The 288,358-nt window shown below is 38.0% G+C and overlaps 1 protein-coding gene across 2 annotated transcripts; it reads right to left on the bottom strand.

Annotated features, from left to right (window-relative positions):
* Nucleotides 1-57,250: 57,250 nt before the first annotated feature.
* On the bottom strand, nucleotides 57,251-245,784 carry RFX3 (regulatory factor X3). Of its 2 annotated transcripts, XM_068974262.1 has the most exons (17): nucleotides 245,668-245,784; nucleotides 177,174-177,271; nucleotides 161,637-161,895; nucleotides 141,955-142,029; nucleotides 132,477-132,658; nucleotides 128,300-128,419; nucleotides 114,043-114,164; nucleotides 112,227-112,339; nucleotides 108,047-108,162; nucleotides 107,455-107,609; nucleotides 103,412-103,509; nucleotides 100,273-100,422; nucleotides 92,278-92,486; nucleotides 77,983-78,136; nucleotides 62,917-62,979; nucleotides 61,940-61,982; nucleotides 57,251-57,489 (listed from the first exon to the last, which is right to left on the bottom strand). In XM_068974262.1, exons 1-17 carry the CDS (start codon nucleotides 245,782-245,784, stop codon nucleotides 57,251-57,253), a joined length of 2,313 nt encoding a protein of 770 aa, XP_068830363.1. The 2 variants fall into 2 exon arrangements, with proteins under 2 accessions (XP_068830363.1, XP_068830364.1); XM_068974263.1 differs by lacking the exon at nucleotides 62,917-62,979.
* Nucleotides 245,785-288,358: the final 42,574 nt, after the last annotated feature.

Raw genomic sequence — 288,358 nt, 5'->3', positions numbered from 1 at the left:
TGTGAGAGTTGGACTGTGAAGAAAGCTGAGCACCGAAGAATTGATGCTTTTGAACTGTGGTGTTGGAGAAGACTCTTGAGAGTCCCTTGGACTGCAAGGAGATGCTACCAGTCCATTCTGAAGGAGATCAACCCTGGGATTTCTTTGGAAGGAATGATGCTAAAGCTGAAACTCCAGTACTTTGGCCACATCATGTGAAGAGTTGACTCATTGGAAAAGACTCTGATGCTGGGAGGGATTGGGGGCAGGAGGAGAAGGGGATGATAGAGGATGAGATGGTTGGATGGCATCACTGACTCAATGGACGTCAGTCTGAGTGAACTCCGGGAGTTGGTGATGGACAGGGAAGCCTGGCGTGCTGTGATTCATGGAGTCGCAAAGAGTTGGACACAACTGAGCGACTGAACTAAACTGAATGCTGTTCTGTTACTGATGTACTTTGTATGTCGTTTTTGAATGTTTAAAGCCACCCTATAAACATATTTATAACGTATTTTACATTTTTTGCTATTTTACTCTAAGGACTTTTTAAAAAAGCTATACAGTCTAATTGTTTTACTCAGATAGGTCTGAAAGTTACCTGTTAGGAGTCAGAGTTAGTTGTTTAGAATCAATATTCCCTGCTATTTAGTAAGCCTTTTTAATATGTAGATTCTAACCTTTAACTTCCAAGAAGTAAGGATTTTTTAAGTTATAGTTTTAAATATTAATTGTTCCATTGTTATATGTATCATTTTTCAGGGAATCCAATTAACTGGATCATGTTTACCTATGCTTCATTTCGAATACTTCTCTTTTAAAATTTCTTTATTAATGTCATTTTTCATTCCTGTGATATTTTCCTGATTTTCTTTAATGCTCTTATTTTCCTTTGATTCTCATATTCCTTAGGGAATTTTTTAAATTAGTCTTCATTCCTTTAAGAATTAGACTATTTCTTCAATGTTTTTCCAGAATTTAACTAACCCTTAGTAACTTTCAGTTCATTTCAGTTCAGTTGCTCAGTCATGTCCGACTCTTTGAGACCCTATGAATTGCAGCATGCCAGGCCCTCCTGTCCATCACCAACTCCCAGAGTTCACTCAGACTCACGTCCATCGAGTCCGTGATGCCATCCAGCCATCTCATTCTGTCGTCCCCTTCTCCTCTTGCCCCCAATCCCTCCCAGCATCAGAGTCTTTTCCAATGAGTCAACTCTTTGCGTGAGGCGGCCAAAGTACTGGAGTTTCAGGTCCAGCATCAGTCCTTCCAATGAACACCCAGGACCGATCTCCTTTAGAATGGACTGGTAGCATCTCCTTGCAGTCCAAGGGACTCTCAAGAGTCTTCTCCAACACCACAGTTCAAAAGTGTCGATTCTTCAGTGCTCAGCTTTCTTCACAGTCCAACTCTCACATCCATACAGGACCACAGGAAAAACCATAGCCTTGACTAGACGGACCTTTGTTGGCAAAGTAATGTCTCTGCTTTTCAATATGCTATCTAGGTTGGTCATACTTTCCTTCCAAGGAGTAAGCGTCTTTTAATTTCATGGCTGCAGCCACCATCTGCAGTGATTTTGGAGCCCCCAAAAATAAAGTCTGACACTGTTTCTACCGTTTCCCCATCTATTTCCCATGAAGTGATGGGACTGGATGCCATGATCTTCATTTTCTGAGTGTTGAGCTTTAAGCCAACTTTTTCACTCTCCTCCTTCACTTTCATCAAGAGGCTTTTTAGTTCCTCTTCACTTTCTGCCATAAGGGTGGTATCATCTGCATATCTGAGGTTATTGATAGTTCTCCCGACAATCTTGATTCCAGCTTGTGCTTCTTCCAGCCCAGTGTTTCTCATGATGTGCTCTGCATATAAGTTAAATAAGCAGGGTGACAATATACAGCCTTGACATAGTCCTTTACCTATTTGGAACCAGTCTGTTGTTCCATGTCCAGTTCTAACTGTTGCTTCCTGACCTGCATATAGGTTTCTCAAGAGGCAGGTCAGGTGGTCTGGTATTCCCATCTCTTTCAGAATTTTCCACAGTTTATTGTGAAAAGGAAGATCACCCCCAATCCATCCAGTTTCCTCCCTAGCAAAGGCGGGTGCACAGATAGGGGTACCTAGCACACCTTGTCCTCACATCTCCAGGTACAAACTCCACCTTTGAGACATGTGACACTAACCGCCAACTTCCCCGCTCCCTCCCCTTATTAAATTTTAATCAACTTTTAAATCTTGTGTCCAGACCTATTATTGATTTTTAAATTGGTGCTCCCTACAAAAGTAGTTTGTTTTTTCTAATTTTCAAATTGTTTATTTGGGAATATTTTATTTCATGTGACTGAGCTCGTAGAATTTTCATTCGATGAATTAATCCGCTTCTCATTTCTTGCTATATTTTTATGGTAGTTACATATAAATGAAGACTGTTCATGCCTCTGCATTTCTGTGTACAGGTAGTTTAGAGTGGTTTACGAGATGCCTACTATAAGAGCACATTCTTCTATCAGGGTATTAAAATGTGACGTGTGTGTGCACACACGCATGCATGTTCAGTGATATCTGGCTCTTTGTGACCCAGTGGAATATAACCTCCCAGGTTCATCTGTCCATGAGATTTTCCACGTTAGAACATTCCAGAGGCTCTTCCCAATCCAGGGATCAAACCCACATCTCCTGTCTCTCCGGTACTGGGCTGCAGGTTCTTTACCAGGTGAACCGCCACGGAAGCCCAAAATGCGGTAGATCTACTGAATGCCTTTTTTTTTTTTTTTTACTGAATGGAAGATTCTTTCAATTCTATGGTACCCTACAACTTTCCAAGTTTTACACCATGGTTTCATATAATTCTATAATAACCCTTTTCCCCTTATCCCTATGTTACCCCTCTTCCTTCCCTTGCCTCACTGGTAACCACTAGTTTGTTCTTTATAACTTTAAATCTGCTGCATTGTTTTATTGACTAGTTTGTTGTACTTTTTTAGATTTTAAATGTAAATAGTATCTACAGTATTTGTCTTTCTCTGCTTATTTCACTTAGCATAATGCCCTCCAAGTCCACCCATGTTGCTGCAAATTGCAAAATTCATTCTTTTTTTTTATCACTGAGTAGTATTTAATTGTATATACATACACCATATTTTCTTCATTCATCTGTTGATGGACACTTAGGTTGCTTCATTCCTTGGCAATTGTAAATAACGCTGCTATGAACACTAGGATACATGAATCTTTTTGAATTAGTGTTGTTTCTTTCTGATATATGCCCACATAATTAACTGGCTGAAAGTGAAAAATATGAGACCAAAAGAAAAAGCAGAAATTTGGGGGAGCAGATCCATGGTAAGTAACTAATGCAGTAAGATACCTTTGTTAAGTAGGAAACGAGATATTTGGTAATCACTTTCTGAGATTATTATAAAAAGATGGACATGGGATTGTGGATTTTTTCTAGCGTTCATTACTTTACCTCTCATGTTTCAGTTCCTTTGTGTTATATGTCTCTTTCTCGTACTCTATTAATACCATGTTATTGGTATCTTTTAAGAGAAATTTCATTCCATGAATTGAAAAGCTGGTTATTTCCAGAGACGATCAGGAGGATCAAGGCAAGAAGTATGAGGGCAAAGATGTACCTTTACATCAGTTCTGGGACTCCAGGCACTACCAGCTACTGAAAACATTCTATTGCATCCATTATGTCACATTACCAACAGTAAGAATTATACAAAATAACTGGCTGCTCTTTTATTACTGATAAGATGGTATAATGGTACAGGCTCAGATGCTTAATAAATAATCACAAATGAATATGAGAAATAATGAAAATGACCATGATGACCCTTCACAATCTTGCTACTTGTCAGCGACAGAATATGCTGCTTTAGAAACTGTTTATTTAAAAGCTACTATTCTGCTTCACATCAAATGAAGTCTCTATTTCTTGGAATCTAAGCTCCATGGAGAAAAGTGTCCTCTCTAGCTTTCTAAGGAATTAGATTGATTAGAAATTTCACCTTTTTGCAAGGTGGGTGTTTTTCACAGATCACAAAATACGTTTGGCCCCATGTAAACTGAGTTAACTAAAAGCAGAAAAATATATTTAAGAATGAATTAGGGAAAAAAAAAAAAAAAGAATGAATTAGGGGAAAAATGAGTAGGAAAACCTGGAGATGACTTCCAGAACATTAAACGATGCTTTGTTGAAGTATACTTGTAACTCAGCACAAACACTTCCCCTTACAGTTGTATTATTACATTATATTAAGGTTCAGGCATGCATTTTGATTAGGAAAGTGAAGGTCTACATCAGAATATGGAGAAATGCAGAGAAAGCAGTACCCCTAAAATGTTTCAACACCAGATAATGTAATTACCATTCTAACTGGAATATCAGGGGACCAAAAACTTCATGGGAAAAAAATGTCTCTTGTAAATGAAAAAGAAAAATCACAACTATTGCTGGGAGTCAAGAGATACAAATCATATAAATTGGCTAAGAGAACTCATTCTAAATATTCTCCAAGGAGACTTTGAAATGGGGGCGGCGGGCAAGCCCAGCCCTACCCATCTATGTACGAGCTAGGTGCCCCTGTGGATTTATTTCACCTCACTGAACCAAAGTCTCTTCAAATGCTATTATTATTCCTTAGATTAGAAAATTAATATTCATTGCCTGTGGTTGACATGTTCCCTGGTCTTCTGATCTGATCTTTCTAAAAATCTAAGGAAACAGAATTCATATCCTGAAGGACTTGTCATCTATGGAAACAGGATTTAAAAACTTATTTTTCTGAGGAAGAAAAAAACTATGAAATTAGAAGTGAGTCTTCCTATAGGGAGAAAAACATAAGCTTTATCCAAAGGAAATTCATGAAGTAATGACACAGACCTTCTGTTTTCCAGGCACAAAGAAGCATTACAAGGGCCCAGATTCTAGCCCCAGTGACTGTGTTTACACTGTCGTCTCTGTTTCTTTCCTCAAAGAGTTTTAGGCCAGTTGCTGAATTATGCCTCAGTCTTCTTCCAAGGTAGCAGACCATCTCAAATTAATTTGCAATATTTATAAATATCTTGGGGTCTACAGCTTCATTAGCTGGATTGGGTTTGGCTGACAGCAATGCATAAAATTCAGATTCACTTTCCTCCTCCCTGTCCCAATGTATGGATTTTCATTCATCTTTGATTTTCTGATACCCACGAGTCAAGGCGTGGGTATTCTCTCAAGCCTTTCCACAATCTGTCTCTATGTCTTTTAAAACATAGATTCTAAACCCATGACTGTATAAATGTCAAAGTTTGTGAAACATATTTTAGATAAGGACCTAAAACATGGCTAGCACAGAAAATACCAATATTGCTAGAGTGAATCTGTTTATCCCCAAGATGCAATAAACCCAGAGTGAGTACTCTCGTTTCCTTTCTTCTTAGCCCCCTTCCTTCCTTCATTCCTTCCATCCATCCATCACTCCTTTCTTTCTCTTTCCCCATCTTTGTCCTAACGTCTTTGTTTCACTCTATCAAACTTCACTGTAATTTCTAGTATTTGAAACAGCAGCTACCCCTGTCTCTCCTGTGACTTAATAAAAACACTTCAGTGTTTGAACCTAAACATAAGATGAATTGTATCTTCAGTGCCTCCCTATATTCCTGAAAAGAAGAAAAGCTAGCGGAGCCCAGCAAACAAAGAAATGAAGTCATGATAAAGTAAAGCTGCCTAAAAATTAGACAGAGGTTCCCACAAAGGATGTGTCTTAATCATAAATATGGGCCTCTTCCATCCAGCTATTCAAAGCAAAGCAAAGGACCTAGAAGCCAAAAGCACGCTGGAGCCGATTTTCTGTCCCACTGATCAGTGCAGTTCTGCTGAAGGATTTCGTATACTTTGAGCTACGTGCTTTAGTTCTGCAAGTTAGCTGCAAACTCCCTGTGGGTTTCACAGCGATACTGTATGTGATAACTAATTTTAAAAAGGATTCTTCGCATGGTATTTAGCAATTTGTGTTAGAAGCACAAATACATTTTTTTCAAACAGGCCCTTAGAAGGTCCAGCAGATGCTTTCTGACTGGTACTAGAACATACCCTTGATAAAAGCAGGGACTTTGTTTCCTTCAATCCTTGTTGCAGGCAGACTCTACAATGGCCTTCCGTGGGCACTGGTATTCACACCACTATGGAATCCTCTCCCATCAGGTGTGGAGTGGCCCAGTGACTAACCAATAGACTACGTCACAGGTCATGGGTATAACTTCCATGATTAGGTTACAAAAGACTGAGATTTTCATCTCTCCATCAGACTCCTTCCTCTCTTACTGGCCTTTATGACACAAGCTGCCATGCTGGGCAGCCCATGTACCAAGGAACTGGAGTAGGCTTCCTACAAATGGACCACAAGGAACTGAGGCCCTCAGTGAACCACCAGTGATGAACAGAATTAAGCCAACAACTGCACAAGAGGGCTTAGAAGAGGATCCTCTGCCCAGCCAAATCTTTATATGAGATCTCAGCACAAGCAGAGCCCTCAGTGCAACAAAGCCTTGAGTGCAGCTCTGAGAAAGTGAAAGTGAAATTTGCTCAGCCATCTCCGACTCTTTGCAACTCCATGGACTATACGTTCCATGGAATTCTCCAGGCCAGAATACTGGAGTGGAAGCCTTTCCCTTCTCCAGGGGATCTTCCCAACCCAGGGATCAAACCCAGGTCTACCACATTGCAGGAGGATTCTTTACCAGCTGAGCCAGAAGGGAAGCCCAAGAATACTGGAGTGGGTAGCCTATCCCTTCTCCAGTGGATCTTCCGAACTCAGGAACTGGACCAGGGTCTACTGCATTGTGGGCAGATTCTTTACCAACTGACCCATCAGGGATGCCCCAGCAGCTCTGAGAGATCCTGAGCAAAGGCCCCTGCTAAGCCACACTTAAGATTGCTGACCCTAAAAACAGTTAAGACAATCAAAGTGTGCTGTTTTAAGCCACTGAGGTGGTGGTTGTTACTCAGCAATAGGTATAGGTAGCTAATATTCTGCTATTTAGGCTTTCCTGGTGCCTCAGACAGTAAAGAATCTGCCTGTAATGTGGGAGAGCTGGGTTCAATTCCGGGATTGGGAAGATCCCCTGGAGAAGAGAATAGCAACTCATTCTAGATGGGGAGACAGTGGAAACAGTGGCTGACTTTATTTTGGGGGGCTCCAAAATCACTGCAGATGGTGATTGCAGCCATGAAATTTAAAGACACTTGCTCCTTGGAAGGAAAGTTATGATCAACCTGGACAGCATATTAAAAAGCAGAGATATTACTTTGCCAACAAAGGTCTGTCTAGTCAACACTATGGTTTTTCTAGTGGTCATGTATGGATGTGAGAGTTGGACTATAAAGAAAGCTGTGCACCAAAGAATTGATGCTTTTGAACTGTGGTGTTGGAGAAGAGTCTTGAGAGTCCCCTGGACTGCAAGGAGATCCAATCAGTCCATCCTAAAGGAGATCAGTCCTGAGTGTTCATTGGAAGGACTGATGTTGAAGCTGAAACTCCAGTACTTTGGCCACCTGATATGAAGAGCTGACTCATTTGAAAAGACCCTGATGCTAGGAAAGATTGAAGGCAGGAGGAGAAGGGGATGACAGAGGACGAGATGGTTGGATGGCATCACCGACTCAATGGACATGAATTTGGGTAAACTCCGGAAGTTGGTGATGGACAGGGAAGACTGGCGCGCTGTGGTCCATGGGGTCACAAAGAGTTGGACACAACTGAGTGACTGAACTGAACTGAACTAGTATTCTTGCCTGGAGAATTCCATGGACAGAGGAGCCTGGGGGGCTACAGTCCATAGGGTTGCAAAGAGTCGGACATGACTGAGTGACTAACACACACACACACCCTGCTATTTGCCCAGCACCTTGTACAGTGCCTGGCTCATAGTAGGTGTGCAATAAACATGAACTGAAGGAACCAACAAATGAAATTAATTTCCAGCACTGATATGGAGAGTGTTACTGAAGAAAGTTAGTAACCTATTCATCACAGTGCTGCTGTGTACAATACAAATAGGTAAGTAAAGTCAATTTTCTACAAACACTCTAATAAATGCAATTTTGTAAAAGAAACTCTAAGTAAATACAATTTCCCATAACGAACATGTTAAATAAACTGTTCGGTAACCATAAGAGCCTCAATGTTGACTTATATTTTCCAGGAGAAAACAATAAACTTTCTATAGCTAAAAATGAAATATTACAGGAGACTCCCCCCCGTCCCCCTCCACCCCGCCACTCTCAGGGACTGGTCTGGAACTCAATTTCTTCATGACAAAATTCAGAGGCTGTGTAGCTCTGACTCAAGTGGTCCTTCCACCTGACCTGGCAAGTGTTCTTTATTTTTTATGCCTTCACGGCTCCTAATCAGAAAATATGCTGCAACCTACTCTTCAGATTCTCAAAAGCTTTGGGGGCAACTTCCGCTCTTCTCAAGGTTTCTTATTAGATATTCTTGTGATTTGCAGCATGGGATTCCAACTTCAATTTTAACCAAGAGGGAATAATTTTTTTTTTAAAATTTCTCGTTGCAAGTTGTGATCACTGCTATGAAAGCAAGAGGGCTGAGATAAATGGTGGTAAATGCTGTAGGAACCCTGGGTACTCAGCCTTGTGAGAAACATAACTTTCAAACTTTGAATCAAAGGATGAGAAGGACCCATAATACAAAGGGTTGAGATGGGGATGTGGCCATGGAATAGCGCTTCAAGCAGAACAGCACAGAGAAAGGCTCTGAGACCCCTCAGCAGACAGGCTGATAGTCGAGTCAGCCATATTCTGAATGTGAAAGGCAACTACACACAATCAATCTGCTGGAATCACAAATGATACATTTCCTCCAACAGTCCTGCAGGAAGTCCAGCAAAGACAAAGAAACCTGAGGCTTTCTGAATGGTACTAAAATGCAAGCTCCAGAGAAGTGTTAGCTTAGCTTCACAACTGCTTGTCAAATAGCTTTGTGTTATTTTTAATTGATCATTTTTAGTCCACTTACTTTAAAAATTAATAAAAAGTCATTTTTATTTTTTGTTATTCTGTTTATTTTCCCCATTACTTTATGAGATAAAACTTAGCTTCTAGGAAAGAAGACTAAGGTTCAGGCAGGTTCAGAAAAACTACCCAAGGTAATGAAGCCAATACTTGGGGTAATCTGAGCTGGCTGGGGCTTCCCAAGTAGCCCTAGTGATAAAGAACCTGTCTGCCAGTGCAGGAGACTTAAGAGACTCAGGTTCAATCCCTGGGTCGGGAAGATCCCCTGGAGGAGGGCATGGCAACCCACTCTAGTATACTTGCGTGGAGAATCCCGTAGACAGAGGAGCCTGGCGGGCTACAGTCCATACAGTAGCTAAGAGTCAGACAGGACTGAGGCAACTTAGCACACACACACAAGCTGGTTGATCCAACCATCTCACCAGCCTAATCATAAAACAGGTTCAAATAGTGAGAATCAATTAACAAAAGACAGTCATACAATTTTATTTAGATTGCTGACCTGGAGTTTAGGAAACCTCATTTCTATCTAAAATATGCCAAGAAAGATACCATAGTATCATAGAGTGGTATGATACCATAGTATCATAGAGTGGTAGATAGCCACTCTACCCATTCACTCAGGATTCTAAGCTCACTGAAGAATCCAGCTCCCTGTAAGCAACAAGTACGTATTTTCTCATCCTATGGATTTGTGGCCAGACATCCAATTTTAATCACAGGCTAAAGACTGGGTAGCTAAACACAAGTGGTTACCATGGCAAGGAGGAGGTGCTCAGGTTTGTGGACAATGTGCCTGAACACATAGACCAATAAAATAAGGTCCACTTGTCAATATTCTCTGCCCTCCAGGCCATTGTGAGCCTAATGTGTGCAACACCTACCGCGGAGGGCGTAGCTTAGCTAAGTGGAAGTAAGTGGAGTAATTAAAACGTGATGTGGGAAGGGCTTCCTTGGTGGTCCAGTGACTGGGAGTCTGCGTGTCAATGCAGGGGACACAGGTTCCGGGAATCAGACTCCGCAGGCAGCTAAGCCCGCGCGCCACCACCACTGAGCCTGCGTGCTAGGGCCTGGGCTCTACCAGAGAAGCTACCGCAGTGAGAGGCCCACACACCTCAGTAAAGACACAGCGCAGCCAAAACTTAACTAATTAAATTTAAATATTTTAAAGTGATCTGAGATACCTAGTGAGACCTTATTCAAGAATGTAAGGGCATTCCACTGAGCAAGGAATGTGTTCCTATTAAAATGTTAACGTACTGGGAAAACCTAACCCCTTCAGCTTTTACAGATCTTCCAGGTGAAACCCTGGCAAGACAGAGAAGGAACTGAGCGGTGTTGGGGAAAGCCTCTCAGGCACTCGGGAGGAAAATCCTGGGAGGAGGAGGTTACTGATGCCTATATGCTCCCATGTGCCAGGGATAAGAATGCGCATCGCTGCAACCACAGGAGGGGGAGAAGGAGGCACAGAAGCAGTTTCGTCATCAGGATGGTCCTAGTCTGGTTCATTTTTATAAGCCTCATCTTTTAAAGTAACTATACATTTCAAATATCCTGTGGCCAGCCACAACACAAAGCACAAACATAGTGTCAGTGACATAGCTTTCTTTCTTTCTTTTTTTTTTGCTTCAATCATCTCTTTGTTTTAAAAACAACTCTGAATATTACAAGCAACTGTGGTATCTACAGTTTACTCACAAGATCCTCATGCTTCTTTTCTCTTCCCAGTGGCACTGATGTTAAGTATTAATCAGTGGATTGCTTGTCCTTGACATAGCTGATTCATTGGTACTAATCACAAACTTAGTAACACTATTGAAAACGGGGAAAGAAAGGGATCTTTAAAAGGTCTTTATTTGGCCAGAAAACCAAGTCTTTTCATCTGTTTTCACTTCCGGTGAAACACAAGGGCCTTGAACCATTTTCCATTTGTCACCCATTCGAGGTTCCATTACTGCCTGAAAGGCTTTTGCTTCACTGCTTGCGGATCCCATAATGCTGGAACACAAAACCAGGTCCAGCTGAAAGCCTCCATTTCATTCTATTAAATATCTTCCTTGGAAAGCCACAAGAAATCATGAAAGCACTGCTTCTGGTAAAATAACCATGAAAAAAAGGAGTTACCTGGCAGGATTCTGACAGTATTTCACATTTTAAAACAACCTCTTCTGTGCAACAAAATCAAAATAGTTGCTCAGATTAAACAGTAGCAAGGTTGGCTTTGCCCACGAATATAAGGAATGATCTATTGCCTGGGGGGTGGACTACTGTGCTAAAGAAATATGTAGTTGTTTTTCAAACAGTTTGGAAGGAGACGTATTAGGGCGTGCTGAGTTTGTGACTGCTGGGTGGGGATAGGCAGGGGAAGAAATTCTGCATTCTTCTTCCCTCACATGTCCACCTGAAGGGAGTTCCGCCAGCATGCATGAAGGCTGTTTCTCTTTGTCACAGAAATTGGCGTATGAAACTTGGGGCTGCTGGCATTTGCTGCCAAGGGACCAGAGGTGCTAACCACTCTGCAATGTCTCTCACAATGAAGAATGTTCCAGCACAAAATTATGCCCCACTGAGAAATGCTGTGTCCCAGTAAGGACTCCAGCCTCTTTCCCCATGCCCACTCTCTCCCCCGCCAGGATTCTCTGATTTATGACTTTGAGAGAAGGATAAAACCCGCACACTCTCTAGCCCCTCCCTGCTTGCTTCCTGATCTGCTACTGGTAGAGAAGGCATTCTATGAGGTGTTCATCTCAAGTGGGGGCAAGTTCAGTTTGTAAGAGAAAAATAAGAAAGCCCTCTGTGGTACACATCAAAACCCATGCTCTCTATCAGCTGTTTCAGTAACTGTGAGGAAGAGGACTGTTATTACAGTTCCTCCAAAAACCCCGAAGTGCGTGTGTGAGTGAAAGAGTGAGTGTGTGCGTATCCTACGTGACCCAGTTGGTCTCAGCGGCAATTTTAAAACATTTTACCTAAATTATGGGACACCCCTCCCATGGAGAGGTGAGGTCTATCTGCATCCTCTCCTGTTGAGCCTGGGCAGGTTTGTGACTGCTCTGACCAACAAAGCATGACACAGGTGATGTCAACTGACATCCGTGCACAAAAAGGAAGGCAGCTTCTGTTTCGTCTGCTGGAAAACTCTCACTGAGCAACAGTAGTCTCGCTGGGAGAAGCCCCAGGTGTGAAGAAACCACGCAGGACAACATCATCCCACACACAGAGGCCACATACAGGCTCCCTACGCACAGTCTCGGCTGTAGTTTAAGGCCAAAGACCATCAGCTGGCAGAGTTCTTTCTTGCTGAGCAAAAACCAGTCTTTGGTCTATTAAGGCCTTCAAGTGATTGGCTGAGGCCCATCCAAATTCTGGAGGGGCAATCTGCTATACCCAAAGTTACTGGTTTAAATATTACTCTCATCCCAAAACACCCTCACTGACACATCCAGAATAATGTTTGGTGAGTTATCTGGGTACATGGCCCACCCAAATTAACATACATAATTAACTATCACACCAGCCCAGATGCCAGCCCAAGTGAAAAAGCCTTCCTGGATACCCCAGATCATGCTGGCTACCAGCTGAGTGCCAAGGAGTCACCTGTCAACGGCACAAGGAGCAAAAGAATCACCCAGCCAAGTCCTGCCTGGTTTCTTAACCCACAGAGTGGTCTGGAAGCATGGCAGTTATTTTAAGGCACTGCGGGAGCTTGTTATGCTTCAGTAAAAACAGGAATGCTAACTTCAACTCACGTTACTCCCCTTCCCCCTTAAGAAGCCTCAGTTACACCAGCCATGTCAGACACACCAGCTCCCGCCAGCTCCTGGGCCCTTCCACCTGCCCTTGTCTCAGCCTGTTACGGTTTTCCTCCAGCACTTTGCTTAGCTGGCTCCTTTCATCCTTCCTGCCTCAGGTCAAGGATTACTTCCTCAGAGAGGCCTTCCCTGACCACATTCTCTATAAGTTGCCTTCCTCTCAATGTCTCTCATTTTTCATTCTGTTCATTTACCTCAGTCTGAAATTATCTTGCCGCACCTTTGGCTATTGTCTCCCTCCAATTAAAATATTAGTTCCATAATATTGGGCCTTTATCCAGCCCCTATACTGTCCACACAGTGATTAGCACAGAACACATGTTCAATAAATATTTGCTGAATGAAAAGTAATTAATGCTCAGGACTTCCCTGGTGGTACAGTGGCTAAAACTCTGAGCTCTCAACACAGGGGGCCCAGGTTCGATCCCTGGTCAGGGTATTAGACCCCTCAGGCTGCAACTAAAGATTCCACATGCCACAACTAAGATCCAGCACAGCCAAATAAATATTTAAAAAAAGAAAAGTAATTAATGCTCATGTCATGCACAGATGCCTGACTTGCAGATTCTAAGTTGCAGTCCCTAGGCCTCAACCCACTAACACTTTTAGCACAGATTCAATGAAGGAAGATGAGTGTACCATGCGATACAAAGGACGTGTTTCTCTGACGTTCCTTCTCCCTCATTTAATGAGATGAGCAACCACCAGGGGACAAAAAACCTGGCATCCTTTCACAATCCCTCAGAGACAAAAACCACTGTGTTTTCATACTGGATTATCAATGTGGCTTATTTATATATTTTCCAAACTCTTCCAGATTAATTAAAAGACAACTCTAAACTGAGAAAGGGAATAAAAAGTTCTCTCTTTCCTCCTGGAGATCCACTCTACCTTTAGCCTTTACACAATGCAGTCTCAGCTCTTCATCTCCCCGCTGCTCCCCAGCACAAGCTTATAGAGACCTTGGAGAAAGGGGTGAAGGAGAAGCAGCCCCATCCCCCACTTTTTTGGTTTCCCTTCCCTTTCCCAGTTCAATGAAAACAATATATGTTTTTCTCCATCACCTGAACTCAACTCCTGACCCACAAGCCCTTCCTACCTGCAGCCACCCTCCACGCCAGCAGCACCCCACCCCACCCTATATACTTGCTAATTCTTTTGTATTCTGATTCTCCCTTGTATTAACCATGCCTTTTCATTGTATATTCTGATACTTGGACACAGGGGCCTCGCTGATGCTGGATACACTTGCCTCTCCCAGGGTAAACCAATTCCTAGAGATAGTTTACAACTTACCTGCAAGCACACTTTTCAAATAAAATCCAATCAGTCCAGGGCCCACACACCATCTGTCTCCTTTACTGGGTCCCCACACCCTGGGCCACTATCCACCTGCCTTAAACACCGTAGGGCCAGATACCAGACCACCAGGGAGAGCCTGTATGCCCCCAGAGCCCACTAAAATGATTCTAACTAGCCAACTGACACCTGCCCACCCTGCCTCAGCCATTCCTTCCCATAGAAACCACGACAAAGGCTCTTGCCCACAGCTCCCCATCTCCTCCCACCCACCTCCTGAGGACTCCAGCGCTTCTCTGAGAGTTCCACCCACCCACCCTCATGGTGTGCCCTCTCTCTCTTCTTGGGAACTGAGTAACAAACTTTCTTTTTTTTAATGTTTGCTTTTATTGGGCTGCACCAGGTCTTAGTTGTAGCATGTGGGATCTAGCTCCCTGACCTGGGATAAACCCTAGGGCCCCTGCATTAGGAGCAGAGCCATAGCCCCTGGACAACCAGGGCAACTGTCTCCTGACCTGTGTACCTTACTATACCTCCAATTGCCTGTTAACTCACTACATTTTACAACATCCCCCTAGACTGTAAATGAAGCCAGTCTCTTAATCATCTGGGGGACAATTCAGAGTCTGCACTCTGAGTACTCAGTATTTCAACTTTCATTTTAGCAAGATTAAAAAATTCTTGCATTAAATCACTGACTCACTCAAGAAACATTTATTGATGTCTTGTGTGTGCCAGGTATTGTGGAAGGCTCTGGGAATAGCAGCATAAATGAAGCATGCCTCAGGCAGGCTCCTGGTAGGATGGGGGCTCAGAAAAAGGGATGGATGAATGTTTTCCCAGAGTTCACAAGCTAGAGCACATTACTGGCTAGATCCCCAGGTGTGTTCCCTTCATAAAACTGTCAATTTTGGAGGGACTGAAAATAGAATAAACTAATTTGTCTTGTTCTGTCCCATTCTTTACATGACAAGCTATTGAAACTGGAAATCAAGAAAATTATTCTGTTTTCCAAGTATTTATCAGATTTAATTAACCCTTCTTTGAAACACCTTCACAAAAATACAGCCTAGCTATTCCTCAGCACAGCCTGAGAAAACTATTGTCTGGGGGACACAACATAAATATTAATAACAACAGAAAACACTTACTGATGTCTTAATATATGCCAGGTATTGTATCAAGCATGATGTATGCATTTTTTCATTTAATCCTCATGTCGGGGTGGGGGTGAGTGGGCTGCCATTTCAGTCTCCAGGGGATCTTCCTGACCCAGGGATGGAACCTGTGAACCTGTGTCTCCTGCATTACAGGAAGATGCTTCACCGCTGAGCCACCAGGGAGCCCTAAATGTGTATTATCATTCTTATTTTCAAATGGAGACACTGAAGCTGAAGTAGGATGAAAGTTTTGATAAATGCAGCACAGCTGAGAAAGGCAGTGCCAGGATCTGAATTCGGGCCGTGTGACTCCAGAGTCTACTTGTTTAACAACAAATTCTAGGTACGAACTGAGAAACGATATCGTTTTCTAAGGGTACATTGCTTAGGCCCTTTCTTACAGCCCATTAAAGAATCTGGGCCATTCTTTACCCCAGGAGAAATTCTACCCATTCAAAATGCTGCTACTAAATGTACAATATTTGAAAACAACATAGTCTTCCTTCGGGCTTCCCTGTTGGCTCAGACAGTAGTAAAGAATCCACTGCAATGCGGGAGACCTGGGTTCGATCCCTGAGTTGGGAAGATCCCCTGGAGGAGGGCATGGCAATCCACTCCAGTATTCCTGCCTGGAGACTCCCCATGGACAGAGGAGTCTATGGGGCTGCAAAGAGTGGGACACAACTGAGCGACTAAGCACAGCACAGTCTCCCTTCTAACAGTTCTTTAGAATTTGTGAGTAAGCTGCTCTGCCCAACCACCATCCACAGGGGTCTAGTTGGTTATACAGTAAAATGAGCTACTTAAAAAAAAAAAAAAAACCTCAAGAATTGTTCTCCAAAAACTCTCCATAAAAGAGCAGCAAACTTAAGTAACTGCATTCATGTACAGAACGCATCTTAGGACTCAAGTTGTTAGGAGAGTAAGTTTTCTGCTTCTTTGTTAGTGAATCTTTCACTTGGAACTGAGTGAAAATCTTGTGGCAGTGACTGCTCGCCTTAGCTTTAATTATTCCTTTTGTTTCCATTAACTTGGTTTACTGCATACCAAAGAGGTCATCTCCAGATTTGATTTGTTCATTGAGGGAAGCTTATTCCTCTCTGTAAGATGATTATACCCTCATAGGCCAGGCATCCGGTGTGCTCTCAGGAAACTACAACTTCAGTCACGTTGAACCTCTGATACTTCTTTTAAAGCACATTTGTGGGAAAGCCACAAGACACCAAGTACCATGCTTATCTCAAATCTGCTCTTCTGTTTCTCTATATGTATGACCACAGATTAAACAAAATCACTATAATAGGCAAACTGAATTTCTGTCTGGCACCTTGAGTTTCAGAATTCCCCAGCAAAACACTGAAACCTGCTCCTTTTCCTTCTTATATCCAAAAAAGAGATCCATGAGTCGCTTGAGTAAGGCTTCTGATCTCTAGCCAAATCTCAAGCTTCCTAAGACACTGGTCAAATGATATTTAATATTTCTTAAAAAAAATTCTTTGTGTGTGTGTGGGGATTCCCAGGCAGATGGTAAAGAATCTGCCTGTAATGCAATTCGATCCCTGGGTCAGGAAGATCCCCTGGAGAAGGGAATGGCTACTCATTCCAGTATTTTTGCCTAGAGAATGCCATGGACGGAGGAGGCTGACAGGCTACAGTCCATGGAGTCGCAAAGAGTTGGAGACAGCTGAAAAACTTTCACTTCATTTAAAAAAAATTTCAATATATTTTTTAACAACAAAAATATTTTGTATTGGAGTATAGCCGATCAACAATGCCATGATAGTTTCAGGTGAACAGTCAAGGGACTCAGTCCTAAAGGAAATCAGTTCTGAATATTCATTGGAAGGACTGATGCTGAAGCTGAAACTCCAACACTTTGGCCACCTGATGCAAAGAACTGACTCACTGGAAAAGACCCTGATGCCGGGAAAGATTGAAGGCGGGAGGAGAAGGGGACAACGGAGGATGAGATGGTTGGATGGCATCACCCACTCAACGGACATGAGTTTGAGAAAGCTCATGGCTTTTAATTTCATGGCCTTAGAGAAATGCAAATCGAAACTACAATGAGATATCACGTCATTCCAGTCAGAATGGTTACCATCAAAAAAAACCCACAAACAACAAATGCTGGAGAGAGCATGGAGCGAAGAGAACTCTCTTGCACTGTTGGGAAGAATGTAAATTGATATAGCCACTATAGAGAACAGTACGGTTCCTTAAAAAACTAAAGTCAGAGCTATTATACGACCTGCAATCCCACTCCTGGGCACATATCCAGAGAAAAACACCGTGCGAAAAGATACACGCACCCCAGCGTTCACTGCAGCACTGTTTACAATAGCCAAGACATGGAGACAACCTAGAGGAATGGATAGAGAAGATGCGCTATATATATACACACAATGGAATAATACTCAGCCTTTAATACTTCTTTTTTAAAGACCCAAACTTCATCATTTCAGCCTACAGTAAAGAGAGAAGACACACGTGAAGGGTTTTATTATTCCACAGCAAGTATGTTTTGAGTGCGAACTATGTGCCTGGGTCTGTTCTAAGGCTTCAGAGATATAGCAGTGAGCTGGGATCACACTTATCACTGAGGAACAGAAAGACAGTTTTTGAAATTCCCACTGGAATTAAATCACAACGCAGAGCACTCTAAACTCGACTCATCATCTTAGAAGTTAGGGTCGGAAGGAAGCTCAGCAGTCTGCAGACTTGCAGCTGCCTCAGGATCTATTCCCTACACTTATTAAAACTGGTGACTTAATATGAGCTGCAGAAAAGAGCAGTGATCCCCCCACCCCCATAGTTATAAGCAAAGTGTGGTGGGCGTGTACATACATTCTCTGGGGCCAAGTTGTAAAGGTTTCCTTGAATTCTCAAAACTTCTAAGATCCCACAAAGATCAGAAGCATTTCCTTCATACTCCTCGACTCAAGGAAGCCAGGCAACTGGCACTTGCGCGTCTTCGGTAACGCCTCTGGAACCGAAACTGCTGCCGTTAGACTCTGCACACCCGGCTCAGTCCTTCCCACTCAGAACTTCGCCCCCAAGAAAGCTTCAGACCGGGAGGTGGTGGCCCACTGCCTTCGAAAGGCAGCGAGGCATGGAAGGAGAGAGACAAAGGTTCCCAGAGAGGAAATCACGCGCCTCACTTCTGACATCTACAAGTTACGGCCAAGACTAGTTCGCAGAGCCCGCCTGCCCAGAGCGCCAAAGTTTCTCTGATCGCAATTAAGACCCAACTGGAAGCACATGGGCCTTTGGGGAACTGGCGCGATAGCCCGGCAGTCCCGCAAGCCAAGCCTTCGTGGGCAGGGGGTGCACACCCTCTCAGGACCAGGAGACGCGACCCCGGGCCTGAGCGCACCCCGCAGCCCTCTGCCCCCACCCCACGCGCGCCGGCCCGGGGCCGCCCCTTTGGAGCCCTTCGGACTCGCCAGCAGCTCACCGTCGGTCACCGTCGCATCCGCCTCCTCCCCCGCCGGGTGCACCTCCAGCCGCAGAGAGTTCGGATCGGGGAGCGAGAGCGGCCCCGCGGCGCAGAGCTGCTCCTCGGTGACGAAGCAGAGCTGCACGCGGGAGTGCCGGCGAGCCAGGAGCCGGACGGGAGCCGGAGCCGCCGTCGCGGTGCGAGCGCCTCCGCGCGAGCCGCGCCGCCCAGCGCTCCCAAAACCCAGCCGCGGGAAGGGGCGGGGCTTGGGAGCGCCGGCCCCGGCCTCACCTCCGCCGCGGCTTCGCGCTCCCACCTGGGAGGTGCCCGCCGGCTGGGGCTACACCCGGCGCCCGCGCATCCCCCCGACTCCACCCGGGGCCCGGCCGCCCCTGGCACGCGGGGACCCCCGGCACACAGGGCCGCGCTGTCGATGAGTAGCAGGGTGCAGGCGCCCCGCGGGGCCGCGGCTCCGAGCGCACAAGTTTAGAGAGCGCGCGAGGCACCCGGAGCTGGCTGGGGAACGGTGACACCTGCTGTCCACCGGGACCCGCTGGGCGTCCGTTTGGAACCTGCCTTGGCCCGCGCTTTGCTGGGTGGGCACTCGCTCTTCTGGGGAGGTTCTGGGGCTCCCTGGCGCCCACGTTGGAACACACGTCTCAAGTCCTGAGCTCTTTCCTCATGGGCAATTTTCCCTACAGTAGCATGGCCGGGGGTGGGGGGGGGGGTGCTCTAAGGGAGAAGTCCGAGGACACTCCTGCGACCCGACCGGCTGGCCCAAATGACCACTTGCATCTCCCGTCGCCTAACTAGGAGTTGAAAACACACTGGCTGCTGGATGGTGAACCATTTCTCTAGACGTGAGTTGGGAGGGCCAGGGAGTCTCATCCCCAAGTTGACGCCTGCCTCCACCAGCCACCTAACCTACCCAGTTAGCTCTGGCGTCAACGGATGGGGCCTCCAAACCCAATTACAGGTTGTCTTCTCCAAAGAGAAATCGGTCTTCTGCTGCAGGCGGCTATGAAAAAGCAGCAGTCCTTCCGACGGGAGTCTCCCTCAGTCACAGACTCACTTACCATAAAGGAAACTTTTCAAATTCTGCACCAATTTATGTATTTTAAATCTGTCATCTCCTGACAGAATGAACTGCAGGGAGGAAGCAAGGATTATAAAGCCATGTAGATTCCTTGAAGACAATATCCTTAACCAAGCAGGCTGACTTGACAAGAATGAGCTTCCCTGGAGGTTCTGGGGTTTGTAACTTCAGAATTTCCAACTGGATTGGACCCAGCCAGGCCTTATGGAATCCCTGGTCTCATCTATTTCCCAACTACCACTCCACCTCCCACTCGGTCCTAAGTTCCTGACATGGCCTCTTTGACTGCCCGGCTCATCCCCTCCCAGGGCTTTTTCTCCCCTTTGGCTGTCTGTTGTCTCTCTCTTTCATCTAAGTACCCTGCTCTTCCTTCTTACGGCTTTGATTTGTGCCCTGGAAGTCCCTGGGACTCAGAAATTCTTTAAAAAGTTGGCGCTGTCTCGAGTTTCTGGGGTGAAGACCACTGAACACTTGGATTCTGCGCACCCCGCCCCTCCCTGTATCATTCTGCCTCTCCTGCTTCCAGCCTCCTCTAAACATTCTCCTGCCTTCCTCATTTCTTTTTGCCTTCTCAAGCCCTGCCTTGATGGCACTATTTTCGTGCTACCCAAAACCCTCCCAAGTAGTGCTTGGACCTCTTTATCCTTCTGTCAAAAAAGCTTGTTAAGCCTTCAAATGCTTTCAGTTGTTAAGTTGGATTCATGCTAAAATGTGAATGATAGATGAAAATGACTCATAAAGCATCTCTACAAGGACAATATAAAGAACTTAGAATTTCCACCATACTCTCAAGAAACCAAGAGTTCTCTGTTCCTTAAACCAAACAAGCAAACATAAAACACATTGGCAGTATTTCCCCCACATTAATGTGGGGCGCAAAAACCCAGCCTCAGCTAACTGCAGAAAAAAGTCAAAATTTGATTCACCACAAAGCCAGGAAATCTAAGCTTTGGTCATGACTAAATTTAGGGAATTCATGGATCAGGCAGTCTCATTTCATCTTAAGTAGAGGCCTTAGTCACATGCTGGAAGTCGTCACTGATTTACAACCTTTCGGCAAAGGCAAGGCCACTTATCCTCTAACTCCAAGTCAAGTTGAGCCATCTGAAAAGGACTGATTTGCTGTGAGGTCTACCGAACTTGGAGAAGGCAATGGCAACCCACTCCAGTACTTTTGCCTGGAAAATCCCATGAATGGAGGAGCCTGGTAGGCTGCAGTCCATGGGGTCGCGAAGAGTCGGACACGACTGAGCGACTTCACTTTCACTTTTCACTCTCATGCATTGGAGAAGGAAATGGCAACCCACTCCAGTGTTCTTGCCTGGAGAATCCCAGGAACGGGGGAGCCTGGTGGGCTGCCGTCTGTGGGATGGCACAGAGTCGGACACCACTGAGGCGACTTAGCAGCAGCAGCAGCAGCAGCAGCAGCTACCCAATTTGGCTCCCGGAGTAGGAAGAGTGGAAGCCTTATCAAATCTGCATCATCTGAATGACTGCTGAGCCGAAAACCAAAGGGAGGAGGTCGCTGGGATGATAAAGCAAGTTATAATCATGACATCTCACACTGAGGGCTTACCACATGCCGGCACTGTTCTAAATACATCACAGACATCCCACTACCCTGTGAGAGTGGAATTAGACTATTATGACCCTTGTTTTGATGAATGAGGAAACTAGGCACAAAGAGTGACCAATTTGCCCAAAGTCATAACTGAGAAGGGACAAACTACAACAGTTCAGACACAAAAATAAGTCCATGAATGCCCTTACTACCATTTTTTCAAAGTTAGAAACTAGTAGACTAATTTCCTGGTATTCCAAATAGAACTCAGGACCTTAAGAGTCCCCAGAATTGTGAGCACATTATTTAAACGGGTCCCGTTTTCTTTCCTCTCGTGCCCCCCTCCCACCCATACAGATGGTTAAGAATCGCTTAGACTTCCCCTCCACAGGTGTTTCACATTCCAATAGTCTTGCTGATATTTATACTTGAACAGTTTTCACCCTGGAGCATGTGCTAAGCAGAAAGTTCCATGAATCATTTTTCTTCTGTCTTAAGTGTAGTGTGGATTTGCTCACATCATCTATTTGATCCACCAGTGAATCTGACTTTTTATCTTTAGATTATCCCTAATTTCTGTTTCCCAGCAGCCATCACCCTCTTCCTCATCTTCCTTTCTGTCATCAGCACTTTCTTTTCAGGGCCACCAAACTTTAAAAAAACATCAGTACAGGATAGTTAAGAAGGAAAGAGGAGCTTCCCTGCAATGGAATACTGATTGGGAGCAATTGGAGAGACTTTTCTACTAGATTCCTGTATCTGCTTTGCCAGCCTTGGTGTGTGCCAGGATGAGGCTTTTTTTTCGAGCAATTGGCAGAGACATAATGGAGGTCTGAGGGTCCAACTGGGGGAACTAAACCCATGCTCCAGATTCTTCCTCCTTTGTATCCTCCAGGAAGAATAAGTTCTCTCAGATGTGAGGGAGGGCCCCTGGTACCTGAGAGCCTTGACAGACCCCTACCCACCATGTCCAGCTCCAGACTGACTCTGTTGTCAGTGCAGCATCAAAAGCACTGTCTTTGTTTATGTATGTGATCTGTGTCCAAAGCTTTGAGAGATTCTTTCTACCCTTTTCTTTATCCAGATAACACACAGAAAAGGACCTCTGGCCAACTGCATTTGCAGATGCCTGTGGCTGCAAGCTCAGCTCAGCTTTGGACTCCAAAGAGACATCATCAGACCAGTGCTGAGCTGAGACAGAGAAAGGGGTCCACTTTGTCTATCTCCTGCCTTCCATAGGGTGCAGCCCAATCTGCTAATGAACTGCAACTCAATTGCCTGAAGTCTAGACCAGTCTCTTCAACTCCCAACAAGCTCTTTCCTTCATATCCTCAATAGAGAAGCTCAGATGAGAGTCCCTGATACACTGATTTCAAAGTACATTATTCTCAGCTACACAGTGACCACATTACTTATCATATTGTTCCGAACGACAACAACAAAAATCTACACATCATGAAGAAACTGTGATGTCACTCACAAGTCTACCTCCGATAGTTCTGTGGCCAACCCCGGGACACGATTCTAACTCCAGTAACTCAGATGCAGGAAGAGGTACTTATAAGAAAAGGGGGGAATTAACCTTGGGATAACCCCTCCCCACTCCCCCACCCCCACCATGGTGAGGCTTCCTGAGAAAGATGTATGGGAATGGCCAAAGGTAGAAGCAGCAGCAGGGAGAGGTGGACCTAAGATGAGGGAAGCAAGGTTAGGGCTCGGGAACATCGCAGGAGAGGTTTCATGTCCCTTAGCTCACAAAGGAAGTCCCACTGCATACGCAGTTTTTCTCGTCTTGGGCTGTAAGCTCTCAGCACCCCATCTCAGGGCTTCAGTTTGTCAGCTTTGCCTCTGCCGCTGAGTGTGATGGTGGGCTGACCTCAGGGTAAGAGAAATAAATGTGCCAGTGGCATGGGGAGGAAGCATTTATCTAGAAGACTGTATCCAGGATTGCAGACCGTTACTAGCAAGAAGTGAATGGGACCCCACAGGGCTGGGAGTGAAAGGAAGGCGCAAGATCTGCTGAGGAATATGCCAGGAGACGAGCCCAGCAGATTGGGGGTCTAATCCCAGTCCCACTCCTTCTTAACTGAGTAGCTCCGGCAAATTATTCATATGCTTTGAATTTATGGAAGCCTTTACAGTAAACTCACAATGCCCCTATAAGCTTATTGTGAAAATTAAATGACACGGTACAGCACTGAATATATACAGCAGCTATTCCCTGGTGGTTGGAATGCAGAAACTGCCTGCAATGCAGGAGATGCAGATTCGATCTGTGGGTCAGGAATATCCCCTGGAGGAGGGCATGACAACCCACTCCAGAATCCTTGCCTGGGAAATCCCATGGTCAGAGGAGCCTGGCGGCTACAGTCCATGGAGTCACAAAGAGTCAGACATGACTTAGCACACAGCACACAGCATTAGTATTATTAATTCATGCCAGAAAAGATGGAAAAGTGAAAAGAGAAGCTTAAATAAATCATATTCCCTCACCTGAATGCAAGTACTGGAACTATGAGTTCCAACAGAGTTATTTCTTACACTACTTTTTTCTGTTAGCTAGCTAATCATGGCATTAAGTCAATTTTTTTATTAAAAGAAAAAAAGTGTGAATACCCACAAGTCAGAGAGATGTATGTATATAGGATTGACTCCATTTTTCTCGGATAAGAAAGACTTATCACACAGGCATATGAGTGTCAGCTTTTACTTACTTTTGCTTTTGTTGTTCTGTCATTTATTTATGGCTGTGATTTATATTGTACTCATGCCCAGAGGCACATTGGCATGTTTTGTAAACTACCAAATAAATAAACAGCAGCTATATTTCCAGATCCGTTTGTATGGAGGTGAAAGCAAACATGAAAATCGGAGAAAATAAGCTGAAAAACTGGGATGATGGTTGGAGGGGCATTTTGAAAAACTAATGTGATTATTATTAATCTGCCAATCTATGCTTAAATCCAGGGTCAGACCCCACTGCAATTGTCAGTTACAAGGAAATTACTTCAATGATCATCCACCTGGAGTTCCTCCCCAAGAGGAGATGTGTTTGTATGAGATCTACGCATGATTTCTCACGAGGTTCTCGTCTTGATCTCTGAGCAAGAAATATAAAACGGACATAGTAAGCTTACTGACCCACCTCTTATTCTCTTGGCAACCACCGTAAACCAGAATACACCTTGTTATCTGATTTATTAGAGAACACAGCAGGAAGAATAAAACAGATGCTATAAAAAATGCATCAGGATATATTTTATACCACATGCTTGCCCTTTTCAGTTTCTCCGTAAATTACAAAAAGCTGCCTCACCAGTGAATCTTAATGCATCCTTCCAGCTCTACTATTTTCAGCATGTAGACTAGCTGATATTTATTCATTGATCTACGTGGATTCTCCTTTGTATCATATGGTTGCAGATTTACCTTTAGGCTAGTATTAGCACTCCTCCACTTTCTGAAGGGTAATGCTGGTCAAATTTTATTATGCTTAAAAATCACCTGGAGAGATGGTTAAAATGCAGATTGCTGGGCCCAGTCCTCAGCGATTCAAATTTAACAGGCCTAGTGTGGTGCCCAAGAAATAATTCTATTTCTAACAAGATCTCAGGGGATGGCAATGCTGCTGGGTTGCCACCAGTGGACCAAACATTAACTCTGTTCTAACCTTGGGAGCAGTTGCATCCCAAGTTAGGCTGAATGTTAAACTGTGCAGCAGCTAATCCAGAAAACCGAAGAACTGCATAGAGATGATGAAGGAGAATTATATTGTTCAGTTACACGTGTGTATTTGCTGGAGGGCTTCCCAGATGGCTCAGTGGTAAAGAATTGGCCAGCCAGCAGGAGACGCAGGTTCGATTCCTGGGTCAGGAAGATCCCCTGGAGAAGGAAATGGCAACCCACTCTTGTCTGGAAAACCCATGACAGAGGAGCCTGGCGGGCTACAGTCTATAGAGTTGCGAAAGGTTCGGACATGATTTAGCAACTAAACAACAACAAAGTATTTGTCAGGAGCTGGTTTTGTCACAAACACTGTGAACTGTTTTCCTATAAGTTCAAAGCTGTCATAATCATAGCTTATCTTTTCAGGGGGTGCACTGACACAAAATTTCCAGAAGGGACAAATGAAGAATGGGATTATTTGAAAGAGCTCCACCTTCACGCTTGTACACCAACCAATCAGCACTTCCCTTTCATTCTCATTCCCATGAGCATCCCAGGTACAGCACGTGAAGCACTTTAACCTCTTCCATGTTTCCCCTTCCGCATCTGCAAAGTGAGAAGAGGAGTGCCAGTATCAAAGACTTGACGTGAAGATGAAAAGAATAATGCACACGAAAGCAAAACACTGCCCAGAGAATACACCCTGGAGTTTCCCATTCTCTCAGGGCACCTCATTCCTTTCCTTCAGCATGCTCATTGGAGATTATAACTCTCCATGTGGCGGGTGGGGAGGGTATGACTTACTTAACCTCTCTCTCTCACACACAATACTATCATAAACCCCATGAGTATCCGTTTTGCTCGCTGTTGAATACACACCCTTAACCCAGTTCCTGCTTTTTAGCAGGCCATCAGAAAAGACAGTATTTGGCCTGTGGTAAAAAACACAGTGTCAATTTTAAAATGGATACACATAAACTATTAGGTGCAATAAAAATGAGCAATTTAGAGAAGGAAGGCATTCTTAACAATCAAGAATCTGACTATGCCACTCGGATTGGCTGCAAAGCCAGCAAAAGCCTCTGTGTTGTGGTCCCTCAGGGGACCACTGAGATTGCTAGCTGCGACTGCAAAGCCAAGACTGACAACTGTGGTGTCTAAAAGTTGGGTTATTAGCTCCCAGGAAAAAATTAAAAGGTTGAGCTACTGATCTCTTGGGTCCTTTTTTGTTTAAGAATCTACTTTGTCTTTCATTTCTTCAAATGTATTGCCTGTTCTTTCTGAGTTCATAATGGAAAATTAAAGTCAGGATAAGTGAAGAATCTTAGAATTTACAAACACAATGCAGATTTGAAGCTCAGTAGTTGCCATATGTCTGCCAGATTTGTCAAATTTACAATGATGGTGGGGGTGGGGCTCAGTTAGATTGCCAAGAACACTGACACACACTAAGCACATAAATTTTTACCTTTCAAGGATCCAAATTAATTTTTGGTATGAGGACATTTATTAGTATGACAGCTTTACTGTATAAGTTAAAAATAGAATTTCTTAAAAGTACAAAGACACTATATCACTGAGCTCACACTGTTAAGTGTGTTTCCTTGGAAGGAGAAATAAACAGCTTGGTCCTGAGACAGAAGTTGCACAAGGAGTCAACATATACAAGCTAATTGCAGATAAAGATAAATCTTAAAACACTTTTCATATACACATAAAGGTAAAGTAGGCCATTTTAAAAGCTTTCCTAAGCTTTGGGGCTTTCCTGATAGCCAGTTCGTGAAGAATTCACCTGCAATGCAGGAGACCCTGGTTCGGCTCTTGGGTTGGGAAGATCTGCTGGAGAAGGGATAGACTACCCACTCCAGTATTCTTAGGCTTCCTTGTGACTCAGCTGGTAAAGAATCCATATGCAATGGGGAAGACCTGGGTTCTATCCCTGGGTTGGGAAGATCCCCTGGAGAAGAGAAAAGTTACCCACTCCAGTATTCTGGCCTGGAGAATTCCATGGACTGTATAGTCCATAGGGTTGCAGAGAGATGGACACAACTGAGCGACTTTCACTTTCCTAAGCTTTGCAATCAGAACTAAACCTGCAATGCTTGTGCATTAGTTTGAAAAGTTTTCAAAATGAATTCGAAGCCTCTATAGTTTTGCATTAAATCTTTTCTCTTTCTGCCACTAATTTTTACACTTTGGAAATCATGTCACTCTTAAGAAATGAATTCCCAGTACCTGCTGAAGAGATGCTATTTTCAAATGTTCCTATATTTGGTTTTCAGCTTATTATGGTGCAGAGACAGGGTTCCTAGTCAAAAGATGTGTGCGTCCATCTCAGCCACACAAGCTGGTACCTTCTTTACCTCTCTGTGCCACAAGCATCTCCATTTATAAGAGAAGGATAACAACTAAACTAATCTCAGAGTAATGGCCAGGACGATCCTCTTAATTCTCACTTATTTGGGCTAATGTAAACTTTGTTTCCATTCCCCAAACAGGAACAATTCTGCAGTGGAAGGTACAGCAAAGGGGAATAATGCATGCAAAAGTGCTTAGTAAGACAAAGAAGCACACAAATAATTTTATTAACATTACTTTAAATAACTTCCCCAGTAAGGGAAGAACCTAGCTGCCGGCCACAGACAGAAACAGCCCCAAATGGTTACCTAGGAGCCAAGCCTCCCACAGGTTTACTGCACTCACACATCTCTGGGTCTTTCAGAGTGGGCAGCGCTCAGCACTTTGCGTCGACATTCAGTGATACCTGCCAGTTATCTTCCCCAGAGACCTGCTAAGAGGGGCTGTGCTCTGGAGCACCTGCAATCTCTGCTCTTTAAAAACAGAAAACCACTTAAACTTGTGGAGGCTTAACACAAGTGGGGGCAGGGAACCACCTCAACCCTAGTACATGCAAAGGACTTTTCTCCTCCTTTGTACCTGAAAAGATTGTTTTTTTCAAATAATGTTTTTTTCTGAAAATCAGAAATGAAATAAGACAAATAAGATCTTGTTCTTGTTTGCCAAATAAGATCAATAAGACATTTACTGGTAAACTATAAAGAAAACTTAATTCTCACTACTTTCCTAGTTCTTTAGGCATATCACTACAATTGAGAGAAATTATCAGCCTTGAGGATAATTTTCAAAGATCATTTGGTCCTCATGGTATAAACCACCAATTCTCTCTCACACACAGAAAATACAAATTATATATACATGTATGTATGTATGTATAGGAGCAGATGTATATACATGCATAGGATCAGATATTCAAGTTCAGTCTGGAAAATGTGAAGTAAAAATCTTTAAATCTTTTTTCACGTTCTAGAATCACAAAATATCTTTAAAACTCTACTGACTTTGAGGTAGAGAAATAAGCATCCTGTTCATTGATGCTGCTGCTGTTGCTGCTGCTAAGTCACTTCAGTCATGTCCAACTCTGTGCGCCCCATGGACTGCAGCCTACCAGGCTCCTCCGTCCATGGGATTTGCCAGGCAAGAGTACTGGAGCGGGGTGCCATTGCCTTCTCCAGTTCGTTGATGAGGGCTATGTAAACTGGTAAACCTCTCTAGAGGACAGTATACATCAAATTTCAAAATACCTATCTCTTCATACTCCACATTTCCACTTCTAAAAATGGACTGGAAATGGACTGGAGTCAAAGCTTATGAGGCACACAAATTTTATGATGAAAATGTAAAACTTATAAATGTACTCAGAAATTCCTTCAATCTGCCTCAAAGTACAGCATATTGTATAGAGTCATAATAGAGTCTACATGTGAGAAATATAGAAATGTGTAGAGGTCAATGTGTAAAATATAATTTTACAGCATTTCTAGCAACAAAGGTTGATGAGACCTTCCCTCATTCAATACTGGAAATTAAAAGACAAAGCTTAAATTATTGATGATTATAGAAAAGGAGGGGTATGCTAAGGCACGGGTTTCCCCAGTGGCTCAGCAGGTAAAGAATCTGCCTGCAATGCAGAAGACACAAGAGATGCAAGTTTGATTCCTGGGTCAGGAAGGTCCCCTGGAAGAGAAAAATAGCAACTCACTCCAGTATTCTTGCCTAGACGGGCTGCAGTTCAAAGGGTTGCAAAGAGTCAGACACGACTGAAGGACTACGCAACTGTGCTCAGGCACATTGTCTCTGCATAGAAAGGATTGTTGAGCTCACAAGGTTTAGTTTGATTTGGTTTGGTTTTGAAAGCATGGAGTTCAGGGGTTGCACATTTTCAGAGGTGTAGGTAGGCTAACATCATATGTAGAAGCCTGGTTACCTGGGTGAAGCTGTTGGTTGGTTGCTTGGTTGTATTTGAGGTGTATTTATTGGCATGGGTCTCTGGTTGACTGGCTTTCTGTAGCCAAGGTTGACACTGATTGGCTGGTAAAAGTGTGTTCAAGTTGTTGATCCGTTGGTTTATAAGGAGTTCTGGTGGCTACTTGTTATCGTGGCTATGGAACAATACATCTTTTTCAAAACGTGTGGAAATATATTTGATCTTATTGTTGAGCTTACCCAAATGTCTTTTGAGGCAACTGCACTTTATAATCAGAAAAACAGACAGGGAAATTCACTGCTGAAAGAGACTGAAAACAACTTATGTAAATTAGGTTTTTAAATCAATCTGGCACATTTGTATGATAGAATACAATATAGTTTTTATAAGGAAGGAAACTAGATGTGTTGATATGGAACAATCTCCACGATGTGGTGGTCAGTGAAAAAAGTCAGCCGTGGAGTAAGTTCTTATCTATATGTAGAACTCTCTGGAAGGACCATAAAAGACTGATAAAGGTATTTACCTCATGAGAGAGAAATGGAGTGTCCTTGGGAGGGAACAGTGGAGGAAAACCTTTCATTAGAAAATCAGTGTTCAAACTCCAGTCATCTTGGACTCTAAATTCCATTCTCTTTCCACACAATTCCACCAACTCATCTTTGACGTGATTTTTCAGGTTGGTGCTCCAGTTGGCTTTGAGTAAGAGCTCCCCTGACATACTACATAAAATGGTCTTTAAAAACTTGTAACACCAGCAGCCAAAATCCCTCTCTTCTTCTTCTTTTTTTTTTTAGTTTTTTATTTTTTTAATTTTAAAATCTTTAATTCTTACATGTGTTCCCAAACATGAACCCCCCTCCCATCTCCCTTCCCATAACATCTCTCATTTGCTCATGTTGACTATATTCTGGAGGTTTGGCAAACTTGGAGTGAGCACCCTTCCTAAGAAGGCATTACCCTGAGGCAGGACTGTCCTGCCCAGAGATCCCCCGATCTGGGGGCCCTCGCTGCTCCACACCCCCCGTAACTCCCTACTCACCCTGTGGAATGCTCACAGGGTTTGCCTTCTCCATAAACCAGAAGCCTGCTCTTTCCTCCTTCCCTGTTTAGTCAGCGCAGGGTTGACACATCTGAAACATCTGCTGGGGTGTCTTTCCACCGCCTCCAGGAGCAGTGCCTCGGGGGCCCCTGAAGTACTTTCCCCAACCTTCTCTCCAATCTTTCCAGCCTCTCGCATGCAGCTGAGAGGCTCAGGACGGAACATGGCCAGCCGGGCATGGTCTCTAGAGGGCTCCGCATCACTTGCTACAGTTCTCCCCTCTCCAGTGAGGGGAGAACTCATTAATGCAAAATGCACCGGAGCAGGAGCGCAGTCCTGTCAGAACGCCCGGGACTCCTGGAGCTGCTGGAGGCGGCACTGGGCGAGGTGCCTGGGGAGCCAGGAGGGCAGGCGAACGGTGGGCAGAGCCTAGGGACAAGACAGGAGGCACGCCTTCAGAGGGTGGAGGTGCTTCGGAACAAAGTCTCCACATAGCTGTAGGATTTTCCTCTTGGGCAGGGGCTGTGTCAGTTAGGCAGGTGGATTCTTGTATTTTAATATAACTTTCAACCCGTCCACAGGCTTCTCTTTGGAGCGCACACACGGAGAGTTTGCTTGAGGTGTCTGGTGTCTCTCATAGAGACCTGAATCCTACTGGGTTAGAGCTCCACGCTAATGGCTTCATTAAATCTTAATCACTTCCTTTACAGGCCCCATTGCCAAATACAGCCACACCTGGGGTTTGGGGCTTCAGCTGATCGTTCTGGGAAGGGCACACGCGTTCAGTCCAGACTAGGTGGACGTCCCCCACCACTGTCATCCGTGAGTCAAACCTGAGTCTACATACAGTTCTCAACCAGACAGACGGGTCTATTCCACAGACCTCCAGCACCTGGGAATCTGCTGGACACTGAATACGGGTTCAGGGCATCAGAGCACCATGGTTAAGAACTCTGGTTCTGAACTAACAACAAACAGCCAGCACCTCTTGTCTGCTGTCTTGGGAACGTGACTGCGAGTCAGAGTTCCACGGTGACAGGCACGCGGCAGCACGCAGGGCACTAGGCTTTCTGTGGCAGCCCTGGGGTGGCCTCGGGTAATGAACAGCCTCTTGCAGAAAAGAAGCAGGACCCTCCAGGGCCCTCCCCAGGAAAAAAGACTTTCCATGTCCCCTGTTCCTTGTTTGTAGGAAAAAGGCTTCAGCCAGACCTTCCCTGAGTTCCAAAGGGGAGATTCAAACAGTTAGGGATAAGGGAACTGAGTGAATGCAGAAAAAAGAAAAAGCAGTCATGGCACAACAGTGCTACAATAAAGACGGGCCCCAGTTCCTCCTCAAGGGACACACAAAACAATCTGGAATATATCTCTGAGTGCTTCTACAGGAACTAAGGTCCCCACTCGGCTAAAGATGGTAACTTCAGGCTGAGCACAAACATACAGACACTAGACTGGTTGGAATCAGGCTGATGACTGAGATTGCTGAAACACCATCCTGTCATCTCACCACCAACCGATGAAAAGAAAGTCACACATCCCGCAGCCTCTCACCCCCACCCCTCTGCCAAATGCTGCCTTTAAGAACACTTCCCTGAAGTGTTTGGTCTATTGAGCACACATCTGGCTCCTTGCTTGGCCCTGTAATAGGCCTTTCTCTGCTCCAGACTCCAATGTTTCAGTTTGTTTGGCCTCACTATGCATTGGGCCCATGAACTTGGGTTCAATGACACTGTGACGGTGAACAGTACAGTAAGTCCTCTACATGCAAATGAGCTCTGTTCTAAGAGTGGGTTCCAAAGTCCAATTTGTCCAACAAAGTTAGCCTAGGTACCCACATAACACTATCGCTCCATACCACCGCTGTTATGCTTGCTTCCGGACATCCTGGGCTTGAAATAAAAAAACTATACCACTGTACTCTACACAGTAAAGTACACAAAAGCACAGCCACGTGCAGAGGGTGCATGCATGCGGCAATGTATACCAGACACATGAACTAACTTACTTGATTGAAGATGGTTCATATGTAGGGGACTTACTGTAATTCCATCATTACATGAAAACAGAGCCTGTGATGAGGTTCAGGATGTGCTACCCAAAATATGGCACCTTGGGATAGTAATATCTTAAGCTGAAGGAATTAACAAAAACAGAACAAAACAAAAAACCCCAGCAGGAGCAGGAAGATCACTCTGACCTCTCCTAGACCACTCTTCTTCCCTGAAACAGGTCATAAAACTCCTATGTGAATAGCATCCCACACCAGGAGGAGGAAAGACATTCATATCACCAAAAATGGGGAATTTTGGGGACCAAGAAATCTGTACAAACAAACCTTGTTAAATTAACTTATATCTTCTTAGTTCCTTCTTCACCATTTACTACCTCAAGCCCAAATCCCTTTGAGTTGTCAATTCTTCACAAATTTATTATTGTTTTGTTTCAAAGAAAATTTTCAAATTTCTACAGTGAATACATATAACCTTGTACTGATATAAATTATTGTAAAGTGTTTTAAAGCATTGCATTTATCCACTGGAGGAAATTCAAAAAGATTTTCTTCAGCTAGTTCCCACATGTGTTGTTGTTGTTTAATTGCTAAGTTGTGTCCATCTCTTTTGGGATCCCATTGACTGCAGCCCGCCAGGCTGTTCTATCCATGGGATTTCCCAGGCAAGAATACTAGAGTGGGTTGCCATTTTCTGTTCCAGGGTGTCTTCCTGCCCCAGGGATCTAACCTGCTCCTCCTGCTTGACAGACAGATTCTTTACCACTGAGCCACCTGGGAAGCCCTCTAGATGCCACATAAGTTAAGTCACTCACTCAGTCGTGTCCAACTCTTTGTGACCCCGTGGACTGTAGCCCACCAGGCTCCTCTGTCCATGGGGTTCTTCAGGCAAGAATACTGGAGTGGGTTGCCATTTCCTTCTCCAGGGGATCTTCCCGACCCAGGGATCAAACCCAGGTCTCCCACATTGCAGGCAGATGCTCTAACCTCTGAGCCACCAGGGAAGCCCATAGGAGGTCCGAAATATGAGATTTGTCAGACATGTGGCTGAATCTAAAGAAACACTGGCTGTACAAAAAAACAATCATAATGTCAAATGTGTGTTCAGAGAAACAAGCCAAAAACAAAAACCTGGGCAAAGACGGCATTAATGTTGGAAGAGGGTTATCAGAACTACTGGGCTTCCCTGATAGCTCAGTTGGTAAAGAATCCACCTGCAATGCAGGAGGCCCTGGTTTGATTCCTGGGTCGGGAAGATCCACTGGAGAAGGGATGGGCTACCCACTCCAGTATTCTGGCCTGGAGAATTCCATGGATTGTATAGTCCATAGGGTTGCAAGAATCGGACATGACTGAGTGACCTTCACTTTCATCAGAACTACCGCAGCATATTATTCAGTGGCACTATTCACAAAGTACAGAGGAATTGCAGGAATGAAGAGAAACACCAAATTTTCTGTAAGTGCTCCTTTTGAGCCATTGAGAGAGAGAAAAGATTGCTGACCACATTTGAGGGAAGACATCTCCATAAAATATAAAGTCAGGATCTTCATTTCAAGATAAAGATAGACATAATGTACCTTGGAGAACAGATTCGTCTCTTGGTAACTTACGATCAGAAAAGCAAAGAATGGCAATTACTTAAAAATAAGCAAGCATTTGGCAATTAGGTCATTTCATTTTAACAAATATCTACAGTCTCTATAGCTCATAAGGTATTCATCATTCTCCAAACAAAAGCAACTTGATGTAACACAGGCAAAAGTTACCTGAAATTGTTTCAAAGTTTCCTTATAATTTGAATGTGCTCTCCTTTTCATATGGGACTCACATTTCTAACAAAGACAGCAATGGCACCCCACTCCAGTACTCTTGCCTGGAAAATCCCATGGATGGAGGAGCCTGGTGGGCTACAGTCCATGGGGTCGCTAAGAGTCAGACACGACTGAGCAACTTCACTTTCACTTTTCACTCTCATGCATTGGAGAAGGAAATGGCAACCCACTATGATGTTCTTGCCTTGAGAATCCCAGGGACGGGGGAGCCTGGTGGGCTGCCATCTCTGGGGTCGCACAGAGTTGGACATGACTGACGCGACTTAGCAGCAGTAGCAGCACATTTCTAATTCCATGTTTTCCATTTCCAGACTAGATATGTATCTATGCATCTTGGCTCCATCCTTCATTACTTACTGGTAGCTAAATTATGCTGAATTAAGCTACCCCACGTTCGAGGTCAGGGGTGGCATCTGAGAGTGCCAGGCTGCGACAGCGCAGGAGCGGCTGAGAGGAGCTACTCCACACCCCAGGTCAGGGGCGGCGGCTGAGAGGAGCAACCCCATGTCCAAGGAGCGGTGGCTGCGCGGGCGCAGGAGAGCCGAGAGGAGCTACTCCACGTTCAAGGTCAGGAGGGGTGGTGGTGAGGAGATACCCCTCTTCCAAGGTAAGGAGCAGCGGCTGCGCTTTGCTGGGGCAGCCATGAAGGGATACCCCATGTCCAAGGTAAGAAAAACCCAAGTAAGACGGTAGGTCTTGCGAGAGGCATCAGAGGGCAGACACACAAACCATAATCACAGAAAACTAGTCAATCTAATCACACGGACCACAGCCTTGTCTAACTCAATGAAATTAAGCCATGCTGGTTGGGGCCACCCAACATGGGCGGGTCATGGTGGAGAGGTCTGAGAGAATGTGGTCCACTGGAGAAGGGAATGGCAAACCACTTAAATATTCTTGCCTTGAGAACCCCATGAACAGTATGAAAAAGCAAAAATGATAAGATTGTGAAAGAGGAACTCCCCAGGTCAGCAGGTGACCAATATGCTACTGGAGATCAGTGGAGAAATAACTCCAGAAAGAAGGAAGGGATGGAGCCAAAGCAAAAACAATACCCAGCTGGTGATAGAAGCAAGGTCTGATGCTGTAAAGAGCAATACTGCATAGGAACCTGGAATGTTATGTCCATGAACCAAGGCAAACTGGAAGTAGTCAAACAGATGGCAAGAGTGAATGTCGACATTCTAGGAATCAGCGAACTAAAATGGACTAGAATGGGTGAATTTAACTCAGATGACCATTATATCTACTACTGCGGGGAGGAATCCCTTAGAAGAAATGGAGTAGCCATCATGGTCAACAAAAGAGTCTGAAATGCAGTACTTGGATGCGATCTCAAAAACGACAGAATGATCTCTGTTCATTTCCAAGGCAAACTGTTCAATATCACAGTAATGCAAGTCTATGCCCCAACCAGTAACGCTGAAGAAGCTGAAGTTGAACAGTTCTATGAAGACCTACAAGACTTTTAGAACTAACACCCAAAAAGATCCCCTTTTCATTATAGTGGACTGGAATGCAAAAGTAGGAAGTCAAGAAACACCTGGAGTAACAGGCAAATTTGGCCTTGGAATACAGAATGAAGCAGGGCAAAGACTAATAGAGTTTTGCCAAGAGAATGCACTGGTCATAGCAAACACCCTCTTCCAACAACACAAGAGAAGACTCTACACATGGACATCACCAGATGGTCAACACCAAAATCAGATTGATTATATTCTTTGCAGCCAAAGATGGAGAAGCTCTATACAGTCAGCAAAAACAAGACCGGGAGCTGACTGTGGCTCAGATCATGAACACCTTATTGCCAAATTGAAACTTAAATTAAAGAAAGTAGGGAAAATCACTAGACCATTCAGGTATGACCTAAATAAAATCCCTTATGATTATACAGTGGAAGTGAGAAATAGATTTAAGGGACTAGATATGATAGATAGAGTGCCCAATGAACTATGGACCAGAGGTTCATGACATTGTACAGGAGACAGGGATCAAGACCATCCCCATGGAAAAGAAGTGCAAAAAAGCAAAATGGCTGTCTGAGGAGGCCTTACAACTAGCTGTGAAAATAAGAGAAGCAAAAAGCAAAGGAGAAAAAGAAAGATATAAGCATCTGAATGCAGAGTTCCAAAGAATAGCAAGGAGAGATAAGAAAGCCTTCCTCAGCAATCAATGCAAAGAAATAGAGGAAAACAACAGAATGGGAAAGACTAGAGATCTCTTCAAGAAAATCAGAGATACCAAGGGAACATTTCATGCAAAGATGGGCTCAATAAAGGACAGAAATGGTATGGACCTAACAGAAGCAGAAGATATTAAGAAGAGGTGGCAAGAATACATCAAACTGTACAAAAACGATTTTCATGACCCGGATAATCACGATGGTGTGATCACTCGCCTAGAGCCAGACATCCTGGAAATGGAAGTCAAGTGGGCCTTAGAAAGCATAACTACGAACAAAGTTAGTGGAGGTGATGGAATTCCAGTTGAGCTCTTTCAATTCCTGAAAGATGATGCTGTGAAAGTGCTGCACTCAATATGCCAGCAAATTTGGAAAACTCAGCAGTGGCCACAGGACTGGAAAATGTCAGTTTTCATTCCAGTCCCAAAGAAAGGCAATGCCAAAGAATGCTCAAAATTCTCCAAGCCAGGCTTCAGCAATTCTTGAATCATGAAATTCCAGATGTTCAAGCTGGTTTTAGAAAAGGCAGAGGAACCAGAGATCAAATTGCCAACATCTGCTGGATCATGGAAAAAGCAAAAGAGTTCCAGAAAAACATCTATTTCTGCTTTATTGACTATGCCAAAGTCTTTGACTATGTGGATCACAATAAATTGTGGAAAATTCTTTAAGAGATGGGAATACCAGACCACCTGACCTGCCCCCTGAGAAACTTGTATGCAGGTCAGGAAGCAACAGTTAGACCTGGACATAGAACAACAGACTGGTTCCAAATAGGAAGAGGAGTACGTCAAGGCTGTATATTGTCACCCTGCTTATTTAACTTATATGCAGAATACATCATGAGAAATGCTGGGCTAGGAGAAGCACAAGCTGGAATCAAGACTGCTGGGAGAAATCTCAATAACCTCAGATATGCAGATGACACCACCCGTATGGCAGAAAGTGAAGAGGAACTAAAAAGCCTCTTGATGAAAATGAAAGAGGAGAGTGAAAAAGTTGGCTTAAAGCTGAACGTTCAGAAAACTAAAATCATGGCATCTGGTCCCATCACTTCATGGAAAATAGATGGGGAAACAGTGAAAACAGTGTCAGACTTTATTTTTGGGGGCTCCAAAATCACTGCAGATGGTGATTGCAGCCGTGAAATTAAAAGACGCTTACTCCTTGGAAGGAAAGTTATGACCAGCCTAGACAGCATATTAAAAAGCAGAGACATTACTTTGCCAACAAAGGTCCATCTAGTCAAGGCTATGGTTTTTCCAGTGGTCCTGTATGGATGTGAGAGTTGGACTGTGAAGAAGGCTGAGCGCTGAAGAATTGATGCTTTTGAACTGTGGAGTTGGAGAAGACTCTTGAGAGTCCCTTGGACTGCAAGGAGATCCAACCAGTCCATTCTAAAGGAGATCAATCCTGGGTGTTCTCTGGAAGGACTGATGTTGAAGCTGAAACTCCAGCACTTTGGCCACTTCATGCGAAGAGCTGACTCATTGGAAAAGCCTCTGATGCTGGGAGGCATTGTAGGCAGGAGGAGAAGGGGACAACCAAGGATGAGATGGCTGGATGGCATCACCGATTTGATGAACATGAGTTGGGGTGAACTCCGGGAGCTGGTGATGGACAGGGAGGCTTGTTGTGCTGTGATTCATGGGGTCATCAATAGTTGGACACAACTGAGTGACTGAACTGAACAAAGTGAACCTAATGATAATTTTCAATCTTTTTAAATTTACCCCCTATTGTCACTATATCAGACACAGGAGGAAAAAGAATATGTTCTTATATAAGGCAAACTTGTGGATTCCATGGATTTAAAGACATCCTTGGGGACTTCCCTCGTGGCACAGTGGATAGAAATCTGCCTGCCAATGTAGGGGACATGGGTTTGATCCCTGGTCTGGGAAGATTCCACAAGCCGCAGAGCAACTCACCTTGTGTGCCACAACTTCTGAGCCTGCGCTCTAGGGCCCGTGAGCTACAACTACCAAGCCTGTGTGCTGCCACTACTGAAGCTCATGCAGTTAGAGCCCACACTTCTCAACTAGAGAAGCCCGGATACCACAGTGAAGCGTAGCCCCCACTTGCGGTAACTAGAGAAAGTCTACGCGCAGCAACAAAGACCCGGTGCAATCAAAAGTAAATAAATATTTTTTTAAAAAAAAGAACATTCTTAGAAGTCTCTTTGTATTTAATGCTTACTGAGTGAATGAGTGAAAGAATGGATATGCAAATGAATGGGTGGTTATGCAGACAATTAGGCCAACTACTGAATCTCCTCCCTCCCTTTGGTTTTGCTTCCTCAACTCTGTCAGCTGGCCCTGAGCACCTGCAAAAGTTATTTTGCACAGGACTGTTTTGTGTTGGCCTTAGTAGTTGAGGGGATGCCAGCCTCAGTTCTGCCCAACACTGAGCCTCAGCCCCATGGGCTCTTCCCTAACTGAGAGTGAGCACTGCTGGCTGCAGATACCTGCAATCTCAGCAGAGGAGCTGCCCCTTCACAGACCCTGGTTCCTATTCAATTCAGCACCTGTGCAGCTGGCCTGTGGCCTTGCCTCCCTGTCTCAGCACTGACAGCTCCTGATTGGGTTCCCACCTTGTTTTCTATATCCATTGCTCACTCAGTCATCATGGGTTAGTCACTCCCAGGTGGTAGGTGTGATGCCGGTGAAAAGGTGAAGGGCTAAACTCTTACAGGAGAAAGTGAGGACAATGCTATAGTTTAATGAAGAGATGAAAAGACTCTGATAACTTGGTGATGTATTTTGAAAGAAGTTCTAGCCAAAGACATTGCTCTCTCTCCAAATGACTGTGCATGAAGAAACACTGCATACGATGAATCCGAAGTCACAGACGCATAGACTCTTCAGGAACAGGGTGTAAGTCCAGTACTTCAAAGCCCTACGGAGAGGTGAGGAAGACAGGAAAACCAGTGTTTCCGAGTGTCACACAATCTGTCAATGCCAGGTGGAGGGCAGTGACTTTACCCGTGTTTGCCACCTCACAAGGCACACTGGCATACAATGCTTTATTTACTCCACCACATGAACTCTATAGGACTTCCCTGGTGGCTCAGATGGTACAGAATCCTCCTGCGATGTGGGAGACCTGGGTTCGATTCCTGGTCAAGGAGGAGGAGGAGGAAATGGCAACCCACCCTAGTATTCTTGCCTGGAGAATCCCCATGGGCAGAGGAGCCTGGTGGGCTACAGTCCATGGGGTCACAAAGAGTCAGACACAACAGAGCGACTAAGCACAGCACAGCACAAACTCTCTCTGTATTTATTGTGATGCTATTTTACATCTAAGGAGACCACTTGTCTGGCACAGTGGTAAGGAATCTGCCTGCCAATGCAGTGGATGCAGAAGACGTGGGTTCTACTTTTGAGTTGGGAAGATTCTCTGAATTAGGATCTGGCAATCCACTCCATTATTCTTGCTTGAGAAATCGCACAGACAGAGGAACCTGGTGGGCCACAGTCCATGGGGTCACACAGAGTCAGACAAACTGAGCGTGCATACAGACCACCTGTCAGAGCAGGGCTGTCTGTTCCTTCACACCCGAACAATCCCGGAATCGGCTGGTTGATGGTTCTCTACTGTTGATCTGAGTATTTGATAATAAATATTTGTAGAGCCGTGTTGAACCAAGTTTCTAACTGAAGTTGATAGTGTTTTACAGATTGAGAACAATTTGGAGATCATGAGGAAAACACACCACAACTTTGTGACAAAGGAAGTAAATACAGAAATAAATGTAAACAGACTTAGAACTTCCCAGGAGGTGCTAGTGGTGAAGAACCCGACTGCCAGTGCGGGAGACGTAAGAGACTCGGGCTCAGTCCTTGGGTCGTGAAGATCCCCTGGAGGAGGGCATGGCAACCCACTCCAGTGTTCTTGCCTGGAGAATCCCAGGGACAGAGGAGCCTGGCGAGACCACTACAGTTCATGAGGTTGCACAGAGTTGGACACGACTGAAGAGACTTAGCATACGTGCACTACAGTAAAAATTATGAATTGTGTTTTTCTTACACTTACAATTAAACACATAGTTCTAATGTATCAATTATAACATGTAACTGAGTAGGTAATAAATGCAGTTAAATTGTTCTAAGGCCTGTGTATTATCCAGGACAAAGGTAAAAGTATTGATACTTTTAGATCTTAATCATGCATATAGTTAATAATAATATATATTATGTATGATACTATGTACTGTATTATACATTATTTTTAAGTTAATCAATAAAAGAATAGAAAAAGAGTACATGACATCTCACCCAGCAGAAGGGGAAATGTAACGATAGAAATTATTCAGTCCAGTAGAAATGACAGAGAAGGAAAACATGGAAGGACAGGCATGACAAAGGCTCAAAATGACAGATGAAACCTAATTATGTCTGCAGTTGTATCAGCATAAATAGAGTAAGTGTTCCTGCCAGCATCCATGATTTTTCTGAAAACATCTAACTTTCATCCATTTACAAGAAATGCATCTAAAACATTAAAATGTACAAAAACTGAAAGTTAAATTATGAAAAAGGATAAGTCAAAAGAATACTGGTACATCCATATTAATATTAGACAACATAGACTTCCAGGCAAAAAGCAGCACAGGGAAGCCACTTCCTAATGGTAAAAGGCTCAATCCTTCAGGAAGATAAAATAATTTTAAGTTGCTATACTTATAACAACATTGCCAATAAGTAAACAAGCAAACACAGAATTACAAGAAGTAAATCCATAATCAGAGAGTAAAAGATTAAAAACTAATGTTTCTGACTAAATTATAGAACAGGAAGACAAAACATACAGTATGAACGTTAAAAATATGAACAACATAATTACAAACTTCATGCATTCTTTCATGGTACACATAATATTTAAGGAAACTGACTATATACGGGGTCATGGAGTAAAACCTACACGCATCTCAAAAGACTGAAATCACAGAGAATTTTTTCTCTGACAGCAATGTAATTATGTGACAAATCAGTTAACTAAAAAAATCTTATGTTTGGAGAGTAAGACAGACTTCCAACTTGTCCATGGGTCAAACAGGAAATGATCATGTACATTAGACAATGTTCAGAGTGAAAACAAACACATAACAAAATGTCTGGACCATTTTAATGACATGAGATAGAAAGACCTACAGAAAATGAAAAATTTTCTAAAAAATATAACTTATCGAAACTGACCTGGAAAAAAAACCCAAAAAACCCTGAACCTAGGAAGGAATTTAAAACTTGAGTTGTAACATAACCATGAAAGAAATTGAACCAGTCAATTAAAATCTTCCAAAGAAAAGGAAATTCTAGGTCCAAGTGGCTTGAACTGATAAAGTTCAACAAACATTCAAGGAATAATTAATAAAACAAGATAGAGTGAATGGTAGAAAAGCATTAATCAAAGAAAGCATGTGTGAAAAACATCCAGAAGAGAAGGAAGACAGTGAATCAGTACTTGTTACCGCTCCTGAAAGCACTCCAAAAGAGTTCATTACTACCTTACTAGCCGTCAAAAACGAAAGACTGGAATCTCAGGAAAAGGCCATTCCCCTCTGGCATAATTATAGCAATGACTGACCAAGCCTTTCCTGCTGAACTGCCCAGGGGTGGGTGGGAGCTGCAGGCCCTCCCACAAGCACGCCCTGGGTCTTCCCACATAGATTACAGCCTAAACTCCTGTACTGGCTCTTTTAATCTCTGTGGTGTGCATCCTATTCTTATCTTGATTTTACAGATGACGAAGCTGAACTTTAGAAAGGTGACTTTCACAGCCACATGGTTAACAGAGGGCGTGGGTGGGGATGGAAGACAGGCCAATTGACGGTACTGGAAAACTCATACCCTTCTCTTCTCCTCTACACCCACGTTATTTATTAGTGGTCCCACTGAACCTCCCAGCAGGATCCATCAGGAATGTTTGCTTCCCCACAACAACACAGCCCTTTCCTGGCACAGATAAATCAGGGCTGACTATTTCAAAGAAGCATATGGTGCCCAGGACTGACCTTTGGATAGCTATTTAAAGAATGAGGGCATTCTGAGGTTTGTGGCATCGTGTGGCAGCAGGTGGTCATAAAACAAAGTTACCCATAAAAGTTGTTTAAAAGAGCACTTGACAAATATTTACTGTCTCCAGAAAATGGGGTTTAAATAATAGAAACTATCCCATAGAGTTGTTGGGATATTAGATGAGCTAATATTTATGCTTTATGTCACCCACCAAGATGCAAGCCGTCAGAGCATCCCACAAAACAACATTCACCCTTCCACCATGGCTACCCAATGCTGAGTCTGCCCAGCCCCAACTGCATTGCATTCTGACCAGCATCCACAGACAATTATGAAAAACAGCCCAACTTCATAATTTTGGCTCCTCTCAGAGAAGAAATATCCCAAATCTGAAGGAGTGTTAGAGGTTGATCAGATCAATTAAGCTACCAGCTATGCACCTCACCGTAGTGCTCTAGGCTTCGCCATCATGAGTTAAGGAGTTGTCATCTCCCTTCTGGAATGAGCTTCCTCTCCAGACTCATTACTCTCACTCCTCGTATAGCTGTACCAGGTCCATACTCTAATTTCTCAGAGATCTGTTACGTGAATCAGTGCAGTGTGTAACCCCGAGTTTAAGGAATCGTGAGTCATGTGTTACACACATTTCCCATTTTTATCTTTGCTTAGTGGAGTGTGTCATGGAGTTTTAAATAGATCTTGGTTTCCTTGAACCTTCCTATTCAAATTCATTCTTAGTGTGAAAAAATTTATATAAAGTCAAATATGAAGAACAAGTTTCTTGTAAACCCACGACTAAGCAGCTGCCCTCGACGAGCAGAGAGAAGCCCTCTACCAGCACTTCCTGCTGGTCCTTCAGTCTTGTGCAAGGAGATCAGAGGGACTGTGCCTGCCTCACATATGTGTCTTGATGATGCAGACAAAATAATTTAATGCGTTTAGGCTTCCTAAATAAATCTGACATCCAATGTTGAGTGGAAACTTTGAAATGCACTGAATTTGAGAGAGAGGGCATGCCATTTACAGGAGCCCAAGAATTTTAGCAATGGGTGTAAATTGCACAACACATAAATTCACTGTTACAAAAGTAGTTTTTAAATCTCTTATATCCAGCTCCCCTTCTGTTGGTTAACAGAACACTTATTAGCTGTTCCCTTTGTAAAGTAGAGCTAGATTAGGAGGAAGAAGTTTTTTTTTTAACTTTGTATACTTCTGTGCAATTTTACTTTATTATTTTTTGGAAAGGGGTCCATTTGCCCTAACTCCTAATGAAAATCCTTTTTGGACCAGATTCAGACGAACTCCGTTACCCATGGACAAGCAGGTAGTTGATAGTGATGCTTCAGAATTCTCCCAGCAGAACATGACAGCAGATGTGCCTTCTCCTAAAAACCACCTTGAAACACCCTATGTTAGAATTGATGCACCTATACATTATTAAGAAATTGGGTCTCTCTTAAAGGCTTAAACATAAGGTATGACACCATGAAACTTCTAGAAGAGATCATAGGAAAAGACATTCTCTGACGTAAATCTTACCAACATCTTTTTAGGTCAGTCTTCTAAGGCAACAGAAATACAAACAAAAATAAGCAAATAGGACCTAACAAAACAAAAACCCTGATGCTAGGAAAGACTGAAGGGAAAAGGAGAAGGGGGCAGCAGAGGATGAGATGGCTGGATGCCGTCACGGATTCAATGGACATGAATTTGAGCAAGCTCTGGGACATAGCGAAGGACAGGGAAGCCTGGCACGCTGCAGTCCGTGGGGTTGAAAAGGGTCGGACACGACTTGATGACTAAACAACAGTAAACACGGATAACAAATGCTGGAGAGGGTGTGTAGAAAAGGAAAGCCTCTCACACTGCTGGTGGGACTGTAAAATGGTGCAGCCGCTATGGAAAACAGTATGGCGGTTCCTCAAAAACGCTAAAAATAGAGTTGCCTTAGGATTCAGTGATCCCACTTCTGGGCATATATATCTGGACATAACTATAATTTTAAAAGATACATGTACCCCTATATTCACAGCAGCACTATTTACAATAGTTAAGACATGGAAACTATCTAAATGTCCATTGACAGACAAATGGATAAAGCAGACATGGTGTAAACACACATGCACACGCATGCATGTACGCACACGCATGCATGCACGCACACAAACGGAATTTTACTCAGCAATCAAAAACAATAAAATAGTGCCCTCTGCAGCAACACGGATGAACCTAGAGATTACCATACTAAACAAAGGAAATCAGAAAAAGGACAAATGATATCACTTATATGTGGAATCTAAAATATGATACAAATCAACATATCTATGAAAAAAAACAGACTTACAGACATAGAGAACAGACTTATGGTTGCCAACGGAGAGGAGAGGAAAGTAGGGAAGGAATGGGAGTCTGGGATTAGCAGAGGCCAACTATTATATAGGGTAGATAAACAAAAGGCTCCTACTGCAGAGCACAGGGAACAATACTCAATATTCTGTGACAAACCTTAAGAAAACCATAATGGAAAAGAATATATACAGACACACACATATATATACCTGTGTCACTCTGCTATACAGAAGGAATTGATACAAGATTGTAAATCAACTATACGTTCATTAAAAAAATTTTTTTAAGAATTTGGGCCTCAAATAAGATACAGAAACATTCTAGTGCCAGACAATTGAGTACATTAAAAGCTGGAGTAGAGAGGCGGGACTGAAGAGAAGCACAGACAGAGAGAGTGGACATCCCCACTGGCTCAACAGTTGAGAGGCAGCAAGGACAGGGAGAACTTGAGGAGTGGGGCAGGCAAGCCCTGGAGTTCCCCTCTCTGGCTCTTTGCATTCTTACGACACTGCTGAGCAAAAGCATTTCTATGCAACAGTGTGAGTGCTGCTGTTTCACTAGTCATAAGCTGTGTGGTATTTTGGATTCTGCAAATCATTCAGGATGGCCATATGACATCCTAGGTTTAACTGACTGGCTTTGGGCATACTGTAGTGGTAGCACACCCATGAAGCAAGTAAATCTTCCTATTTCTGCAATACAAACAGTGTGATTTCCTGCTCATAATATCTTCTGTTTCTTACGGTTCCCCCAGACACATTTTGAGGCCTTAGTTTGCTGCCAGGTGTCACACACAGTTCTAAAGATCACAGAGCTACTCTTCTAATGCACAGAACCTGCTGATGTAATCATCTGAATAAGCATTTGGGCAAAGTGGACAAACACTGGGCCCTCTAGACCACTGAGAGACATTTCTGCAGGATCTTCAGTTCAGTTCAGTTCAGTCGCTCAGTTGTGTCTGACTCTTTGCGACCCCATGAATTGTAGCACGCCAGGCCTCCCTGTCCATCACCATTTCCTCCATCAAGTCCGTGATGCCATCCAGCCATTTCATCCTCTGTTGTCCCCTTCTCCTCCTGCCTACAATCCCTCCCAGCATCAGAGTCTTTTCCAATGAGTCAACTCTTCGCATGAGGTGGCCAAAGTACTGGAGCTTCAGCTTCAGCATCATTCCCTCCAAAGAAATCCCAGGGTTGATCTCCTTCAGAATGGACTGGTTGGATCTCCTTGCAGTCCAAGGGACTCTCAAGAGTCTTCTCCAACACCACAGTTCAAAAGCATCGATTCTTCGGCGCTCAGCCTTCTTCACAGTCCAACTCTCACATCCATACATGACTACTGGAAGAACCATAGCCTTGACTAGACAGAACTTAGCCAGCAAAGTAATGTCTCTGCTTTTGAATATACTATCTAGGTTGGTCATAACTTTTCTTCCAAGGAGCAAGTGTCTTTCAAATTCATGGCTGCAGTCACCATCTGCAGTGATTTTGGAGCACCAAAAGAATAAAGTCTGACACTGTTTCCACTGTTTCCCCATCTATTTCCCATGAAGTGATGGGACCAGATGCCATGATCTTCGTTTTCTGAATGTTGAGCTTTAAGCCAATTTTTTCACTCTCCTCTTTCATTTTCATCAAGAGGCTTTTTGGCTCCTCTTCACTTTCTGTCATAAGGGTGGTGTCATCTGCATATCTTAGGTTATTGATATTTCTCCGGGCAATCCTGATTCCAGTTTGTGTTTCTTCCAGTCCAGAAGAAGTGATGTGATGTCCAGAAGTGATAGTACTTCTGTGTGATGTACTCTGCACAGAAGTTAAATAAGCAGGGTGACAATATACAGCCTTGATGTACTCCTTTTCCTATTTGGAACCAGTCTGTTGTTCCATGTCCAGTTCTAACTGTTGCTTCCTGACCTGCATACACATTTCTCAAGAGGCAGGTTAGGTGGTCTGGTATTCCCATCTCTTTCAGAATGACAACCTGTAAACCTGGGAGACTCTCCGAAATATTCTGTTACAGAGTGTATCCTTACTCTTAACTTACTAGGCACTCAGATTAAAAGAAAAAAAGATTATGCTTAGCATTTATTTGTTAAATCAACTCCAACAAATACATCCTTTTGTAACAAGATACAAGAAATCAGGTAGGCAGTAGTCAACTGTGCTTACTGAAGCATGAACATTTCATAGCTACTTCTGGTTCAAGACATCATTAAATAATGTGTTAAATGTAAATCTGGAACACAGCATTTGGGATGCAAATGCGTAAGTTAAAATGTTTCCTGGGCTTAAGAAAACTGTTTGTGGATTTGGGACTTTAAGCCATTAGGGGAGACTGAACCTAGACTAGTTTCGATGTTTTTAAAAAATCAGTTCAATAAATTATCTTAAACTAAATGTGCAGATAACCACTACACAGATCAAGAAACAGAATGTTGTTAGCATCACACAACCTTGCTCTTTTCTAATTGCAAGTGTTTCTGTAACCAAGCAGCACCCGACGACGCCTTCCTGGGGCAGACCCCTTCTCCATATGCTCTGCTTTATCTCCTCGCTGAAGTACCTAGGTAATCATATCTCATGCACATTTCCTGAGTTGTTTTATTGATGTGAAAACTACCACCAAAGGGAGAAATGAACTAGTTGATGACCATGAACATGTAGTCCCCAGACCTACTAGCAAGATCTATGGTGTTAACCCCTGTGACACTGCCCTGTTACCTCACCATCAGCCAATCAGAACTGTAATGAGCTGATCACATAACCTAGACCCCATTCACCACCCCCACCTTGCTTTTGAAAATGTTTTCCTGAAATACATCAGGGAGCTCTGGTGTTCTGAGCACTAGCTGTCCTGGACTCCTCGTTTGGTGCCCTGAAATAAATGCTGCATTTCTCCATAATCTAGTGTCAGTAGACTGGCCTTGCTGCATACAGGCCAGCGGACCCAAGTTTGGGTTTTCTCCTCTCCAAAGGTATAAACTCTAGTAAGCAGCTTCCTGGCTTTGAACTTTATAAATGAAATCATGTAACATGTAGTCCTTCATGTCTTCTTTTTTCCATGGAATGTTTGTGAAATTTATCAAGTTAATTGTACTCTAATTCACTAACATATGGTACTCCTTACATAAATAACCTGGAATGTCTTTATCCATTCTATATTTGAAGGAAATGGGTTGTTTTCACTTTGGTAAGATTATGAGTCATTTCTTTAGTTCAGAAAGATTAAAAATTTTTTCTTTTTCCATAATTTAAAAACAGTTCCTCTACTTAATACACATAGTGAAGTGTTCTGAGAATATGTAGGTGTCTTCAACTGGCTGCAGGTAAAATGACAGTGATGTAATGAAATGTTAACATAAGTGCTTAGTGTTGTATTTGTAACTCTTATTCCAAGTTTACCTTTAGGATGACCACTTGGGGTATAAAATATTTACCTGCCCAAAATGCCTTCGCAATTAATATGACCATTGCTGAGGGAAAGTTTCCAAATAATCAACTATCATTTTGCTGGGTAATCTATTTGCCAAATTATTCAGGAATTTTCTGAAGTGTTGATTTCTCTGCCTATAAAATGGTAAATAGTCCTAGATCAAACATAAGATGCCTTTAAAACAATTTTTTTCAACTAATTTGTTTCCCAAGATTTGATTCAGAGTTTTTGAAGGAATTATAAATTGGTTTCAGCTTTCACAGAGTTCAGCAATGTGTTCCAAAAATAGTTTTACCATTTTAGGCCTTTGGAAATGTGTGTAGAGAATGTGTTTATAGGAAAAATGGTATAAATGCACAGACAAAATGCGCTAGAGGCGTTTGTAAGAATTATTTGTAATGGCAGAAACCATGAACCTTAAAACTGTATAAACATTAGGGACAATGAATTAAGGTATTCAATTCAAACAGGTTATTTATTAAATAATTCACCACAAGGACTTCCCTGGTGGTCCAGGGTAAAGAATCAGCCTGCCAATGCAGGGGGCACAGGTTTGATCCCTGGTCTGGGAGGATCCCACATGCCAGGGGGCAGCTAAGCCCATGCACAACTGCTGAGCCCAGGAGCCTAGAATCAGCAAGCTGCAACCACTGAAGGCCAGGCGCCTAGAGCCCGTGCTCCAACAAGAGAAGGCGCAGCAACAGAAGGAAGAACGACCCCTGCTCATCGCAATTAGAGAAAGCCCGCTCGCTGCAAGAAGAACCAACGCAGCCTAAATTAATTAATTATAAAATATGCCAAGTACCACGCTACACAGAGAATTCTGCAGTGATCAAGACAGAGAGGTTCCTGAGGATTAAATTCCTAACTCACCTCTCCCATAGACACAGGGAATCTACAGCTACAGATGGAACAGATTTCCTCTAATAAAACCCTAAAGGCTGCCTGAGCAACTGTGACATGTTGACTAAACCAGGAACAAAAACACATTAAACTAGGTAGGAGAGACTGGGACACCACCTCACCTTAAACTTCATGCCCAACCCCAACCCCACAATCGGAAGAGAACTCAAAATCCAGAACTACTGCCTGAGGAGCCAGGCTGCCCAACTTTTAATACCTTCGCCTCACAGACAAGCCCTTAAAATATCTAAACCATTTGAAAACCAACAGGAGACCCACAAGGCTCTAGCAAAACTGAGAAGGGCTCCTAAAGGGCTGGAGCACCCAGACTCACCGCCCCCGGCTCCGTGCAGACTTGAAGTGAACGAGGCTTCTTTGCTTGTATTACAAGCGGCGTGGAGCGTTTGGCCCACCTACCTGGGAACTACCGGCATCCTCTGGGACAGAAGGTAGGCACCATCCCCTCGCTCCAGCGCGATTTTTTTGGTTTTCTTTTTTGGGTAGATCTTTCTCTTTCTTCCTGGCAGGTGCCCTCTTCCTTTGCTGCACTCCTGAGCCGGTATTAACTAGAAGGAAACGTTCACACCTGTCTGGTGCCTGGGTTTGGTGGCTGCGCACTGGGGACACGGCTCAGTCACGTGACTGGGGGAGGCTGGGGGACTTGCAGTCCTAGACACCACAGGACTGGAACAGTGGCGAGAGAGTCGCGCTGGGGGCACGGCCCCCAGGGCACTGCCCCGACAGCTGAGAGAAACCCCAGACTTTCCTAGAAGGAGCCCGTGTGCTGGTCTAGGAGCTCTGGCCTAGGGGCACCCTTCCTGCCTCAGGGAACAGGCTGGTGATCCCAGGCTTTGAGCTGTGTCTCCCTGCCTCTCTCCAGTTCCCCAGTATCACTGGTCTGGCGCCTCATTTTGTGGTTGCCTCCAGAGAGCCTCAGATTTCCAAGAGACACCAAGTCCAAAAAAAAAAAAAAAAAAAAGAGGTTAGAAACTGTGAACTCTCATTTCTTTGTACAAAGGGTGAATTTTCCTGAATGTAAATACATAATTCAAAAAAGAAGAAAAATTGAGGCAGGGTATCTTAAGTGTATTAAAATGAATTTTAATAAACTGTTTCAATCTAAGCAAGAAACTTGGGTGCCAAATATCAATGTGAAGTGACACAAAACAAACACATTATGAACATCCAAAAATCTGGATTTACAATGGGCATGTTGACAGCTTTTGAAATTAAATAGCACTCAATCACTAATTTTCTTTGAGGGTAAGATTTGTACCCTGCTGGGCTTATAATTTTGTTTTCTCTTTTTGTGCTGTTCATGTGTAAATATTGCCAATTTCATTTGACACAAACAAGGAAAACAACTTAATTTTGTTTCTAAGCTAGTGAATGACAGACACCCTAGATGAGGCAGTGTAATATATGCTTCTTGGCAATGATATGAGGTGTGTGAGTGTTTGGGCGTGGGGGAGGGAATCAAGCCATTTCAAATGTATTTGTAACAAGGAAACAAATTTATTGATTTTAAAAGACAAGACACCATTTTGTTTTGAAAAACACAAGGAAGCTAGCCTGAGTTCAAGTCTGAAATATTCAGAAAAATCCTACTAATATCTTTAGTATGTTCCAGTCATTTGTTTAAACAACACACTAAAAGTTAATATATATTTTTATAATTATAAAAGTTCCCCAGTTATTGTACAGTACACAATACAAATCGCCCACAAACTATTATTTAGCTCCTGCCAATTTTGAGAGGACATGATATACTAAAAGATTTAGCATTTCTCACAAAAATCACATCAGGAAATACGTATTTACAAAATCAAATACATTATACAAAAAACCATCACATGTTATTCGGTAAAGATGTTTTTAAATAATTAAAAAGTTTATTCAACTGTAGTCCAAAACTGGAAAAGAACATTACATTATCTCACACATACAATCTCTACAAAAGTTGCTTACCTCATTTACATAATATATTCAGTCGATTGTAAAATAAATGTTCAAATATCTCCTAGTGTTACTATGTTTCTGTGCTTGTGGGACTGAATAATGTAATCTGCCACTTACTAAGTGAAATTTAAATGATGGCACTTAAAAAAAAATACAATATTTTAAAAAAACACAATGAAATAAGTTTTACCTAGAAGGTACGAAAGCCCTGAGTGATAGTAGAATTACTGATTGGTAAGCACTACAATTAACCTAATTAAAAGTTTACCACCCCAGGCACAAATTTCCAAGTTTTCTCAAGGCACTCACTTATAGTTTCTGTAACCAACGCATTGGTCACCACCATAGGTCCCAATTGATGATGGAGATGAGAAAAAAATTTGCTTTGGTACAAAAGATGCTTTTTAAACGAATAAAATTCAATACCTCTGTTACTGGGTCATTTAAAATTGTGTTTAGCAGGTTAAAACAAGGCAAGTATTTATTCAAAAGTATTAATTCATTGAAGGAAAAATTTACTTGGTTATCAACAGTCAATGGGAGTTTTCACTTTTTCTTTTCCTCCCCAGAATCATAATCCCTCTAATAAAGACTTGTCCTCATTACTGAGCTACATAAAAACAATCCTTACCAAAGATTTCATTACTCAGGGCTTCCAATCCCAACATCATAATTCATTTAAAAAAAAACAAAGGAAAGAAGTGGAGGGGAGGGGAAAGGATCAAATACCAGAACCAAATACGAGACAAAATACATCTTTGAAAATAGGACATATTACCAATTACTTCAAACCAAGAGAAAAAAAAAAAAAAAAGAAATCCTAGGCAGTCACTTTGTAAGTGGCTTTTACTATTTAAGTAAAATTGGTAAACTAAACTCAGGTCTACTGGCACATAAAATCACTAGCAGCAATGATCAAGGCATGCAAACTTAGAAGCATTTACAGTAAATCATCATGAAGAATTCAAAAGAAGAGAGTTAAATTAAAACCCTTTGAGTATTGCATGTTAACACATGAGTAATTTGCATGGTTTGACTTCCTAAACTGCCTAAAAAAAGCAACGTTTACGGCAAACTTGCACTATGCTATGGATGTCCTTTCACCAGACATCAGAATAGGTTACACTCTTTATGAGCGCCTGGCTAGCGCAGCACAAGCACATCTGCAGATGATACGGCTCTCAAGTTCCCTTGAGCAGGGGACAAAGGGGGCCCAGTGCACGCAGAGAGGCCCTTGAACAAAGTCAGCAACTGTGTAAGCACACTGGCATTTACAGATACCAGAAGCAGTAGTCATAGCATCTCCTGACAGATGAGCTTAAAATCAAGTGCCATTCTATCTATATATAATTATTTTGACAAAGTATTAAAGTTTTGGAGCATAGATAAAATTATGCCCTACATGAAATTCCCAAACAATATTTTATGAGATCTAACTCCAAATAGCTTACCTGACCCCATAGTTCAGCTTTTCTTTATCCACTCGTTTCTAAGGCTTCACTTACAACTGTACTTTCTAAAGCTAAATAAACAAGATCTTTTGTTCTGTTTGGGGAAAAAAAATGTAACCCTTTCTTTATCATACCTTTTAAAGGCAATCTAGGTACTTTCAATGTGCAGAGATCAGTAATGACATAGGTCTACAGGCCCATGTATTTGTCCTCCTTTTCTAGAGTTATGATGTGATGCTAGAAAAGTTGATTTTTTATTTTCTGTAAACAGTACACTTCCTTAGATGGCAGTGAATATTTGGGAATAAATATATCAAGCCCTCTTGAAGAAAATTAAGAGTTGTATATAAAATGCAAGTGTTCAGCATGGAAACACTTTATCTTCCTACCCCCCCTTTAAAAAAACAGCATAATTAGACATTTGGATATAGAGTATATTTTACCGGTCTAAGTCTAAATAAATGATCTGAAAGGCTTTTGTCCCCCATTGTATATCTTACAATGCTCAAAGGGTTAATACAAGGCATTACATTAAAGGGGTTTTCTAATACTAGAACTAAGCACTGAATTAATGCTTCTATTCCAGTTTTTAAAAATCACCAAACTTGCAGAAATACTAGGATTCCATTAATTGATTTGTTCTAACCATACACATGGAGGTTGATCTGATCTAGTGACAAGCCTAATTTTCAGTAGCACTGCATGTCAACCCCTCTCCCCCATGTTCTGGTGTGATTCATACAAATCATAAATTCTAACTTTAGTTTTTTGATGATTATTATTTTTCTCACCAGGAATTTGGAGGAGGGGAGGTTATAACAAAGGTCAATTTATTGTAATATAACCACTGCCTCAAATTGTACACAAAGGTGACTTGCCAAAGTTTTTTACTTTCTACTTGTGTCCACACAAGGAGGACCGACATCACAGTGACCTATACTTTTTTACACTAATGTTTCAAGCACAGCATTATTTTAGACATTTCAAATACATCTGAAGAATTTTTCAATTTGAAAATGCATCACAATTTGCACTTCTAGAGAGTGCGTTCATGTAAAAAGTTTCATGATTATGGTTATGAAACCATATTCAGTCCTGAATGACTTTGACAGCATTCTACAAGAACATGTTCATTTTTACATGTCTACTACAAATCAAAGGCAGTCAATGATGCACACTACTAATTTTAGGTATGCAGTGTTAAAAACCATTTTCTAAAATTTACTTTTGTTTTTAAAGTACACCATCTAAAGAGAGGTGCATGAACCGTGCTATACAGTACAAGAAAAAGCACAAAAAGGAAAGCAGATTTCTGAAAAGGCAGTAAGACTTATACAGTCAGTCCAAACATAGTTTGGATGAGAATCCTGAAAAAGTGACCAGCCATTTGATATCCAGAGAAAAAATTTTAAATTGGGTCCTGTGTTCCAAGGAGATATTTCAGCCATTTCATCCCATTGTTCACTGGCTTTCTGAATGCAAATCTTTTGGGTATGATTCTCAAATTGTATCTGAAGGTCAAACTATACCCATGATACTCAATACTACTACATGCAAATATCTTTCTAGAAACTTAAAAATAGCCAACATGTCCTCCTCACATTTTTCCTCACCGAAAATCTAGCACTGGATCTATATAGATACTTTCATGACTAGTATTTTATTACAATGTCAAGAAATATTAAGAGGTCCTTAAAATGTGTACTTTCACTCATCAGTAAATCTACTCTGAGAGTGTTACTGTCATAACATTATTTAGAAAAGATAATCGTTTCTGTGAATAAAAAAATGAAAAAAATTCAATGTTTGCTCCAATTTGCTCAACTGTATAAATTACGCTTTTATTTTCTAATAATATTTCACAATTCAAAGTCAAAATTGTTTAAGCTGTGTGTGTCTTTCTGTGGATTACAGATAACTGGAAATAGCAGAGACCACAGATGTTATTTTATCTATTGGTCAGAACTGCCTACCCTAGTCACAAAGGATCAATGTTCCTGTGTTCATAAAAGACATTAGAATATTGTAATATTTATTGAAATGTAATAATATTTGATTCCTCTCATCTGTCCTAATTTAGAACAAACCGTGAACAACTGGAAGATATGTTGAATCCTGGAGGGTACCCAATCCCTAAATTCCATCAATCTAAATTTGCCCATTATTTATCAGATTCCTCTCACGACACAAATATATCCAACATTAAACAATGATAATAAATATTGAAAATCATTCAATAAACAAGATGAAACCAGTAAACACATTTGGTCCAATATAGATATAATATAGTTCTGGGGGTGGTGAATGGGAAAGTGAAAAAATTCAGAAAGGAGGGTCATAATGAAGAATGATTTTTTTCTTTTTAGATTTTAATTTTACCTGTAAACCTTTTCTAATGCACAATGAAGTAGATACACATCTTTGCAGCTTTAAGGTGTTTTGTTTGTTTGCCTTTGTGTGTGTGTGATAGTGCAAATTCATTGCCTTTTGGGGAGGAAAAAGGGGAATGATCATTTAAATGATATTTAAAGAAGGTGATGCTAGGATGCTAGTGAAGACTTTCAAATATGTGAGTTGTATGATATTAATTTTTAAATTATATCTAAATCTTTAAACTTAGGAAGCTTTGTTGATCTTAGTTATTTGAGTAGTCTAAGGCAATCAGGTAACAGCAGCTGAAATGTACTACGTGTTACCCAATAAGCCATTTGGTATTTTCAGTTTAACAGATTAGATTGGCTCACTCTCTCCTTCCCACCCCCAACCCCAACCCTAATAAAACTGAGAAGATAAACCTCTTGAGTTTAACATAGGCCTCATTAATAATCTGTAAATCACTTTGTGCTTTCCCTTTTTTTGGCTCTGTGTATTTGTATACTATTTATTTTTGCTAATTAGCTTTTTGAGAACTATTTAAATAAATGGATGTGCCTGTTCTTTTTGTTAATAATTTGAGTGCTTAAAAGAAGCTCACTTTTCACATAAATTAAAATTGGGATGGGTGTATCCTCTCTGGGATCTCACCTTCTGACTTTGTAGCTGACTCCTGCCCATGGACACTCCTGTGTGCATGGGCACACAGACACTGAGACACACAGAGAAACATTTAGACTGAAAAGATGCACTTCAATAAGTACCTGCTTATTTTGTTAATTTTCTTAAATTATAACTAGATAAGAATGGTCTAAAACATATATGATTTTATGTAACAAAGTTGGTAATTAAAAATAGCCTGCTACTCCACAACAGCAATCTGATCCTTAATCTTTAAGCAATGTGATTTGCAATCAAGTAATCTTCAGCTCTAGGAACAAAAATAAATTCATGGTCACTCAAAGAGGGGAAGTGATTTTTGTCTTTTTGTTTTGCTTAGCTTTCCCTAAATTTCCTTTGAAGAACATGTTACCTGTCCTCGCTTCGGCAATCTGAAAATGACAGGCACACCTTGTCAAATGGATTGAAAAGGAATTCACATGAACAAAATAAGCCTTACTAAACCTTAGCTTCAGTTCTGTTTTAAGGCACCATGTAATAGCCGAGGTACGATGATCCCTGATGTACATTCTTCAATGGCACTGGTCCACCCAGCCACCTATCCAAATCCGACAGAATTGGAGATAAGCAGCAGTGCGGTGTGCCAGTTACACTGCCTTCAGGTTCTGTTTAAAATTTAAATCCACGTACTTTAGAAACCAGGAAATATTTTTGAAGGAAATAACGATATGCAGGTTGCTACATTCCTTGCATTCTATAAATTTTCTTTTACAATAGCAGCACATTGAACTACTATTAGGAAAAAGACCTGGAATAAAAGAAAGTCATCCAAATGGAATGGTTTCCTGTATGTCCAGCTCAGCATAAGTAGCGTGTACACTTAAAAAAAAAAAAAAAAGAAGTCAAGTCATTTTTTTCAGCTTCAGTATCTAACTACAACAGCCCCACTCAACAGCAGAATGCATCTGTGCAGTGGTCCCAAATACAGAATCAGTAGTCTTTAAACAGAGGAATTGGTATGCAAATAACAGTTAAAATCCAATGTTTAACGGAAGCTTGCATTAACATGGTTTAATAATTATGTACACAAATTATGTACTTATTAGCATAATCTCTTGCCATTCTGTCATTTACTCTGAACTGATAAATGCACAGCTCAATTTTTCTTCAGAGAAAAATAGATGACCTTCCCAACCCTCTAGCACTATAATAAAAATGCTTTGTATTCTCTCTCCGTACTCCAAAATGTTATCAAAATAGTGTCTTGTGGTTCTGTCCGATGAAAAGCACCTTTCAAAAGCAACTTTGATGCATCTGCTGCCAAATGTGCATGCCTCCAGTGTAAATCAAAGAAATCATTTCTTTTGATATTTCACAGAAGTGCATCTAATTAAAAACTTACACATGAAATCATACACCAAGACTAACAATCAACAATAAAATATTTTAAGCTACAAAAATGTAAATTACTTTTTAATTATAAGAAAACAAAAACACTGACATTAAGTGTTGTAAAAATCCTTCTTGACACCCAAAACTAAGGGAAAAAAACTCATTATTAAGAGGCAAATAATTTTGTTTATGTTAAAAAAAAAAAGACCTGGCAAAATACATACACCCATTCCATTTCACAACTCCAAAAAGGTAATGTTCAGCACAGATAGTATTTGACAACAGTCGACCTTCAGGCTTATTAAAATTTCAACTTAAGCCCAATATCAACAGGGTTAATGTTAGCTGGAAAAATACACTTTAATATCCTTTAGACTGCAGTGTAGGTATTTCCTGTAGCGCTGCACTGTCTGATAGTCTGAGTACTTGTGACGATGTGCTCGCTGTGAATTGGATTCAGGAGGCTTGGCTGCACGCCACTCTCGAGAACGGGCTGCATGCAACCCACCGGAAATGCCTGGTTCAGCTCCGTTTTCTCTCTTTTGGCTTGAGGTTCTGAAGAGTCATCTAATTCCTCATCCATTTCACTTTCCACTTCACTGCCTTCATCTGCACAAACAAATAATACCAAGACTAGTACTAGAAGACAAACTGGAAAAGAGCAATCCACACATGCTTTAGAAACACTTTAATATAGAACATTAGGAAATCAACTCCTTAGCCCTTCTTGGAGGACAAAGCTTGTGGGTTTTCCTTTCAATGGATTCTACCTGTGTCAGCGCCCTATTCTTTCAAACACAGCAAAGGTACTTTATTCTTGACCTGTTTGTGGCTCCTACCTTTAATAGTTCTTCTAAGAAGACCTTTGGAGTTTCCTAAAGTTTTTAAAGAGTAGCATAACTTGTATCATTTTAAAGTAGGCACTTTGGTACACTATGCTGGTTTGCAGGGAATGTTGAGCTGAAAAATGCTAACTTAAAAAAAAAAAGGAAGAAAGAAAAGATTACAGTTTCCTCTGAAGATCTACACTAGATATAAATTTAATCTGTGCTGATGTTAATACAGATAGGAACTATGTTGATTCACAAAATAACTAGAGCATATATAAGCAGGGGCTGTGTACACACCTTCTGTGCACATGAATGTTGTCGATCACAATATTAATTAGATCCTTAACTTTCCTTACAAAACATTATGAAGACTGAGGCACAGTATCAGATTTAAAAAGCACAATGAATTTCCTTCCTAGCAACACTGATAGTCTCTGTTAATAGCTGGTATTCATTTCCGGAAATTAGGTGTATTAAGTAGTCACTATTACCTCCAAATTTTAATACATTCTATATTAACTAAAACATTGTTATAATGGAATACTATTTAATTTTTTCCAGCATGTGCTATTAAAATTCAAAAGCACAGCAGAGAGAGAAAATGGTCACACACAGCTTTACCACTGTGTAAGATTCTCCTCAGAGGAGTGGAGAGAATGCCTCTTCATGAGCGCTAAGTTTTAAACAGCTAGGGATATATTTCTGCTTGAGAAATCTTTTTATTGTAAATTCGCTGATGGTGCAGTGGTTAAGAGACTGCACTTTCACTGCTGGGGGCCTGGGTTTGATCCGTGGTTGGGAAACTAAGATCCCACAAGCTGTGAAGTGCAGTCGGAAAAAAACCTCTTTTTTACTTCATCTTCAATATGTTTTATTGTTTACCCTCCCCCCACAAAAAAACCCACATATAATTACACCAAAACCTCATTTATAAATAAAATAAATATATACTTACTCTTAGATATTCTTACTTTTTATGGTGACTTGTATTAACAGAATTAGATCTCCATTACATTCTATGGCATGTTATGTATGAGTGTGTAACTGCTGCTGCTGCTGCTAAGCTGCTTCAGTCGTGTACAACTCTGTGCGACCCCAGAGACGGCAGACCACCAGGCTCCCCCGTCCCTGGGATTCTCCAGGCAAGAACACTGGAGTGGGTTGCCATTTCCTTCTCCAATGCATGAAAGTGAAAAGTGAAACTGAAGAGGCTCAGTCATGTCCGACTCTTCGCGACCCCCTGGACTGCAGCCTACCAGGCTCCTCTGTCCATGGGATTTTCAAGGCAAGAGTACTGGAGTAGGGTGCCATTGCCTTAACTGAAAAAGTCAGTTGGACTCTTTCTAAAAGGTGTTGAGGCTAGTTTTGCCCTTTGAGGGCACATCTGCAGAAGTTCTGCTAATATAGCTCTCAACATAAATGGGCTCCTTGACTTTTCTCCTTTTCCTATCAACTGGTGCAAAGATGGCTCCAGAGAGAAATGATGAAGAATAACAGAGCCTCCATATGTGGTTGTGCAGGTTGAACAGTGTGCAGCTGCCAGGAGCAACATTTCTGGGAATGCTGGGTGATTAAAAAGGTTGATATTAGGTATATCAACTAGAAATGATATCTGTAGTGCATTAAACAATATACAGAGAAGTTCTCTTAGAGGAGGCAAGATATCCTGGCTCACCTACTTATCCAGTTACCTTTGCCTCTGGAAAATGGACTTGATGATAACACTGCACTTTGTCAGAACATATCCAAAGGTCTGGAGGGCTGCAGCAGAGGACTACATTCCATAGACATTTGCTTCAATAAGACGATCTGGTGGTTTAGATGGTAAAGAATCAGCCTGCAATGCAGGAGACCCAGTGATCCCTAGGTTGATCCTTCGGTTGGGGAGATCCCCTGGAGAAGGGACTGGCTACCCATTCCAGTATTCTTGCCTGCAGAATCCCACAGACGGAGGAGCCTGGTGAGCTATAGTCCATGGGGTCCCAAAGAGTTGGACATGACTGAGCAAGTAATACTTTGATTTTCATGATACCTTTGTGGTTTTATATATATATATATATATATATATCAACAAAAGTAGGTCTGGAAGGGTCCTCTCATTAAATTCTTAATGTTTAAAATCAGAAGTGTCTTAGGCTTTTGACTATGAAGTTTTCACTTTCTATACTTTCTACTTCTCTGCATTATTTGAAATCTTTCTACAGAGCTAATATTACTTCTATTATCTGGAAAAAATTAAATTCTCATACTATGTCAAAGAACCCACAAAAATTTCTTAAAAGATTTCACATTCAAGCCTTAGGTTCTGAATATGCTAGTGTGGTTATGTCTCAAGAAGCATCCAGTTGGGAGTGAATGGGACCAGCAGAGCCACCCAGGAAAGAGAGGGCGAGTCACACTGCTTCTTGGCTCCATCTCCACCAACTTTCCTGTGACTAGAAAATAGTGCCAAAATAATAAATGAGGCAGAAGTAAAAGAAAAAAAAAATCATTTCAAGCAGGCAGGCAAGTGGAGAGAGAGTGGGATGTCCTGAAACAGGCAATGGGGCAAAGGACAGAACAAACTCTCGTGTTCGAGGCCACCCTGCTTCAGGCCCACTCATGAGTGACAGGGCTCTTTTGGACAGGCTACACAGGAGCACAAAAGCAAACCCTTTCTCTAGTTCCCACGGACAGTTTACGCTTCTATAGAGACTAAAGATAAAATTCAAGTCTTTATAGAAAGACTTCTATAAAATTCAAGATATTTCCTAGGAACCTACTTGAAGTTGTGGGAATTTGGAACAAAAGAACAAAAACTAGGTGTTACTGAAGTTTATTAAAGACTTTGGTTCAACACTTGACAAAGAAGACTGGCTGCCAGCCAGTGTCTGGCCCAGAAGCAACATTTCTAGGACACCTCCAGGTACCCTGGGATGAAATCCCTGAATCTGAATTAGGAGGCTTTATCAGTGCATCATCAGGGTTGTCTTATGTTGTACCTGGGTTTCAACAGCTACTTTTCCTGCTCTGATATGACAAACTGGCCTCATCACTGATTTACTTTTCTGATGTTTCATCAGTTAATCCTAAATAATATATATTTGCAGCTATTTTATAGGGGCTATCATTTTCTACTTTTCCTGTTTTGCTATTATTGAGCTATTATGTGTATTATTAAAATGGGAATTGAAGTGTACATGGTTGATAAATAGTGACAGGAGTTTAATGTGGGAGTGATATTGATTCACATAGGACTTTCCCGGCACATGACTGTCTCCCACCACCAGGAAGGCTCGGAAGCTGAACACTGAGGACCCTGGTACAGAATGCTGCAGAGAACAGCACAGCACCTTGCGTGTAGATTTCCTACATCCTTCCTCATGCCTCAGCTTCCCCGCTGGCTCTGTCCTGCAAGGGCTAACAGTATAGTTCTTCCCAATCTTTGTACACTTTGACTCCAAAACTCAATTCCTTAAACCTCAAGATGTCTTCATTTTGTGTGTGTATGTGTGTGTTTTAAGAAAGGTGTACTTTCTTAAAGGTGTACTTTCTACAGTGCTTACTTATTAGAAATTTTACATTAAAATAAAATCTGAGTTAGAATTTTTTTTCAGGAGTGTTTGTGTTTTCTATTCCAACCTCATTTTCCCTTGAGCCCTTCTCTTTTTACTCTGGTGTCATAGGTTGTGAGTTTCTTCTGAATTATATATTGGGTTGTCATATTAGAATGGCAACGCTAATATGAAAATTCAAGAAGTATATATGTTACTCCCCCAATACTGATTGTGCTTTTATAGTAAACTTCACTATCTCTGAGTTCCCTTTCTACTGAAAAGTATGAATTAGTGACTTGGGTAGGCTGAGGAATCTTTTTCTTGCCGAGTGGGCCTTGAATAAAAATATTTGACCCAATTTTATCACTTTTCTCCAGGACTTTGATGAAGGCCAGAAAGAATTTCTTGTTACTTGTAATCAACTGCAGGCAAAAAGTCAAGAAGAGTTTAAACTGCATTTAAATTCAATTTTTGCACTTAATATACATAACATAAGGAAAGCATAGAACTGGAGAAATAGTGAAGCATTTCAAAAGACACAACTGTCATATTCATCAAGGATTCTATGCCATTTCCACAAAATGGAAATGTATGTGTACATATACTTTATATATGTACATATACTGCATTTTCCTCTGAGAACTTCTTACTCAAAAAAAGTCCTTAAAAATGTACATTATTTTCAGTTCTTACCTTTATCCAGATTTCCAGGAGACACAGCATTTAAATCACCAAACTGCAAAACAATAGTCATTTGTGCAACAGTTACTACCAGGTGGAATAAAATAATATTCTAAGAGACTGTAGAAAAACACCACAATATGACTTTTTAAAACTGTAAACTAGTGACCATTTTGATCTCTAACTACATGGGTCACCTAATTTTCCAATCAAACCTGTCGAATTTGAACAGTTTAAATTGTGTCACAATTTAGCTGTCTTAGCCTCTTCACAAAAGAATAACAATTTTCTCTGCCTTCCATGCTCCATTTTGCTTTTCATTAGTTGAACTCAGCAGTGAAGAAATAGGGGCCTGGCTGACCTGGATGAAGATGGATGTGGTAGAATAGATTTGGAAACGCTCTGATGAAGCAGGATGCATCAACTCCACCCCCGTTAACTCCAAGAGTCCACCTGCAGTCTACATTACAGAAATGTGGTCCAGCCACATGTTTGAACTCCGCTTTTGGAGTTTTTATTAGTAGAAGTGAAAAACAATAGGAGCCCCAACAACTGAGAGTATTTATTTTTACGAAACCTTGGAGACTTCTTATAATTTGATCTTTTTATTTACTAAGATACAGGGTCCCAAAGTAAAAAAGAAAGGCATTGTTACGAATGCAACAAAAAAGGACTTAAAACAATATGGAACAATTAATATTATTCAGCTTAGACTTTAATTTCTACCTTGGTTCAAAAGCTTAATGATATTTTTACAGTGAAAAATACACTTTGAGATTCTCAGGATGAACAAAGATGGATACACTGAAAAACCCTGAAGAGCAGAGGTAGCGAAGCTAATCAGGAAAAGCTGAAGTGAAGTCTCATAGCACCTGCCTTTCAAATGGTAAACATTACTGTTTTGAAAGCTGAAGATTCAGAATAAGTCATTAGTAGAAATTCAGACTTCTCAAAAAGCTTAGAAAGGGTAAGAGAGAAATTCTACTTACATTTGGAAGTTTGCTTATAAAAAGTTCCATGATAGTAGTATTTTTTTCACCTACAAAGTATGTCTACAAAGTAATAAAACTAATCTTATTTTGCAAATATACACACATTATTAGTTTTTACCTAGACATGTATTATTCTTCAGAGTAGCTACCTTAGGAGCCTCTACATTTATTCCAAGTTTTAAGATTCCAGAATTCCTCTTTGATAATCGACGTCAAGAGTTAGTTTATGTATCATTCAAGAAAGCCCATCTTGTTGTTTTTACATCAAACAACCACCCCAAATACTCTGCATTTTCTTCACTGTGTTTGATCTAAGATGATTTTTGATTACTCATCAAAGTCAAATGTATCTCTACCACAATTCTGGGTATCCAAAATAATGTGTCATCTTGCTCTTTATTATTTCTTAGCAGGTTCAGAGGCAGTTTTAAAAAACAGCATTCCACAACATTGTAAGCCATGAGGTTATTAATGGAACAAACGTGTAGCCTCCCTAGGTGACTGCTTTGAAAGGGACAAGCCCTCCTGGATGCATAACTCTCAGCATGTTTGTTTGAAAGACTGCCCCATCGCCTTACATTTATATCCCTTAGGCAGTAAACACAAAATCATAAGTACTGAACTGTTGTTTTTAAGTTGTTCCTGTTCACATGGCTCAGAACCTTATGCTAGCCTAAATAAACACCACTGTTTAAATTATATAGGATTTCTTGAACTAGAGAATAGAAGTACTAAAAATCACAACAGGATTTTCTTTACCTATTTTTGGTATTATTTAAATATTTTAGGACTATAAATAGAGAATGCTCAAAGCTGAAAGGTCAGTTCATTATTTCTATTTGACATACAGAATAAGAGTTTTATTTCTTGTAAATGAGTACTTAACAACACTTAGGACCCCATACTGGAAACAAGTTGGCACTGATGAATCTAAGCATACTTCTATACCTATAAAAAGTGAACACACCATTTGTTTTTGATAAATCCTGAGAAGCTTTTTTGAAACGAAAATTATTCCTGCTACTGGTGATCAATAATACCATGCAGAGTGGCTAAAACCAAACTCTGGACACATCTGAAAATTTTTCCTCAAAATAAACACTGCTTTTTAGTTGCTACTTAACTGAAAATATAACATCTTAATATAGATATTTTTCTTGAAAATTTCTGCTTAATTTGAATGAATGTATCTGATTACTGGGCTTCCCTAGCGGCTGCAGACAGTAAATCTGTCTGCAGTGCAGGAGACTCAGGTTCCCAGGTGGCGCTAGGAGTATAGAGCCCACCTGCCAATGCAGGAAACACATCCACGGGGGGTTCGATCCCTGTGTCGGGAAGACCCCCCTGGAAGAGGGCATAGCACACACTAGTATTCTTGCTTGGAGAATCCCATGGACAAAGGAGCCTGGCAGGCTACAGTCCATAGGGTTGCAAAGAGTCAGACACGACTAAAGCGACGACTCAGCATGCACGCACACACATCTGATTACTCAGGATGATAAAAATAAAAACCCAAACAACTGAAATCTCTGACTGTTACGCTCATTAGTAAATAAATATTTGCACACTCAATGCTGCAGGCTTGTGACCACGTACTGTGGGGGACAATGTACCAATAATAATAATAATCTATGAGACTCTGCCAATGCCTCTAGGTGTCTCTGGGATTAATTACAAAGTTAATCCCAGGGTAGATTTAAAATAAAAATCTTGTGAATAAGAGATTTTAATATCTCTATATAGTGCAAGGTAAAGGTTTTTATATGCATTTTATGGGTGAGGAAACAATATACACATATTAAGGGAAAAAATCACTTTAATCTTATAGATAGACTAAGATTAGAAAAATCAGTTCATTCACTCAGGATTCAAAAAATATTTACTAAGAGCTTACTATGTGCTAGACACTCTGCCGGCCAGTTCTAGTCAGGTTAGTCTGGAAATACTCCCTCTTTCTGAAGGTGAAAATCAAAATTTGCTTATGTTGGAAAGGACAGGTGGTTTAGCCAAAAATGAAGACAGCCTGGGAAACCTTCAGGAAGGTTTTAAAAGTATAGGGTTATTAGAAAGGGAAATCAGTTGCAGGGGGAATTGGAGTGAGCAGTGGGTAAAGTAGCAGGAAGGGACGGGAGGCAGGGAAGACTGAGGTGGGCATAAGGAAGACAGAATCCCAGATGGGAGAGAGACCACATGGACCTAAATGAGGCCAGCACAAACTGGAAAGAGTAGAGGAGGAGAGACATGATACAGATGAAAAAATGGAGGTTGGCAAGAAGGTCCAGAGATCAGTGTAAGCTTACGCTTCAGAAATCAGAAAAACTGTTACTGTTTTCTAATTTCCCTTGCTGCACAGGGGACTGGAGGGGACTGCTATTCACTGAGGTGACATCTTAACAATTTATAAAGTACAGTCATGGTTTAGTAGGTGGTTGGTTTCCTCTCAAATATAAGGATGCCAAATATTGCCTTCTCTATGTCACTTCCTCAGAGAGCCTTTTCCTCACAACCTTACGTAAGTATCACTGCCTCACAAAATGGAGAAGGCAATGGCATCCCACTCCAGTACTCTTGCCTGGAAAATCCATGGATGGAGGAGCCTGGTAGGCTGCAGTCCATGGGGTTGCTAAGAGTCGGACACGACTGAGCGACTTCACTTTCACTTTTCACTTTCATGCATTGGAGATGGAAATGGCAACCCACTCCAGTGTTCTTGCCTGGAGAATCCCAGGGACGGCAGAGCCTGGTGGGCTGCCATCTATGGGGTCACAGAGAGTCGGACACGACTGAAGCGACTTAGCAGCAGCAGCAGCAGCATCACAAAAAAAGTTTATGAATTTGGCAAGGTAAGGAGCTTAATCTTACAGCTATTGAAAACACATTAATCTGTTTAACATTATATAGGAAATATGATGGTGTTAGACCACCATATTTCCTAAATATAGCACTGAGTATGCAATATTGAGACCAGATATTCTGACTATCAGTTTAGGAAGGGAGGGAGTAAGGGATTAGCAGGGAGAGATGGAAAGGGGGAGAAGGTCAAAGAGAGAGAATGTTCCATACAAGAAGGAGAGAATATAAATTAAGGGACTTAACATGTGCTCTGGGGTAGAAAGCATATGGCCTTGTATGTACAAAGGAATTAAAATTGTCAGCCATACAGATAAATAGGGGACATTCTAAAGCAGAAACTGAATGGGATGCAGAGAAAGCATATCTGTTATTTTTAGGAAGACAGACTTCTTAACCTTAGAAACTGTTTCCTCCAGGCCTTACAAGGGGTCATAATAATGAGCATGCTCCTAGACAAGAGCAGACTGAAAAATGTGTGGTCAAGGCAGCCAACAGGTGTTTGCTAGACCATGAGTTCACAACGAGTAGTAATGGCCAGGAAGTATAAGTGGGAGACTTAGCACAGCCAGTGTGACCACAGGCAGCATCCTTGGGAGCGACCCTGAGTATGACCCTGACTTGTGGCCACGCAGCTGAGAAGGGGTTCATCACAGGACGTGATGCACAAGAACAGGCACCAAGAGAGGAAGCAGGCTTGGCACAGGAGAACGCAGCCCGCAGATCTACTCCAGAGACCACGTCAGGTCCAGCAGCAGCGAACTTTCCACAGGCAGGGAGGCAAGCTGTGTATTCTAATAGCTGGAAACTGAAGCATGCAGAGGATGCCAGGGGGCCCAGACAGCAAGCTGGGGAGGCTCCACGGGAGCCCACAACACAGAGACTAGGGACAGAAGGAAGGTGTCCAAAGCCTGAGACAAAGACCTCACTCACTGGGATGCTGGAAGAGTTTACCCCATCCTGGGGAGGGAGGATTCATCAGGAATCATGACATCATCTGGGCAGCCAGGGAAAATCTGCAAGGTATGTTAATGTTCCATTTGGGAAAACTGTGTGTTCCTTGGCCATTTTTTCACTCTAGAAGTAGACTTTTCTATGTATTTCCAAATAGCTTTATTGAAGCCTGCAAAGATGGGTAAGATTTCTGCTAGTCTGCTTCATGCCAAGGAAAATTCTGCCAAATATTCACTGTTGGTTCTACCCTTTCAGGCTAGCTGGCTATCCTGGCAACTTGTGCTGTTGGCTACTCTATACCCAGGTAGCTTATTTTTATCATGATTCTGACTCCTCAGGATTTTTTCCCTTCTGCACCCTAGGGACACCGTAACTTATCTGCCTTTATATGGTTTCAAAATCTCTACGAAATTAAACAAACTACTATAGTAGTTTGTAGCAGCATAGTAGCTCAGACAGTAAAGAATCTGCCTGCAATGCAGGAGACCTGGGTTCGACTCCAGGGTGGGGAAGATCCCCTGGAGAAGGAAATGGCAACCCACTCCAGTATCCTTGCCTGGAGGATTCTGTGGACAGAAGAGCCTGGTAGGCTACAGTCCATGGGGTTTCAAAGAGTTGGACATGACTGAGCAATTAACACTTTCACAAGAATATATTTACAGCACAGGGAAATAAAGGCATTAGTTTGTAACGACTTTAGATGGGGAGTAAAATCGATAAAAAGAGTGAATCACTATTCTGTCCATGTGAAATTAATATTGCCAAGCAATTATATTTCAAGAAAAAAACCTCTAAGAAGCACTCATGAGTGAGCAAGCAGGTAGTGAAAAAGAAGGAATACAGGCCTTAGATGCTTTTGAGGAGAAAAGTAATTTCAAAAACAGGAACATTTAATGCTACCACTAGGTCAAACCAAGAGGAGCCTCTGTCCTGAGCCCCACGTCACAGAGGGCCCTGCTTTGGCTTTCCTATGGCCGTGGCCCTTCCCACAGGGCAAGGGTCACGTGGGTGTGCCCTCCAGAAGCCTGTATTTTACTCCTACCCCTCAGACCATACTTCTGTTATCTGAGATCCCAGAATTTCCTGCCTAAAACCCCAAAGTCCCCTTTCAGGCCTGTACAGGTCTCTTTCTAAGTCCACCTTTGGGAAGAAAGAAGGGATAGCTGGTGTGGGGGTTGGTGTAGGGGAAGCAGCAGCTATTCGCAAAAGACAGACAAAACCTGAACACTGGACCAAGGTGTCCACAAGCATGAGCACAGGCTCTTCACAATATAGGTAGGGAATGATACCTAAGGAAGAGAAGTGGTCTACGGGACAGAGGCTGGGCCACGGCTCAGCTATGTCTATGTCACCATATTCTGATACAGAACTAGGAGGAGCCTAAGAATTTTAAATTTAAATCCAGTCTTCCAAATTATTATCAAAATATATTTTTCAACCTAGATGGATAGAACAGGTTTTATTTCTAGTTTGATTCATAACTTTTAGAATATTCAGATGTAGGGTACCATAGGCCCTGTCAATGTTTGGGTGGGGCCCAGCAGTATACCCTTTATGCAAATAAAACTATAGGCTGATAAGAAAGAAACTTGGTGCTTTTAAGTATAGACAGGCTCCCACTGAGGCCACCTTCACTATCTATCAGAAAACCATGGTATTAATTTATTCTGTCAGAGGAGCACTTCTTATTTTGATTATGCCACTTCCCCTTTTTGAAAATTATTAACTGGGGAGACAACGGTGATGAGAGTGTAGAAACATGTTCTCTTTGTAACAAGAAGACTTTTACCACTAGAGTGAATCAGATTTGAAGTACTTGTAGGATTATCACACCTGGCCCATATAAATGTTGAAAGTCTCTCATACTTATATTAAAGTATATTTTAGTACAGTGATGATGAAAAGCAGAAAACCATTCCCGTGAATTAAGGAGCTTACCCATCTCAAACAATGACATTTTTTTCCCAGGAGGACCAGCGACCACCATCTTCACCTGTGTCTGTGAGCAAAAATACCAGGAAGACAACGGGCAGGGCCAGACACATGGGCTGGGTACAGGAAGACAGAGTGTGGCAAGGAGGCCAGCAGGGGGCGCTGTCATGCTTAATCTACGCCTGGGAACCTTTCACACCTAGCTGACTTCAAAGCTGGGGCTACCAGCGAACTGTTTCTAAGCGAAGAGCCCAGTGGTGGACATTGTTGACGAGGACAGTGTGCTGAATTTCCCTTCCTATTGTCTACACTGACCATTTTAGTTCTTGAAAAATGTCCAGAAATCTTGGATTTCGATTTTCTTCTCTTTGCCCACTTCCAAACTCTCTGGGAAAACCAAGCTCCAGTTGTAAGCACTCATGAAAACCCAACTTCATACAGAGGCTCTCTGAAATACTGAAGGCATATTCTGGGGAGAGGGAGCACATCACCCTCTAGGAGTTAGTCTAGGAGCTTTATTTTCCTGATATGGAAATCCAGTATGTTCATCATGAAATGAAATGAGACATTCTGTTAGCTGGTATTGTTTCATTTTTTCTACTTCCTACCATGAATGAGGGCTTCCCTTGTGGTTCAGCTGGTAAAGAATCGCCTGTGATGCGGGAGACCTGGGTTCAATCCCTGGGTTGGGAAGATCCCCTGGAGAAGGGAAAGGCTACCCACTCCAGTATTCAGGCCTAAAAAATTCCATGGACTGTATAGTCCATGGAGTTGCTAAGAGTCAGACATAACTGAGCAATTTTCACTTCACCATGAATGAAGGATTGATGCTGAAGGTGAAGCTTTAATACTTAGGCCACCTGATGCAAAGAGCCCACTCACTGGAAAAGGCTTGTGGCTCAGAAAGATTGAGGGCAGGAAGAAAAGGGGATGAAAGAGAATGAGATGGTTGGATAGCATCACTGACTCGATGGACATGAGTTTCAGCAAATGCCAGGAGATGGTGAAGGACAGGGAAGCCTGGCACGCTGCAGTCCATAGGGCTGCAGAGTTGGATGTGACTTGAGTTGAATGACAACAACAATCTTGAATGAGTAATATGGGGGCATCTATTGCTTGAACAACAACAACAATCTTGAATGAGTATTTTGGGGGCATCTATTGCTGCACTGTGTTTACACCAGATCTCTAAGCAAAACTCCATTCCCTGAAGAGGATGTGAGGAGAGGTTAGAGCCCAGAGCAAGCCACAAAGGAAACCAAGTAGAGGAAGCTAATGTACAGGGATCCAGCCCAGAGGGACAAGGTTGCAGCTCTGAGGTGCTGAGTCAATAGATGCTTTTCTCAAATGCAAGGAGAGTAAGGAGCAGAATGATAAACCAGCAAAGAGGAAAAAAAATTGGAAAATATCTACAGAGATAACTCTTAGAAACTTGGAGGATGAAGTGTAGGAGAAAGGTTTTCCAGGGGGTCACTTTTATCATTTATTTTCAAGTTGTTAGAATTGTGCTAATGTAGAGGAGCAGATTTACAGCTAAAAGCAAACTGCAAATTCTAAAAACATAATTTTGATTTAGGTCTAGTCTGTGGGTGGGTACAGAGGAACTGAAGGGTATAATTTGTTGTTGTTGTTGTTTTCTGGCAGATTAAGCTTTCCAATTGCAATTTGCTTAGACTAATACTCTATTTAGTTTGCTAACTAACAAAAAGTGGAAAGGGGAAGGGTGGTAGGACTATCAAGATGCAGCCTGCGAAACAGAGGAAAGAAGCCTTGCCCTGGAACAACATAATGCAAGCTTTCACGCCAGGCATCTAGTGTGTGTGAGACTGCGAGTGTGCATGCATTTGGGGGGAGTTGTAAAGTACAGAAATAAATCAGTCCCTGTTTTGAAACTATCTATAAACAATTTATGCAGTGAAAAATTAAAATGTGGATTGAACTCATTTGGCTATCTGGGGTGAGACTGACCCACTTTCTACAGTCAGCTCTACCACTGACTAGTTCTGATATTGGGTGACTTTCAACCTGTATTTTCCTTATGGGTGAAATGGGGACAGGAAGAGATTCTTTGCAAGATTTTGGTGAATATTAAATAAGAATGTAAGGCATTCGGCACAGTAACTGTCACCAGGCCAGTCCTCGATTAGAAAAAAAATATTAATAAAAAGTAAGCTTTGTTATAAATAATAAAACTTTTGACAAGTACTCATTATACTTAAGTCACTACTGTTCCAAGATGCGCTTTTTTCCTGCAAATGATTTTAACTTGTGATATAATCCCTTTTAAAATATTCTATAACAAGTCTATTATTCAACAAGTACATTTTCAGTGTATTCCCTTGGTGCACTAGAATAATAGTGCTCACTGAAATCTGTTTATCACTAATTTGATTTTGAGCATTCATGCTTGTTTACAATGGTTGTACTTCTATCAAATGGAACTTTTTCACTCAATTTTTATCCTAAAGGCTTATCTGTGAATTATTATTGCTCTTCTCCACTTTTTAGGTTTTAAACAGTTTTTTCCCTTTCCCTCTGAGTGTATCAGTATTACTGAAGCCAAGACAGTTTTCTTTTAATGGTAAATCCTTAAGAGTGCCTTAATTTTTTCACTAAAAATATTACTAAAATATTATATTTTTAATATTGATATTCACAACTAAAAATTAAAGCATGTTTTGGTTCCTAATTTTATTTTAAAAAGTTGATTAGAGATAGATGTCTTAGATATTCTATTAAGTATAATTAAATTATGATAAAGACAATTTAAATATACTTAATACATTAAACATAAAAATGTCACAAAGTCATTTTATGTAGCAATACAAATTTGGAGATTCAATGACTATATTAAAACAACATATATTTTAAAGTAATAAAGCATTTTTGCCATAAACTTCCAAATATACTTCAAACAGTCATAAAATCCAAATAAATGGATATTTTTCTGCTCAATTTTCTGTGTCAAAGCTGCACAGAAAACCTTATGATTTTTAAAAGAATTTAACAAGTGTGCAAACAGATGCAACTTGTTTATTTTATTCCTTCTCTTCAAATTTTATCACTGCCAGAAAGTCTATTGGTATACTTATAATATTTAAATAAAATTCAAAAAATTGCATAAATTTTAGCAGTAAATAAATTGTTTCCTTTTTATCACCCAGACAAAAAATAAAAATAATAATGTCATTTTTGAAATGCAAATACTTTGAATAACTTGCTAGTTGGTGTTATATAGTAGCAGGCTTGACATTTAGAAGAAAACTCATAGTGGTGATGCTCTTTTGTTTGGGAGTTCCATTACATGGTAGCCTTCATTTCAACAACTGAAATAGTGCTACAGGGAATGCAAAAACATAACTGTATGTTTGTGTACAGTGTTTGTACGTAAAACATCAGGTATTGGTCTCTCCTGCTTGCTCAAATAATGTAAATAATTTTAATTTAAAAACATGTACTGAATTCACATTAATGAAAAGATGTATTGTCCCTTAAGCTACTTTAAAAGGGAAACCTTTCCCCTTGCCTTTGGATCTATTTAGCTGACTCTCTCTTTAGTCACTAAGTCATGTCTGACTCTTTGCAACTCCATAGACTGTAGCCCATCAGGCTTCTCTGTCCATGGGATTTCAAGGCAAGGAGAGTGGAGTGGGTTGCCATTTCCTTTTCCAGGGGAACTTCCCAATCCAGGGATTGAACCCATGTCTCCTGCATTGCAGGCAGAATTTTTATGGCTGAGCCACAAGGGAAGCCCCTTAGCTGTCTGATATCTGTCCCACATACAATACCTATAAATGCAAAACAAAAGTCCAGTAAGTTTGTGACTGTTTTTCCACTTTCCCATCACTAATATCTGAACTATTCTTGCTTCAGTCTCACTCTATCCTGCAGCAGGTAACAAACATGGCAGAATACCAGCAAGGGTTAATCCTGCCAGGGTGCTTGGCTTCCAAACCTGATTTTATAACCTAGTAGCTGTGTGACTCTGTGTGACTTGATGGTTCTGTGTCTCATTTCACTGTTTGTAAAATGAGTTAAAAATAATATTCACTCACAAATGAATATTATTCCTTAAGTATTATTAGTATAATAGTAATAACGTATTATTCTTTAAGTATTCATGTCTGACTCTTTGCGACACCATGGATTATACAGTTCAGGGAATTCTCCAGGCCAGAATACTGGAATGGGTAGCCTTTCCCTTCTCCAGGGGGTCTTCCCAACCCAAGGGATCAGACCCAGGTCTCCCACATTGCAGGCAGATTCTTTACGAGCTGAGCCACCAGGGAAGCCCTAAGTATTCCTATATCTCTTTAATTTTCCTTTGCAGTATTTCTCAGAATTTATATCTATATAGTTATGTGAACATTTAACAAATATGTATCCACTACTAAAATATAAGTTCCATGAATGCAGTGTCAAAATTCATCTTGTTCCTTACTATATACTAAACATTATAGAATAGATGTGTAAGACTGTGTGGATCATGACAAACTGTGGAAAATTCTTAGAGATGGGAATACCAGACCACCTTACCTGCCTCCTGAGAAACCTGTATGCAGGTCAAGAAGCAACAGAACCAGACATGGAATGACAAACTGGTTGAAAACTGGGAAAGGAGTACGTAAAGGTTTTATATTGTCACCCTGCTGATTTAACTTCTACGCAGAGTACATTATGTGAAATGCTGGGCTGGATGAAGCACAAGCTGGAATCAAGATTGCCAGAAGAAATATCAATAATCTCAGATATGCAGATGACACCACCCTAATGGCAGAAAGCGAAGAGGAACTAAAGAGCCTCTTGATGAAAGTGAAAGAGGAGAGTGAAAAGGCTGGTTTGAAACTAAACATTCAGAAAATTAAGATCATGTCATCTGGTTCCATCATTTTATGGCATGGGGAAATAGATGGGGAAACCATGGAAACTGACAGATTTTATTTTCTTGTGCTCTAAGATCACTGCAGATGGTGACTACAGCCTTGAAATTAAAAGACACTTGCTCCTTGGAAGAAAAGCTATGACAAACCTAGACAGTAGAGACATCACTTTTCTGACAAAGGTCTATATAGTCAAAAATATGGTTTTTCCAGTAGTCATGTATGGATATGAGAGTTGGACCATAAAGAAGGCTGAGTGCTAAAGAACTGATGCTTTTGAACTGTGGTGCCAGAGAAGAATTTTGAGAGTCTCTTGGCCATCAAGATCAAACCAGTCAATCCTAAAGGAAATCAACCCTGAAAATTCATTGGAAGGACTGATGCTGAAGCTGAAGCTCCAATGCTCTGGTCACCTGATGCGAAGAGCCGACTCACTGGAAAAGACCCTGATGCTGGGAAAGACTGAAGGCAAGAGGAAAAGAGAGCAACAGAGCATGAAATGGTTGGATGGCATCACTGACTCAATGGACCCGATTTACAGCAAACTCTGGGAGATAGTGAAGGACAGGGAAGGAAGCATTTGTTAAATAAATGAATACATTAATTTTAGAGATAAGTCAGAGAATCAGCCTAAGTGAACATGATTTGCCTGAGATTATACTACCATAAGTTACAGAACTGTAAGCAGAGTTCAATACTTCTGACTCAAAGTCCTCCATTATTTCCAGGCATTAAATCTATAATAACACAAATCATACAAAGCACTTATTATTCTGCAGGTTCTAGAATGAAAAGTATAAATTAGAGAGAAAAGGAGTATCTAATGTAGTCTGAGGGAAATTGGACCTCCTAGAGGAAATGGTATTTAAGACATGAAGGAGTCAGAATAGGCAAAGAGAGTCAGGCAGACAGTTCTAGGTAAAAGAACTATTTACACACTTATCCAGTGATGAGAAAAACTTGAGTAAGAACAGAGAAAAGACTACTGTAATTGCAACAGAAGGACCTGGAAGAGAGAGGGTGAGTTTGATCAGAGAGAAAGGCCAGATTTTATATCACAGAAAGATTTTTGTTTCTTAACTAGCAGAAGATAAAGTCACTAAAGGGTTTTAAGAGGGTATAACACAATCAGGTTTGCATTTTCATAAGATGATACTGCCTTCACTATGTGGAGTTTGGGAAAGGGCAGACTTAGTAACTGGTTGGACACGCAGGTCAAAACAGAAAGATATGTAAAGATGATGCTCACATATTCAACCTGATCCAGAGGGAGAGAACTGTTTACTGAGAAAGGACTATTAGTAGATAGATTAAGAGCTTAATTTCATTAAGGGTATGATAAACTCACACTAAATAGTGACAACTGTGGTTGTTATCACTGATGATTGAAAACCACTAGCTGCAATTGAGAGTAATGGTGAATTTTTATGGATTTCCATGGATTCTGGCCTGTAGTATCATGCCCACTGTATACACAGGCACTTCTGGACCTTTTCTTTTGAAATGGAAGTCATCTAAGGAGTTAGATTACAGCTGAGGCTTGACACATGAAAGCCTTTTTACCTCCAATCTGACTTCTAGGGTAGGCTTAGGGTAACACATGAAAAGATACATGGGAAAACAGCCTTCCTTTATCTTGCATTTCTTTCTCCTTTCCCCAAGAATCAAGAAATTTTAGATATGATAATATGACCATAGCTAGCAAGTCTATAACGGCTTATTGTTTGTTCTATGAGGCATAAATGTTATAGGGAGATCAAACCTGTAAAATTAACTTTACTTGACTTGGACTGAATAATGATGAGCACGGACAACTCAGAGGGTTTTCCTATAAACTGAGTAAGGAGATAGTAAGCAAAGAAATCAAGAGGTATGCTTAGATCTTTGATCTTAGAGAAGATCACTTTCTGATCTAGATTTTGTGTCATATTTTTGAATCATGTGACAGTGTCTTATTCATTTACATTGTTTACATAAGGTAAAAAAAAAAGCCATTTAGAATGTTTCTTGGCAGTATAGACTATATACAGCCATTTTAATTCTGGTGAGCCAGTACTTCCTGTACTAGCATATGAGGAAGTAGTTAAATCTTCATGCCATGTCAGTGGCTTACAGCCACAGCTTTCATTCCCTAAAGATGCAAGGCAAGCAAAGACCATGCATCAGGATTAGCCACATGGTATTAATGAGAATCCCTATGATCATTATCCTGGTCATCCTGCTATAGAGGTCCTGGAGCACAGGAGGTATGTGCCAAATGCGTTAAATACACCAAAAGGGATGTCTATTTCAGAACTTTTTGAGCCCTGGGTTAAGAAAGTTTATAGTATTTAATCTACTTGCCAATCGGGCATTTTGCAACCAGACAATCAGAGAAGAACTAAGAAAAGAGGCACTGAGGGGAAGTCAAATCTAAGAAAAGTTCAGACTGCTTTGGTCACATGAGGATCTGCCCGTAATTTAAAAGCTAAAATGAATCTTGCTTAATTCTCATATATACATAATTGGCATCATTTAGGCACAATCACCATTAAGAAACATACAAACACATGTAGATCAGCAAACAGTAAGGGTTTTAAAGAGGGAAAGAAGAATATTTTAACCAACATTCTAAATAAAATTCACATGTATTTTATTTATATTAGAATACTTACATAGATCCTTGTGGTATTTTACTATATATTTTAATTTATACTTTGTCATCATATTTATAAAACTGCTATTTTCTAATTTAAATAAGCACATATGCATAGTTTAAAAGTGAATATGTCTTCTTGACTGCTTTGGATGATAAAATGTAACACTGCCTAATCTGGTATAATCTAGCAAAATCTGGATTCAGTCAAAATCCAGTACAGTACAACAAAGTGAGCCAGTGCTGAATCATATAAGCATGTACATCTATCCCTCAATATATTAACCAACCTCATATATATTAACTTCAGCATTTTAGCTTTACAATATGTTGAACATATCAATGACATCTTGGCACTATCCAGAAATTATGAAGAAGAGAATTTTTTTTCTACATCTTTATTGATTAGGAGCATGGGTGTGAAAATCAGACTGAATACTTAAAAGAGGTCTCCACCGCTTGCTAGATATATAACCTTTTAATCTCTCTGTGCCTTAGCTTCCTTCCTGAACCTCAGATTCTCATCAGTAAAACATTATGAGGTAGCACCTATCTCAAAGCATTGTTATATGTATTAAATGCTTTATTATATATATAAGGGACTTAGGACTATGTTTGGCACATAGTAAGTGCTCCTGGAATGTTAGCTATCACTTTCATCATCATTGTTATTATCCTTCATTCTTTTCCTGGGCACCTGGATAGAGTCAACAAGATACATATTTAACTTTTCCCTCTCAGGTCCTAGGCCATAGCCTTATCAGAAGCATCAATCTTCCTTATCTTCCAGTCAATGACATTTTTATTTTTTAATTCAAGTATAGTTGATTTACAATACTGTGATAGTTCCAGGTATACAATAAAGTGATTTGGCTATATATATATATATATATATATATATATACACACACATATTTATATATATCTGCAAACTTTTTTCTCAGTTCTTTTCCATTATATTTTATTATAAAACATTGGATAAATTTCCCTGTGCCATAGGGTAAAACCTTGTTTATCTACTGTATATACAGTAGTGTGCATCTGTTAAACCTATGTGTTAGTCGCTCAGTCAGGTCTGACTCTTTGCGGCCCCATGAACTGTAGCCCACCAGGCTCCTCTGTCCATGGAATTCTCTCGGCAAGAATACTGGAGTGGGTTGCCATTCCCTTCTCCCGGAGATCTTGACCCAAGGATTGAATCCGGGTCTCCCGCATTGCAGGCAGCTTCTTTATCATCTGAGCCACCAGGGAAGCCTGATTTACATTATTATTAATCCTATATTCCCCAATTTATCCCTCCCTGCTTTCCTTTTTGTAACCATAATTTTGTTTTCCATGTCTGTATGTCTGTTTTTGTTTTGTAAATAAATTTATTTGTAACTACTTTCTTTAGATTCCACATATAAATATCATATATTTGTCTCTGTCTGATTTACTTCACTTGGTATGATAATTTCTAGGATCATCTATGTTGCTGCAAATGGCATTACCTGATTCTGTTTTATGGTTGAGTAATACTAAGGATTTTTAAGTCCAGTGATTCTCAAGCTTTTCTTTTATATATAGACTTTTATAGCATATTGAAATATTCCATGTACTTTTCCATGATATCATCTACGATTTTAGAATCTTTTGACTAATAAAATATGAACAAAGGGATTTAGGGACCCCCTGAAGTAACTATACAGGCTCTCTGGAGTCCAAGACTCACTGATTAGAAACCATCGCTTTGATAATTAATATTTAGATTAAAATAAAATTCAGATCTTTTTAGAAAGCCTTGTGGGTCATAGCTCATTTAGCTTCTCTTACCTCACCCATGACTGCTATGGGTGTCTCTCCTGTTGCCTGAGCAACACGATGTTCTACTAAGTAGAACATGTATTCATCGTAGAGTAGACGGATCAGGTGGAAGGAGCCAAAGCTAGCAGCACTGCGTAGAGTTAAGTCCCGAATAACCATTGAGCTGTCCAAGAGAAAAGACACAGAGGCAGCCAGTGTTAGTGACCAGGATTAGCGTTCAGCCTACTTTTCCTATTAAAAGAAGTTATAGGTCTAATAGATTGGTATAGTGCATGACTTTCCATGGAATAATTTCATAAATGAAGCAGTTGGCTCAACTTTTTCAAACAGAGTGGTAAAGAGGTAATCTTCATTAGGACTTGACTAGATCCTATGAGAACTAGATAGGCACTCATTGGGAAAAAACATTTTATTGTCATAAGCAAGCTGACAAATAGGTCAGAATCAATTTAAAAAAAGATTTTTTTTTAAATTTTAATTTTTACTTTATTTTACTTTACAATACTGTATTGGTTTTGCCATACATTGACATGAATCCACCACGGGTGTACATGCGTTCCCAAACACGAACCCCCCTCCCACCTCCCTCCACATAACATCTCTCTGGGTCATCACCGTGCACCAGCCCCACGCATGTTGTATCCTGCATCGGACACAGACTGGCGATTCAATTTTTACATGATAGTATACATGTTTCAATGCCATTCTCCCAAATCATCCCACCCTCTCCCTCTCTCTCTGAGTCCAAAAGTCCGTTATACACATCTGTGTCTTTTTTGCTGTCTTGCATACAGGGTCGTCATTGCCATCTTTCTAAATTCCATATATATGTGTTAGTATACTGTATTGGTGTTTTTCTTTCTGGCTTACTTCACTCTGTATAATCGGCTCCAGTTTCATCCATCTCATCAGAACTGATTCAAATGTATTCTTTTTAACGGCTGAGTAATACTCCATTGTGTATATGTACCACAGCTTTCTTATCCATTCATCTGCTGATGGACATCTAGGTTGCTTCCATGTCCTGGCTATTATAAACAGTGCTGCGATGAACATTGGGGTACATGTGTCTCTTTCAATTCTGGTTTCCTCAGTGTGTATGCCCAGCAATGGGATTGCTGGGTCATAAGGCAGTTCTATTTGCAATTTTTTAAGGAATCTCCACACTGTTCTCCATAGTGGCTGTACTAGTTTGCATTCCCACCAACAGTGTAGGAGGGTTCCCTTTTCTCCACACCCTCTCCAGCATTTATTGCTTGCAGATTTTTGGATCACAGACATTCTGACTGGTGTGAAGTGGTACCTCATTGTGGTTTTGATTTGCATTTCTCTAATAATGAGTGATGTTGAGCATCTTTTCATGTGTTTGTTAGCCATCCGTATGTCTTCTTTGGAGAAATGTCTATTTAGTTCTTAATTCATCACCATAAGAAAAAGCATCTCAAAGTAAAAGTCTTATGATGATGGGTAAACACTGTATCACCATCTCTCAATGATTCTGAGGTACACTTTGGGGAAAATATGTATTTGTCCCTGACTAAGTACAAAATATACTATACAATGTTTACAAATACACAAGCAAGTTTACAAATATACTAAGTAATGTTCCCAGATGTGGCAATGTAGAAGGTAGGAGAGGACATACAGGGATCCTTGCAACTTTTGTTGGAAGGCAAACTTATTAAGTGATTCCACTTCCGTACTGATTTCCATTAAATTATGGTGATTTTCCTATTAGCAAGAGCACAATAAAGTCAATTAAAAATGCATAACCTTGAAAAATATGAATGTGTAACTATAAAATACCAAAATATGAAATATACATTTTAATTAAACACTAACAATACACTCTATTATACTCAAAATAGAAGTAAGTCAAAATAAAATTTTGGCTTCATTGAAGACATGTCAAATATTAAGCTTGACCATGCACTTCAAATATCCTTAATATTTTTAACTTAGAGTCAGAGTAGGATGTGTGTGTGTTTCTCTTCACTTTCATTTAGTGTCTTTCTCTAGAGATTTTTATCCTACACAAATTAAAATAGCCATTATATTCTCAGATAGGAGGAAGAGAGAGAATCTCACAAATGTATGGGTTAATATTGCTAAGGGGGTTCTCTGATGGTTCAGTGGTAAAGAATGCACCTGTCAATGTAGGAGAAGTATGTTTGATCCCTGGGTTGGGAAGATCCCCTGGAGAAAGAAATGGCAACCCACTACAGAATTTTTGCCTGAGAAATTCTATGGACAGAGAATCCTAGCAGGCTACAGTTCATGGGGTCACAAAGAGTCAGACACGACTTAGTGACTGAACAACAAACAACAATATTCCTAAGCCTTATTTTGCAATGAAGAACTGTAAAATGATGGACAGATGGACATACAGAAGACTGTACTTTTGTTTTATCTTTCACTTTTAACCATAATTATATAGTGGCTACTAATGCATCAAATCTACACATTCAACTTGGCAAGTGACAGATCACCATTGTACATCTAAAACCCTAAAGCCCTGGATTCTGATTCTGGTTTCTCATTAAATCACTGTCAATCTCAAAAAACACCATTTCCTCGAGAGTGTTTTCCTTTTGGGTGAAAATAAAAACAATTCTTTTGGCCTTATCTCATTTATGTGATTATTTCAAGGATAAAGTGGGTTAAAGGTTGTGAAATAAACTTATGAATGAATAGAACAAGACTCAAATATAAGTGATTATGATCCTAATACACAAAACAGGAGGAGCTGAGCTTCTCACTCTCATTTGGTTATAGCAACAAGAATAGGTGTTACAATAAGATGGCAGAGAATCTCTCCTTCTGTGGATTTACTTACTAAAAAGAAAAAAAAAAACAAACAGTTTTTCATCCATAGGTTTGGAGTGAGATCCACATTAACCACTCTATGATCTTGACTGTACATCATTCAAAATTTTAAGGTTCAAAATTAGCTTGAGAGTCAAGTGAGATAATGTGTGTGAGATCCTAAGAAAACTGCCTATTGCTACACTATTACGTATGTTGGAGTTCAGTTCAGTTCAGTTGTGTCTGCAACTTTGCAACCCCATGGACCGAGCATGTCAGGCCTCCCTGTCCATCACCAATTCCTGGAGTTTACTCAAACTCATGTCCACTGAGTTGGTGATGCCATCCAACCATCTCATCCTCTGTTGTCCCCTTCTCCTCCCACCTTCAATCTTTCCCAGCATCAGAGTCTTTTCCAATGAGTCAACTCTTGGCATGAAGTGGCCAAAGTACTGGAGTTTCAGCTTTAGCATCATTCCTTCCAAAGAAATCCCAGGGCTGATCTCCTTCAGAATGGACTGGTTGGATCTCCTTGTAGTCCAAGGGACTCTCAAGAGTCTTCTCCAACACCATAGTTCAAAACCATCAATTCTTTGGTGCTCAGGTTTTTTTTATAGTCCAACTCTCACATTTATACATGATTACTGGAAAAACCATAGCCTTGACTAGATGGATCTTTGATGGTAAAGTAATGTCTCAGCTTTTTAATATGCTATCTAGGTTGGTCATAACTTTCCTTCCAAGGAGTAAGCGTCTTTTAACTTCATGGCTGTAGTCACCATCTGCTGTGATTTTGGAGCCCCCCAAAATAAAATCTGTTACTGTTTCCACTGTTTCCCCATCTATTTCCCATGAAGTGATGGGACCAGATCCCATGATCTTACTTTTCTGAATGCTGAACTTTAAGCCAACTTTTTCACTCTCTTCTTTCACTTTCATCAAGAGGCTCTTTACTTTTTCTTCACTTTCTGCCATAAGGGTGGTGTCATATGAATATCTGAGGTTATTGTTATTTTCCCAGCAATCCTGATTCCAGCTTGTGCTTCATCCAGCCCAGCGTTTCTCAGGATGTACTCTGCATAGAAGTTAAATAAGCAGGGTGACAATATACAGCTTTGAGATACTCCTTTCCCTATGTGGAGCTAGTCTGTTGTTCCATGTCCAGTTCTAACTGTTGCTTCCTGACCTGCATACAAGTTTCTCAGGGGGCAGGTCAGGTGGTTTGGTATTCCCATCTCTTTTAGAATTTTCCACAGTTTATTATGATCCATACAATCAAAGGCATCGCCGTAGTCAATAAAGCAGAAATAGATGTTTTTCTGGAACTCTCTTGCCTTTTTGATGATCCAGTGGATGTTGGCAATTTGGTCTCTGGTTCCTCTGCCTTTTCTAAAACCAACTTGAATATCTGGAAATTCACAGTTCACGTATTGCTGAAGCCTGGCTTGGAGAATTTTAAGCATCACTTCACTAGTGTGAGAGATGAGTGCAATTGTGCAGTAGTTTGAGCATTCTTTGGCATTGCCTTTCTTTGGGATTGGAATGAAAACGGACCTTTTCCAGTCCTGTGGCCACTGCTGAGTTTTCCAAATTTGCTGGCATATTGAGTGCAGCACTTTCACAGTATCATCTTTCAGGATTTGAAATAGCACTGTACAGTCTTAAGGGATTTGATTTAGGTCATACCTGAATGGTCTAGTGGTTTTCTCCACTCTCTTCAATTTAAGTTTCAATTTGGCAATAAGGAGTTCATGATATGAGCCACAGTCAGCCTCCAGTCTTGTTTTTGCGGACTGTATAGAGCTTCTCCATCTCTGGTTGCAAAGAATATAATCAATCTGATTTCGGTGTTGACCATCTGGTGATGTCCATGTGTAGAGTCTTCTCTTGTGTTGTTGGAAGAGGGTGTTTGCTATGACCAGTGTGTTCTCTTGGCAGAAACCTATTAGTCTTTGCCCTGCTTCATTCTGTATTCCAAGGCCAAATTTGCTTGCTACTCCAGGTGTTTCTTGACTTCTTACTTTTGCATTCCAGTCCCCTATAATGAAAAGGACATCTTTTTTGGGTGTTAGTTCTAGAATGTCTTATAGGTCTTCATAGAACTGTTCAACTTCAGCTTCTTCAGCTTTACTGGTTGGGGCATAGACTTGGATTACCATGATACTGAATAGTTTGCCTTGGAAAAGAACAGAGATCCTTCTGTCGTTTTTGAGATTGCATCCAAGTACTGCATTTCAGACTCTTTTATTGATTATGATGGCTATTCCATTTCTTCTCAGCGAATCATAACAAGTATATATGATTAATCTTATTCAAAATTAAAATAAATATAATTTGGGAGAATGGCATTCTATCATGTATACTATCATGTAAGAATTGAATCGCCAATCTATGTCTGACGCAGGATACAGCATGCTTGGGGCTGGTGCATGGGGATGACCCACAGAGATGTTATGGGGAGGGAGGTGGGAGGGGGGTTCATGTTTGGGAACACATGTAAGAATTAAAGATTTTAAAATTAAAAAATAAAAATTAAAAAAAAAAGAAATATAAATTAAAGTAAGATACCATATATTATTTATTATACTATAAGAAATTAAAAGATCAGCATTGAAGAGGTTATGGGGAAAGAACTCTCATTTATTGTTTCTTGAAGCATAAAATCACAAAACTTTTATGAAGGGAAATTTGGCAACAAATGTAAAAATTAGAAATGCACAAATGCTTTCACCTAGCAGTTCTAATTCTAGAAATTTACACAAATGAGCAAAGATGGTTTTAATTGCAGCAATATTTATACTAGTGAGAAAATAGGGGGCAACACTAAATAACCACTTGTAGGATACTAGGTAAAAAATGGCTCATTCATATATGGAAATTTATACAATATATTAAAGAAATTGGGCTTTCTGAGTAGCTCAAATGGTAAGAATCCACCTGCAATGCAGGAGGCCTGAGTTTGACCCCTGGGTTGTGAAGACCCCCTGGGGAAGGGAATGGTAACTCACTCCAGTATTTTTGCCCAGAGAATTCCATGTATAGAGCAGCCTGGTGAGTCACAGTCCATGGGGTCACAAAGAGGGTCAGACATGACTGAGCAATTTCACTCACTTTAAAGAAATGAGAGCGATTACACATAAAGGTAGTAAGATGGAAAGATGTTCATGATAAAATGCTAAGTGAAAGATGGAAAACATGTAATATGAGCCCATTTAACATAGAAACTATCTGCAAAGTTCTTGAAAAAGTCCTACCTCTAAATAAATGGGAATGGTTAATACTTATTAGCTTCAAGATAGCATACTTCATTAAAATAGTATCAGCCAACTTAAAACTGCAAATTTATTTGAATTTATTTGACGATAAACATGCAACTTTATATAAAGATAAGCATGAAGGTATGTTTTATACTTGTACTGCAAGACCAAAACCCACCTAAATATTCAAGAATAAGAGACAAAAGGAATGTTTAAATAATGTATGCATGAGTGCTTGCTAAGTCGCTTCAGTCGTGTCCGACTCTGTGACCTCATGGACTGCAGGCTCCTCTGTCCATGGGATTCTCTAGGTAAGAACACCGGAGTGGGTTGCCATTGTGTACAAAATGGAATATTGGAAGGACATTCAAAATTATATTTCTTAAGATATGCTTGAGGTATAATGTTAAGGGAAAAATACAGATAATAAACTCATAAACAACTGGATCTCAATTTTCTATAAAACTGAAAGAAAACATTTTACCATTGGTCTTTCTGGGTAGTAAATTATGGATGATTTAAGTTTATTCTTTGTACGGTATTTGTATTTTTCAGGTTTTCTAAAGTGAATATATACTAATTTTATAATAAAAATGGTTTATTTTAAAAGAAGACATTTATTATAATATAGAAAAACAATCCTGTGTCAGTTCAATGTCAGTAAATCTTTACAGGGATAGACAGGACAGATACAGAAAGAATTATGTATATATATGTTTTTAAATCCAATTTTTAGGCCTTTTTATTTCCCTCAAAATAATGTAAATGATTGAGAACAATATTCATATTGAGTAGCTTTATGGTATTTGTAAAAGAAATGCAAAGCCAATTTCTTTTTTCCAAGACAATTAATTTTCATTCATTCAATAGATATTTATTATGTTCATACTGTGTGTCAGGGTCTTGTTCTACAGCAAGTCAGACAAAAGTTTGGTTTCAACAGAGCTCACATTCTAGTAGGACAGATGGTTGATAAAAACAGAGTAGATATAAATTATAAAGTTAGGTAGTGGTAAATCCTATGAAAAAAGTAAATCACGTCAAGAGACTGCAGAGTGATGGGCCCTGGCACTTAAAGTCAGGGTGTTAGGAAAACTTTTTGAGGAGGTGCTAAGTGAGCAGATATGAGACTGAAGTGAGGGAGTGAGCCATGTGAACAAGTGCACTTTCCTCGCAGAAAGGAGAGCAAATGCTGAGACTGAGGCAGAACTGTTTGTTTTATTGAAAGCATAGCCCAGAAGCTGTGGCTGGGAAGATATAAGCAAAGAGAATATATATGATGGGACTAGAAATCCCTAGCAGCTGGACCATAGAGGGTCTGTAGCCCATGATAAGGGCTTCATGTTCTATCCCAACTGTTTTGGAAACTTTTTGACAATTGGGCAATCACCTTATTGCAGCATAAAGACATAAGTAACACAAAATTCTGTTGGAAAATGAAAAAACAAAAAAAGTGTGCTGACCTTCAGTTATAATAGTTACTTTTGAAAGTACTGATAATCTGCTATGAACTTGTCATATGTTTAGAAGAGAATCAGTTGAATTATATTATTAATATAACAACAGATTATTATATTATATTATTAATAATGTCTATGTCTACTTTATGCTGTCTGTGTTGGGCCTCTGCCCTACAAGCCAAGTATCAAATGACACAATTAACAGTTTAATTGGAAACCTATTGACTGATTCAGATTTCTGTAAGACATGTTACAAAATTGATTCCACTGAATTTCATGTTGCTAAGTTGCCATGAACTCAACTCTTTAAAATTGGAGTTAAAACTGTTAATCATTTTGTAACAGATGAGAAATACCTTTGTGTATATATCTTCATAATTCATGGCATGAAAATTAAAACATATACTTGAACATATGATACTCAAGCCACCTCTTTATGTATTTGGGGAGACATAACACATTCCTAAGAAGAAAGGTGAGAACCTGTGACCCCCCCACCCCTCAACTCCACCCTGTGAACTCTCCTTAAACAGTGATTACAGCTAATTCACAAACTGGAAGACTTATACATTTGTTCAGCTGTAGGCAAACTAGGTTCTCTGTGCCCTCTGTCAAGTTATTGTATCAAAGCTATACATTTAATTCTTTAAAAATGGGATGTTTGGTTGACCCGCAGGGTGACCCTGAGGAAGTCTGTGTTCTGTTATTCACAAAACACCCAAGCTGAGAAACGGCTGAGAAACTTAACTTCTGCACTGCTGCCCAAGAAAGGCAGCAATATATTTTCCACCTCCCAGGGAGCCAGCAGTAGACATTCAAAGCCATGTTAGGCAAGGAAAGACCCCCATTTGGAGCAGAGGGTGCTTGCAGCAACACGTCCACTACTGCTATCACGACTCTGCCAGTCCATTTCTTGTATATACATGTGAATCTATACACAGAATTTTAGAAACTATGAGATTAATCAACTTCAGAAAATGAACAGTTGGTATACGTGACTGCAAAATTCTTATTACAAAGCCAAAAACATTTAAAAAATACTCTGTAACTCTGCTTCTGTTTGTGAATGAAGTTTTCATTACTCAATATGTTCTTGTGCCTCAGTAAGAAACAGGTCAGATTTTAGTCCTCTACGTTACTAAGCTATTGACTTCGCCTACCAGCAGGAGGTATGCATCTTTCTGAATGTGCCTTTCCTTCAGTAGCCCTGAACTGTACACCTTCAAGACTTATTGAAATGAAAATAATAACCATAATAGTGTCTAATAATAACAAGCCATTATCCCCAACTCAGGGCAGACAGAGGGCAGGCAAGTGATGATCTACTGGGTTTGTATATCTGCAGAGAACAAGAAACACGAGTAAGTAATTTTCTCTCCTTTCAAGATACTTCAACAGATCTCTGTGGAGACAAAGGCTCCAGGGGTGTATTTCTAAAACGATATCTATTAAACAGATTTAAAAAAATCCTCAGGGAGGAGTAAGGGCAAGTCTGATGTAACTGCATAAGAAAGCAGTAAGAAGAAGAAGAAGAAGAGGAAAAAAAAACCTTTGCTTTTTCTGATATAGAGGATGTACTGTGCTTTTGCCCCTAGAGGTTTTGGAGCAACAGCTAGTATAACATGTTTTATCATTCATGAAGCATATATACCACCTATATGATTTTCTAAGGAAAACAAATGGATGAAATCAACTTGCAAACAAATGGGGAAATATCTGAAATCTTTTAAAGAAATTTTCCCAAGTTAAAATTTTGAATTCCATTAATACTACTACTATTGCTACATCTACTTTGAGAATACTGTGATATTGTTTTCCAAATGTTTCCCATATATCAAGGGAAAACATATCAACACATTTCTCACTGACACCCAGATCTAATCCTAGGGCTGGCTTTAATGAAGCATATCAGTGGGTCATAGAGTTAGATAGCACCTTAATAAGGTACTTTACAAACCCTGTGGGCTAAAAGTATTACATATATGAGACACAAAATGGTGGAATGATTCCATTCCAAAATAAAAACAAAACACCACCACCACTGCTAGGCTTTCTTTCATAGCATTTATTTAACTCTGGGAATGGGTTCAATCCCAGGGTCAGGAAGATCACCTGAAGGAGGAAATGGCAACCCACTCCAGTATTCTTGCCTAGAGAATTCCATGGACAAAGGAGCCTGGAGGTCTACAGTCCATGGGCTTGCAAAGTGTCAGACTTGACAGGTATACTTGGCAGGTATGCAGACACTAGAAAATCATTTTCAGGATATAAGGATAATTTAACTACTTAAACACATATGGAATCAACTCCACTTCAGTTTAAGAAATAAGAATTGGACTAAATCAGTTGAAAAAGAAAGAAGTCACAATAAAAAACCTTCTACCATGAAAATGGAATCTTTGGTTCAATCCTTATAAAGGTAATCAAAACAAGATGGAAATCCTATAATCTGTGCTTAGCGGGTTCACAATTTCTACTAGTCTCTAAACTTTGCTATTCCTTTGCATATCATCTCTTCTCACAACTGTTTTGGACTCACTACTGATGTCCAGATGATGACCACAGTGTACTCATAGCCACAGTCAGTGGTAGGTCCTGTAGCCACTATTTTGATGAGCGCATGGTTGCACAGGAATTAAATTAGGACTGCCTAAAGTTTAAAGTACATATGGCTTTTAGAAAGCCCATTATGATCTAAAGAAGAAAAGAAATGAACTCTCACCACAAGAGTAAATGCTGCAGTCAAAAATATACTTTACCTAACATCTTAAGAAATGGAACTCCATCTGTCAATTCCATCCTATGCCATATATATGGTATACATGCCAACTTGCACAGAGTCTGTTTTTAAACCCTAGAGTAGACCTAAGGTCAATGGCTCATCACAACATTTGATATCATATATAAATTCAGACTTAAATTGAAGAAAGTAGGGAAAATCACTAGACCATTCAGGTATGACCTAAATCAAATCCCTTATGATTATACAGTGGAAGTGAGAAATAGATTTAAGGGACTAGATCTGATAGACAGAGTGCCTGATGAACTATGGATGGAGGTTTGTGACATTGTACAGGAGACAGGGATCAAGACAATCTCAATGTAAAAGAAATGCAAAAAAACAAAATGGATGTCTGGGGAGGCCTTACAAATAGCTGTGAAAAGAAGAGAAGCAAAAAGCAAAGGAGAAAAGGAAAGATATACCCATTTGAATGCAGAGTTCCAAAGAATAGCAAGAAGAGATAAGAAAGCATTCCTCAGTGATCAATGTAAAGAAATAGAGGAAAACAACAGAATGGGAAAGACTAGAGATCTCTTCAAGAAAATTAGAGATACCAAGGGAACATTTCATGCAAAGATGGGCTCGAGAAAGGACAGAAATGGTATGGACCTAACAGAAGCAGAAGATATTAAGAAGAGGTGGCAAGAATACACAGAAGAACTGTACAAAAAAGATCTTCATGACCCAGATGATCACAATGGTGTGATCACTCTCCTAGAGAAAGACATCCTGGAATGTGAAGTCAAGTGGGCCTTAGAAAGCATCACTACAAAGAAAGTTAGTGGAGGTGATGGAATTCCAATTGAGCTGTTTCAAATCCTGAAAGATGATGCTGTGAAAGTGCTGCACTCAATATGCCAGCAAATTTGGAAAACTCAGCAGCAGCCACAAGCCTGGAAAAGGTTCATTTTCATTCCAATCCCAAAGAAAGGCAATGCCAAAGAATGCTCAAACTACTGCACAATTGCACTCATAGCTCACACTAGTAAAGTAATGCTCAAAATTCTCCAAGCCAGGCTTCAGCAATACGCGAACCGTGAACTTCCAGATGTTCATGCTGGTTTCAGGAAAGGCAGAAGAACCACAGTAAAATTGCCAACATCCGCTGGATCATTGAAAAACCTAGAGAGTTCCAGAAAAACATTTATTTCTGCTTTATTGACTATGCCAAAGCCTCTGATTGTGTGGATCACAATAAACTGTGAAAAATTCTGAAAGAGATAGGAATACCAGACCATCTGACCTGCCTCTTGAGAAAATTATATGCAGGTCAAGAAGCAACAGTTAAAACTGGACATGGAACAACAGACTGGTTCCAAATAGGAAAAGGAGTACGGCAAGGCTGTATATTGTCACCCTGCTTATTTAACTTCTATGCAGAGTACATCATGAGAAACACTGGACTGGAAGAAACACAAGCTGGAATCAAGATTGCTGGGAGAAATCTCAATAACCTCATATATGCAGATGACACCACACTTATGGCAGAAAGTGAGGAGGAACTAAAAAGCCTCTTGATGAAAGTGAAAGAGGAGAGTGAAAAAGTTGGCTTAAAGCTCAACATTCAGAAAACGAAGATCACGGCATCTGGTCCTATCACTTTATGGGAAATAGATAGAGAAACAGTGGAAACAGTGTCGGACTTTATTTTTTTGGGCTCCAAAGTTACTGCAGATGGTGACTGCAGCCATGAAATTAAAAGACGCTTACTCCTTGGAAGGAAAGTTATGACCAACCTAGATAGCATATTCAAAACCAGAGACATCAGTTTGCCGACTAAGGTCCGTCTAGTCAAGGCTATGGTTTTTCCAGTGGTCATGTATGGATGTGAGAGTTGGACTGTGAAGAAGGCTGAGCGCCGAAGAATTGATGCTTTTGAACTATGGTGTTGGAGAAGGCTCTTGAGATTCCCTTGGACTGCAAGGAGATCCAACCAGTCCATTCTGAAGGAGATCAGCCCTGGGATTTCTTTGGAAGGAATGATGCTAAAGCTGAAACTCCAGCACTTTGGTCACCTCATGCGAAGAGTTGACTCACTGGAAAAGACTCTGATGCTGGGAGGGATTGGGGGCAGGAGGAGAAGGGGATGACAGAGAATAAGATGACTAGATGGCATCACTGACTCGATGGACATCAGTTTGAGTGAATTTTGGGAGTTGGTGACGGACAAGGAGGCCTGGCGTGCTGTGATTCATGGTGTTGCTAAGAGTCAGACACGACTGAGTGACTGAACTGAACTGAACTGATAAGTAATTTTTCTCTTCTGGGGATATTCTATGTCTAAAAAAACATACATTTACTTATAAATTATTTTAGCCCAAAAGTGATTTGTCACCCTGCTTATTTAACTTATATGCAGAGTACATCATGAGAAACACTGGACTGGAAGAAGCACAAGCTGGAATCAAGATTGCCGGGAGAACTATCAATAACCTCAGATATGCAGATGACACACCACCCTTATGGCAGAAAGTGAAGAGGAACTAAAAAGCCTCTTGATGAAAGTGAAAGAGGACAGTGAAAAAGTTGGCTTAAAGCTCAACATTCAGAAAACGAAGATCATGGCATCTGGTCCCATCACTTCATGGGAAATATATGGAGAAACAGTAGAAACAGTGTCAGATTTTATTTTTTGGGGCTCCAAAATCACTGCAGATGGTGACTGCAGCCATGAAATTAAAAGACGCTGACTCCTTGGAAGGAAAGTTATGAGCAACCTATAGAGCATATTCAAAAGCAGAGACATTACTTTGCCAACTAAGGTCCATCTATTCAAGGCTATGCTTTTTCCAGTAGCCATGCATGGATGTGAGAGTTGGACTGTGAAGAAAGCTGAGCACCAAAGAATTGATGCTTTTAAACTGTTGTGTTGGAGAAGACTCTTGAGATTCCCTTGGACTGCAAGGAGATCCAACCACTCCATTCTGAAGGAGATCAGCCCTGGGATTTCTTTGGAAGGAATGATGCTAAAGCTGAAACTCCAGTACTTTGGCCACCTCATGCCAAGAGCTGACTCATTGGAAAAAACTCTGATGCTGGGAGGGATTGTGGGCAGGAAGAAAAGGGGACGACAGAGAATGAGATGGCTGGATGGCATCTCTGACTCAATGGATGTGAGTCTGAGTAAACTCTGGGAGTTGGTGATGGACAGGAGGCCTGGCGTGCTGTGATTCATGGGGTTGCAAAGAGTCGGACACGCCCGAGGAACTGAACGGAACTGAAAAGCTATTTATTTTGAGTTATCTACTAGATTATTTGATATTAAACTAGCTATGCATTAGAATACCAGAAGTACCCTTTCTGAAGAAAAAGAATTTCTGATTATCCCTACTGCTAATTACTACTTTCAAACCACCATGATTTTGAGTGTGTAAGTTTTGGGAGGTAGGTAGGCACTTTGTTTTTCTTTCCACTAATTCTGAGGTGCAACTAGGTTTGAGAACAATTTTAATTGATCAAATTAAAAAATTAAGTAGATTGTTCTGAGTGTCCATCTGAATTGCCTGGACGGAACTTTATAAAAAGCATAGATTGCTAGGCCTCTCCTCTGCAATTCATGATTAAGGTAGGTTTGGGGGAGGGGTCTGAAAATACACATTTTTTAATGTGTTTCCAAGCAACAGCCATGCTACTGGTCTAGGGAAGGACAGTCTGAGAATCCCTGAAGTAGAGAATAAAAAGAAGAGTGGTGGAAAGCCTAAATGATACATGTTTGCCAAAAGGAGGACTTTCCTGACTCTTGTTAAGCACAGTATCTAGACTGCAATCTCTGATGTTCCCATCTGAGAACTTCTAGGGCTCTGAATAAGAGGCTTTCTTTTCCCAGCAGAAATTTTATTTCCAAAAGCCTCCTGGTTCAATTCCATGATGTTGTAATCACGAGGTGGGCTGAAGATAACCACAACAGAGAGTTTCTACATACTAACCTCCTCACTCTATTCTTTTTTTCTGGGACGCATGTATATACATAATTGCAGAACAGGAAAAATTGAGATGATACCTGTAGAAAGACCATTTAAGCAGAAATTGCCTGGCAGCTTTAGGAAAACTGGGTCTTCCTTCGTAGGGTTTCAGTGCTTGCATCATCACATTGTCGAGCCACGCTGCCCACTGCTCCAGGGTGCTCTGCTGCTGAAGAGTCATCTTGAAGTCTGTTTCTAGTCTCTGAACCATGTTGTCATCACACTGGCACACCCAGGAAGCCTGCTCCTGGGACAGTACACAGAAAGCAAAGGACAAGTTCAAGTCAGCAGTTTTTCACTGAATGTCAGCACACAAACCGTAAGCATGAATGGCAAGCTATTTTGAAAGTGCAAAACAATTAAATGAATTAAGAAAAATGAATGACTACTTGGCAGTTGTTAAGGAAACTAACATCACTTCTGTGCATGAAAAAGTGATGTGACATACAGGTATGACTTGGTGTTCTACATTAGCTGGTTTGTGTGAAAGAATAAAATACATCATTACTTAAGAAGAAGAGAGGGAGGCGGGAGGGGGATTCAGGAGTGGGAACTTATGTACACCCGTGGCGGACTCATGTTGATGTATGGCAAAATCAATACAGTATTGTAAAGAAAAAAAAAATTAAAAAAAAAAGAAGAGGAGCCTGAACTTACCGTATGTAGAGTCTTTTTTTAGTTTTTATACTCTTTTACTTCTCAATCAGATAAAACTAAAGCCAATTCATTTGAAAAGTTTTAGAGTAAGTCAGAATGGATAAATAGATTCAACTGGCCAAAAGTGGCCCCTCAGGATTAAGACAAAAACAATGAATGATACAAGGCAGAAGCATATGCTGTATGAGTTTCATGGGAAAGAAACCGAAGTCCCAAGGACTCTCAAGGTAAAAGCTATGAATGCCAATTAATTCACAGAACCGAAAACAACAATAACAATAACCAAAAATACATTAGAGAAAATATAGGGATGCTACCTATGAAGAAATTTGATTACTATAGTTTTCCTTCTGGTTCTTATAGGGAAGTTTCATGTTTGGTAAAAGGGATGAAAATAGAAACTTTTAAAGTTAATTTTCAGTCGTTGCCATAAGTTTTACCATGTTTCTAGTGCTGTGCTGCATTTTAAGATTAAAAAAATATTATACTCTTTTAGGTCAGAATATAATTATCTGATAATATTAATATAATATTTGAGTGAAGACTTGGATTTTAACATAGGGCCTGAATCCACTAACTTGATTTTAAGCAATTCATTTAATCTACGTGGGCCTCGTTTTCCCCAAACATAAAATTAGAGAAATGAAATGTGACAAGAATTTTTAAGCTAGGTTCATTGTGTCCAGATAATATTTTCAACATAGAGTTCTTTGAAGGGGTGTCTGTGAAGGTTCTAATTCTATATGTAAAACCTTACCAATATGTGCGTGTTTTTCTGAAAAGTCTCTATTGCTTTCAATCTGTCTGTTCTCAGAGGACAAATTTATTTAAATCAACCTTTCAACTGAATCAATCCTTAATCTCTACCCTCTGATTCCAGGATCTCTCCTGATCCCACAGACTTTTCCTTACTCAAAAGACATTTCAACTGGGAGGTACTTCAAATAGAAAATGGCTAAACTCAATTCATTTTTCTTTCTCAGGGAAATTTAGGGCTTCTTCCAAATTCCCAGCTGATGATGCCATCTACTAACCTTCCTTCTCTTATCTAATTAATAATAAAGGCTTTCAGATTTTTACCTCCTAAGTATCACTTTTAAGTATTTTAAGTACACTAAAATACAACTATTAAATTTGAAAGTACAAATAAAAAGAAACAAAATATTGAGTATCTAAAATGCCAACATTAAGAGAGAACTACAACATGCTAATTTTCAAACTGTTTACATGCAGTACATACATATGCATGTATATTTATGTATATATGTATTATTTTAAAAGAGGATCATATTATATATTTTACTTGATATTTTGCTTAGTTTCACTTTATATATAGGCAAATGAGGAGCTACATTTATTGCTCAATGACTCAATTTGCTGCAATACATGAATATCCATTATTTACAAAGTCAATTCCACATAGCTGCACATTTATGGTCATTCCAAATCTTTACTCTTAGGAATAATGCTGGAACTAGCAATCTTGTAACTACATCTTTACTTAGTTTGTACTTATTTCTATACAATAGATTTACATAAGAATAGTTAAGATCTTTCAAAATACAGTTAAATGACTCTCAGAAATTTTATATCAGTTCAACAGTTGAGGAGAGCACCCCGGGAAGAAGTTGTGTACATGCTAAGTTGCTTCAGTTATATTCGACTGTTTGTGACCCTATGGACTGTAGCCTGGGCTCCTCTGTCCATAGGATTCTGTAGGCAAGAATTCTGGAGTGGGCAGCCATGCCCTTCTCCAGGGCGGTGGTGGGGGCCGGATCTTTCCAACCCAGGGATCAAACTCAGATCTCTGTGTCTCCTGCATTGGCAGATGGGTTCTTTACCGCTAGCACTATCTGGGATGCAGATAAGGAGTGAAGAATTTAGGCCTCAAGAAAAAGACAGGGGATGCTGTTTTGTGTGTGTGTGTGTGTGTGTTTAAAATCCACAAATATCTAAGCATTTTTTGGTCTGTGGTATAAAACAAGAAACATAAAACTTATCATCTTAATCATTTTAAAGGATACAGTATTAGGAGTGTTAGGGATTTCCTGATGGCTCAGTGGTAAAGAATCTGTCTTCCAATGCAAAAGATGCGGGTTCAATCTCTGGGTCAGGAAGATCCCTTGGAGAAGGAAATGACAACCCACTCCAGTATTCTTGCCTGGGAAATCCCACAGTTTCTCAGGGGTCACAAGAGTTGAACATGACTTAGCGACTACAATAAATACAATAAACAATAATAATATGAGTGTCTACTTATGCTCAATACTGTACATTAGATCTTTTTCATCTTGCAAAACTGAAATTCTATGGGAAGCCACTGTGGGAGATATGTTTTATGTATTGGCAAGGAACAGAAGGAACTTACTGGTATCCTTGGAAGAAGTTAATTTCATTTCTTAACATAAAATCAAACTCACTACTTCCTACAGTTAGATTTGCCAAGAGAAAATGATAATCTAAGACTAAGCTTAGAGAAATAAAGCCACAGGACATTATTCTGGCTTTTCAAATTAGGTTTCATTTTAGTACACCCAAGGTTGAAAATATACTAACAACTGAGTACCCTATAAATATTCCCTTGTGAAGGAATTTGGATATTTTAATTCTTTAGTGGAAAAAGGTAAGGATGAAAACTAAAAATATTATTATCTTGGGAATAAATATCTCCAAGATGATAAGAAGTCAGTAACTTCAAAATCAGATTCTTTTTTAAATACAGAAACATAAGTATATGCAAAAGTTAGGTTATCAGGTCAACTAACCCATGTATATTTAGCCCATACTGTAGTTGAAAAACTATCCATTTACACACAAAAAATTTAGAAAGCAATACTACTATAATGCTATCAATTAAACAGAAAACCAGTTATACTGCAATAGGAAAGGTTATCCTGAATGCATGAGGAAAAGATTTGATTAGAGAATGATGAAGTGATGACAGAGGCTTCCCTGGTGGCTAGACAGTGGCTCAGACGGTAACAAGTCTGCTTACAATGTGGGAGATCTGACTTTGATTTTTGGGCCGTGAAGATCCCCGGGAGAAGGAAATGGGGAACCTACTCCAGTATCCTTGCCTGGAGAATCCCATGAACAGAGAAGCCTGGCAGGCTACAGTCCATGAGGTCGCAAAGAGTCAGACACAACTGAGCAACTAACACTTTCACTTTTCCTTCAGAGCATTAAAATATTAACCCTTACACATGGTTTCACGGTTTTAAAGTTTCCTTATTACAAGACCTTCATCCTTACATGTATCAGTCTTACTGAGGTTAATCTCATAGGGACAGGGACAATTTTCAAATGAACAGGAGATGGTGATGAAGGTGGAATGGGAGCTAGAAGACTGAGAAAACCAGGGGACTCAGAAAACCAGGCAAAATGTAGAACAGAAAAGGAAAGAAAGGGAGTTAAAATCAAATATGTTAACCTGAAAAGATTACGTATTAAAATGAACAAGAGTGGTGAGAAGTAAAATGTACAGGGAAATGCAGGGCTACCAGTGTGTTCATGGTCCTAAAAGCAGAGACATTACTTTGCCAACAAAGGTCTGTCTAGTCAAGGCTATGGTTTTTCCAGTGGTCATGTATGGATGTGAGAGTTGGACTGTGAAGAAAGCTGAGCACCGAAGGATTGATGCTTTTGAACTGTGGTGTTGGAGAAGACTCTTGAGAGTCCCTTGGACTGCAAGGAGATCCACCAATCCATTCTAAAGGAGATCAGTCCTGGGCATTCTTTGGAAGGAATGATGCTAAAGCTGAAACTCCAGTACTTTGGCCACCTCATGCGAAGAGTTGACTCATTGGAAAAGACTGTGATGCTGGGAGGGATTGGGGGCAGGAGGAGAAGGGGATAACAGAGGATGAGATGGCTGGATTGCATCTCTGACTCGATGGACATGAGTCTGAGTGAACTCTGTGAGTTGGTGATGGACAGGGAGGCCTGGCGTGCTGCAATTTATGGGGTTGCAAAGAGCTGGACACAACTGAGCAACTGAACTGAACTGAACTGAAGGAAGGAGGCCCTGCAGGATAGATACTTGAGCACACAGGTTTCAGCACTAATAACTGTTGTGGAAACCCAGAAAAATCTGGTACTTAAAGAAGGGAAAAGGTAGCTTCAATTGGTGAGTAGAGAGGATGAGAATGAGCATAGTAAAGATGTATAACTATTAGATTTATATGCAATAATGTTGCCAAGTATGGCATTTATAGCCAGGAAGAACTCATTTCTGTAAATACTTCACATGATTTAGGCACACAACTATACAAGTGAAAATTAACAGAAAATTTAAAATCTTTCTCAGATCTTGTCAGGAATCAGTCTTAAATATGTTTTTTTGCTATTAGACTTAAATTACTGTTTGAGACTAGACGTTTCCTTACCATTTCAACTTTTCTTAAGGTACTTTTAAACATATCTTTTCTGAATGAAGATTTGAAATTAACATTATAGTATACATTTTAAGACAATACTGTACGGAGCTCTTAATATTCCCAGTAAAATCAGGTAATATAAGTTCTACTGAAATATGTAAAGTTAATGGATTTGTAAACATGAGTTTGTTCTTATGGAGATTATGAATTTGCATGTGTATGTTTGTATGTTTTTATGTGTGTATATATATATACACATATATAAACAGATGTTTATATAGATTTAAGAAAAACTATGCACATTAGATCACATTAAACTGTGGAAAATTCTGAGAGAGATGGGAATACCAGACCACCTGACCTGCCTCTTGAGAAATCTGTATGCAGGTCAGGAAGCAACAGTTAGAACTGGACATGGAACAACAGACTGGTTCCAAATAGGAAAAGGAGTACATCAAGGCTGTATATTGTCACCCTGCTTATTAAACTTCTATGCAGAGTACATCATGAGAAACGCTGGGCTGGAAGAAACAATAGCTGGAATCAAGATTGCTGGGAGAAATATCAATAACCTCAGATATGCAGATGACACCACCCTTATGGCAGAAAGTGAGGAGGAACTAAAAAGCCTCTTGATGAAAGTGAAAGAGGACAATGAAAAAGTTGGCTTAAAGCTCAACATTCAGAAAACAAAGATCATGGCATCCGGTCCCATCACTTCATGGGAAATAGATGGGGAAACAGTGGAAACAGTGTCAGACTTTATTTTGGGGGCTCCAAAATCACTGCAGATGGTGACTGCAGCCATGAAATTAAAAGACACTTACTCCTTGGAAGAAAAGTTATGATCAACCTAGATAGCATATTCAAAAGCAGAGACATTACTTTGCCAACCAAGGTCTGTCTAGTCAAGGCTATGGTTTTTCCAGTGGTCATGTATGGATGTGAGAGTTGGACTGTGAAGAAGGCTGAGCGCTGAAGATTTGATGCTTTTGAACTGTGGTGTTGGAGAAGGCTCTTGAGATTCCCTTGGACTGCAAGGAGATTGAACCAGTCCATTTTGAAGGAGATCAGCCCTGGGATTTCTTTGGAAGGAATGATGCTAAAGCTGAAACTCCAGTACTTTGGCCACCTCATGCGAAGAGTTGACTCATTGGAAAAGACTCTGATGCTGGGAGGGATTGGGGTCAGGAAGAGAAGGGGACGACAGAGGATGAGATGGCTGGATGGCATCACTGACTCGATGGACGTGAATCTGACTGAACTCTGTGAGTTGGTGATGGACAGGGAGGCCTGGCGTGCTGCGATTCATGGGGTCGCAAAGAATCGGACACGACTGAGCAACTGAACTGAACTGATGCACATTAGAAGACTAAATCAAATTCATCAAAGTTAGAATGAAATTAACTACTAAATCCTCGCCCTAAAAAATAATCAAGCCCAAATATTACTTTTATTTTAAATGATAAAACGAGCCCAGAATTGTAGATTAAAATTTGTAGGAAATGGAGAAATAATTAGTTTATCTTTGAGCAATGCTATTGTTTTTTAAGAGTTTTATTGAGATGTAATTCATACAGCAAACAATTCATTCAATAAAAGTATATAATTCAATGGTTTTTCTCAGTATATTTACTGAATAGTCCATCTACCACCACAATCAATTTACAAATGTATTCATTTCTTAAAGAAGAAATGACATACTCCTTATCTATCATATCCCAATCACCTAGTTTACAGAACCTAGGCAACCACTAATTTACTGTGTGTCTCTATAGATCTACTTATCCTGCTCTTTTAATATAAATGGTATCTTGTAACATAAGGTCCTTTGTATCTGGTTTCTTTCACTTAGTGTAATGTTCATCTGTGTTGTAGGATGTATCAGAACAGAATTCATTTCTTTTTATTGTCTGATAACATTTAATTATGTGAAATGCCATGTTTTATCTATATAGTCATCAGTTAATGGACATCTGAGTTGTTCCCACTTTAATGTGGCTAATATGAATAATGCTGCTGGAATATCCATGAACAAGTTTTTAGGTGGACGTGTTTTCATTTTTCTTGGTATGTACCTAGGAGTTAAACTGCCAAATCATATGGTAACTCTATGTTTAACCTTTTAAGAAACTGCCATACAGCTTTAAAAGTAGATGTAGCACTTTACAGTCCAATCACTACTGTATAATGGTTCCCATTTCTCCACATCCTCATTAACATTTGCTATTATTCGTCTTTTTGATAATACCTATTTTAGTGTATGTTGTTGCTGTTCAGTTGCTAAGTCATGTCTGATTCTTCGCAGCCCCATGGGTTGCAGCATACCAGGCTTCCTTATCATCCACTATCTCCTGGAGTTTGCTCAAACTCATGTCCATTGAGTTGGTGATGCCATCCAACCATCTCATCCTCTGTCATCCCCTTTTCCTCCTGCCTTCAATCTTTCCCAGAATCAGGGTCTTTTCCAGTGAGTCAATTCTTCACATCAGATGGCCAAAGTATTGGAGCTTCAGCTTTAGCATCAGTCCTTCCAATGAATATTCAGGACTGATTTCCTTTAGAATGCACTGGTTGGATCTTCTTGCAGTCTAAGGGACTCTCATGAGTCTTCTCCAACACCACAGTTCAAAAGCATCAATTCTTTGACACTCAGCTTTCTTTATGGTCCAACTCTCACATCCATACACGACTACCATAGCTTTGACTCTTGCCTACCAATGTTCAATGACCATGGCTCTCCTTACTCTATTGATCATTCAGCAAACCCTGGTGACATATGTTGCAGTCTAGCACTAAAAATCTTCCCAGGCTTTAACCACAAAACAGAGGGGCAGTAAAGTTATAGCTGAGTAAAACTCTCCTCTTTCAGGACATTGTGAATCTAGATGTGCCTGTGAATTGATCTAACTTTGGAAAAGAAATATGATGATCCTAATTAAAAAGAAAAATATTGGATACCTTTCATTAAAAGATCTGCTTTGAAAGAAAACAGAGTACCTGGACATTGGCAAAGTCGACACGGTTGAGGTCATTGAGCATCTGGTTGATCTGAGAAGTGTTCTGAAGCACTGCACGAGCTGCCTGGGCCAGGTGATTGAGCGACGTGTATCTTCGCAGAGTCTGGGCAAAGGCACTTACAGCTGCAACCTGTAAAGAAACCCAATTAAATTGGGATTTCTTTTCTCCTCCAATAAAAGAAACCACTGCAATTTTCAAATCTTTATTCCCTTGCCAAATTTTAAATGCTTCTCTCTGATACTTATTTCAAATTCATTTGGTGAGACAGTTTACTTGTAAATTATAGCATTTAAACCTCTAAACCAAGTATTATTCTCCTTTTCAGTAGGTTGAGGTCAAGGCTAAAACAAACTCCCACATTCTTAGACATCTGAGTGCACCGTTAATTAAACCGGTCTTGCAAGTAGCTACTCATCATCAGCAAGAAATGATTTAGTCTAGGAAAATAGGGAAAATGTTGATTTTCATTTCTTATTCTCAGTGTGACAGCTACAAACTAAGCAAACAAAAAAAAGTTCCTTTTACTTGCAAAACCAAACTGTCCAGTTCCACTTTTAACTGTGTTAAAAAATATACTTTTCACAGTATTATCATTCTGATTCACTCTTTTAATCTTTATTTTATAGAGGTGAAATAAGGGTGGTCAATTTTGAGGTGAAATAGGAGAACTCAAAACCTATATTAGCAAATAGCTAATAAACTTCTCAGACACAAGCAATAAGAAAAACTCTTTTTTTTTTTTCAGAATCTGGATGTATGTAAAAGGGTTATCCAGAAAAATCCCCGTTTGCCCTCTGAAATGTACTTTCTATCCTTCCCCCTTCTGCTCTGTGCCTGGGAAGACTGAACTGAAAAAATTACACTAAGTGCCTCCCTTGTCCTTGGGCTTCCAGTTGGATTCGGTCAATGAGAGCCACTGGTAAGGGACTGAAGCACAGAAGAAAGTGGTCAAAGAATTTATTCCCTCACAACTTTGGCTCTTTCCTTCCTAAGGCCATAGTCCTGCATGGAGGAGAAGAGCTCCTAATGCCATAATCACTTCTCTTCCATTCAGACCCAGGGATGGGCAGGCTTCCTCCACGAACGCTAGTCCTCGGTTTTCTTAGCTCTGTTTACATATTTAGAAACAGACCCTTATTAAACTTTCTTCAATTATTCTTCTCTTTGGATACACCATTTATTTCCTGCTGAAACCCTGAGCAAATCAGGTTATGCAGAAAGATAGCAAAGATAATGACAAAAAAAGGTCTAAATAAATATCTAAATGTCATGATCTCATGAAAATTTGTTACTTTCATAGCAGATCTAATGAGGATTTTAATGTATTTACAGGAAAAATGGAATGCCATTAAATCACTGTGGGTATATAAACAAGCAACTGATTGAACAGTCATTTGGCTGAGTGGGAGTAAATGTTCCACAAGACAACGATGCCCTGTCTTGATAGTGAGATGTTTGAGGACCATGTGGAGCTTGGGGACATCCACATATCCTCAGAGAGACTATTTCACATTTTCCCATCTCTGAGGTTTGTACTAATCAAGTACATATTATGTGCCAGGCATTGTGTTAAATGTCTAACTTACATTATCATGTTCAATTCTCATAAACATCCCATTAGACACGTTATACCTCAGGGAGGTTTACTATCTTACTCAAGATTGCAGAGAAACTAAAGTACAGAGGTGGAATATGAATCCAGGCATTATGATAACAACTTCCAGTCACTTTCTCATTATGCTGTTTCTTTGTCCAGCTGGATCATCTTTGTTGACTGAATGCTCAGCTAAAAAAAGGCTGCACATCCTCGAGAGAGGAGTAGCAGAAGACATCTTTCACCAAGGGAAACCACCCAAATCAATTCTGGAGATCAATGAGATGACCAATAGTGCAGCTGGATTGCTACCACAACCACTTGATGATACTGGGGTAGGAGATGCTTTTAGCTGTTTCAAAGTATTGTTATGACTATGACTGACTTTGCAAGTTGGAAAGCATTCCTCTGATCATCTTAATCAAAGAGCACCTCCTTTATTTGCTCACCTCAGTGTGGCACTCTAGAACCTAACTGTCACGGATGGAATCATTTCTGCAGTGATGGAAATGCTCTACATATGTGTTACCTAATATTGTAGCCACTAGTCACATGGGTTAAGACGCACTTGAAATGTAGCTAGTGTGACTGAGGAACTAAAATTTTAATGCAATTTGATTAAATTTAAATGTAAATAGCCACATGTGGTTAACCTTACCATATTGACAGCACAGCTCAATCAAGCAACAATCTAAGGTGGACATGTCCTTGAAATGTGACCTTCAGTGTGTTTTAGAGATAGAATGTGTTATTGCTAACCTTAAGCCAAAACAGAAAGAACTGAGAGTTACTTGTGCTATCACAGACTTGTCAGCCACAAGAGCTTCAACTACATTTTCAAACTGAAAGCCAAGGCATATTGTTGGAGTCTGACAGGAGATACAGTCCCTGACAAAAGGCCACAAATGTGATTTTTGTTATCAAAGTTTAGACAGAATCAGTCCAATCTGTCAAGTGTGTTCACAGATTAATCTAAAGTAACATGGTTAGTAGGGAAAAAAGTGAAGAGTAGAATTCATATCTCCAGCTAAATAATCCATATTCCTATAATACACTCAACTATGAGATAACAGTTCTCTTTAAGAAATGATTACTTGATTCACAAAAGCATTCTCCAGTGTTAAAAACAAAACATCCTGAAAAGCAAAATGGTTATTATTTTACACGAGCATTCAGAATACGAGTACAGTAGGGGACTTAAAAAAAATCTAAAACTCATTCAAATGGAAATTATTTGCACATTCTAGGCTATTCTTTTCAATATTTGAAATTAAGCAACCTGAAATATACACTTTAGAAAAGGGCTGATAAATACACCACACCTACAATGCTTCTCTAGTTTCTCTGAAAGGAGCATTATCAAACAATGTATCTTGTGAAGTTCTTTGCCACATGGTTATAAAATACAAATATAAAAATCAATGCTATATTTCACATAACAACATTTGATAGGACAGATTTAAAATTCATAGTTCATGACCATTTCCTAAACACAAAAGAAAAGGCAAGGACATGAAAGTGTACCTTGGTTTGTATCATTCTTTGTGGAATATTGTTCATGGCATTGGAAAGCCAACCTTCAAGGCTTTTTGCAAAATTTCGAATGGCTTGGGTCAAGGCACCTAAATGTTAAAGAACAGAAGCAGAACGAAACAAATACCAAAGAACATTAATCTTTATGCTAGAATAAGGGAAAACATACAACCATAACATTTGCAGTAGCACAGACAGAACTTATCCTCATTAACAAGACTTTATTTAACATTATTCCTAACTATGAAAGAATCCAAATATTATATCGTGGGCTTTTTTTGTCTTAAAGCTATTTTGTTCCCAGATACTTATGACACTTCGTTGGGAAATGAAAACATTCAAGCATTTTTTGCTTATAGCAACATATACCAGTTGTGAATATACTTATGGAATTTTCTATCTTAGACAAAATACTCTTTTCAAAAACAGCTTTTTGCTCAAAGGCTAAGTATTGTCTTTAGAAATCTGGTGGCTTTTTTCAAGCTCTTATTTTCATTTCTTTAGCTAGAAAGAAAATAATGCAAAGCTTTCTTTCTCTATGCATCTCTTTACATTAGAACATGTCAATTAGAGTAGTTATCTCTCACTGTTGTTGAAAAGTAAGGTAAAATTAAAATTGCCTCACTTGATATTCTGGATAACTATTCTCCATCTCACTGGCAGGTAGTGATAAAAGATTACTGTGATAAAACTGCTGTCACAGAGACCAATATTCTTAAGATATTCCTAAAATAGTCTGTTCCATATTCCTTGCATCTCTGTTAAAACCTAAGTAAGTATAGGTCCCATGAGAGCAACTTTTATGGTGGTCATAAAACAATTGGAAGCATTTTCCAGTATCAGGGGTGACTATGATTATTTTATTCTAAGGGATCTGCTTACTGAGATCCCTTACTGTGATAGGAAACAGAATTCTTCTCTTGTTCAACAAGTAACTCAGTCAGAGCATTTCACTTCATCTGTGCCCAAGGCTACAAGGTGTAGGGAGTCATTTAAGACATTTAATAAATATCTGAAGCACCCACAACACAAAGCAAATCCTTGTGGGTTCCCTATAATGCGGGTAGGTAGTACAGTTGGTAGTCCATGATAAGAGACAGAGAAGTCACATTTTTACTCAAGGCTCCCAAGAGTATTAATGTTAATGATGGGATCAAATTCCCTCATTTTTCTTCTGTGCTCAAAATAGTCTGACATGCATCTTTATTACTTTTGTTAAAGCAGAGTTAGACATAATTTAGCTTACTCAAATTGCTTGCATCAGATATAAATTATACTGATCCAATAATTAATAAAATAATTTTTAAAAGTTATTTATTTAAGTGGTCAAATGACAAAAAATATTTAAATGGCTATCTTTTTTTGGAAAAATACTCAAGTAGTGCAGATTTTAAACATGAGAATCATCCATTGGAAACCCTGAGTTGGAAATTTCTTGAGAGCTAAGGTTTTGAAATTTCCAAAGCTTCCCATATTAGTCAAAAAGAAAAAAGAAAGAAAAATATTTTTCTGCTGTATTATGTACTAGAACCATGGAGGGCAGGCATGAATGGAAATGAAAAAGAGTGAAAAAAAATTAAAGACCCTTTTTGAAAGTCAATAAAATTCTGTTCAAGATTCAGTTTGACTATCTGTATTATGTATTTTTCTCTAATTAATAATTATTTAATCTGAAAAAACCAAGAACTGGGAAAAGCTACTTTAAAATTTTTAATATGGGTCTTCTTTTATCTAAACAAATTTAATGCTAGGGAGATTATAAAATAAAAAGGTATGTTTTATATCTCAAATGATTTTTAGTTTTTATTTTTTTGTATTATATGACATTTTGGGTCACCTTTAACTGAAATCATAAATTGTACATTGAAGTGCTACCAGCTGAGTCCTTATACAATTTTTTTACACTTCACTTTATTTTTTCTATTTTCAGATAAATGTATTTTAGAGTATAGTAGCTTCAAGCTGACTTTAAATTAGTGTGATATGCAAACTTTTTTTTTTGGCTAAAAAAAGGAATCCCATCTGGACAGTAAATGGTAGAGTGAAGTACTAGTAGCCAGGAAAATAAAATTTTCAAAAATAAAATTAAGTTTGTTCTCTCTATAGGGATTCATGTCAGATTAAATTGTGCAGATTGACTGACAACTTTTTCTCATGAATGGATGGTTAGAAATTTAAAGCTATTCTAAAGCTAACTTGTCTCAGCCTGCTTATGATTAATATAAAAATGCATACAATCAGAAGATTGTGATTTAAACTATATTTTAAGCTTTACTTTTGTTAAATCTTATTATAGAACAGGAATTAAAATTCCAAATTAACTTGGTAGGGTGGCACATTAATGAATCTTGTAATTTCAGAGAAACTATAAAACTGTACTTATATAAAAATTCCTGAATTTGAGTTCTCTGAATGCAGAGACAGAATAAAATGTTTTTCAAACAAAAATTTGTGAAAAACAAAAGTCATGTGTATTGTGTACTTAAAAATTATGGGGCTTAAAACCATCTAAACTTGATACATGGTTTATGTTAGGTAACTGCTGAGTTTACAAGTTAGTCTTGTGATGCTAACATAGAAGCAACAGATTTTAGAATTGTTTAACAAATACTGATGTTGTTGATTTGCCTCAAAGAAGGTGCTCACTGGCATTTTTTTCTTATATCTCATGAGAGAAATTTATATTGGTGGCAAGATGTCATAGGCTAATGAGCTACCCTATGCAACTTTTCTTAAACATCTCTAGAGATTATTACTCAGAGCACGGGGAGTAAGACAAAAACAAGGAAAATCAGATTCTGAAACATAAATCAGTAGAGAATTTACATGTTGAAATTTTCCATGACAATGTCACTTTTAATCAATCTTTAGTCAGGAAAACTTGGTGCAGTAGAGAAGATATTAGCAATTTATAACAACGTGAGACTATGCAGCTGAATTTTTAAAAAACTAATTTGTGTACATATTTATGTATGTTTATGTGTGTGTTCATTGATATTATATATAAATGTATATCTAAGCATACTTTTTAAGGTGGTGGGAAACATAAGTATCTTCCACTCTACCATATTTTTTAAAAGAAAGTATAAACATACAAATGTTAAATCTTCACCTTTTCTTACTAAATCCCTATATTAATATTTTCTGGAATACTTTAATACAAATTTACTGCGAACAGTGTACTTGAAGTACACAGTTGCTAATTTTACAAGCTAAGATTGTTTTACCTTATTAATGTCATTGTAGAGTAGCAATTCTGTTCCATTTCTCTAAAGGTTAAGTTTACTAGCATGTGCTCATAAAGATGTAGACCTAAAATCTTTTCAACTGCTTCCAACATATGTATCCATAGTGGTTTTTAGACTAACACTTGCAAAAAAAAAAATAGCTTTGTTTGCAACAGGGTAGCTTAAAAAGCACTATCAGTTAAAAAAGTAATCTAACTTATCTATGTAATTCCTATTTGTTTCATGGCGGGAATACAATGCTCTTGCAGTTACATAGATTTTTCTCTCAAAATGCCAGTTAACCATTACTGTTAATGGAAACTGCACTTGTAGTTTTTAACATGATGTCAGTGACAAAGTAAATGCTTTTATAAAGAAATTCAACTTCAGTAGAAACCAAGATAAATTCATTTCAAATCAAAAGCAACCATGAAAGAGGCTGGTCTAGCAACCACAGATTTCAAAAAGTAGGGGTTTTATAAAGGACACTGTGTCCTTGGGTAGAATGATTTTCACACTGGTTGACTGACCTGGGAGTGTTCTTGCAATTAGTCATCAGGGCTAGCACATCTTTAGGTTGTCTTTTTTCATCAAAAAAAAAAAAATGAAAGATTGAAAAACAGAATTTTTCCCTTATCTACAGTTTTGCTCTAGGCTGCTTTCATGCAATACTCTGTGTTGCGTGTTTTCTACGTGGCAAATTTAAATGAGATTAGAATCACTCTAGTTTGCAACGTCACTACCCGAAACTTCCTGGGTGGAATGTAGGAGAACAAAAGCATCCGTACTTGTCTGCATTTAACTTACTAGGAATAGGTCTAAGGACGTCGGGGATGAGAATCTCCACCAAAGCCTGGTACATCCCATGGTCACAGTTACACATCCATTTCAGGATAGACTCATGTTTGCACAGAGTTATCAGCTTTGCTTTCGGAAGTCGACTTTCTATTTCACTCAGATTGCTGGTGTGAATAAATGTAGCAAATGAATAGATGGCAAATGAGGATAAAAAAGAAAATGGACTTTAAAAATAGTTTTAGTTTATCAAATATTACTGAGGTTAGAACTATACCACCACTGCCCTGGTGCCATACGGCTGGATATATAAAATACTCCCCCGGAGCTGCCTATGCACGTTAAGACTTTCTGACGGTATGAAAGGCAGATATGATACTAAACCCATGAGGATGAAATAGTTCTACCGCAGTCCCCCAAATCAATAAAAATGGGAGCTATAATACACACGCTGAAACCTCAAGAGAGTACTTTGTGGTTTATTTCAATCTCTTCAATTAAGGTTATCAGGTAAGGTTCACAACTGGTATACATATCTCTAATTTATTAGCTGTGACATCTACTCAGCCATGAAAACAAATTGGAAAAGCATATTGATTCTGACCTTGACTCGGTAATGGTAGTGCCGTCAGCTGGAGTTGAGGGAGAATAGCGCCAGAATGTTTGCCACAATTTTTCTATCAGGCTAAACTGAAGATTCACAACAACATCCAATATTGCCTACAAAACAAAATGGTTATTGATACTACTTTACAAAATTACGTATGCGGATGTGTGAGGAGTACATACTGTAACAAGACTTAAAAGGTAAAGACACTTTTGGGCTCATAAACTGACATAGTGAAACTGGACTAAGTTTTGCCAATGGAAATGGGAACACAAAAGAGATTAGCTAGAAACGAGGAGGAAAATATCTCATGCATAAATTATTAAGAAGGGTAACTTGTATTCCTCTCAAAATGACCTCACACCCCACCGTTATGTTTTACCTCTTTTCTCTCCATTTTCATGCTTGCTTCCCTAACTTTTCTTTCACCCATTAACCCATTGCTTCCCTGGCTGCCTCCACTCTTATTATTCTCAGATTCATACGGGCACAGAACATAGATTTGAGTCACATCAGCCTTCACTGGACTGTGTTCACTGGTCTTAAAAGAGGGCAAAAGATAAAGGTGTGGAGGTGCCTGTGCGTGGCAGATGGAGTTAGGGCTTAGTTAGCTTGGTCTAGGGCTGCAGACCATGGCTTCTGAAGCATTCCTAGCCAAGCAGAGGCTGGGGGTAGAAACTAGAATTAGGCTGACCTTCAAAGGGTAGTGCCTGTTTCGGCAGAAAAAAAGCCTCTCTGTGGTCACACAGTGCCTTCCACTCAATCCTCTTTGCACACACTCCCTTTAGAGAGAAGCTATAAGACTCTCTCTCCTTTTCTAACCTTGAGGGCATGAGCCTCACCTCTCCCTCTCCTTAATTTTATCTCTTAGATCTCCAGCTGCATCAGGATATTTTTTTCAATGATGCTAAAATTTGCCACTTTCATTAGCTTTTGATGATCATATTTAATTTCACCCTGTCACTGCAATTAGTCTGCAAATTTGCCTTCAGATAAAAGCAGTCGTAAAACTAAATAACTTATTTGTGCAAAGATCACCTGATTCTATGATTATTTTGAGTATAAAAGACAAGTCCTCAGTGTAATGTGTTTGATGTCATCAGCATTGAGAACAAATACATGTAAAACAACACCTTCAAGATCTGCAAAATTCACAGAAACTAAGAGACAATAAGAAGCAACTAGAGAATCAATCTGAACATCTAAGGAAGAAAGAGGAAGCCACGACTTCCTAATGCTGGAGTATGTGCTACCTGTGTAGACCTGGCCTTGTACATGGTACAGAGAATAACTGATGTTCTATACAGAGACACTTTGAGACCAAGTCAAATATTAAGGAAAATTTGTTTGGGAGCATGTTCTGGGAACTAGTAGGAAATGTTGCAAGTAGCTGGATAATGAAAACGAAGGGAAGGGGGCAAATTAATATCACACTCCTCACCCTTTAATATCAGCAACAATAAAAATGCAAAAGCAAGCCCTGAAAGTAAAGGGCATCCAGATGTGGCTGCTCCCAGCAAAACCCAAAACCTTCTCAGGAGGCAAATTATTATAGCTGCTTTCTCAAAAGATTCTAACTTAGGCTTCTTCTGACAGACATCTATTAATGGAGCAACTAGTAATATCTGATCTAATACCTTATATGTCTCTAGTTATGAGACTGCTGTAAGAACACTATGCATATATTGAAAGGAAAAATTACTGTTAGAGCAACTTGTGTTGAAACTTATATTGTTCCTTACATAACTAGTGATCCTTTCAAAGTATCTTTGATAAACCAACTACGAGAATTCCTAATAACAGTCAAAATAGGTATGCTACTCTTTCTTAAAAACATAAACAATACGAAATATGAAATAAAATAAGACAAGTAACAAATTCAGTGCACCTTAAATTAAGTATCTCTTCAAATTAAATAACCTCAAATAATTCTGTTGAAAAGACATTTGTATCAGCCTCATTCACAAATGAATAAAACGTTTTGTCATTTGTCCACCCACTTTTAAATTTGTTCAGACTGAAATGTATGGCAAATATAGTTTAAAATAATCCTAACGCCACTAGCCTAAAGCAAACAACCACTTACAGGACTGGATCTGAGACCCAAGCACCTGTCCATCAAAAGTTTAGAAGTGTGACAGGAAACAATAATTAGGGACTTCCTTTTCATAGAAGACTTTATGCTCCAAGAAAGTGGCCATGAATACTGGTAACTCTGAAACAAATGAGGATCATTCTATGAACTGCCATTTCCCATGTAGATTAATTACTATAAATGTTCATTTCTCTTCATATAGAGTGCGTGCGCACTAAGTTGCATCCAATTCTCTGTGGCCCTATGGACTGTAGCTTGCCAGGTTCCTCTGGCCATGAGATTATCCAGGCAAGAATACTGGAGTGCACTGCCATACCCTACTCCAGGGGATCTTCCCGACCCAGGGATGGAACACACGCCTCAAATGTCTCCTGTATTGGCAGGCAGACTCTTTACCACTAGTGCCACCTGGGAAGCCCTCATATAGAGTATTCTTGACAATTAATGAAAATTTTATAATCCTAATAATATTTTCTTCTTATTGGGGGAGTTTTTCATTTAGATTAATTTTAGTGTATATTCTTTAGTTGTAAATAATCATTCCCCAAGTTGTATTTTGAATAATATGATAAACTTAAAAAAAAATCTGAATTATATTTGTATAGGCTGGGTTGCTTGAAGTGAGTTTCACCTGAACATAGAGCAATGAGAAAATGATTACAGCATCTTTACATAAACCTTTGAACAGACATGATATTCACATAGAAAGCAAGAAAGAAGTTTTTTTTTTTTCTTGATAAGTAAGGATCATCCAGAAATTATCTAATACTGGAAAAAGTAGTGGAAGAGAAATGGACAGTGTTTTTCATCATGAAAAGAAACGTTGGGAACAAACTGGCGGGACATGAAAAATACTTATGGCACATGGTTTGTTAATAAGGAGAGGACTTGCCCTTGGTTGTTAATAACCTAGCACCCTTGACAAGCACTCAGATTCACTCAAGCGGTTCTTATTTCTGGAGTGGGAAAAAAAAAAAAAACCTGTGAATGCTATGAGCTGAGATTTCTCACTACATACTGCATCGTCAGCAGTCAGGAGGACTGCCCAAGGATTATCTTTTACTTCTAAGTAGATCATAAATAGCCCTGGAATAAAGCTACTTAAATTCTAAACAGTTCCTCTTTGAAAAGGAGGGATACTTTAGAAAACTCCTATTGCAATCTGCTATCTTCTTTCTGCCAGGTAAGTGGCCAGTATATGTGGACCTGGAGAGAATTCACCTCCTGGAGACAATGTATCCGATTCTGATCTGGGATAATCAGAAAAGAAGCAGGAGGAGGGATGGAAAACAGGAAGAGAAGACTCAAGGGGCAAAAAAGAAACAAGCAAAACTAGAGCCTCAATAATCCCTGGAAGGAATGCCTGAACATTTCTAGAAAATTGTTTTGATAAAAATACATACTTACAGTATAAAATTCAGAAGATTAAAAAGGGTATATTAAAAAATTAAGTCTCTTTCCCCTGACTCCTTAAACTCAGTTTTGATCCCAAAGGCAACCAGCATTAATATTTTGTTCTTTCTTCTGGAGAGATGTATACAGCATGTTCTTTTTCATGAAAACAACAGTAAGCTTTACTCACTGTTTTACGTCTTGTATATTTTCTTAAAAATAAATCCTGGAGCTTGTTCCACAAAAGTACATTTAGAGTTGCCTATTCCTTTTAATGACTGCATAATATTTTACTGTATAGATTATAGCATATTTTATTTATTCAGTTTCCTGTTAGATACTGAAGTTATAATCAATCTTTTTAATTAAAAACCATAATGAACAAGTTCCCTATACACTTATCTCTTCAACCACATGTAAGCGTTTTTCTAGGATGAGCACCTAGAAGTGGAACTGCTTCATCAAAGGATTCGTATCAGACTAGGCTAAGAGGATGGAAAGTAAAATTTATTCTCCCCTTCCTGCATTCTTCACTTCTCCAGTTTGAGACAAGAAAAAAACAGCTTATCAGTGTTCAAAGAAATATGAACTAACTTCATCTGTCCTCTAGGAATATGTTGGAGTATTTGTTTTAGCCAGTTGTCTGGAAAAACTTAGCTTGTGTCCATACTATGTTTTCAGAAGACCTACCTCACAGTGCTCTCGATAAAGACTCTGCAGTGACTTGATATCCTCAAAGGTAGTACCATCTGGCAGAGAAGAGATTTCAACTTCTCCAAACTCTGGAAGTGCTCGAGATGCATCTGTTACCATGACAACACAATGGAAAAAAGTTACTGTGGATGGTGCCAATTAAAGACTAATGAAGGAAAATTTAAGCAGACTAAAAAGGAAAAAAAAAAATAAAGGTCAGAGGTGCAAAAAGCAAGGACTTTGCATACTAGTATTTTATAAATATAACTTACAGCAGCAGCAGCACAAAAGAATAGAGGGAATAGTTTTAAAATTTTGGAGAAACTAAATTTTCACTATGATTATACTGGAAATAACATATCATAGCGTCTCTCAATACAGGACCCCTATGATAAGAAAAATACCTTGAGCTGGCCAGTACAAATTTTAGTTATTTTTATCATTTTGTTACTTAGGTATATAAAATACATTAGATTATGCTTATACTTCTCATATAATCATAAACCAAAAGACCTACAAAGTAAGTATAAAGAAACCTAAAAAAAAAAAAAACATTAAACTTAACAGTGTTAATTTATATGACAGATGATGATGTTGTCCTGTAACTGAATCTTTCATGACATGAATATGGTATTGACTGCTGCAGTGCAGAAACTTTTGAGTTTGACAACCAACACATACTTCATGGTGGCTGGTTCTCCCATTATGTTCCTATATTCAAATGAGCTGTGAAACTTTCTTCCACACAGAGTACTGGGACATCATTTAGCCTTCCCTTGGGATGAAGCTGTAATTTACATAGTAAGTCTGTTCTTTTCTCATTAGCTCTGGACAATTAATGCAATACACCCTGGTGCCAGCCTTATCATAAATTCAAATACAAATGTGGAAACTAAATTTTTAGAACAGTATTCATTCTAATCTTCTAGGTAATCCAAAATATGCTTTTTTTAAAAAAAGATTATAATTGAAATAAGAGCATAAAATAAGAAACATAAAAATTCGTGTTGAGAACTCATACGTCTATAAGAATATACTTGAAGACTCTAGTCTGTGAATGCTGCCATAATGTTCTGATACTTCAGTAGCTATTCTGTCCTGAGAGTACATTTTAGTTGTCTTTGTCAGAAAGAGCACATAGACACATATACACACACAGACACATACACACACTCTGATATATTCTACTAATTTTGATCTGTTGCACCGAAACTATGCACGTTCATCTCTAGAAAAGCTGTCAATTAGAGTGTAAAATGGCATTCTGCACGTTTAGCTTTTACAGGAATATGCAAAATGTTCAAGTTCCACTTAACTCTTAAGTAACAAGAAACATGTATACCACTTACAAAATTACAAAAATAGGAAATACTATGATCAATTTAAAAGAATAAATTACTTAAAAGTTTATAATTTTTTCTAACCTGAGATTGTATGCACATGCAACTTTTTACATAGGAAATGAGAATTGCTTTTGGCACTTGAAGTTACTAATACTACTGAAACTACAACACAATTTTGATCACAAATGCCCAATTAATACAAATTCTGGGAAACAATCCCACAGAAATGAGCCTTTAATTCATACGAATTTAAAAGTTTTACATAGCTTGAGATGTTTAAAAATGTCTAGTAGACACAAAAAAAGTAGAAATGAACTAGAACTATCACATAATGTGCACAGTTTCAGCACACACAAAAAATCTATGTAATTAATATCTGTAATAGACATTGTACTTGGATAAAATACTACTGCTGTTCTATTGTTTTCAAAATTCTAACAACAACTAATACGCATTACACCTTAACATACCTAAAAACTGTTGATGATGTTGACTTTGGGCAATTACCGTTTGCTCAACAGATGTGCCTGTTTGTTGACCACTTCCTGTGAAACCATCTGCAACCCCATCAACTTTCTGCATAGGCTTGTACCTAGAAATATTAGATGGGAAAAAACAAATAAACCAAATTATTCCTTGCATTTTTGTACTACACAAAACTCCCAAGGCATTCAATTTTGTTTTATCTTCTTTAACTGTCTCATGATAGTTGTAAAAGATTTTCTTCCTTGATAGTCTCATAAAGTTAGGATGAGGAAATTTTTTAAATTGTAAAAAGAAAAAAGGAGAAGCACTCAGGAAGGGCACCCATTTTCAAAAATTCGGAAATTTAGCTAAGAATGAAAGAGTTATGAGGTATTTCTTTGGACATCAGTGGCAAGGAAGTCCATGATTATACTTTTAATACACTATTTGAACATAATTCTTAATGGCCAATGGATCAAAGGAAAAACATTTTAAATACATTGGGATGTGAATCTGAATTAAAATCTAAGAGTTTGGGCCTGAGAGATGTTTAAAGTGGCCTTTATTTAATTAATATCTCCAAAATGTGGTTCAGCCTAAAACTCAACCATACTGTTTTCCATATCACCTAAAGCCTCCCATGCATCTCAACACATTCATCTCCCTTGACTTCTGTCCACATCTGCAAATATAAAGACCATAAGCATCAGCTTGTAGCAAAATGCATGCAAAAATCCATCTGTAAACCTGAGTCATCAAATTTTAAAAAGTAAAAAGAATAAAAGTCACCTATAGTTATGCACTTATCTTTAGGTCCTAGTCATATAACCTCACCAACTTTCCATACTTTTAAAACAGAAAAAGTATACTTCAACAGCATAGGCAAGAAAGAAAGATGCTTGGGAGAGAAATACCATAGGAAAAATGCATAGGTAAGTCTCCTAAGAAAAGCAAATATAAAATAAGAAATAAGCAGCAACTATAATTTCTTCTGTTTCTAAGGTCTCGAATATTTTTATTCATTTTAGAAATTGAAAAAACAGATATATGTAAGAAAATGTTAAAATCTACAATAAGTTTATCTACACTTATGTACTTTATGCTGTTTGTCCTTCCATTTCTCTCCATTTCTAAATATATTTATAAACAGAACCATCCAGATATTTAACTCTTACACTGATACTGTAAGTTAACTGTTAATAGTGTGTTAATGTGAAATTACTGTGAGTAGCAATGTCCCCAATAAATGAACAAGATATGCTCAAAGGTGCCTACAGTCTGACAACAGATAGGAAATGAATGGATCTGGTGAAACATCACACAAACTAATGTTGAGGTTGCTTAGGAAGTAACTCAACCTTGAATGTTATGATGACTTAGATAAATGAAACTTCCATGAAAAACTGCAGAGTCACTCATAATGACATTTACTTGTATTTTTTATGTGACAGGAATCTCACAAAGAACTATATGAAAAGCAAAAATAAAGTCAGAAGATGAACAGGGTGAACAAAGGATACAACACGCTTCAGCTTCATTCTTGTTATTTTAGTGATGACCCTGTACACCAAAATGTTGGTTGTTACTTTCTAATGATATAAAAGAACTCAACCCTATTCTTTTATATAATGGAAAAAAACATCTGAAAGTACTTTTCAATTGGGGCCACATCAAGAGATAACACATGGTTTAATATTGTAGTGTGCTAGAAGTGCCATTTATTTAAAAGAAAAAAAAGAATGTTTTTCTGATTTTTTCCCTCCTTAAAGAATCATCTTAGAGAGGCAAAAAAAAAAAAAAAATCCTTTGTGAAGCAAGAACTTTGAGTACTTTTGTGGGAGAGCAGTTACTAACCATTCTGTTCTAGAAGACTTTAATGATTTTATCTTTAGGGAACACAGTTAGAGAAGCTTTTATCCTTATTGATCCATTCCAGGTTTCATTTGATTTTAGCCTCCTTTTTTCAACTATGAAATTTTATATCACTAATAAAAGAAGCTAAAATTGTTTAACCACGTTTCTTCATTTATGTAATAGAGTTTGGGGATCATGGAATTAATAAACAAAAGTGGTTAAAGGGACTGGAATTACTTACTCTAAAGAGCAAAATGGAAATATTTCCTATAGTCTTCAATTATATCAATTTTCAATGTAGGGTGAGAGAGTAATTATTAGACTTTGTCCAACTATGCTTTATCAGTCTCCTTTGTCCTTCACAGCATCTAGCATACTACAGATGTTTAGTAGGCACAAATATCAAGGACCATAAAAGAATATGACATATATTCACCTTAGACTGACACACAGACATTGTACACATGTGTGTCATCTTCTACTTGCACATTGTGCTTAGCAAGCCTATAGTCTGCAAGGAAAATGATCTACTTCCTCAGAAAGATGTAGACAGCAGAAGTTCCAAACGAGAAAGAGGTATTTTTAATAAGCACTCAAATCACAACACATTATAATTAATGAATGATTATGCTTAATAATAATGATATCGAGTGGGAAGCACTGATTAGAGGTATACTCTACTATACAGGAGATTCAAAAATTCATTAAGATTAGCTTGTAGACAAAAAGGAAAAAAGTTAATTCTGGAGAAATTTCTGCAGGTCAGTACTTAAGAACAAATCTTATAAAGAAGAGGTGAAGGAAAAAAAAAAGAAAATACATTCAAAACTGGGCAATAGGAGGTTTAATTCTAACCATAGAGTAAAGGTTGCAAAGTGAATGACAGATTGAATGGATTGGGTGAAAATGCACTAAGTGTTTCTATTTTTGCTTCCCTGGGTAATAATAAAGTGTTAGTCACTCAGTTGTGTTTGACTCTGTGTGACCCATGAACTGTAGCCCACCAGGCTGTTCCATCCGTGGGATTTACTAGGCAAGAATACTGGAGAGGGTTACCATTTCCCTCTCCAGCAGATCTTCCTGACTCAGGGATCAAACCCAGGTCTCCTACATTGCTGGCACTCTTCCCACCACAGAAGCCCTTTGCCTCAGTAACAGGACCTCTATATGTCAGAAGCTTATGTTGTATCTCTTTAGAAAAAGCTGTGAAGACAAGTTTGGGAGGGTTTTGTGACATGAAGAATGACAAAAGAGATTTCTGTGGTGGTCTAGTGGTTAAGAATCCACCTTGCAAAGCAGAGCACAGGGTTCGATTACCAGTCAGGAAACTTATGGTTCCATACGCCATGGAGCAACAGGGCCCACACATCATAACTAGAGAGACTGCATGCTTCAAAGCACTTCAGAGCCCACAATCCACAACTACTAAAGCCTGTGCGCTCTGGAGCCTGCTCACTGCAACCACTGAGCCTGTGTGCCACAGCCAGAGTTTAGCACCACGACAAAAGATCTCACGTGCTACAACTAAGACCTGATGCAGCCAAAGAGATAAATAATAAAAAAGAATGACATCGGAAGGGCAGATATATGGCTCATATATAAGAACAGTATGAGTGTGGGCCTATAAATAAGAGAGAGCTTCCAGGCAGTGCTGACTTTTCCCAGTAGTGGCATTTCCAAATGCCAGGTATTGCCTGGTACTAAGTTGATACTTAGAAAGAAACCCCAAGAAATTAGAAATATTGAACTGAGGAAAGCTGGATGTTCATTTTCCTGACGTCCTAGCTAAGGATAACATCCTATCCCTGCCATTACTTCAGAGAACTGAAGCTTCCCAGAGAAGGAGGGAGTTTAATAGGAAGCTGAATAGCCACATTAAACATAAGATAAACAAATACATGTGGTAACTGACTCTTCTTGGAAGAAATAGTGATAGATGATATTATATTAGGTTTTGAAAGCTATTTAAATATCAGTATCTGAGTAGGTTTCAAAAAAATTCAAATGCTAGGCTTACTTTAGATCTATCTAACAAAATCTTTGAGAATGGGGATTAGGAATTTATTATTTTAACTAGCTTCTCATATATTTCTTAGGTTGTCTTCACAGAACTAGTCTATAGGAGCATCTTGGCCCAATAATAAATTCATTCAGTCAAATGTTGTAGAAATAGAACCATAACATTACAGAAAAGTCATTTTTATAAGTCATTTCTCAATTTTTTCAATAAACTATATTTGGAATATAAATAACTATCTCTGAATAGATGGTGGATGATTAAATGAATGTATGAATGAATGCTCAAGGTAACACCTTTCACTGTATCAGACCATCAATTGATTTTAACAAACAGAAAACCTAGATAACAAATATCTACTTTACTATAGGTAAAGTATTGTAGGGGAGTAGCTTTGAACAGGCTGTGTGTGCATAGAATTTTCCAGGATGTGATGATTTGGGAGAATGGCATTCTATCATGTATACTATCATGTAAGAATTGAATCGCCAGTCTATGTCTGACGCAGGATACAGCATGCTTGGGGCTGGTGCATGGGGATCACCCACAGAGAAGTTATGGGGAGGGAGGTGGGAGGGGGTTTCATGTTTGGGAACACATGTAAGAATTAAAGTTTTTAAAATTTAATAAAAAAATAAAAATAAAAATAAAAATAAAAATAAAATAAAAAAAAAAGAATTTTCCAGGATGTTTTAATATTCCATTGACTTACATGATAATCCAACATTATCTTAGCTCTGGTTGAATTTAAAGTGACCTTTTAGCATTGAAACACAGCTTTCAGATTTCCTATCTTTTTTTTTAATTTATATTTTAATTGAAGGATAATTGCTTTAGAGAATTTTGTTGTTTTCTGTCAAACATCAACAAGAACCAGCCATGTCTCTTTTCTAAATAAAATAATCACTATTTAAATACTAAAATTACAAAAAAAAATGTTTTCTACTGAAAAAATTTTGTTGAATCTTTCAAAAAACGAAACTCTTTAGTGTTTAAGAATTATCTCCTTTTACTCTCATTTATTTTTACAAATTTATTGTTTTATAATAGGCTTTCTTATAGTAGATTCTTAGTGCTCTTGAGTTGTATATTCTCTGATAAAGACCTGTGCTACATCAAATGAACAAACAGCTCTTGGTTTCAAAATTAGTAAGAGGCAAATTATAATTTTAACAGCTTGCAACTCCATGGGCAATCAAAGCTAAAGTTGTTAATGATTAAGAAATCAAAGAAACTCTAATGCTTTAATAGCTGAGCGTTATGCATGAAACCTGTCACTAACAAAGAAACTTGGAAAATTATTAGGAATCTTCCCCCATGGGGTTAGTCATAGCTGTTATTTAGAACTTGGACAGCTGTAACTCTACTGTAAAATATCTAATTCTGTCAATAATCTCACACATATAGTCACTGAAGGAGTTCAATGGAAGGCAAAGAAGGGTATATATTTACCATTACATTCAACTAATAGTAACAGGTAGAAGGATTTTCAACAGACTAAATGAACCATTTGGACAAGTATCTTTGAACCAGGAGAAAAATGCACAGGCAAGATGTAAAATCTGAGCTGTATAGGCATTTAGAGTCATCATTATGCTTATAACTATAGAGTACAAAATCATTTGATCTGCCATGAACAAACCTAAATGCTGAGCTCATAACTGGGACAAAAGGCTAAAATTTTCTGCAGGAATCATGACATTCCCTTTGGAAAAATTGTCCCAGAAAATTCTTAGGTGACTTGAGGTATGAAGTAAATCAAATGATATAAACATGAACAGATCAGAAGAAATAATGTTGAGTGCCATCTTTTCAGAATAGTAATGGACTTCTTGATGTCACACTGAAAATGTTTCTATCTTGACTTCTAGCATCAACCCTGCTGATTAAAGACAGTTATTACAACTCTTCAATCTTTGTTGGTAGCTCTATATTTGTCTCGTCATTAGCTCTACATCTATAATTGGGAAAGGAGAGTAGGAAAAATTAAATTCAAATGGGAGTATTTGAGTTCACTGCAGCAGTTTCAGTAGGAAATGTGGGAGAAGCAGGGAAGGGAAGAGGTTGAAGCTGTTGGCTAAAACAGAAGCCTGTGGATCCTTTATTCATTTCACAAATGATGCTCACTGCTCTCCTAGGTGCTGAAAATGCACTGCTGAAAGAAGCAAATACAATTCCCTTAGCTCATGAATTCCTTCATTGAGTTCTCCTATTGTACGTAATTTAGGCTTAACTATGTAGAACTGATATATTCTTGTTACACATATGTATGACACCTTTATGATACTTCTTTTATGTATAGCTGGTCCTTTCTGTTAAACTGATCCTAGAGGAATGCTTCCACTCTTCCTTTATTTGGAGAATGACAACATGACTCCACCTGACTGCAAGACAGTAACAAAAACAAAAAAGGGCATCTGAAGCTCTATCTCAGAAAAAATAAATTAGTGAGCTTCTTGCATAAAGCAAAATTAAATAAGCCTGTTTCCTTATCAGTAAATAACAAACAATATAATTGCCAAATGAGATCTTGCATATAAATGAACATTTCACAAGTTCAATAAATGTTCATCAGAAGAATTAATATTAACAAACTTTACATGAATTACTATACTTAATAATTACTGAATGTGATTATTTATGACTCTATCTTCAGTGGAAAATATATTTACATTAGGGACTTGCTGCAGTAGTATAGTGAACATTAAATACCTCAGTGCCAAGATTCCTTATTTTTTTCCAAAAGCCAAACGCACAGACATCTGATCATCTTCTCACTAAAGACTCCTGCCACTTTCAGCTGCCTCAGAGCAATTTACCAGTCCTAGATGGTTATCTCAGTAATGACCTCAGGGAATTTATGGTCAGGAAAGGAACTGTAAACCATTAACATCAATCACAGTTGAAAACCACTGGCCCAGAGGTGTAAAGAAATGAAAGCCAAACTTGCCCAATTTCCCAGCTTCATTCTTCTCCAAAACAGCCTTATTCTTTAATTTTTAAAGTTGAAGTATAGTTGATTTACAATATCGTGCTAGTTTCACGTGTACAGCTCAATGATTATATAAAATGCAGTCCGTTTTCAGAGTCTTTCCCCTTGTAGATTATTCAAAAATGCTGAGTATATTTCCCTTTGCTATACAGAAGAAGGAAACATATCTTGAGATAGAGAATTGTATCCAGGAAGTTTGTTGGGGGGCACCCAGGGGATCAATGCCCATGGAGGGGGTGGTGAAGGGAGGAAGAATGGGCAGGCGGAGGAGTTGAGTGCTTTTGTGTTTTTTTTTTAATTAAAAAATATTTTCAATTGGAGGATAATTGATTTATAATGTTGTGTTCATTTCTGCCATACATCTACGTGAATTAGTCATAGGTGTACATATGTTCCCTCCCTCTTGAATCTCCCCCCGCCCCATCCCACCCCTCTGGTTGTCACAGAGTACCAGGCTGAGCTCCCTGTGCCACACAGCAACATCTCGTTAGCCTTCTATTTTACACATAGTAATATATATATTTCAGAGCTGCTGTCTCAACTTGGTCCACCTTCTCCTTCCCCCACTGTGTCCATAGTCTATTCTCTATGTCTGAGTTTTTATTCCTGCCCTGCAAATAGGTTCATCAGTACCTTTGTCATGACAAACTGGAAAGGTCTTAGAGGGATGGGAATACCAGACCATCTTACATGTTTTCTGAGAAACCTGTATGCGGATCAAGAAGCAACAGTTAGAACCCTGTATGGAACAACTGAGTGGTTCAAAAATGAGAAAGGAGCATGACAAGGCTGTTTGCTGTCACCTTGTTTGTTTAATCTATATGCTGAGCACATCATGAGAAATGCCAGGGTGGATGAGTTACAAGCTGGAATCAAGAAAAGCAGGAGAAACATCAACAACCTCAGATGTCCAAATGTTACCACTCTAATGGCAGATAGAGAAGAGGAACTAAAGAGCCTCTTGATGAAGGTGAAGGAGGAGAATGAAAGAGCTTGCTTAAGACTAAATAAAAACACTAAGATTGTGGCGTCCGGCCTTGTTACTGCATGGCAAATAGAAAGAGAAAAGGTGGAATTAGTGACAGATTTCCCCTTCTTCCCTCATCGCTCAGTTGGTAAAGAATCCGCCTGCGATACAGGAGACCCTGGTTCGATTCCTGGGTTGGGAAGATCCCCTGAGGAAGGGATAGGCTACCCACTCCAGTATTCTTGGGCTTCCCTTGTGGCTCAGCTGGTAAAGAATCTGCCTGCAGTGTGGGAGACCTGGGTTCAGTCCCTGGGTTGGGAAGATCCTCAGGAGAAGAGAAAGGCTACCCACTCCAGTATTCTGTCCTGGAGAATTCTAAGGACTGCATAGTCCATGGGGTCACAAAGAGTTGGACACAACGGAGCAACTTTCACTTTCCTCTTCTTGGGCTCCAAAATCACTGCAGACAGTGATAGATAGTGACTGCAGCCATGAAATCAGAAGACTGCTTCTTGGCAGGAAAGTTATGACAAATCTAGACAGTGTGCTGAAAAACAGAGACATTATTCTGCTGACAAAGGTCCATATAGTCAAGGCTATGGTCTTTCCAGTGGTCATGTATGGTTGTGACAGCTGGACTATAAAGGATGAATGCCAGATAATTGATGCCTTCAAACTGTGGTGCTGGAAAATACTCCTGAAAGTCCCTTGGACACAGGAGATCAAACCAGTCAATCTTAAGGGGGATCAACCCTGAATATTCACTGGAAGGACTGATGCTAAAGCTGAAGCTCCAGTATTTTGGTCATCTGATGTGAACAAATGACTGATTGGAAAAGTCCCTGATGCTGGGAAAGATCAGGGCAGGAGGGGAAGAAGGCGTCAGAGGATGAGACTGCTGGATGGCATCACTGATGCAATGAAACGTGAACTTGGACAAACTCCGGGAGATGGTGAAGGACAGGGAGGCCTGGCATGCTGCAGTCCATGGGACTGCAAAGAGTCAGACATGACTGGGCGACTGAAAAACAACAATTATTATTAATTTCCATTCTGCAGATGAAGAAACTGAGGTTCAGTTAAGTTCAGTCACACACACCAAAGTGCCAAGCAGCCTGTACTCAAATCCCTATTTCCAACCTTTAAATATAGAATTCTTTTCACTAGTCTACAAAACTGTATTAAGAAAGGTCTTCTAATGACAGAGGTTCTTGCCCTCACTCCTTAGGAACACGCATGCTTTCACATCTGTCTACAGCCAAAGCGCAACTAGCCTTGCTTTCCAATTGGCCTCTATTTTCCTCCCCTCACTGCCGCAAAAATCCCTTTTTTTTCACAGAATCCAATTCCTATGAAGAGACTGTTCACAGAATCAGGAAGTGACACATTTCTTCACTTATTTAGGACATACTCAACTGTAATCTTCCCCTTTATTTCATATGCAAAACTTTTATTACATGTGTACATTTCTCTTTGGGCTATACTACCTCTTGAGGGAAAGAATTCTTATAAGATCAAAGATAAGAGGCCTGGGTTCTTGTCCTGGTTTCTATATGATCGTGGATCTATTACCTACTCTTATGGACTTCAGTTTTTTCATCAGGAAAACTGCACTTTTACGTGCACTAGGTGACCCTTTGCTCCAGCTCTTTCTATGACTCTGTGAATTTGCTTTTAGATGTGATTGACATATTTTATACGCACCATTACTGTTATGTATTTGGTGAAGGAATCAAATGCAGCAAAGCACATTGTCAAAAGCACTTGACTCTATTCCACCACTTTTGCTACTAGAATTTGGAAGAATAACTGAAATATATGTGCCAACACTCTCTATGTGCATCTTTTAAATATTAAAAAGAAACTGCAGCAAAGATTTTTATTTAGATCATATAGCTGAAAATTATTCACCTCCTTTTTGCTCTACACTAACCTTATTTATTGTCTATATTAGAGTAAGCAAATTAGTCCATGAGTGAAATTCCTTGAAAACTGAAGATTACCTCATTTAAGTGCAGAAGTTATTTTCATGTGAAATATTTTCAAAAGGAAAGTCTTAATAATTACCCAATTATCACACATTCTCCTGCTTCCTTAATCAGAGTACTTAACCTCTTTTTGATTACCTATAATGCCATCAATATGCCAAATAGTTATCACTAGATTTTAGTCACTATAGTGCTACTTAAAGGGCCTACTGGAGTGCCTAGGTCTACGTGTTCCTCCATGGAATATGCAGATTGCTGGGATGAATAACCCAAAAGGGAATCAAAGACACTTGTCTACTTTTATTTCCTCTTGCCAGCTGTTATATCTCACGATTGCCTATGAATCAAGTGGGCTCTAATCTGCTCCTTTATTTTAGGTAAATGACTTGAGGATGGCTTCATCTTTTCAATTAAGCTAATCTATGGGCTCTGTGACATCTGTTTTTCAATCAGAAGCTGTTTCCATTTATTTCCAGACTCATGGCTATGTTCCCATATGGTGGTGTTGCTGGGAATTTGATTTGCAGATAAATGGAAATTTCCTCTACTAGTGGAAATTTCCTCTACTGTCCTATCAGATCTTCAAATGAGATACCATATGTAAAGGAGTTCTAAAAATTATAAAGCTACGCAAAACAAAAATCATTATAAATGCTATAGCTACAGTGATTCCAAACAAATGAGAAAAAAAATGCACAAACTGACCTCCAAAAAATGATTTTTTTGATAAAATAATTATTATTTATACTTGAATTTTCTTATAGGAACAGGTGAAGCACATACATTTACACTATGGAAGATGTGCACATATAGATTCATAAAAAACCTCTAATGTATTTAAACAATTTGAATATTCTAAAATACTAAATACTAGTAGATGCTATAAACTATTTTAAACTTTTCATATGTCCCTCGTACTTTACCAGGATGAATGGCAGTCTCTTCTTATGTGAAATTTAATACATTCAGTGGACTCATTTGAATTTTGAAACCATCTTATTTTATAAGCTCTAAAGCAATAAGTTCTTTTTCCACTGTGTTCAACAAATACTTTAACCCTTGCATTTAGATTCATGAAAAGACACTTTTCCTCTTCTGTACAAGTGCTTCCTCTCAGTGGGGTAATTGGCTTCACTGAAGGCCCATCAATGTTGCCAATGATATAACCCTTCAGAGATACTTTAAAAAAAGCATTTCCCTCTGTCCTCCTAATCCCAATGAGGGGTTGGTGAAGTTGGTAATAGAAGCAATTATCCAAGACACCATGCCAAGAGAAACTGTCCATAATCCTAAACTTGTACCATTAACAAATAACAACAACAAATTCAAGGAAGTTTCAGTACTTCTTTGGTTCTCTAATGTTCTTATTTCATAAGAAAGCAAACACTGTAAGAAACTAAAGTCTTATGAACTATGAATATCACTGAGAATTTTATATCACTTCTTAAATACAACCATATTATATCTAATTCTAAAAGCAGTACTTGGATTGCAGGGTTTTCATAGCTCATTAAACTTTATAGCTCTGAAATCTGTTACATAAGGAGACCTTTGTAACTTTGGTTTTGCTTACCTAACCCAGGCTTTGTAAAAAGAATGTTCCTTGAATGCTTCCATTTCCATGAAAACTTGCAGTGAAATCACTGGATAAAGTAAGCTTCAGATATCTTAGGTGCAATTTACCACAGCATTGTTCATATTTAAGTTTGAATATATGTTATTTTTGAACGGATCTTTTCTTTCTTTATTGCACCAACATCTCCAATGTGAAGTGCTGCTATGCATGAGTGCAGACACTATACCAGAAAGTAAAAGCTATAAGCGTTGTCACTAACAGGTGGAAACAGTAATTGTAAATCAAGACAAAGAACAGTTTATTCCAACTCACACAAACTCTGTTTCCAAACATAAAAGGGACTGTTTTATGTTTCTTCCCTAGAACTCTTCTTAATATATTTCATTGACTATACTTCAAAAAACAGGAATCAGTAATTTCAAAACTAAGTTTGAGAATCTGTGAAACATAATTTATATAATAGCCAATCTTGAACTGACTCTTCAGTCTTGAATACTTGCACTAGAAATGATATCTGTATTAACAAGCGCCTTTACCTCCAGTCTCCTCCCATTAAATATGTCTTGCCCCAAATCGAAAAGTAATCTCTTCAGACAAAATCTGAATGTGTCACTGCTTTGTTTGGAAGCAAGTCTTTGAAGTCTTTACAGTTTCTAAGCACAGTCATTAACTCCATATACAACCAAATCCCTTCATCTGTGATCCAAACTACTTTTAAAATCTCATCTCTCACTCAAGTCTAATCTTAACCCTAAAGGACCCAATCTTCTCAGTACTCCTCCTGCAATATCAGCCTCACCATATCAGAGTGTATTCACCAGAGATGTCATGGACTTTATGCCTCAGTGGTACATGTGTTTACATTATTCCCTCTGCCTAAATGTTCCTCTGTTATTCTGATCCCTCTAATTCCCTACTCAAATAGCACCTTCTCTGTGAAACTTCCCAATCCTCCCTTTCCAAGATTTTGCTCAAACAGTTTGGCAAAGTATTCCAATAGTTCCTTGATTAAAGCTCTGTTTTAGTATTTCTTAGGCTGCATTATCAGAGAAGGCAATGGCACCCCACTCCAATACTCTTGCCTGAAAAGTCCCATGGACGGAGGAGCCTGGTGGGCTGCAGTCCATGGGGTCGCTAAGAGTCAGACACTACTGAGCGACTTTCCTTTCACTTTTCACTTTCATGGATTGGAGAAGGAAATGGCAACCCACTCCAGTGTTCTTGCCTGGAGAATCCCAGGGAGAGCCTGGTGGGCTGCCGTCTATGGGGTCGCACAGAGTCGGACACGACTAAGGTGACTTAGCAGCAGCGGCAGGCTGCGTTATGGGCTTCCCAGGTGGCAGTAGTGGTAAAGTACCTGCCAACCAATGCAGGAGACATAAGAGACATGGGCTCAATCCCTGGGTTGAGAAGATCCCCTGGAGGAGGCCAGGGCAACCCACTCCAGTATTCTTGCCTGGAGAATCTCATAGACAGAGGAGCTTGGAGGGCTATAGTCCACAGAGTCGAAAAGAGTCAGACAGGACTAGTGACAGCATGCACACAGGCTGCATTACCTTATAACCTGGTCATCTAATTTCTTAACTTCTCAAAGGTAAGAACTGTGTCTTATCTCTGCACTCAGGACCTAGCACATGGTAGAGATGCAACCGGTGCTGTTACCAAATAGATAAAGGGCTACTGCATGGTATGGCCTTTCCAGGTCCAACAGTGGTAAAGAATCTGCCTGCCAATGAAAAAGACACAGGTTCAATCCCTGGGTCAGAAGATCCCCTGGAGGAGGAAATGGCAATCTACTCCATTGTTTTTGCCTGGAAAATTCCATGGACAGAGGAGCCTGATGGGCTGCAATCCATGGGGGTACACAAAAAAGTTGGACTTGACTGAGCATGCGCACACTGCATGGTATCCTTTTCCTCCAGTCGTAACTTAGAACTAATGCATCTGATTACGCTAGTATGATGTGGAGGAGATCTTGCCAAGGTGACTCACTATCCCAGATCAATGGATCAAGCAGATTGACTTAGATCATCTGACTACCTGAGTGCAGTCCTTCTTTTCCCTATCAAATATTGCATGCTCAACTGAAAATAAAAACTGGAACTACTGCCATGGCTGAGCTATATTAGTAAAGAGAGAAAGATTTTTCATTTTACTCCAAACTGTGATATAAGTCACATGAGACAGAAAGCCTTTGGCTATGTAGCAACTTTACATGCTTGTGCAAATCATTTAACCTCTCTGGGACTTATCTGAAAAAACAAAACAAAAAAACCAGGGGTTTTAGTGCTTTGACTGCCACAAGGCTGAGGAGGCAGACGACACTGATGTATTTTTCAATTGTAAGATCTATAACTCTATTTATCTATCCATCCATTCATCATCCACCCATCCATTCATGAATGCTTGAGATATCTTAAAGTCCTAACATTTACAATTCTACATTTATGAAAGTTGGAGTCAAAGAAAACGCAAGAAGTCCCAAACATTCTGCAAGAATTTATATTGTCAAAAAGAATGACTTAAAAACATGTGCAGATTAACAAGACGCTCATGAATACTGACAAATTTCTCCAGATGCTTCTTATAGCATGTGTTTAGTCTCCTTATTGGGATAGTTTGGGATGTCACATTTATTTAAAGGGACCAAACAGGCTGTTTGATGAGTAATTTTTAAAAGATTTGGAAAATAGAATGAGTGAAATTCTCAATCATATCTGAGAACTGTCTGTAGTGAAAGCATATCAACAATAGTGACATTCTTGCACACTTAAGTATTTGTTCTACTCGTTCAGAAAAAAAAAAAAAAACTGAAACAGCTAAAGAAATCCGTAATTTTGACATGTCAATGACAATCCCAAAGTCTACCTTTGTTTCTGTTGCATGGGTTGCTGTCTCATAGCCATATACTGCATATCTTCTTGGAGGCGATTAAGAGGGGAATCAGGCTTGACACGAATTCCATAGTAATGGTACTTGGAGTTTCCTCTTCATAAGAGAACAGCAAACAGAGACAAAAAAGTCAGTCAAGTCAATATCAATAATATAGGATTCCATTTAATTTCATATTTGGAAAAATTAGGTAAACGCAAACTGAATGTTTTATATCTATGATTTACCTGTTCTGGACACCTGTATATTTTTATGGTGGCTACATGTGAAGAATGAAAATAAGATTCTGAATCAATCAGTTCAAGGCCCTAAGAAAAATCTTTCCTTATAAACTTTTGCTTAAATATTAGTCACAGTATATTTGTTTGATTTAAATTACACTTTGTTTTCAAATTTATATTTTAGCTATAATGTAGAAAATTATATTAACAGGATATTCACTAACAGGATAAAGGGCTACACACTAAGAATTTACTATAAAGTAGTTATGCAGAACAAAGAGGAAAAAAATATTAATTCTACTGTCTTGAGAAGTCCTGTATTTTTCTAGTTCTATTATTGCAGGGGTGATTAAAATAACTTCATTGACACAAGACGTTGTGAAGTCTATTATTTAAAATTTTGAAACCTAAAAAAGCAGGCATTTAATCCTACTGATTTCAAAACATATTTTATTAGTCTCTGTTTTTATGGATTCATATCAGTTTTGCAGGCTGAATAAGATGTGTCACAACAGATATGGAGAAACTTCTCTGTGAAAATGGCAAATTTCCACCTGGATAAAAAAATTGTCACAATTTCCTCATGTTCATGAGAAAGACCATATTTGTTATTAGAAACGACAAAGTTTTACCCTGAATGAAATTTGCAAATTCTTTCAAAAATAACATTTTAAATATGTAAATTTTTGCAAATAGAAAATAGTAGTTTTTCACAAGTCTATATATAGCAAGCCATCAATGCTCTTTCCAACTTTTTCTTTCATTTACAAAAAAAAAAAAAATCCAAGTGGAGTGTGGATTCAATATTTTATATAAAAATAAAACAAAATTTTACTTCTAAGCTTCAAGAACATACATTACATGAATCCTATATATTTGAAAATACATTAAATTTTTATTATATAAATAATATTGGTAGTCTAAAAAAGTAGACTACCAGTTTGAATACCTACACAGTTACCGGTATAGGCATTTGAATACCTACACAGTTACAGCAAAATAAACCAGTAGGAAAACTTAATGCCTTCCATTTGCAGACATTAGATTTTTTTCTCCAAGATCCACTGCCAAATAGAGCAAAATACAAAAACAAACAAACAAATACTACAAACTCAGTTAGCCCTGTTCTCCCCCACAAATGGCAGAACAAGAGGGAAAAGCCAATGACAAAGTTGCAAAGTGAAATGACATTGTTCTTGTGAGACCCCAAAATACATGAAGTATCTATCAGTAGTTTCTCTTCAGTTTCCGATCAATCAGCACTTTGGGTGTGTTGGTGCAGAGGTGGTTCTTTCTGTGCCAATGGAGATGGCTGGGGGATAGCAGTACGTTCTGTGGTCTTGTTTTAACTTAATTTGGAGATGGGATGTAAGAAAAGCTACCCTTTGACTTGCCTTTGTTTCGAAACACAGTGACTTTACTCATCTTTTACTTAGCTCCAGAAACTTGAGAAACAGTCTGGTTCTGGTTTGAATGAATTCACCAGATAATTTTATTGATGGATAAGTAACAATTCGGAGAAGGCAATGACACCCCACTCCAGTACTCTTGCCTGGAAAGTCCCATGGACGGAGGGGCCTGGTAGGCTGCAGTCTATGGGGTCGCTAAGAGTCGGACACGACTGAGTGACTTTCCTTTTCACTTTTCACTTTCATGCACTGGAGAAGGAAATGGCAACCCACTCCAGTGTTCTTGCCTGGAGAATCCCAGGGGCGGTGGAGCCTGGTGGGCTGCCATCTATGGGGTCACACAGAGTCGGACGTGACTGAAGCGACTTAGCAGCAGCAAGTGACAATTCACATACGGTTTGCTTAGAAAAAAAAAAAAAAATCTGAGTTGGTCTGCCTCATGATTTATAGTGATTTTCTTTCTGTTCCCTGGGTTAGGCATAGAAAATGAATGCTAAACCAGTTTCCACAGTAGAAAGAGTCCCTGGTACTTCACCCCTACCATTGTCAGCTTTTCTACATTAGAGTCCTGCTATCTTCATAACACAGTATTTGCTTAAACTTTCTCCATAGGATTTCTTTTCTTCTTATTCTTCTAGGCTTTGTTTTTCATCTCTAATTTCAAACATTACATACAATTTTAAAAGGAACAGGAGACACAACTGTTATATAGTGCAAAGGGGAAGAAAAGAACATAGAAAGTAAAAGCTGTAATATTGCAATATGTACTTATAGAGCCTAGAGTATGGATTCCACTCATTTGCAAACCCAAACAACCCCAATTTTGTCCTTTTCTATTTTAAAGATGCCTTTCAAAGCTTGAATGGAGCCTCAAAATAGGATTCATTGAAATCCCTTTCAGTAACAAAAGAGGCACAACAATACAGCTATTAGAATGCTGAATAAAGCCCAGAGATTCAAAATATTGGCACAGTATCCATAACTACTGATCCATCAGCTAGGATATAGTAGATTAGGTCCCCAAATAATGATTTTTGTGTTTCCAGGAAAAAAAATACTAGCAAAACAAAAAGACTTTTTCAAGTGATAGGAAGCTAGTTCCTTTACTCTGAATAAATAATCATATTCTTCAGTTTAAAATATACTATTCTTTTGAAGTATAGATAGAAGAAAATACATTTACGAGAGAACAGAACCTTTCGCAATCTGAAAGCTGTACAATCACTTAAAATGCAACAGAAAGGAATAATTCACACTCTGAATACATACAGACCTTGTAATCCTCATAAAACTGTCACATTCCTTTTTTTCTGTATAAATTTACATTGAAGTCAATTACAAAGGCTCTGTTTATTTTATTAAGAATATTAAAAACTCTTTGCTAGAATACTATGGGGCTGTGACTTATCACTCATTAAAGATATATCATCTTATATATATTGTATAGCATCTTTACACTTACACTTTTAAATATAAATTGCATAAGATATAACAAATCAGAAGCATGCATAAGACTCTGCTCAGCTAGTTAAAATATATTATGATACTTTGTAAAAAATTACAGCAGTAAAATGAAGCTCTGCAGTTTTAAGTATTATTTTCATCATATTTTTACTAATAATAACACTCATATATGTATTTCCAAAAGAAGGAAACAGAGAAACTCTAAGAGTCTTCCTCACATTTTTGATTTCCTTGTAATGGAACCATACTAAATTTTTGCTTCCATAAATGCATGGCTTCACAATCAAGAGTTTTAAAAAGGCTAATAAAAGGTTAAAAAGGACAATGTCATTAACTGAGAACTTCAAATGTTCAAAACTTCTAAGTTCACCAAATAATTTTTAATTGGCCTCCAAAAGTGACACGAATAACTCAGCTTTAATTTCTTACTCTATGCAAATAAAAGTTATTTATAAAGAGCTTTCAATGTAATTTTGCAAATCAAGAGATACATGGTTTTCCACTGACTATGTCACTTTATTCATCATCTTTAGTACACTGATTTTCCAAAAGAGAAGAAAGTGGTATACACTGATTTTTAAAGCATCATATATAAATTTTCCATTACTAGCTTAAAAAGTGAAAGTCAAAGCGCTAGTCGCTCAGTTGTGTGCGACTCTTTGCAGCCCCATGCACTATAGCCCACCAGGCTCCTCTGTCTATGGAATTCTCCAGGCAAGAATATTGGAGTCAGTTGCCATTCCCCTTGTCCAGTGGATCTTCCCGACCCAGGGATCAAACCAGGGTCTCCTGCATTGGTCTGTTCATTTCTATGTGATTTGAGAATCAGTTTTTCTCAAAGCTTTGCTACTTGGATGTTTAGGACAAGACATCATTCTGTATTGTCAGTTTTCAGTGAATAATGGCTTTCCTTTTCCTGAGGATTTTCATAAACTGAGCTAATTTTGAAATTTTTTCTTAATGTATTATGTAATCAAATACTTTTGCCCAAACAATATACTGAATGACTACAGTTTAAAAAAGAGAGATTAGTTTATGATATTATCTTTTAGTACTAACCTAGTTCCCAATCTCCTGGTTCGCAGCCCCATGAAAATTGACCTTATTAGTTTTCCAAAAGAAGCAGCATTGACTGGATCCAGTTTGTGTTCCTGACAGTGTCGTAGGTAGTGGTTGTACAGAGTGCTTCTGGGAAGGCTCACTCCTTCTGCTGTCTCGTAATTGTCCAACAGCCACTGGAGCTAGTGTAAACAAGACAGGGTAAACACAGAGAAACTGAATCATTCACCAAAATGCCTCTAAGACACTGCAACTACAACACACAGAAATACATAGAAGATCTTCCTCAAACCGTATGACAGGGAATCTGTTGCAATTTGGAGGCCTGTGTAATCTGCATGTGAAAACTCTTGAAAGTTTAGATAGCTGACGAGCATTTACTGACCTTAGACCATGTCCATTCCTTCAAACATTCAAGCACCTATACAGACATACTAGTTCTCCTTGTATTGATTCCTATTTTGGAGATAAAAACCTCTTCAAGGAATTCAAATAATCCCATTAACTGCTTATAAATATAATTCATAATTGCTACAGAAATAAATATATTATCAAGTGTGGCATCATCACGGTGCATAATATGTCTTCAGTGCTGGTTTGTTACAACACATAACCAGCAGGCTGCCTTGTATAAATTTTTATATTAAGGCTCTATTCATTTTTATAGAATTCTAATTTACTTATCTAATTTACTGACATAAGATAATACAATAACAGTATTATCTACTGGGACAAATTCTATAAGCAGTAAGGAAAATTTTCAGTCTTTTCTTCCCCAGAAAGAAACTCGCTAGACACCGATTTAAAAAAAATTATGTATAACGAAAAGGGATCACTTTTTTACAATCATTTGAGTTTCTCTATGTTTTTTTCATAATTTTGGAAAACACACTACAATGGTAGTTGGTAAAGCAATGTTTTCTCAGTCTGTAGTGCATATTTTAAAATTTTATGGGTGGCCAACGAGACATGAAAAGATGCTCAACGTCACGAATGATTAGAAAAATGCAAATCAAAACTACAATGAGGTTATCACCTCACACCAGTCAGAATGGCCATAATCAAAAAAATCTACAAACAATAAATGCTGGAGAGGATCTGGAGAAAAAACCCTCTTATATCAATGCTGGGAATGTAAACATATATAGCCATTATGGAGAACAGTATGGAGATTCCTTAAAAAACTAGGAATAAATCTACCATATGACCCAGGAATCCCACTACTGGGCATAGACCCTGAGAAAGCCACAATTCTAAAAGACATATGTGCCCCAGTGTTCACTGCAGCACTATTTACAATAGCCAGGACACAGAAGCAACGTAGATGTCCCTCTATAGATGAATGGATAAAGAAGTTTTCATATGTGTATATATATATACACACACATATATATATACACATGTAATATTACTCAGCCATAAAAATGAACTAATTTGAGTCAGTTCTAATGAGGTGGATGTACCTAGAGCCTGTTACACAGAGTGAAGTCAGAAAGAGGAAAACAGATACTGTATATTAACACAGACATATGGAATCTAGAAAAATGGTATTGATGAGTCTATCTGCAGGGAAAGAATGGAGACGCAGATGTAGAGAATGGTCCTGTAGACACAGTGAGGGAAGGAAAGAGTGAGAGGAATGGAGAACACACCATCTACACATATACACTATCGTGTGTAATACATCTGGTGAGAAGTTTCTAGAGAACACAGAGAGCCCAGCCTAGCACCCTTTGATAACCTAGAGAGGTGGGATTCAGGGAGGGGAGGGAGGCTCAAGAGGGACGGGCTGTCTGTATAATTATGGCTGATTTGAGTTGTTGTACAGCAGAAGCCAACACAACATGGTAAAACAATTTTCCTCCAATTAAAAAATAAATTAAGAAAATAAAGTTTTATGTTGTCCTGTGTGTATTTTTAAAAAATCATCTTTAAAGTACAGTCTGTGCAAGAAATTTTTAGAAAAATCAAATCTAAGCATTTATTACCGAGTTTCAATGTTAGTAAAATTAAATCATCAATCTGTTCATTATTTATTTACAAACATGTATGCGTGCTCAGTCATGTCTGACTCTTTCGCGACCCCATGGACTGTCAAACCCAGGTCTCTTGCATCTCCTGCATTGGCAGGTGGATTCTTTATCACTGTGCCACCTGGGAAGCCCTTATTTACAAAAAGGGAATTGAAATAGGTATAAATAACTTTCTTAGGGCCATACATAAACTGTCTCAGGGCCTGATATAGTTTCCAACACATTTCCCTAATGACTCACATATCAGTTATTATTGCTACAAAAGTAGCATATATATCACTTATTACTTGCCTAAATCAAATTTCCATGCCATATATATGAAGTGTGGTAAAAAGCTGATATTCTACATGCAATTCAAGTTAAATATAAGTTATGGAAGTAAAAGAATCCCTTTATTGAGCATCAACTATTAGCCAGGCAATGTGCTAGGCGCCTATCAGATGCAAAAATGAATGTGAGCTCACCCCTGTCCTCCAGTAATTCACACATACTAAAATGATAATATGGACAGTCAAATAAACTAAAGCATCTCTCCATTTTCCTTACATAAAGATTTATAATCAAACTTCAAACCTACACTTTCAGAATCTTAGTAAAAAAACACCATTAAAATGTTTAAAAAAATTTTTTCCTTTAACCAAGACAATATTCCAGAACCATTTCAATTTCAAAGAGTCATACATGATATTTATATGTAACTAAAACTTATGTCATTAAACCCAAATTGATGTTGGCTTAGAAAATATGGCCACTAAGCCTAAAGGACAGAGCAGAGTACTTTAAAAAAAAATAAAAATTAATGTTCTGGTCAGGAAGCCTTTAAGTTCTCTATGAAGCACATGTGCATTTCAATACATTTAAATATACCTATCGCCTCTGAACATATACAATCACCCCCTAAACATTTTTTTAAAGATTATACAAAATAAGCATTTATTTTTATAATGGTCAAAAAATTAAGAATTTCTTTTAACATGAATCATTTGTAACCTTACTGTTAGTACACAACTTTTCTGGAGGCATTCACACATGATTCCTGAATATTCTACATGACACATAGAAGTTCACATAGACATATTCAAGGTAAACTGATTGGGATATTCAGTTATTAAAGCTCAGCCTAGTATTCTGTCTACAACAGTGGGTCAGTACCTCTCTTTAGCACTCCTTTTTAAATTTTTGAGACTTCATTGATTATGAGCACAACTGATGGAGACAATACATAAAACATGGCAAATTAAACCTGTTTCACATATTTTATTCACATGCTTCAGTAAGATAACCAGGATTGGAAAGCATTGTCTCTGCACTTAATAGTGTTAGGACAGCTCTAGTGAACCATATTGCACAAAAGTAATGACTCTTGTTTTGTGTACATGTACTAGATAGAGCCTTCCATTGGTATTCTAAATATATAAAGGATATAAAATAAATAAAGAGTATCAAAATACAGAATATATATAAAGGAATATTCTGAGGACTTAAATTACTGGAGATCAAGAAATATAAAGAAAATACTACAAAAGGGCAAATGTATTAAAAACTATAAGTATTTTTTGAAAAACAGTTAATATTTTGCAACTGAACTAATGAAGTACCCCCATCCACAAGCATGAAACACACAATGCCAGTAAAATGTCAAAGTTAAAAATGTCAGATATGTCTATATGTACAGATATGTGTGTCCTCACGTAATAATGCATATCGTCAAAGCCAAAATGACATGATTTATCAAAAAATAAAAATCAATAAAAAATCAAATACTTATCCCTTTGCTAATGAACAGAACATATATCTGTATAGGAAGTGTTGGCTTAAAGACTTTTTCAGAAATGGAAAAATAATTTTTAAATGTGAACTTTATAACCAAAAGTATACAAATAATAAAATTAGATCTGATGTAAAATACTTTTAATAAGATATACAGTAAATGAAAATAATTTATTTAATCAGATACAAATTAAAATTTCTAAAACCTGCCTTAATAGCTTACTAGTCTCCTTGCAATATTTAGTTACTTAAAAGTAAAGATAAATATCTAAAAATGAGAGTTTATTACTATCTCATGATCAAGAAAATTGTCTTTTAATTAAATTTTTAAAATCTATAAAATAATTTGAAAAAACAAAGCCATAATAAAATATTTGAACAGTACTAGCATAAATTGCTTTTCGTAAAAGTGAAAACTTGTGCCAAAATTAAAGTTTAACATAAAATACTTTTAGTCCAAAGGTATGTTTGCACATATAAAAATGTTAATCAGGCCATTCTTAATCAAAGAAAAGCTTCCACCGAAATAGTAAGATAATTACAGCACAGGTTGACTTAAAATACTCATAAGCCTAAATAATATTACTCAAGCCTCCAGTGAGTAACCTGGAGAAAACTAAGTTTTTATTGGATTGGCCATGTGGTCCTCTGAAGTGGCTAAGCAAGTCACTCAATTTGTACTGGCTGTTTTGCAAACATTGTTTTTATTATATAGTTCTACATTCTTAAAGATTCTTCATTTCTAATCCAGTTTTAAAAAATCTGAGTTTATTTGTAATATGTATTTGTGTGCCTGTGTATGTACACACACATCCATACGTGTATACATAATTATACACATATTATGTACACAAAATCATTGGTGGTTTGAAAAATTCCACAAGGGTGGATATTCTAGTGGATATATATAAAGTTTTACAGCAGCAAAGCTGGGCTTTGTTCCCTGTGCCCTGTTTGCAGGAAGAGGAACTCACTCCTTGCCAGAAGCCTGGAGATCTCGTGGGAAGAGCACAGGGAGGTCAAGTGGAGGTAAAAGCCCTGAAGGATGAGAGGTGGCTCTGCTGTGGCCATGACAGCTCCAGCAAGGGAGCCTGCCAACAGCAGTACAGACAGGGGTACTGCTCCTACAAACTCACCGTGTAAGCAGAAACCGGTTTAGAAGTTATTATAGATGATTTTGAAATTTAGCTGAGGAGTATAATCTACATTCTACATGCCAGCATTTAACCTTTGAGTTTTGACACAGTGATGAAGCACTAAGTCAGATCTTTGAGTCTAAAACACAGTATTAAGAAAGGACTAATTTTTATTATAAGAGACACTGGGCCGTTAAATGTAACCTGAAGGCATTTACTCCATGTGTTACCCTAGGGAAGTTAATGCCTGTTATAAGATACATTGTTTCCTTGGGTTTTGTCTTTAATAAAATGTATTTGGACAGTAATTCAATATACTTAACATTTACTAATTTAGAAATAAACCACTGCTATTTCTTTTACTCATTCATAAAATGTCTTAAAAATATTTGTTTATATTTATGATTTTGAAAGCCTATGAAATACATAGGAATTTTTAACCTTTATCTTTAAAACCTGAGTATTCTACTAATGAACTAACAAATTCATGTAAGGGTCGAAACCAAGATAATTGCATCTTTCAACCTTTGCATTTAATCTATATTAATCAGAGTAGATTAAGGAAGATGAACAGTTTCTATTTTTCCCAAAGGGAAATACTGATTGACAAATTTAAAAAAAAAATACATATTGCATTCACCAATTAACATCTAAATGTAACATTTGGCATTTTTTCCCAGATGGATTATTATCCATTAGAATTCATTTTAAGTTCAGTTCACTGATGATATGTATTTTGACAGGTCTTATTTCCATCATAATTTATATTTACAACACAGCCAAGTCAAGAGAAAGTGAGCATAAAACAACATTTTGTTTTGAGCTGAATATATCTCAATAGCTAAAATGCAAAATTGATGAAACAATTATTTGCTAAATTGTGAAAGGTATATAAAATAAATGCCTAAAGCTATTTATATATTTTAAAGGGAATTTTTAAAATGTACAAGCTGAAGAATGTTACATGAAATTAAGAGATTAATTCACTTAAGAACATTTCTGCATTTAAATTTATAATCCAAAGTATCCCAAATTGGATACAGTATAACCATTAAATACCAATTTATATTAATTATAACTGAGAACAAATATAAAATAAACTTAAATCTGCAATGAAGAGAATTAAGATATTCTCATTCCATTTAGGAAGACCACCCATTATTTACCCATAACATTTTCACATGCCAAAAAACTCAGAAATGTTTAAATAAACTAAAGGCTCCACATGAGGAAATGACAGACCAGCAATATATTCTTTCATTCAAATGGTATACAGGGAAAAGACCACTGTCTATCAATAAGGCTCACACATACACCTAACCAAAGCACACTTCATAACCAAGAATGCACGTATGAGTCCCCAAATAAATGCACACACATACTGAAGGTAAGATAAGGTCTTTTCCCATCCATTATTTGTTTTCTATGTTTAATCATTTAGCAAATATTTAGTGAGCATCTACTATGTACCAGGCACTGTTCTAGGCACCAGGGATGTTATCAGTGGACAAAACATATCAATCTTTACTGTCTTAGAATTTTCACTTGTCAATAAATATTACTATTTATTACTATTTATTCAGCTGTTACTGAAATAAGTGCCATTATGTTAATAATGTTAATAGAACATGGCATTCAATGTAAATGTACTCAGTCACTGGTGAGGCTGGATATGAAAAAGACACATTGTAAATGTATTTTGACCTGCATGATAACAGCATGATGATGATAAAAACAGAGCAGCAGTACAAAATATTCTTAAGAATATGCTGAACAGGGATATAAAGTTTAATACCTCACTCCATCTTCTAATGTGTAGAAAGAGAGGTGAAAAATGAAGGAATCAAGATGGATTCTACTGACAGGGGAAACTCCTGAATTACTGCAAATAATCAAATATATACTGAGAAAATAGAAAATCTATTCTATTCCATATTGCAAAATAGAATGACAATGGACTTTCAGATCAAAAATCATGACTAGTAAGTATGGAACACAACTTCTTGATAATTTCTCCTAAGTTTTGCCTAATGAAATCGGTCCTTTGTAGAAACTGATGTCAGGGAACTACCATCATAAAGTTGAATTCATGTCCACTTCAAAGAATCCCACAAACCTCAAATATTTCCGTGTCATATATAGTAAGGGATAAAGGTAACTCCCAGTTTATTAACATTGAAATTGTTACCCATATTTAAATTAAAAAGACAACTCTTCACACATGTTTTTAATACAACTTAAGATCACCAATTAGTTTAACAGAATTTAAAATACCCTCACCAGGTGATTTTCAACTGGAATGCATGTAGTAGCTTATTCCTTAGACAAATCTAACAAAAATTAGGAGCATCACTAACTTTCCAAGGACAGAAAGACAGGAGGACCTTTTTTTTTCTGTTCAGGTAGAAACAAAACCTGACCATCACCAGAAACACTGACTCCTTCTTCACTACTTATATCCATCTAAAGAATCATTTTTATTTCCAAAGACTTGATTATAAATGTGTTGTTTTCAAGTAAAAGTAACTGTACCTCAGAGGTGTAATAAAAGTCAATCAGGATATTTAGAGAAAGATTATCACTGCATAAGCAACATTTATGCCCATCTTTCTATATAATGGAATGCCTCTGTCAGTTGTCAGTATGGGAGAGTTGCCATGCTATTTGATAAAAAATATGAAGCCACAGAGTAAAAAACATGTCTCTGCTGTTTATGCAGCTTAATATACACATTTGTTAACATTAGTGCTTCGTGAATTTTATAAGAGAATAACAATTTTAAAATATCTGAAAAGTTTAAAAATCAAATCAAAACATACAAGAAAAAATTTTCTTATATCCACATTATTATTCATAAAAAGACTAATTAATTTGATTAATTCAAGTTAAATTAAGCATATCACATATTTTACTAAAACATATATCTCAAATGAAAATGACATGTGAATTGAATATCAAAGCACAAATTCTAAGATGTTTGAAAGTTCAAAAAAGTAACTGGAAACTTAAGGAATTTTATTTTATACCTCTGCACATTTTTGACCTAAATAAACAACACTTTCAACACTTGCCATTTGCAAAACAAAACACCAGGTGGTCCTCACCCACTCCCCAAAACAAACATTCTAATAGTACATAGTAAATCAGCCTTTACACACAACCACAGATTCATGCCAATACAACAGGAATATACCTATGAAACATATTAATATAAAAGAGTGGCATACTGCATACAGATTTTCAGAAAGGGGAAAATCATATTCCTTAAACTTTCAAAAAAGGGCCAAAATATGTATTATTTTAGAATTTATAATCTCTAATTTTCACCAAAATTGTAGTCATTCTCCAAGGGCATTAACCTGTTTTTATTTGCCATGATACCTCCCTTTGGGAAAACAAAAAAACAAACTACTTCATCTAAAAACAAATATGTAAGAACATAACGAAGTATTTGTGTTATGTTGGAATATAAAATTTAAATGTTTGAAAATCCACATATTTAAAAAGCATAATGAAAACATTTTCTATAAGCTAAAGTTTTAAAGTTTATTGAAAAAAAAAACGATGTTTTATTTCATTTGGATCCAATTTTGGACTGTCCCATCACAAAATATGGGGAAGAGTTAAAAATAACTTATCTCTAAATTTAAGAATACATTGTCAGTTGGGAAGGAAAACTCTAATTCTTATTATACTGTTACTGATACTAATTTAGCAGAAGAACTGTCTAGACAGATTTAAGTCTAGGTCTATTTACAGTTCCTCATATATTCAGAAATCATGATAACAAAATAATTCATAATCAATTTTCATTGATTCCCCAAAATTTGAACATTTAATGAGAATGTTTATAGTTTCACAAATGGTTATCACTTTCTTATCCTCACCAGTGTTATAGTGATGCTGCATCTGGGTAACGGTTAAAAGCTTTAAGAAATAGTAACAACAGTAATACTGTTTTATCTCAATTAGTAGCAGTTTATGGCTTATTTAGAGCTTCTTCTCTTGGCCCAGATTTATTTTTATTTAAGTCTTAGGATCTGAGCTCCTCTAGGGAGCTGTTTCCTGCCCACTGTTAAATACATCATTTTAAACAGTTTATCACTGGGTTTGGCATTAATATTTTTCCACTTAAAGGATATTACTGGTCATACAAATAGAGACGACCATTTCTCTATCTCAGACATGAAGATGCAGATTACAAACATTTGCTTCATAACATTATAAACAAATACCACACTAGCAAAATTTAAATCATCAGCCACTTTTTACCAGTCATGGCAGCTTGTTATTAACTTGGAAATGTTATATCTGTACCAAAACAGTACAAAACCCTAATGAAGTAGTATATTGTGGGCTCTATTTTTAGCTAGTCCACTGTGCAAAAATGCCATTAAGTGATATAGAGATCATAAGCAGCTGAGAAAGGAAGGTTAAGAAGCAAAATAAATAAGTAAATAAATAAAACAAGCATTTAGAAGCAAGCAACACATGCAGAACAAGCAAGAGATTAGTTTACATGAAGAAGAGGCAACTTACATGGCTGTTGAGAAGAGAGCTTCTGTGAGTGGACAGACCGTCAGACTTTTGCAGCGTCTCAATCGCCATTTCAATCTGATAATAGATGTCATTAAAAAAAGGGCTCAAGACAAGATAGTAATAAAAGGCTCACCAGAGAATTTTTGATAGACTCTTTAAAGTTCAATTTCTCCTTCAATGGTGGCTAATGAATAGCTCTCACTAAATGTGTATTTTCCCCTTCCTCCCCCCAATCCCAGAGAATAACATAAAAACAGGCACACTAATAATAAGCTCAATCATAAAAGTAAACCTCCTTGAATATTCCACAATTATAATCAGAACGGAGACCTGAGGAGCAGGAACCCCAGTGGACTGTGCTAGTTAAAACATTCTTGACTTTCATAGTTCAAGACGTCAGATAGTAACCACTCTCTCTCTAGTCTCCCACCTAAAAAGTACTTAACATTTGCCCTATTCTGTCACAAAAGGAAAAGAGTACAGATTTTGTATTTTACATACATTAGTATTTTAATGCAAATGTGCAAAGATACCTTTATTAATGTTCAAAAGTTACTAAACCTAACCATTTCTCTCTAAACCCTGTATTAAAACTTGGAAGTGGAGCATCATTAGTATGGACACATTTAGACATAAGCATGGATCCTATATCATATTTTAAGATGTGGTGGTGAGGCAGAGATATCAGAAATGATAGCAGACATGGAATGTAGAAGAGAAAATAATTCAGAGCCAACAAAGAAAAGGGACAACCACAGAAAGAATTTTATTCTGTGTAATCTCAGCATATGATGAGTAATCGTAACACCTTAATTAAGTAGGAGGTGCCAATAATAAATGAGATGTGCTGTTGATCCCTTCATATTTAAAGATAACTATCTCTGAGCTCCTAGCACTATAGCATTTACTGTAAGATCAGGTTCCAAACACCCTGTATTTGCTTACTGGATTTTATTAACATTAGCTAAAGTTAAATTTAAAAATCACACTATATAAGAAAGAAATTATTATTTTTATTTTTGCTACCTGATCAAATCAATACTCATATAAGCAGTTAAGAAAAATATTTCATGCTTTAAAACATAGATAAGTTATATTTTATACTATCTATGGAAATTAACAATGCCTTGAAATTTTAACATACTGCCTACTCCTATCCAAAAAAAAAAAAAAAAGGATGACAAAATCCATAGCAGAACAAAGTCTTGTTTTTCCCACCAAGTGTCCACTTGCTTTATGGTAGAATACTTTATAGATAGAATGTTCAGTCTCAATTATGCCAATATTAAATTTAGTTTCCTCAGGAATTGGTAGCTTTAATTTTATGTTATTTCCCCAAGTTACTGGTTCTTCTTTCTCAGAGTTAATAAAATGTAATACAGAGAAGGATGTTAGGTTAGAAATGATACAAAAGTACTCTTAAATATGTATTAAAATAATTCATAAGGTGATAGAGCACAATTTATTAGCTAAATTTTTTTAGATCACACACTTAAGTAAACTGGCTTCTGAAATACTCTTTGCCAGATGGAATGTTAATGTATTTCATCATTATACTTGAAAATAAACTGATGAAAATGATACTGTACAAGCCAAAAAGAGTAATGTAAATTCTACTAAATTTACTAAATGTTAAATTGTAAAACTAAAGAATCTCAGTATTACATCTCTTAAAAGGGTATCAATAAGTATTCCTACTTTCAGAGAGAAAACATGTATCAAAAGATAGCTGAAGAGTCCCATCCTCAAGTGACTGTAAATCTCTTCTAGGAAAAATTTGCTCAAAACTCTAATTTGCTAAAATGCCTACATTTTTTTTAAAGTTTGAATGTGGAAAATTTGAAATTAGCTTTTAGTCTATTTAAAAATAAAATAATCTGTTTCCTGTGATTTTAGAGGTTTAGGTGAAAGGTAAAAATCACCAAAAATCTAACAGCAGAGCAATAATGTGGGAGAGATCCAGATTCAGATTTGCTTGTTAACAGCAATTTCCATTTCTTAATGACTAAAGGATTTGTTGTTTTTGACAATTAAAAATTGAGTGCAATAAATGAACATTTTCCATTTCTTCCCTAAACTAATTGAGCTTTGGACTATAGCTTAGCTTGTTTTCCTTCCTTTTTTTGCAGAAATAAATTCTCAGAACTAAGGTATATTCTAGCCCAGTTGCGTCTCTTAACCATCCTAGGACTGAGTGCACACGTCCTCTCCACGATTATCTAATGCTAGGATATGTGTTGCTTTGGACATGGTGATCCTGTACTATTGCCTCATAATCAGATAAGAAGCTACGGCAACTGCTCTTAGATCAAATGGTGGGATGCTCTATTTGAGATGAGATGTTCGGCCTGGAAAGCCAGGCTTATAGAGCGTTAAGTGTGATTACTGGAGTGGGTGAGACTTAAAACTCCCTATGTGAAAGAGCAGGTAAGAAACTGATATACATTCCAGCCACAATGGGCACACGAATTCTTAGAAAAATAAGTTTTTTCTGGAAGATTAAAAAAAAGATACTTAGTAATATATTAATACTTGGGGTGAATTAAAACCTTTCAGATTCACCAGGTTAAACAGGATTCCTATGAGAATGGGAATCTCCTCTGAGGGTGGTTATCAGTCAGAGAGAGAAACCCTTGCTCCAGTGCTACTGCAGAAACATTTTCAGAAACTGGAAAAGAGGATTTCACACTGTGTTGAGACACATCATTGAAATATTAGAAGACTGACCAGCCTCTTGGTCAGAAAAAAGACAGAGATCAATGAAAAGTTTTCCAGCCAAAGGAGTTACAAGTGTGGGATGACCAACCTCAGATGCTACCCCAACAGAATGCCTGCAAAGTCTGAAGAGTCAGAATTCAGGAAATGTGGAGAGCTTCCTAAATGCACAGTCCAGGTTTCTTCCTGACCACACACTAGCAGGAAGACAGAAGAGGGCTTTGCAGTATGCTGCATGACAAAGCACTATGAAGCATAATGCTAAAGATCTGGTTTGAGCATTTGCTGCGAATATTTTACAGGGAAACCCAGACTTCATTAGCAGGGACACCCATGAGCTTTGCTCTGAGTGAAGCTTAATTTGGGTGAAGAAAGAGAGGAAGGTAACACCAGTTGCTATGACAAAACAATGTCTGGGCTTGTGTCACCAGTTAGGAACTGGAGAATTAAAGTAAATACAGGTATGACTTGGTTCCCACAACCAAACACTGAATTCTCAAAAGACAGAATACCAGGGCTTCCTTCATTTGGGCAAAAGGTTCTCCATACTAAGAATGCGACCTGAATATCAGGCTGCAGACTTTTCCAATCACTGAAATGCTAACATTGCCTTGTTAGGATCAAAGGACAGGTGGAGAGTCTCCAAGCACCCAGGGTAACTTGAGGCTAGTGAGATATTCACTCGAGAGTCAGTGTCATGATAAGGACGTAGAAAAGTCACACCAAGCCCTTAAGAAAAAAGGGCGAGAGAGCACAGGAGAGAGGTCAAATGCTGTCTGAGGTCCAGTAAATACAGTGTTTGTATTCTCTTTTCCTGAGCTCAAAGAAGAGATCAATATTGTACTTTTACTAAAGCAGCAAATACTTGTAAAGAGAAAAACGTAACAAGAAAAAAGCATTTTCCCTATTATTTATAATTCCCATCATTATTTATAATTGGTATTTATGGTTCCCTGTTGCCTTTTCATGCAGGAGAATCCTTATCACAGGATGGCGTCTTGTTTTGCAGAGCTATCATCAGGCTTTAAGTGCTCTGCTGGAGGGTTGAGAGATTTGAGGAGACTGGGACCTGGGCAGAGCGGAAGGGAACGTTCATTGGCAGATGATGGGCAGAATGGGGAGGACAGGTGTTGCAGAGGGGCTCTGAGGGACTCTGCATGTGTGACCCGTTACCCTCAGCTCTTTCCTCCACAACATCGTCAGTAAAATTGATGCCGCTCACACATACTTCAGGTACAAGTAGTCAAAACTGGCTGGAGCACAGGCTTCATTTAGGGGCAGTTGATGCTGTCATAAAGGTAAATCTCAGGTTCAAATACACAGAAACTTGGAGAGGTATTGAGTCGTTTATTTATTGTTGATATTAATTTTGTCATCACCATTACTTCTAAGAGAGAGAGTTATTTAAGTAATTCTGGAAACAGTTGTTTTAGAGCTAATCTTATTTCAAACATCAGGATACATCAATGCTGGGGAATGTCAATCACCTTCAGTGAAAACAAACAGGAAAGCTGACCTCAAACTGAGAGATGCTGAATCTTTTTGCAGGAGTTGCAGAGGGCCAGAAAGAAGCTCCCCTTTACATGTGATTTATATATATATTATGGGCACCTATTCCATGGCCCAAATAGAATATCATATATATGGACAGTCAGAACTTTGTCTTAATGTAAATATCGACCATTCAACTACATGCCATTAACAGAAGGAAAAAGAATAATTATATCAACTTACTCATTGTCTATAGGTCAAGGCATATTCTAGTGACTCTGAAATGGTTTTTTAATCTTTTTTGAAGACTAAAGGTCAAGATGGATATATTCAACTACCACTACAATTAAAATTGGTCTCATGGTAGAAATGATTTCCCTTCTAGAACAATTTAAAGCAATTTAAAAACAGAAATAATACCACAATGTTTTATGATTTACAAAGCCTTTTTAGATTAAATCTCATTTGATCTTCACAACTTTGTGAAACAGCAAAGGCAAGCAATATTATCTCCTTTTCACAAATCAGAAAATTGAGTGTCTCTGGAATTATATAGGTATTTATACACCTGAAGACTGGAATCCAAGATTTATCACTCTACATTCAACATAATTTCCATTTTATACAAATACAACATGAACATTAATCAAGTGGAAATATCACTGTTTTTAATAAAATATCTTCTGAGGAGTGGCTTGTAAGATTAAAATTTGTTAAATGATTTGCTATTAACAAGATTCATTTTCTAACAGAAAGGGCTTGAATATGATTAATAAGCAATGCTTGAAAATGATTTCAAAGTGATCAACTTACAAAGCAACAAAAAGTTTTGAATGATAGCTTTACTTGTCATAAAATAGTTATGTAATGATTACATTTTCTTATTAATATAGGTTATTTTGTTAACCTCACAAGTTAACATTTTTTGGAGAAACATCATTTTTGTTTCCTTGTAAAAGAGAAGTAAATTCGTTAGAGAAACCCAATGAAGAGAATAAACTTAAGACTGGAAATTTCCTTTGGGATAATTTTTCTCCTGAACTATTGACTTGACATTTTGTTTGAATTTGAGATTAAGTAAGATACAAATAGGTTCCCTGGTAGCTCAGCTGGTAAAGAATCCACCTGTAATGCAGGGTATCCTGGTTTGATTCCTGGGTCAGGAAGAGCCCTGGAGAAAGGGATAAGGTACTCACTCCAGTATTCTTGGGCTTCCTTTGTGGCTCAGAAGGTAAATAATCTGCCTGCAATGTGGGATTGCATATTTGGGCTCGATCCCTGAGTTGGGAAGATCCCCTGGAGGAGGGCATGGCAATCTACACCAGTATTCTTGCCTGGAGAATCCCCATGGACAGAGGAGCCTGGTGGGCTACCGTCCATGGAGTTGCAAAGAGTCGTACGTGATTGAGCGACTAAGCACAGCACAGCAAGATACAAACATTTCTACTTGGTGGCTTGTTTAGAAAAAGTACCCATGATCACTGACATGAGCCATGTGACAACTGCCCTTATACCTGTTAGAAATGATCACCTCCTGGTGTGTTAGTGTGTATTGGATGGAGGGGGAGTTTCACAGTAAGTATTTCAAACCAAGAGCACCAAGGAAAAAACCCTTTCACCCTGCATTTAGTCTATATAATCACAACACAGGTGTTTTCCAAGTGTGGTCCTAGACACTTGTTAGAATCATCTGAACATGTGTTAGAAATGCAAAACAACAATAATGAAAAACAAATAAAAAGAATGGAGCTCAAATTCAGTGCTCTGTGACAACCTAGAGGGGTGAGATGGGATGGGAGGTGGGTGGGAGTTCAAGAGGGAGGGGACATATGTATACCTGTGGCTGATTCATGTTGATGTATGGCAGAAACCAACACGGTATTGTAAAGTAATCATCCTCCAATTAAAAACAAAAAAATTTTTTTTAAAAAAGAATGAAAACTGCATCCTGGCTGCTCATATGTGTTGCTGATGCTTTGAACTCTTCTTCAGTTTTTCCAAAGCAGCACTTTTCAGAAAGTAAGGTGTAACTCATTAGTAGGTTATGAAATCAACTACACTGACCAGCATTTTTTAAACATTAAAGAAATCAAATAGAGTAGAAAAATACTCAAATATCCTGGCACACAGTATGCATAACTTTGGCTTCAGTCCTCTGTATATGAATGTATATTATGTATATAATAGTCTTATATGTGTGCATACAAGTGTGTACTCATGAATGTATACATGTATGTATGTGTATGAGTAGTAAAAGGCCACAGTGTAAAGGTATTTTCACTGTAGATTGTGGCCCCCAAACTTTGAATGCTCTGCGTGAACAGTTATTCCCTTCTAGTAATTTCCCCTCTAGGGATCTACAAGTGTCTCTTGGGCCCATGAATCTCTGCAATACAGACAGAAACAACTCACTGAAGCTAAAGTTCTGAATATACTACTCTGTAAATTATACATTCAACCGATATAGGAATCAACATGTGAATATATTACTCCATAGCAATATTAAAGAAAAGTTTAACTGAAAGATTCAGTACTGGTTGTTCTTTTAACTCTTAAAAACATTTAAAATGCCCAGAAAACACATGTAACCAGTTTTGCTTTTCATCTCTTGAACCAGAAGTAGCTAAGATAATATCTTAATCTTATACATTAAGCATTTAGAGAAAAGAAGTCTTAGATCTTGGAAATGTTTAACTGTATGAAATTTTTTTTACTCAGTTATAATTTTATGACATCTAGGTTTTTTTTTATTGTTTTGCTTTCAACCTAAAGTTTTGGCAATTTTGTATTCCCTCAAGCTATTTTGAAATATTGATAAGGAAAAAAAAATCTACAGAAGGTACTTGCATGAACTGAATGTGTTCTGAGAACATCTGGTTTAACCAGGTAAACTGAAACCACTGTAGTTTTGGGCTTCTATTACTGCTGCTGCTAAGTCGCTTCAGTCGTGGCTGACTCTGTGCAACCTCATAGAGGGCAGCGCACCAGGCTCCGCCGTCCCTGGGATTCTCCAGGCAAGAACACTGGAGTGGGTTGCCATTTCCTTCTCCAATGCATGAAAGTGAAAAGTGAAAGTGAAGTCACTCAGTCGTGTCCGATTCTTAGCGACCCCATGGACTGCAGCCTACCAGGCTCCTCTGTCCATGGGATTCTCCAGGCAAGAGTACTGGAGTGGGGTGCCACTGCCTTCTCCACTGATTATTCTGTAAAGCCCACATCCCTCCACCCTCACCAGGATTCTTTGAGACTGGCGTTACTGGTGCATGAATATAAAATTAATTTTTTAAAATTAATTTTAAGATATCAACTGTATAAGCTCTAGGGATTACAATCACCCTTCAGGAATCTGCTAGGCTAGGATTAGGTGACAGGATTTAAGGCCAAATTTATATTTTCGAATTTAATATTTCAATTCTGCCTTTTGCAGACTATTCTGAGTACTACGAACATTTTCAGTTTATATTTAGTTCATATAATCATTAAAACATAGGTTTTCTCAAAGTGTAATTCTGGATCAGCATTATCAGAATCACCAGGTGCTTACAAGAAATACAAATCTTAGGTCATTCTCCACACTCAATCAAAAGGCTTGAGGGTGGGGTCCAGAAATGCATTTAATCAATGCTCCAAACATAATGTACATTCAAGTTTGAGGAACACTGTACTAAACATACCTCTTCATGAAAGTGAAAGAGGAGTGTGGAAAAAGCTGGCTTAAAATTCAACATTCAGAAAACTAAGATCGTGGCATCCAGTCCCATCACTTCAGGGCCAACAGATGGGGAAACAATGGAAACACGACTGCAGCCATGAAATTAAAAGACGCTTACTCCTTGGAAGAAAAGCTATGACCAACCTAGACAGCATATTAAAAAGCAGAGACATTACTTTGCCAACAAAGGTCCATCTAGTCAAAGCTACGGGTTTTCCAGTAGTTATGTATGGTTGTGAGAGTTGAACTATAAAGAAAGGTGAACACCAAAGAATTCATGCTTTTGAACTGTGCTGTTGGAGAAGACTCTTGACAGTCCCTTGGACTTCAAGGAGATCAAATCAGTCAATCCTAAAGGAAATCAGTCCTGAATATTCACTGGGAGGACTGATGCTGAAGCTGAAACTCTAATACTTTGGCCACTTGATGCAAAGAGCTGACTCATTAGAAAAGGCCCTGATTCTGGGAAAGATTGAAAGCAGGAGGAGAAGGGGATGATAGAGGATGAGACGGTTGGATGGCACCACCGACTTGATGGACATGAGTTTGAGCAGGCGCTGGGAGTTGATGAAGGATAGGGAAACCCGGCGTGTTGCAGTCCATGGGGTTGCAAAGAGTCGGACACGACTGAGTGACTGAAACTTGAAACTTGTATTGCTGCTAAGTCGCTTCAGTCGTGTCCGACTCTGTGCGACCCCATAGATGGCAGCCCATCAGGCTTCACCGCCCCTGGGATTCTCCAGGCAAGAACACTGGAGTGGGTTGCCACTGCCTTCTCCAATGCATGAAAGTGAAAAGTGAAAGTGAAGTCACTCGGTCGTGTCCGACTCTTCACGACCCCATGGACTACAGCCTACTAGGCTCCTCCATCCATGGGATTTTCCAGGCAAGAGTACTGGAGTGGGGTTGCCATTGCCTTCCCTGGAAACTTGTACTAAACAAGATCTAATCTTTTTCTTTGCCAGGGTTAGACTGCAATTAATACTTCAGAGAGAATAAGTAAGGCGATAACAGGTATTCCTACAATGGCCCTGGCTAACTCTATGTAAGGGGGTGTTTCTTAAGTGTTATTTGAAATTTTGCCTCTCTTTCATTCTCTTGCTAGCCAATCTTACCCAACCTTTAGATATTTTGCAATTTATATTAGTAACATAATCAGAAGATAATCATAATTTTGGTGAATCTAAAATTAATCAATTTACAACATATTACCATTTGTGATTTTAAAAATAATGTGATGAGAAAGAAAATGAAAGCTAACCACTTGAAAGAAGTTTGGGGCTCTTTGTGGATTTCCATTTTTTGCCTTGGAGTATTAGGTACCTTTCAATGATGAAATTAGCTCTATTAACCCATACTGTAAACCTTACAACCACAGAAGCACAGTGCCTGGTCAATAGTGATTGCTCAATAAATGTCTGAGAGAGTTAGTGATTAAAGATAACAATCCAGGCTCTGAGTATATGAATAAAAATACTAAAAGTTCACCTTCACTCCAAAATATTTAATAGTAAGAACGGTTCTATATATCTTTACTAAATTTAATGCAAGTTTTCATTCTCTAAACTTTCTACTGTCTAATAAAAGAGGACGTCTTCTAAAACCAAGGATCAAGGTTTAATTTGAACCATGATCCCTCGTAGACAATCTTTTATTGTGCATAAAGTAAAAGAAAAGGTTGCTGCAGTTACATGCATTTGGGTAGATAACACTTTATAATCATTAAGAGCTTGCCTGAATTTTTTAAAAATAATAAATCACTTTTTAATTAAAAATATATTCATATGCCTCCCACCCTTTTTCCTCATGCATTCTTCTAGAGATATCTTTGTACTTATATAAGCATATAGGAATGTATGGGGTTTCCCTGGTGGCTCAGGCGGTAAAGAATCGGCCTGCAATGCAGGAGATCTGGGTTTGATCCCTGGGTCGGGAAAACTCCCTAGGGAATGAAATGGCAACCCATTCCAACATTCTTGTCGGGGAAATCCCATGGACAGAGGAGCCTGACTACAGTCCATGAGGTCATGAAGACTCGGACATGACTGAGTGACTAACACTTTCACTTTCTTTCATAGAAAAAAGTATGTTTCTATTCAATGTACACACGCATGCACACATACACACACTACTTGTTTTTTCATTTAACAATATATTTAGGGATCTTTCCATATCTATTTACACACATATATACACATACACACTGCCTCACTCTTTTAAAAGACTGTGTAAAATCCCACTGAACGGACAAATGGAAAAATATATATTTATTTCTCTTCTGATGAACAATTAGGTTTCTTCCAATCTTTTTCTAATACAAATAACTTGAATGAATATAGTTGTTTATGGAGCATTTCACGTATGTAAGAGTATCACCAGTGGATATGTGTTTTTTTAATCTTGATTAAAATTTCCTATTGCTCACCAATCCTATACCAATACAGTTTCTTAAGAACAACGGGACTGCCTATTTCCTTATGCCTTTGCCAAGCTTTACTTTTTAGTTTTGCCTGTGTGAGAGAGAAAAAATAGTATCTCTTTGTAGTTTAGTTTTCATTTCCTTTTCAGTAGACTGCTTCTTCAAAAGCTTTCTTCATTTTTGGTCTTTTTTTTTCTTTCCTGAAGGATTTCTAAGAGTAGTGTGTATATTAAAGTAATTCATGCTTTGAATATAATGTTTCAAACTTGATGTGAGGTTGTTGTTTCACTGTTGCCTTTTTTTGCTGTGGTTTCTTTCATATGGAATGTTTTTACTTTTATAGAGCTGATCACATCAATGTATTTTTTGTAGGATCTAAATTTTATATCATGTTTCTCTATTATAAGAGAATGATAATAAAAATATTTATCTTTCCAAGTGAAATTAATTTTTATATTTGGAATAATGTGTGGAACCAATCTAATTTTCTCTTAAAAATAGTTACCCAGTGGTTCCAAACATCATTTATCAATAGTTCATCATTTTTCTACCTACAGACAATGCCATTTTTATATTCCTAAATGCATTTGGCCTATTTATGATTTTTAGTCTATTACTGGCCTATATTAGTCTATTCATGTGCGTAGATTATTGTTTTAAGTATTAATTTTATGTACATTTGAATAACTGGTATGGCCACTTGTATCCCATTGCCATTCATCATTAGTTTTCTTTTCACAACTTTCTTCACTATTCTTATGGGTAGGTTTATTTATGTAAACAGCCTTTCTTAGAAAAGAAAAAACCTACTGGTATCTTGATTGGGATCATACTAAAAATTTTTAAGTTAACTTATGGAGATTCAAAATATTTGATAGTAAAACTTCTTCAATTACTCAGGTTTCCTTTTGTGTCCCTTAGGAACTTTAAAAAGTTTTATTCAGCAGCTGGATCTTGCACATATATTATTAGCTTACTGCCTGGTATATTTTGAGTTTATTATAAATGATGTCTTGGCTTATTTTCTAACTACTGTCATTCGTATCTAGAAAAGCTATAGATTTCTTTGTATATAAATTTTGTACTAAGTCACATTACTAAATTCTCCTATTATTTGTTACAGATTTTCATTTGATTCTGATTTTTTATCGAGTATACAGTCATATCTACAAATTCTGACCTCTAATTTTATATTTTATTTCCTTCTCCTGTCTAACTGCTTCCTTCCTATAATTGTGAGAGCACAATTAATAAAGCACATCTTCTTTTCTCACAAGGTGATGAGAAAGTTACTAAAACTTACAGTGGGTAAAGTTAAAATAAATGAGTTAAATTACTTTAACATTCTACAGTTAGTTTATAAAATCCCTAACCCATGAAATTTTAGGGGCACCAATAGCTATATTTTTTTAAATCTAGATTTTAAAAGAAACCAAATAATTCCATGGCCAATAAATACAACTGTAGTTATGCTTGCTGAGAAAGTGTTAACCAAATCACATGCTTTTGGAGTATGAACTCATAAACACGGAGAAATTCTCTCTCATTTGAGAACTGACATTTGGTCATAGGCATCATGTGATCGTTAGCCTCATTAAAAGAAATGGATCAGCGGAACAGGCAGTATTAAAATATTATGGGTCTAAAGCTGACTCATATGTAGCTCACAGGTGACAGTATATTTAAATTTGCCAGCAATACATTTTATATTTTATCTGGATCACACATTTTCCACAAATGAAACATCAGTGATTTTTTCCATCAAAATCTATATTAGTTTCAAACTAGTAAATTAGCTTGCAATTTGATTTACAAATATAAAGACCAAGCGAAAGTTATGCAACAGGTCACCTGGAACATAGTTAACTTCCATATTTATAATCAGAATTTACAAGCATCATTAAACACTCCTAATCTAGATTTTGGCTGAAATAAAATCTAGCCATTTCTGGCATGTTGCAACATACCTGGGGTTCTGAAATGCTGTTTGAGTATGAAATAGCTAAAAATTAAAATAACACATTCTATTTTGCTTTAGAAATTAAGGAGGACTCCATCAGCTATGCTAAGGAGTGGCTGAAGGCCCCATCATTTTGTGTGTCTTAATCTTTTACTTTATCAAGATTTCTAGGGGTGGAATGTCTTACAATCTTAACCATAAAATTACTGCCTCTAGATCTTATCAGCTTCAAAGCTGGAGCAGTGTGAAACTGACTGACAGCTGAATGGAATATAGATAAAGCAATGGAGACTACAAGTCACTCAAAGTTCCATTTAATTAGGTGCTTTGAAAATAAGTTCCCAGAACCTTCAGTCAATTCAGGATTTAGTGCAGAAAGCAGAAGATTCATGGTACTCTTTCAGAGGAGTTTTATTTGAGACCTCAGGTTGGCCTAGGGAAAATGGGACATAGGAAAAGAGAAAATATGAAGATTATAATGGACATACATACTTTTGCCAAAATAAGTGGGAAAAGCAGTTTTGCTTTACATTTTTAAATCATTAAGGCTATAAGATGGAGAAGGAAATGGCAACCCACTCCAGTGTTCTTGCCTGGAGAATCCCAGGGACGGGGGAGCCTGGTGGGCTGCCGTCTATGGGGTCACACAGAGTTGGACATGACTGAAGTGATTTAGCAGCAGCAGCAAGGCTATAAGAAAATTATTTAAAATAGAAATTTATTATTTCTATAATATGCAAAATGTAAAATAACTGATTTAAGTATAACATCACATTTGTAAACATTTCTTCCAAGCATATCTATATATATGACAGTTAAACACGTTGTCATCTCATGTGACTATGTTACTTTTCTATCTCTATATGGTTATAACAAGTAATCCAACATTATTTTAACATTTTTTACCCTGTGGTAAGAAGTATGGGCAGTATAGCTCCTTCTAATATAGCCATTTCCCCTTAAATATAAAGAAGCCCTTTAAGTACTGATAAAATAAAAAAATCTCTGGCACATACTGAAGTGGGGAAAAAAAAGCATGATGTTTTACTTTTGTTACTACTTGCAAAAAAATTTAATGAGAGGGAAAGAGAGAGACATTCTGCTTATACATTCAGAAGGTATATCTAGAGTGATACTCAAAGAACTCGGTAACTGTGACTGCCTCCTAGGAGAAGAACTGAGAAACGAGTGAGAGAGACACTGCATGAAACACTTTCTTTTATCTTTTGAATTGTACAACTTAAGAATGTATAACTTATTCATAAAAATAAATTAATAAAAACTTTAAAAGAAATAGCCATTGGTACCACTCCAGTAAAAAATAAGAAAACAAAGTCATTTTATGAAGCACTATCTTGTGAAGCACTTTCTCTGTGTTCTTGCCTGAGAAACCCCACGGATAGAGAAGCCTGGTGGGCTATACAGTCCACAGAGTTGCAGAAGAGCTGGACATGACTTAGTGACTGAACAATAACAAAATGTATTCATCTTCCTAGAAAAAGCATTCTCACATACCATATCCACAAATGTGTAAATTCAAGGATAAAGAAATAAAAGCATTAAAATTTTTGAATGAATTCTTAACTTTCTATACATAAGATAGCTCAAACTTTTACTTAAATAGCCATAGATGGACATTCAAATTTTCCTCCAAACAAATGAAAGAAATTACAATATTTTACATTAATCAAAAGAGGTAGAGATACGAACAGTACTAGTTTTGTTACATTTACCTTGTGCCTTTGGTGGGATCTAATTTTAGCAAGAGTCATTTAACATATATAATTACTAAATGTATATACAGAAAAGTAGAAAATTAGCTTTCATAGCACAGTCTCAAAAATGATTAATGTAATCTTATTCAGTTAGTTTCCTTATCAAGAAGAAAAAACAACTCCATAAATAACCATCTAATTATAAGAATACAAATGTTATTTTATGGAGGAATGAGTAAATAAAGCTTCTTACAGCAAATTGCTAATTACTGTATAGTTTCATATAAGATAAACTACGTTGTGATGAGTATAAAAATATCACTACTATAATCACAAATTTTTGATCTTCATGTGCAAAATGTGTTCTGGTTCAAAATTGTAAAAAAATATTGTTATATAAAAAATAATTTAGCATTTAAAATTAAAGACACATAAGAAGACCCTCAGTTCAGTTCAGTCGCTCAGTCGAGTCTGACTCTTTGCGACCCCATGAATTGCAGCACGCCAGGCCTCCCTGTCACCAACCCCCGGAGTTCACTTAAACTCACGACCATCGAGTCGGTGATGCCATCCAGCCATTTCATCCTCTGTCGTACCCTTCTCCTCCTGCCCCCAATCCCTCCCAGCATCAGAGTCTTTTCCAATGAGTCAACTCTTCACATGAGGTGGCCAAAGTATTGGAGTTTCAGCTTTAGCATCATTCCTTCCAAAGAACACCCAGGACCAATCTCCTTTAGGATGGATGGTTGGATCTCCTGTAGTCCAAGGGACTCTCAAGAGTCTTCTCCAACTCCACAGTTCAAAAGCATCAATTCTTTGGCACTCAGCTTTCTTCACAGTCCAATTCTCACATCCATACATGACCACTGGAAAAACTATAGCCTTGACTAGACGGAACTTGGTTGGCAAAGTAATGTCTCTGCTTTTGAATATGCTCTATAGGTTGGTCATAACTTTCCTTCCAAGGAGTAAGTGTCTTTTAATTTCATGGCTGCAATCACCATCTGCAGTGATTTTGGAGCCCAGAAAAATAAAGTCTGACACTGTTTCCATTGTTTCCCCATCTATTTGCCATGAAGTGATGGGACAAAATGCCATGATCTTCGTTTTCTGAATGTTGAACTTTAAGCCAGCTTTTTCGCTCTCCTCTTTCACTTTCATCAAGAGGATCAAGAGGCTTTTTAGTTCCTCTTCACTTTCTGCCATAAGGGTGGTGTCATCTGCATATCTGAGGTTATTGATATTTCTCCCAGCAATCTTGATTCCAGCTTGTGCTTCTTCCGGCCCGCCATTTCTCATGATGTACTCTGCATAGAAGTTAAATAAGCAGGGTGACAATATACAGTCTTGACGTACTCCTTTTCCTATTTGGAACCAGTCTGTTGTTCCATGTCCAGTTCTAACTGTTGCTTCCTGACCTGCATACAGATTTCTCAAGAGGCAGGTTAGGTGGTCTGGTATTCCCATCTGTTGAAGAATTTTCCACAGTTTATTGTGATCCATACAGTCAAAGGCTTTGGCATAGTCAATAGCAGAAATAGATGTTTTTCTGGAACTCTCTTGCTTTTTCGATGATCCAGTGGATGTTAGCAATTTGATCTCTGGTTCCTCTGCCTTTTCTAAAATCAGCTTGAACATCTGGAAGTTCATGGTTCACGTATTGCTGAAGCCTGGCTTGGAGAATTTTGAGCATTACTTTACTAGCGTGTGAGATGAGTACAATTGTGCAGTAGTTTGAACATTCTTTGGCATTGCCTTTCTTTGGGATTGGAGTGAAAACTGACAGGGAGATGTATTTAGAAGAAGATCAAAGCATAATGAGTTGAGATATGACAGCAGTCAACTCTTCTACCTTAATATCCATGTTCTCCCAAAATGTTAACAATAAATAGATCCCTAGAACCCATGGACGGAGGCGCCTGGTAGGCTGCATTCCATGGAGCCGCTAGGAGTCGGACACGACTGAGCGACTTCACTTTCACTTTTCACTTTCATGCATTGGAGAAGGAAATGGCAACCCACTGCAGTGTTCTTGCCTGGAGAATCCCAGGGACAAGGGAGCCTGGTGGGCTGCCGTCTCCGGGGTCGCACAGAGTCGGACATGACTGAAGTGACTTAGCAGCAGCAGCAGCAGCAGCAGCATTAATTTAATGAAATGTAAAACATGTATTCAAGTAGTAACTTAGCTGAAGTCATATCCAGTGATGTCCCAAGAAAAATGTCACATAATCTTTTGAAAAATTCTTATCTAATACTATCAGCAGGAGATGCCTTTTAAATGTAAGTTTATACTTATATTTAAATAACTAAAATATATGTATATATACATATTTAACTTTATACACATGGACTCCATTGACCAAATAAAAGAATACAGTAAGTAAAAGGAGTAAAAGGATTTTGACCAAATCTGAACATTGGTAGTTTGTACCATACTACATTCATCAAATAAAATTTAACATGTTACCATCATTATCTTCTGAAAAATTCTGAAATCTCTCTATACCTTGAAAATTGAAACATTTTGAAATGCATAGGAAAAATAAAACTCTAAAACATGTTTATGTAAAATATTTTTTCACTTAAGGTTATAAAACTAAATATTTGCTCAAAATATAAATTTTCCATTAATGTAGAGATTCTTGTAGTGTAATAAAGATGGTTTTATATCGACTATTAGATTAGGTAAGAAAATATCTCAAGTGCTAACCATTTATTTTTCTTAGTAGTGGCTTCAATTTCAAATATGACCTCTTCTTTTTATTGGCTTATCCTGAAAAGTTGGTTTGCACAATGGAGTAAACCTTTCTGTGGCTGAAAATTATTCCTCATGAATTTAAATGGAAGTATTTCTATCTAGACAGAGGTCAAAGGTAAGAGAGAATCAAGGCAATTATTCTAAGAACTGGAGCAGGAAACCTTGCTAACCAGGAACTGAGTAGAAGTAGTAGGTCTGTGCTATTCCTAAGTCCTCAAATTTCATTACATTCACATCAACTGAATTAACGATTTATTCCATTTATTATAGGCTGTTAAGAAATAGCCCAATTGACCATTTCCCTTCAGGAATTCTGGCCAAAGTAGAGGGCAGAAATACGAATGCCTACACAGTTAGTTTCATCAGGCTTGCTATAGGTGACAGCTTGAACACTAAAGAACAGTCAGAAAAATTGAACTTATATGGCACAGTCTGGCTCAGTCTCTGGAAAAAAATGGCCTGTGTCTTGACCAGCAAGTTGTTAAAGACTGCGCTCATAGACATTCTTCGTACGGTTCTACAGTGAATGAAAAAGGTACAGGAAAATAAGCAAAGCCCCTCTAATAACACAGCACCTACAAAAAACTCGATAGAGTTCTAGTAGTCTAAGCAACTATACTGTACAAATTTTCTAGCATCTGGCAAGAGGAGGATGGGAGGAAATGTTAAATAGGTGTCATGGCACTTAAACTTTGTTAACTTTATTATAGTACAGAACAGAGATGAAATTGTGCACAGAATCACTGCCTATGGTGAATGAAGCAGATGAAGACCTTCAGCACGACTGAGGGGGAATCTAAATCACATATAAACGGTGGTAGTAAATGCAAGGTAACATAATACTATCAGATGTATATTTAGTTAATACATATCTATCATATGCCACTATTTTGTGTGTTTTCAATGAGGGCACCTTATGATTTTCCATGTAAAGATTATTTCTTTAGGTAACATTTAAACTCCTTTTGCTAAAAAGGAAGTTTTCTTGTAAAAATGAAAACGAAAAACCACCCATAACAAAAGCTTAAATATGAATGCCTTTTAAAAAGTGTAAATTAATATGTGCAACTGATACTAGGAATCGATGGTTTCTTTTTTTAAAAAGTTTTTTCCCTATTTCCAGGTGGTATAAGTCAATTATTTTAAGTTAGTTTAATTTACCAATTAATATAACAAAAATTGCACTGTATTTGTGTAATGGATAACTTAAAGAGTCATGCCACTTTTTACACTCTATATAGGAAAGAAAGAAAGAAAATCAAGCTATAAAATTTACCCTGTTAAAATCTGTACCTGTGTATACACATGACCTGAAATAATCAACTTAGTTATCTCAGTAGTGATAGCACTAGCAAACTTAGTAAACCTATATCCAGCTCATGAGGATGTTTAACAGAAAGCTAGAAGTCAATGTGAAGGCAAGCAGGAATGTCTGGGGAAGGTGAAACAGGAGCAGGTGTGGGATGGAGTGGTGATAAGCCAGCCTGAGAGAGGTGGATGAAATGAAAGTGGGAAAGGGACTCTTCCTCTCCATTTTCCCAGATTTCCTAAGGCCTTCGTAAGTGGCAAGTACTTCCCTTTCCACTGAAAATACTGTCTGGGTGACGTTTATGAGGAGCATTATAAAGTACTGGCACCTAATCTATCGCCTTTCCTTTTATGGCAAATATACAGTTATTTTACATCCAAAATATTGTACAATTCCTTTGTAAATATGATTGATTTTAAAGCTGAAAAGAAATTAGGAAATCATTTAGTCTAACTAATCCCTTATTTCATTGACAGGAGAACTGAGGTCAAGAGAATCTATGATTTAGTTTCTGATCTACATAAATATACTGATGTTACTGAAAGGTTTAGAAATGCCGTATTGAGTGTTATTAAAAGCAAGAGGGAAATGGATATTAGAAATGCTTCAAAAATACAAAGAAAAGAATGGAACATCTATTCTGATGTTAGTAGGAAAGAGTTAACTAAAAATAAAGGGCTTTAAAGACAGATTAGGGAAAAGATACTAAATGATGAAGGTATGAATACATGGTAATCATTACAAACAGAAAATATATATAGAAAATACTTACCAAGTATATATTATATCATGAAGAAAATCCACAAAGTGAAAAATGTAAAGCCTCTCCTATAATTATTTTCTATTTGTTTCTATTTCATTATAAGAACAAATTATATGGTAGGAGTACAGAAAAGGGGTACATGCACTTAAGTCAAATTTCCAGGCCCCTTTTATATGATACAACTGTAAGACCAATTCCATTTCTACTTTAGCTAGGTGGTTCTAAATGATTATTCTCCCTATGCTCAGCTGAAGTAAAAAGGAAAGACCAGGTTACAGAGTTTGAGGACATCAAAAACTGCACAGGTTTTTATTACTATTTCTATCATAGCATTTTAGCACATTAAAATGTCTTGTGTCAAAATAAACATACTTATTAAATTTTAAAAACTTGAAAACTCAAATATGTATTTGTGTTCCTAAGTTATTATTTGCTCACACCTATGATCAGAGCCAAATTATTAAATGTTTTTCACTGGAATGAAAATGAAAGTGGCAAAGGACTCATCCTCCCCATTTTCCCAGCTTTCTTAAGGCCTTGATAAGTGGCAAGTACTTCCCTTTTCACTGTGAAAATCACTTTGTAGATGGCCTTTGTCAGTGCTTCCCAAAGTGTCCCTCTGGTTCAATGTAAAATAACTTCACATATGGGTAAGCAGGTCTAATTTTACTCTAAAGAACAGATTTTACAATATATTAGAAAAAGTTACATGCTAAAACTTCCCAACACATTCTTGCCCCGGCCCAGTGTTTTGTTTTGTTTTTTCTCTCTAAAGAGAAAAGTGTATGGAAGAAGCCACCAAGAAGCTGAATTAAACAAATAAAAACTTAAGATACTTACTGTCGCTGGGGAAGCCCGAGTGGTATGTGTCACCGAGTGTCCAGAATTCTCCATTGAGTTGCCGATCAGATAGGTTCCTCCAGAGCTGCTGATGAGTTGTCCTCCTGTGACGCCCATCTGAATCCCACCGGTGCCCACCATACTGTGAGACGAGACCACGGTAGTCACCTGTGCAGAGCTCCCTTGAGTATCAAAGTAATTCCCTCCAGTGTTTTGGCTGTACATCTGTGTTTCTGTGTAAGGGTAAGTTGTTGTTCGGCTTTAGAAGAAGAAAAGAAAGAAATTTATTTATATCATCTTATTGCTTTTCCCAGGGTAGAATATATGTTTAAAATATATCAGCTTAGCCTTTGGGACATGGTGAGTTTTGTATTTTTTGTGAAACTTCATTCCCAGAAATAGCTGGGCTTACTTTCCAAATTAAAGGTACATTTATTTATAAGTACCTCAACACTTTCCTGCACAGTAGAGTTTTTGCCACTATTGGGGCCTACCTCAAGTATATAAATAAGCTCAGGTCTTGTCCCTTCAAGAAATCGTGCTGTGTGACTTCTTAAATTTCTTATAAAACTTCCTGCAAATCCCAGTTTTAGGAAAGCTGGGATCTGGAATGAAGAGGGGTTGACAAGTCAGCTCCCCAAACTACTTCACACTGCTGGTGACTTGCAGGAAACCTCCATGACTTAAGGTAGCGTGCATAACTCTTTCTAACCACTAGGCAGGATCTTGAGCAAAGCATGTGCCCTAAATCCCTAACTCTTTCTTCTTTACACTCAAGCTTCTCCTCAATGAGATGACTGTGCTACCTCATGTCCTCATTTTCTGCTTCCCAACAACAGTCAAGCTTCTGCCCTTAGCCTTTCACTGAAAATGCTTTTAATAAGGTCACTTGTGACCTCGTCTAAATACCAAGCTAAAAGGCTGCTGTCAGTCCTCATCTTTCTTGACTTATCTGCAGTACAATGTTGTTGACTAAGCCATGTTGCCCTTTCCCTCCTTGCCCTGTTCTGATTAAGCAGCTTGTTTGATGGATTTATTTTTAATTTTCAATTGACTATATCATACATTTTAACATGACTTTTGTTTTTATTTTGCAATTAGTGTAGGCGCTCAAGAAGTTTCAAAAATAGTAGGAAGGTGTAAAATACTTTTCTTTTAAAAAATTCAAACATCAGATTAAAATTCCCAGTGTTTTTGGTCATTCTCTTCAACACTACATCTCAGAGTGAGCCAGTACTGACAATTTGGTGTAGATGTCTGTGGACATTTCTATGTATATGCAAGGTCTTTCTGTTTTAATCTTTCTTGTTCATTAGTTTCTATGGCATTTCTCTTTCACCTTTTAATTTTTTTAACCACAGTGTTTCAAGAATCTTTTGGAGGCTCAATTTTTTTTTTTGGCATATTAAATAGTAATTTTCTGAGGTCTCCAATTTTAGCTCTTATCTTTTCTCACTTTTATTCAGACCATACACTTTGATCATACACTACATGACTATATTCATGCTTATAAGTTTATACCTCCACTTTCTAAGTTGTGTCTGAATCTTTGTGACCCCATGGACTGCAACACGCTAGGTTATACTTTAAGAGTTTTAAATCTAGATTTCTGAGAGTCACTTAAGTATCTCTGCTAGGGAATCCCTGATATTTGGGAGGTCTCCTATGTAAAAGTGAATGTATACCTAAAAGGGAATTCTTTTCTCTCCTGCTCTTTTTCCTATATTCCCCCCTCTCAGCAGAGGGCAGCACCACAACACTCAGCTTTGGAAATTACTGCTAATTCTTCTTGCTCAGGACTTCCTAGTTTGCTCAGTGGTAAAAGAATCTGCCTGTCACTGTAGAAGGCGAGAAGATGCAGGTTCGATCCCTGGGTCGGGAAGACTCCCTGGAGGAGGAAATGACAACCCACTCCAGTATTCTTGCTTAAAAAACAAACAAACAAACAAACAAAAAAACTGAGGAGCCTGGCAGGCTGCAGTCTATGGGGTTGTAAAGAGGCGGATGTGACTGAGTGCACGCATACTTTTCTTGCTCAGATTGACATCAGTCCTACTAACTTTATCTCCGAAACAATTCTCCAATTCTCCTTTCCATTCTTGTACTCACTGCCTTAACTCATAATGAGTGAGTAAAGTGAAGTGAAAGTCTCTCAGTCGTGTCCGATTTTTTGTGACCCCATGGACTATATAGTCCATGGAATTCTCCAGGCCAGAATACTGGAGTGGTAGCCTTTCCCTTCTCCAGGGGATCTTCCCAACCCAGGGATCAAACCCAGGTCTCCCACATTGCAGGTGGTTCTTTACCAGCTGAGCCACAAGGGAAGCCCAAGAATATTGGAGTGGGTAGCCTATTATTCCTTGTCCAGCGGATCTTCCCGACCCAGAAATCCAACCAGGGCGTCCTGCATTGCAGGTGGATTCTTTACCAACTGAGCTATCAGGGGTCCTTTAACTCATAATATTCTCCATTAAAATTGCCTTCTAACTAGTTTTCCTTCCTCTATTTGGTTCTCTTCCAATCTATCTTCAACTCTGATGCCAGGGGAATATTTCTAAAAGGAAAATAGGAAAATTAAGCTTTTCTTAAAAACTTTCCTGTGATTCTCTCTTGCCTTGGGAAGAAATTCACAAGCTTTGACCTGTCTTCTCAGGGCCGATGCCGGCACAAGCTCCGGATTTGGTACCAGCCATGTCTTCAAATGATTCTTTGCTTGTACCACACTGACCTTGATGCTGATCTCCTGTAAAGCACTAGCTTCTCTTGCCTCCCTGCTATGTTGTGTGGGGTTTCCCCTGTCTGGAAGACCTTTGCATGTCTTTACCTCTATTCCTTCGCCTAAGTCAGCCTTGAGCTCTCAGCTCGAGCATCGCCTTATCTCAGAATCACTCCTCTGCACCCCCGACTGTCAGGTTTCCTCTCTGTACTTTCCTAACACATTGCACACACCTGAAATACAACCCTCAATGCACTGTTAATTTCCTTATGTCTTCATGCTCCCATGAAATTATGGGAGCATTCATTCCCATCTGTACCCTCAACACTTAACGTAACTATTGCTACGTAGTGGGTTCACTAATCAACAAATAAAATAGGACTCTACTTAAAAGTATATTTGGCATAATGGTCACTTTCATAAATTTCTAAAACATACATTCTTTTTTTGTGGTTTTGTTAAAGCATGAGAAATTGGGCTAAACTATTTCAAGATTTTTCTGTATTATTTAAAATAGGTCATTTAACCCATTACAAATTATATTTATATTGCAATTTCTAATGCAAATTTCAGTAAAATAATAAGAGTGCTCCAAAAGTATTCAACACTAGGTAAAGTTACTGCTTTCCAGAAAAAAACCACCACAGATCCAGGTATAAATTTTAGTTTGGGATGATGACAGAAACAACTCCATAGAGAATACTTTTTGTTATTTTTTTTTTTACACATAGAAAAGTATCATTTAAAATACACATTTCTTCTCAATACTGCTGTATTTTCCAACTGGAAATCTCATTTATATATTTCTTTCAGTATATACTTATTTTAATAAAACAGCCATGTTGATTTTAAATTTGGATAAAAAGAGAAATGAGTTCATCTTAAGTCCCCTAAATATGACAGTGACCCTATTTAGCTGTACTTAACACAATCTGATGTTGGTATTTAAGTATAATCAAATAAGATGTACAAACAGATACAGGGAAATAAATACTGACAGATGCACGAAACTGTGTCCACTTTCCTTTTCACAGTCTGAACAAAACCTTTAAGTATGCTTTCCAGTAGTAAGTTGATTTTACAAATAAATCATATAATAATAGCTATTAATAGCTAAATTTACTATTTACCATGCAACAGGCATGATCTTATGTGCTTTTCAGGTATTAACTCACTTAACCTTCATTACAATTTTATGAGATAGATACTGTTATTTTCTATTTGCAAAGACAAGGCGAATATTTGAAAGTCTAGATAGATTAAACAGCTTTATCCAAAGCACACAGCTGGTAAAAAACTGGATTTGGAATATGTACTTAGCCCATTCTCTCAAACATTTCATCACATTAAAATAATTTAACTTTTAAATATGTCAATGATATTTATCAATAACTATTGTGGAATAGTTACAAAAGGTGGTACAGGTAACATACAAACTTTCTATTGCTTTTTAAGAGTTTTTTATATTTTAGCTAAAAGATGATGCTGTTAAAAGTGCTGAACTCAATATGCCAGCAAATTTGGAAAAATCAGCAATGGCCACAGGACTGGAAAAGGTCCGTTTGCATTCCAATCCCAAAGAAAGGTAATGAAAAAGAATGTTCAAACTACTGCACAATTGCACTCATCTCACATGCTAGCAAAGTAATGCTCAAAATTCTCCAAGTGAGACTTCAATAGTATGTAAACTGAGAATTTCCAGATGTTAAAGCTGGATTTAGAAAAGGCAGAGAAACCAGAGATCAAACTGCCAACATCTGTTGGATTATAGAAAAAGCAAGAGAGCTCCAGAAAAACATCAACTCTACTTCACTGACTACCCTAAAGCTTTTCACTGTGTGGATCACAACAAACTGTGGAAAATTCTTCAAGAGATGGTAATACCATACCACCTTACCTGCCTCCTGAGAAATCTGTATGCAGGTCAAGAAGCAACAGTCAGAACCAGACATGGAACAATGGACTGCTTCACAATTGGGAAAGGAGTACGTCAAGGCTGTATATTGTCACCCTGCTTTATTTAACTTATATGCAGAGTACATCATGAGAAGGGCTGGGCTGGAAGAAGCACAAGCTGGAATCAAGATTGTTGAGAGAAATATCAATAACCTCAGAGCTGCAGATGACATCACCCTAATGGCAGAAAATGAAGAGGAACTAAAGAGCCTCTTGATCATTCAAAATACTAAGATCATGGCATCTGGTCCCATCACTTCATGGCAAATAGATGGGGAAACAATGGAAACTGTGATAGACTATTTTCTTGGGCTCCAAAATCACTAGAGATGGTGACTGCAGCCATGAAATTAAAAGACGCTTGCTCCTTGGAGGAAAAGCTATGACAAACCTAGACAGCATATTAAAAAGCAGACATTACCTTGCCAACAAAGATCCATACAGTCAAAGCTATGGCTTTTCCAGTAGTCACATATGGGTGTGACAGCTGGCCCATAAAGAAGGCTGGATGTCTACGAATTCATGCTTTTGAACTGTGGTGTTGGAGAAGACTCTTGAGAATCCCTTGGACTGCAAGAAGATCAAACCAGTCAATCCTAAATGAAATCAACCCTGAGTATTATTGGAAGGACTGATGCTGAAGCTCCAATACTTTGGCCACCTGATGCAAAGAGCTGACTCATTAGAAAAGACACTGATGCTAGAAGATTGAAGGCAGGAGAAGGGGACGACAGAGGACAAGATGGTTGGATGGCATCACTGACATCACTGACTCAATGGACATGAGTTTGAGCAAGCTCCAGGAGATGGTGAAGGACAGGGAAGCCTTGCATGCTGCAGTCCAAGGGGTCACAAAGAGTCAGACATGACTGAGCCAGTGAACTACAACTACACTTTGCTAACTGTTTATCAGCACCCCACTACTCTCCTATCTTACTCAGAATGGGATCTGCAGAAGATGTACTTGTAATGGTAAAGAAAGAGAGATGGAAAAGATCAGACTATTTTGGAGGATATTTACCATTGCACACTAAGACTTTGGAAGTTCTATGATCATAGAAGTTGCAGTTCTATTATAAGAGCATCATTCCAAGCAGTTTAAATCACGCCATCTTCTGGGCATGACTCCTTTATATAATTAGTCCTCAGTGAATAATAGCAATACAAATAAATGCATCACAGATATATATAAAATCTCTATAGCCCTCAAGTCAGCATAAAAATACGGCAGCAAAGAGCTTTGATTTTCATACTTCCCCCTAGCTGGAGATGATTCATTAGCTAAAAAATGAGCAAAGAACAGGAGAAGAGTGAAAGTCACTAAACAGTATGTCTAATCCATAAGCTATGTTCATTACTCACTCATGACCCATGGGACTGAGGAGAAAGCTTGTGCAAGCACACACAGGGGTAAAGATTGGTAATTTCCAGGGGGGAAAAGGGCACAATTATATTTGTAGATGAAGTGTCACAAACTGTTGCTGAATTTGTCTCTGGCATTTAAATACTTGCAATGTGGAAGAGAGGAGACTTTTCAACACTGGACTGGGTAACAGAGGCAGACCTCAATGTCCTCAGCCATTGCTCTTCAAGAGTAAGAAGGTAAGTACTAACTCAGTTGCTGGAGGCCTTTTTGGAGCCAGAGCCAGAGTTAGGCAGAAATTAATTCCTTAGTATCTTTTCAGTTTTAAATGCTCTAAGCTCCTGGATATATTCTGAAGAAATTTTGTTTAAAAAAAGAAGTGCCAACAACAAAAACAAACAGTTCTTTCTTAGGAACTAGAAATAATGATTCTAATTCTGATACCTAAGATCAGCTGTCTTTCATACTGCTATAATGAATACATAAGAGTTATTGCTTGCACACTATTTACCCCAGAAATCCCCAAGACATATGTTTGAGAAAATTACTCAATTTTTGGCATATCAGATTGAAAGCAGCTATTTCTGACTGTACACTCCTGAAACAACTAAATTCCCAAGCAATTCTGTTCACGTTTGAAACATGCCTGTTTGTTTGTTTGTTCTTTATTGATTGCCACAGACTGTTATGAAAATACTATGTCATATTATTCTATAGCAGAAGAGGAATCTTTCCATTGTTCTACATATGTATCCAGTAATGAATGTAAACACACAGACATGCCATACTTGCTGACGGAAAGTTCTTCATAGCTGAAGGTATTATCAGGTTCTGTGTAAATGTCAGGACTCTGATCCACTGAATTCAGTAAACTAGTGCTGTTGCATCCCGTCACGCCTCAGCATATACTTTGGCTAAGCATGACCCTGAATATTTACTCCTTGCTTACTCACTACAATGATTATGTCAATTTATTTTAGTTATAACCAATTTTTCTGTTTTCTTTATCTTCAGCTGTCTTATCCATAAGTCCAGATATATAATATCTCTAAATTATGCATTTTGTGTTTTACCTCGGTTTTGAATATCCTCTCACCAATAAGCTAGTCAACTACAAAATAAAGCAATGGTATGAAAAATTGCAAATTAAGATAATAAAATATCTTACAAATTTCATACCATAAAATTCAATATGAAGATAAAATGCAGTAATGTTGATCATTATAATACCTTACATTGGTACAATGTTTTTATTGCTTTCAGGCTACTCTGTACATATTCTTTTAATAAATATTTACGGCACCTGGGGAAAAAGGAACATGACCTCTACTCATATAAAGGTTACAAACATAAGAAATAGGTGGTCAAAAATAAAAAAGGAAATAAGATCATTAGATATTTTGTTAAACCTATAGAAGAGAAAAACAGCATATTAATGGAAGGGCGCATATTAGATCAAGTAATCAAGTGCTGTTACTTTCCCAGAAAAGATATTTAGGTTGAAACTAGAGGATGAAAAGAAGTCAGTTTTATGAAAAACAGGAGAAAAGATGTATCAAGAAGATAGTGTAGCATGGACAAAAGTCATGCCACAGGGAAGATCCTGGTATTTAGGAATAAACTAGAAGTCTAGAGTGGGCGTTTAAAATGAATGAGAAGGACACTAGAAAAAAAAAATTAGGTTTAAAAAGCAGGTGAAAACTAAACTTGTAAGTAGTGTAAACAAATTTTTTCATGGGTCATGATCTGCAATTTAATGGGTCACACTAGCATTAAAAAAGAGACTAGACAACATCAGAACATATTATACCTAGGAGGATAAGAATTATTTTGAGAAGCTTTTTTTCTGTCATATGCATATGCAGCGTGTGTGTGTGTGCCTATGTATATTTAGCTGAGTAAAAAAGTGCACATCTAGTTTTCTCACTGGAGATGGTTTTTTAAAAAGCTTGAAAGACATCATGATGGACCACAGAATGAAGTTTGGATGTTATTTTAAGCTGGGATAGGAGTTCAAGGAGGTAAGGGAATGTTCCAGGCAGAGAAACAACCTAAAGAAAGGCCTGAGGTCAGAGAGGTAACAGGAGTCCATGAGAAAAGGGAGTGGCAATCAGAGCACACTGCTATAGTCAGAACATGTAAGATGATTCTGAAACATGTTCATTAGATATAATAACAGGAGGTGATCTTACTCCAAGGTGTTTCCATGTAGTGATAGCAGTATATGTCTGATTGGACAGACTGAAGAAATAACTAAAGGCAGTCAGAATGAATCAGTTTTAAATATTTTCAAAAAGTTTGGGAGCTAGGAGAGTATGAGAATGGGGAGACCGTTGTTAAGGACAGAGGCACATGATTTCATGGAATTTTCATTAAGTCAGCCACACAGGTTGCACAGTTCTGACTGGAATCCAGTGGCAGCAGGGGCCAACAATGTTTGAGAGGGTTGTGGTCGTGCGGTGTTCTGACTGGACAACTCCTAGCGTGCAGTTTTGTCTTTGGTCTAGCTAATGTTTAACAATGCTTGTACCTATTTTTTTCAGCTTGTTTCTTCAGACTTCCTGAAAATTCTGAGTCACAAATATCTTTCAATAAATTATTTATTTTGCTTAAATAAGCCAGACTTGGTTTCTGCTGCTTGAAACCAAGAACTCTGCCTTATATAGTTTTACATTGTGAAGTTTTTGTGAAAGTCACCACAGCCCTACATGGAAGTAGCTACATTATTTGGAATCTTCAACAAATTGCTTTCATGTGGTACATAATCTCTGGTTGGCTAGCATGAAACAATACTGTTGAGTTTTGAAACAGATTATTTCTTGAATGCTCCAAGTCACACTGAAGGCAGAAGACAGCATAAATAAAGAAAGCAGCCTCTCTATCTCAATTATAGAAACACCATACAACCATTTCTTCTAAGCAGAGAGCATTTAAATGATAATAAGAATGCATAATTTTACCTGAAAATCCTGAGACTATTTCACTGAAAGAGAAAATATGAACTTGAAGAATATCCTTTTTAAGGTTCTTTATTAATCAAGAAGCAACAATTAGAACTGGAAATGGGACAACTGACTGGTTCAAAATTGGGAAAGGAGTATGATGAGGCTTGTGTCACAAGGAGTATGTGTCACCTTGCTTATTTAACTTATATGCACAGTACATCATGTGAAATGCTAGGCTGGATGAAGCTCAAGCTAGAATCAAGATTTCTGGGAGAAATAACAATAACCTCAGATATGTAGATCACACCACCCTAATGGCAGAAAGTGAAGAGGAACTAAAGAGCCTCTTGATGAAGGTGAAAAAGGAGAGTGAAAAAGCTGGCTTAAAATTCAACATTCAAAAAATAAAGATCATGGCATCCAGGCCAACTACTTCATAGCAAAAAGATGGGGAAAAGGTGGAAACAGTGACAGGTTTTATTTTCTTGGGCTCCAAAATCACTGTGGATGGTGACTGCAGCCATGGAATTAATAGGCACTTGTTACTTGGAAGGAAAGCTATGACAAACCTAGAGAGCGTATTAAAAAGCAAAGACATCACTTTGCCAACAAAGGTCCATATAGTCAAAGCTATGGTTTCTCCAGCAGTCATGTACAGATGTGAGAGTTGGACCATAAAGAAGGCTGAGCATGAAGAATTGATCCTTTTGTATTGTGGTGCTAGAGAAGAATTTTGAGAATTCCTTGGACAGCAAAGAAATCAAACCTGTCAATTCTAAAGGAAACCAACCCTGAATATTCATTGGAGGGACTGATGCTGAAGCTGCAATACTTTGGCCACCTGATGCAAAGAGCCAGCTCCTTGGAAAAGACCCTGATGCTGGGGAAGAATGAGGGCAAAAGGAGAAGGGGGCAGAGGAAGAAATGGTTAGACAGCATCAGTGACTCAAACCCTGAGAGATAGTTAAAGATAGGGGAGCCTGGTTTGATGCAGTCTATGGGGTCACAAAGAGTAAGACATCACAGCAACTAAACAACAATTAATCAATTAAAAAGTATATGGAAAGGATAACTGGATGGCTTCAGAAAATACCCTAACTATATTATTTTCTTTTTGACTAAATCTACTAATTGTCAATATAGCATTAATGTACCACCTCCTAAAGTATACGATGCCATGTTACTACATATGATTCAGATGAGAGTTCTGTGATCAGTTTTTAAAACACCGCGTTTCATTCCTAGGGGATTTCTTTAAAAAATGAACAGAAATTTAGAGTCCTCAAAAGAAGTTCATGTAGTGTTTTTCTGCTTGTGTGATTACAGAACTTTTTTAGAGAACTAACATTTTATGAAACACATTTGATAAATTCTCTATTGAGTTTGATAAATCTGTAATTTAAAGATTATGAGAATGCTTTCCCATTGGTCAAGTCTTATTGCAATGGAAACCCACACAATGAAAACCTTAACATTTTAAAACACTGATCATCTCTAACCAGGGGATAATCTTCAAAGAGTGGTTGATAAGAGAAAATTAAAAGTGTTTTCAAAAGATATTTCTTAATTTGGACAAGATATAGTATGATGTCTTTATTTCCACTTTGACTAACATGATGGAGTAAGTGGGGGAAGTGAGATTCAAAAAATGGAGATGGGAAAGAAAAAAAAAAACATCATTTAAAAAAACTGATTTCTCAGTTACATCAAAAAATTTCAACTGAATGGGACTCTCTATACATGGTATGCAATGTTTCCCAGCTAGTTTCATTACAGTAGTCTAAATTATTAAATACCATAAATTGTAAGAATCTATAGCAATGGACAAGCCTATGAACCAGCCCAGTAAAAAATATTCTTGGGAAAACTATTGCCAGGAAATACGTAAATGTGTGTTCCTACAGAAGTAATGATAAATAGGAACAAGAATGAATTAGATTACCTTCTCCCTTGAGTAAAAAGCTATTCTACTCCAGCACTCAGTACTGAAAGGCAGTTTCAACTGAAATGTATGTTCACTCACTGTCTCCCATTAATAACAGTAATTGTCCATAGTCACAGAGAAAAAAAGTAAACACATTAGTATCATCAAATTATAAGGATTAAACATTTTTATAAGCGATGACACATATCTGTGAGGGCTATCATCACCTCTTGAGTCAAACCCTGTGCATTATGGCTACTTGGCAAGGCTGCTGGTGACAGGAGCAACAGCGAACCAGGATTTACTAACCATGCACAGGCTGCAAGGTTGTGGATGCGTGGAAGTTCATGATAAAGATCAGCATCCCGATCTGGGAGAATAAGTAGCAAAAAGCACTTGTTACCACACAGAAGTGGGACTCTCAATATGATCTGAGTCAGGGATCAAACACTAGCTGGCTATTAACACACGGTGCTGAAAATGAACGTGGACTACTCTTTTCTAACACACATGGAAGTGCATCAAATATAGAGTAGAAAGACTCTAAAATGAACTTTAGAGAAAAAACTGTACATAGTTAAATGTCAGCACTGCAAAATTACAGAAAGATTGAAATAGCTTAAGCTGAAAATTTTTCTTGTTTTATTTTAAAAAGATGTTCATAGTCCTCTAGCTACTAAAATGTTGAGTGTAATTCATGGCAACGCAATGTTTCTTTAGTAAAAATGAAAATGATGCTACAGAATCTTTAGTCAGAAGCACCAAAACTGAAATTGTAATGAAAGGTTTTAAGGATGCATCTTCTTTATCCTGACCAAGGGTGCACGTTTCTGACATAATTAGCTGGAGTTGAGGATATAATCTGGGCACACACAGACTGGATCAAAGCTAATTGGACTTTGTGGCAAATGAACTCGTGACCTAGACCTCATTAGTCCTGATCTAACTAACTGAGTTTGAGGGCCACAGAAAATATATGTTGGCACAAGATATTTACTTTGAATTATTTCTGCACTTAATGGGCCCTATAATTTTAAAGAGTCAACTTTTAGAGATGTTGTTTGTCTAACATTTTGTGAATGAATGAATTCACTGATCTCATATTTATGCATATAGAAGACCCTAGTATCAGTGGTGGGATAGCTTTAAAAGGCACAAGGCAATATGCAGAATTCAGAAAAAAAATAACTAGAGAGCAAAACTGTATAGTAATAACGAATGTTTAGTGAGTGTTTTCAATTTCTCAGAAGCTATACAAAACACTTTGGATAAACTATCTCCATATTTCATAAACGAAGAGAGTGAAGCAGGCTATGTTATCTTTTACAAAATCACACACTAGCAATCACCCTTTTCTACTTTGGGCCAATGATAAATGACTGTGATAGATACAACAAAGTTAATTTTCTCGACACCCATTCCAACTATCCTTTTCCTTTGCTGTCATCTACCATATAGACACAAAAGCTACAAACCTGCATTCCTAGATTCCTCTGCAGCTAATTACTTTGTTACACAGTTATGGCCAATGAGATATAAACAAAAAGGGAGCTAGGGGTTTCTGGGAAAGCCTGGGTGTGTGTACACACATATTTATATGTACATACGCATATACAATGTATCTTTTTTTTCCACCTTCTGTCTTCTTCTTGTCTGGAATACAGCTGTGATGGCTGTTACCAAAGCAGATTTACTACCATCCCAGCAAATCTTTGCCCTGATATCCCTAAGCTGCTAATGTCAGTAACAGACTGAGGGGAAGTACCGTTGTGGATGTTTCTAAATGCTCATTTCCTGTCATCTTTTGGTAGCTTAGCACTAAGCTGGCTCAGGTGGTCTGAGTTAATCTTAATGGAAGAACAGGCTGGGGGACCTGAACTTTAGAGGCAGCCACTCCTCCCTAGATAAGAAAGCCATGTTTTTTCTACTAAATAACCAGTTAATGTTCACTACCCCTACTCCGTAGAAATATGGAGCACTCTGTGAGGCCAGAGATCTACTGAAGCAATTTCCATGGTATCGTCCAGTCTTACTAGAGGTATCTGCTGTATGCCAGCTTGTAAGATCTCTTCAATAAGGTTTATTTTATATTTGCACACATAGTGCTAGTTACTTGTACAATATACTAACTCTGGATGTTTTTGACAAAAATAAAAGCCCTAATTTGTTTAAATCTGTCATATTTTTTTGGTTTCTTAGCTGACTGGTTGCAGTAATAAACATAAGATAAAACGTTATGGAATAGAGAGTGATAATGTAGCCCTCCAGTGGGGTCTGCTAAGGCATTACCTAGGATGTCTTTGAATTGGGAGAACAAACTAGGTAGAAAATGGTACTTGCTTAAACAAAGATAGAAAATATAATGACTTTGCTCTGAGGTTCTGGAAGGAAATATGCTACAAACAAGGATGCAGCAACAATACAACTGAGTGACCTCCAGCAGTGTCTAGAAACCCATTTATCTTCCCTGATACCATAAAGGACCAAGTGGCAGGCATCCTCAATTTTTTTTGGTCTAAATGCCAATAAGAGTTTAGATTTATGGTAGAGATTCCAAAAACAGGCTCCAGAATGTCCTGGCCTTATACAACAAAGAGGTAAAGAATATTCACAGTGTGTCTAATATATATAAAGTGTTATAGATTCACTAGAGTAACAGAAATGTGCTGATCCTTCATCATGTGCCCTTCACCTGCTGCTAAGTCACTTCAGTCGCATCCAACTCTGTGCGACCCCATAGATAGCAGCCCACCAGGCTCTCCCATCCCCGGGATTCTCCAGGCAAGAACACTGCAGCGGGTTGCCATTTCCTTCTCCAATGCTTGAAAGTGAAAAGTGAAAGTGAAGTCGCTCAGCCCTTCACCTAAACTGATGTAAATAAAATAACAAAATGACAACAATTCCCATTCAGGAAGAGTTCTTCTTAGTATGATAAATATATATAAGAATTCGTTGCACCATGGTGGAACTAAGAGTCTGGGTACATTGCTATTTTTACTGTACAGGGGACAAATAAGTTACTTGCAGAGGAGGGCCAAGGTTCACGACGCAAAGGAGGATGTGACATGTCGGTCTACAAAGATATTGCTATACTGGGTGTAGTGGTTTGGGAACAGAAGAGAGAAGCAGAGAATGATATTCCAGCAGAGGAAACAAACCACGTGTCCAATAATACAGAGGCATGAAAGGGGAAACAAGTACAAAATTGGTTGTTCCTAGAACAGATGGAAGATGAAGCCAGGGAGATAAGAAGGGGGGGGGCGAGGACCAAGACAGACAGACACATTTTACTTTATAGCTAATATAGGTTCTAAAGGCAGTGGTATTGTAGGGAGATTCAGTGACCAAAAGCAATAAGAAAAAAAGAGACGAGTCAAGACCAATGAAGAACTTTCAGTTTTGTATCATCTATTGTAAACCAGGTCCTGTGCAAGCTGTTTTACATACTCTGCCTTAAATCCTCACAATAATCCAGTAACAGTACGTTTATTATCCTCCCACTTTCCAGGAAAGAATAATAAAAGCACAGAATAGTTGAGTACCTTGACCATGATTATAAAACTAATAGATAGTTAAACCAGGATTTTAAGATGTTTAGCTATAATAAGAATAAATGCACTTTCTACATACTACACACACTTCTGCCGCTAGATTTATTGCAGTGAAACAACAACAAAAACCACACAAAAATCCCTGCTCCTCATGGAGCTTACAGGTTGGTGTCATGGGGGTCTATGAAATCACCCAAGGAAACATTAGGTGCAGTAAGAATTAAGAAAGCAGAGATTCTCAACCTAAGGCACAGCAGCCTGGGGCAGAAGAGTCAATAAGAGAATCTGAATTCATTACAGACCGGGAGATCTAACAGACTGGAAATGAAAACCTGTGGGAAATGAAAACAAATGTGGTGACTTATAACAGTTCTTAGTCCCTTTATTTATAATAACATCTTGAATCTCAAAGTGGCTGAAAAACTAATGAAAAAAATATACAAACTGACATTATTGTTGATGCAAAGGAGATAGAGTGAGAGTTGGGGAGGGAGGGGAAGTTCAGACAGGAAAATAAGATTTATTGAGTATCTGGCACTTTTACATAGAGTAGTTAAGTACCTCATTTAATAAACACACACACACACACACACACACAAAAAAAAAAACCTCCTCCTAATCTACTAATACAGTAGATTTATATTACTTTACAGAAGACACACAAAAATTCACCTTATTGATAAAAACAAAAAGCATGGATTTTAGAAGGTATTATTATGATACAGAAATCACCAACAAGGGGGTATGTTTTTCTCAACCAAGAGAAAATCATTCATGGGTACAACAATTTAAAATTTTAAAATATTCTACTGGGGTAGAAATTTTAATATATTTTAAAAATATTCTACTGGGATAGAAATTTCAAAATATTTAAAAAATATTCTACTAAGGAAAATGAGCACATATTTTAAACAAACATAAACAAGGCTCAAAACATCAGTTTAAGTTCAATAATGTTACTCTGGTTTAAAAAAAAAATACTGTGAAAGCAAGGAAAGAACTTGGGATGAGCAGAAGGTGTCAGGAAGTGCATTCCTTTCTCTGAATGGGGGAATGAAGACGACTCCCCCACATGAACTTACATTGCTCCATTGGTATAGACAGTGTCACTCCCTTCCACGTACTGCACCTGAGCTGGATAGACATGCTGCACCTGCTGCACAGTCTGTACCTGCTGCACCTGGAAAGCAAACACGAGGACCTGATGAGAGGTGCCTGTGACAGAATGAAGGCGCAGTGCCAGATTTACTGCAAAGGTTTTTCTAGGGTATTGATAAACCCAAGAACGTTTTATCATGAAAACCATTAGGTTCATGCTAATTTCAGCATAAGTACATGCTGGGTCCAAAGGTCCAAATCAGATGTAGCATTTATGCTGAATAAATTCTGTAACATTCTTGCAAGTATGTATGTATATACACACTTCAAGTGTTTAGAGTGAAATTCTGAAAGCTCTGCACTTATTTTGATGGTTGACGAAATTCTCTTCAACCTGGCTTGTGAATGCTACATTTATTTTTTAATTAAAAAATTCACAGTGGAAAAGTTCAAATACTTATATGTAGAAAAAAATACTGTAATAAACCCCATGTACTCATCATCCAACATAAACAACTGTCACCAGATCTTCCTCTTCAGCCTCTCACAGGATTATTTAAAAACAAGTGTAGAACTTACAGCATTTTACTGGTAATATTTCATTTTTTCTTAAGAGAAAAGAGCTACTGTTAACATGAATACAATACTAACATCATAAATAAAACATTAACAGTTCCTTAATATCATATAAAACCCTATGTTTGTTCAAATGTCTCTAATTATTCCAATGTTTTCTTAAAAGTCAGCTTGCTCAAATCAGATCCAAGCAAGGTCTACCCGTTACATTTGGTTGCTATTTCCTTTCTTTCTCTTTTAGTCTCTAACAGTTTCCCATCCTTTTTATATTTGACTGTTAGTTATTCGTGACTGAAAAAACTAGATCAGTTATCTACCAGAATTTCTAGAACGCTAAATTTGCCTAATAGCATCCCTGAAATGTTGCTTGATAAATTCCTCTATCTTCTATACTTCCTACAAATGAATAGTTAGATCAGGGACCCTGATCAGATTCAATTTTGAAAAAGCTGTGTACTATTGTATCATATAAGTTGCCACTGAACAGCTGGTTGTCTCTCATTCTGCAGTATTATTTGATCAAGAGCTTCAGGTGTTGTCAGCTGGTTTCACTGGTTACAATGTTTCCTATCCATGTTTACTTGAGGATATCACTAGTCATTGATGATCTTTTTCTGTAGCAATTACTTTAATTAATAAAAGGCTTCAAACTTGTGGTAATCTGATTCTGCTATTCTCTCTTCATTTATGAAGAGAATTCTATAAAAGAATTCTTATTAATATTTGATTACTCTGAATTAAGGTTTGTACAGGAAGAATAGGATAAATGCATGATTTCACTATTTATCGGTACTCAGAATAATGATTTTATTCCCTTAGCTCCCTCCCCAAGGTGACCAGTGTTGCTTTCAGTTTGATCTTGCTTGTATCCCTTAAGATTTTTAGCTTTTGAACATATTTTATATATATATATATATATATATATATATTTTTTTTTTAACAGAGCAATCGTTTTTTTCCCTACAACTGTCCCACCTTTGACTAATGGTAGTGCCTTCATGGGGGCTTTCCTGGTGGCTCTGTCAGTAAAGAATCCACAATGCGGGAGACCTGGGTTCGATCCCTGGGTTGGGAAGATCCCCTAGATGAGGGCATGGCAAACCACTCCAGTATTCTTGCCTGGAGAATCCCCATGGACAGAGAAGCCTGGCAGGCTACAGTCCATGGGGTCGCAAAGATCTGGACACAACTAACCGACTAAGCACAGCACATACACACAGCAGTGCCTTCATGACCACAGTATCTTTCTTAATTCTCACATCTGTCCTAGACCTGAAATCAACCATTTTTAAAAAACCCCTGGGTCTTCTGTTTTAGTTGTAATATAAATATGTAGAAACTGCTTGGGAAAGCAATTTACCAACAGGCAAACTATTTGACACCTTTGTGAACTCTTCTACAGAAATATTCGTCATATGAAGAGTTGCTGTACAATATTATTTTTAAAAATACAGCTTATAAGAACACTAAGAAGGAAAAACCTTAATGACTGCAAAAGTGGAGTAATTAAATATAGAAGATCATTCTATAGAATATATGGTTGATAATAAAAGAATGTGAAGTGAAATCCCTCAGTCGTGTCTGACTCTTTGCAAACCCATGGGCTGCAGCCTCCCACGCTCCTCCATCCATGGGATTTTCCAGGCAAGAGTACTGGAGTGGGTTGCCATTTCCTTCTCCAGGGTATCTTCCTGACTCAGGGATTGAACCTGGGTCTCCTGCATTGCAGGCAGACACTTTACCCTCTAAGCCACCAGGGAAGCACAATATAAGAATAAATTAAGATTAATATATACTATATTAGTAGGATCTCTAAGACATATTCTAAGTGAAAATGTTGCTGAAAACTACTTAACAATGCGTGCTCAGTCACTAAGTTGTGTCCAACTTTTTGCAACCCCATGAACTGTAGCCCACCAGGCTCCTCTCTCCATGGATTTTCCAGGCAAGAACACTGGAGTGACTTGTCATTTCCTTCTCCAGAGGCTTACAATGTAACTTGATTTACATATATATGTGCATATATGGGCACATGTGCATACAAATGTGCTTAAATATATGAACGAATATAGAAGAATGCACACTGAATTTCTAAACATGGTTACTTTCCTGAGTGACATTAAATGAGATGGGAGAGAAGAAATGACTAACATCCTTTATGAATTCACATCTGTATTTTATATATCTCAATATATGAAAGGACTTCCACTTCTGGCCACGATGGAGTAAATACTACTGGAAATGCCCTCCCCCTGTAGACAAGTAGAAAAGTAGACAAAATGTGTAAAACAGTATTTTCAGTCATTCAACAAAAAGGCATCATGCAATTCTGTTCCTTAACAGAAGGAAAACAAACACAGTGAACCCTTTGATGATCTTGGAGACCAGGATGGAGAATATAGAGCAGGAATGGAAAACAAAGCAGAGATCGTGACCTAACTGAGGTGAGGAGATACTGAATTTGGGGAAGGCTGAGTCACCTGAAATTTGAGGACAGTATCAGAAAGGAAGTTAAGTAGAGAAACAGATCCAGAAATGTTCGTAGAGATCCCCTTGATGCCGATTACTAAGCTCCACATGTGCAGGGACACAGAGATGTTCAAGTTCTGACCATCCATAGTGTCATGACCTTATTGAACAGCTAGGACATTCTGTAGAAACACCAGAGGGCAGAGCCATAGTACTGATAAGAGGACTAAACTATGTCTAGAATAAAACTACTCTGCATGCGTGCTAAGTTGCTTCAGTCGTGTCTGACTCTTTACAACCCTACTGACCATAGCCTACCAGGCTTCTGTGTCCATGGGATTCTCCAGGGAAGAATACTGGAGTGGGTCGCCATGCCCTCCTCCAGGGGATCTTCTTGACCTAGGGATCGAACCTGCACCTCCTATGTCTCAAAAACTACTTTATGTCCATCCTAACAAATCTAAAAGAAAAGCCTTGATAATATCCACAAGTAACTGCCTATATGGAACTAAATTTAACATTTGTAAAGGAAGATATAACAAATCCAGACATATAAAACCATAAGAATCACAGTGTCTAGCATTATAAAAAAATAATTATGACATATGAAGAAGCAGGAAAATGATGTGATCGCTAATGAGGAAGAAAATCAATCAACAGAAACAAATCTAGAAATCAAAGATATGAAGTGGCAGAGAGACGTTAAAACAACTATTTTAAATAGCCTTGAGATTTAAAGGAAAATGCAAACATGGTAAGAAAGAAAGAAGCTATAATGAACTGAGTCAAATTTGTGGAGTTGAAAAATATGGTATCTGAAGTGAAAAATTTGCTCAATGGAATTGAGAGATTACATAATGCAGAAGAAAAGACAAGTTAAGATGAAAACTCAGCAATAAAAACTATTTGCAGACCAGGAAAAAATAAATAATGAAGAACAAAGAAAAATAGAAAAATATCAAGTTGTCTAAACAATGTAACTATAGTCCCCAAAGAGGAAGAACAGAAAATATATTTGAAGGAAGAGTGGTATAAACTTACAATTTTATTAAAACTATAAACACAGATCTAAGAAGCTCAATATATAAGTCAATGTATAGACAAATGAAAACCACAGTAAAGTGTATTATAATTAAAAAGTGCTAAAGGAGAAAAATTCCTAAGCAGATAGAAAACAGATACATTGCATACAAGGCAACAGGTATTAAAATGACTGAAAACTTCCCAGTCAAAAAATACAAGCCTAAGATAATCAAATAGCATGTATTTAATGCAGTGAGAGAAAAGCTTCCATCAAGAATCCCATAACCAGTGAAATATTCTTCAAAAATGAAGAGAAAATCCTTTCTTTGACCAAAACTTAAGATCATTCATTCTGCTCTAGCAGACCTCCAGTGAAGGGAACCACAAAAGAGAGTTTTGGACTAAAGGAAAACAATTTCAGATGGAAAATGGGACTTACACAAGAAATGAGGAGCACTAGATAGTAAATCTGTAGGTGAGGTAATTTTGATTATTTTCTCATCTTTTAATTTCTATAAAAGATAACTGTCTGTACAGAGTAAAAATAACAATATGTATATAAGAGGGCTTATCACATATGCAGAAGTAAAATGTAAGTATGACAAAAATAGCACAAAAGAAATTATACTCAGTTTAAATCTCGATTGTCATGATGGGTAAAAATGTAAACTCTAACTATATACTCTCCACCAGGACACATTTTAAATATACAAAGACAGGTTAAAAATAAAAGGATATAAAAAGACGCTTTGGCAAACACCAATCACAGGAAAGAGTGGCTATGTTAACATCAGTCAGAGTGGCTATGTTAACATCAGTCAGAGTAGACTTCAAGACAACCAACACTACCAAAGAAAAAGATGGACATTTAATAAAAAAATATCAAGAATAAATAATACACCCTATATGTCTTTGCATCTAAGAACAGTTTCAAAATAATATGAAACAAAAACTGAAAGAATTGCATGTTAACCAGTTTCCTTTGTGGAGGCCAATATGGAATGGTTGCAAATTCAGTTAATTTGGAAATAGGAGAACTCATTTTAGTTCTCTATGCTGACGCTTGCTGTTTATATATTGGGAGAGTCAATTCACTTAACTAATGATTTTGTGTGTGTGTAAAGAAAAACTATACCTACTCTGTCAAAGAGAATTGTGAGAATCTAAAACTACTAAATAAAAACAGAAAGCATGTCATAGGCATATACGATAATCATAATACATTTTGAATAATGAAACATTATTAAATACTTTGAAATAAGAATCTTGTCTTCTACATCTGTGTAATTTTCATCTTTATATTCCACTTGGTTTCAGCCATAAATATGTACAATAAATGTCCATCAAGAGTTCCTTCAAATCATGAAATTCTATAATTAAAGTAGAAATGAAACTCAAAGTGTCATGAATCTTGGAAAAGAATTTTGAGTAGATGCTGGCTAACTCATCTAAGACATCAATACATAAATATGGCTCTTGATTACATTGAGACTTAACTACACAGTGTAAAAATAGAGTATAATTCTTTGCATTATCTACCAAGTTAAAGAACTGATGAAGTAAATAAAAGACCTATTTACTTCATAGAAAATAGAAAAACACTAAAAATAATTAATTATAGCATATATTGGAGATAACACAATTTTCCTTATTATCCAGACTAATCATTACAAACTAGGCTGAAGAGGCCTTGAAACAAATTAGTGATGAGAAATGGAATTGCCTACAGTTTGATAAAGTATTTTTTCAAGGTATAATGACAGTGAAGGAAGTAAGAGGAGTAAAGAGCAGAAAAAGAAAGGAGAAAGGAAAAATAACTACCTTATGTTTGTACGTCTCATTTCACCAATGAAAAATTGAGGTCCTTTTAATTTTTCGTTGACTGTCTTTCCTTTGTGGGGGAGGGGAAAGTGGAGCTATATCATTGGTAAAGGTCACTGGAGAGGCACAGAAATGCTCCCTTCCTATCTCAAAATTATTCAGATCTAGGAAGAGAGATATATCTACAAAATAACTCTATTGAGACTTATAAATCCAGTCACAGGATGGTAATGCACATGTAGAGCCTTTTGTATATATTGATACATTTCCCCAAACCCAACACCTTTATACTATATATATTGCACAATAATTAAATAACATCCTGTACCTAGCAAAGGAAATGCTCAGTGAATATTTGTGCAGTTTATAATATCTTCTAAATGTGGACACATATTCATTTTTTAAAAAAACACCAAGAAATGCTCATGATTCCAAAGTGAATTGATGTGATTACTTTTTATGCCCTTTAATGTGTCATTAAAGACCAAAGGTAAAATTTTAAAAGGAAGTTGCATGCTATTTTCTTTTTCCTAAAGTAATTAACTGTGATCTTAAATTTGTTCAAATATTATTTTACACCATCTTTTTGTTAAATATTAATTTCTGTTCAAATATTTACTAAATTGCTATCTTTTGTAAGTTCATTTTCTATTTTATTTGCCAATTGCAGTGCAGGAACTGTTCAGGTTAGCAATGCTGAAAGAAAGGAAAACTAGCATCCTGTAGGCATCTTATTACTATTCCCAGTAAAAGTATTTTCTATCCATCTCTGTGAAATCTATAAACTGTCACATTTTACTGCCTACCCTACCCAAGTCCTCAGGGGAAAGGAGAATGATTGAAAAAACCCTACAGGAAGTTAATTTTCTCTTAATTTTATTGTATTTCCAAGAAAAATTCTCAGAAGTGTTTCCAAAGAGGATGAACAAATAATTTTCACCACTTGAATTTTAATAAACAACAAATTGGTAAAAATATGAACTGAAAAGAGATGGAATTAACAGAAATAAACCAACAATTTCTACAATTAATTGTTTATTTAATAAAAATGACCTTGGGTTAATTTTTAAAAGGCTACATAATACATATCAGAATGTTGGTGGGAATGAAGCCAAATCATAACATTCTGTGCAAGAAATTCATTCATTTTTGTCAACTGAAGGGAAAAAAATCCTCCAAATATAAATATATGTAACAATGTATATACATTTATACACTAGATGTATTAAACAACTTAATAAATACTCATACTACTATACACTTAAATGGAAGTACCTCATTACTATTCAAATGTAGTATGACAAATGCCTTTCCTTATTTTACTGCATTTTTATAATTCTTATTTTTATAAGAAGAAGTGAATACCAAAACAAACTACATACAACAGGAAAATGTGCTGGTTCAACAGAATCAATTAGTATATTTTGAGGACAAATTTATACAATATGTTGTTTTGGATGTGCTACGAGAAAAATAAAATGAATCACACTTCAAAACAGTAATCCTTTTCAACAGTAAATGAAATCATTTATAATTGTTAAGCTTATTAGTCAGTTAAGAATAACACTAGTCTCTGTAAAATGTCTTTATTATGTCAAGACATTCATTGCCTTTCTTGTATAAAAGCATTCCTTACACACGTGGCTGGCATAAAACGTCTAACTTTAGTACTGAGAACTGTCAAAAACTGCAATAAGATGACTTTAATAAACCTGCAAGAGATATGAAAGAGCTCTCAGAAGATTAAAAACGGGATATTAGAACAGCTACGTTAGAGACTGCCATGTGACTGACCAAAAGTGAGGCAGAAAGAAAAAGATCAACATTGGAACAGCTATTAATAAAAGGGCAGAGGGGAAGTAAGACATCCAGAGTAGCAGCAGAGAGTTAATTAGAAAAACCACCTTGTGAGAAAACAGAAAGAACTAATTCAATAATTCTGGACGAGAAAAACTGTAGGGAATTGAAGGGACTGTGGAAAGACAGTCAAAAAGTTCAATGACTACAGCATTAGGGCTGCCTCAAAAAGATGCAGCAACAACAACAAAGGATTGTACGGGGAATTGCTTTAGAAGCATGGTTATGGGAACAGAAATCAAAACCCGAAAACCACTGTTTTCAGTCTTGGTTAAAATTAAAAAGTAATCATATATTACAGAGGTGTTTAATAAATCTTGCTGAGAAAGAATCCCACAAATATTATGAAGATTCAAAGTTCATTTGCAGGTACCAGATGGTTATACGTTTTGATCACAAGATCATGGTGAACAAAAAGCATGGTTAAGTGACAGAACAGGTTAAAAAATTACTACTAAAATATTCTCCTTATGTTTGCTGAAAACAAGAAGTTTCCCTAGATCTTTATTGTTAATTTACCAAGTTCTTCCTGGGATATTCAATGATGACTATAAAATTCCTGTTTTATCTTCTAAGACTGGTAGCCCTCCACTTCAAAGAATGTGATGAACATGAACTGTTGGAAAATAAGATATTGTTTATTTAAATGACAGAGTTCGTTTTATGCAGAAAATGGAATCTGTTCATTTACATTGTAAAATTTAAATAGGACTCTCACTTAAAAACTATGTAGCACTTTGTTTTTTTTTTCAGAAACACTCAGATTTTTTGGATATACTTTTCTTATAGCAGACTCTACGTAAATAAAAGATGCTTCTAGCACATTCAGATCCAACAAACATCATGAAGCCTGCTTCATCAATAGGACTAGAGGTAAACAAATGTATAGCAACTATTTACTAAAATTATATGATTGTTACAGACAACTAAAAGTTATTATGAAAATTATTGTTATACTTGGACTTCAAATAGAGTCATATGAAAGCTAATAATACAGTGGTAAGTAAGGTCCTGGCTCACTTTCTCATACTTCTGACCACATGAAAATGAGTCAATAGGGAGTGAATTATTTCACTAAATCACCCCAACTGCCTACCATCTATCTTCCCCCAAAATACCTAGTTAGCTTCAAAGAACGGAAGTTACCTGGTAAAGGTGAAGCAAATTCCTGAAGACAAGAGTGGAAGTGTTTCTGGGAGGAGGGATGTGGCCAAGAGAAGATTTAGCTTATAAGGATTTCTCAATAACAAATTTGATAGATATTTCATAAAATATATAAACCTACTTTTGTGAATCAAAAAAAAACCAAAGTAACAACTACTTCCTACAAGTGAGGAACATTTTCTGTCATGATTACAACACTAAACATTTTCCTTGGGGCCCAGTAGGACAGACCAATAAGATCCTACTAAACTAAGTAATAATTTCTAGGGGAAGAAATTTAGTAAATAACACTCTGGTGACCTGATGGGGCAAATGAGCTCAGTATACCAATCTCACTGCCATTTTAGAAGAAGACTTTGGAATGGGAGGCTACTTCAGTCTTTCTAGTAAAAGGTCAATCTACTATAGAATCTATAGAAACTTAGAATATCAATAAATGTAAGCAGCACATCAGAAAATCTAACTCTGCACAAAATACACTTCACAACTCGAGACTCACCATTAGAATATGCATTTTGAATGTATTCCATGGTGAGATCCCATAGGCGCAAACTCATATGTGCACCCAGTGTATACGGCAATAAAGTATGTCTACAAGATAGGACAGATGTTGATTCCCAGTGGGTGGAGTACATGAAATTAACAGAATGAATAATTAAACTTAAGTGTCAGCAGACAAAGCACTGTAACCTAAAAGAGCAGAATTCCTTAGTTCTATATGATTGTTAAACTAGCACTGAAACTATTAGTAGTGACATGTAATATTATTTCATTTGTTCCTCACAATTATTCTAAGATGAATTAAAGATGGTAGGCATTTTTGCCCCCATTTTATAAATGGTAATATAAGTACAACATATAGTGACAACCCAAAGATATGGTGACAGGTAGCAGTGATTTGATTATGAATCCAATCTTAGAATTCTTTCTAAAATACCAGTGTTTCTGCAAATATGGGATTAATAATACTAGTGATACAGAGGCAAAATAATAAATGACTATAAAACAAATGCTAAGAATTTATTCCATTTTCAATGATTTTTGATGTATCCTGATATGTCAAGGAAAAGGTCTCAGTCTTTTGATTCAGTTGCTCATCATGTCTGACTCTGCAATTCAAGGGACTGCAGCATGCCAGGCCTCCCTGTCTGTCACCAACTCCCAGACTTTATTCAAACTCACGTCCAATGAGTTGGTGATGCCATCCAACCGTCTCATCCTCTGTCATCCTCTTCTCCTGCCTCCTTCAATTTTTCCCAGCATCAGGGTCATTTCATATAAGTCAGTTCTTCACATCAAGTGGCCAGAGTACTGGAGCTTCAGCTTCAACATCAGTCCTTCCAATGAATATTCAGGACTGACTTCCTTTAGGATGACCGGTTGGATCTCCTTGAGTCCAAGGAACTCTCAAGAGTCTTCTCCAACACCACATTTGAAAAGCATCAATTCTTTGGTGCTCAGCTTTCTTTATAGTCTAACTCTCACATCCAGACGTGACAACTGGGAAAGCCAGAGCCTTGACTAGACGGACCTTTGTTGGCAAGGTAATGTCCCTGTTTTTTAATATACTGTCTAGGTTGGTCATAACTTTTCTTTGAAAGAGTAAGCATCTTTTAATTTCATGGCTGAAGTCACCATTTGCAGTGATTTTGGAGTCTGCCAAAATAAAGTCTACCATTATTTCCCCATTTATTTGCCATAAAGTGATGGGATCAGATGACATGATCTTAGTTTTCTGAATGTCAAGCTTTAAGCCAACTTTTTCAGTCTCCCCTTCCACTTTCATCAAGAAGCCCTTTAGTTCTTCATCACTCTCTGACATAAGCATGGTGTCATTTGCATATCTGAGGTTATGATATTTCTCTCAGCAATCTTGATTCCAGCTTGTGCTTCATCCAGCCTGGCATTTCTCATGATGTACTCTGCATGTAAGTTAAATAAGCAGGGTGACAACATACAGCCTTGACATACTCCTTTTCCTACTGGAACCAGTCTGTTGTTCCATGTCAAGTTCTAACTGTTGCTTCTTGACCTGCATACAGATTTCTCAGGAGGCAGGTCAGGTGGTCTGGTATTCCCATCTCTTTAGGAATTTTCCACAGTCTTGTGATCCACACTGTCAAAGGCTTTCGTATAGTCAATAGCAGAAATAGATGTATTTCTGGAATTCTTGTGCTTTTTTGATGATCCAGTGAATGATGGCAATTTGATCTCTGATTCTTCTGCCTTTTCTAAAACTAGCATGAACATCTGAAAGTTCAAGGTTTACATATGGTTGAACCCTGGCTTGGAAAATTTTGAGCATTACTTTACTAGCATGTGAGATGAGTGCAATTGTGTGGTAGTTTGAACATTCTTTGGCATCACCTCACTTTGGCATTGGAATGAAAACTGACCTTTTCCAGTCCTGTGCCACTACTGAGTTTTCCAAACTTGCTGGCATTTTGAGTGCAGCTCTTTCACAGCATCATATTTTAGGATTTGAAATAGTTCAACTGGAATTCCATTAGCTACACTAGCTTTATTCATAATGATGCTTCCTAGGGCCCACTTGACTTCACATTCCAGGATGTCTGGCTCTAGGTAAGTGGTCACACCATCGTGATTATCTGGGTCATGAAGATGTTTTCTGTATAGTTATTCAGTGTATTCTTGCCACTCTTCTTAATATCTTCTGCTTCTCTTAGGTCCATACCATTTCTGTCCTTTATTGTGCCCATTTTTGCATGAAATGTTCCCTTGGTGTCTCTAATTTTCTTGAAGAGATCTCTAGTCTTTCCCATTCTATTGTTTTCCTTTATTCCTTTGCACTGATCACTGAGGAAGGCTTTCTTATCGCTGCTTGTTTTTCTTTAGAACTCTGCATTCAAATGGGTATATCGTTCCTTTTCTCCTTTGCTTTTTGCTTCTCTTCTTTTCACAGTTATTTGTAAGGCCTCCTCAGACAGTCATTTACCTTTTTTGCATAACTTTTTCTTGCAAATGGTCTTGATCCCTGTTTCCTGTGCAATGTCATGATCCTCCATCAATAGTTAATCAGGCACTATCTATCAGATCTAGTCCCTTGAATCTATTTGTCACTTCCACTGTATAATCATAAGGGATTTGATTTAGGTCATACCTGAATGGCCTAGTGGTTTTCCCTACTTTCTTCAATTTAAGTCTGAATTTGGAAATAAATAAGAAGTTCATGATGTGAACCACAGTCAGCTCCCGTTTTTTTTTTTTTTTTCTTTTTTTTCCTGACTGCATAGAGCTTCCCCACCCTTGGCTGCAAAGAATACAATCAATCTGATTTCCGTATTGACCATCTGGTCATGTCCATGGGTAGAGTGTTCTCTTGTATTGTTGGAAGAGAATGTTTGCTATGACCAGTGCGTTCTCTTGGCAAAACTCTATTAGCCTTTGCCCTGCTTCATTCTATACTCCAAGGCCAAATTTGCCTGTTACTCCAGGTGTTTCTTGACTTCCTATTTTTACATTCCAGTCCCCTATGATGAAAAGGACATCTTTTTGGGGTGTCTAGAAGGCCATGTAGGTCTTCACAGAACCATTCAACTTCGGCTTCTTCAGCATTACTGGTGGGGCATAGACTTGGATTACTATGATAGTGAATGGTTTGCCTTGGAAACGAACAGAGATCATTCTGCCGTTTTTGAGATTGCATCCAGGTACTGCATTTCAGACTCGTTTGTTTACTATGATGGCTACTCCATTTCTTCTAAGGGATTTTTGCCCATAGTAGTAGATATAATGGTCATCTGAATTAAATTCACCCATTCCAGTCTTTACCACCTCGATTCTGGAAATCAGGCTCCAGTGTTGGATGTTGTCAAGCAAAAGCATTTAGCCAAATCATATAATATATCATTTTATGTGGTACAGATGGTAAAGAATCTGCCTGCAATGCAGGAGACCTAGGTTCGATCCCTGAGTTGGGAAGATCCCCTGGAGAAGGAAACGACTATCCACTCCAGTATTCTTGCCTGGAGAGTCCCATGGACAGAGGAGCCTTTGTCCATGGGGTCAAAAGAGTAGGACGCAACTTAGCGACTAACACACACACACACACACACACACACACACACACACACATACACACACAGCTTTATGTTTATCTTCCATTTATGTCAAGGGACATATTTTTTTTTCACTTTAGGCAGAAACATAATGTTCTCTTTATTAAATTAATGTAAGTAATTTTATAGAAAACTAGTACATAAAAATATAGTGGATTCTGCAAAAAATAAAAATCCATTAATCAGTTTGCAAAAGACTGAAACTTGAAAATATTCTACTACATATCAAACACAATAAATCATACTCTTAATAATGACCACCAAAAGGCTTTCCAATTTACAGAACTTTACATTTCATACAGAATTCATACAATTAGTTGCTTCATTGTATCAACTTACTACTTACATAAATTTCTAAATGAGTACAGTAGCCATAATACTATCATAGCAAGAGTAAAGTTAGTTTTGAAGGAAATTTGGTGTATCACTTACTTTTTAGCAATATTTCATTTATTCTAATACTATTACCATAGAAGTTATATATAAATACAGTTGCATAAGATTCAAACAAAAAGAATAATCAGAGTAAAGTATGACTCTTTGTGTTCAAGTCACTCAGTCATTTCTGACTCTTTCCAACTCTATGGACTGCAGCTCACCAGGCTCCTCCCATTTCATGCTCACACTCCCAGCTATTCCTGTTCCTGTACATAATGACTAACAAACTGTAAGACAAAATTCATTTCTCCAACAGTTCAGTTCAGTTCAGTCGCTCAGTCGTGTCTGACTCTGCGACCCCATGGACTGCAGCACACCAGGCTTGTGTTTCCATCACCAACTCCTGAAGCTTACTCAAACTCAATTCATCAAGTCAGTGATGCCATCCAACCATCTTATCCTGTTATCCCCTTTTCCTCCTGTCTTCAATCTTTTCCAGCATCCGGGTCTTTTGCAATGAGTCGATTATTTGCACCAAGTGGCCAAAGTGTTAGAGCTTCAGCTTCAGCATCAGTCCTTCCAATGAATATTCAGGACTGATTTCACTTAGGATTGACTGATTTGATCTCCTTGCAGTCCAAAGGACTCTCAAGAGTTTTCTCCAAAACCACGGTTCAAAAGCATCAATTCTTTGGCGCTCTTTATGGTCCAATTCCACATCCATACATGACTACTGGAAAACCCATAGCTTTGACTAGATGGACCTACCTTTGTTGGCAAATTAATGTCTCAGCTTCTTAATATGCTATCTAGGTTGGTCCTTTTCTTCCAAGGAGCAAGCTTCTTTTAATTTCATGGCAAGCATCTTTTAATTTCATGATTTAAGAGCCCAAGAAAATAAAATCTGTACCTGTTTCCATTGTTTCCCCATCTATTTGCAATGATGTGATGGGACCAGTTGTCATGAACTTAGTTTTTTGAATGTTGAGTTTTAAGCCAGTTTTTTCAGTGTACTCTTTCACTTTCATCAAGAGGCTCTTTAGTTCCTCTTCGTTTTCTGATGTAAGGGTGGTGTCATCTACATATCTGAGGTTATTGATATTTCTCCCGGCAATCTTGATTCCAGCTTGTGCTTCATCCAGCCTGGCATTTCACACATGTACTCTGCATATTAGTTATATAAGCAGGGTGACAAAATATAGCCTTGATGTTCTCCTTTCTTGATTTCATACCAGTCTGCTGTTTCATGCACAGTTCTAACTGTTGCTTCTTGACCTGCATACAGATTTCTCAGGAGGCAGGTCATGTGATCTGGTATTCCCATCTCTTTAAGGATTTTCCAGTTTGTGATCCACACAGTCTATAGCTGTGGCATAGTCAATAAAGCAGAAGTAGATGTTTTTCTGGAACTTTCTTGCTTTTTCTATGATTCACCAGATGCTGGCGATTTGATTTCTGGTTCCTCTGTTTTTCCTAAATCCAGCTTGAACACCTGGAAGTTCTTAGTTCATGTACTGTTGAAGCCTGGCTTGGAGAATTTTGAGCATTACTTTGCTAGCATGTGGGATGAGTGCAATTGTGCAGTAGTTTGAGCATTCTTTGGCATTGCTTTTTTTGGGATTGTAATGAAAACTGATGTTTTCTAGTCCTGTGGCTTTTGCTGAATTTCCCAAATTTTCTGGCATATTGAGTGCAGCACTTTCACAGCATCATCTTTTAGGATTTGAAATAGCTCAGCTGGAATTCCATCTCCTCCACTATCTTTGTTCGTAGTGTTCCTCCAATATCCTTCCAGTAAATTCACCTTCATGTATGTTTTTGTTTTCATACTAGCCAGGAAAGTTAACACTATTTGCTACAAGAGACAGCTTTCAAATGTCTGTGCTTTAAATCCTAAGTTACCCACCTACAGAGGGTACAAGGAGCCCACGATCTACATGTTCACTTTAGAGACCCTGATTAACAAGGCTCTACCATTCTGTATTTGTGTGACCTTAATGTAGCTTTAGAGGAGCTAAGAGACTGTAGAGGTGGCATCATGGCTCCTAAATACCATGACTCACACATAATGCATGCCACTTTTGCTCACAGTCCACTATCCAGAATATGCCACAGGGCCCAACCTAAACATAAGGGAAAATACAGAGCTGAACTTATATATATGTTACAATACCATTTTGTTCAATAGTACATATATGAATTAGGTGAAAGAGAATGTGCTTTCCTGCCATATACTTTTCTTCATCTTAATGATATACTCAGAGCTCTTTTCAAGTATGTTTGTATGTATGTATGTGTACATGCACAGACAACTATTTTTATTGGTTTCACAGTAAGTATAGCACAGCTAAATCACTTAACCATTCATTCCACTATTGATGAATATTCAGGCTACTTTTGCTCTATTATAAAAAATACTATAAAAAAAAGAATACACCTAACTTTTAATCAAACATTTTATGGAGGTGATTCTGTCCATATGTTTACTGGCTATTGGGTTCTCATGTTCTGTGAACAGTCTATTCATATCCTATGTTGACTTAGCTATTGTACTTTCTTCCCTTAATGATATACAGAATCTTGTTAATAAACATGATGAAATTTTTATGTACTTGATATTTTTTCCTTTAACTTTACTTATGGTGTTTGTTAACTATTACTTGGAAAAATATATCAATGTTTTTCCTATAAACCTTGTGATGTTTTATATTCTACATAAGATGATCTTCCTCCTTTTAATATTATGAAAAAATATTCTCCAGCTTTTGTTTCTATTGGTTTTGAAGTTTAAAAATGATTAGTTCTAGAATATATTTTGGGTTTTTAGACAAAGGTATAACTTTATTTTTTCTAAACAGATAACCAATTTTTCTTAACACCATTGCATCATTTGCACCAATGTATATATTGCATTATCTTTTTTTCTTATTTGAAAGAGTATATTTATCATAAACTAAGTTCTCATTTTTACTTGGATTTGTTTATTTATTCCTGGTCTGTCACCATTCAGTTTTTATTACTGTAGCTTTGTAGCATTTTATAAGGATAGTAGAACAAGTCCTCCATGGCTATTCTTGTATATATTCTTTTCCATTAATTTTAAGATTAACTTTGCAAATTTTAAGAAAACATTGATGGATGTTTTGGTTGGATTATGTTGAAACTGTGTATCTGGGAAAGAAATGAATTCTGCATAATACATAGTCTATCCATCCAGAAACACAGTTATCTCACCACATATCCTTTGTAGAAAAAAAAATCTCATTTTTAAATTTAGGCCTCTTTAACGTTGTTTCATATGTGAATTATAAGCTTCACTCTAACTCACTGGTTATGAGCACCTATTATGAAGCTTGATGCTATTTTTCAAAGTGATGTGGGAGGCAGATTTCTAAAAATCGCTGATTCCAAACCTGCATACCTGTAACCTATGCAAGTGATGAGAGATATCTATCGTGATTGTGTTACATGGCACAACTGAAGTTAAAATTGAGACTGACTTAGCCTCAAACAACTGCACAATTGCACTCATCTCACACGCTAGCAAAGTAATGTTCAAAATTCTGTAAGCCAGGCTTCAGTACATCAAGGCTATATTTTGTCACTCTGCTTATTTAACTTACATGCAGAGTACACATGTGAAATGCCGGGCTGGATGAAGTACAAGCTGGAATCAAGATTGTCAGGAGAACTAGCAATAACCTCAGATATGCAGATGACACCACCCTTATGGCAGAAAACAAAGAGGAACTAAAGAGCCTCTTGATGAAAGTGAAAGAGGAGAGTGAAAAAGTTGGCTTAAAACTCAACATTCAGAAAACTAAGATTATGGCATCTGGTCCCATCAGTTCATGGCAAATCGATGGGGAAACAATGGAAACAGTGACAGATTTTACTTTCTTGGGCTCCAAAATCACTGCAGATGGTGACTGCAGCCATGAAATTAAAAGATGCTTGCCCCTCAGAAGAAAAGTTATGACCAACTTAGATAGCATATTAAAAAGCAGAGACATTACTTTGCCAACAAAATTTGTCTGGTCAAAGCTATGGATTTTCCAGTAGTCATGTATGGATTTGAGAGTTGAACTATAAAGAAAGCTGAGCACCAAAAAATTGATGGTTTTGAACTGTGGTGTTGGAGAAGACTATTCAGAGTCCCTTGGACTGTAAGGAGATCAAACCAGTCAATCCTAAAGGAATTTAGTCCTGACTATTCTTACTCCTTGGAAGAAAATTTATGACCAACCTAGATAGCATATTCAAAAGCAGAGACTTACTTTGCCGACTAAGGTCTGTCTAGTCAAGGCTATGGTTTTTCCTGTGGTCATATATGGATGTGAGAGTTGGACTGTGAAGAAGGCTGAGCGCCGAAGAATTGATGCTTTTGAACTGTGGTGTTGGAGAAGACTCTTGAGATTCCCTTGGACTGCAAGGAGATCCAACCAGTCCATTCTGAAGGAGATCAGCCCTGGGATTTCTTTGGAAGGAATGATGCTGAAGCTGAAACCTCAGTACTTTGGCCACCTCATGCGAAGAGTTGACTCACTGGAAAAGACTCTGATGCTGGGAGGGATTGGGGTCAGGAAGAGAAGGGGACAACAGAGGATGAGATGGCTGGATGGCATCACTGACTTGATGGACATGAGTCTGAGTGAACTCAGGGAGTTGGTGATGGACAGGGAGGCCTGGCGTGCTGTGATTCATGGAGTCGCAGAGTCGGACACGACTGAGCGACTGAACTGAACTGATTCTTTGTAAGGACTGATGCTGACTTGAAACTTCAATACTTTGGCCACCTCATGTGAGGAACTGACTCATTTGAAAAGACCCTGATGCTGGGAAAGACTGAAGGCGGGAGGAGAAAGGGACAATGGAGAACATGATGGCTGGATGGCATCACCGACTCAGTGGACATGAGTTTGAGTGAACTCCAGGAGTTGGTGATGGGCAAGGAAGCCTGGCGTGCTGCAGTCCATGGGGTCACAAAGAGTCAGGCATGACTGAGCGACTGAAGTGAAGTGAACTAAACATCCTGAATGAGTTTGAAAATGAATTAATTCTAGGACCACTTCATAAAACTGTGGTGTTACAGACACCTTAATTTCCGTCCTGTGAGACCTAAAACAGAGAACCCAATCACATCCACTCAAACTTCTGACTTATAGAAATTATGAGATAATAAATGAGTGTTGTTTTAAGCCACTAAGTTAGTTGTAATTTGTTACACAGCAATAGAAAATTAATCCAGATAGACTCCAAAGCAATTGTTATTACTACTTTCCACCTCCATAAGGTTTCAGGATTCCCGGGGAAACGGAAATACATTCAGAATCACCTTCCCCTTCCTCCCCTGTATATCAACTAATACTCCTTAATTAAGCCATATATGCCAAACAAAATCTTTAATTTCCTGTTAAATGTTAAGTTTGGGGGAGTAAAATGCTATCTCTTCCTGAAAAAGTTTGAATATTTAAGGTACAATATAAATTGAAAACACAAATACCAAAGAACATAAAGCCTAAAAGTCACTGGGTAAATCACCTAATGAAAAGTAGGAGCATATTAACTGTTAGTAAATACTAGAATACAAAATCTATTTCACAAGAGGCCAGGATATATATAATAGTCAAGGTTCTTTCAGTAATTTACCTATTATGACTACAATGTTTAAAAGCAAATACAGTATATTGGTAAAATAATAATTAATCAACATTCTTGATTCCACTGAATAAATTATTGCACTATTTACCTTTTCCTTTAATTAAAAATGCAATTTACTCCATAGTATGTTAAATTTATAAAACTCTTCATGGTCTAAGAAACATTAAATAATTCATACTTTGAAATCAGTTTAGAGAATTTTGAGCTGATGCATGGCTGAATTATGTAATTTTTTTAAAGATATGGTAAAAGAAAACTTACAATGGTATTCAGTGACAAGACTGACAATAAAATAAGCTTCACTTATTTTGTCTGCATGCTTCCATACTATTTGAATCCTGTTTAACAAAGCATGTTACTTATAGCTCTTGGGTAAAATTTTTAAAACAAAGCAATAAATAAAGCAGGAAAAAAGTTTAGTGAATATGAAAGATGATGATTTTAATGATCATGGAACTGAGAGAGTTTTGAAATCAGAAAACAAATTCAAGGAAAGTAAAAATTGAGAAGAAAGAAATTTAAGGAAATAACATAACATGGAATAATGATTAGATATTTGTTAGAACTATCAAAACAATGTTATGAGTGCTAATTAAAAAGAAAATTCATCCATTGTCTAAAATTTTATTTTCTTATTAAAAGTGATTTTAAAAATTATTGACCTGTCCTGCTCTCCTCAAAACACCAATTTCCATGATATACAAATAAGAGAATTGTAGTGGTAGACCTAGGAACCAGTATCTGTCTCAAAATTTTAACAGATGGTCTTATCAGGATGATAGCCAGGGATCTTATTGCCTCAACTGATTTTCTTTGATGTCTCCACGGCTTTTCACTCAGTAAACAAAAGGTATTATTTACCAAGTTGCCCCTGCCTATTGGTAAGGCAGATTGCAGTCAATTTAACAGTTGCTGGGAAAGCACATCTAAATCTACTTACCACCTGCCTGACGACTCTGATTTAATGCTCTGCCTATTCCTAAGCACTGTAGTTTATAATTTAAATGTCAGTATTTTGTCATCCATTTACATCTTAGTACAAGCTGTACTTTCCCTGCAAAGACAAGGATAGTTCTGATGTAGAGGACAGAAGGAGAATTGTGTTTTGTACTTAAGTCCCATGAAGGGAGGAACAATATCTGTTTCTTCTTTATCCTCTATCACAATGACTGGCACATAGTAAATTCTCAGTAAGGACTTGATGAAGTAAGAGTTAAAATTAAAGTTATTCAGTCGTGTCCAGCTCTTTGCAACCCCATGGACTGTAGCCTACCAAGTTCCTCTGTCCATGGAATTCTCCAGGCAAGAATACTGGAGTGGGTAGGCGTTCCCTTCCTTCTCTTTGGGATCTTCCCAACCAAGGAATTGAACCCAGGTCTCCCACTGGCAAATTGTTTACCATCTGAACCATCAGGGAAGCCCAAGAATAACTGGAGTGGGTAGCCTATCCCTTCTTCAAGAGATATTCCCGACCCAGGAATCGAATCAAGGTCTCCTGAATTGCAGGTGGTTTCTTTTCCAGCTGAGCTACAAAGGTGAGCAAAAACTAAAATCAACCAATAGCGCTGAGTTGCCAACGAACAACAAGAACAAAAAATGACACAGGCAAATGGCACATTAGGGAAGAAAGAAAACATGAAGAGAAGAAGGTGATAGTGAAAGGAACAAGAAAGTTCAGTTTTCATGCTATTCCTAAAAAAAAGGCATTCTATTCTTTCTTCACAACTTTCTCAAATAGTTCCATCCATATGCTATTTTAAGGAATAAAATTCACTGGAACAGTAGGGGAAAAAACAGTCTACCATGAAAGATTGCTTCCAAAGAGATAGACATGGGGCCCAGTAAGAACTAACAGCATATTAGATTAGATACCTATTTAGGTAAAGAATACTTTTACATTAGCAAAGCAGAAAAAATATTTTAAAGCCAAAGATGAATGTAAAGATATGGGTCACAAAAATGGCTCATGACTAATTTGGAGCTAAATCAATGGCTTTATAGACAAGTTTGCATTTTTTTGTTTTTGTTTTTAAAGATGGACAGTTTAGGGATCTCCAGAAAATTATCCAATAAATACATGTGAACTACATGCGGGACTCAATTCCATATGCGGGACTCAATTCTACTCTAATCCATATTATACAATACTTATAAAGTCAAAAAGTCAGAATATTAAAAATCACTCTTAAAAATTACAGTACATATTTTTCCATTATTGGTAATTGGTCTGTTCATATTATCTATTTCTCCCTGGTTCAGTCTTGGGAGATTGTTAACTTTTAGAAATTTGTCCATTTCTTCTAGGTTGCCCAATTTATTGGCATATAGTTGTTAGTGGTAGTCTCTTATGATCTTTTGTATTCTGTGGTATCAGTTCTAACTTCTTTTTCACTTCTGATTTTATTGACTTGAGTCCTCTTTTTTTTTTCTTAATACCCTGACTAGAGGTTTATAACTTTGCTTATCTTTTTTTGCCTATTTTTAAAAATTCATTTATTTTTATTGAAGGATAATTGCTTTACACAATTTTGTTGTACTCTGTCAAGCCTCAACATGAATCAGCCACAGGTATACATATATCCCCTTCCTTTTGAACCTCCGTCCCATCTCCCTCTCCATCGCACCCCTCTAGGTTGACACAGAGGCCCTGTTTGAGTTTCCTGAGCCATACAGCAAATTCCTGTTGGCTATCTATTTTGCATATGGTAATGTAAGTTTCCATGTTACTCTTTCCATACATCTCACCCTCTCCTCCCCTCTCCCCATGACCATAAGTCTATTCTCTATGTCTGTTTCTCCACTGCTGCCCTGCAAATAAATTCTTCAGTACCATTTTTCTAGATTCTGTACATATGCATTAGAAAATGACATTTATCTTTCTCTTTTGACTTACTTCACTTTGTATAATAGGTTCTAGGTTCATTCACCTCATTAGAAGTGATTCAAAATATGTTCCTTTTTATGGCTGAGCAATATTCCACTGTGTACATGTACCACCACTTCTTTATCCAATCATCTGTCCATGGGCATCTAGGTTGCTTCCATGTTCTAGCTAATGTGAATAGTGCAGCAGTGAACAATGGGATACATGAGCCTTTTTCAGTTTTGGTTTCCTCAGGGTATATGCCTAGGAGTGGGACTGCTGGATCATATGGTGGTTTTATTCCTAGCTTTTAAAGGAATCTCCATACCATCTTCCACAGTGGTTGTATCAATTTACATTCCCACCAACAGAGAGTTCCCTTTGCGCCACACCCTCTCCAGCATTTATTTTTGTAGACATTTGATGGTGGCCATTCTGACCTGTGTGAGGTGATATCTCATTGTAGTTTTGATTTGCATTTCTCTAATAATGAGCGATGTTGAGTATCTTTTCATGTGTTTGTTAGCTTAGCCATCAGTAAGTCTTCTTTGGAGAAATGTCTGTTTAGGTATTTTTTTCCACTTTTTGATGGGATTGTTTTTCTGGTATGAGCTGCTTGTATACGTTGGAAACTAATCCTTTGTCAGTTGTTTCATTTGCTATTACTTTCTTCCATTCTGAGGGTGGTCTTTTCACCCTGCTTATAGTTTCCTTTGCTGTGCAAAAGCTTTTATGTTTAATTAGGTCCCAATTGTTTACTTTTGTTTTTAATTCCTTTACTCTAGGAGGTGGGTCATACAGGATATTGCTTTGATTTATGTCATCGAGTGTTCTGCCTATGTTTTCCTCTAAGAGTTTGATAGTTTCTGGTCTTACACTTAGGTCTTTAATCCATTTTGAGTTTATCTTTGTGTATGGTGTTAGGAAGTGTTCTAAGCTCACTCTTTTACATGCAGCTGTCCAGTTTTCCCAGCACCATTAATTGAAGAGGCTGTCTTTGCCCCATTGTATATTCTTGCCTTCTTTGTCAAAAATAAGGTACCCATAGGTGCATGGGTTATTTCTGGGCATACTGTTTTGTTTCACTGGTCTATAATTCTGTTTTTGTACCTAGTACCATACTATATTGATGACTGTAGCTTTGTAGTATAATTTTACGTCAGGAAAGTTGATTCCCCCAGCTCCATTCTTCTTTCTCAAGACTGCTTTGGCTATTCAGGGTCTTTTTTGACAATTCCATATGAATCTTTTGTCACAATGCCATATGAACTGTGAAATTGTTTGCTCTAGTTCTGTGAAAAATGGCATTAGTAATTTGATAGCGATCACACTGAATCTGTAGATTGCATTTGGTAGCATAGTCATTTTCACAATAGTTATTCTTCCTACCCAAGAACATGGAATATCTTTCCAACTGTATATGTCATCTTTGATTTCTTTCATTCAGTTCAATTCAGTTCAGTTCGGTCATTCAGTTGTGTCCAACTCTTTGCGACTCCATGAATCGCAGCACACCAGGCGTCCCTGTCCATCACCAACTCCCAGAGTTCACCCAAACATATGTGCAACAAGTCGGTGATGCCATCCAGCTATCTCATCCTCTGTCATCCCCTTCTCCTCTTGCCCATAAGCCTTCCCAGCATCAGTCTTTTCCAATGAGTCAGCACTTCGTGTGAGATGGCTAAAGTATTAGAGTTTCAGCCTCAGCATCAGTCCTTCCAATGAACACCCAGGACTGGTCTCCGTTAGGATGGACTGGTTGGATTTCCCTGCAGTCCAAAGGACTCTCAAGAGTCTTCTCCAACACCACAGTTTAAAGCATCAATTCTTCAGCACTCAGCTTTCTTCACAGTAGAACTCTCATATCCAAACATGACCACTGGAAAAACCATAGCCTTGACTAGACAGACCTTGTTGGCAAAGTAATGTCTCTGCTTTTCAATATGCTATCTATGTTGGTCATAACTTTCCTTCCAAGGAGTAAGCATCTTTTAATTTCATGGCTGCAGTCACCATCTGCAGTGATTTTGGAGCCCAGAAAAATAAACTCTGACACTGTTTCCACTGTTTCCCCATCTATTTCCCATGAAGTGATGGGATCAGATGTCATGATCTTCGTTTTCTGAATGTTGAGCTTTAAGCCAACTGCTTCACTTTCCTCTTTCACTTTCATCAAGAGGCTTTTTAGTTCCTCTTCACTTTCTGCCATAAGGATGGTGTCATCTGCATATCTGAGGTGATTGAGATTTCTCCTGGCAATCTTGATTCCAGCTTGTGCTTCTTCCAGTCCAGCGTTTCTCATGATGTACTCTGCATATAAATTAAATAAGCAGGGTGACAATATACAGCCTTGACGTACTCCTTTTCCTATTTGGAACCAGTCTGTCGTTCCATGTCCAGTTCTAACTGTTGCTTCCTGACCTGCATACAGGTTTCTCAAGAGGCAGGTCAGGTGGTCCGGTATTCCCATCTCTTAAAGAATTTTCCACAGTTTATTGTGATCCACACAGTCAAAGGCTTTGGCATAGTCAATAAAGCAGAAATAGATGTTTTTCTGGAACTCTCTTGCTTTTTCCATGATCCAGCGGATGTTGGCAATTTGATCTCTGGTTCCTCTGCCTTTCCTAAACCCTGCTTGAACATCTGGAAGTTCACGGTTCATATACTGCTGAAGCCTGGCTTGGAGAATTTTGAGCGTTACTTTACTAGTGTGTGAGATGACTGCAATCGTGTGGTAGTTTGAGCATTCTTTGGCATTGCGTTTCTTTGGAATTGGAATGAAAATGGACCTTTTCCATTCCTGTAGCCACTGCTGAGTTTTCCAAATTTGCTGGCATATTGAGTGCAGCACTTTCACAGCATCATCTTTCAGGACTTGAACTAGCTCAACTGGAATTCCATGACCTCCACTAGCTTTGTTCGTAGTGATGCTTTCTAAGGCCCACTTGACTTCACCCTGGAATCTGGCTCTAGGTGAGTTATCACACCATCATGATTCTCTGGGTCATAAAAGATCTTTTTTATAGTTCTACTGTGTATTCTTGTCACCTCTTCTTAATATCTTCTGCTTCTCTTAGGTCCATACCATTTCTGTCCTCTATTGAGCACATCTTGCATGAAATGTTACCTTGGTATCTCTAATTTTCTTGAAGAGATCTCTAGTCTTCCCCATTCTGTTGCTTTCCTCTATTTCTTTGCACTGATCTCTGAGGAAGGCTTTCTTATTTCTCCTTGCTATTCTTTGGAACTCTGTATTCAGATGCTTTTATCTTTCCTTTTCTCCTTTGCTTTGCGCTTCTCTTCTTTTCACAGCTATTTGTAAGGCCTCCTCAGACAGCCATTTTGCTTTTTTTGCATTTCTTTTCCATGGGGATGGTCTTGATCCCTGTCTCCTGTATAATGTCATGAACCTCCGTCCATAGTACTCTCCGTCCATAGTACTCTGTCTATCAGATCTAGTCCCTTAAATCTATTTCTCACTTCCACTGTATAATCATAAGGGATTTGATTCACATCACACCTGAAGTGTCTTATATTTTCTGTATACAGTTCTTATGTCTCCTTAGGGAGGTTTATTCCTAGATATTCAATTCTTTTTGTTGCAATGGCAAATGGGATTGATTCCTTAATTATCTTTCTGATTTTTCATTGTTAGTATATAGAAATGCAAGTGATTTCTGCATATTGATTTTGTATCCTGCAAGTTTGCTAAATTCACTAATTAGCTCTAGTAATTTGCTGATACTATTTTAGGATTTTCTATGTACAGCATCATGTCACCTGTAAACAGTGAGAGCTTTACTTCTTGTCTGATCTGGATTGCTTTTATTTCTTTTTCTTCTCTGATGGTTCTAGCTAGGACTTCCAGAACTATGTTGAATAACAGTGGTGAAAGTGGACACCCTTGTCTTGTTCCTGATCTTAGGGGGAATGCTTTCAGTTTTTCACTACTGAGAAGAATGCTTGCTGTAGTTTTATCATATACGGCCTTTACTATGTTGAGGTAGGTTCCTTCCATGCCCATTTTTTGAAGAGTTTTTATCATAAATGGGTGCTGAATTTTGTTAAAGGCTTTTTCTTCTTTTATTGAGATGATCGTATGGTTTTATCTTTCAATTTGTTAATATGGTGTATCACATTGATTGTTTTGCATATATTGAAGAATCCTTGCATCCCTTGGAATAAACCCAATTTGATCATGGTGTATGAGCTTTCTGATGTGTTGCTTCATTCTGTTTGCTAAAATTTTGTTGAGGATTTTTGCATCTATGTTCATCAGTGATACTAGCCTGTAGTCTTCTTTTTTAGTGTTGTCTTTGTCTGGTTTTGGTATCACGGTGGTAGTGGCCTCACAGAATGACTATGGAAGTTTGGAACTTCCTCTCTGAGTTTTTGAATGAGTTTTAGAAGGATAGGCATTAGCTCTTCTCTAAATGTTTGACAGAATTCTCTTGTGAAGCCATCTGGTTCTAAGCTTTTATTTTTTGGGAGATTTTTGATCACAGCTTCAATTTCAGTGCTTGTAATTGGATTGCCCATAATTTCTACTTCTTCCTGGTTCAGTCTTAGAAGGTTGAACTTTTTGAAGAATCTGTTCATTTCTTCCAGGTTATCCATTTTATTTCTATAAAGTTTTCCATAATAGTCTTTTATAATCCTTTGTATTTCTGCATTGTTTGTTGTCCTGTTGTAACCTCTCCTTTTTCATTTCTAATTTTGTTGATTCAATCCTTTTTTTCTTGATGAGTCTGCCTAAAGGTTTGTCAATTTTGTTCATCTTCTCAAAGAACTAGTTTTTAGTTTTACTAATCTTTACTACTGTTTCTTTCATTTCTTTTTCAGTTATTTCTGCTTGGATCTTTATGATTTCTGTCCTTCTACTAACTTTGGGTTTCTTTTCTTCTTTTTCCAGTTGTTTTAGGTGTAAAGTTAGGTTGTCTATTTGATGTTTTTCTTGTTTCTTGAGGTAGGATTGTATTGCTATAAACTTCCCTCTTAGAACTGCTTTTGCTGCATACCATAGGTTTTTATCGTCATGTTTTCATTGTCTTTTCCAGAAAAGTTTTGATTTCCCTTTTGATTTCTTCAGTAACCTGTTGGTTATTTAGAAACGTGTTGTTTAATCTCCATGTGTTTGTGTTTCTTACAGCTTTCTTCTTGAAATTGATATCTAGTTTCATAGCACTGTGGTTGGAGAAGATGCTTGATACAATTTCGATTTTCTTAAATTTACTAAGTTCTGATTTGTGACCCAAGATGTGGTCTATCCTGGAGAATGTTCCATGTGCACTCTCTCAATCCAATCTTCTGCATTTGTATGAAATGTCCTGAAGATATTAATAACATCCATCTCATCTAATGTATCATTTAAGACTTGTGTTTCCTTATTAATTTTCTGTTTTCATGAACTGTCCATTGGTGTGAGTGGGGTGTTAAAGTCTCCTACTATTATTTTGCTACTGTCAATTTCTCCTTTTAGGTCTGATATTGTTTGTCTTATGTATTGAGGTGCTCCTATGTTGAGTCTATAGATACTTAGAATTGTGTCTTCCTCTTGGATTGATCACTTGATCATTATGTAGTATCCTTCCTTATCTCTTGTAATCTTCTTTTATGTAATCTTCATATCAGTCTATTTTGTCTACTCCAGCTTTCTTTTGCTTCCCATTTGCATAGAATATATTTTTCCATCCTCTCACTTTCAGTCTATATGTGTCTTTAGGTCTGAAGTGGGTTTCTTTTAGACAGCATATTTATGGGTCTTTTTTTTGGTATCCATTCAGAGTCTATGTCTTTTGGTTAGTACATTTAATCCATTTACACTTAAAAGTGTTTATTGGTATATCTGTTCCTATTGGAATTTTCTTGTTTGGAGTTGATTTTGTAGATCTTTTTTCTTCTCTTGTATTTCTTGACTATATAAGTCCATTTAACATTTGTTGTAAAACTGATTTGATGGTACTGAATTCTCTTAACTTTGGCCTGTCTGAAAGCTTTTTATTTCTCCATAAATTTTGAAGGAGATCCTTGCTGGGTACTGTAATCTTGGTTGTAGATCTTTCCCTTTCAATACTTTAAATATATCCTGCCATTCCCTGCTGGCCTGCAGACTTTCTCCTGAAAGGTCAGCTGTTAAGCATATGGGGTTTCCCTTATATGTTACTTCTTGCTTATCCCTTGATGCTTTTAATATTCTTTCTTTGTGTTTAGCGTTTGTTAATTTGATTAGTATGTGTCTTGGTGTGTTTCTCCTTGGGTATATCCTGTATGGGACTCTTTGTGCCTCTTGGGCTTGACTGACTATTTCATTTTCCATGTTGGGGAAATTTTCAACTATAATCTCTTCAAAACTTTTATTATACCCTTTCTTTTTCTGTTCTCCTTCTGGGACCCCTATAATTTGAATGCTGGAGCATTTGATATGGTCCCAGAGGTCTCTGAGACTGTCCTAGTTCTTTTCACTCTTTTTACTTTATTCTGCTTTTCAGAAGTTATTTCTACCATTTTATCTTCCAGCTCACTGATTCATTCTTCTGCTTCAGATATTTTGCTATTGATTCCTTCCAGAGTATTTTTAATTTCAGTAATTGTATTGTTTGCCTCTGTATGTTTATTCATTAATTTTCCTAGATCTTTGTTAATTGATTCTTGCATTTTCTCCATTTTGTTTTCAAGGTTTTTGATCATCTTTATTATCATTATTCTGAATTCTTTTTCAGGTAGTTTGCCTATTTCCTCTTCATTTATTTGGCCTTCTGTGTTTCTAGTTTGTTCCTTCATTTGTGTAGTATTTACCTGCCTTTTCTTTTTTTTTTTTTAACTTATTGTGTTTGAGGTCTCCTTTGCCCAGGCTTCAAGGAAAGCTGAATTCTTTCCTTGAAGGAGGTTGAATTATTTCTTCCTTTTGGTTTCTGCCCTCCTAAGGCTGGTCTAATAGTTTCTGTAAGCTTCTTATAGGGTAAGATTTGTGCTGAGTCTTTGTCTGCTTGTTTTTCCTCTGCTGGGCAAGGCTGAGTGAGGTGGTAATTCTATCTGCTGATGATTGGGTTTGCATTTTTGTTTTGTTTGGTGTTTAGATGAGATGTTCTGCACATGGTGCTACTGGTGGTTGGGTGATGTTGGGTCTTGTATTCAAGTGGTTGTGTGTGTGTGTTCTTACTATTTGATACTCCCTAGGGTCAGTTCTCTGGTAGTGTTGGAGTCAGTGGTCCCACTCCAATGGCTCAGAGCTGATCTCTGGTCAGGAACAGAGATTCCAGAAGTGGTTTGTTATGGCGTTAACTGAGATTAACATAAATATCCAAAAACGAGAAACCAGAGATGAACCCCAGACAAATGGCAGTTACAAAATAAGGCAAATAAATAATTAAAATAATGGAATATACACATATACATTTACACCCATAAACAAAGTCAAAACAGTCCAACAAAAATAAAGTACAATAGATTGAGCCAGCAAACAAGGGAAATCAAAAATTATACTTACCAGTTAAGAACAAAACTATCTAAAGCACAAACTGGAAAACAAAACTAAAGCAAGATGTCAAGTGGGTAATAAAGCAATGAAAGCAAATCTAACAAATATGTTGAGAGGAAAGGAAAGAAAGAAAAGAAAGAAAGAATAGATATGCAAAGTTAAACAGAGGTAGATGGAGAAGATTTATATACATTGAAGAGCAACTACAAGGGGAGAAGAACAGTGAGAAAGGCAAACAAAGGAATAAGTGTAGATAAAACAATAATAGGTTGAAAAAATTAAAAATTAAAATTAAAAAAAAAAAACTCACAGAACTGCAATCACCCAACGTAAAGGCAGAGGTTTATAACAACAATAAAAAATGTGACTGAGGAAAAAAAAAAGTTCAAAAGCTTAATTGGATTTCATAGAGCAATAAAACCGACAACTACAACAGAAGAGAAAAAAAAGTAGAAAAGAGAAAAAAATCCCAAAGATTCTACAGAACAAGTCAAAAATAAGAATAATAAATGCTGTTCTTGAGTCACTGCTGTCAAGTGTCCTCTCCCTTGCTGGGAGTCACAGTCCACCTTGCATCCCTAGGATGCCCTCCAACACTGTGCTCATCTCTGGACTTGCTATGGGGCCAGCTCAGATTCTAATCTGATCCTACTCCTGTGTTTTCTTGCCTCCAATGTCTACAGTTACCAGAACTAGTGCGTTTCCTTTTGTGGGTGCTCTCAATGACCTTTTATATATTCCATAGACACAGTCTGCCTAGTTGATTGTATGGATTTAATCTGCAGCTTGTACAGTTGGTGGAAAGGTTTTGAGTCTTCTTCCTTAGCCACACTGCCCCTGGATTTCAACTGTGGTTTTATTTCCACCTCTACATGTGGCTCATCTGCTGGGCTTTGCTCCTGAGGCTGCCATGGAGGGCCTGGGTTTGCCCCTGTGAGGGCCAGGTGTGGAGGTGGTACAGCTGCTTGGGTTGCAGGGATTCTGGCAGCACCAGGTAGTCAGGGGAGTTGGCTGCTAGGGCAGCAGGAAATATAGTGCTCTAGATGGGTATGGCAACCAGTATTGGCCAGTATGCTCCAGTAATGCCTGGAGAACACCCTCCATGACAGAGAAGCCTGACAGGCCACAGTCTACAGGGTCACAAAGAATTGGACATGACTGAAGCAACCCTGCATGCATAGACACAAGACTTTTTTTGCCTGTGGCAGCTATGCCACAGTGAGAGTTGTGCATAAAGGTGGCCCAGCTACTTGGCTTATGGGGACCCTGGTGGCGCCAAGTGTGCAGGGATACCCTCTGCCAAAGGAGTTATGCCCCTATTAGAGTCTTTTTTTCGAGCCTCTTGTAGCTGGCGATCAGAAGGCCTCTTTGGCCAGTCTTTCTCCGTTAGCTCTGCCTGTTCAAGCACTTAGATGGTTCCCTTGTCTGAGGTCCTTCTCTGTTGTTCCCTGCGTCAGGCACATAGAGGGGACTCCCTGGCTGGGGTCCTACTCTGTAGATCGGTGCATCAGGGACTTTAAGGGGCACCTTAAATAGGATCCAACTCTGTAGTTTGGGGCATCAGTCATTTAAAGGAGCACCCTGGGTGTGGTCCTGCTCTGTAGTTCAGTGAGTCAGCGTTTGATGGGCCAACCTCTACTGTTCAGCTGCCAATGCTGGCGTGTGGGGAGAGAGGCTATGGTGATGGCTCCATCCCCTACGCGTGACTCAGCAGTATCGCCTTGCTTCCATGGCAGCCAGGCTTTCCTTCACTGGCATTTCCCCCCACAATCTCCTCCCTCACATCCCCTCAGATCTGTCTCTCCACAATCAACAGCAGCCCTCGCGGTGGGATCGCTCCACAATCCCTAAACTCCAGCTCCCAGCCGCTGCACCTTCTAGGGTACCAGCATTCCTGTCTGGGAGATGTACGGCTGCAGCAAGGACTGTCTGATTCTCATTCTATTTAGGCTGCCACCGAAAAGCTGTTTCACTCTCAGCCTTAAATGTTTCTCCTCTGACTCAGATAATTGCCCAGATGGAGAACTGTGCTTCAGTTCCCCCACCCACCGAGGGCAGGTCCATTTCTACTAACACTCCTGGTTTTCCCCCTAGTTCCTTCACCCAACCGAGTTTTGCGTGGTTCTCTATATATTTTTTCCACTGGTCATGTATTCCTGTCTGCTCTCAACTGGTGTTTTGCATGCTCTTCTGTGTCTGAATATATCCTGATGTATCTGTGGAGAGAGATGTACTCCAGGTCCACCTACTCCTCTGCTATCTTGTTCTCTCCTTGTTTATCTTTTTAAAGAACCAAGTCTTAGTTTCATTGATCTTTTCTACTGATTTTTATTCTGGATTTCATTTAAATCTGCTGTGATCATGATTCCTTCTCTTCCACTAACTTTGGTTTTGTTTGTTCATATTTTTCTAGCTCCTTTCGGTGTATATGGTTAGGTTATTTGAGATTTTTGTTTTGTTTCCTACAATAAGCTTGTACTTTATAAATTCCCCTCTTAGTACTGCTTTTGCTGCATCCCATGATTTTTTTTTATTTTTTTCCTATTTAATTGGAGTATAGCTGCTTTACATTGATCTCCCAATTCATCCTGTCCCTTTCCCTTGCATTCCATGTTTGTTCTCTATGTCTGTGTCCCTATTTCTGTTTTGCAAATAAGATCATCTATATTATTTTTCTTCCCTGGGGATTCAGTCGGTTAACAGTCTGCCTGCAATGCACAAGACCTGGGTTCAATCCCTGGGTCAAGAAGATCCCCTGGAGAAGGAAATGGCAACCTACTCCAGTATTCTTGCCTGTAGAATTCTGTGGACGGAAGACTCTGGTGGACTACAATCCATGGGGTCACAAAGACTAGGACACAACTGAGTGACTAACACTTTCATACCATTTTTCTAGATTCCACATATATGTGTTAATATATAATGTTTGCTTTTCTCTTTCTGACTTACTTCACTTCATATGATAGTCTCCATGTCTATGCTGCAAATGACACAATTTCATTCCTTTTAATGACTAACTAACATTCATTGTATATATGTACTACATCTTTATCCATTCCTCTGTTGATAGTCATTTAGGATGCTTCCACGTCTTGGTTTATTGTGAATAGTGCTGTAATGAACATAAGGATGCATGTATCTTTTTTTATAATTTTATTCATTTACTTATGGCTTTGCTGGGTCTTCGTTGCTCCTCTGGCTTTTCTCTAGCTGTGGTGAGAAGGGGGCTCTTCCTGAGTTGCTGTGTGCATGTCTTGCAACATGGTGGCCTCTCTTCTCGTGGAGCATCAGCTCTTGGGCTCGTGGGCTTCAGTAATTGCAGCACATGGTTTCAACAGTTTCAGCTCATGGGCTCTAGAGCACAGGCTCAAAATAGTTGTGGCACATGGGCTTAACTGCTCCACAGCATGTGGGATCTTCCTGGACCAGGGACTGAACCCGAGTCTCATGCACTGGCAGGCAGATTCTTTACCACTGAGATACCAGGGAAGCCCAGGGTGCATGTATCTTTTTGAATTATGGCTTTCTTTGGGTATATGCCTGGGAGTGGGTCACATGATAGTTCTATTTTCAGTTTTTTTAAGGAAGCTCCTCCATACTATTCTCTGGGATTCCCAGGTGGCACTATGGTAAAGAATCCACCTACCAATGCAAGTGGCCCAAGAAACACAGGTTCGATCCCTGGGTTAGGAAGATCCTAAGGAGGAAATGGCAACTCATTCTAGTATTCTTTCCTGGAAAATTTCATGGACAGAGGAGCCTGGCAAGCTATAGTGCATGGGGTCACAAGGAGGTGGACCTGTACACTGCATACTGTTATCTATATGGCTGTATCAATTCACATTCCCACCAATAGTGTAAGAGAGTTCCCTTTTTGGCACACCCTTTCCAGCACTTACTGTTTGTAAATTTTTTTTAATGATGGCCACTGTGACCAGTGTCAAGTGATACTTCATTGTAGTTTTGATTTGCATTTTTCTAATAATTAGTGATGCTGAGCATCTTTTCACATTTTTGTTGGCCATCTGTATGTCTTCTTCAGAGAAATGTCTATTTAGGTCTTTGTTGCATCCCATAGGTTCTGGATCATTTTGTTTTCACTTTCATTTGTTTCCAGATATTTTTAAATTTCCTCCTTCTGCAGTGATCCATTGGCTGTAGTAGTATATCGCTTAGCCTCCACCTGTTAGTGTTTCTCTTTTGTAGTTGATTTCTACTCCCATAGCATTATGGTAAGAAAAGATGCTTGATATGATTTCAGTTTTCTTAAATTTACTGAGGCTTGTTTTGTGGCCTAGCATGTGATCTATCTTAGAGATTTTAAAAATCATAACATCAATATTCAATCCTTAATCAGTAAGTAGTTCAAAAGAGTATTCAATAAATTTCAACTCTTTAACTTCAAATTCTTCTGTGAGGTTACATGCCTTTTCAAAAATGAAATAAAATTATATATATATAAATTTATATTATTTATTAGATACAAATTATACACATAAACTATTTATGTATCTATAAATGAGAAGGGCTTGCTTCTCAGATTGAGTTGATGGGAGAGGAAGGCAGAGATCGACTGGGAAGAGGCACAGAAAACTTTCTGGCATGACAAAAATGTCCTATATCCTGAACAAAGTGTGGGATACAGGGATAAAATCACTTCTCTCAGCACACTGAATTGTGTCACCTAAGATCCATGTCTTTCACTATAAATAAATTGCAGCTAACTAAAAGGCAGGAAAAAAAAGTATTTAAAATATTTCTTTTCTTGATTATAATGAAAATACAATTACAGAATATAATTAATTCAACACTGAAAATAGATGCTGGTGTGTGTGCGGAGGGAGAAAGTGGGTGTTTCCCCCTCCCCCCAGAAATTAAGCAGCAATTTAGTGACTTTTCATAATGATATATGGCCACAATAGCATCATAAAACACCCGAGGGAGGAATGACCAAGAACATAATTAAACAAAGATTCTTCAAATTCTTGTGTACTAGCATAAAATAAATCCCTTTTTAAATGAAGCAAAATACACATTTGACTCTGCATAAGATAAATACGTAATTGAAGGAAAGTCATTCAATTTATTTGCTATTGTATATATATCACTTAAGGAAGATATTATTCGTTGCTATCAAGAGTAAGCCCTCTAAACATCAGAGTTGTATATTTATAATCTACTGTGGCTTTCAGTTTTCAGATGTTTCTATGTATATTGTCAGCAGTATTTCATTCTTTTTTCTTCTGCCAATAGAGTTAAGAAGACAAAGCAAATGAATTTAGACACTTACAAAATAATGTAACCAATTCAATTTCTTTTACAGCATAGCTAATTCCTATTGCTTAATTTTAACTTTATATTATTAGCACAAAGTATTTAGGATTAAATCAGTGTCTCCACCTCATTTCAATTCAGGTGCTCAGTCGTGTCAGACTCTTTGCGACCCCATGGACTGCAGCACACCAGGCCTCCCTGTCCATCACCAACTCCCGAAGTTTACTCAAACTCAAGTCCATTGAATCAGTGATGCCATTTAACCATCTCATCATCCATTGTCCCCTTCTCCTCCTGCCTTCAATCTTTCCCAGCATCAGAGTCTTTTCAAATGAGTCAGTTCTTAGCATCAGGTGGCCAAAGTAATGGAGTTTCAGCTTCAGCATCAGCCCTTCCAATGAAGAGTCAGGACTGATTTCTTAGGATGGACTGGTTGGCTCTCCTTGCAGTCCAAGGGACTCTCAAGAGTCTTCTCCAACACCACAGTGCAAAAGCATCAATTCTTCGGCACTCAGCTTTCTTTATTTCAACTCTCACATCCATACATGACCACCAGAAAAACCACAGCTTTGACTAGACGGACCTTTGTTGGCAAAGGAATGTCTCTGCTTTTTAATATGCTGTCTAGATTGGTCATAATTTTTCTTCCAAGGAGCAAACGTCTTTTAATTTCATGGCTGCAATCACCATCTGCAGTGATTTTGGAGCCCAAAAAAATAAAGTCTCTCACTGTTTCCATTGTTTCCCTATCTATTTGCCATGAAGTGATGGGACCAGATTACATGATCTTAGTTTTCTGGATGTTGAGTTTTAAGCCAACTTTTTCACTCTCCTCTTTCACTTTCATCAAGAGGCTCTTTAGTTCTTCTTCGCATTCTGCCGTAAGGGTGGTGTCATCTACATATATCAGATTATGGATATTTCTCCTGGTGATCTTGATTCCAGCATGTGCTTCATCCACTCCAGCATTTCTCATGATGTATTCTACATATAGGTTAAATAAGCAGGGTGACAATACACAGCCTTGATGTACTCCTTTCCTGACTGGAACCAGTCTGTTTTTCCAGGTCCAGTTCTAACTGTTGCTCCTTGTTTCTACTTATACAGTTCTAAAATACATTATAATAACTATCAAGTAATTGATACAGATATGCTATAACTTTGGGGATAATTTCAGTAATGTGCATAACTAAAATTTAAATTACCATTCAAATGATGATAAATTATTAATAAACTATGAAGTTTTACATATGGCCAGAAATTTAAATTATATAAGACTTTGATAAATGTGTTTTCTTGAAAAAGCAGTTACGGAAAATAGGCTCATCAACTTAAAATGAAGAGAAGTTGCAGAAAGTCGAGGAACAAGTAATATAAATTACTAAAGCCTTGAGAACCTCATGAACAGTATGAAAAGGCAAAATGATAGGATACCGAAAGAGGAATACCCCAGGTCAGTAGGTGCCCAATATGCTACTGGAGATCAGTGAAGAAATAACTCCACAAAGAATGAAGGGATGGAGCTAAAGCAAAAACATACCCAGCTGTGAATGTGAATGGTGATAGAAGCAAGATCCGATGCTGTAAAGAGCAATACTGCATAGGAACCTGGAATGTCAGGTCCATGAATCAAGGCAAATTGGAAGTGGTCAAACAGGAGATGGCAAGGGTGAATGTCGACATTCTAGGAATCAGTGAACTAAAATGGACTGGAATGGGTGAATTTAACACAGATGACCATTATGTCTACTACTGTGGGCAGGAATCCCTTAGAAGAAATGGAGTAGCCATCACAGTCAACAAAAGAGTCTGAAATGCAGTACTTGGAAGCAATCTCAAAAATGACAGAATGATCTCTGTTCGTCTCCAAGGCAAACCATTCAATATGACAGTTAACAAGTCTATGCCCCAACCAGTAATGCTGAAGAAGCTGAAGTTGAACGGTTTTATGAAGAGCTACAAGACCTTTTAGAACTAACACCCCAAAATGATGTCCTTTTCATTATAGGGACTGGAATGCAAAAGTAGGAAGTCAAGAAACACCTGGAGTAACAGGCAAATTTGGCCTTGGAATGCAGAATGAAGCAGGGCAAGGATTAATAGAGTTTTGCCAAGAAAAGGCACTGGTCATAGCAAACACCCTCTTCCAACAACACAAGAGAAGACTCTACACATGTACATCACCAGATGGTCAACACCAAAATCAGACTGATTATATTCTTTGCAGCCAAAGATGCAGAAGCTCTATACAGTCAACAAAAAAAAGACCAGGAGCTGACTGTGGTTCAGATCATGAACTCCTTATTACCAAATTCAGACTCAAATTGAAGAAAATAGGGAAAACCGCTAGATCATTCAGGTATGACCTAAATCAAATCCCTTATGATTATACAGTGGAAGTGAGAAATAGATTTAAGGGCCTAGATCTGATAGACAGAGTGCCTGAGGAACTATGGAATGAAGTTCATGATAGTGTACAGGAGACAGGGATCAAGATCATCCCCATGGAAAGAAATGCAAAAAAGCAAAATGGCTGTCTGGGGAGACCTTACAAATAGCTGTGAAAAGAAGAGAGGTGAAAAGCAAAGGAGAAAAGGAAAAATATAAGCATTTGAATGCAGAGTTCCAAAGAATAGCAAGAAGAGATAAGAAAGCCTTTCTCAGCGATCAATGCAAAGAAATAGAGGAAAACAACAGAATGGGAAAGACTAGAGATCTCTTCAAGAAAATCAGAGATACCAAGGGAAAATTTCATGCAAAGATGGGCTCGATAAAGGACAGAAATGGTCTGGACCTAAGAGAAGCAGAAGATATTAAGAAGAGGTGACAAGAATACACAGAAGAAATGTACAAAAAAGATCTTCATGACCCAGATAATCATGATGATGTAATCACTAATCTAGAGCCAGACATCTTGGAAAGTGAAGTCAAGTGGGCCTTAGAAACATCACTACGAAGAAAGCTAGTGGAGGTGATAGAAGTCCAGTGGAGCTATTTCAAATCCTGAAAGATGATGCTGTGAAAGTGCTGCATTCAATATGCCAGCAGATTTGGAAATCTCAGCACTGGCCACAGGACTGGAAAAGGTCCGTTTTTATTCCAATCCCAAAGAAAGGTAATGCCAAAGAATGCTCAAACTACCGCACAGCTGCACTCATCTCACATGCTAGTAAAGTAATGTTCAAAATTCTCCAAGCCAGGCTTCAGCAATACGTGAACCGTGAACTCCCTGATGTTCAAACTGGTTTTAGAAAAGGCAGAGGAACCAGAGATCAAATTGCCAACATCCGCTGGATCATGGAAAAAGCAAGAGAGTTCCAGAAAAACATCTATTTCTGCTTTATTGACTATGCCAAAGCCTTTGACTGTGTGGATCACAATAATCTGTGGAAAATTCTGAAAGAGATGGGAATACCAGACCACCTGACCTGCCCTTTGAGAAATCTGTATGCAGGTCAGAAAGCAACAGTTAGAACTGGACATGGAGCCACAGACTGGTTCCAAATAGGAAAAGGAGTATGTCAAGGCTGTATATTGTCACCCTGCTTATTTAACTTCTATGCAGAGTACATCATGAGAAACGCTGGACCGGAAGAAACACAAGCTGGAATCAAGATTGCTGGGAGAAATATCAATAACCTCAGATATGCAGATGACACCATCCTTATGGCAGAAAGTGAAGAAGGGTTAAAAATCCTCTTGATGAAAGTGAAAGAGGAGAGTGAAAAAGTTGTCCTAAAGCTCAGCATTCAGAAAACAAAGATCATGGCCTCAGGTCCCATCACTTCATGGGAAATAGATGGAGAAACAGTGGAAACAGTGTCAGACTTTATTTTTTTGGGCTCCAAATCACTGCAGATGGTGACTGCAGCCATGAAATTAAAAGACGCTTACTCCTTGGAAGAAAAGTTATGACCAACCTAGATAGTATATTTAAAAGCAGAGACATTACTTTGCCGACTAAGGTCTGTCTAATCAAGGCTATGGTTTTTCCTATGGTCATGTATGGATGTGAGAGTTGGACTGTGAAGAAGGCTGAGCGCCGAAGAATTGATGCTTTTGCACTGTGGTGCTGGAGAAGACTCTTGAGAGTCTCTTGGACTGCAAGGAGATCCAACCAGTCCATTCTGAAGGAGATCAACCCTGGGATTTCTTTGGAAGGAATGATGCTAAAGCTGAAGCTCCAGTACTTTGGCCACCTCATGCAAAGAGTTGACTCATTGGAAAAGACTCTGATGCTGGGAGGGATTGGGGGCAGGAGGAGAAGGGGATGACCCAGGATGAGATGGCTGGACGGCATCACTGACTCGATGGATGTGAGTCTGAGTGAACTCCGGGAGTTGGTGATGGACAGGGAGGCCTGGCGTGCTGCGATTCACGGGGTCGCAAAGAGTCGGACACAACTGAGCGACTGCACTGAACTGAACTGACCTAACAAAGAAAGCCTAAAATAATGTGGGTTAGTAGGGAACAAAAGCCTGGTGTGGGAACTAGTAACAGTCTTTATTCAACTAGATAAAATAATATACAAATAGAACTCCAGTATTCTGCCCACTGAGAAAAGCATAAGAGGATAAATGTAAGTAGGAACTAGAAGGGCTATGTTTAATATGAAAAAAAGTTTCCTTTTCAGTTTCAAGACATTTTCTCTGAAAATGTTCAGTCACAATAGAAATTACCAAAGGTAGCTACTCTTCTAATGCACATGTAGCCAAAGTTGTATACCCCAGAGCCATACACACTCACCCATATCACTTCAGTGTACACTTGTCTAGCTTTACATTACAGCATCTGAGAGATTTATCAGAACTTTAGCACCATATTCTCCCACTTGCACATCAGCCATCAGTGTCAGGAAGTTAACCCCTTCCTGTGACTGGCCAGTGAAGGACAGGAGTCTATATAAATAAATACCCTAGGCTTCCTTTGCCCTCAGGTGAAGTTACTCTTGAGATGTGACATAACACTGGTTCCCAGACTGTCCCAATGTGATCATCTCCAATCACCTACAGCTGTAACTTGTATAATAACATCTGTTAGATAAAATCCCTTCACTGTCTCATTTTCCCAATAACCTACTGGCATTTCCAGGGATCACCCATGAAATAAATGACTTGCACTGAAATCTTCATATTCAAGTTTGTTTCTTTAGTACCCAAACCAAGATAACATATATGCCATTTTATTGTACCACCTGTCTTTCAAACACTCAACAGTTTCTTTAAATACCCTATTTGTAAAATTTCTTGAAAAATTGTTTTAAACACAAGAACTAGAATACTAATACCTTCCAATGTTCATTATTACAGTCTTTACAGTCTTTAGTCTATACGCTAAAAGTAAATGATATCAAAAGAGTCATTTAATATGAGCCAGCTACTGCTGCTTATTATCTTTGAGTCTGAATCCTGCTCTTTTTTCAAAAGTATGTATATGGGAGTGGGGAAAGATCAGCAAATGTTTGTGAAGTATTACAGGTATCTTGCACCCAAGTGACCTTGCTGATTACTTCAAGTGAGTGACAGACAATGGAAGAGGGAATAATCCCCTCACTCTGTGATTCAATGTTTTCTTAAATCTCTTTCTCATAACCACTTGAAGTCCATTTTATCACCTTGGACCATTTAAAATCATTTCACAGCTCAACGGAATATACATTCCACACTTTAGAAAATTTTATGCTACAGAATAGATAAACCTGAGAAAGCTAATCACAATCTTAATCAGAAAAAAATTATCAGTGATCTCTCAATATTTCTTTGATCTCTCTATAGCTTCAGAAACTATTAAAAAGAGAATTAGGAATTCTAGTCGTAATTTTTTGTGTAGCTGTGGCCAAGTCACTTTATTTTTCTGGACCTCAGGTTCCTCAAACTTAAAATCAAAATGTGAAACAGATCAATGTCTTATCTTTTCCGATCTCCTCCTTGCCACTTTAGGAAGAAGTGGAGCGAGCAAAGATGAAGCTGAAGGTTTCCCAGTCCCATTCCTTCAAAGCAGTTCTAGGAAGAGCAGTTTTACATAAAGACCTATTTGCTAGGAGGAAGAGGAAACAGGAGAGAGAAAGAAAAGTAAGGAGTAAGTGAAGAGGAAAGAAGGGCAGGGAGGAAGACTAGGAGAGGAAAAATAAAGGAAAATGACTTTTAAATACAAAGGTAAACACCTTCCACTTTTTAGAACACGCGCTATTGAAAAAATGAGAAAATAACAAGTGTTGATGAGGATGTGGAGAACTGGAGCCTTTGTGTACTATTGGTAGGAGGGTAAAATGGTACATCCAGTGTGGAAAACAGTATGTCAGTTCCTCAAAAAAATAAAAGTAGAATGTACCACATGATCCTGCAATTCCACTCCTGGGTATATACCTAAAAGGGATTAAAAGCAGTGTCTCAAAGAAACACTTGCATACTCATGTTTATAGCAGCAATATTCACAACCAGTCAAATACTGGGAGCAACTCAAATGTCTCAACAGATGAATGGATAATCAAAATGAGATGTATACATACAATGGAATATTAGTCTCACAAAGGAAGGAATTCTGATTAATGCTACATCATAGACGAACCTGGAAGACATCATGCTAAGTGAAATAAGCCAATCACAAAAAGGCTTAGCCTCCAATTAAAATAAATAAATTTATATTTAAACAAAAGGCAAATACTGTATGATTCCTCTTATATGAGATACCTAGAGTAATCAAAGACTGTGATGCTGGGAAAGATTGGGGGCAGGAGGAGAAGGGGACAACAGAGGATGAGATGGCTGGATGGCATCACCGATTCGATGGTCATGAGTTTGAATGAACTCCGGGAGTTGGTGATGGACAGGGAGGCCTGGCGAGCTGCGATTCATGGGGTTGCAAAGAGCTGGACACGACTGAGTGACTGAACTGAACTGAGAGCAGTCAAAATCATAGAGACAGAAAGTAAAATAGAGGTAACCAGGGGAAGAGTTTCAGGTTTTGCAAGATGAAAAGAGTTCTTGAGACTGGTTGCACAATAGTGTGAATCTACTTAACACTACTGATCTGTACACTTAAAATGATTATGATGGTAAATTTAATGTTATGTTTATTTTGTCATGAATTCAACTTTTAAAAAATACGGATCAAAAATAAAACCCATAGGACTATATAATATTTAAGATCTCTTTCAGCTCCACAGTCTTCAAATTAGTATTAACAACAATTATGTAATTTATCATGGTCATGATTCAAGGTTCATGATTAAAACAAAAAACTAATCCATCCCATAAATTTTATCCACAATATTTACAGTATGTGTGTTACAACCATTATCAGTCCTTAATATTCATTGGAAGGACTGATGCTGATGCTGAAGCTGCAATACTTTGGCCACCTGATGCGAAGAACTGACTCACTGGAAAAGACTCTGATGCTGGCAAAGACTGAAGGCAGGAGGAGAAGGAGACGACAGAGGATGAGACTGTCGGATGGCATCACCAACTCAATGGACTAAGTTTGAGCAAGCTCCAGGGGTTGGTGATGGACAGGGAAGCCTGGCGTGCTGCAGCCCATGATGTCACAAAGAGTTGGACACGACTGAGTGACTGAACTGAACTGATGAGAACCACTAATCTCTACGATAAAAGCAATGAGCCTTGGTGACTAATACTTATTTATGCTCTCTACGGAGAGTCACTAAAATATTACCTAAATGTTAGAAATCTTATGTCCAAATAGAAAGTTCTGAAAATTAAGGTTACTATTAATCTCTATTGAAAGCTATTTGAAGGCATTATATCCCAGGCAAGATCAAAGAGCAGTCAGTTTCTTCTGTGCTCCCACAAAACATAACATTATTACACTTTCATGGTCAATCCTGTGTCTGGCGTTCTACCTTGATTCTGAGCCCCAGACCTCACCATATAGTAGCTTATTGATCTTCTGTAGCTCTGTCCATAGTACACTGTAACCACACAGTATTATTAAATTAGTGTACCATCTACTCATAAGTTCTCACATTTCTTAATACAAGCTGATAAGAGGATATCTAAAATTAAATAAAACATCTCATGTCTTTTTATTTTTGTATAATTCTATTTATTTCTTACTGAAAACATAAACTTGACCTAAGTTAATTTATCATTATTAAATTTTCTCTTTTCTTAATCTGTTAGGCTTTAACTTAAAATTAAAAAAAAATTACTTGAACTCATGTAAGTGTATTTTAAAAATCTATTAGATGCAGATGAGGTACTTACTGATTTAAATAAAAGTATAAATGGAAGAAAATTAAACTATCCGTAGTTAATAAACTATTAAGATATATATATAGTTGCCAATAAGCACAAAAGATGTTCAACATTATTATCAGAGAACTGCAAACTAAAACTATAGTGAAATACCACTTTGTAACTCACTGATATGGCTAAAACTGAAATCACTGATAACTCTTCGGTAAGGATATCAAGAAACTAGAACTCACACACTGCTGGTGGGCATATAAGCATTTTGGAAAACAGTAGGGCAGTTGCTTATAAGGTTAAACAAACACATACTGTATGACCCAACAAATCCACTCCTAGGTATTTACACAAGCAAAATAAAAACGCCTGTTCACATGAAAGCAATGTATGAATGTTCAAAACAGAAAACAAACCAGATGTTCAACAGTAGGTAAGTGAATCAACAACAGTAATATATTGTAATGATGGAATGTTATTCGTGAATGAAAAAGAATGAAGCACTGAGAGACATAAAACCATGGATGAACTTCCAAAACATTATGTTGAGTAAAAGAAACACAACATAAAGGAGTGTATGTTGTGAGGTTTTATTTGAAATTCTAGAAAAGACAAAACAATCTAAATGATAGCAGATCAGTACTTTTCTGAAACTGGAAATGGGCGAGGAGAAGAACTGAGAGCAAAGAGGAAAGATGGAACTATATGGGGTGATGAAAATGTTCTATATTTTGAGCGCAATAGTGTTTTTACAAAAATACATGTTTGGTGAAACTCATTTAACTGTACATTTAAATGGATTTTGTTGCGTGTAAATAGCAGCTTCTTCACAGAAAGTGCTAGCATGGTAAGTAATATATTAGTTCAGCACTTTGCAAACTTTTAAAATCATGTTCCTCTTTTACTTAAAAAATTACTTATAAATTACATACATGTTTAGAAGTATATACATTACAAAAATACAGAAAAATAGGAATTATAAAATAAAAAACTAAAGGTCAAATAATGAAGTATTCTGTTAATTGAAGCACTTCATTAGCTAATCAAATGGCATATTACTTAGGTAAAGTGTTCATCACTAAAGATAATGGACATGAATCTGTATATCAAAAATATTATCAGTATGTAGAATTTGTGGCGCCACCCTCTCATCACTCAGACAGTGCCTTTCTAAACAGACGTTTTCTACATGACTATCGAATTAGAGGAGCATTTATTCTGCCATCTTGATTCTGTTTGCAGTATTAGTACTATCTTCAATCCATAGGCTGTGTGTTAGAAAAATTTTAAGCTGCCTTTCCACATTATAAAGTTAGTTTAATTAAAACTAAACTATATAATATATTAATCCACCTTACTGGAAACAGAAAATGCTAAATAACTGAAGGAGAGCGATGGGGGAACAAGGTGGTAGAGTAGGAGGATCCTGGGTTTGTCTCTTCGCATGGATACTATATTTAGAAACTTAAGCAGAAAGGCCAAAGACTCCACCAATAAACATTTGGAAATAGGTTCATTTCTATATATCAATAATTCTTTTTCTGACAGATTATCAAAACTGCACCTAAAAGAATAAAATATCTAAAAACAAACTTAACCAAGACTGTGAAAGACGACTCTGAAAACTATGACACTGATGAGAGAAACTGAAGATACAAAGAAATGAAAGGATATACTAATGAAATGGAAGAATCAGCACTGTTAAAATATTCATACCGCCCAAATCAATCTACAAGATTCAATGCACTCACCAAAATACCAAAGGTAATCACAAAATTAGAATAAAATTCTCCAAGCCAGGCTTCAGCAATACGTGAACTGTGAACTCCCTGATGTTCAAGCTGGTTTTAGAAAGGGCAGAGGAACCAGAGATCAAATTGCCAACATCTGCTGGATCATCAAAAAAGCAAGAGAGTTCCAGAAAAACATCTATTTCTGCTTTATTGACTATGCCAAAACTTTTGACTGTGTGGATCACAATAAACTGTGGAAAATTCTGAGAGAGATGGGAATACCAGACCACCTGACCTGCCTCTTGAGAAACCTGTATGCAGGTCAGGAAGCAACAGTTAGAACTGGACATGGAACAACAGACTGGTTCCAAATAGGAAAAGGACTATGTCAAGGCTGTATATTGTCACTCTGCTTATTTAACTTCTATGCAGAGTACATCATGAGACATGCTGGGCTAGAGGAAGCACAAGCTGGAATCAAGATTGCTGAGAGAAAAATCAGTAACCTCAGATATGCAGATGATACCACCCTTATGGGAGAAAGTGAAGAAGAACTAAAGAGCCTCTTGATGAAAGCGAAAGAGGAGAGTGAAAAAGTTGGCTTAAAGCTCAACATTCAGAAAATGAAGATCATGGCATCCAGTCCCATCACTTCATGGCAAATAGATGGGGAAACAGTGTCAGACTTTATTTTTTTAGGCTCCAAAATCACTGCAGATGGGGATTGCAGCCATGAAATTATAAGACACTTGCTCCTTGGAAGGAAAGTTATGACCGACCTAGACAGCATTTTAAAAAGCAAAGACATTACTTTGTCAACACAGGTCTGTCTGGTCAAGGCTATGGTTTTTCCAGTCGTCACGTATGGATGTGAGAGTTGGACTGTAAAGAAAGCTGAGCGTTAAAGAATTGATGCTTTTGAGCTGTGGTATTGGAGAAGACTCTTGAGAGTTCCTTGGACTGCAAGGAGATCCAACCAGTCCATCCTAAAGCAGATCAGTCCTGGGTGTTCATTGGAAATACTGATGTTTAAGCTGAAACTCCAATACTTTGGCCACATGATGTGAAGAGCTGACTCATTGGAAAAGACCCTGATGCTGGGAAAGATTGAGAGCAAGAGGAGAAGGGGACAACAGAGGATAAGATGGTTGGATGGCATCAACGACTCAATGCACATGGGTTTGGGTGGACTCTGGGAGTTGGTGATGAACAGGGAGGCCTGGAGTGCTGCGGTTCATGGGGTCGCGAAGAGTCGGACAAGACTGAGCAACTGAAAAATACAACAAATAATATTAAATGCTGTATGAACCACAAAAGACCCAGAATAGGCAAATCAATCTTGAGAAAGACAACGAAGCTGGAGGAATCATGCTCCCTGATGCAAATCTATACTATAAAGTGATAGCAATCAAAACAGAATAGTACTGGCACAAAAACAGACATATATACCAATGAAACAGAGTCCAGGGATAAACCCATGCTTATATGGCCACCTAATCCTTGACAAGAGCACTAAGAATACACAATGGGGAAAGAATAACCTGTTCAATAAATGGTGTTGGGAAAACTGGAAAGTTCCATGCAAAAGAATTTTCTCATACCACATATAATAATAAACTCAAAATAAAGACTTAAATGTAAGACATGAAACCACAAAACTTCTAGAAGAATATACAAGCAGTAAACTAATCTGACATCCATCTTAGTAATATTTTTCTGATTTGTCTCCTCAGGCAAGGGCAACAAAAGCAAAGTAAAACAAATGGGGTTACGTGAAATAAAAAAGCTTTTGCAGTGAAGGAAATCATCAATAAAATGAAAAAGCAACATACTGAATGGGCAAAGGTATTTTCAAATGATGCATCCCCTAAAGGGTCAACATGCAAAATATATAAAGAACTCTTACAACTGAGTTTCAGAAAAAAATAAATAAATAATGTGATTTAAAAAATGGTCAGAGGATCTGAATAGACATATTTCCAAAGAAACCATACAGATGGCCAATAGACACATAAAAGGATACTCAACATCACTAATTATCAGGGGAATACAAATCATCAAAAACACAACCAATACAAATATCGGTGAGGATGTGGATAAAAACGAACAGTTGTGCACTGTCGCTGGGAATGTACACTGGTGGGGCCACTACGGAAAATAGTACGGATGTTCTTCAAATAATTAAAAATAGAACTACCATATGATCTAGCAATTCTACTTCTCAGTATTTATATGAAGAAAACAAAAACCCCTATGCTAACTGCAGCATTATTTACAATAGCCAAGATATGGAAGCAATCCTATCGTCCACAGATGAGTGGATAAAACAAGATGAGGTATGTGTATATGTTACGTGTGTACGTAAGGATTATTATTCAGCGATAAAACAAACGAACTCTTGGCATTTGAAACAACATAAATAGATCTCTAGAGTATTATGCTAAATGAAATAAGTCAGGCAAAGACAAATACTGTATGACTTCACTTATATGTGGAGCCTAAAACACAAAGCAAATAAAACAGAAATAGACTCACAGATACAGAGGAAAAAACAATGGCTGCAAAAGGGGGAAAGGGGGTGGATAGAAGGGTGAAATAGGTGAAGGAGATTAAGAGAGGCAAATTTAAGATTACAAAATAAATAAGGAATGGGGATGTAACATACAGCTTAGTGAATACAGTCAATAATATTGTAATAACTTTGTATGTTGACAAATCTTTACCAGACTTATTCTGGTGATCATTTTGTGATGAATTTAAATGTCAGATCCCTATGGTATATACTTGAAACTATAATACTGTACATCAACTATATTTCAAGAAAAATAAAGAAATAAAATATTTTTCAAAAGATAGGGGGCTACCATTACCCTCCCTTCCTTTAGGATGACTCATTTATACATGTGATTCAGAGTTCAGTTCAGTTCAGTCGCTCAGTCGTGTCCAACTCTTTGCAACCCCATGAATCACAGCACGCCAGGCCTCCCTGTCCATCACCAACTCCTGGAGTTCACTCAGATTCACGTCCATCGAGTCAGTGATGCCATCCAGCCATCATATCCTCTGTCGTCCCCTTCTCCTCCTGCCTTCAATCCCTGTATGTAATTAGTAATTTGCTATATTTCCTATTTTTAGTAAAAAAATATAAGCAGATATTGTAACATATCTTTCTCTTACTCTAATAAATCTTGCACAAATACAGGATATATAAGTTCTGCTTTGGCTACATCTGAGACAGACCATTTATACTATTCAAAAAATTATAGTGTTTAAAAACTAGAGTATGTGTGTGTGCACATTTAACTCTGAACATGTAATTAAGTATCTTCAGCCACTTAGTTTAGAATGCACTTCAGTATTACCTAGTTCACTAATTAATTCAATAAACATTTATTGAGCACTTATTATGTATCAGGCAGATCAGGTATGCTAGGTTGTACTATAGTGGGAGCAAAAGAAGATATGGTGTCTGGATCAACTTAAGATACAGTTTTGGAGAAAGACACTAATCACATAAATCAGTTAAAATAAAAATCATTTCACAGCAATGAAACGGTCGGTGAGGGGGAAGGCACAAGGGTCTAGGAGAGTGTAGAACAGAAAGCCTTAATTTTGGTTTGGGGACTAACCATGCTTCCTGGGGATGATGATTACAGACTTCAAGTGTTCAATAAAATATTAGAACATATAAACATGAACCAAGGCATAAACAGTGATAGCTGTGGGGCCAAATATTATGATAAACCTTCTTTTGCATTCAGTCTATCTTGTAGTATTATTTATCCTTGATCATTTTCATATTAAGGTTGATTCTATTCCCTATTGGTCTCAAAAATTATAGCAGTTCAATCTCCTAGCACCAAAGACATTTTAAATACATATGAAAACACATTGAAATTGAAAGGCATTTTCAGTTATAATGCATAAATTAAGATAATCTTGACTATGTTTACACTTTTATTACAAACATTATCTAAATGAACACATATATACAGAATGGATTCCTAAGAAAACATCCATATATCACACTTTCAGGACTACTGCTCCTTACAGTGATTCTCTAACCTACAGTTCTTAGCAGTGTCTGGTAAATGAACCAGTAATTTGTCCTCATATCTGCAAAATGCTTCGCAGTTTATAAAGCCACATCACAAAGATTTTCTCATTTGATTCTAATAACAATTCTGAGTGAATTATCTATTTTAAAATAAGCAAACTAAGGCTGGGCGATATTTTCTTCAAGAAGTTTCCTACAATTGCCCCCCTGCATCAACTGATTGACCTCCAATTTATATTATGTGTTTTTTTTTCCTATAGCTCTCTCTATAAACTTCAGCCATCACCATTCTCTATGTCACCTTCTGTTCACCTGTCCATCTCTTTGACCTATCTTTAAAGTTTTTTATATGCCAGTAGCAAGTTACAGATGTTCAATCAATATTTGTCCAGTGAGGTTTTATAATACAGTTATGCAGACTAAACCACAGGGTGGTTAAAATGAACTCAATATCATGTAGCTTTTTGTGGCAGAACTAGAATTCTGACTCACTCACACCTTCTGAGACCAAATTCTAGTCACTGTTCCTTCAGTCTATCTCTCTAATATCTGGGGCAGTATTATTGCTTAATAGGGGCTTCCACAGTGGCTCAGCAGGTAAAAAATCTGCCTGCAATGTAGGAGACAAGGAAAACATGGGTTCAATCCCTAGGTCAGGAAGATTCCCTGGAGAAGGTCATGGTAACCCACTCCAGTATTCCTGTCTGGGAAATCCCAAGAGTCAAGAGGTGGCGATGACTGAGCAACTAAACCACCACCACCATTGCTTCATAGAAGTATAACAACAACAGAATGGATTCCTAAGAAAACATCCATTGAAGGAATGCATTCCTTCAATACTAATTTAAAGTATTATGAACCAAAACATAGGCATGAATACAATTTAAGCTCAAAATTCAAAAACATTTTCCATGTGTGAAATAAACTGTCTACTGAGATCAATTAGCACTGTGAGGAGTCTATTATCATACTGACAAAAGAGTATGGGTTCTGTTTACTACACCAGCTTCTGTAGATCATATATTTTTTTCCTAGATAGTGTTCCCTGATATTTTTTGCTTTGTTAATTTTAATATCTAACTAAATCAAATAACTAAAGAAATACATTCTCTGAAACCTCTGTGAAATTACTGGAAAATGAGTTTTAAGTGTATAAATATCTACCAGATCAATAAAACAAATACGTTAGTGAACCTCAATGTCAAAGCAAAGCCTTGAAAATCAGCACAATAACAGAAAAGCTAGCCGTAAAAAGGCTTTGCATAGAATAAATATGTTACCAACAGTCCTAAACAGAGGATTGTAATCAATGGCCTAGTGAGCCGCATCAGAAACTCAGTAAAAATTGATTCAGTTCAGTTCAGTTAAGTTGCTCAGTCGTGTCCGACTTTTTGTGACCCCAAGAATTGCAGCACGTCAGGCCTCTCTGTCCATCACCAACTCCCAGAGTTCACTTAAACCCACGTCCATCGAGTCGGTGATGCCATCCAGCCATCTCATCCTCTGTTGTCCCCTTTTACTCCTGCCTCTAATCCCTCCCAGCATCAGAGTCTTTTTCAATAAGTAAACTCTTTGCATGAGGTGGCCAAAGTATTGGAGTTTCAGCTTTAGCATCATTCCTTCCAAAGAACACCCAGGGCTGATCTCCTTCAGAATAGACTGGTTGGATCTCCTTGCAGTCCAAGGGACTCTCAAGAGTCTTCTCCAACACCACAGTTCAAAAGCATCAATTCTTCGGCACTCAGCTTTCTTCACAGTCCGACTCTCACATCCATACATGACCACAGGAAAAACCATAGCCTTGACTAGATGGACCTTTGATGGCAAGGTAATGTCTCTGCTTTTCAATATGCTATCTAGGTTGCTCATAACTTTTCTTCCAAGGAGTGTCTTTTAATTTCACGCCTGTGGTCACTATCTGCAGTGATTTTGGAGCCCCCAAAAATAAAGTCTGACACTGCTTCCACTGTTTCCCCATCTATTTTCCATGAAGTGATGCAACCAGATGCCATGATCTTCGTTTTCTGAATGTTGAGCTTTAAGCCAACTTTTTCCACTCTCCTCTTTTACTTTCATCAAGAGGCTTTTTAGTTCCTCTTCACTTTCTGCCATAAGGGTGGTGTCATCTGCATATCTGAGGTGATTGAGATTTCTTCCAGCAATCTGGATTCCAGCGTGTGCTTCCTCCAGCCCAGCGTTTCTCATGATGTATTCTGCATATAAGTTCAATAAGCAGAGTGACAAAATACAGCCTTGACGTAATCCTTTTCCTATTTGGAACCATTCTGTTGTTCCATGTCCAGTTCTAACTGTTGCTTCCTGACCTGCATATAGGTTTCTCAAGAGGCAAGTCAGATGGTCCGGTATTCCCATCTCTCTGAGAATTTTCCACAGTTTATTGTGATCCACACAGTGAGAGGCTTTGGCATAGTCAATAAAGCAGAAATAGATGTTTTTCTGGAACTCTCTTGCTTTTGCCATGATCCAGCGGATGTTGGCAGTTTGATCTCTGGTTCCTCTGCCTTTTCTAAACCCTGCTTGAACATCTGCAAGTTCACGGTTCACGTATTGCTGAAGCCTGGCTTGGAGAATTTTGAGCATTACTTTACTAGCGTGTGAGATGAGTGCAACTGTGTGGTAGTTTGAGCATTCTTTGGCATTACCTTTCTTTGGGATTGGAATGAAAATGGACCTTTACCAGTCCTGTGGCCACTGCTCAGTTTTCCAAATGTGCTGGCATACTGAGTGCAGCACTTTCACAGCATCATCTTTCAGGACTTGAAAGAGCTCAACTGGAATTCCATACCTCCACTAGCTTTGTACGTAGTGATGCTTTCTAAAGCCCACTTGACTTCACATTCCAGGATGTCACGCGTCGGCGGCTGTGACAGCACACAAGTGCGGCCGAGTAAAGCTACCATATGTCCGAGGTCAGGGGTAGAAGCCGGGAGGACCCCATACCCAAGGGGCAGCAGCCAAGAGGAGCTACCCCACGTCCGAGGACACGGGCAGCAGCCCAGAGTGCCAGGCTGCAACGGCGCCGTAATGGGCAAGAGGAGCTACCCCACATCCGAGGTCAGGGCGGCAGCCAGGAGGAGCTACCCCAAGCTCGAGGCCAGGGGCAGCGGCCAAGAGGGGCAACCCATGTCCAAGGAGAGGTGACTGCGCGGGCACAGGAGGGCCTAGAGGAGCTACTTCACGTTCAAGGTCAGGAGGGGCAGCAGTGAGGAGATACCCCTCGTCCAAGGTAAGGAGCAGCGGCTGCACTTTGCTGGAGCAGCCATGAAGGGATACCCCACGTCCAAGGTAAGAAAAACCCAAGTAAGACAGCAGGTATTGCAAGAGGGCATCAGAGGGCAGACACATTGAAACCATACTCACAGAAAAATAGTCAATCTAATCACACTAGGACCTTAGCATTGTCTAACTCAATGAAACCAAACCATGCCAGTTGGGGTCACCCAAGACGGGCGGGTCATGGTGGAGAGGTCTGACAGAAGGTGGTCCACTGGAGAAGGGAATGGCAAACCACTTCAGTATTCTTGCCTTGAGAATCCCATGAACAGTATAAAAAGGCAAAATGATAGGATATTGAAAGAGGAACTCCCCAGGTCAGTAGGTGCCCAATATGCTACTTGAGATCAGTGGAGAAATAACTCCAGAAAGAATGAAGGGATGGAGCCAAAGCAAAAACAATACCCAGTTGTGGATGTGAATGGTGATAGAAGCAAGGTCCGATGCTGTAAAGAGCAATATTGCATAGGAACCTGGAATGTCAGGTCCATGAATCAAGGCAAATTGGAAGTGGTCAAACAGGAGATGGCAAGAGTGAACGTCGACATTCTAGGAATCAGCGAACTAAAATGGACTGGAATGGGTGAATTTCATTCAGATGACCATTATATCTACTACTGTGGGCAGGAATCCCTTAGAAGAAATGGAGTAGCCATCATGGTCAACAAAAGAGTCCGAAATGCAGTACTTGGATGCAATCTCAAAAACAACAGAATGATCTCTGTTCGTTTCCAAGGCAAACCATTCAATATCACGGTAATCCAAGTCTATGCCCCAACCAGTAACGCTGAAGAAGCTGAAGTTGAAAGGTTCTATGAAGACCTGTAAGACCTTTTAGAACTAACACCCCAAAAAGATGACCTTTTCATTATAGGGGAATGGAATGCAAAGTAGGAAATCAAGAAACACCTAGAGTAACAGGGAAATTTGGCCTTGGAATACAGAATGAAGCAGGGCAAAGGCTAATAGAGTTTTGCCAAGAGAACGCACTGGTCATAGCAAACATCCTCTTCCAGCTAAAGTTTAGGTTCATTCAAAGTAAAATTAACCTGCTTACTATCACTATTCCAAAAGTTCAGAAATAATTTTTCTCAGTTATTCCATTTATAGTTCCATTTAGCAAAGAAAACAAAGCACAAAGCCTCATGTTAGTCTGTATTATAATTTACCTCTGCTGGCAATAAGACGAAAAGCTACTCTGAGATTTATAAATGGGACAGTGCCTCTTTAAACCTGATTATATAATACTGACAAGCATTTTTATTTAAGAATCATGTCTCTTCTTATATTTCAAGTGATATCTTTCCTAATGTGTAACTTTTCTCATTTCTTTTCTCTTCTTTAATCCTACTGCTTTTAAAATGTTGAGATTGCTAATAACAAGGAAGCACAGATCTAACAGAACCCAAAGCGGTCAATACTTAACAACCCAGGAACACCAAGTACTAAAGGGCAACATGGGGAAAAAAAAAAATCATAGCTTTGGTTAGTTATAGAGATTTCTGAGAAACAGCTCGATGAAGCTGTAAACCAAAAGTAAAAAGTTCCATATATTATTATTTTCAGTATTGACGCCTTTCTTTTTGTCACTCATTAAAACTGTAACTTACAGACATAAGACAATCTTATAAACAATCTTTAATTATAAGATAAAAAACTGTACCTCTTTATTGAATAAAAAATCTATATTCTACCTCTTCTTCTATTCAATAATTAATGTATCAACTGTAGTATAAATTTGGGTGAGTTTCCTTTTTTTAAAAGGCTGCTCATCAACTGATTTGTTCATTGGAAGGACTGATGCTGAGGCTGAAACTCCAATTCTTTGGCCACTTCCTGCAAAGAGCTGACCATTGGAAAAGACCCTGATGCTGGGAAGGATTGGGGGCAGGAGAAGGGGATGACAGAGGATGAGATGGCTGGATGGCATCACCGACTTGATGGACATTTGTTTTAGTGAACTCAGGGAGCTGGTGATGGACAGAGAGGCCTGGCGTGCTGCAGTTCATGGGGTCACAAAGAGTCGGACTGAAGTGAACCCATGTTTACTGAACACAATATTATGATTAGTAGCTCAAACTATCACTTAACAAACCTTACCTCAAATTAGCACACTTTTTTAAAATTTTTTTATGTAACTGCAGACTAGAAAAGGTACAAGAGTCATGAGTCATACAAAACATTCCCAAGTTACTCTTTCTCCAGATTTTCTAAATGACAACATTTTACTACATTTATTTTTATCATATTTTCCCTCTTTTTGTTGAAAGTTCTATATTTACTGACATTGGTACTTAGAATCTGAGTTTAGAGAGGACTTTTAGCAAGTTTAAGGTTTATAATTTTTGATTTGATATTTACTTTGCTTAAGCAGCCCTTTATACCCCAGATGCACCTGGTTCACTAGTTTTACTTGTGGGATCTTAAAAAATACATTGCGATTGATTCATAGAACTAAAATTGATCCTTCTTGATATAAAATATATCATGTTCTTCACCATGAGACTGCCCAGCTATGTCAGTAGGCTTATACCGTATCTTATTATACATTATATGACTGCTTTATCTCTATAGGGTGTGGCTTAGGAGCTCAGGTCTTGAAGTCAGGTATCTTGGGTTTGATGCTCACCTGAAAGAATCATGGCTGAAGGAAGGTATATTAGTTAAACATCAGGCTGAGGATTTAGCACTGAACTACCAGTCAGCCAGGATAAAGAGGTGGCTGTGATTTCCACTCAGTAGTAAGTCTTTTAGTTTGTAAGGGCTGTAAGAAAAATGAAACCTCAGTGTCCCAGCAGAAATGGCTTTGACTGATATCAACACAAGCTTTTAAAGAAAATAAAGAGCCATTCAATGTGTGTCTATTTCTAAAATCAGCCCTGGATAAAAGGAAGAGCAGAATGATAATTTTTCACGGACAGAAAGGCTATGTTACTTATGCCATGGAATAAAACTTATGCTGGTTTAATACAGGTATTAAACTTGAAGAATTTTAATGGGTCATTCATTTGGCTATAAAAGAGTCCAGAGGAGGAGATGATTCTCAGCTTGTATACCATATATCCCTAGAGGTTCCACTTCCCTGATAGCTCAGTTGGTAAAGAATCCACCTGCAATGCAGGAAACCCTGTTTTGACTTCCTGGGTTGGGCAGATCCACTAGAGAAGGGATAGGCTACCCTCTCCAGTATTCTTGGGCTTCTCTTGTTGCTCAGCTGGTAAAGAACCTGCCTGCAGTAAGGGAGTAAGTTCAACCCCTGGGTTGGGAACATCCCCTGGAGAAGGGAAAGGCTACCCACTCCAGTATTCTGGTCTGGAGAACTCCATAGTTGAAAAGCATCTTGGGAGCTGTTAATGGCGGCAGAAGTAGACAAGATCCAAGTCCTTTCCCCTCCACACACGCAAGGATTGAGTCTGAAGAGCTCAAGCTATTGTATGATTTAGTATACTACATCAATACAAACTGAGTATCTACTTGCTCAGCATTTATGGGACCCATGAAAGAAGACTTTCAAAAAAATTATTTGTCAAATAACAATACAAATATAATCCCATTCTTGAAAGAAATATAACATCAATCCCACACACATACATTATATAATTACTATCTAAAAGTATACTTCTCAAATGTTAAGCACAGGCTGTCAAGGCCAAATGACTCTAATCCAAAGTACGTTATTTAAATTCTTTGATCCTCAGTTTCCTCACCTGCAATAATACCACCTACCCTTGTGGAGCTGTTTTAAGCTTTAGAAATAAAGAGCTGAGCATTAAGCATAGGAAATGGCACACAGTAGGTGCTTAGTAGATGGCAGCTACTATTATTTTTATTCATTGCTGTACCTGGATGTCTGACAAAGCAGAATGGTAGATGACTTCAAAATGAGAATTATTGAAAATCTAAATAGCTTATATAGCTCGACCAGTAGTCACAGAGCACTCCACCTCACCTCTCACTACTCAGGTCTCCCACCCATTCCTCCAGGCACTTTAACCCTGCTTCAGTTCCATCAACCCATGTTCTCCCTCACATCAGGTCTTCACAAACACCCTGCTCTCAGAAGACTCTTCCTTTTATTTCCTCCTTGGTCACCTATATTCTTTAAATCTTAGCTTAAACATCACTTCCTCTGCGAAGACTTCCTTGACAAGCTGTTACTACAAATAACAACTTTTATTGCTTCTTCTCTTTCAGATACTGATGTCAAGGAGGCTCAGCTATATATATATATTGAGGTCTATATTGCCAATGTATTTCTAGCACACATAAAGAATTCCTCTGATTTACTTTGGGAAAGAGGGCAGGTGCTCTGTTTAAGTTGTGTTCCAATTTCTTCAAATTATGTGTAAACAGAAGTGCCAGTTATTATAGTTTTCTACTTTCTACTAATAGGAAAAATGTTATAGGACAAACTGAACTTTTCAAACAAACAAAAAGTACTGATGTTGAAACTGATAGTTTGATAAGCAAATTTGATGATTCATAGGAAACATTACATATCTCTAAGAACAAAGTTATGGAATTGACTAAAATAAGTCAATAAAGCTAAGTGATTATTGAAAAAGAAAATTTTCTGCAGTTCAGCTTTGGGAGGTCCTTTGGAATAGGTATATTAGATGAACAGTGTAAACCTCTTCTAATTAGAAAACTGAATTCCAGGTCAAAGTAGCTATAGAATATTAATATATTATTCTCATTTTAATTTCTTAAAGTCCTATCATACTACACCACCAGATATACTTTTGGTTCAAAATTATATTTTATGAATGGAGTAAAAACTGGACATGTTCTTCAGCTCTACTAAAAAAATTGGCATTTCCCTAATCACTATGGTGACTACACTGGGTGACAGACCATCCAGGGTGAAGGACACCAGTGCTGACCTTGCCTCAGGCCAAGTTGGTATCCACTCTGACCTAGAGCCTGAGTTTCAATAATTCACAATCCAGAGCAATACAAGGAAGAATCAGAGGTTCTTAGTAAAGAAAAGGGAAGCAGCTGGCTTTATGACTAATGTAACTGCAGAAGATTAGTTACTTGACAATGAGGGCAAAAAGAGAAGAGTCAAAGACCAACTCTTCTAGAAAAGGAGGTCAAATCCAACCCTCTCCAATTTTTCATTAGACAAGTCTGACAATATTACCAGTACTACTGATAGCGATAAGAATGAAAATAATAATAGCAAAAAGAGAACTTTTATCAAAGGTTTATTATATATAAGGTACTATTTTAAATTATTTAATAAATAGGTTAATACTTGAAGTATGTTAGACTTAATTATTTTTATACAGTAGGGTATTCAGTCTTAGAAAATAAATTGTTTGTCAAAAGTCATATAAAAAGAGCAAGAATCAGGATTTAAATCCATCCTTTCAACTATGAATCTCACTTTCTTAATCTATACAAAACCTGATTTATTGATGAAATATCTCTCAAAGAAATAAAAGGGGAAAATTAAAATCCATGCAAAAAAAGAAATACATAACAGTCAAGAGAATCTAATGTTAAAGAAAAAATCTAGAAAGACCCTAGAGAAAATTATTGGATTTGGCTCTGTCCAAGATAATCACAGTGGTGTGATCACTCACCTAGAGCCAGACATCCTGGAATGTGATGTCAAGTGAGCCTTAGAAAGCATCACTACGAACAAAGCTAGTGGAGGTGATGGAATTCCAGTTGAGCTCTTTCAAGTCCTGAAAGATGATGCTGTGAAAGTGCTGCACTCAGTATGCCAGCACATTTGGAAAACTCAGCAGTGGCCACAGGACTGGAAAAGGTCAGTTTTCATTCCAATCCCAAAGAAAGGTAATGCCAAAGAATGCTCAAACTACCACACAGTTGCACTCATCTCACACGCTAGTAAAGTAATGCTCAAAATTCTCCAAGCCAGGCTTCAGCAATACGTGAACCGTGAACTTGCAGATGTTCAAGCAGGGTTTAGGAAAGGCAGAGGAACCAGAGATCAAATTGCCAACATCCGCTGGATCATGGAAAAAGCAAGAGAGTTCCAGAAAAACATCTATTTCTGCTTTATTGACTATGCCAAAGCCTTTGACTGTGTGGATCACAATAATCTGTGGAAAACTATGAAAGAGATGGGAATACCAGACCACTTGAGCTGCCTCTATATGCAGGTCAGGAAGCAACAGTTAGAACTGGACATGGAACAACAGACTGGTTCCAAACAGGAAAAGGAGTACATCAAGGCTGTATATTGTCACTCTGCTTATTGAACTTATATGCAGAATACATCATGAGAAACGCTGGGCTGGAAGAAACACAAGCTGGAATCAAGATTGCTGGGAGAAATCTCAATCACCTCAGATATGCAGATGACACCACCCTTATGGCAGAAAGTGAAGAGGAACTAAAAATCCTCTTGATGAAAGTGAAAGAGGACAGTGAAAAAGTTGGCTTAAAGCTCAACGTTCAGAAAATGAAGATCATGGCATCTGGTCCCATCACTTCATGGGAAATAGATGGGGAAACAGTGGAAGCAGTGTCAGACTTTATTTTTTGGGCTCCAAAGTCACTGTAGATGGTGACTGCAGCCATGAAATTAAAAGACACTTACTCTTTGGAAGAAAAGTTATGAGCAACCTAGATAGCATATTCAAAAGCAGAGACATTACTTTGCCAACTAAGGTCCATCTAGTCAAGGCTATGGTTTTTCCAGTGGTCATATATGGATGTGAGAGTTGGACTGTGAAGAAAGCTGAGCGCCGAAGAACTGATGCTATTGAACTGTAGTGTTGGAGAGGGCTTTTGCAAGTCCCTTGGACTGCAAGCAGAGCCAACCAGTCCATTCCAATGGAGGTCAGTCCTGGGTATTCTTTGTAAGGAATGATGCTAAAGCTTAAACTCCAGTACTTTGGCCACCTCATTCCAAGAGATGACTCATTGGAAAAGACTCTGATGCTGGATGGGATTGGAGGCAGGAGGAGAAGGGGACGACAGAGGATGAGATGGCTGGATGGCATCACCGAGTCAATGGACGTGAGTTTGAGTGAACTCTGGGAGTTGGTGACGGACAGGGAGGCCTCAGTTTGTGTCCGACTCTTTGCGACCCCATGAATCGCAGCACGCCAAAGCTCAACATTCAGAAAACGAAGATCATGGCATCTAGTCCCATCACTTCATGGGGAATAGATGGGGAAACAGTGGAAAGATGCCAGGGAGGCCTGGAGTGCTATGATTCATAGGGTCGCAAAGAGTCGGACACGACTGAGCGACTGAACTGAACTGAACTGATAGTGCACAGTCCGATATTCTTGCCTGGCGAATTCCATGGACAGAGGAGGCTGGCAGACAGCAGTCCTTGGGGTCACAAAGAGTAGCACACTATTAGTAACTAACATTTTCACTTTCTAAGCGTACAGTATCCATTGCACGGGTAGCATCCAAATTTCATAGGATTAAAAAGTGGTTAGACAAAAGGAAAATGTAATAGTAACTGTGATGTCTATGTCCAGGAAATTAGCAATGAGGGAATACCTAAAGAAACATGTCAACTGAAGAGGGAAAATACTCAGGAGGAGATACATGTAAAGATACCATACTCAAGCTCCCACAAGAGGTTCTTACACAACATTGTTCCCCAGCCCTCACTCCCAGCCCCCTTACCTCCTTGATTTCACCTGAGCTCTTTAATATTTCTATGAAGAAATGCCCTTTTCCAGTTTGTTTTTCTTGTGAACTCCAACTTTTCCTTCAGCACACAGTTTAAAGGTTACATCCTTGGTGAAGACATAACTGACCCTCATTTCCAAAACAATTTTCATTTTTACTCCTAAGGAACTTTGTATCTAATTCTATAACAAATCCATCTCCATTAAAAGTTGGTTTCGAACGGTTCCCTGGTGGCTCAGTGGTAAAGAGCCAATGCAGGAGACATGGGTTGGATCCATGGTCTGGGAATATCCCAAGTGGGCTGCCGTCTATGGGGTCACGCAGAGTCGGACACGACTGAAGTGACTTAGCAGCAACAGCAGCAGCAGCAAGGAGCAACTAGGCTCATGGGCCACAACTATTAAACCTGTGCCCTAGAGCTTGTGAGCGGCAACTATATGGCTAGCGTGCAGCAACTGCTGAAGCCCACACGCCCTAGAGCTTGTGCTCTGCAACAAGAGAAGCTACTGCAATCACAAGCCCACGCACTGCAACTAGAGTAGCCCCCGCTTGCTGCAACTAGAGAAAAGCCAACACAGCAACGAAGACACAGCACAGCCACAAATAAATAAATAAAATCACTGGTTTCCTGTATCAGGTACCAAACTGAATTACCTTTGAAACCCTAGCATTTACACAGAGCCTGGCATATTACTCTTAAAATATACTATCCAGAACTGTCAATAATTTTTTAAATAATTTTTAACTCTAGATGAGAAAATATTCTAAAGATCACTTAAAAGAGAATCAAAGACTATAACTACCCAACTATTTAAATAGTAGTTCTTATTTTTACAAATATTCAGTACAGTTGGTCAACTAAAGGATCTTCTTATTGGGTTGGCACAGTAAAATTTATTTCAATTATAAATCAGCATGTTCCTTCAAAGCACCTTACTTTTTTATATTGGATACTAAAAATTAGCAGTTCTGATTCCAAAAATAAATATGTTCCTCAATAACTAAAATAAATGTCTTACAAAAGACTTTCAACTGAAATTCATTTAAAAATATAACCCCACTTTTTAGGATGTCTGCCACAGCCTTAATTATGAAAACACTATTCCCTTAGGGGACTAAGCCAACGAGAATCAAGTCCCAAGTAAGAGCAAATGAGAGAAAAATGTCTTTGTTTCTGTTGATTATATCAAATAACGGTCTGAAGTGAAAAGAATTCTATTCATGCCCATTGAAGCTAGGATGAACAAGAAGCAAACCTCTTGACCCAGAACAGAGGAAAGATAGACAAGGAAGACAGATGCACTACCTCGGGCTTAGTTCTCCAAGCTAACACAGGGTTCCATCCACAATATTACTGATCAAATTTTAATCCAGTAGAACATTCTGTTTTGGACTCAATATTTTATAGGCAATCATTTTTTCCTCTTAATCACTGTTGACTGCTTCCATCAGAACTTTCTCATGGGTATATTGCTAATTACCATGGCTTCCTTCTGATTGTGATGATTTACTACACACAGGAACATGGAGAAGAGAAGTGAGGACAGAAATAACCCATTAAGTTGTGGCCTAAAGTGGGGAAGTCAGGAGCATTGATACTTAACATTAATCCCTAAAATCCATCTTCTAAGGGTTGTGGCACCATTTTAAAGATATCTATAAACCGTCACAAAGAGTCGGACATGGCTGAGCGACTGAACTGAACCTTCTTGAAGATTGTTCTTTGCCTAACTGACAGTTCTGGCTGGATTTGTTTCCTACACAAAATGTCTTTTTGATCACATGATAATATGCTCACTCTCCAGGATGTACCATAACTTAAGTGGGAATGCTAAATGGGTGATAAATTGATACTAGACAAAAGGAAACAATATAGCCACACAACTATTACATCCATTCTGTGAAAGAAACAAACAGTATCTGCACAGAGAAAGGTCAAGATTCACAGTCTCTGACAATAAAAGAATCTGAACAAAGTTGACAGCATCTTTGAATACAAATATATATATATGTCCTTGAACTCAGAGAGAAGCCCCTAAACCCCAGGGCTCAACTGTCCCTGGGGTATTACACTTAGAAGGAGCAGTATTAGGACAACATACTCTCCCACTCTGAGAGAAAAGATGTATGACCTTTTTCAAGAAAAAGGGAAGACAGGCAGAGACAGTAGAGTCAGGAAGAAATCCAGTTGGGGGACCACTTAAAATTCTGGGAAGCCTGAATGGGAGAAAATATTCTTGGAGCCCTGGTTCAAGATTTAGGCTGGTTTATAAATTATCCTCAGTGTCAGCAGCATTTGTGAAATACCTGGATCCCATGATTAAAACATGAATAAAAGTTCTGAATTTTGACTAGATTCTACCTTGAAAAGAATTTAAATTGGCTGGCTATGATGTAAAATGAAATAGTAGGAATATATTTTCCTTTTCGTCTACCTTGGATTTTTTTTTTAACTTATTTATTTTTAATTGAAAGATAATTGCTTTACAATATTGTGTTGGTTTCTGTCAAACATCAACACGAGTCAGAAACAGGTATACATATGTCCCTTCCTTCTTGAACCTCCCTCCCACCTCCTACTCTATCCCATCTCTCTAGGCGTCACAGAGCCCCGCTTTAAGTTCCCCGAGTCATTTACCCTGGATTTTTAATTCATGTCCAGGGCAAGTAGGGTTAGAAGACCTCTCAAAATTAGGCATAAAATGACCAACTTGAAGACGTATCTACAAGAAAATCTGACAAATCACTCAAGGAAGGGATAGGGGAAGGGAGATTCGCACATTTCTAGTCATATCCAATACAGACCGATTAGTTCAAAAGGGCTTTTTACAAATATGATAAGGATAAATAATATCAAGTTTGTAGTGTCTAATCAAGATACTGAACTTGAATGTTCTTATGTATTTTATTTAAATGGGCAACAATGTCTGCATTTTTAAGCTGAGACTCTATGGCATTTTATGAATAATGAAATATTGGAAAAAATAGAAAATCTGATAAAGAATTATATAATAATACCTCAAAATATCTTCTTAGAATTCTCCATTCCTAAATCAGATTGTCCAAGGAAAGTGACAAACTGATTCTTAACATCATACAGAATAAATTAAAAATAACTGAAATATTTTTAGAATAAATGTTTTGCTTGGTACTTATTACACAATGAAATAAAAACCCTTAGAGCTTTGGAGAAATAAAACTATATATTAAGATTTTAAAATGTTCTGGTTTCTCAAAATTCCAATACACTTAATATTACATTGTCTCAAAATTTAAAGATTCAGCTATGGGCTTTCTCTTTACACCATATGGCCAAAGCAAGGAAAGCTAGAACACAATGAAAAGTTAAATCAATAGAAGCAACTACCTTTGACATCAATGCTATGATTTCAACATCCATCATGGGTCAGTGACAAGACTTGGAATATTTTAAAGGCATCCTACCACAGTTTGAAAACTTGAGATGACATCAGCATATTAACAATACAAAGATGTTAGAATAATAAGAAATTATAGCACCTATCTTATTAGTTATTGACAATCTATATTCACAGAAACACTGTTAGAACGCACTGGGGATGTTCAAATATGTCACTTTCTAGAGACGAAAGGAAAAGAGAGGAGAGGAGAGAGGAGGCGGGGGAGAGAAGGTGAAGGGAGGGGAGACAAGAAAGGAAGGATAAAGGAGGTGAGGAAGGAAAGGAGAAAGAGAGGAAGGGAGGAATGGAGAGAGGAAGCGAGGAAGGAAGGAAAGGACAGAGCAGAAAAAATCTTTCCCAATAACATAAGCCTGGAAGGACAATATAACAAGCATTCCAGGCATATATCACAATAATCCACTATGTGAAATAAAGTACATTGTTGACAAAAAGAAAATGAAAGCTCTCAAATTCTTTGATGTAAGGGGACCAGGTTGTCACCTGCCTTGAATGTCCTAGAAGAAAGAACTAACTTGAGGGACTGAAAAATACACCTGTTGGGAATGAGCCATGTGGCATAACCATAAAGTTTTCTATACTGTGTTCCATATGTACATGAGAGTATTTTTTTATAAGGATATGAACAAAGTGTGTGTGTATATGTGTAATTTTCTATTTATCGCTGGTGATACTGATTTTCTACTTCTGTTAGGAACTTAGTTTTGTTTTTTCTTTTCTGGTTTTATATATATTTGAGCCAGACATCCTAGAATGTGAAGTCAAGTGGGCCTTAGAAACCATCAATACGAACAAAGCTAGTGGAGGTGATGGAATTCCAGTTGAGCTCTTTCAAATCCTGAAAGATGATGCTGTGAAAGTGCTGCACTCAATATGCCAGCACATTTGGAAAACTCAGCAGTGGCCACAGGACTGGAAAAGGTCCGTTTTCATTCCAATCCCAAAGAAAGGGAATGCTCAAAGAATGCTCCAACTACAGCACAATTGCACTTATCTTGCATGCTAGTAAAGTAATGCTCAAAATTCTCCAAGCCAGGCTTCAGCAATACATGAACCGTGAACCTCCTGATGTTCAAGCTGGTTTTAGAAAAGGCAGAGGAACCAGAGATCAAATTGCCAACATCTGCTGGATCATGGAAAAAGCAAGAGAGTTCCAGAAAAACATCTATTGCTGCTTTATTGACTATGCCAAAGCCTTTGACTGTGTGGATCACAATAAACTGTGGAAGATTCTGAGAGAGATGGGAATACCAGACCACCTGACCTGCCTCTTGAGAAATCTGTATGCAGGTCAGGAAGCAACAGTTAGAACTGGACATGGAACAACAGAATGGTTCCAAATAGGAAAAGGAGTATGTCAAGGCTGTATATTGTCACCCTGCTTATTTAACTTACATGCAGAGTACATCATGAGAAATGCTGGACTGGAAGAAACACAAGCTGGAATCAAGATTGCCAGGAGAAATCTCAATCACCTCAGATATGCAGATGACACCACCCTTATGGCAGAAAGTGAGGAGGAACTAAAAAGCCTCTTGATGAAAGGGAAAGAGGACAGTGAGAAAGTTGGCTTAAAGCTCAACATTCAGAAAATGAAGATCATGGCATCCGGTCCCATCACTTCATGGGAAATAGATGGGGAAACAGTGGAAACAGTGTCAGACTTTATTTTTTGGGCTCCAAAATCACTGCAGATGGTGACTGCAGCCATGAAATTAAAAGACACTTACTCCTTGGAAGAAAAGTTATGAGCAACCTAGATAGCATATTCAAAAGCAGAGACATTACTTTGCCAACTAAGGTCCATCTAGTCAAGGCTATGGCTTTTCCTGTGGTCATGTATGGATGTGAGAGTTGGACTGTGAAGAAGGCTGAGCACTGAAGATTTGATGCTTTTGAACTGTGGTATTGGAGAAGACTCTTGAGAGTCTCTTGGATTGCAAGGAGATCCGGCCAGTACATTCTGAAGGACATCAGCCCTGGGTGTTCTTTGGAAGGAATGATGCTAAAGCTGAAACTCCAGTACTTTGGCCACCTCATGCGAAGAGTTGACTCATTGGAAAAGACTTTGATGTTGGGAGGGATTGGGGGCAGGAGAAGAAGGGCATGACAGAGGATGAGATGGCTGGATGGCATCACTGACTCGATGGATGTGAATCTGAGTGAACTCTGGGAGTTGGTGATGGACAGGTAAGCCTGGCGTGCTGTGATTCATGGGGTCGCAAAGAGTCGGACACGACTGAGTGACTGAACTGAACTGAACTGAAAATATAAAGTGATTCTATTTGAGAAGCTATCAGATCTCCTCTATCAACTCTGTGTAATGAGGTGACTGGCCTTCCCTAACTATGGTGAAAGTCTGAATGTTTATTTTTTGGTTTAACCTCTGCAGTGAGGAAACCAAGTACAGGTGAAACCATATTGAAAAGAAGGATTCAGTGAATTAGCTCAAGAAATATCCAACTATCTTTCCTTACTCAGCTCCCCAGGCAACTAAGCATTCACCCACCAGGCAAGAAGTTGAAGTCGTTTAAAAATATGACCACCTCAAGAGGAAAAACAGTACTGAACATCAGAAGGTCCCCAGTTAAAAAGCCCAGTCAAGTTACTCTATACTGAAGTCAACAAAGTCACTGATGCATTTAAATCAGGCTTTTATCCCCTCATTTTAAAATATGAATAAACCCTCAAAGATTATCAGGTATTTCAGAAATGTTTCTAATACAAACGATAGGGCAGAAAAAAATTATTGTACATGAAAGAAAGAGACTATATGAGAAGAAAATTTCACAAACTTGAAAAGTTAATACCTTGAGAGAGAGGAAAAAAAGATACTATAAACAGGAAATAAAGCATGATGTTATAAAAAGGGCCATATAAGGAATTTTATAAAGCTCTTAAAAATTAAAATTATGGTAACAGAAATGAAAAGTAACAGATGGGATGAAAGATGAAACTAAAAACAGAACCCAAAAGTCCAAAAAGTGAAAAAGGAGAAAAAAGAAGGGAGGGTAATCATAAATGAAAAAAATAAAATAAAAAGAATAAAAACTCCCAATACTGGAGAACACAAGTGTCCATGAGATTGAATAGGCTCATCAAGGTTCCAGCACAATGTATGGGAATAGGCCCATATCAAGACATGAAATTTTAAGAAACTGGGATTTAAAACATGATAGAAAAAAACATATAGATTGCATACAATGGATCAATAATCAGAAGAGTCTTTCACTTTTCCATAGCAATTCTGAACACTGGGAGACATTGGAACAATTCCCTCAAGATTCTGAAGAAAAAGATATCCAACCCCCAATTCTGTACCCATCCAACAACCAAACTGTGAAATAAATTCCCTCTCAGACACAAAAGAGTGCAAAATATACCATTTCTTAAGATGTTACTGCAAGCCGTGCTTTAACAAATCATAAAAGAGTTTAAGACACTGATTTAGGAAACAGGAAAGCCAACATAACAGAGAAAAAGGAAATCCCAGGATGATGGCAAAGGGATCGCCCAAGATGGGGCTGAGCAAACAGCATCCATTCCAGACTAGAGCAGGTCAGAATGCTCTGAGACTTACTCAAAGGGACACATAATCATTAAATGCAAGGAAAGTAAATGAGTTTTACAAAAAAGAAAAGTAATCACAGCTCACTAGATAGATCTGAATAGTTTTTATATGTCACAAGAATATAAACATTGATTAATGATCTATCAGAATTATAGCAAAACTATTAGGTTGAAACGTATGAAATTGCTGTTTTTTGTAGATCAAAAGTTGCACATAGTTCAACCTAGTATATCAGGAGCCTTTGGGACGGAAAAAGTGTGTGTGTGCATGCACACAAGCATATGTTAAAGACTAACTAGAAAGAAGAGCATGATACAAAAATGTTTAAAAAATCAAGAAACAGTAAAATAAACACTGCTTGCCTCTGAGAAGGAATAGAGGGAGGGTGAGGACTGCTTTTTTTTTAAATAACAAACTTGCTGAACTATTCTGACCTGTAACAAATATCTAATAACACTAAATTTAATTTTTTTAAAAATGTTTCTTGAAAAGGAAGGAAGGAAAAAAGGAAGAAAAGGGAAAGGAGAAAGAGAAAGAAAAGATAGTCCAGGAGTGAAGGCCAGGTGCACTTATCACACACACTTCAAGTTCTCAAGGGAGCACCTTCTGGAGAAAAGAGCAGGCTCTCCACTGCACTGCCATCAGAGATAGGCATGCTCAAGGCCACTCTTCTTCCACACAGGAGACCAACAACAAACCACAGTGAGTGTAACTGCTCAATGTGTGCTGAATATTGGTAGGCTGTTGAATTATCTTCTTAAAATTATATATAACATTGTTCCTACAGTTTTCTACCTGCTCTTTGGATGATATGCCATAAGCTACTCTCTTCTGAATGTTCAGAGTCTTGAAATTGGTGATGACATCAATGATACCATTGTGTTATACAGAACAGGGAGAAAAGTGTGCTGAGATTTAAGTATAAAAGAAATAATTGTGACAGATGTCTTCATTTACACTGAGAGTCCAAGACCCTTCTCCATGATTCTGGCACGCCCCCTGCCCATCCCACTTCTATCTCCTGAGAACAACATAACCTTGAGTCCTTCTGTCTATAATTTAAGAAAAGTTATCCCTCTACCCAAAGACTTATTTATATTGCAATTTCAAAAGCACATTTGCTAAAGATTTTCTTTGATACTGAGAAATTACAGGAAAATTATCTTTCTCACATATTTTCTCACCATTCTTTAGAGGAAATGACAGGCCAATGTATTCACAATCCAAAGGAGAACTATTAACTGGCACAAAATAGCACTATTTTGTCAGTAGCTTTCCAAAACAAGCTCAGTGTCCCAAGTATGAATAAGCCTTGTAGTAAACATGTGATGATGAATTCATTCTCAATTTTTTAAGTGGCATGACTCAGATTTTCAGACCTTTAAGATAATTTAATTTTCATTAAACAGTAACAGTCACCATAACGCCCAGGCACCTTCCAAAATATCACAAAGGCAAAAATCCCTTCCTGTAGGGTACAAACATCCTCTCCTTTATCAAATACTACCATAAGCCAATTACATAAAAATATGAGTGCCGACATTTCAATAAGAAAGAAATAGGAAGACGTGATAAAGAATAAGGAGGAGTGAAGAGGAGGAGAAAACCCAGTTAGAGTGGTCAAGTCAGAAACAAATGCTCTCTTTAGGACTTAAGAGGCTCTTTTGGAAGACGGATTATAGTTTGAGTGTTTATCTTTGTATCCCTACAGCCTATCTCAGAAAGAACTTGGCACACCAGAAAATGCTCAAGGAACATTTGCTGACTTTATCTAAGAACTGAACGAGGTCTGTTTGGGCACCCATTGTGCCAGAAAGTGTTATCCGAATCATTTCTCCAACACAGCTGTGTTGGAGGGGCAGCACAAGGAGGCGCACAGCATCTCCTCTGGGAACAGCAGCTCCTTACCTGTTGTTGGACTGGTACTTGCTGAACCACCTGTGTAGGCACTGCTGCTTGACTAGCCACAGATGTCTGTAAAGTCACTGTCGAACCTGTGTCCGACCCGGTCTCTGATGTCTGCATGATGGTCTCTGAAATTTATTAAAACAGAAAGAAAGTTTAAAATGCTATTCTTATATGACTAGATGCAGCACATTGTTCTTAACATCCTAAACTGAGACTAACCTTCTACTCCCAGAATATCTCTAACTCCACCCAACATGCTCTCTTGATATTCCATGCATGGTTATAGTCATGTTGACCACTTTTAAAATCAATATAGAAAATTGCTAATCTACATTTTAAAAATCTCCAGGAATACCTTTTATTTTGAGGCTATAAAGGTTGAACTTCAATGAGGTCTCATCTGTTATAAGCTGTTTCAAGCACACTATAAACTAGTCATATTGTAAATTATGCAAAGACTTAATTCTCATAACACAAACCCTAACTGGATGCAGATGTCATAAATTGTACTTTCTCAACACTTTTATAAACTATAGGATGTCACTGGAAGTGTACAATTTAGAATAAATTATTTCTAAGGTCCAACTTTCGAACTCAATATTCACTGACTTTTAAAAATTAATGTGTATATAAAAACCAATTGATAGATCCTAAAGTTAGCCACAGGATCAAGCTCACTGATTTTCTTGCCTGTGGGATGATATGGTGCTAAAATCACAGTTAAATTATATTCTTACACAAAGATAGCCAAACAACAACAATGTTGAATATTTTGAAAGATAAGGAGGATCACTATTATCTAGTGACATTTGCAAACAAAGACACGAAATTTTACCATCTCTCATTCACAACTCAACATGGCATATTTTTCAGTTCTCATGTGCCTACCTTACTAAATCAGGATTAAATTTTACAGTGTACATTCAACAAGTATGGTTTCTTAGGCCCTGATATTCCCTTTTGTTACTTATACAGTCAATAGAAAAAATATTAATTTCTTTGCTATTGAGCAGGGACCAGAATTCTAATTTTCTTTCCTAGGGGAAAAACAATATTTAATCGGTAGCTTAAGAAAAATACTGCATTACGGTTTAAATCCATGAACAGTACGATGAACATTAATTTTCCCAAAGAAAATTCTGAAAGAGCATTCAGTTCTTTCAGTAGAAAATTAACCTCTCTCAGCATCTTTTGTCACAGCATGACCTCTTCCAATTTTTCCCCAAACCTTTTCAATCATCTCATTCAATTTCAGAAACAGACCTCTGAAGATATCTAATCTAAACTTATTTCATAAAAGAGAAAACTAAAGCCAGAGAGGTTAAGAGACTTGCTCAAGGTGACAGGGAGTAGAGAAAGGGCTAGGCCTTTTCACTTCGAATCTCTGCTTAGTTTTCTTTCTAGACCTTGATACTGGTATAACTTTAGGTGATTGACTATTCTTACTCCATTGTTAGACAAACCCCTAAAGCAGAACAATAAACCTTAGTGCGTACAAAAAGATACAGCAGTAAAGCTAACACTGACAGAGTGTTTAACATATACTATGTTCTCTTCTAAATGCTTTAAATGTTAATTCATAAATAACTCCATGTGACAACCCAATGTGGTTGGTATGATTATAATCTCCATTTACAGATGAGGAACGTTATGCCCATACAGTGAAGGTAGAGAGGGGCTACAGAAGGAAAGTGATGGCGACTGTGGCTACCACTCCATTTATTTGGGCCAGCTAATGTTCAGCTTGGGGATAACTGAATTTATGGGAAAGCAAAAGTGTAGCTGTCAGTTTCTCCAGTTTTCCAAAAGAAGACTTTTTTATGTGAAATAGCTAAAGATGGTAGCAAATTAACAAAAAATGTAACACTGATCTTCAAACACACACACAGCCTTTTTTCTTCACTAGTATTAAGACCACGAATATGCCTGACAATATTTGAGAGTGATAGTATTCACTACATGAAACTCTTGCCTAATTAAGATTACCTGGGGTTCCCAAAATTGGGAGAGGGGATACACAAATTCAGAACTCTATCTGTACCTCTTCTTTATTCCACTGTAGAGGGAAAAAATATCCTCACCCAAAAGAAAGCACATGCCAATTTCCTTCAATTCATTACACACTTTTGGGCAATTGATGCCGCTTGCACTATAGCAGAGGGCTATTAGTGAGAGTGAGGTGACACGTTTCTGCAGGGAATGAGGAATGAACTGGATGTTAGATATCATCTTCAGTGAGTTTTTCTTAGCTTCTCTTCCCAACTCCAAGAGAGGCATTGGTCAATTTAGTACACAAATGAGGAACACAGTTACCAGTTATGTTTTTGTGTTTAAGCTACTCAATCAAGGGTTGGAGGAGATTCTTACAGTGAAGTCACTCAAAGTAAAACTCTCTCCTGTTCATTCCAGTCTTGGCTACGAACTTCACTGAGGCTCTTTCGTGTGTCCAGGGGTCTGTACTGAAGATCACCCTACACACTCTGTTTTGGTATATGACTCATAATTTGACCACCACTGTTTTAGACAAATATACGTTAAGACTATAAATAATGAAGATATTTAAAAAATTAAATGCATTTTGAAAATAATTCCTCAGCAAATCACCTGAGAGAGCTTATCAGAAGATAAAAAGGCACAGATTTGAAAACTGGGTGCCTATGGACCATATTAGACTCCATAGATAGGCTTTGGCACAGACTATCTACAAATTAAAAATTTTAATTGTCAGCCTTTAAAAATCAGAAAATTCTGTGTTGAAAGCCAAATTTCTAAATTCTCTTGAAAAATCTGAATATCTAGAAAAGGTAAGCCCATATTATGTGTTTTATACTCAAATCATTTATACGGCAATACATATACTTTATAGGCATTTGAGGCATAAAAGAAACACCCAAGCTTTGACTACTTTACTAATAGGAATGTTTAACTTATAGATGATTGGAACTAAAATCTTTATCATTTAACTTCATCTCTGGGTCAGCTGAGGCCCAGAGATGTTAACTGAACTGAGATCAAATAGCTGTTGGAAGTAAAAAAAGGGCATGGACATAACACTGAAGCTCATGCATTGAACGACTAAACTAACTAGAAGTCCTGAGTTTCATAATTGACACTGAATAGACCAGAAGTGAAGATAATTTAAAAAAGCAAATTGATGAACTTTTAGAATGAGAAAGAAGGAAAAAGATCCCAATTATTTAATAGGAGCAACCTTTACAGAATAGAATGGGGAAAATAAGATGGAGAGAAAATGATGGCCTATATACCTTAAAGTTATAGAGTCATGGAGAAACTTACATCCAGCTTCTCGCTCTAGTATATACCACATCAAAACCAGCACAGAAAGACCAATCCAGAACATTCAATAACTTCCCAGAATATCTACTGTTTACTCCCAAATTACTGCTCATTATCTAATCTCCTTGACTCCTGAATTACAGGGTCATGCCAACTGATAAGAACTTAATCTCTCAGTTTGGTCTCTACCTTTCCTTAATAGACACAACTTAATTATCCTCTGATTTCATTTTCTTCCTCAAGTTTGCAGAACAGGTTCTCTCCACCAAAGCCTCAGGCCTTCAAAGGCTCTTAGTTATATCCCTCCCAGAGTCATAACAAAAAAAAACAGTCACAATCCCATAGTTAGGTCTCTCATTAACTAGTCTTTTCCAGGTGCCACACAATATGCTAACAGCTTGAAATATATCTTCTCATTTAATCCTCAAAACACCCCTGTAATGGTAATGCTGTTGCTACATCGCTTCAGTCGTGTCCGACTCTGTGCAACCCCATGGACAGCAGCCCACCAGGCTCCCCCATCCCTGGGATTCTCCAGGCAAGAACACTGGAGTGGGTTGCCATGTCCTTCTCCAATGCATGAAAGTGAAAAGTGAAAGTGAAGTCGCTCAGTCGTGTCCGACTAGTAGCAACCCCATGGAGTGCAGCCTACCAGGCTCCTCCGTCCATGGGATTTTCCAGGCAAGAGTACTGGAGTGGGGTGCCATTGCCTTCTCCGAATGGTAATGCTATTATTTCCAATTAAAAAATAAGAAAACTGAAGCACAAATTGATTAAAAACTTGCTGAAAGCCACACAGTTGGTAAGAGTAAGTGTCTAAATTCAAATCCAGATTTGCTTTACTCTAAAGCCCATGTTACCATATACCACACACATGCCATAATGTACATTACTGAATACTTTGCAAAATCACAATGAAAGACTTCAAAATGAAAAGCTAGAAATAACTGGTCTGAACAGAAAATCTTTGGGATTCTCAGTCTATCCTATTTGATCTATACTTCTAATAACAGTGAGACATCTCTTTTCTCTCTGACATCGAACACAGGAAGTATTCTTTTTCTACTGAGGCATAATAAAACTGAACTGAGCTATCAGGGAAGCCTCATTGCCCATTTGGTAAAGAATCTGCCTGCAATGCAGGAGACCTGGGTTCTACCCCTGGGTTAGGAAGATCCCCTGGAGAAGGGAAAAGCTACCCACTCCAGTATTCTGGCCTAGAGAATTCCATGGACTGTATAGTCCATGGGGTCACAAAGAGTCAGACACAACTAAGCGACCTTCACTTTCACTTTCAATAAAACCCTACTAGTATTTTCCCAGAGGCATTTTAACTGATTAATTCCGAAGACCTGATTTAACAGCAGATCAATTTGAATGTTAAAGCATGCTGAGAAGTGTACGCTTCCCGCCAAATTTTCCTAAACAGGTCATTTAAACCCACTGACACATGTAGAGTATTTTGGTAGCTTTCCAACATTACTTGAAAGCACAGACCATCACATGAGGGTAGTGTCTTAGCATGCTTCATTTGTAGGTTTTGTTTTAGATCCAGTATAAAGGATTGTGTGTACATCTGAGGTGTTCCCATTCATCTAATGGTGGTTTCTGATGTTTTGTTTATGTTTGGGAGTAATTTGGTTAGTTTAGTTCCTTCATAGCCCCCTTTCAAGCGATATTTGTTTATCAGCCACAAATGCTGTCACATTAATCCATTTTGATAAGCTAAATAAACCCCTGCAGTTTGTCCATGATGCAGTCCATATGTAAATAAGTTGTATATTCTTGCAGGAGAGAAATGCACAATTTCAGTCTAGTCATCCTTGCCTAATGTGGCTGTCAGGTGTGTCAAGAGCAACAGATGCTTGTTTGACAAAGGACCTTTTTATTCTGGCTAATTAAGCAGTTGGACACACCCGCCTGTTAACGGTTTTTGCTTTGTATGGCCAGCTCTGGCTGAATCATGCGAATCTACAGCTAAATAGGCCACATTTTGAAAGAAGGCTAATTAACCCTTGGAAAAAGGAAAAGAATATTGCAAAAACCCAGCTGCTGAATGCAGCAAGATTACCATTCTGCAACCTGATGGGCAAAACCTGGGCGAAGCAAATGTGTTTGGAACAAACACACATTATTCCAAGTTTCAAGGCATTCAAGTGTTCTTTGAGAAACTTCCTGAAGATTATTTAATACACTCAAATTCACAGCTGGATTTCTTTCATCACACACAATGTACATGACAGATTAAATGGTTTAATAGTCTGACCTAATCAATTACTTATCAAACAGAACTATATAACTGGGCTAGCTTAAAAGTACATAGTATCATCTAATTTTTATTGGTTTTTTTCATCCTGAAATAATTTGCTTTCCAAAAAAAAAAAGCAAAGTCTGCAAAGCTTGGTCCCAGTATACTGATTGTACTGTCGTTACACACTTAGGAATGTAACAGGCTTTAATTCAGTTCAGTTCAAAATAAAAACCTGTAATTTGAATACAACAGAGAATTATCTTCCTCTATCCTTAGTACAGAAAAGCAAAAGATGGTAATTCCAATTTCTATTTGAACCAAATTAACCAATATTATTATGATAGTCAGTTCTTGGTATAGTAAAAATAAATCACACCTAAAATGTGACTTTAAAGAATAAATTACTTAGAAACCTGGTTCAACATAAGACCATATGAATGCTATTTACAGAAAAAAAGTCATAATTTAAAATTATTACTTTTATAATACAGAATAAGGAGTTTAACATCAGTGTGCTTTCATGGAGAAACATCCAAAATCACAACAAAACTTTTTCAGTAAGAGGTTATTACTAATACTCTGACTAAGCATCAGTATTCTTGAATAAATGTTAGTAAATAAATAAGAGCATATATAACACCCATAGCATTGAAAACCTCTACTTATTAAAATTAGACAACTCAGTCATGATTTTGGGGAAAAAAATAGCTGATACATACTTTCCTGAACATAAAACCAGTATGAAATACACATTTCTGACTATTCTGAAGTAGATGATGAAAATATTAAGATCATTCCAAATCTTTAGAAAAAAACTAAGAATATTAAGCAATTTTCAAAGTTGACAATATAATGAAAAATAATGAGGTATATCAGAAATTATATATAGGGTTAAAATAATGTGGGTTTCTTTTTTCAAAACTGACAAAACTTTATTGGGCTGAATAATTTAGCTACAAATGTAAAACACTATGTTTTAGCTTTTTTCTTTTTTTCTCTTCATTACCACAAATAATGGAGGAAACAGCAACCCACTCCAGTTTTTTTGCCTGGAGAATCCCAGGGACAGGGGAGCCTGGTGGGCCGCCGTCTACAGGGTCCCACAGAGTCGGACACGACTGAAGTGATTTAGCAGCAGCAGCAGCACAAATGAAAACAAACTGGTTAAGCTACAAACTAACAGTCAGCTCCTTTTACTTGAAATATACCTCTGTGAAAAGTTTACTCATTGTAAATAAAGCACAGGGCTTTCTCAAATCAGTAAATCAAGTAACTAAAGAGATGTAAAACAAAAATTTCTAATTTTCTATATTATAAAAGCTCTGCTTCTTTTTTAGATTTGATGCTATGATCCTCCTGTGTACATTTAATCTTTTGTACTAAATTGATCTGTAGAAAAATGATGGAATGATAACAGTGTAGACTTCTTGGCAGTCATCTTCCTGTGAAAACTGAAGATGGAGATTAATCTTGGGAATGATTAATCAGCACACCGGTAACATACACAATTTGCCTGGGTAACTTTTTTCACTTTTCAAACAAAAGTTTTCTCTTTGATTCAGAAATAGATTATGAAAAACTGTTTTTGGAGAAGACAAATCAAATTAAATAACTTTAACATTTTTTTATCTTAATGGACTAACTAAAAAATGAAACAACCTATTAACACATTACTGAAACCAAACTGCTGAAATGATGTAAGAATTTTGTTATTTGTTTCTAGTTATCAAAAGAGACTATTATCAGTTACAGAGGTAATTCCTGGGAAAACAACCTACGTGCTTGTCCAGTCTACTGCTGAGGCCATCCTGCCTGGCATTTTCTCGCACTCAGTTTGACAAATTAAAAGGCAAATCAGTCTTACATAGGTGATATATGCGTAAAAAAAAAAAAAAAGAGCACTCAGATAACAGCTAAAAGAGAAGAAAACCAATGAAAAAAAATTTCTGAATATCCTATACTTTTTCTTACTAGAAGATGAGTCTGAGAACAAAATGATGCAACATACAGAAAGATTCTTACCAAAATTTATGAGACAAACCCATAAATGTTTCTTATTATTGGTCAATTCAATCCTGACAGGGACTAAAACCTATTAAACGGAGTATTTAATGACGATAGCACTTAGAATTAAAAAACAGAGCATTTTATCATAAATCAATCATTTTCATTACTAGAGACAGTAATAAAAATAGCTAGCATATGTTGAGCATTTCCTATGTGATAGATGCTTTGCATCTTTGCATACATTGAACCTTAATTTCAACCATGAAGTAGATATTCTCATTTTATAGGACAGAAAAGGCTTCAGTTTAGTTCAGTTCAGTTCAGTCACTCAGTCATGTCCGACTCTTTGGGACCCCATGAACTGCAGCATGCCAGGCCTCCGTGTCCATCACCAACTCCTGGAGTTCACTCAAACTCAGAATTATGTAATTTGCTGACAGTCACAGAACTATTAAGTGATAAAGAAAGGATTCAAGTTCAGGTCTGCCTCACTCCAATAATGGCACCCTGACACTGGATCCCAGGCAGCAATATAAACAGCTAGACCGGTGAGGCTATTTTAGTGAAATCATCAAGATAAAGTATTCTATGGAGACTCTGGGTGCTAAGAAAGAATTCTAAATTTGAACAAATGGACACAAATATCACATGAACTGTAAATATGTACTATGCCTAGTATTTGATCACTGTAATCAAAGTTATGTTTATGACATAGAAAAGCATATCATGGGTTAAGAGATATGCACTGACCTTGTGTTCAGAAAATATTTTATAGATGGAAGAGGAAATAATATGAGACTTGTCTCCATTTAAGAATTTAAATTTGTCTTAAAAAAACAGTCAAATGGACCCATTTAGGCTAGTATCTCTATATAATAATATACACAAATACAAAGATGTTCACTAAGTACTACTTATGACAGTCAATAATAACTGAACTGTCTGTAATGGGGGAACTAATAAATTCTTCTATTCTATATTCCTATAATGGAACACTCTATAGATCTATAAAAGTCAGCATGGAAAGATGTTCATAATACTTAAGTATAAGAAGCAGGATGCCAAATAATATGCAGCCCATGGTATAATTTTATTCACAGATATAAAATGGCATGCTGCTGCTGCTGCTGCTAAGCCACTTCAGTCGTGTCCAACTCCGTGCGATCTCATAGACAGCAGCCCACCAGGCTCCCCTGTCCCTGGGATTCTCCAGGCAAGAACACTGGAGTGTGCTGCCATTTCCTTCTCCAATGAATGAAAGTGAAAAGTGAAAGGGAAGTAGCTCAGTCGTGTCCGACTCTTTGTGACCCCATGGACTGTAGCCTACCAGGCTCCTCCGTCCATGGGATTTTCCAGGCAAGAGTACTGGAGTTGGGTGCAATTGCCTTGTCCGTAAAATGGCACGGTTTGGTAAAATTCTTGAGGGTATACAGTGACATCAGTGTACCTCCTAAGGACTCCTGAAATACAAGCTTTCCCAAACCAATGATCTTAACTTTGGGTGGCCTCAAGCTAACCATAGGCTTGCTGGTCAAAAGCAACATGAGCTCCAGAGACTTATCCTACCCTGGAACCATCCTAAAAAGTCAGTTTTGTACTCTGTAAAAGAGTCCTTATAATCCCCAAAATACCTGTATAGTATCTGATCTCAAAATACCTGTATAGTATTTGATCCTTTCAGTTAGTACAAGTTCTGTTTGCCTTCCTACTAAGTGGCTCAAAATTCCCAAAGTGCTCTAAACCAACATTTCTAATGGAACAGGCTACATGCAAAACAATGAAATTAGATAATTCTTTAACACCATACACAAAAATAAGCTCAAAATGGATTAAAGACCTAAATGTGAGACTATACACTATAAAATTCCTAGAGGAAAACATGCGCAGAACACTCTGACATAAATTGCAGCAGTATCTTTTTTGATCAATCTCCCAGGATAAAGTAAATAAAAACAAAAATATACAAATGGGACTGACTTAAACTCAAAAGCTTTTGCACAGCAAAGGAAACAATAAACAAGATGAAAAGACAGCCCACAGATGGGGAGAAAATATTTACAAATGATGTGGCCTACAAGGGATTAGTATCCAAAATTTATAACCAGTTTGTGATGCTTAACAGCATCAAAACAAACAACTCAGTCAACAAATGGGCAGAAGACTTAAATAGGTACTTCTCCAAAGAAGACATACAGATGGCCAAAAGGCACATAAAAAGATGTTCAACATCACTAATTATTAGAGAAATGAAAAACAAAAACTACAATGAGCTATCACCTCACACTAGCCAGAATGGCTATCATCAAAAAATCCACAAAGAATAAATGCTGGAGAGAGTGTGAAGAGAAAGGAACCCTCCTACACTGTTGGTGGGAATGTAAACTGGTACAGCTACTATGGAGAACAGTACAGACGTTCTGTAAAGAACTGAAAATAAGAGCTACCATATAACCCTGCAATCTCACTTCTGGGTATACACCCAGAGAAAAACATGATCAGAAAGGATACACACACCCCAATGTTCACTGGGGTGTGTACAATAGCCAAGACAAGGAAGCAACCTAAGTGTGCATCAACAGAGGAACAGATAAAATGTGGTACATATATACAATGGACTACTTACTACTCAGCCCATTGTATCTATGTACACATAATTATTTAAAAAGAATTAAATAATGCCATTTGCAGCAACATGGGTAGACCGAGAGACTGTCATACTGAGTGATACGATATCCCTTATATGTAGAAGCTATAAAGAAATGACACAGATGAAATTACTTACAAAACAGAAACAGACACACAGACTTAAGAGAACAAACATGGTTGCCAGTGGAAGGGATGGGTGGAAGGAATAGTTAGGGAGTTTGGGATGGACATATATACTCTGCTACATTTAAAATGGATAACCAACCAGGATCTACTGTATAGCACATGGAATTCTGCTCAATTGTTATATGGCAACCTGGATGGATGGAGAGCTGATACATGTACTTGTATGGCTGAGTCCCTTGGCTGTTCCCCCCAAACTATCACAACACTGTTAATTGGCTATATGCTGTGCTGTGCTTAATCCCTCAGTCGTGTCCAACTCTTTGCAACTTCTGGTGGACTGTAGCCCACCAGGTTCCTCTGTCCATGAGGATTCTCCAGGCAAGAATACTGGAGTGGGATGCCATGCCCTTCTCCAGGGGATCTTTCCAACCCAGGAATCGAACTGGGGTCTCCTCCTGCCTTTCAGGTAGATTCTTTACCAGTTGAGCTACCAGGGAAGCCCAACTGGCTATACCCCAATACAAAATAAGAAGTTAAAAAAAATTATCTGGAGATTGTATCTACAGGTCCATTCATTGCTAGTGCCACAAACTTGGTCATATTTCTGCTGAAAGAAGGAAATCAATGGTAATACACATTCCCAAATGTCAAATATGATCCCTTCCTTATGACATTGCCTAGTACTTATTGTCCAATCCAGAATAAAGACATGAATTTCATTTCTGTTCCCACGTACTGAAACTCATAAAAGCAGTGGCGCCTTTTCCATACATCTCAAACGGAGAAGAGAATATAGGTGGGGAATTTAGGTGTTTAGTGTCTCTTTTAAAACAAGCCTAGTGACATCTGGTTTCTTCTTCCTACCCACCCTAAACTTTATTTAAAAGTTTTATATTTTCCCTATACTCAGGAGTGGGGTTTATCCACACACATGAAATTATTCACCCAGCCTTATAATTTGTGTTGATAAACAAAGATATGCTTGCCAGCTGGGGCTCCCAAATAAATGGTCTTACTTTAGATGGGATGAGAGCAAAGAGAGAGGAAACAATGGCTTAAAAGGTAGCTTACTTAAAGAACCACAAAAGAAAGAAAATAGGTAATGCTATCTCCAAACAGGATTTCCTTTGGATTTAACGGGGAGTGAAGTAAAACACGAATTCTCAATTTTCTTCACACCAAAAAAGGCTTCAATAACAACTTTTTCTTGGATTCTCTTTCCCACGCAAGAAATTTTTCTATTTTTTTCTACCTCTTATTTCTTTTTCTTTTTATAAAAGTGAAGAATAGAGCCTTTTGCAGTTCCTAACTATTGCAATGACAGGCTCAAAGAGATCAACATATCTAAAAGGGGATATAATACTGTATAATAACATTGCTAGTAATGGAAATAATACACCCCACTAAATGTACAATATCTTAAAAGAACTGAACTCTCATTACTGCCATTTTTTGGTGAATGTAGTGAACATGGGAGAGAGGGTGGACTTCAAAAAAATCTATATATTCATACATACATAAATACTGGAAATAACTGTTCTAAAACATAGTACTATTAATCAAGTGAAATAGTTACACTGACTCTCATTATAAAATGCATATGTACACACTTAGAAAAAATGGCTTGGATAAAAGATGAAAATTAAAACAGATTGAAGATTCTACCCAACTCTGTACATCTTCAAACTTAACCAGAAAATTACTTCTAAAAACGAATAATACTTGAAATAAGTCAATAATACTGAACTAAAGACACTTCCTTCAGAGCTTCTTTTTTGGAATTGGTGATGTACTCTTTTCAACTCACTCTAAAGCATTTTCATGGCTTCAAAAGCAAGAGTTCCTTCTAAAGCCTTAGGCCTTATGGCTATCTCATAAATCTATGGTTAAGACCCCTTAACTGGGGATATTAATATGCAAATCACCTGTAAATTCTCTATTATTAAAAGCTATTGTCATTATGTAATGTTTTATACAATTGTTAAAATTTTACATGATGCGTTTTATTTCTACCCTCCCTCCTCTTCTCACACTTTGGTGATCTTCCCAGGGGACTAAAACAGAAGTCTTCCTTTAACCCTTAAAATATCTTAAACAGTGACTGTTCTATCATTTCTTTTATCACCAAACTTTTCTCTCTCAATTCCCAAATATAATCAATTACAGAGGCCAATGATTCTGCTTCTTAAGTCTCTCAAAATTTACTCACATTATCTTCATCTCTCAAGCTCCAGAGTGGAGGTCACTCCCTGCAATAGGTTCCCAGTGCCCTTAGGATGAATAGCATAGCCCTCAACAAGGGTTTGTAAGAAAGACTCTTTAGAATATAGATCCCGCCTACCATCTCCAGAGAGTACTAAATACAAGCCAGCCATATGGAACTACTTTCAGCATTCTGATCCCAGGGCTTTTGCACAAGTTCCCTTTGACTCAAACAAATTTGCCTTCCCATCTCTTCACTTTATCTTTCAGATCTCAGAATACCTTCCACTTCCCCCAGACACTCTCCCAAACCCCACCACTATTCCCTCTCCCTGACCCCTCTGCTTCCAAATAAGTCTGGATCTGGTATTTAAGTGTTCCTATAGCATCTTACTTTTACTCAGCTAGCAGCAGTATTAGTTGCAGTTTAACTGTCTCTCCAGTTTATAAAAACCATGAGCACATGGATTATGCTTATCTTTTTCACCTACAAATATGCAACACTGCCTAACACACAGAGGATCTTCAATTTGTTGAATGAACAGATGAATCTACAAGGAGGATGAGTTTAAGACCCTGCAGAAACAATACTATTAGAGCACACTATATCATGAGCATTTAATATTTAAAAATTGTGAAAAAATATAGTTTTCTCAGTCCTGGGTGTTCATTAGAAGGACTGATGCTGAAGCTGAAACTCCAATACTTTGGTCCCCTCATGCGAAGAGATGACTCATTGGGAAGAGATGACTCTCTCCCTGATGCTGGGAGAGATTGGAGGCAGGAGGAGAAGGGGACGACAGAGGATGAGATGGCTGGATGGCATCACCAACTCAATGGACATGAGTTTGAGTAAACTCCGGGAGTTGGTGATGGACACGGAGGCCTGGCGTGCTGCGATTCATGGGGTCGCAAAGAGTCGGCCACAACTGAGCGACTGAACTGAACTGAGAGCCATTTACAACCAAGTTATTTATTAGGAATGTTTTCTCTTAATTTTCTAATGTGACTTCACTTTCAATTCCCATTATGGCAGAATTTTATAACTTCCATATTCTAATATTTGTATGCCTTAACAGATTTTGTGTATAGCTTTTTTAATAAAGAAACAAGGATTAAATAAACTCAAATGAGCAAATTAATTTTGCAACTATTGCTCTGAATCTCCTGACACATCATTTACTATTTTAATAAGTACACCTGATTCACTGAATTGTGGTTTAAGAACCAATGCTCTAATCATATCATCTGAGAAAACGTAGCCTGGTATGCCTCCTTTGTTTTCAAGAGACAGAAGCACTCAGAGATCTTTAATTTTCATAGCTGGAATGCTAATAAGTAATTAGCCTAATAGTAATTAACCATTTGAAATTTATTTGAGCTTGGCAATATTCAACTGACATTCTTCTATGTTCTCTTAACAATCATTGAAATTTCATGGAAAAAAATAAATAAAAGGGTATTTCAAGAAGCCTCTAGTTATAAATCAGTTAACACATTTATGTAAAGATTTTGCATGCATTATTTAATCTGTCCAGAAATCTTGTGAGGTAAGTACTATTATTATCCCATTTTATGGATGAGAAAACTTAGGCCTAAAGCTTAAATAATTCTATAATCCCAAGGTCACATAGTTAGAAATGGACAGAGTGAGGACACAAATATACCATACCATGTATTAGGTACCAGGAGCAAAAACTTTGGGCTCTTTTTTTCTTTCTTTTTTTAACCCTAGCAATATGCTGTATTGGGCTTATAAAACAATGATTTAAATGTAGTACAGACCAATTACTATGTAGTCCTGTCTAAATAGTAGTCTTTTCTATATTTTTAATCTTCTGCAACAGAAGTTGGACATGGTGTAATTTTTCAACCAAGTTACTAATCCTCTGTTGTGGTAGCCATGGCGCATGTGCACATATGCACACACACACACCCACAGGACACACATAATGGATATTTAGCATCAACAGTTATGCTGTACATGTAGTAAGTATGGAACACACATGCAAATACACACAGAGGCAGACCTTCCAGATGGTTCCAACTTTGGCTATAGGCAAGGGTGAGGAAAAAACACTAATTCTAAAGGCAGCAGTACTTTTCCATTACAGCTTCACTGTCCCCAACTCCTGGTAGAGATGGTGATAGGTATATGATAACACTAAGACCACTCTGTCAAAAGTCAACTTGTTAGATAAGAATCATTGGTGACAAACTGACCAGTTTACTCAAAATTCGTTTCTTTTAACCATTTACTCTATGACACAATTTGTATTGAATAAAAGTTTTAAAGGGTTTTTGAGGATTTCTTTGACCCTTCTATTGATGAGTTCAAGATTTTAACTTACCTGAAATTTTGCTAAAAGTTAGCACACTATAGGCTACCTATAACTATAATCTGGAATTTTACCATTTTCTGAGCCAATGACTTTTGAAAATGAATATTAATTTAAATTAAAGGAATGTGCATGTCTTGAATGTTATGGGGTTTAAAAATGAGAACAGGGAAGGTGTATTTCTTTTAATACATTTTTCACCTATTAAATGCATTCTATACTTATCCTAATTTAACAAATTTGTTAACCACTACAAATACATAAATATATTGCTTTGGTTTTAAGCAACTGAAAGGTGTTTCACATATAAAGTATCAACAATACATTTGGCATTCAGTTGGGCTGTACTGATAAATATTTGTTGAAAAATATCCATGGTGAAACAGCTGTGGAAAAAATAAAACTAATTAATGTGTGTGCTTAGTTGCTTGGTCATGTTCGACTCCTTGCAATCCTATGGACTATATAGCCTGCCAGGCTCCTCTGTCCATGGGGATTCTCCAGGAAAGAATACTGGAGTGGGTTGCCATGCTTCTCCAGGGCATCTTCCCCACTTGGGAACTGAACCAAGGTCTCCCACATTGCAGGCAGATTCTTTACCATCTGAGCCAGCAGGGAAGCCCATGAATACTGGAGAGGGTAGCCTATCACTTCTCCAGGGGATCTTCCCAACCCAGGAATCGAACCAGGGTCTCCCACATTACAGGCGGATTTTTAAACATCTGAGCCACCAAGGAAGCCCATGAATACTGGAGTGGGTAGCCTATCCCTTCTCCAGGGGATCTTCCCAACCCAGGAATCAAACCAGGGTCTCTTGCATTGGAGGCAGATTCTTTACTAGCTGAGCTACCAGGGAAGCTTAATTAATACTTCTTACCAAAATTTCAAAAGCTTTTGTGACTATTTAGTGCAGTGTAATTTGTGATAAATTTTATATGTAATTAATACAAACATATTTCAGGCAGCTGATAATTTGGAAAACTGGTTCTTGGCTAACTAATAAATCAGAGTACTTGGAGAACTTCACAAAATTGCCACTCAATGAATTTCATGTTTCAGCAAACTGCCATTAGATATATATCCATTCAGTAAATTGATCACTCAGTGAAAACAAAAACAAAAACAAAACCCTGGAGAAGAGGGTATATAATAGATTTTCAGATAAATGCTCTACTTTTCAAAATCACAGCATTTAAAGCTAAAAAATATCTGGAAGGTCATCTGGTTCAGGTCCCCATTTCACAGGGAATCTGAGACCAATAAACCAAATGGATCCATCAGTTAGTAGCAGAGTTGGCATTAGAACTCAGAATTCCCAATTCCCAGTCAATAGCTCTTTCTAACAAACTATGGTGCATAAGAGAAGAAAGAAGGAACACACTCAAAAAGAAGTAGGAAAGCCTGTCAAAAGCTCAAACTGCTTCTTACACAACGAAAGAAATGCACATAACATGGAGAATGAAACCCTAAAATAAGTGAGTCTCTTAGACATTTTCAAGTTTCTTTCTCACATAAATGATTAAGGTATTCTTTGAAGATGTTTAATAAGATTTCAAGTACAGCAAACGTGTGTGTGTATGGAGATGCTAACTAAAATGGCTCACTGGATTTTACATTCTGTAGAGACTGAATCCTCTTGCAAAACTGTCTTTTGTCTTTTGTGTCTTCATGTGTCTATTCCTCATATACATGAAGCATCTAAGTGACCTAGGTTCAGTATTTTATTATTACATGGAATATCAGACTGTTTCAGGTTCAACTTTCATTATTACATTATCTCTGTCTGCAGCCTATAGCACACAAACTGACTGTGTTTATACTGAAATAAAGAAATCAAAAAGGCTAATTTCTAGTTTTCCAGGAAGAAGGGGAAGAAGCAAAATTCAACACCATGATAACTGCCTCCAAAATAAACAAGGAACAAATTCTGAATTTTCACTTGCAGCAAATAAGTTTAATTTTGGGGTGTGAGATGGAAACCTTTTAAATGTAATGGCTTGTGTAACAGCTTTTACAAGGTGTACTTTTCACTGTCAAACAGCATGAAATGCTCATAAGGGTAATCAGTTTTAGATGGCAGGTTTACAAGCTTTCCACAACTTGCACTATTTATTCATGTTAAAATGTTATGCAATTACATCTTTTACATATTATGATCACACCTCCTTTTAAAAAATTTTATATTATTTTGTACAAATGTAACTCCCAAACCAACCATAACCTCTTTATGCATGTGATGCATACTGTTGGTTTTTATTGCCTCATAAGTCATCTACAACTAATTTACATAGTTTTGTAGTAGTTCTATCACAGTTCTGTAATACTGAAGGACATTAAAGCCAGGTGAAAGCAAACACCTCCCAATATAACTATTCAAAATCTGTGTTTTCTTTGTCACCTTTCTTATGAAGGTAACATAAATGATTTTTCTTGTTGTACCAAGACATGCATATATTATATTCAAAACCAGATACAAATATGGGCTGATTACTTCTCTCTGCGGGGTCCTTTTTTACACAAACCTGATTTACAAGGGCTTCTTCTTCCAATGCACGAGATTCAAGAGACATGGGTTTGATCCCTGGGTTGGGAAGATCATCTAGAATAGGAAATGGCACCCCACTCCAGTATTCTTGCCTGGAAAATTCCATGGGCAGAGGAGCTTGGCAGGCTACAGTCCATGGGGCAACAAAGATCTGGACACAACTGAGCCCAGATTTACAAGGTTGTTTACAATGAAAAATCTCTTTGTTCACAAGGTTTATTCAACATTGACTGATACATTCTGTTTCATTAAGACAACAGAATTTTTTTAATGTAGGCTAATGAATCAATCATTCTTCCTCCCTGAGTCCCTTTCTCTTTCTTTTCTCCCATACCTCCTTCCCTTTTACTCATCCTGTTCCACTTTCCCAAATAAGAGCACCTAGTTAGGCCCACACAACAGCTCCTCCAAATTGCTCTAAGTACATAGGCTGAGTCAGCAATGAAGCTTAATTATGTCTATCATTTTTTCTTTAAAATTGTTCTCATACATTTTAACAACTAACTTTGACATTTTGAGGTTTGGTAGAGTCACACCATTTCAAACATTATAGACATCAAAAATAATTGCTAAACTATTTTTCAATACTTACAGATAAGCCACATGTCCAAAGTATCTGGTGTCTCAAAACAAAGGTTACTGTGAAATTAGATCACCAGCACTGAATATTCCTTCTTTATACTTACCAGACTACAGTAGAACCACTTTATAATGAGACCACTAACAGTCAACTCTAGTCATATTACTTTATGTGATTATGTTTGGAACAACATAGGCTCAGAGCACTTCAATGTAAGACCCTGTGACATAGTTTAGGCTGTGATCTGCCAGATTGATCTCTGCAATGAAGCTCTACCATACTACTTGACAAAGGATAACTTAGCTTTTAACGTGACTTCAAGGTAACTCCACTATATTTTTGTTTTTCAGTATGTAAATAATAATTAACAGTAGAAAGGGAAAAGAAATAAAGGCTTCCAACAAGATTATCAGGAAAAATTAATAAAGAAAATTATTAATTTATTTTACTTTTTGTCTTCCTGAGAAAATTCTAAAAACCATAACATTTTTCCTAGAGCAAATATATTGAGTAAAAAGTCACAAAAGAAAGGTGCAAAGGATGAAGCTGACATTTCTGAAGTTCACCAGCTGTTGCTCCAAACCCATTAAGTCAGTGAAACCCAAGTCCCCAGGGCAGCTTCCAGAGATGCAACAATGGCTGCAAGAAAAGCTATCACCTGGTTCCAAAATATAGGAAGCATGTTTTTACTCAAAGTTATTTTATAAATAGGGAAATTTATGCCTATCTTTGAACTTCCAGGAAAAAAATTACAAACTTCTTATTTTTAAAATCATCATTGCTGGCAATTCTAGTATTAAATTCATTTTTCTTCCAAATTGGGTATTAAAAAAGCTACCACCAAGCTGAAAATCTATGTATTGTTTTAGTATGAATTTAATAAAAATCAACAAAGATAACAGAGTAATCAAAAAATAAGATTCCAATGTGTATTATATTGAAAAATCTAAAAATGGGACATCTTAAGTTGGTTCTTAAAGCACAGGCTTTATACACATGAAAATTTATCTCAGTTTAACAAGAAACACCAAAATATCCAAAAGCCTTTCCCTTGAGAAATACACAGACTATACAAATTTCTACAAACTGACACTTTATAGTAACATCTAATTTTTTTTCAATTACAACCTTTTCTCCTAAAGAAAACTTATCCAATATCTACATAGTCTTAGAGAATTATGAAAATATTTGTTAAAGCATAACATAACATAAAGCAATCAAAACTTTTAAAATGTATTCAATTTACCCAAAAATTATTTTGTAAAATATCATGAATAAGGCTCAACAATAATTAACAATTCATAATTTAAGTGATGATGCTGAAGCTGAAACTCCAATACTTTGGCCACCTGATGAAAAGAACTGACTCACTAGAAAAGACCCTGAAGCTGGGAAAGATTGCAGGTAGGAGGAGAAGGGGACAACAGAGGATGAGGTGGTTGGATGGCATCACTGATCGATGTATATGAGTTTGAGTAAGCTCCAGGAGCTGGTGATGGAATGGGAAGCCTGGCATTCTGCAGTCCATGGGGTCACAAAGAGTCAGACATGACTGAGCGAGTGAACTGAACTGAATTTAGGTGATTTATGTTCCTTCCCAATAATGTATAATTAAGTTACTTTTACACAAGTATTAAATTGGGACATTTTATGATAGTTTACAATTTGTTCAGGAGTGAATTCTTCTACTTTTATTTTATTTTTAGGCCACGCCTTCAGTATTTAGATTAAGGTTTTTCTTCATGTATAGCTTTCACTTGAGGGAGAGAAAAAGGCACATCAATAGAAAAAGGCACCTACTTATCATTTATTATCTACTGCACATCCTGGACACTACTTTTTGAAGAGTTCATACCTTCGTCCTTTCTTGCTTTGAAGGCAAGAAATCAGTGCTTCCTGAATGTAGAATTTAACCTAAGACTGCACTGCTTTAACACCTTTACAGTCAAAATAGTTGGAGCAAACGTAAGTTAACTTCTGTAATATAGCAGTTCTCCCGCAACTGTGAGTCTGCAAGTGAAAAACCTTTAAGGTTTCTTGTATGGCATCTCAGCATGGAAAGATGAATACTAAGTAATAACTCAGGAAACAGAAAAAAAAGTCATCCCCTCCACCTAAATAACATTAAGAAAGTTAAGGCTGCTGTTTGGTACCCAAAAGATTCTACCAATAAATAAGAAATTTTTCCATCCTCAGGTCTTCATATTCAACTCTTTTAAGTTCCGTTCAGTTCAGTCACTCAGTCGTGTCCGACCCTTTGTGAACCCATGAATCACAGCACACCAGGCCTCCCTGTCCATCACCATCTCCCGGAGTTCACCCAAACTAACGTTCATCAAGTCAGTAATGCCATCCAGCCAACTCATCCTCTGTCGTCCCCTTTTCCGACTGCGCCCAATCCCTTCCAGCATCAGAGTCTTTTCCAATGAGTCAACTCTTCGCATGAGGTGGCCAAAGTACTGGAGTTTCAGCTTTAGCATCATTCGTTCCAAAGAACACCCAGGGCTGATTTCCTTTAGAATGGACTGGTTGGATTTCCTTGCCATCCAAGGGACTCTCAAGAGTCTTCTCCAACACCACAGTTCAAAAGCATCAACTCTTCAGCGCTCAGCATTCGTCACAGTCCAACTCTCACATCCATACATGACCACTGGAAAAACCATAGCCTTGACTAAACGGACCTTTGTTGGCAAAGTAATGTCTCTGCTTTTCAACATACTATCGACGTTGGTCATAACCTTTCTTCCAAGGAGTAAGTGTCTTTTAATTTCATGGCTGCAGTCACCATCTGCAGTGATTTTGGAGCCCAAAAAGATAAAGCCTGACACTGTTTCCACTGTTTCCCCATCTATTTCCCATGAAGTGATGGGACCGGATGCCATGATCTTCGTTTTCTGAATGTTGAGCTTTAAGACAACATTTTCACTGTCCTCTTTCACTTTCATCAAGAGGCTCTTTAGTTCCTCTTCACTTTCTGCCATAAAGGTGGTGTCATCTGCATATCTGAGGTGATTGAGATTTCTCCCAGCAATCCTGATTCCAGCTTGTGCTTCTTCTAGCCCAGTGTTTCTCAAGATGTATTCTGGATAGAAGTTAAATAAGCAGAGTGACAATATACAGCCTTGATGTACTCCTTTTCCTATTTGGAACCAGTCTGTTGTTCCATGTCCAGTTCTAACTATTGCTTCTTGACCTGCAAACAGGTTTCTCAAGAGGTAGGTCAGGTGGTCTGGTATTCCCATCTCTTTCAGAATTTTCCACAGTTTATTGTGATCCACACAGTCAAAGACTTTGGCATAGTCAATAAAGCAGAAATAGATGTTTTTCTGGAACTCTCTTGCTTTTTCCATGATCCAGCAGATGTTGGCAATTTGATCTCTGGTTCTTCTGCCTTTTCTAAAACCAGCTTGAACATCTGGAAGTTCATGGTTCGCATACTGCTGAAGCCTGGCTTGGAGAATTTTCAGCATTATTTTACTAGCCTGTGAGATGAGTGCAATTGTGTGGTAGTTTGAGCATTCTTTGGCATTGCCTTTTGGGGTCGGAATGAAAACGGACCTTTTCCAGTCCTGTGGCCACTGCTGAGTTTTCCAAATTTGCTGGCATATTGAGTGCAGCACTGTCACAGCATCAGCTTTCAGGATTTGAAACAGCTCAACTGGAATTCCATTACCTCCACTAGCTTTGTTCATAGTGATGCTTTCTAAGGCCCACTTGACTTCACATTCCAGGATGTCTGGTTCTAGGTGAGTGATCACACCATCATGATTCTCTGGGTCATGAAGATCCTTTTTGTTCAGTTCTTATGTATATTCTTGTCACCTCTTCTTAATATCTTCTGCTTCTGTTAGGTCCATACCATTTCTGTCCTTTATTGAGCCCATCTTTGCATGAAATGTTCCCTTGGTATCTCTAATTTTCTTGAAGAGATCTCTAGTCTTTCCCATTCTGTTGTTTTCCTCTATTTCTTTGCATTGATCACTGAGGAAGGCTTTCTTATCTCTTCTTGCTATTCTTTGGAACTCTGCATTCAGATGCTTATATCTTTCCTTTTCTCCTTTGCTTTGCGCTTCTCTTCTTTTCACAGCTATTTGTAAGGCCTCCTCAGACAGCCATTTTGCTTTTTTTGCATTTCTTTTCCATGGGGATGGTCTTGATCCCTGTCTCCTGTACAATGTCACGAACCTCAGTCCATAGTTCATCAGGCACTCTATCTATCAGATCTAGTCCCTTAAATCTATTTCTCATTTTCATTGTATAATCATAAGGGATTTGATTTAGGTCATACCTGAATGGTCTAGTGGTTTTCCCTACTTTCTTCAATTTAAGTCTCAATTTGGCAATAAGGAGCTCATGATCTGAGCCACACTCAGCTCCTAGTCTTATTTTTGCTGACTGTATACAGCTTCTCCATCTTTGGCTGCAAAGAATATAATCAGTCTGATTTCAGTGTTGACCATCTGGTGATGTCCATGTGTAGAGTCTTCTCTTGTGTTGTTGGAAGAGGGTGTTTGCTATGACCAGTGCATTCTCTTGGCAAAACTCTATTAGTCCTTGCCCTGCTTCATTCTGTATTCCAAGGCCAAATTTGCCTGTTACTCCAGGTGTTTGACTTCCTACTTTTGCATTCCAGTCCACTATATTGAAAAGGGCCTCTTTTTAGGGTGTTAGTTCTAAAAGTCTTCTAGGTCTTCATAGGACCATTCAACTTCAGCTTCCGTTGACTAATACTGCAGCCTTAATGTTCACCTGTATATTATGATGACGTTCAAATCTACTGTTCTTCTTCTCATTGACCTAGATTCTAGTAGAAACTGTCCCTTTGCAAATGCCATACAGTCAGATGAAGATGATATTCTCTCTCATAGCACATGAGTGCTGACCCCTCAGTCTCTCTCTGTCCATTGCTAGAATTTAGAGGCCAGTATCTCCGACTGCCCCAACCTCTGGCCTTCCTGAAATTTATTCACAACTTAGATCTCCCCTGAACTCTGAACCTATGTGATTACCATACCCATTCATGGTAACCCCACCCACAATAACTTAACTTCCCTACACACATACAAATGTTTCCAGGTCAAAAGGACAGAATAAAGTTTGTAAAGATAATTGACTATGAGAAAAAACTAAAAGCATTTACTTCGGCATCAGGCAATAACTTACATGATCTTTATATGGCAAGTATATCTGAAGCCCTACAATGTACCAAGCAATCTAATTAACTAGGTATTTTATAAATATCTTATTCCATTTAATTTTGACAATCAAGATAGAAAAAAAAACATTATATAAGCACACAGGACAACAACTCCTTGAAGTGATTATGATGTATATTTTAGGGCATAAAATTGTAGTGTTTAAATAACTCTTCCAGTCATATATCTAGCAAGCAGTAGCACTAGAATTCAAACCTAGGTTCAGCTGACTTTAAGGTCACTATTCCTTACATTACGCTATGTTGGGCCTATTTTGCCATTTATTACAGTCACTTTAAACTGAGCCTGAATTTGTTCATCCACAGACAGAAAGTATGCTATCAATGTTCCTATGGGAGGAACAATAAGCCCAAGGAGGATATCTGAAGCAAGGAGCTTTTCAAAGTGCCCACATACATATACACCAAACATGATTCCAGCATGTGCTTCCAATCCACTGCCCCAACTGCTGCTGAGAACTACTGGCTTTTCTTGTACTAGACAGGAGATGATATGATATTACATGATGGTACAGCATGGCAAGTGAAAGAAACAAACTGCAAACCATACAGTAACAACTAAAAATATAAAACCAAGGTATAACAATAAACCAGTAAAGGCGATGGAATCACAAAATTACTCAAGTAATACAAAAGGAAGCAGAATAGACAGAAAAGGAACCACAAGTTAGGAAAGACAAATAGAAAACAAATAGTAACATAGTAGATTCAAACCTAACCTATCAACAATCATGTAAGATGTACTTTAGACACACCAATGGAAAAGGAGAGACTGTCAAATCATTTAATAAGCAAAGACCAAGCTAAATGTTCTTTATAAGAAATTCATTTTAAATATAATGTCACAAATAGATTAAAAGTAAGGACTGAAAAAGATACACAATGCTATATCAATACTAGACAAGTAGATTTCAAAGCAGGAAATATTGCCAGGAATAAACAGGAACACTTCTGAATGATAAATGAATCTACTCATCAAGAGAACTTACAATTCTAAATATTTATGCATCTACTATCAGAACATCAAAACATATAAATCAAAACCTGACCAAACTGAAAAATGAGGAAGAGTAAAATGTATTATTATAAACGGAGATTTTAGTACTCTTCTTTCAATAATTGATATAACAAATAGACAGAAAATCAGTAAGGACAGAGAACAACACCATTAAGCAACTTGACCTAACTGACATGCAATACTCCACCTAACAGCAGAATCCACATCCTTCTCAAGTACATACAGAACACCTAAGAGAGACCATACTCTAATCACAAAACAAGTATCAATACATTTTAAAGGATTCAAATATTAGAAGGTTAAGTTGTCTGATCAGAATAGAATCAATAACAAAAATATCAAGAAAAATACTAAATACTTGGAAACTAAATAATATATTTCTGAATAATCCATGGGAAAATGGCTGAGTTGCTTTGCTGCACACTTGAAACTATCATAACATTGTTAATCAGCTATGCTCCAATATAAAATAAAAAGTTAAAACAACAAGAACAAAACACACACACAACAAACAAAAATATAACTTGTGTCCAAAGAAATAAAAATCATATTAGAAGTATTTTGAACTGAATGAAAATTGACATACAATTATGAGATGGCTTGCGTGTTAGAGCACAGTTGCTCCGTCATGTCCCATTCTTTGCAACCCAATGTTCTGTAGCCGTCCCGTCTCCTCTGTCCATGGGATTCTACAGGCAAGCATACTGGAGTGTGTTGCTATTTCCTCCTCCAGGGGATCTTCCTGACCCAGCGATCAAACCCATGTTTCCCGTGTCTCCTGCATGGGCAGGTGGATTCTTTACCACTGTGCCACCTGGCGGGGGGTGGGGGGGTGGGGGTGGGGCTTCCCTGGTTGCTCAGCTGGTAAAGAATCTGCCTGATAAGCAGGAGATCTTGGTTCAATCCCTGGGTTGGGACGATCCCCTGGAGGAGGGCATGGCAACCCATTCCAGTATTCTTGCCTGGAGAATACCCATGGACAGAAGAGCCTGATGGGCTACAGTCCATGGGACATGACTGAGTGTCTAAGACAGTCGGACATGACTAAATGTCTAAGCACAGCACAGTGCCACCAGGGAAGCCCCTGAGATGCCTTATTCCCTTGGTAAATGAGTGAAGGAAAAGATAGTTAAATGAATCAATCAATAGATTTTTCAAGTAAGCAAAATCAGGAATTAATAATAAAAGAAAGATGATCACAAATTCATAAAATATTGAAACCGGAAGGACTCTAGAAATCTTTCTAAAACTTAAAAACTCACAAAATTTATAGAGGAAACAGTTCCAGGAAGAACATATGATTTGCTTAATAGGGTTTATAATAGTAAACATTTTAAAATGTGCAGTCTCTGCTAGTAGCTACATTATACAATTGTCGGGATACTTTAAATGCCTATTTTCATCTAATAAAAGCAGATAAAGGTTTTATAAAACAGATGTGCATATTTCTTTGCCTATGTCTGACTAATGTATTTTGTGCTTTACTTGTATGTTTTCCATATGTGCACACATAGTATAATAATTAAGAATATTGAATTCTTGGTCTACATTGCCTAAATTCATACTCTGGTTTTATCACAACTATTAATAATAACCATGATATTAAGCCAGTTATCAGTTATCTAACCACCAATGTCTCAGTTTTTTCAATTGTAAAGCAGGAATAAACCATAAAATGAGAATAAGTAGTTTATACCCCCTAAAGCAATAATAAGGATTCAGTAAGTTTACAACAGTGCTTGATGCATAGTAAGAGCTCAATAAATGACAACTATTATTATATATCATTCATTTATAATTACTTGAGGCTTATTAGTCAAGACAATGATTTTAATTATTTTTAATTAGTCGACATCAATTAAAATAGGATATCAGCACAGGAAAATGGGTTGCTTCCAATTCTTAAGTGTTAAAAAACATAGCTCAGAAGTTCTTTGAAAGCCAACATCAAAACAAAGCTGGGGCAATTTCTCTTCAAAGCAGGAGACAATGATCCAATGAAAAATGATTTATATAGAGTGTTTCTGGATCAACCAACAAATTTAATACTGTCATATATGATGGGATATTAAAGTTACACATCAGGGCTATACTGCTGCCTTCATCTATTCCTCCTAAGTGCTTCATTCAACTAGACTTTATGGATTTAAATATTATAATTTAAAAATGACAAGACATTCATTTCTAAATTTGTTTTTAAATGGAGAAGAGGCAGCATTCAGCAGTATATCATTTAAGCAAATTCCACTTGGTGAACACAAAATAAACGTGGAACATATTTCACATTTTTTATTTTATGCAACTTCAATGCTTTCAACACTGCATATATTACTAAAAGTACAAAAATAGACGCTGTACTATCAAATTGTAAAGAATACCAAATTGATATAATTAGACTTTATAATTTCTTACAAATTTCAAAGGACAAGTTTTTTTTTTTAATTGATTTCATGTGTCTCTTATATGCTCTAAAGAATCAGGTAAAACAGACATGTTTTTACTAAGTAGCTCCAAATTTTCATGTTTTAATAGATACTACTTTTTATAATGAAATGGGAGCTTCAGCTTTTTGACAATGACACCAAAGACTCTTCGGCTGGACTAAATGAGCATGTGCCTGAATCAATATGGTAATAAGATACCAAAACAAGTCTGACTTACTCTATTTTACTGTTTCTGAAGTAGGTGAGGAGATTTTCTATACTTTTAATAACATAACTAAAATTTCATCCCTAACATTAGCATTTACAAACCATCTTTCTCCTCTCCTCATACTACACAGGCACTTTTTCTTCACACTCAAAATTATAAGGAAGCTGGTCACAATGGCACAGAAGAACAGTGAGTGAGCCTAGCTGGAGAGAAAGCAGAAAGGCAGAAAGCACGTGGATGTCTACAGCTCTGCTTGTCCTCTGAGCGGCCTCTCAGCCTCCACCCACCTGTCAGCCAGCCAGATGTAGATGAAAGCTCTCAGCATGTGGGCTGTCTTTCTCAAGCTTTTTGTAACTCTACCAACCAGTAGCTTACACCACTGGGAGAAGGACTGAGGCCAGGAAAACACTCATGCACAAGGAGAGTATTAATGGGACAGCGTATGGTTCACTGAGCATGATGTCTACCAAGAAGATAACAGAAACCTGAAAACAGAAGCCCAGAGCAAAAAAAGAAACCCAAGACAGCTATGAAGACTGAGCAAGGTCATCAGTTATTGTCATCTTCAAACACTTACCTAAGCTTTACCACTTACAAGATATGCATTATTTTATTTGATTCTCACAACGGTCATATGAGAATATAGTGCAGATATTTTTATTAATCACTATATTTTGCAGGTGAAAAAAATGAAGAAACCCAACTGAGACTTTCTTAAGGTTACTTTAATTAGTAAGTGAGCAGGAACTCCACTTCTAATTCTCCAAAACTAATGGCACATTTCAGTCTTCCAGATACATTGCTGTAGTCCATATATAAAAAGAAAGAGGGGTAAATGGAAAGAAGCAGATTCCATACTGAACAAAATGAGCAATTATTCTTACAAACCACTGTATTTTTCCTTACCTACCTTTAATTATCAGTCCCACTCCTTTTATTCCTTACCTCCCTTCATTCCTAGTTCTTTCATTCCGATGACCCAATGGCCAGAAATCATTTTGTCCATTTAAATCCCTTAGATACTGATCTTCACAACCAAAAATAACCCTAAGGCAAAGCTGAAACCAGCAACTATGGACCCTTCTCTTCTGTTAAGATATCTGGCTATATGAGAAACTGACCTAAGAAGTAATGAAATTTGTGTAAATTTCAGAGGTAAAATTTTTTTCAACTATAAACCAAAAAAGTAGGCAGGCGATAAATTATCAACATAGTATCTCCCAGACGAATACTATATCTCCCATTCCCTGCAGGCTGGACTCATTCAATGACTGACCTGGACAAACCACTGAGAATGATAAAATAAGTCACAATAAGTGACAAAATAGGATCCTAACCTCTCAAGTGGGGCTTCCCTGGTGGCTCAGTGGTAAAGAATCCACCGGCAAATGTAGGACATGCAGGTTCAATCCCTGGGTCGGGAAGATCCCCTGGTTGAAGCGGCAACCCACTCCAGTATTCCTGCCTGGGAAATCCCATGGAAGGAGGAGCCTGGTGGACTATAGTCCATGGGGTCACAAAAGTGTCTGACACAACTTAGCAATTAAACAACAACAAACCTCTAAAGAACTACCTAGATTACTATATTAAGTGTTTACAATCTTTCTGAACTCAAAGCTCACAAGGTCTTGAGGAGTATGTGAAAATGAACTAAGTGGAAGACGCTAGCAAAAATAATGGAAAGGAACCTCTACTGATTAAATGCAATTGCTAAAGAGCTGAATATCTGCCTTTCATCTAAAACTTACAATGAGTTTTAATATAGAAAAAAGGAATATTTAAATTTATATACATTTAACTCTACAGAGATAACCACTGTTAACATTCTTCTAGTCTATTTTATGAAAATATATGACAGGAGGAGTGTGCATTTTTAAAACAAATACTATCTAGTACTTATCACTGTACAGGATAGCAGTTGATTAAAACTCTTAGCATTCCAATTCCTTCCCCAATATGAAATCTGATCATCCCACTAACCCAATGACAGAGGAATAAGAGATAGCATCCTTATTTCACAGGTGAGGAAATCAAGGCAAGTATTTGTTTACAGTAGTTGTAGATAAGCTATATGACATAAATGAAATATAGAAAGCAATCCTGATAGAATGATGCTGTCTTCTTTACACTTTTCCTCCCATACAGTTTCTCTTTCTCTGCCTCTCTGTTCTCCTCTCCCCAAAACAATGTCCATGAAAGATTATCATGTTAACTCCAGCAGGAAAATGGAGTCCACCAACAGGGTCTATAGTCCTGTTGAGGGAAACTATGCACTCCAAAACAAAAAAATACTGTCGTTTATTGTAAGTGAACTTTCAGGAAAGAAAAAAAAAAATGGTAGGGGAGAAGGTATTTGGAAAAAGAGCTGATTTGTTCTTTAGAATAGAAAAGGTACCTAAGAAAGGACAGGAGTGGCTGCAGAAAGGACCAGTGAAACAGGAATGAGGAGAACAAAAGTCCATCTGTGGCAATTACTCCAGGTGAAAGATCTTTAGTTAAATCATCCTGATGCATATACCTCTCATGTGAGAGGATAGCTGGTCTTGTTTTAGCCCAATAAACTTTCCCCTACATTACCAAACTGATCCCAAAGCAAATTTGGGTTTTCTTTGTTTTTTGTTGGTGGTGGTGGCGGCGCATGTGCGTCTGTTTTTAAAAGAGAAATGATCTAAAGGCAAAGGCAAAAACACTACGATACTTCTGCCGTGGTGTGGAGTGGATCTGCTTCAGCTTACAGGATTTAGAGTTTGCAATAGAAATTAATTTTGAATTGTTAGACAACAAAGGAGAAACCCACTACTGCTTTAGAAGCACCTTCTCTCTATGGTTTGATACTACTGGGAACAAAACATCTTCAAATTGATTTACAGATCAAATTCAACAATTTGAATCACTTATTATGCTAGTTAAGGAGATTCCATAAAAATTCATATTTATTTACAGCTCTACCCAATTTTGCTACTTGCTTAGGAGGCAAATAACAGGTATTATGGAGTGAAAACATGGTTTTTAAGAAGAAAAAAGACATTGACTGAGCACCTGCTGTGGGTAAGGGTATGCTACATACAAGGCACATTGCGAGGCAAGGAGTTTTATAAACATGAAGAGCTTCAAAAGGAGAAATGTATTTCAGAAACATGATTTCTGTATGATTTTAGTGTAATGCCTGACCAGACTGTCACAATGGAGTTATATTTTTAAAAGTACAGAAAAAGAAGCTCTATAAAAATAGTATTTTTTTCAGAAAGCTAAAGATTTGCAAGAAAACTGACAATCTTGAGAGGATAAAAGATGAAAACAAGCTATTTCCTAAATTTAGGACTATAATATAGACTAGTCAAAGTAAATGGAAACTCTGGATAACTGCAGACTGCTTTTGTAATATCAATCTAGGACTATGCAAACATATGCTAAGAATTCTACTCAGCTTTAAAACAATGAGTGGATGTGTATGAACTGGAGCTATTATTACATTGATGTTGGGAATGTAAAATGGTACAGTCACTTCAGAAAGTTCTTTGGAAGCTTCTTCTAAAGTTAAACATGCACTAAGCATTCAGTTCAGTTCAGTCACTCAGTTGTGTCCGACTCTTTGAGACCCCAGGAATTGCAGCACGCCAGGCCTCCCTGTCCATCACCAACTCCCAGAGTTCACTCAAACTCACATCTATCGAGTCGGTGATACCATCCAGCCATCTCATCCTCTGTCATCCCCTTCTCCTCCTGCCCCCAATCCATCCCAGCATCAGAGTCTTTTCCAATGAGTCAACTCTTCGCATGAGGTGGCCAAAGTACTAGAGTTTCAGCTTTAGCATCAGTCCTTCCAAAGAACACCCAGGACTGATATCCTTTAGAATAGACTGGTTGGATCTCCTTGCAGTCCAAGAGACTCTCAAGAGTCTTCTCCAACACCACAGTCCAAAAGCATCAATTCTTCGGCGCTCAGCTTTCTTCACAGTCCAACTCTCACATCCATACATGACTACTGGAAAAACCATAGCCTTGACTAGACAGACCTTTGTTGGCAAAGTTTTTAATATGCTGTCTAGGTTAGTTATAACTTTCCTTCCAAGGAGTAAGCGTCTTTTAATTTCATGGCTGCAATCACCATCTGCAGTGATTTTGGAGCCCCCCAAAATGGGCATATGACCCAACAATTCTACTCACAAACAAGTATTCATTCAAGAAAAAAGAAAACATTTTTCTAAACAAAGACTTGCACACACAATTTCATACCAGTTTTGTTAACTATAGCCAGTAACTTGTGTTGTGGTATGGTCATTACATGGAATATTAATCAGCAGTAAAAAGAAATGAACTATTAATATCATGACAATATGGATGAATCGCAACATTATGCTGAGCAAAACAAGCCAGACATAAAAGAGTGCACATTGTACAATTCCATTTCCTATGTTGGAATTCTAGAAAGCAGATCAGTGTTTGGCTGGATGTCAGATGTGGGTACGACATTGAGTAACGGCACAGGACGTTTTGGGGACGGGGTATAGAAATGTTCTGTAACTTAATTGTGGAGGTCATGGTTACATGGATATAAAATTTTAAAAATTCAACTGAACACTTTTAAGTAGTACATTTTAATATATGTATTGTGCATTTTATAATGCATGTACGTCAACCAAAGCAATTTAAAAAAATTTTGGAAGTAACATAATTAGAACAAGGAAATAAATATCCCCACTATATGAACTGCACTGTTCATATCATATCAAGGTTATAGTGTCTACTTACATGAATATCTTAAAGCAAACTAAAAATTAAAGTAATTTAAGAGGAAGGTAAGTTGAACGGTGAGTGTATGGACAATGCTATCTATGGACAATGCTATCATGTATGAGAAATAACTGAATGTCTTGTTTAGTGACAAGATGAAATAGGGAGACATGTTGCCCAAATACATATGAAGCACTTCTGTCTAGTGGAAAGAAAGAGACACCTACCGGGTGGAAGTTGTTATAAACACACAAATTTTCCCCTCAATATATGGAAGACAATAACTGCTTTAATAAGAGCTCAAATTAAAAATCAAATCATATTTGAATATTCACTATATCCTATATAAAATGGAATGTGAACCTTCTAATCAAGTAATTACTGAGTTCTCATTGCTAAACTCTTCCTGTCAGGCTCACTGGAAAGAGAATTAGATAGGGTGACAGATTAGATGCACTCTAAGAGTCTTTTCTTAGAGTATATTAATATTTTATTCCCTTTTATACAACTTGAACTAAATTTTACGATTTCAAATTACTGAATTTTATACTTGCTACAGGTACCATGTCTTTCATATATTGGTGTTTAATAATTTTTAAAAAACTGTGCTCTGCTTTTTAAAATATATGGCTGTTCATCACTAACATGCTCAATGCAAAGTTCCTGGCTGGTATAAGCCACATAATGGTAAAATTCTACAGTATGGGGAAATAAAATACACTTCAGAATGATTCACATGATCCTAAAACTGTTGACACAGGAAAAAAATAACCAGCTGTTTGTCCTAGTGATAGAAAACAACTGACCAGGAAAATTGTGCTTTTCCTGCTTTTCAGAGGAAAACAATAAGCTCCCTATGTTAGAAATAAAAGAAAGTTTAGTCTTTAAGTATGTCTTAAAGGTGAGGTGGCTGTAAAGGATGATGGCCTATGTGATGAACATTAATCACGTCCCTTCACATTTACTCTCCCCCCTTTTCTCCTCCCAGAAGATAATATTTTAACTTGGGGATCCAAGGATGTTAACTCCACCCTTTACTGCAGGAATGGATCACACAATCCAGCATGATTCAACGATTACAACTTTCAACTATCATGGCCATGGTGATTAGTTCTGAGGTGAAGTATGACCTAAACTGCTTGAATCAGAATAGATACCAAGACTTTGTTGGAAATACTGAGGCCAATACTCCTTTGTCCAGGGGAGATAAATACAGAAATGGCCAGCCTTAGGATCTACTAGAAGCCAAATCAGAATCAAGACAGCAGAATCAGAATGAAGCCAACATCAGGAAACCAGAATAAGGAAACGAAGTCACAAAGCCAAGGGTTCATTCCCAAAGTAGCCCCATTTTGGACTCTGGGGTTACACTACTTAATGTATTTCATTTAAGGCTAAAATTTATTTCATTTTTTAAGAAAATAATTTTCATTACTTGCAACAAAAACTGAGAAGGCATGAACTTCATGCCAAGGGAAAACAGACTAGAATGCACAAGTTGTGTATCAGACTTTGATATTGTAATTTATTGGCAAATTCACTATTAAAGTAATTCTGGTGTTAAACAGAGACATAATCTAAGTCCCCATTCGCTGGACATCTTTTATTTGTCCTATATTGATATTTCATATAAGCACTTATTTTAAAACTTGTAAATGTTTTTAGATCCATTTTAACTTCCTCCTTCACAGGAGCTCCAGACTTAAAGGGTCTTGAATTGGTGAGGTGCAAACAAGATGGTGCCATCTCTATTTTCAAGCTGCCACAATCAATTAGAAATTGGGTGAAAGAGCCATCGACTTCTAGAGTTCAGCTCTGACTGATAAGCGCAATGTGGACATGTAGGTAGCCTCTGCTCTACAAAGTTTCTCACTATTCCTGTTGAATCCTGTTCTAATTCCCAAATATATCAGAGCCCTGAGAATACAGATATAGAACTTTTAATAACCAGACTACAAAGCTACCAGACAATAAAACTGCTAAAAAGAGTTACTGTTAAAAGCAAAGGACCCCAGTATTAATGTGACTCATCATTTAAAATATTTCATTTAAGAATTACATAGAAAAAATAAAAATTAAATACTGGTAAGAAACTTCATTAATTGGCCTCACCACTTCGGAATTTTGAGAACCATTGAAGATTCCTGTCTAAGTTCCTCTGATAAAAAATATCTAAATAAGAAATAGGAGGTTGTCTTTGGTGATCTTCAGGTAAAAATCAATTTCATTTTGTCTACATATCACTTAATTGAGAAAAAAATTCTTAAATATTCATAGTGTCTACAGAAAAATTTTAGCAGGACAATATTTTACCCAAAACGGGGGAGGAGAAAGAAATATCAGTTACACAATTGAATGTCTTATTAATTGAATAAAAAATGTATTCAGGCTTCCTAATATAGAAATTATAAGCAATTTTCATGGTCTATAATTCTGTGTATAATTTCTCATCCACAATCGGTTTATGTCTAGAGATCAGAATGTAGGGAATATTTTGAAATATGTCTTAAATAAAAACATTTTGTATTTTTTAATGGTTTCCCACTAATTGACAAAAAAAAAAGAGAGAAAAGGAAACATGGTAGAATAAAAGGTCAAAAGCCATTTGATCATGGGCAGTTCATATTCTATTTCTAGATTATCATATATTTCCTCCAATGAGCCTGCATTATGTTTGTAATCTGAAAAGCAAAATCCTATATTTGAAAATGAATCTAGGCATGTAGAATATGATTCCATATTTTAAAATATATAAGCCAGTCCTACCTTCCACATTTTTCCCCATGTGGGATAAAGTTAACTGCTCTTTCCAAAATGGTAGTGGAATACTTAAAGCCACTTGACAGTTTCTTTATCACCACCTTATTGACGACTGGCTATTTCAGCAGTTTAACTATAATGTGCCTAGGTGCTTGGGGCTGGCTGAGCTTCTTGGATATGTAAATTCATGTTTTATTAAATCCAGAAAATTTCAACCATTATTTCTGAAATACTTTTTATGCCCCTTCTCATGCTTTCCTTTTGTGACTCTAGATACCCAAATGTGAAATTCCTTAGGTCCCTGAGTCTCTGGTTCATTTTTCTTAGCTTTTTTCTTTCTAGGTTCTTCATATCAAATATTGTTAATATGCTTCAAGTTCAGTGATTTTTCTACTATCACCAATAAACTGTTAGGCTTAACCAAAAAAATTTCAATTATTTCCAGTTCTAGAATTTCCGTTTAGTTCTTTTTGTATAGTTTTCATTTCTTTGCCAAGATTTCCTATCTGTTCATACATAAGATCACAGAATTTTTTTTTTTTAATTCTGATTTGGGTGTGCATACTTAAGTCTTTGTCAACTAAATCCAACCTTTAGGCCACTGCAAGGTCTCTTTTTATTTATTTTTTTCTTCACTAGGGAATAAAATTTTTCCTGGGTTATATTATAAATTTGTTTTTTGCATGTCTAATAATTTTCATTGCATATTGAACACTGTGGTAATAAGATGTAAAAGTGACCATATATTCGGTCATGTGACAGTAGACTTGCAGTGTGAAGATCAGACATATAGATAGAAAGCAAACATGCAAGGTGAGGAAAATATTACTAGTAGCTAGGTTCCTAATGGCTTTACTGATGAAGACTTCCAGTTTCTTGTTAGGCCAGGCTATTCTTTGGGATTTCAAGAGTTATGCCAATATCCAATGTATGTCAAAACTGTATAAGGAGAAGATGTTAAATTGAGGAATAACTCAAATAAATAAAACTAAGAAATAAATAATTTAACTAAAAAGAAAGTTTTCAAAAACCAGACCCCCAGTAATCAAAGATATGAATAATATTATTAAACATATTTTATTTTTAGTGAAAAGATAAATGCTTTGAAAAGATAAGAGCATTTATATAAAGATTAATATATTCTAAAACAAATATTCTTCAGTAATTCCTCCAGGGAAAAATCTGCTGTCACTGGACCTTTAGTTTCAAAATTATTCAAAATACTTCATTCCCAGTGACTGGTTCTAACTACCTTTTTTTTAAGCAAAAAATTAACCATTATGGGAATAAACTTATTAAGACACCAAATATATTTAATCTAAAAAAAAAAAGAACAGAGAGGAATTCTAAGTCACATGTGAAGTAGAAATCAACTTCTGAAGGGAGAAAGGATAGGAAATTATAACACCAAACTGGAATTCTATTACTTAGACATGTGAAAAAGGAGATGTAAAAGGCAATGAGTCCAAGCCATAAATTCCCTAAGAATCAAGCCAGTTACTACAAAATATGACTCAATTCTGATCACCCATGCAGCCAACTATTCCTATTTAATTTAAAAAAATTAGTTCCTAATTGATTAATCCACATTAAGAAGTTTAAATAAAAATGATAAAATTTTAGCAATTTTCTTTATAGTATTATTCAAAGTATCCATTTTTTTCCAAGCAGCAAGTGAAAATGTCAAAAACATTCTTGCTGTAGATATTTAGTTGTTTTCTGCCAAATTAATGAAAGGAAAATATTGCACTTTGAATTGGTTAATTACCATGAATCCTTCTGCAAAGGGCTCCTGCTTGCAGAATTAAGCCAGCTCTAGTTGGCACACTGCCCTAACATTCATGGAGACCAGACTATAGGCTCCACTGTACTCAAGAGATATTCAGTTTTTGGCACCCATTCATCAGCTTACAAATCATCAGTTCTAACCACCATAGATATTCAACTGTCTGAAGCAAACAGGGCAGAAAGCACCTGCATTTAATAGGGATGTACCATTCTGCTTCTTTGAAATTTTAAGAGCTAGACTTAGAATACAGAATGAACAAGAATACCCTGATTTACATATCTTCTAGAAACTAGAGCTACTTCAACAAAAATCCTCTAGTGACAAAGCTATTTCAAGGAAAACCACTAGGAACAAGGCAAATTGAGGAAAGGAGGAATTTGGAGAAGTTCTTTTTCTCAGTTCAAGGCCAGGGTGAATAGCCTTACACAGGCCTCTTGAGAACCTACATACAGAGCTCATATTTTGCCACTTCCTAGAATCCAAGATAGATAGGTGTTGATCTGGCAATTTCCAAATCTGATCAAATAACCATACCATCACTCAGACTCAAGCTCATGTCTTCTCTGTCATGGCGTTCCCTTCTCTACCGAAATTATAAGACATGAAATGCCTTCTCCATGTTGGATGACATACTGATGTACTTTTTTATAGGAATATATTGTTCATTATTTTGAAACATGTACTACATCAATCCTTTATTTGGGAAAGAAAGAATAGACTGATATAGAAAATAACTATTAATTTATCTCTCTTCTTTTTCTCCTCTTTCTAAATAAAATGGGGTGGGGAGGAATGATCCTGAATCAAGTCAGATAAATACTGATTAACCTAGGAATGCAAGCTGGCTTCTCTAAGATCCACTTCATCTGGTCCTCAGGAGTAAAAACCCTCAGGCTCCAAATATATCACCTTCTCATACAGAGTCTTGCATCAAGGAATGGAAAGAACACAGAAGCCAATAGTTGATCCTAAAAACGGTTATTCAACATCAACTGCAACACTGGTTTACATTAACATCTAAGTATTAAAGCCATAAGCAATTATTCAGGATTAAGAAGAAACCTTAATTACCTAGTCAAAAACATTTAGAGAACATTAAATAGACAAGCTTTGAGAATCTGACATGATAAATCTATACAATCTTCCAAAAAAACTGAAGCTAACCCAAATGACAACCAGGATGCTTAAAGGGTTTAGAAATCACCACAGAAACAGCATACAAATAAACAAAAGAAGGCAGGAAAAGAGAAAAAGGGAACAAAGAACAGACGGGACTGAGAACAAAGAGTAAGATGACAGACTTACAATGAGCCATGTTACCAACCGTGGTAAACGTAAACAATCCAAACACTCCAATTAAAAGACATACATCATCACATTCCTAAAAAAGCAAGACCCTACAATGTGTTCTCTCTGAAAAAGGTATGTTAAATACAGACACACACAGGGTAAAAGGCAAAGGACAGAAAAAGACATACCACACTGACACTAGTCAAAAGAAACGTAGAGTGACTATACTAATATCAGAAAAAGTTGATGTCAGGATAGAAAGATTACAAGGAATACAGAGGATAATCATAATAATAAAGCAGTCAATTCATCAACAGAACATAATAATCCTAAATGTTTCTGTATCTAAAAAAGAGCTTTAAAATACATGAAACAGATATGAAAGATATGGCTAAGAAAGCTGTGGTATATATACACAATGAAATATTACTCAGCCATTAAGAAGAATACATTTGAATCAGTTCTAATGAGGTGGATGAAACTGGAGCATATTATACGGAGTGAATCCTAAAAGATGATGCTGTGAAAGTGCTGCACTCAATATGCCAGCAAATTCAGAAAACTCAGCAGTGGCCACAGGACTGGAAACGGTCATTTTTCATTCCAATCCCAAAGAAAGGCAATGCCAAAGACTGCTCAAACTACTGCACAATTGCACTCATCTCACATGCTAGTAAAGTAATGCTGGAAATTCTCCAAGCCAGGCTTCAGCTTGAACGTGAATTCCCTGATGTTCAAGCTGGTTTTAGAAAAGGCAGAGGAACCAGAGATCAAATTGCCAACATCCGCTGGATCATGGAAAAAGCAAGAGAGTTCCAGAAAAACATCTATTTCTGCTTTATTGACTATGCCAAAGTCTTTGACTGTGTGGATCACAATAAACTGTGGAAAATGCTGAAAGAGATGGGAATACCAGACCACCTAACCTGCCTCTTAAGAAATCTGTATGCAGGTCAGGAAGCAACAGTTAGAACTGGACATGGAACAACAGACTGGTTCCAAATAGGAAAAGCAGCGCTGTATATTGTCACCCTGCTTATTTAACTTACATGCAGAGTACATCATGAGAAACGCTGGGCTGGAGGAAGCACAAGCTGGAATCAAGATTGCCGGGAGAAATCTCAATAACCTCAGATATGCAGATGACACCACCCTTATGGCAGAAAGTGAAGAGGAACTAAAAAGCCTCTTGATGAAAGTGAAAGAGGAGACTGGAAAAGTTGGCTTAAAGCTTAGCATTAAGAAAATGAAGATCATGGCATCTGGTCCCATCACTTCATGGGAAATAGATGGGGAAACAGTGGAAACAGTGTCAGACTTTATTTTGGGGGGCTCCAAAATCACTGCAGATGGTGATTGCAGCCATGAAATTAAAAGACACTTACTCCTTGGAAGAAAAGTTATGACCAACCTAGATAGTATATTCAAAAGCAGAGACATTACTTTGCCAACTAAGGTCCATCTAGTCAAGGCTATGGTTTTTCCTGTGGTCATGTATGGATGTGAGAGTTGGACTGTGAAGAAGGCTGAGCGCCGAAGAATTGATGCTTTTGAACTGCGGTGTTGGAGAAGACTCTTGAGAGTCCCTTGGACTGCAAGGAGATCCAACCAGTCCATTCTGAAGGAGATCAACCCTGGGATTTCCTTGGAAGGAATGATGCTGAAGCTGAAACTCCAGGACTTTGACCACCTCATGCAAAGAGTTGACTCATTGGAAAAGACTCTGATGCTGGGAGGGATTGGGGGCAGGAGGAGAAAGGGACGACCCAGGATGAGATGGCTGGATGGCATCACGGACTCAATGGACATGAGTCTGAGTGAACTCTGGGAGTTGGTGATGGACAGGGAGGCCTGGCATGCTGCGATTCGTGGGTTGGCAAAGAGTCGGACACAACTGAGCAGCTGAACTGAACTGAACCGAAGTAAGTCAGAAAGAAAAACACTGATACAGTATGCTGCTAAGTTGCTTCAGTCGTGTCCGACTCTGTGCACCCCTGGTAGATGGCAGTCCACCACCCTCCCCCATCCCTGGGATTCTCCAGGCAAGAATACTGGAATGGGTTGCCATTTCCTTCTCCAATACATGAAAAGTGAAAAGTGAAAGTGAAGTCACTTAGTCCTGTCCGACTCTTCACAACGCCATGGACTGCAGCCTACCATGCTCTTCCGTCCATGGGATTTTCCAGGCAAGAGTACTGGAGTGGGGTGCCATTACCTTCTCCGCCAATACAGTATACTAACTCATATATATGGAACTTAGAAAGATGGTAACAATAATGCCATATGTGAGACAGCAAAAGAGATATAGATGTAAAGAACAGTCTTTTGGACTCTGTGGGAGAAGGCAAGGGTGGGATGATTTGAGAGAATAGCATTGAAACTTGTATATTATCATATGTGAAACAGATCGCCAGTCCAGGTTTGATGCATGAGACAGGGTGCTCAAGGCTGGTGCACTGGGATGATCCAGAAGGATGGGATGGAGAGGGAGGTGGGAGGGGGGTTCAGGAGGGGAACACATGTACACCCATGGCTGATTCATGTCTGAATCATTCATGTCAATGTATGGCAAAACCAAAACAATACTGTAAAGTAATTAGCCTCCAATTAAAATAAATGAATTAAAATAAAAAAATAAAGTCTATGTATTGGCCAATGAATAGACTGCTGAAGTAGTTTTTATTTAAACAAATACAGACACCAAGACTCAAATAAATATATAAATTAAATTAAATACATGAAACAAATAATGACTGGAAATCAAGGTATAGAATATTCTGGTCATAAAACAAGTCTCAAATTTAAAAGGATTCAAGTCATACAAAGTATATTCTCTGCTCACAACTGAACCAAATTAGAAAACAATAACAGAAAGATCTCTGGAATGCTCCCAAATATTAACTAGACACTTCTAAATAACCACAGTCAAAGAAGAAATAAAAAGAAGAGGTAGAAAGTATATGGTTACTTCCATGTCCTGGCTATTATAAACAGTGCTGCGATGAACACTGGGGTACACGTGTCTCTTTCAATTCTGGTTTCCTTGCTGTGTATGCCCAGCAGTGGGACTGCTGGGTCATAAGGCAGTTCTATTTCCAGTTTTTTAAGGAATCTCCACACTGTTCTCCATAGTGGCTGTACTACTTTGCATTTCCACCAACAGTGTAAAAGGGCTCCCTTTTCTTCACACCCTCTCCAGCATTTATTACTTGTAGACTTTTGGATCGCAGCCATTCTGACTGGCGTGAAATGGTACCTCATTGTGGTTTTGATTTGCATTTCTCTGATAATGAGTGATGCTGAGCATCTTTTCATGCGTTTGTTAGCCATCTGTATGTCTTCTTTGGAGAAATGTCTATTTAGTTCTTTGGCCCATTTATGGAATTTAGAAAGACAGCAACGATAACCCTGTATGTGAGACAGCAAAAGAGACACAGTCTTTTGGACTCTGTGGGAGAGGGAGAGGGTGGGATGATTTGGGATAATGACACTGAAACATGTATATCATATATGAAACGAGTTGCCAGTCCAGGTTCAATGCGTGATACTGGATGCTTGGGGCTGGTGCACTGAGACGACCCAGAGGGATGGTACGGGGAGGGAGGAGGGAGGACGGTTCAGGATGGGGAACACGTGTATACCTGTGGCGGATTCATGTTGATGTATGGCAAAACCAATACAATATTGTAAAGTAATTAACCTCCAATTAAATAAATTTATATTTAAAAAAAAGAAAGTATGTAATGGAAAAAAAATGTAAACACACCATATTAAATTTTGTGTGATGCTGCTAAAATAGTAATTACAGAGAAATCTATAGTAGACAACATCTGAATTAGAAAAATGTAAAGGTCTCAACTCATTGACTTTACCTTCCACTCTACGACCAGAAAAAGAAGGGCAAATTAAACACAAATTAAGCAGAAGAGAGTAAATAAATAATAAAGATCACAGCAGAATTCAATGAGGTGGACAACAGTACAATAACAAAAGTAAATGAAACAGAAAGCTTATTCTTTAAAGTGGTCAACATATTGACAGTTATCTAGATGTGTCTGATCAGAAAAAAAAAGATATCAAGAATGAGAAACATGACATTACTACAGAATATACAGATCATATGGGAATATTATAACTTTATACCAGTAAGGTTGACAGCTTAGAAAAAATAATCAATTCCTTGAAAAACACAAATTACCAAAGTTTACAAAAGAGAAAATAGATAGCAAAAGCAAACCTTTAATACAGAAATTCAATTTGTAGTTAAAAACCTTCCCACAAGAGAAATCCATGCCCAGGTAGTTTCACTGGAGAAATAAGTCTAAAAATTTCCCCCAAAATTACAGAAGAATGAATACTTTCCAATTTATACTATGAGACCAGCATTGCTCTTGATAACAAAAACAGACATAGATATTTTAAAAGGAAATCATATTAGACCAATATTCCCCCATTAAATATAAAAATTCTATAAAGCTGAATCCAACAATATCCATAAAATAGAATGTATCAAGACCAAGTAGAGTCAATTATGGGTTTCAAAGCTGAAAGGGACAGTGAATTAAATGTAATTCACCATGTCAACAAACTAAAAACAGAGACTCTTATGATCATCTAAACAGGTACCAAAAAAATACTCAATAAAATCCAACATTCACTTCTGATAAAACCCTCAGCAAACAAGATAACAAAAGAACATTTCTTTAGCTTGATAAAATGCATTTATGACAAACCTACAGTTAACATCATACTTAATGGGGAAAGACTGAATGCTTCTTTTCTTTATGATCAGGAACAACTTAGAAATAGTTGCTCCCATCACTTCTCTGTTGCAACTGAGCAAGAAAAAGAAATGAAAAGGCATTGAGAAAGGAAGATATAAAATTTTGTTTATTCATGAACATGATCTTCTATGTAGAAAATCAGACAGAATCTATAAAATAGATACAAGAACTAGTAAGTTTTAAAAGGTTTCAAGACACTAAGGCTCCTTTAAGAACTGCTAATCAAAGGCTGGGACATTGAAAATATAAGATGAGCCTTAGGTATCTTGTAGTGTCAATAAAAAAGAAAGTGCTGGGAAAAGGAAAAAAAAAAAAAAAAAGTAAGTCCAAGGGACACAAAACCCAACCAAAGAGAGCTCCCAATGGCCAGAACTGGAGTAAGTTGAATGACAGACAATATTAAAAAATCAATCATATGTCTATTTACTAATAACTAATCATTGGAAGTTGCTATTA

Source organism: Capricornis sumatraensis, chromosome 6 (assembly GCF_032405125.1).
Source record: "Capricornis sumatraensis isolate serow.1 chromosome 6, serow.2, whole genome shotgun sequence".
NCBI classification, from domain to species: Eukaryota; Metazoa; Chordata; class Mammalia; order Artiodactyla; family Bovidae; genus Capricornis; species Capricornis sumatraensis.
The sequence above is the reverse complement of the archived record's forward strand: the minus strand, read 5'-3'. Positions and strand labels throughout refer to the sequence as shown.

Coding starts and splice junctions, on each gene's coding strand:
- RFX3 (XM_068974262.1), bottom strand. CDS start 245,784: ATGCAGACATCAGAGACCGGGTCGGACACAGGTTCGACAGTGACTTTA. Junction 142,030..161,636: donor CTCGGGCTTCCCCAGCGACA/GTAAGTATCTTA, acceptor ATCTATTATCAG/ATTGAAATGGCGATTGAGAC. Junction 114,165..128,299: donor CCCATGCAACAGAAACAAAG/GTAGACTTTGGG, acceptor TAATATTTCTAG/GTACAAGCCTATGCAGAAAG.